The sequence below is a fragment of the Nicotiana tabacum genome, chromosome 8 (assembly GCF_000715075.1).
Source record: "Nicotiana tabacum cultivar K326 chromosome 8, ASM71507v2, whole genome shotgun sequence".
In the NCBI taxonomy this organism is placed as follows: Eukaryota; Viridiplantae; Streptophyta; class Magnoliopsida; order Solanales; family Solanaceae; genus Nicotiana; species Nicotiana tabacum.
Genome location: NC_134087.1, coordinates 76,551,354 through 76,839,711, shown reverse-complemented (window position 1 = coordinate 76,839,711; position 288,358 = coordinate 76,551,354). Strand labels below are relative to the sequence as shown.

Here is a 288,358-nt window from a genome sequence, read left to right as displayed (position 1 = left end):
TATATATATATATATATATATATATATATATATACATATATACATATATACATACACACACACATAAAAAAAAGTTTTAACTTTATATATACAATATAATTTTTCGATAGCCACGTCATACCCATATATATATATATACATACAAACATATCATACCAAAATCAAAAGCAGCTCCGGATCAAGTGGAGCACGCCAACTCTCGCTAATCAAGGATCCTAAGGAGGGGGACCATCAGCTTGCCTACCTGCACCTGCGAGCATAAAATGCAGGCCCCGTGAAATAGGGCGTCAGTACAAAAAGTGTACTGAGTATGTAAGGCATGAAAATTAGTACGTAAAAGACACAGATGAAACATGGAATAAAGAAACACATCTTTAAATCTGAATAACTTTGTAAATTCTGAAACATTTATAATGTCATGCACGTGTGTATAAATGTCATGCCATGCATAGGTATGGGTGTACATAATATCATCAAGCCACTGAGGGCATCCCATCATATCGTCTCGGCCACTGTGGGCAACATCATCAACATTTACCAACTGATCAGGTGGTGGTGCATATATATCGCCGTAACCTTTTCCTATATCCCATATATATATATTTACATATATACGCGTATATATCACCATCTGGTCATGGGTCAATGCACATGTATAAATGAGTGAAATGCATGAAAAATACGTAAAAATCTTAATATTCCTTCCGGATAAACCTTTTCAATTGCTTATTATTTTGAGACCCATGAACAGAAGATAATAATAATTCACATGGGGAATCAAGAATATAGACACCCCTAGTATTTCTATGAATAGAGTAATTTATGGAAACTGTGTGTTTGCTCGTTTCTTTAGTATAATTTGGACCATGCCAAAAGAAAGAAGAGATGACCTTAACATACCTGGAGTAGGGAAAACTCCGTATAATAATCCATTGGAAACCTTCGTGGATTGAATTTCGAACCCTAAAAATCGGATTAAGCTTCTGCTTTTTTTTTTTTGAAATCCTTGAACAAAATTCGTTCCTGCTTCTTTGAACTTTATGAATTGAAATTCTGCTTTGGATTCTTGAAATTTTGGAACGAACATGCTTCTACTTTTAACATTTTTTGAAGAAACATGATATATCACAAAATAGGTTATGAGTGTTCTTTGAATAAATTGAATCCTTATACTTTGAAGACTTGGACTAAGAGAATGCAGTATCCTTCCCTTTGGATTTTTTGAAATTTTTGGTTTCCTTTTTGTCCAAATGAATGGATAATATCCTTTTAATTGCTAATTCCCATAGATTCCTAGGTAGTCACATAGGCATATGAATGCTTAGTCACTTCCCATATTTTGTGGCTTCTTGCCACATTTTGGGGAAATAATTTATAAATTTTTTATCCACTTATTAGTTTATTGGGTAGTGTCCTGTTATCCAGTAATTAACCAATTACTAGTATAATTAAGAATTATCTCAAATTACCTAAAAATACTACTCATTTTTAATATACTTTATATATATCATATTATCACGTCCATATGGTACCTTGTATGGTACTAGTTCATAATTATCGGGTAGTATCGCTCGACACGTACTTCATCCCAAATTGACCATTTTTAACGAAACTCGTTTTCTTTAATTCGTGTACCCTTTGATCCTTCATGACACTTATTTCTCGCTTGTTATAATTAGCGTAACTACACTAACCTCAAGATAATCTCATCCCCGAGACTACGTCGATTAACTGAAGACGAAACTTTAACGTACGAAAACGTGAGATGTAACATCCTTCCCCCCTTAGAAACATTCATCCTCGAATGTTCAACTCTCCATGATTTATATAACTTTGGCAGGGTCACCTTTGTAACAACACCACTACCAACTCTCCCCGTAGGAGCTTAATAACCCAACGCCACACAGGGCCACAATTATGAACAACGATAATGGCCTCACACGACCAATGACAATAACCAACACAAGAATTTATACACGTACCTTATGGTTATGACGGCTTAGTTGGACCCTTCTCTGGAGGAGGAAATAAGTAGGGATATCTAGACTTCATGTCTTCCTCGGCCTCCCAAGTCATTTCTTCCACATTGTTGTTCCTCCAAAGTACTTTCACGGAGGCTACCTCCTTATTCCGTAGCTTGTAGATTTGTCGGTCTAGGATGGTAACCGAAATTTCCTCGTATGACAAGTCCTCTGTAATCTATACATCATCCGTAGGCACCACTCGGGTAGGATCGCCAATATACTTCCGCAACATAGATATGTGAAACCGGATGGACAAACCCCAATTCCGAGGGCAATTCTAACTCATAAGCTACTTGGACCACTCTCCGAATGATCCTATAAGGCCCAATATACCGTGGGCTAAGTTTGCCTTTCTTGCCAAATCTCAGCACACCCTTCATAGGTGACATCTTTAAGAATACCCAATCATCAACCCCGAACTCTAAATCTTGTCACCATACGTCAGAATATGACTTTTGACGACTCTGAGCTATCAACAATCGATCCCAGATCAATTTTACTTTTTCTATAGCTTGCTGACCCAGGTCTGGCCCATGTAATTCAAATTCTCCAACATCGAACCACCCTATAGGCGACCTACACTTTCGTCCGTAAAGAGCTTCATATGAAGCCATTTGAATACTGGAATGGTAATTATTATAAGCGGCAGATGATCATCCCAGCTACCTTTGAAGTCCATTACACAAGCTCGTAACATATCCTCTAGTGTCAGAATAGTACGCTCAGCCTGTCCGTCTGTCTGGGGATGAAATGTTGTACTAAGACTTACTGAGTCCCCAATCCTTTTTGGAAGGACCTCCAGAAGTTAGCTGTAAATTGAGCTCCTCTATCCGAGATAATATATATAGGGACACCATGCAATCGTACTATCTCTTTAATATAAAGCCTTGCATAATCCTCTGAGGAATATGTATTTCTAACGAGTAGAAAATGGGATGAATTTGTAAGCCTATCAATAATCACCCATATTGAATCGAACTTATGCTGGGTACGAGGTAAGCCTACGATGAAATCCATAATGATTATTTCCCATTTCCAAGTCGGAATCTCCATAGCCTACAATAATCTACCGGGTTTTTGATGCTCAATCTTAACCTGCTGACAGTTAGGACACTAAGCAACAAATTCTACTATATCCTTTTTCATCCCGTCCCACCAATATACTTCCCTGATATCATGATACATCTTTGTTGCTCCTGGATGGATAGAATAACGAGAATAGTGAGTTTCTCCCATAACTTGCCGATGCAGCCCTGCAACATTAGGCACACATAATCGCCCTTGATATCTGAGGACTCCATCTTCTGTAATTTCAAACGATGTCTTCTCCTTCTGAAGAGTGGTATCCCTATAATGAACTAACACAGGATCCTCATACAGGTGTTCTTTTACTTCAGTTACTAAAGAGGATGTTGTCGTATCTTGAATAGTAATTCCAATATCACCTGAATCCAGTAACCAAACTCCAAGACTAGCTAGTTGATGAACCTCGTGGGCTATTGCTCTCTTTTTTGGCTGTAAATACGACAGGCTACCCATAGATCTACGGCTAAGGGCGTCGGCTACTACGTTCGCCTTCCCCGAATGGTATAAAATATCAACGTCATAGTCTTTAAGTAGCTCCAACCATCTCCTTTGACGTAGATTCAATTCCTTTTGCTTGAAGATGTACCGGAGGCTCTTATGATCCATATAGATATCAACATGAATGCCATACAAGTAGTGCCTCCTCATTTTTAGTGCATGAATCACCGCGGCTAACTCTAAATCGTGGGTCGGGTAGTTCTTCTCGTGATTTCTTAGTTGTCTAGAAAAGTAAGCCACAACCTTAACATGTTGCATCAATACATAACCCAACCCAACTCCTGAAGCGTCACAATAGATAACGTAACCATCGGTCCCTTCTGGAAGCATTAGAACCGGTGCTGACGTTAATCTGTCCTTTAATGCCTGGAAACTCCATTCGCAAGCATCAGTCCATTGAAACTTTTCTCCCTTCTAAGTCAACTTTGTCAAAGGTGCTGAAAGGGAAGAAAATCCCTCTACAAATCTCCTGTAATAACCTGCCAAACCGAGGAAGCTACGAACCTCTATCGGTGTTGTGAGTCTAGGCCAAGTCTTCACTGCCTCAATCTTTTGTGTATCCACCTGAATGCCTTCACCCAAAATGATATGCCCAAGGAAAGCTATAGAGTTTAACCAGAATTCACATTTGGAGAATTTTGCATACAACTTTCCTTTTTGTAGAGCTCTGAGCACAATACGCAAATGATCTGCATGTTCAGCCTCCGAATGAGAATACACCAATATATTGTTGATAAATACAATTACGAACAGATCTAAAAAGGTCCTGGACACACGGTTCATCGAATCCATGAATACTGCTGGGGCATTGGTCAAACCGAAGGACATAACACGAAACTCAAAATGCCCATATCTGGTCCTGAATGATGTCTTCGGAATGTCTTCATCTTTAACCCTTACCTGATGGTACCCGGACCTCAAGTCTATTTTTAAAAAATACTTGGCACCTTGCAACTGATCAAATAAACCATCAATTCTTGGGAGTGAGTACTTATTCTTGATCATTACCTTATTCAGCTGTCTATAATCAATACACATCCATAAGGAACCATCTTTCTTCCTCACAAATAACATAGGTTCCCCCCATGGTGATGTGCTAGGTCTGATAAACCCTTTTTCAAGCAAGTCCTTTAGTTGTTCTTTCAACTCTTTTAGCTCTGTGGGGGCCATTCTATAGGGAGGAATAGATATTGGATGAGTATCTGGTAGTAGGTCAATGGCAAACTCAATTTCTCGTTCTGGCAGAAGACCCAGAAGTTCATCGGGAAACTCATTAACCACTAGGATAGAATGAATGGTTGGTGACTCCACTTCCACATCTTGAACCTGAACTAAGTGATAAATACAGCCCTTTCTGATCATCTTCCTTGCCTTGAGATAGGAAATGAATCTTTCTCTCGGCAATGCCATATTACATTTCCACTCCGAAAAAGGTTCCCATAGAAATTGAAATCGAACTATGTTTGATCTACAATCAACGTTGTCATGACAGGAAGCCAACCAATCCATACCCATTATAACATCAAATTCTACCATATCTAACTCGATTAAGTCTGCTACGGTAGGTCGACCATGAACTACTATTATACAACCCCTATATACCTGTTTAGCTATCACTGAGTCCCCAACAGGTGTAGACATCTCAAAAGGTTTAACCAATTCAGATTTTATTTCAAATTTACTAGAAACTGATGGAGTAACGTATGATAAGGTGGAACCTAGGTCAATCATTGCATATACATCATATGAGGAGATTGATAATATACTTGTAACAACATCAGGCGATGACTCCTGGTCCTGTCGTCCTGCCAACGCATAAATGCAGTTCTGAGGACTGCTCGAGATAGATGCTCCACCTCTGCCTCTACCACGACTCATTGGTGCTTGTGGACCTTGCCTAGGGGGGCACACTGATGATGACGAACCAGCTACAGATCCCACTATCTGAGCTATGCTTGCATTACCTCTCATCGGGCAATCCCTCATAACGTGGCCCAGATAACAACAAGTATAACAAACACCTAATCCCATATGGCACTGCCCGGTATGTTGCTTACCACATTGAACACATCGTGGCAAGGGCGGCCTCACCTGATTTGACTCACCCCTATACTGAGAACCTGAGGCCCTGAAATTCTGACTAGGCCCTGAATATAAGGAACAATCAAATCTCTTACCGCCAAACTGAGGGGGCGCACTAGCCGATGGCTAGGCGGGATACCTCCGGTACTGCTGCCTCTAACTACCTCGAATTTCACCAGAAGGACCGGAAGACCTTGCTCTCTTATTCTGGGCCCTATCATACTCATGATCGGCCCTTTGTTTCTGTTTACACTCCTCTACACCCTGAGCGTATGCCTGAATACAAGAAATATCCATGTCTGGCTGAAGTGAGACCGACATATAATCCTTAAGCAAGTGAGGCTCTAGTCCCATCACGAATCGGTGAACCTGATCCTTCATCTTAGATACAATAGTGGGAGCATACCTAGCCAATGAATCAAACTGAAGACTAAACTCCCGAACACTCATGTTACCCTGTCGAAGGGTCAAGAACCTATCAATTCTGGCCCACCTAAGCTCTAGTGGCAGATAATGACGAAGAAAAGCTTCTATGAACTCCTGCCATACTGCTAGAGGGGCATCCTCACCTCTGGACAATTCCCAAGACTTGTACCAATTAGCTGAAACATCTCGGAGTCTATAGGATGCTAGCTCAACTGACTCAGTTGTAGTGGCCTTCATTACCCTTAACGGCCTTTGCATTCAATCAATAAATACCTGAGGGTCCTCATTCGGATCTGTCCTAGTGAATATCGGAGGGTCTAAATTAATGAAGTCACAAACCCTCGCACTGACGGACCTATCTGCATGACCAATACCTATTTCCTGACACCGAGCTTGCGTGACTACTAATCGAGTTAATAGCTAAATAGCATCTCTCATCTCTTGACCCAGTGCAGCCGGCTGAGGTGCTGAATGTACAAGGGCGGGCGCTGGAGTTGGTGCCCCTCAGAGCTCTTCTGGAAAGGACGGGGTATGTGAAGTCTGAGATGGAACCTCACCATGAGACTCTCCCCGAGCCCTGGTAACTCGTGGCGCTCGACTAGTAGTCTCACCATCCACGGACTTTCCCTTTTGAGCACATGCACTCTTTGGAGACATCGCTGAAAATATAACATATCATTAGGAACATGAATTCTTATATCACACGATCTGAGATAAAAAGAGATGATAACATTCTATATGTCTTGTAGCCTCCTGTCTATAAGTATGGTGCACAACACACCCATAAACAAGACTCTACTAGACACGGTCAATAGACAACCCTAGGACAGAACTGCTCTAATACCACTTTTGTCACGACCCAAACCGATGGGCCGCGACAGGTGCCCAAGTCCTACCTATCAAACACCCTTAAGCATGCGTCTAAGATATGAATCTGAATAACATTTGCTGATTTATAAAAATAACATACATGAAGGAGACCTGCCAACAAGGCATATGTACATATACATGCAAAATACAGTGGGAGAGCCGGCAAGGCTGCTATAGACAACTATATATCCAAAACTGAAAGCCGACAAGGCCACATACAATCCAACTAGACATACTGTCTACAAACCTTTAATAGAAATATAATTGTACAAAGACGGGACTGAGCCACATCATACCCGTAAACATATCGTACCAAAATCAAAAGCAGCTCCGGATCAAGTGGAGCACGTCAACTCTCACTGATCAAGGATCCTAAGGAGGGGGCCGTCAACTTGCCAACCTGCACCTGCGGGCATGAAACGCAGGACCCGTAAAATAAGGCGTTAGTACGAAAAATGTACTGAGTATGTAAGGCATGAAAATTCGTACGTAAAAGATTGCGTATAAATTTGAATAACTTTGTAAATTCTAAAATATTTATAATATCATGCACGTGCGTATAAATGTCATGCCATGCATAGGTATGGGTGTACATATCCCATCATATCGTTTCGGCCACTATGGGCAACATCATCAACATTTACCAACTGGTCAAAGTGGTGGTGCGTATATAACGTCGTAACTTTTTTCCATATCCCATATACATATATTTACATATATATGCGTATATAATACCATCTGGTCATGGGTCAATGCACATGTATAAATGAGTGAAATGCATGAAAAATACATAAAAATCTTAATATTCCTTCCGAATAAACTTTTTCAATTGTTTATTATTCTAAGACCCATGAACAGAAGATAATAATAATCCATATGGGGAATAGACACCCATAGTATTTCTATGAATAGAGTAATTTATGAAAACTGTGCGTTTGCTCGTTTCTATAATTTGGACTATTCCAAAAGAAAAAAGAGATGGCCTTAACATACCTGGAGTAGGGAAAACTCCGTATAATATTCCATTGGAAACCTTCGTGGATTGAACTTAGAACCCTAAAAATCGGATTAAACTTCTGCTTTTTTTTAAATCCTTGAACAAAATTCGTTCCTGCTTCTTTGAACTTTATGAATCGAAATTCTGCTTTGGATTCTTGAAATTTTGGAACGAACATGCTTTTGCTTCTAACGTTTTTTGAAGAAACATGATATATCACAAAATGGATTATGAGTGTTCTTTGAATAAATTGAATCCTTATACTTTGAAGACTTGGACTAAGAGAATGCAATATCCTTCCCTTTGGATTTTTTGACGTTTTTGGTTTCCTTTTTGTCCAAATGAATGGATAATAACCTTTTGATTGCTAGTTCCCATAGATTCCTAAGTAGCCACATAAGTTAATATGAATGCTTAGTCACTTTCCATATTTTGTGGCTTCTTGCCACATTTTGGGTAAATAATTTATAATTTTTTTATCCACTTATTAGTTAATTGGGTAATATTTCGTTATTTGGTAATTAACTAATTACACGTATAATTAAGAATTATCTCAAATAACCTAAAAATACTACTCATTTTTAATATACTTTATATACATTATATATATCATATTATCACGACCATTTGGTACCTTGTATGGTACTAGTCCATAATTATCGGGTAGTATCGCTCGACCCGTACTTTATCCTAAATTGGCCATTTTCAACGAAACTCATTTTTTTAATTCGTGTACCATTTTATCATTCATGACATTTATTTCTCGCTTGTTATAATTAGCGTAACTACACTAACCTTAAAATAATCTCATCCCCGAGACTACGTCGATTAACTGAAGACGAAACTTTTAACGTACGAAAATGCGAGATGTAACAAAAACATAGTGAAATATTAAGTAATTTTAGATGAACTAATGACTGTAACATATTTCAGAGACATTGCAGCTTTCTTGTATTAGAATTTTGAGGGTCCTCCTCAAAATTCTGCCCCAATTTGGTAAATGATCCTCCGGTCGTTTTGCGTACGATGAGACTTACTGAACCTTCTCCGGGATTTTGAGAATCCCTTTCCGGAATTTTTAGAATCCTTCTCAAAATTCTGCCCAAGTTTCTTAACCAATTTCTGACTATCTGGCATATGATGGCGTCGGCTGGACTTGCTCCAGAATTTTGAGGGTCGTCCTCAAAATTCTGCCCCAGTTTCCGGTGCTGGGGGAAAATAAAAAATTTATTATGATATGACCGAACCCACAAGGCTTCCTACATATCCCCTCTTAAATGGAAATCAGTTCAAGCGTAGTTCAGTTACATCATATGAAGGAATGTAAACAATCTAAACATAGTATCTCTTGATTGCATCTGAATTAATTGGTTTCGGCCAAACTTCTCCATCCATTTATGCAAGTATGAGTGCTCTTGCTGTTAGCATCCGGTGAACCATATAAGGACCTTTCCAGTTAGGAGAGAATTTCCCTTTGGCTTCGTCTTGATGTGGGAAGATCTTCTTCAGCACCAACTGTCTTGGTGCGAATTGTCTTGGTTTGACCCTTTTGTTTCAGGCTCTAGACATTCTGTTCTGATTAAGCTGATCGTGACATACTGCGTTCATTCTCTTTCCGTCTATAAGGGCCAATTTCTCATAGCGGCTCCTTATCCATTCTACATCACTGATTTCGACTTCCAGTATAATTCTTAAAGAAGGAATCTCTACCTCGGCTGGAATGACAGCTTCGGTACCATAAACAAGTAAATAGGGAGTTGCCCCAGTTGATGTGCGGACCATAGTGTTGTACCCCAATAGGGCAAAGGGTAACTTCTCGTGCCATTATTTGTGATTTTCTACCATCTTCCTTAGTATCTTTTTGATGTTTTTGTTGGCAGCTTCCACAGTTCCATTCATTTGAGGCATGTATGCTGTAGAGTTTTTGTGCTTGATTTTGAAGGTTTCACACATGGCTTTCATCAGGTCACTTTTGAGATTGGTGGCATTATCAGTTATAATGGACTCGGTAATTCCGGATCGGCAAACAATACGATCCTTGACAAAGTCCGCGACAACTTTCTTGGTCACAGCTTTGTTAGATGCGACCTCTACCCATTTTGTGAAATAGTCGATGGCCACTAAAATGAACCTGTGCCCATTTGAAGCAGTGGGCTCGATCAGACCGATGACATTTATTCCCCAGGCAACAAAAGGCCAAGGTCCACTTGTTGCATTGAGCTCGCTTGGTAGTACCTTTATCACATATCTGCATGTACCTGGCATTGGTGGCATTTCTGTACATACCGGATGCAATCCATTTCCATGGTCATCCAAAAATATCCATCTCTGAGTATCTTCTTGGCTAGAACAAAACCATTCATATGCGGTCCACAAGTTCCGGCATGTATCTCCTCGAGCAATCTGGAAGTTTCCTTTGTGTCAACACACCTTAACAATTCCAGATAAGGAGTTCTTCTATACAGGGTCCCTCCGCTTTAGAAGAAGTGATTGGATAGCCTCCCCAGCGTGCATTTCTGAGTATGGTTTTCCTGCTCTGGATATTCTCCCCTTGCCAAATATTCTTTGATGTCGCGAAACCAAGATTTTCCATCCGTTTCTTCTTCAGCATGAGCACAATAAGCCGGCTGGTTATGGATTTTCACCGTGATAGGATCGATAAAATTCTTGTCTGGATGTTGTATCATTGATGATAAGGTGGCCAGTGCGTCTGCGAACTCATTTTGAATTCTGGGCACATGTTTGAATTCTCTCTTTGTGAATCTCTTCATTAACTCCTGCACATGATACAAGTATGGCAATATCTTGGTGTTCTTCGTAGCCCATTCTCCTTGAACCTGGTGTACCAGAAGATCCGAATCACCAATTACCAGCAGCTCTTGTACATTCTTATCGATGGCCAGATTGAGCCCCATGATGCAAGCTTTATATTCTGCCATGTTGTTGGTGCATGAAAACCTAATCTTCGTGGATACAGGGTAATGTTGACCTGTTTCTGATACCAAAACTGCTCTGATGCCTACTTCTTTGAAGTTTGCAGCGCCATCGAAGAACATTCTTCAACTGCCGTAAGCTTCAGGAATGTCCTCTCCTACAAATGATACTTCTTCTTCATCAGGAAAATACGTTTTCAAGGGTTCGTATTCTCCTCCCACAGGATTTTCAGCAAGATGGTCTGCCAATGCTTGTTCTTTGACCGCCTTCTGAGTTACATAGACGATATTGAACTCACTTAACAGTATCTGCCACTTCGCTAACTTCCCGATTGGCATGGGCTTCTGAAAGATGCACTTCAGAGAATCCATCCTGGATATGAGGTATGTGGTATATGCACAGAAGTAATGCCTCAATTTCTGAGTTGTCCAGGTTAAAGCACAGCAAGTGCGTTCCAGCAGAGAGTATCGTGTTTCATGAGGTGTGAATTTCTTACTCAAGTAGTATATGGCTTGCTCCTTCCTTTCTGACTCGTCATGTAGTCCCAAAACACATTAGAAAGCTCCATCTAATACAGATAGATAGAGTAGCAAAGGTCTCCCAGGTTCTTGCGGGACTAGGACTGGTGGTGTGGACATTCCTTGATTTTGTCAAAAGCCTTCTGACAATCTTCGGTCCAACTCGTTTCAGCATCTTTCCTCAACATTTTGAAGATGGGTTCACATATAACTGTGGACTGTGCTATGAAGCGACTGATGTGGTTGAGACGTCCTAGGAAACTCATCACGTCCTTCTTCTTCTTTGGTGGCGGTAACTCTTGAATAGCCTTAACTTTGGACGGGTCCAACTCGATTCCTCGGCGGCTGACAATGAATCCCAATAACTTTCCTACGGGAACCCCGAGGTTCAATTTTAGTTGTACCTCCTTAACCTGTCAAAGAACTTTCTCAAGTCTGCTATGTAGTCTGCGGCTCTCTTGGATTTGATGATGATGTCATCAACATACACCTCTATTTCCTTGTGTATCATGTCATGGAAGATGGTTGTCATGGCTCTCATGTAAGTAGCCCCAGCATTCTTTAGACCAAATGGCGGCAATTTTTTTGTGGCAATAAGGCAATTGCCGCTAATAGATTATTTAAGCTGAAATATTAGCAGCACATGACCATTAGCCGGTAAAAATATCCTTTTACCGACAATAAAATAAAATTGCCACTAAAAATTACTAATTAAAATTAATTGTTATTATTTTAACTTTCTCTCCGCACCTGAAAAATATAATCTTTCCCTCCATTTTTTTGGACAACAATGAATTATTCACTCTAATTAGAAAAAAATGGGAAAACCTATTCCCTTCATGGAACGGATACAACATTGCGCCCCATCAATCAGGTCTCAGTCAGGTCTCGGTCATCTTTTTCCTCTGCAACTAACGACATCGAATGACAACTCCTCTATAAGCCTATATCGATCAGGTCTCGGTCATCTTTTTCCAGAGATAAATCCTCTTCTTCCCCAGGTATAACTTCTCTTCTTACCCAGCAAGTGCAATTTAATATTGATTTTGGATTGGTGCTGCTCGTTTATACTCAATTTCGTCGTCAGTATTCTCCCTTTTATTTGTATCCAACCTCTCTTTTCGTGTAGGTTCAAGATTATTGCAGAAATCATTTTTCTCCTTCACTTTCTTGTCTTTATCGGCAAAAAAATCTGCTTACAAGTACAAATTTATAATTTTTGATATCCAACTATTGCGTTTTAGAATTTGTGAAAGTATAGTTTTTTAGCATATGCTAAGTCGTTTGTGGTAATTGGATGCTATTAAATTGATGTGCGATTGGTTGAGTTTATTCCTTAATTCCTCTATTGTGTTATGAATTGGTTCCTCTGTATGTTTTCGAAGGCTACTGTTATTCTTGTGACTATTTAGATATTTTTCTAAGTATCGTCGATGCATATTGATGTTTTCATTGAATCTACTACTAGTCGAGATATGAATCCACTAGTCGACATATATACTGTTTTTTATTGTTGTTGATTGATACGAGCTTTTCTGATTTTCATAAATCTGATGCCTCTGTACGAAATAAGCATATGCTGAGTTTGACTGATTTGATCATTTTGCTCTAACTGTTTCTCCACGCTAGGTTGTTCGTTTTACTAATCAGAAAGTTTTTCAATTCATCTAACAATCTACACTGCTATTTTCGCAATGAAGGTGGCAAAATAGTGAAGTTAAGAAAAATTATCGAGGGGTGTAGGCGAGTTCTCCACAAGCTTTATGATGTGTTCTCCTGAGTAATGAACAAGTGAGAATCATTTCCAGCAGGCTTTAATGGTGAGTTAATATTGTTTAAAATTGTTATGATTTGTAAAATTGAAGTACATACTCTTGATTTGCAGCACTTGTGGGATTTTACTATTCAATTAGTGATTAGTACTTCGGTGCTGCAAATGTTCTAGTTTGGAGACTTTGCCTCTTAAACATAGGAGAATAATTAGTTTTCCCCTGGTTTCTTTAAATGGTCCTTAGTTTCTTATTTGATTTTGAGGTAATATGATTATTGCCATCACACAACAAATTGCTTGGTGGTGTTTAAATATTGAAGAAATTAAATTGATAGCAATAGCAAATCATGCCTTTTCAGCAACTTAATTTTCTTTGTTTTCTTGTGGGCAAACTAATACATTGCTACTTTTTTTGCTTTGAAAATCTTTCCAAAGAGTTTTTGCTGAAAGACACTTGAAAAAAATATTCCTGTAATTTTTACAAGTTTATTTCTTGTTTCTGATGTGTTACATGTATTATGGGGTAAGTGGATCAGTAAATCATTTCTTGCAAGTGAGGCATTTGCAGTGTACTTTATGAATATTACGAATGTTTTAATTTCAAAAATTACATCTTCAACAGTGTGTAACCTATTATAAAACCCTGAGATCAATAAAGGAACAAGGTGAATAGATATCCTTTGTTGTACACCTATTATTGTTGTTTTATAAAGGTCATGCATTGTAGGGATTTCCTCATCCTCTATAAAGGTCAATTGTTCTTGTAGTCAAGGTAATTGTAGTAGGCACCTTGCACCAGAAAAAGAAAATAAAAGGGCTTTGGTTCTAATCCCTTTTTGTGGTTTCTTAAGGTGAATTCATATATTTATCCCCTCTTTAAGCAATATTATGTGAGTAATAGACTATTATACTGTTATGTGGATTCTTAAGCATGAGCTATTCTTGGTGCAGGACCGTAGGTTGGTAATGAAGAGCAAATTCAATTGTCAGGATTCTTGAAAAATTTGTTCTTCCCAAGATAGTTTGACAAACTTAAGACTACATATTTGAAATAGCTAAGTGTGAGGAGTACTTGTATTACACACAATTATGGATCATTAATATCAGATGTGAAAACAATAATGAATAAACAAACAAATATTGTATCAGGTTGAGAGGATTTTCTCTTCTTCATGTTGGCTCACTCCTGCTATATACAAGGAATTGTTGTCCAGATTAGCTTTAAGCCCCGATACAATTAACAAGTGATTGAAAGCTTGGAATTTGAGAACTAATCCAAATTAGAGTGTCTTTGAAGGTCACATGTACATTCACTATTTAATTGAAGATAAACACTTACATGTTGGCATATAGTTAGTGTTGAAACATTTACGATTTCTGTTGTCCGTTGTTTTGTTATGATACTGTTATTTAACAGATTTAACCATATAAGTTTTTTCTATTTGATGACCTTTGAATCTTCCATTCTAGATAATTTGGAGCCAAGAAAGGTTCGTGGGCCTACTTTACTAAAAGATATTTGGAAACTTCCTCTGTAGAAGTTAGTTAATGTGTCGTCTGAATCTGGAAAGCTAGTTTCTTCAGTGAAAGCTTAAGGCAGTGTTTTGTAGTGAGTGTAGAAGAAAAGCTCAAATATTTTTCTGGTTATTGCTGGAAAAGTTGTTATCAACAATATCAAACCAACAGGTAAACTAATCTCTCCTATTACATTTGATATGTAATGTGGATCCAATTTTAGCATCTGCATTAAACCAAATATAGTAATTAAGAGATGATGAAAATGAATAATATATACTGACAGGAGGGACATAATATCTTTTTCAGCTATGAGAATTGGTCTGATATGCTATAAATCATCTTGAGGCACACTAGATCATAGCTAGTATTTGTCATATGACACAAGAGATTGTAATGTTAAAAGGAAGCTATAAGATTTATCTACTTCAACTTATAGTAAAAATCTTAAAGTCTTCCGAGGGATGTTGAAAGCTTAATGACACTACCTATCTTCACTTATCCTTAGTCCCGTTTGTTTACTACAATATAGCTTACCCTGTATTCTTTCCAATTTCTTTTCCAGATGCATCTTAGAAGTCACTAAGTAAAAGATTGTTTACCGTGAAAATGGTAACAACAATTAAATTTATAAACGGGACTCTAAAAATATGTGATCTAATTTTATGCTAGTTGTTAGAGCAGTAGATGCTAAGAGTATAAGGTTTAACGAAGAAATACAAGCTAAAACGGGGTAGTAATGAAACCGAGATGCTTGCATCCCGAGCCTCGGATTGGTTGATGAAGGACCTCGAGGTTGATATCTGGCTCGAGCTCGAGCTACCGGGGGTAGTCGGGAATGGGATAACAGTTAAGGTATGATCAAACAAGGCTCTGGATGGCCAATACCAAGAAATAAATGAAGAACAGTATGAAAACAGTAAACGCTAAGAGTAGCCTCGAGCTAGTATGGACGAGCAAGTTAGAAAGAAAAGAGAGAGAGAGATATTATTGATCTGGTGGAGAATAGTTGGAGCAATATCAGCCCTTTACAAAGTGGCATGGATTCCCTTTATATAGGAGAGAGAATACAATATAGTACAGAGTGCATTAAATATAAAGATATGGAGATGGGACGGCTAGGCACGATGCTAGACCCTGCTGATGCTGGCTGCTTGCCTCGGGAATTCCCTACCCTCGGAACCTTTGTTGGATCGTGGGCGAACCTCAGGGGAGGGAGCTCGATCGTAGTCCTGCAGCCTCGAGATACTGATATGACCCTCTGAATGCACCTTAGTGGCGAGAAATAGACGCCTCCGATTTCACCGTATACAGATAGTCTCCATGTTTCCTAGAATGAAGTAATAGGAAATGATTTTGAACCGTCGTCTCGAGGTCATCATTGTCGTGAAGTCAACCATTTAAGAGCATTAAATGGCATATTCCAGAGAACTGTGCAAGGTTGCCATCATATGCAGTAATCGAGAAACCCACGAACTGCCATTGGCTCGTCCCTTCCGCTTCCCCAGCGGTTCCTATAAATGCATCGCTTGCTTGACACTTTCCACTTTCACCCCACTTCCAAGCTCATGAGTAAGAATTTTTGTATTTGACAACCCTTCATCTTTTCATAGAAGGATTTTTACCATTGACATGGCTAGTACCTCTAGGACGGTTCCCCGACGGAATGACGCTGCATCATCATTCTGATCGCCTATGGAAGAAACCATAGCGATTCCCTCCTTGGAACAATGTACCCCACCTAATCTCGACGTGTCAGAGGATTTTAATGTCGATGCCACTTCATCTACACCGGGCCGATGCAAGCATGTGTCTCGATACGTTAGCGTTGTGACCAATATTAGAAAGGTGAGGAAGGACTATCGATGGAGCAGGGCAGTGGAGGTCCACTCCCGGTCCCGACGATAATATAACTGACTTTAAGGCTGGCTTCCTTCACGTGTACACCTACCCATTCACCCTGGGACCTGATAAATCTGTCGAGTCCTCTCCCCTAGAGATAGACCCGGTTATCCTTGATTTCTGCGACCGATATCAAGTGACGCTTGGTCAGATCTACCCTTTTTTTTGGAGGATAGTGTTGGTGCTTCGTTATTTCACCGAAGGGGTTGAGGGTGAGGTTTTTACCCTCAATCATCTGATCACGATGTACAGCTCTCAATTGTATTGAGGTTTAATCAGGCTCCGCCATCGGTCCAAAAAATCTTTTTTCACGAGCGTCGATGAGGGAAAGGATCTAGGATGGATGAGTAGGTTTATCCGAGTAATGACCTCAGATATCATCCTGACCCAGAGGATGCCCTTTTCTAGAGAGGTGGAATACCCGACGTAAGCAATTTTCCCCTTAGCTGCTTTTCAACTATTCTTCCTTTTGAAATAATAATCTCTTTGTGCTCCCTGCAGCCGCCGCTTGGCACCCGAAGGTGGTCATAGATTTGTCGGCATGGATCGGGTGGTTGAACGATAAGTTCCCATATCGCGTTCGGTCTTGGACCGGCCTGGCTAAGAAGCGTTGGGTGGCCAAGAATCATGGTGAGGTTCCTTTACCGCCTATGCTTTGTATTTTATGTTTCTTTCTGAGCCCTTAGAAAAAACGTATTGCGGTTACTGCGCTAGTGCAGGTCTTGGCGAGAATATGCAGATGAGGCCACCCCCTAATGGCGAATTAGGGGCCTTGGATCCCGACACGAGCAAGAAGAGGAAAAGCAGGGTAGATGTTGTCCGTCCTGCGATAAAGAAAACCAGGTCACTCGAGCATCGAGCCACTGTTGGGACTGTTGCTTCAACCTTAGAGTCGAATCCTGATACCGAAGGAGAGGATGATGATGGGAGCCTGCTAAGGAGGACAACGACGTCGAGTGTGAGAGACTTGCAAGTGCCTCAGTCGGAGGCTGCTGAGTCCGGAACGACTGGCTCCGATCGAGCTCGTGGGTCGGGGGTCCTTGAAGAGGACGTTGATGTAGCTTCAAATTGCGCAGCCGGATTTGATGCAGAAGCCAGGGGGACCGCTGGCATTGATCCTGAGGGGTTGGGGCTCGGAGCCTTCCAGGAATGTAGGTTGCCACTTCGAGAAATTAGCGACCTGAACGACTTTATTTCGAGCTTTTCGATCTCGTCAGGGGAACTGCGGGATGCCCACGGGATGATCGGCGCCACAGCGAGGACTCCTCTCAAAGGAGGAGACTTTATTGCCAACATCTTTGATGGTGTTATTGATAGAGCTGATCATGATATTCCTGGTGCTGTCAAAGCGGCGGAAAAGTTCATGCATCAGGTGATAGCCATTTCTCGTGCATTTCTTTCATCCTCAAGCATCATTCTTCGTCTTTCTAACTTTTTTGTTATGCCGTAGTGTAAGGAGATGTACGATCATGCCATCCTCCAGCTCTGTGGGGAGCTTTCTTATCATGAAAAGGAGCGTAAAAAAGTTACTTTGAAGCTGCAGGATTCAGAGGCTCGCTCTGCCCGGGGAGATAAAGAGCTAGGAGAACTTCGGGCCGCTTTGGAAACGACGCTCCGGGAGAAGGCCAATCTTGTTGTTCAGGTACTTTGCCTTGCTAGTTCCTAACTTTTATCCCGTGTTCACATATATTTATTGGCTTACTCCTCTCACATAGTCGAGAAGAGTGGTTCGCAGATTAATCAATTGAATGCGGAGATCTTCGGGCTGAGGGAGCAAAATGAAATAGTGGCCGGGGAGTTGGCGACATCCCGGATCTTCTCAAGGATGCTCGCAGGGAGATTGTTGCTTTGGCCGCGGTTAAGTCCGAGGTCGAACAAGATGCTATTACTTATCATGAGGATGCGGCCACAATGCATATAATAGCTCGTGACATATCCATAGCAGCTGAGCAGAAACTAATCCGAGCTATTGAGCATGCTAAGGCGGAGGCGAGGAGAGAGACCTTGGAGGAACTCGGGGCCAGAGGTATCGACCTGTCAGCTGATCTTAAGGAGACCCGTGCAATGGAGGAAAAACTGGCGCTTTTGATTGCCCCCGATAAGAGCGAATATAATAGTGACGAGGAGTAGTCTCCGAGTCATTTTTGTATACCTTCCCTTTTCCTATGTATGCGGCCCCCCGGGGAATGGACAGTGTAAAGATGTTTTTCTTTTTGACAATGTAGAAAAGGAGTTTTCATTCTGTCAGCCCTTCACCTTGCCCCTTTGCTTTTGCGTTCTAGCTTTTACCTCTCAGCATCGGCCCTTTGGGGCCTACTCTCGGATCAATCGGGGCCCTAAAACTGGCCATGTCCCGGGGTTAAATCGACAGCTCCTCTCGAACCGATGTTTGTGACATCGGGTGTCTCCCTGAGATCCCGTAGTTTTCTGAGTCACGTGGGAGCCAGAGTGATTCCGCCAGTACGCTCCCCTAGGAGAGGGTGACGTTAACGTGGCCAGAATTAATTGGCCCTCTTGGGTAAGCTGGCAGTTGTTGCTTTGCCCCTATATATTTTTTCAACTGTCTCTTAAGTGGCGAATTTGTTGTTCTTGATAAGGCTATCTCTTCTGCAAAGCCTGGCACTTTGTGTTAGTCCTTCCGCTTCCTTGTTTCAGAAAATTTTTGCTCGGATCCTCACTTTTCCCCCTAATCTACCGTAACCATGGTCGCTGCTTCAACGTCTGATCATCGGGTAGAGGGGAGTCTCTCCTGCATTCCACATTTGGTCGGTGCCAGCGGCTCGCCTCCGATGTCGGGAGAGCGAGGCTCGGGGTGCCCTGCATCGAAGAGGACTGTCACGCCGGGGAAACCTCCCAATGTTCCGGGCCATCGAGAGCATGTGTCGAGGATCATTTCATCGGTGAGGGAGGAAATCCTTGAGATGATCAGAAAATATTGAGGATGGGGGGAAGGCACAATTTTGCAAGTACCTTCCCCCGAGGAGAGTGTCATCACATATGTTGAGGGATTTTTGAGCGTATACACTCATGTTTTTGCACCAAGTTCCCCGGACTGGGTCGTTTTTTATTTCTGTCGAAGATATCAAGTAACGTTGGCGCAGGTTCATCCCTCTCTTTGGAGAAGAGTGTAGGCGATGACATATTTTGCCGACAAGGCCGGGATAGAATTTACCCTCAGCCACCTCGTGAGGTTGTATCAGCCATTGCGCTACTGGGGCCTGATTACTCTTCAGCGTCGATCCACCCGAGCTCCTATAATTGGAAGCAAGGAGGATAAGGATCGTGGATGGATGAATCGGTTCGTTCGAATCCGAACGACCGATGTTATCCCTCGAGAATTTTTGTCGTTTCTTGAGAAATGGAACTTCACACGTAAGTGCTTCATATGAATTGTCTTCGTTTCAACCTGAGGTTGGCTCCATAATGATCTTTCTGTTCTTTATTTGTAGCAACTCATTGGTTGCCCAGCGAGGTCCCTGATTTAGCCGAGTGGTCTCATAAGCTGACAGCTTGCTCGATTTATGATAGGCGCCGATGGAGAGGTTTGTCAAAAGGGAGATGGGAGGCGAAGCACCATGGTAGGTGCCAGGCACTCTGCCTCCTAAGAAATGGAGTCTTTCTTGCCGGCTTATTTGATCTATTTGTCGCAGGTGTCGAGAGTCCTTTCGAGGGAAGACAGTTTCCCCCGGGGGAGAAGGAGAGGTTGCTGGCCTCGAGATGACATCCTCCCTTTCATCACTACTTGACCTCGACCCTGGTCAAAGGGATGACGTCATCAAAGACCCCAAACAATAGAGGCCACAGGAGAAATCGTAGAAGACCTCGACCCCGTCCAACTTGATGATAACGACCACAGCAAGAGAGCCTATAGCAGCCACAAGCTTCAAGAACCAGGTAAATTCCGTCATTTCTTAACTAATAACGTAGACTTGTTTGCCTTTTCCCATGCATACATGCCCGGTATCTCGAAGGAGATAGCGACACACAAGTTGAATGGCGATCCATTTTACCCTACCCCCCACCCCCGGTTAGGCAAGTTAGGCGAAAATTCAATTCCACAATAAACGATGCAGTCCGCGATGAGGTTGAAAAATTCCTGGAAAATGGCTCCATCAGGGAATCAAAATACCCCCCCCCCTAATGTGGTCATGGTGAAAAAGAAGAACGAAAAATGGCGGATATGCATAGACTTCACATATTTGAACAAAGCATGCCCAGAAGACTCATTCCCGCTACCCTATATTGACCAGCTCATTGACGCAACAGCCGGGCACGAACTGCTCAGCTTCTTAGACGCTTTCTCGGGTTATAACCAGATCCTCATGAAAGAGGAGGACCAAGAGAAGACCACCTTCATCACCCACCAAGGAATGTATTGCTACAAGGTGATGCTTTACAGACTGAAAACACGGGGGTGACATATCAAAGGTTGGTGACAAGAATGTTCAAAGACCAACTCGGCAAAACCATGGAGGTCTACATAGATGATATGTTGGTAAAATCCAAATGGAAAGAAGATCACATCGACTACCTGAAAGAGGCCTTCGACATACTCAGGTGATATGGGATGAAACTGAACCTCGAGAAGTGTGTGCTTGGTGTAAGCTCAGGAAAATTCTTGGGTTTCCTAGTGTCACAAAGAGGCATTGAGGTCAATCCCAACCAAATCAAGGCCATAGAGGGAATACTAGACCACTTAACCAGCAAAACACAGGTTCAGAAGCTGACTGGCCGCATCGCCGCCTTGTTGAGATTCATCTCACGATCGTCCGACATGTGTCAAAAAAATTTCGGCGTACTTAAGAAGTACACGGTCTCCTATGGAATTCCGAGTACGTTCAAGGAGTTAAAGGCTTATCTATCATCATCGCCATTGCTTGCCAAAGCATAACCTAGGCAACATCTCCTCGTCTACCTCGCCGTATCCGAAGGAGCGGTGAGTGCAGTCCCGGTTCGAGAAGACAAAGGTACGCAATCTCCTATCTATTATATCAGCAAAAACTTAATCGACACTGAGACGCGGTACCCTCACCTCAAAAAACTGGCATTGGCCTTGGTCGTAGCTTCACGAAAGCTTAGACCCTACTTCCAGTGCCACCCCATCTCGGTAGTCACAACTTTACCCTTGAGAAGTATTTTACATAAACCCGAACTATCGGAAAGTTTAGCCAAGTGGGCTATAGAATTGAGCGATCATGATATCACGTATCAACCACGGACGGCAATAAAATCACAGGTCTTCGCCGACTTCGTTACCAACTTTAGTGCAAAAATAATGCCCGAAGTCGAAAAAGAAGCCGCCCACGCTTCTCCGCAAATATAAGATCAATGGATTTTGTACTTCGATGGTACTTCCAATGCATCAAGATCCATACTGGGACTCGTGCTCGAGGTCTCGATAGGCAAAGTAATTTGCCAGTCCATAAGGTGCCCAGACATGACTAACAATGAGGCAGAGTATGAGGTCGTGCTTGCAGGACCAAGGCTAGCACTCAAGTACGGAGCAAGGCGGGTCATCCTACGCTGCAACTTGCAGCTCGTCATCAACCAAGTCACAGGGACTTTCCAGATCAAAGAGCAAAGGCTGCAAAAATACCAAGTCTAAATCTGCAAATTACTGCCCGAGTTTAATGAATGCCAGCTTGACCAAATCTTTCGGCACAAAATACCGAAGTCGACGGCCTCGCCATATTAGCGGCAGCCACCAAAAGTATAACCGGCGAAGGAAACGTGGTCACCCTCCTCCACTCGTCGATATATCAAATTGAGGTAAGGACCATAAATCTAACTTGGGCCTGGCGCAACCGTATCGTTACATACTTGCAGGATGGCGTACTCCCAGATGATAAAAAGGAAGCCAAAAAACTTCGAATGCAAGCGGCCAGGTACAGCATCATTCACAATGATTTATACAAGAGGACGTACGGCGGCCCCCTAGAAAAATGCTTGGGCCCGAATCAAACGCGTCGCGTCCTAGAAGAAGTCCACGAAGGCCACTGCGAGACTCATTCCGGCAACCGAGCTCTAGTTAGAGGCCTCATACGGGCAGGTTACTACTGGTCTACTATGAAAAACGAGGTTGCGGACTTCGTGAAAAGATACGAGCACTGCCAAAAGTATGCCCCAATGATCCACCAAGCAAGCGAGCACCTCCACTTGGTTAGTTCCCCGTGGCCTTTCATCAAGTGAGGGATGGACATCGTCGATCTCCTTCCCACAGGACAGGGTAACGTACATTTTCTTCTGGTTTTAACTGACTATTTTTCTAAATGGGTAGAAGAAACAGCATTCGCTCAGATATGCGAGAAGGAAGTGATCGCCTTCATATGGAAAAACATTGTGTGCCACTTCGGCCTCCCCAAAGAGATCAACGGACCCCAATTTACTGGAAAAAAGGTCGCCAAATTTTTTGAGAAGTGGCATATCCAAAGAATACTCTCCACCCCATACCACCCGCGGGTAATAGGCAAGCGGAGTCCTCCAACAAATCAATATTTAACATCATGAAGAAAAAGCTCGAGGACGCCAAGGGACTGTGGCCAGAACTACTGCCAGAAGTGCTATGGGCATATCGCACAATGACAAAGACGAGCAGAGGAGAGATGCCTTACTCATTAGTCTATCGGACTAATATAGTAATACTAGTCAAAGTCGGAGAGCCCAGTTTGAGATACTCCCATGAGAGCGAGTCGAGGAATGATGAAAACAGAAGGCAGGACCTCGACAAAGCCGAAGAACAGAGAGATATGGCCTACATAAGGATGATCACCCAAAAACAACAGGCAGAACGCTACTATAACAAGAAGACCAAAGTCAGACCACTCAAAGTCGAGGACTACATACTTAAAGCCAAAACACAAGCAAGCAAAGACCTGCGGGAGGGTAAACTAGGAACAAATTGGGACGGCCCATACAAAATCATAGCAGCAGCAAACAAAGGGTCATTTCAACTAGAAACAATGGAAGGAAAACCGCTACCGAACAACTGGAACATCGGCCACTTCAAGTACTTCAACTTTTAAGAACAAGCGTCCTCCAAGTCATACTCCTTTTCCCTCGCCTGAGTTTTTTTCCCAATTGGGTTTTCTCAAGGAGGTTTTTAACGAGACGACAAGGGGGACACTCCAAGTCGAAGTACAGACGAAAAAGGCACGGGACGGTCAGTTCATCGCCCAACCTCTCAACATATCTCCAGGTCGCCCGATGAAGGGACTAGATAGACCGAGACTGGAATGCTAGCCCGAAAAATATGTAAATTTCTACAAGTATGAGCAAAGCACAAATGTATGTTCGCCCATGTTTCCAGAACATTGCCTCAGTATATACTCGGCCCACGGCCAAAATTGAATAAAAAACATTCAACCTCGCTCGAATTAAAAAATGTTCGACCTCGTTCGAATTAAAAAACATACGACCTCTTTCGAATTAAATAACATACGACGTCGTTCGAATTAAATAACATTCGACCTCGTTCGAATTAAATAACATTCGACCTTATTCGAATTAAATAACATTCTCATTCGAAATAAATAATATTCGACCTCGTTCGAATTAACTGCGGGTTATATTCGACTTCATTCGAAGTAACACCCATACAGCCTCCGTCCATTGTTAAGTTTAACATACATTCGACTTTGCATATATTAACTAAGTTACAATTCAAACTAAGCTCCGATTATGTTTGATCTTGGTTGAGTTTTAACACTTAATTAGCCCCAGGACATGACTACCTAAGTTCGGTATTTGACCTCGTTCAACACAAAAAACCAAGTTGTTACGACTAAAAAGAAGCCAAAAGGCAGAACCAGAGAAAGAAGCATACAAGCCCGAATAGAAGAAAATAACATTTCATACTTCAATATTCATTACAATGGCTAATAAAGACGCCCGCAAAAATATGCACAACTTACAAACAAAAGGAAGAACGATTACTCGCCACCTGACCCTACGGCATCATCTCCACCATCGCCCTCGGCGTACTCGTCCTCGTACCAAGCATCCTGCTCAATCCTGTCCACATCTTCCTTGCCATCACCGGCCTCTAGGGTAGCAAGATCATAGCCAGTGATCCGAGCTGCACGAGCCTTAGTATGAACATCCTCAAATTTGGCTTCAAGAACTTTCCCTGCCATCATCAAACTTTTAAATATGTCCAGCTGGGCCTCAGCATGGATCCACTTCTCATATAAATCCCGCGGGACATCAGGAAAGGCAGAAGCATGAGAGGAGGATGATTGAGCCAATAGCTGAGACTTTTAAGCCTTGAGAGTGGCGACTTGGTCTTCAAGACTAGAAACCTCTTTTTCAAGCTCCCATATCTGCTCATCAAGCTGAGCTTCCCTGAGCTTAGTCATCTCAAAATCTTTTGCCCGCTCAATCGAAGAACGTGGATCGCATCCTCCAAAGCCTCAACTTTTGTTAAAGTCGCCCGCGTAGCCAACTCGGCCTTCTCTTAGTCAGCTGCCCTCTCAGCAACCTCCATTGCTTTCTGGGCAACTTCGCCACCCAAAGCATCAGCCCTGACCAAACTTTGTTTGAGCTCGGCCCGCAGAGAGAGCACTTGATCGTGGAGGTCTGTGCACTAGGCCTCCACCCCCTGCTCACCTCGAGCTCCTCTTCTTTGTCCCTATGCGCCCCCTCGAGGATGCTGCATTTACTGATAACTCTCATTAGCTCATCATCTTTCTGCTTCAGCTCGTCCCTGATAGCTTAGAAATTGCAACTCTCGCCAAGCCGCCCACAGATCACGCGATGTTTGATGTGGTATTGACGGTACTTCCTCTCCATCTTCTTAAAAATGGTTTTGCGCTTCTCCTCTCGGCGAACACTCTCAATCCCAAGATAATGGTCTAAAAATAGATGAAGAAAGTCAGTCTAAAAAAAGAGAAGGGTGCAAGGCACAAAAACTAGAAGGATCGGAAAACTTACCTTAAGGGCGAGGCTGGCTATGCCCAACGACAGGGCAGCATCGTTCAACGTCTCTAGGGTCCTGCCCTCCACATCGGAACAAAGGGGAACCAAGGAAGGGACCATATCCTCCGTGTTCACCAACAGGTCACGATCCATAGGGACCACGATAGTACGAGTAGACCCTTCTAACCTTACTTCCACCCGAGTAAATCCCTCACTCAGCATCCACACCTCCTGGGGATCAATGTTAGAGCCAGTTTCATAATCGTCCTCGGCAATGACTTTTCCTCTCCCCTCAACCGATGAGGTAACATTGATCGGTCCCGAGGATGATGGCTCATTACTTAGTACGGTGTCCGCAGCCTCAGACGACCCTCCAACTTCAACCTCAACCTCAGGTAAAGGAGCACCTTCTACGACCCCCGTAGATAGCGGGGCTTCGGATGATGGATTTGCGTCACTCTAAGGCGTAGCAATGGCCGGCTCACAGTCGCCCCTTGTAGAGTCCACTACTCTAACTATTCCATTGCCGACATCCACAGACCTCTTCTTACGTGGAACCAAGTCCTCCTCACTCTGGGATGACTCGTTTACTAAATGGAGCACAAGAAGAGCCGAAGTCTTAGATGTTGAGGCTGCCGCTGGTCGAGTTGGTCTAGCTAAAGCCAAAGGCCAAACGGAGGTAGATGACCGGGTAGACCCAGTCGCGATCGCAGCCAAGGCAGATCCCGCTGTAGCGGTCGCTTGCCAGAATGCAGGAGTAGAAGCTCTCGAAATTCTCCGTGCTAACAACAAAATAAAGGAAGAAGGTCGAGATCAATCCCCACAAAGGTAAAAAGCGGCCAATTAGAAAGACACAACAACGAAGACCTAAAATAAGAAAAATTACGGGGGGCTTGGGTCCGAACTTCTCGCGGAAGGCCGACCATTCGCGAATCCCCACCGTATGAGGAAGGACCCGACTAACGCAGTCGTGAATATCCTCGACCAAAGGAGGGGGTTCGACCTCAGCTGCATAAAGAAAAGGCAGTCAATACAATCAGAGTCGACCAACAAGAAGTACAATGAAGAAAAAAGAAGAAAGATACTTACGGGCGTAGTTCCAAAGCTCAGGGAACCCAAGGAGGTGTGATATAGGCAGTCTACCCTAATGCAAGCATCAGTGGCTAATTCCACGGTTCGAATCCATGACCTATAAGTCACATGGAGACAAGTTGACCATTTCTCCAAGGCTCTCTTTGACTGGAGACCCTTTATTTTGCTGATTAATTGGTTCTTTTCAGGATGTTTTGAGAGGATTCGATCAGGCCACAAACTTGATTCTTGATGAATCTCATGAAAGAGTATATTCAACAAAGGTACGCTTAATCCCATCTAAGAATGTATCAATCATGTCTAAGCATTTGCTAATAGTGATGTTCAGTTGCTAATAAAAATTACCTTAGAACAATGTTCTGGATATACTATGTGGAATATTCTATTTATTACTTGCTATTCCCTTGGATATGAAGTCTCTTTCCAGCTCATTCATATTTACGAGAATTTTTTCAGTCATTACATAGCAGTCTAGTTTGTTGCTAGGAGTAGTACCTTCGCTCTAGTTTTGTTGCTAGGAGTACCTTAATATTTGAATGCTTGAAAAATATCTTCAGGTTCTACTTTCTATCTAAGTAGGTAGTTGTATCATCAAAAAATCCCAAAAAAGTACAAAGCGATATGCACCTGCACCGTGCTTGTGTCAAACAGGACTGCCGGTTGTGGGGCGCAACTATTATCTACTAGGACAACAAGTTTTTGGTGTTACAGGGAACAATTCATTTAGTTGTTCACTGCAATTTAAGAAATTCCTTCATTGTTGCATAATCTAAGGATTGAAGAGTGAGATAACATCTTGTTTTTAGCTTCATCTGATAATTGGGTATCATAATATCCTCGTGTGGTTTTCCTGAATGTCACGTTGTAACAAGATGCATTTGTACGATTGAAATTGTGTTTGCTAATAGGAGATTCATACTACACTAGCTGCTTTCGCACTAAGATTCTTTTTTCTCCATGCTTATAAGCAAGAATAGATTCCTTTTTCCTTCCTTCCCAATTATGTTGTGCTTTATTTGCCATCCTTGGTGTGTTGACTACTGCTAATCCTTAGCTTTAATGTGCAGAAAGGTGTGCAGCAAATTGTGTTGGGTCTTGTATGGGTCGAAATCTGACTAAACAAGAATCTGCGTGAAGAGGAACGGTAAAGTCATTTGGAACGAAGTCGTATTCGTACAACGCTATAGCGATGAGCACCTCGGCTAAGGCCGAGGTCATGTACTCAGAATACTTGTATGGAGAATTGGATGTTACGGTATTTCAGAGGGTCAATCGGTAAAACAGCTAAATAACTTAGGTACTCTAGCTAATGACCATTGTGTAAATGAGAATATCTAGTATATATACTAGGTGAGAGAATGAAGAAGGGGGGCTGGAACAAACTCACATACACAGACATATTTTCAGGGAGGAAGAGGGGTCTTCATCTATGTCTCCTCGCTGAGGAGAAAGAAGCAAGGAAGCTCAGATCCTCAGTATATATCGTTAATCTCATCATATCAAATGTATTGGTGCCAACCTTGTTAAAGATCGGTGACCCCTTTTTGTCTAAGTATTCTTCATTATTATTCAATGTTATGAAAATCATCATCCTCTTCTTATATTACGGGATTCAATTATTGCTATGGTTAAATTTTATGTTCAGCTATGTTTGCTTGTTCTTATCCTATGTCTCAGATCTAGAATGAATTATCTTTGGCTAGGATTTATCTCAAATCTTCCTATTTAATTACTTTATATAAAGAGTTAACTCTTTTTAGTCAAACAATTTGGTGCCGTCTGTGGGGATTTTCTAGCCAAAATTTTAGTTTTTTCTAGATCTAAAGTCAGCCAGAGTTTCACTTCCCAGTTGTCGTAGCCTCGCCCTCTCATTACAAACACCAACTTGAGAAATTTGTAGGCAAGCTTTTGAAATAACCGAACCAACCAGGGTCAGATCTTCGCATGAAATCAAAATTATGTCTGATATCTATACAAAATCCACGCCTTGCTGTAACGACGGGGTTGGTACGTCGTGAGTGTGAGTTGTCAAAGTGGGATCATGGCCACTACGCACTAAGCACGTCCCCAGTCCTATTTGCTATATTAACGTTAGATACTGATCTATACTTCATGCACATTGACCTCTCTTAGGAAGGGACGATAGCCTATTGTGTGATTCTTTGAAATAACAAGCTTGTCATGCCCGTATGTACGGAGTATAACTTATGTCTCCCTTATTTTTGTACCCGTATGTACGAAATATAACTTATGTTCCCCTTATTTTTGTGCACCTGGGACGGGATCGGACCGGGACTCGAGCTCGAGATCCCAACGGAAAAAGTAAATTGTCAGCCCTTAAGAAGCCCAGACTCGACTAACGGCGAAGCTAAGCACGAGGCTATCAAATCTAAAGCCGTAATTCATGTACGGGGCAAAACGAGTCGTTCTACAGTGCCCCTCTCCCCTCGCCAATCAATCAGGTCAAGGTAACAGATGATTTCAAACGAGTTTGACTTGTTATTTTTCTTTTTTGAATTAGGATAGGAACATGAGCATTCTCCCAGGTGCACGAACAAGGAACAAACGCCTCCAAAATAACACACCAGGAAAACGTTCCACGCCATATCATCCTGCAGGCAACAGTCAAGTAAAACCCCCCACACCGTACCATATTACGAATAACAGACAAATGGCTCAGAACAAGTCAGCATTATTAAGAAACAATCTCCATAACCTAGGACTGGGCGATGAGCCCATGGAACAAACAGTCTCTCCAACACAAGCAGAATATGAACACGAAAAGCTTGCACGTATGCTCGCCATGGCAATCCTACGTCAATCCAGACTAAATATTATGAATCACGTTCGAACTTTGTTCGAATTAATCAAGTCACAGGGTGCCCAGAAGCCCAAGCAATAAGTTAATTGCTCGTCCCGTCTACGGTCTCTCCAGACTGAGCAATGAAGGGACTAGATAGACTGGGACTCACCCCGACGCATACACAAACGATGCATCAACGAGTAATATTCTCCAATAAAAGCAAGGCAGCATGCAACATTCTTACCACTCCACCGAGCCTGCACATCGGCAAGTGAAAGTAATGTTCGACCTCGCTCAAACTCCTAACTGGTTACAACTTGACCTTGTTCGAATTTATACCCTTACGTCCCCCGGCCATCACCAGGCAAAAGTTAAAATTGACTCTGCCCAAGCTGGCCAGTTAAAATTCGACCTTGCTCGAATTTACAAGTCAAAATTAACTTTGCCCAAGCTGGCAAGTCAAAATTCGACCTTGCTCGAATTTACAAATTAAAATTGACTACTCTCAAGCTGGCAAGTCAAAATTGACTACTCTCAAGCTTGCAAGTCAAAATTGACTCCGCCCAAGCTGGCAAGTCAAAAATCGACCTTGCTCGAATTTACAAGTCAAAATTGACTCCGCCCAAGCTGGCAAGTCAAAAATTGACCTTGCTCGAATCTACAAGTCAAAACTGACTCTGCCCAAGTTGGCAAGTCAAAATTCGACCTTGCTCGAATCTACAAGTCAAAAGTAACTCCGCCCAAACACGCAGACGCTCGAATTTATACCCTTACAGCCCCCGGCCACTGCCAAGAGAAAGTAAAATTCTACCTCGTTCGAATCAACAAGTCAACGTTCGACCTCGCTCGAATTCATAACGAGTAACAATTTGACATTGCCCGAATTTACACCCATACGGCCCCCGTCCATCGACAAAGAGTAAAACTCGGCTTTTATTCAAGTTATTAAAGTTTGACCTCGTTCGAACTAACAAAGTAAGGTTCGACCCCATTTGAACTAACGAGATGAAGATCCCTCAAACAAAATTTGACCTCATTCGAATTTCCAACTAAAAATTAGGGACTCGTCACGGGTAAATCTGAAGATCTTTTTCAAAAAGGGAAGAAGAGGAAGAAAATCAAAAGATATGCAACCAAAGGCGAACCAACTATATTATTCAGAAGATGTACATACGCAACAGCGTCTTACAAAAGGCCAAAAGCGGGCCCCCGTAAAAAGAAAAACAAGCAACAACAAAAGAACAAAAAAAAGCCAAGTACAAAAAGCTACAAAAACTTCACTCGGCCTCATCTCCACCGTCGTCCTCTCTAGCATTGTCATCATCAGAAGGAATCCCATCTTCAATCTCAGCACCCTCACCAGCCTCCGGTATCGTAGGATCATAACTGCAGGCAAGACGAGCCTCGCGTGCTTTAACCCGAGCATCTTCAAAAGCGGCCTCAGGAATGCTCCCCGCCGCCCACAAATTTTTGTATATATCTCGTTGGGCCTCAACATGGACCCATATCTTGTACAAATGGTGGGGGATAGCAACAGAAGTAGCTTCTTAAGGAGGGTCCTGAGCCAACAGTTGTGCCTTCTCGGCCTCAAGAGCCACAACTTGGTCTCCCAGGCTCGAGGCATCTCGCTCGAGCTCACCGATCCGCTCCTCGAGCCTTCTCCCTCAATGCGGTTGTCGCCCTATCAGTCTCCCACTTAGACCTGAGAACGTGGATAGTGTCTTCCAGCACCGCCGCTCTCGCCAAGGCCGCCACTCGGGCTCCCTCGGCCCTCTCCAACTTCGCCACCTTCCTTTCTAGCTCAACCACCTTCTCTGTCCGCTCTGCACTTAGATTGGCAACTCTAGCGGCATTCTGCTCAAGCTTGGCTCGCAAATACAACACCTTCGCTTGAAGATCCTCGCATTCCGCCGCAACCCCTTTGCCCACCTCTAGCTCCTCGTCCTTGGCCCTAAGCATCCCCTCGAGCTCGCTACATCTGCGGATAGACTGCATCAGATCCTCGTCCCTTTTATCCAACTCCTCCCTGAGGGATTGAGCATGCATCTCACGGCACCTATTGCGATACCGGCGATACTTCGTGGCCATTTTTAGAAAGATTTCAGCCCGCGTCTCAACCATACGAGCACTCTCGATCTCCAGCATGTAAGTCTAAAAAGGGGGAAGAATCAGCGAAAGCAAATGGCACAAAACGAAGAAAATAGCAAAAGGAAACTCACCCTCAAGGCCATCCCAGCCACACCGTGTGACAGACCAGAATCACTGATCTCCCGAAGAGACCCGCTTTCGGCGGCGGAGCATAGAAGGTCAAATTGGGGCACCAAGTCCACCGTGTCCTCCAATAGGTTAAAGTCCGACGGAATTGCGAGCACACGGGAAGGGCCTTCCGCCCTTACGTCGACCTTGGTAAAACCTTCCTCGAACATCCTCATGTCCTCAAGATCGATATCAGAATCGAATTCATAATCATCTACCACTATGCGATTCAACCTTTCATTAGCCGAAGATGGGGTGCGGACCTGCCGAGATGTCGATGGACCACTCGGAACAATCGTGGCAGCCTCCGAACTCTGCCCCCTGCCATGGCAGCCTTTTTTATGACCGTAACAGGCATCGCCTCCACACCCAGGCTGGCATCACCGCCGGCTTCAGACACCACTGAAACAGGGTCTCCCCTCGAGGACGTTTCAATCAAAGACACCCCCTCTGACATAATCCTCCGCCTCTTTGGCGGAGCCTCTTCGCCACCATCATGAGAAGGTTCGTTCGCCGAATGAACTGTGGGGACCAGAGTGTCCGACCGAAGAGCAGCCTCCGAACGAACTAGTTCAGACGCGGACGTAGTCCGCAGAATGGCCAGACTTTGGATGCCCTTATCCACGGCTACTATTGGTAAGGGCCTGGCCGAGGAAGCCGGCTGACAGAAAGCAAACATAGGAGGCCTCACCCTTCTCGCTCTCCTCCGACTTACCAATGAGAGAAATTCGACCAAACGAAGATATAAGGTAAAGGAAAATACAGAGCAAAGAACAAAGCAACTAAGACCGAAATGAGCCGACTCACCAGCGGAAGGTTTACGCCCAAACCTCTCGTGGAAATGTGCCCATTCGCGAATCCCCATCGTGTGGGGCAGAATCGAGCTCACCCATTTGCGAATATTAGTAACTTGCGGAGGAGGTACTGTCTCGGCTGCAAAAATAAAAAACACTCGATACCACGTGCTCTGTTCAGACATAGAAGAAGTTCTCCCAGAAGCGGCGATTGGCCTTGTCATCCATCTTCACCAACAAACCCTTGGTTCCTCGGTGACAAAGGTAAATCATCGTGCCCCTATAAAAATGGGGGGCGAAGAGGTGAAGCATGTGTTGTAGAGAAATTCTTCGATCGGCCAGCTCCGCGTACTTGATGAGCATAAGAAAGAGTTTGTATACGTACGGAGAGAGTTAAGCCGGACATACCTCGTAGAAGTGGCAGAAGTCCACCACCAAGGAAGGAAGGGGAAGCATATATCCGATGACAAATGGATATGCATAAAACACACAGTAGCCCGGACGGTGTATATGCACTATGTCACGACCCGCCGGAACCAGTTCAATGTGATCAGGGATTCTCCATTTAGTTTTAAACATTGTGAGCGTCGCGGCATCCATCGTAGAAATAACAGGTTCAAACTCATCCTCGGCAGGGCTCTTCAAGTCAGTCCTTGCTTTCCCTGGGCGGGGGACCACTTCATCCACCGTCGGAAAACCTTCATCCTCCATCATAGCCACTCTCTCTTCAAGTGAGGGAATGTCGTTTTTCGGTACCGGGGCACCAACGGCTCTATCAGGGTTGGAGGATGCACTAGCGTTCTTTTCTTTGGTTGCAAAAATCGGGAATAATAAGGGAAAAGGTAGCGGTCACAAGAATTTTTAACAGGAAGGGAAATGCGAGAAACGGAAGGAAAAGAAGAAAAGCTGCGAGTTTTTCTTGAGCGATTGGGAAGCACAGCGTTCAAATGTAAGATTTTTCCCTATTTATAGGGATATAAATACCCTGAGCGGGAAAACCAAATGCCGCCATTTTAAAAACGGAAAGGGCACTGGAAACGACGTGATACATAGAAAACGTGCGCCATAATGACACATGATGAGTTTTAATGACATTCTGAACTGACATGACGGTCTGATGCATCTTCCCTAAACGTCACGTCGCTACCTCGCCATGAGGTATTTGCCCATCGCCCAAAGTGCTCAGATTTCTCACAACTTTCGAATTGACAGAGTCCGCCCATCGAGCTTGCCAAAAGACGACCCCAATAGGCGGAGGGACTAATTGTATGGGTCGAAAACTAACCAAACAAGAATCTGCGTGAAGAGGAACGATAAAGTCATTTGGGACGAAGTCGTATTCGTACAACGCTATAGCGACGAGCACCTCGGCTAAGGCCGTAGTCGTGTGCTCAGAATACTTGTATGGAGAATTGGATGTTACGGTATTTCAGAGGGTCAATCGGTAAAACAGCTAAATGACTTAGGTACTCTGGCTAATGACCGTTGTGTAAATGAGAATATCTAGTATATATACTAGGTGAGAGAATGAAGAAGGGGGGCTGGAACAAACTCACATACACAGACATATTTTCAGGGAGGAAGAGGGGTCTTCATCTATGTCTCCTTGCTGAGGAGAAAGAAGCAAGGAAGCTCAGTCCTCAGTATACATCGTTAATCTCATCATATCAAATGTATTGGGGGCAACCTTGTTACTGATCGGTGACCCCTTTTTGTCTAAGTATTCTTCATTATTATTCAATGTTATGAAAATCATCATCCTCTTCTTATATTACGGCATTCAATTATTGCTATGGTTAAATTTTATGTTCAGCTATGCTTGCTTGTTCTTATCCTCTGTCTCACATCTAGAATGAATTATCTTTAGCTAGGATTTATCTCAAATCTTCCTATTTAATTAGTTTATAAAAATACTTAACTCTTTTTAGTCAAACAGGTCTTTATATCATAAGGGGGGACAATATGTATGTGTAATGTTTGCTGCCACTTCTTAGTTAAGGATGCATATGGTTCGCCAAAAACAAGGATTCCTTTATGCTCTAACAGGTTCTGTTTTATTTTTGCAGAAGCGTCGTTGGGGAATTAGATGAAGAGCAGGATGCTAATTTGGATATGTCAAAACTGAGAGCACATCCTCTAAAGCCAGTCGTTCACTGACGTGCATGTAATCCTAAGAATGGGGTGGATCAAATGTCAGTTTAGTTGAGGAACTTTAGTGCAACTGTCATTTCAGGCGTGCTCTGTGGCTAAGAACACAAACTGTTATAGTTCATTAGACGCCATTCATATTAGTTTGCGAAAGAATTTGAACCAGAAACGCTAGAGTTAGCTGCTCCATTGGTCACGTTTGACACATTTAATTGTATTGAACTGTCTTACACTGCTTATCATGCGTAGTTCAAAGGGGGTGAAAAGAAAGGTGAATATGACAAAGTTGATGTATTATTTTGACAATCGGGATTATGGCGTGAATTTTTTCTTTTCTTTTTTGGGTTTAACCACCCGTTAACTGAAGCCCCCTGCCCCGGCTAATTTTGATTTGAGTTTGATAAGCCACTAAGGGGTTAAGCGTTTCTATCAAAAAGTTCTCAATTTCCATGTACAAGTTGAGACCTCTGGTTAAGAATGAACAACAACAAGAAGAAGAAGAAGAACAACAACAACAACAACAAACTCAGCGTAATCCCACATATTGCAGTCTAGGGAGGGTAGTGTGTACGCAAACTTTACCCCTATCTCGTGGAGATCAAGAAGTGGTTTGCAATAGACATTCGGCTCAGTGAAGTATAAGCACAGTAATGAAAAGAAGAACTCGATCAAAAAAATTGCAAACTCATTTTTTGAGAAGTATCAACCAAAAGCCACCTTAGTCCCTTATAAGAGGTTAAAGATGGACGAAATCCTTCCTCCTAAAGTACTGCAAGCAAATTATGCATGATTCTGTACTCTCCTCCATTTCTCTTTAAACTACTCACAACAAAAGCACCAATGACTGAAGGCTATTCTTAAACAAGATTGATCTTTGTGAAATATGTAAAGGGGAAAAAATTCGGACATAATTCTCTCTAAACGATACTCCTGATAGAATTGGAGATAAACAAGTCATTGGAAACTCAAGAGGAAACACTAGCGCAGTCCACAGTAAAAAATATTATGCTAGACAATATTACCCTCATTTTAGTCTAATGGAATAAGTCTTCGAAATACCAAGCAGCGCCAAACTGCAGAATAATGCGTCCACAATATAAAATATTTTGCTAGACAACATTACCCTCATTTTAGTCTAAAGGAATAAACCTTCAAAAAACCAATTATAGTATCAACATTAACAGCCTCTTTCCCACTAAACCAACTCAGATATCTGGGAACAGGTCACCCAGATAAAAGATGCCTTCATCACGAACGCAGGTGTTTGAATTGGGGCATACTCCAACACCAAAGTTAGATGAGGGCGCAATGGAAGGTAATTGCTGAGAGTCAATGGTTAAACCTCCCCCTGGAGCAGCCACCCTGTTCTCAGGTGCATTGTTAAAACCGAAGCTACCAACTGTATAACTGGATATTCCACTGTGAGCAGCAACTGTATAACTGGACATTCCACTATGAGCAGCAACTGCATAACTGGACATTCCACTATGAGCAGCACTGGACAGCATTGCATGAGATGATGGTGTTTTTCCAACGTCAAAAATAGAACTGATTTCGTTGTCTTCGACCATATGCTCAGTGATTAACGCTTCTAGTTCACTCCCAATTCTAGTGACAGGGTGACCGTAGTTTTCATTGCCAGCAGCAGTAGATGATTGTAGGCTGGGTAATAGGGATCTTTCAGTGTCACCATGAATCCCAGCTTCATAAGTGCCCTCCTGCTCCATGATTAGGTCATCTATACCTAATATGAAGTCATCATTCACATCATGGTACAGACGATTCACTTCATTGACAGATGCAGCACCAGGGCCTGAGGACTCTCCTCCAGAAACTGCTATCACCGGCTCAGCAACTGTGATTTCTTGGGGCAACATGCTCTTCATTTCTATGGCAGCAATTGGGGAGGTAAACGTGCCAACACCAGTAGATACCACCCCGCTGTCAACAGCTCCAGTCGTATCGTTAGTGCTTGCCGTCACTTGTGATCCTCCTCCAGCAGGTCCAATCATGTTCTCGGGGTTTGGTACTTGGGAAGTTCCAGCAGTTTCAATATCCACACTAGTTATGTCGTGAATGCTTGCTCTTCTCCTCTCTTTGTTGACGCCTTCGCGGCGATTGAAAAACTTTTGGGCATGGCTAGCCACCTGTTGTGGTGTTCTAGATAGCACACAGTGCCTGGATATACTTTTCCAATCGCCCTTTCCATATTTATCTAACCCCTTAAGAAACAACCTATAGCAGGAAAGAGAGAGAAGTTATCAGCTTTGCATTAATCCAGGAAACAAAATCGCAAGACAGTCTTAAAAGTTTAACACTCTTTCAATCAGCAAAAAGCGCAATACATCTTATAAATTCCAGTGAAGAATAGGTATGATTCCATAGGCATACTTATTGCCGTCTGCATGCACTGTATAACATCATAGATAACAATAATCAAAACTAACAACATCTCTCCCTACTGCCCACCCCTAAATAAAATCACAATTCGTTTTTTTTTTCTTTTTTCTTTTTCTTTTTTTTTTTTACCGAGAAAGAGCAAGGAACCTAGAATCAGGGGATAACAAATGTCAACCGTAGGATATATGATTTCAACATTTGCTTAATTTTCTCTGCCCACTTGCTTTCGCCTCATTTCTATATGCACTCACTTCAACTACATCTGTCATCTGGCTTCACAAATTGAAATAGGCTATTCTTAGGAGTGATGTCTTAAATGTGATTTCTTACTCAAAAGGCAAAAAGATAAAGATAAGAAAACAAGAAGAATAACAAACAAGACATGTTCATAAAAATACTTTATACCAATAATCAAATAGACCAATATTTTTCGACATATTCTTAGTAATGGTGCTTTTAGCTATGGGAAGAAGCCCTTGCGGGGGGGCAGCTTAGTTACCGTGTCGAGGAAACTAGGGTCCAGTAAATTCTCTGATTAAAGCCCCAAGCACCCTAAGAATTTTTTTTTTTTTTAAAAGAAAAAAGAGAAGAGAAGAAAAGAAAACACAAACTAGAACATTATTCCAAAACTTGTTTTTGCCCTACTCTATTTCTGGATCATGAAATGTGTTATGCTAATCTTACGAGATATTCAAAATTCAAGAGGTGCTAAGAAAGTATTAGCACATTGAATAGACTACCAATAAAAGATTTTTACTAATTAAAAGATTTAGTCTAATTGGGTTAAATACATGTATTTTTCACATCACTGTTTGTCAAGCAACAAATTCCTCAAGTATTTCCAGCATAAGCCAGAGCCAGACTGAAACCTTTATGATGTGTTCATTAGCTTGTCCATCTGCAGTAAGGCATTCATCTGGTTATAAGCACCAAATACATATACAACGCTGCAACTTATGTTGCAAGATCTATATGGAGTAGTACTCCACTCGTCGAAGAAAAGGATAAATTTTTTACTTATTTTAAAAAAGGGATAAACACCCAAAATGAAAAATAAGTACTTTATAAAGAAATCTCTTAGGGGAAAACCTTAAAAACAAGAAAATGAATGAATTCCAAAAAAAAAAAAAAAAAAAAACTAAATAAAGACAAAGCATTTATTTTTGATGAAAATTTATGTTTATTTCATTTTCCCCCACAATATCACACATAAAAAATATTTTACCATTTTCTTCTTTCACTAAAGTTACAGATAGCTCATGGTTCTTTTGTTAATTATCGATGCAAAAAGTTAAGCTCAACAAACACAAACAAGAAACAAGCATTTTGTAGCAGACATATGTCCTGGAGGCAATTTTAAAATTCTTTTCAGGGAAAATAAGAAATTCAATAAGCTATCAGGCAGGACATAACTATAGAAATGCAATAATCACACATTTGGATGATTAGAAGCACACCGACATGGTCCTTGAGAAATGTAAGGAAATTTTGAAAATCCTTTTCTAGTAAAAAGTGAAAATCATGCAATCAATTAGCAAGACATGATTATAGCATCCAGTAAACATCAATTCAGATGATTAATATTGTCCTTAAAGAAATGTACAGGAAACGCACTTGTGTTCCTCTTCTGTCCAAGCAACCCCTTTTCGCCGTTCTACATCTGCTTTTGGTAATCTACTTTTATTGCGGGAATGGCTTTGCATATTCCGATATCGAGGTAAAGGAACAAGTCCAGACTCAATCGCATTCACATCCTCAACTAATACCTCATAGTGATTTTTTATATCTTCAAGTGATTTCCCAGGAAGTGCTGCTGCCATCATCATCAATAGATCATCATCACTAGAGTAGACCGCCAGGGTATTCTCAAAGATTTTATCCTCCTCCTTAGTCCAGAAGGAGCCATTGCATGTCCGATCGGTGCTCATTTTCTTTTAGATCTACACGGAAAGGGTCAAGTATGAAAAGGAAAGTTTTTCAAAAGCATTCTGAAAACGGATGAATTCAATATATGACAAAAACCACCATAAATATCTGGCATCTAAAATAAGATTTTATGTAACTCCTGACACTTGGTAAACAGAAAGAACGGCAGCAAGACATGTATTCTTTAAATCAGTTATAGATTCTAAGAGTAGTAATGAGCGACTGGTAAAAGGAACGGATAGGTGGCATGCCAAAACAGAACGACCACTCGAACCACATAATTTTCGAGATGTTAATGTGCATATGAACATGGAGGAAAAACAACCAAAGTTATCTGAAATACAAAATATAAATTGATGAGGCCTGTGGCACAATAAGCAATAATGATGTTTCTAATAAAATTTATATGGTGAAAAGCATCTGATAATAGTCATAATGTAATCTACTATATAGGTACTACATATTTATTAGAATGTCTTCAACCAGGTACAGCCAAAGAGGAAGTAAATGGTAGATCTAATTAAGGAAATAGCATAGTGACAGTTAAGATTTGTATAGAGAGCTATTTCTGACAGCTAAATAATAAGGAGCAAGTTGACAAGATAACTTCACCAGTAGTATATATGGTACCAACAACAAGATACTTGTGGTATATCACCCATAAAAGTCCCTAGAGACACGAAGCACTAAGAAATCATCTTATATTTTTTTACCTTTTCTATCAGCTGATAGGTTTTATAATAAGAAGGAAGAGTGCAAAGAAGAAAACTAATTGTCTCAAACTAAGCAAAAATTATATCACCAAGGTATATATTTGTTCTTGTTAGTGACGTAAAAGAAGATCTAAGGCCTTCTACCACATAAAAGGAAAAGAAACCTGCCAATCCAACACGCTATCAAAAGAAATCGATCCTCAAAATGTTCTAGGAGAACAGTCACACTGAACACAGCATAACAAAACCTAAAATTTCAATCAAAGCCGGCCTTTTAACAACTAACAACTCATTGCGTGATGATGAAGGGTCAAAAAGATTCTTCAAGTGATTCAAACAATTTTGACAAAAATCCCATACAGAAGAACATAGGTACAAACAGTGGCGGAGCCAGAAATTTTAGTAAGGGGTATCAAAATATAAAACAATAAAATACACTAAGAAAATAAGGGGAGCAACATGTAGTATAAATGCATAAAAACAAATAAAAAATCCTAGCTAACCAGTGTAATTTTCTGGAGAAGGGGTGCCAATTGACACCCCTTAACATAAGGTGGCTCCGCCACTAGGTACAAACATGACGGGTCCATCACTATTTCTATACATGATGCACCAACTATTTCTATACATGATGCACCAAATAGGAATCAGGAAATCATTGAGCAACTTCAACCACAAAATGCAATAATGACAGGCATATTATGATAAATGCTAATTATATTGCTTAACTTCCAGTAGATCCTTGACCTAACAATTGAAAGATGGTAAAAGGATAAATTCAGAAACCCAAACTAGTGAGTTATCCAAGCTCTTAAGTTTCAATGACATACTCGTGTCAAATGGTTATGTCAAAGATATGGGTATTTTGTAAGGAACTTCCAAAGTACTCTAAAACTTACTAGAGTTGAGCATCTCTGTGTAAGATTCACACGTGAGTTTTAACATTTCTATGCTCGAGTTAACGAGTTAATCTAGGACTGAAATATGAGTGTCTGGGTAGTTGGATCAGTTCAAGTTGTCAAGAGAAACCAAAAGGGTTATTAGGTAATCCACTAGTCTTTTACTCAAGTTCTGAAAGAAGTAAAAGTTCCAAGAGAAAAAAATGAAGTGTAAGATGGCACCATTGTGAAGTTTAGAAAATTGATTATCTTGGGGGAAAGTATCAAAGAGGGGCTGATGTTTCAACTTCAGTCCTAACCCCGCTTCAACTTGCAGAAGGTGGTATTAAGACAAAGCTCATAAATTCTCTCACGGTTAGAACTAAATTAACCTTTAAGACAATCTCATGATAAGCATAAGCTGGTTTCTTTATAGTAACAAAGTCGAAAGAAATGAACACTTTTCCCATCTTGGAAGGGGTTGATATGTTGGAAAGCGAGTATCGCTGTCAACGCTATCAATAAAGGCAAAGCACTTATTCGATATTTTAATGAATGATCCTGGAAATTGTCGATATTATAGCACTATAGGTCTATGCATTTCAACGGTTGTTAAGATTTTTTATAGCAAAATTTTTTTTTTGTAGAGAAGTGCTTTCTATTGTATACTTTCAGTAAACAATTTAAATACCCTTCGATTATGCGGAACAGTGGAAGTTTCAATAAGATTGTCTTGTATAATATAAAGACAATACACTAAATTCCCAATCTCTTGATAACCATATGTTGCTAATATATATTGTTTGATAATCTTGTTATCTTTGAGTCTTTATAGCAACTCCGTCACAATAATAAAAGATATTCTCCTCTTCTCATAGCCTTGAAAGGGGCTCGACGTATAAGTGAGTTCTAGTAGTGCTAGTGTCAATTAAGGCAAAGAACTCAACTGTTATTTATTTAATGATCTCACCCAATTCAGAATATTTTGGTATTACATGCCTACGCATTTCAAAATCTGTTGAGAATTCTTTGTAGTCAATCAACTATGCCTCAATCCCAAAGAAGTTTGGGTCTATATGATTCCTCCTTATCAATTCTGCTCTATTTAAGTCCACTTCCATCGAATACTAAATCATTCCACTATTGAAGCACAATAAGAGTTTCTCTAGATGTCAAACTATCCTTGTAAGAACATACAAGTCTCTAAGCATTAAAAAAAACTCCCGATGGCTGCTGAATCTAATGCAAGTATAACTATAACTAAACTTTTACCCTAACTAGTTGATAGCATCTATACGGATCATTTGCTTCTATTATGTTCTGTTATTACCTAAATCTGAAATGGTAGGTCTTTTGAGACAACTTCCATCCATATGATTTTAGGTTTTAGTAGTCTCATTTGTCTTCCTCTCATTATTGCATTGTTGCAACAAGAATATAGCCAAACCCATCTCAAATGATATTTTCGCATTTTATCCTCTACTTGCATTTACACCTTCTGTACTTACCCTCTATATCAGATATGATCATTTCTAAATTTGTCCATTCAGAATTCTTCCATAAAAATGCTTAGATAAATGAGAAAAGTAAGTTTTATTCTCTATTTATAAGTAGTAGTCATAAATGAAACTATCTAGAACAATGGTCACATTATGCCACCTACAACTATCCAAAGCCTCATTACCAGATGCGAATGTTAAAAGTCTATTGCATGGATAGATCACGCATACGAGTTAAGATTCCTTCACTACAGCTGTAACCTTATAATTTGAATTTGAAGCTAGATAAATATGAATTTGGATTTTCAAAAGGTACAATTTGTACCAAGCGCTCTTGTTCATGGAACATGAATGGCAATGTAATTCACCACTTAAACAAAAATAAAACTCACTAGGAGTGGGCTTCTTTTGCATGATATTGGTACAGATTTAATTATAATATATAAATGAGTTTTACATAAATTATAGTACTCTCTCCAAAATTATGTGTTTCCTACTTAACAAGGCACCAATTTAGAGTAAGAGCTTAAATTATCACTATATATTAATAGAAGTTAGTGAAAAAAGCAAAGAACAAGTAAGTTTTTAAAGATTGTGAACTTGTTAAATACAAAACCGGGTTAACAATTAACAGTGCCTTGTTAACAATCAAATATTAAAGAAGCATTAAAAAGCTTATGGAGAAAACTTTTCTTTTAAAGAATAGAAATTCGAGAGGACACAATTCCAAAATTTGATGCTATGAAAATAGTAATTAAGAAGTAAAACTTACAATCTCACTTGGGGGAAATAGTTGCTAAAATTTGGTATTACAAGCTGCTAGACCAATGTGAAAGGCCCAAAATAATCCGTATTTAACTAGGGTTAGCATGCCATGGCAACAGGAAAGACGAACGCAATATATTTACAGATGTAGGAGCATAATTCTATGTAATACCTGAAAAGCTTTTACTCTCCTGAAAAAGTAGAAATTTAACAAGACAAAAGTAAAAAATATCAAATAGGAGAGTATACAGTCTCCTGTATCTTTTATTATAATACATCTTGAATAGAAAATGATTGTGTCATTTTAAACAGAACATTTTACATAAATGGAAAAGGAAAAAATCCGGGTTCCCTTACAACACAATCTAACCGCTTAAAACTAATGAACATAACGACAAATTATATCCATGACAAGAATTCAATAGGAAAGCTTTACAAGATCCTATATTTCCCTTCTGAGAACCGTTCATATCTCTTTCCTCTCTAAATAAAGTGTAGAAAACTCAACAAGATGAATTTCATGATATTCAAACAGGTGAGTACCACTTCGTCTCTTAAGAATCTACCCCTAAAACCACTAGATAAATCAATCATTCTGAAATTGATCATACATTCTCTTGTATCTACTGGAGTATTACTTTTACACATAGCGAAATAGTACAATGTTGTTCATTTGTATGGATTATGTTTACATAGATCAAAATGGAAATATCCTACTTCCTTGACAACACAATCCTAACCATTTAAAATTAAGGAACATGGAAGGGATAGATTATATTTTTATACATGCCAAGATTTCTTTTTTCTTTTCGTAACGGTGGTATGGGCCAGCTTGCGCACACCTCGACTATTCCACCGGGTAAGGCTTGGACAGATGGGAAGAAATCTATCCATGCCAAGAAATCAAAAGAAAAAATCCTTACTTTGCCCTTCAAAGAACCAATCATATCTCTACTCTACCTATCAACTTTCATAAACACAAACGCATGTTAAGCACATTTTGCATTAAAAAAAAATTCACAAAGCATAATTCAGCATACTTCTGAGTGTATCAACTGGAGTGATAAGCTGTGTCACTTATTTATACAATATTTATACAACCAAAAGGGAGACACACACACACACATATAATCAAAAAAAAAAATTGAGAAGAAATCTTATAAATGCTGGGCAAAGAGATGATTTTGCACACCTGGGATTTGAAACTTACAATGAATCTAAAAATTACTTGATAATGGTTAGAAATTTTTCTAAGGAGGCATTTCATCAGTATTTAAGAAAATTAAAAAATGGTCAAGATTACCGTAATCTGAAATTTTAAACATTTATTGTAATACCACAAAAATCTAAAATATGCCGAGCTGTAATTACCTGAATTGCCAAAACTCAAAAACCGACATATTTTGAAATAATCAGCAGATTCATCTCCCATTTTTGGATTCTCCATTGAGGAGCAATCGAAGATCATATTCTGCGTTTGGGAAGGGTTTTGAGTTATTGCCATTGGTTTTAAGCTTCAAGCGAAGTGACGGACATACATATATACAGTCGTAAGAGAGAGCTGAAAAAGGAAGAGATGGATTTGAAGCTTCGTCTTTAAATCGCTAATACTTTATTGTTTTCTCATATTCTATTTTGGATAAAATAATTCATAGTTTCACATATAATTTAATATAGTATTTTTTAACTTTATTATTTTTTTCTTATACATCCAACCAAAAAAATTTACAAAATTTATGTTGGCCATGGTAGGCCTGAGGAGTGAGGAGAGCTAAAAGTAAGCTATAATTGGGGAGAGGTGATAAACAAGACGCTGTACCTATACACTTTAGTGAGAACATAACACTTGATAGTAGAATATGAATTTAATAATTAGGGTAAAAGGTTTCTAGATAGTCGGGATTTTCCTTTTCATACTTGTAGTACCATTATTATTCATGAATTTTCTTACATTTACTGTATGTTGTCCTTTTGCTTCGGTTTTTTTATTATCATGATGTTGTTATTGCTTCTTTTTCTTTTTCCATGGGTTCTACGTTACTGTATTTCTGTTCAACTATATTGTGATTATGCTTTTGTTGAGCCGGAAATCTATAAAAAATAATATATTACCTCCACGTAAGAATAAAATTTGTATACACACTTTGTTGTTGTTGTTATTATGTTGCATTAATTGCTACAATATTACAACCAACTAACCCTTAATCAAATATTTGGAGTTGTAAGTCCCTACAATAGAAACCTTCTACACCCCAAACAGAAATTAGTAGCAATAGTGAGCTCTCTTAGTAAAAGCTTATTAATCGAAATTAGTTGTGTTAATAGACTTCAAATATTGAAATTAGTTGAAAACTCACATGGAATGGTTAAACGAAAAAACTCACATAAAAGAAAACATTAAAAAGAGATGTTAATAGTTACCAACATTTAGTATAAAATAAAACATGATGCAAAATAACCTTGACTAAATCACAAGAGAAGGAATGTTTAACCACCTTTTTGGTTACGGAATATAGTGATTAAACAATTTTACAAAAGCTTATAACGTAAGTCAATATGAAATCCTTTTTTAAGTTCAAGCTCACAGGCCGTCTATCAATAACAATAAATATATAAAGAAAAAATTTAAAACAAACGTATATCAAGTCGTCAAAATCATTGACATCAAATAGAAAACAAAAGAGAGAATCAAAATTTAATGGAGACTGGAGAGTGCATTTTTAGTTTAAATTGGCATTCAGCGCATGCATTTTTAATTCAGCTAACCAAATCAATGCTATCAGCAGTCTCCTAAAACAACTTTTCTTTAAAGCAAAAGTCCATCTCTGGTGGGTCTTAAGGGTCACATGACGACCTCAATTCATATATTATCAAACAGAATTAATACACGAAAGGGGATATGTTGGAAATTGGTGAATTTTGATTTTGATGATTAATACACGAAAGAGACACTTAAAGTTGGCATCATTTTTTATTTAGACACCTAAAATGAAGGTTGTTCCTATTGAGCATTTATGCTACACTAAACTTGTTCCAATTAGGCACTTTTTTGACAATTAGCCAAACTTACAAAGTGTGTGCAATACACTTGCGGCTTACGTGACGAATGACAAATAAAAAAAAGGATATATATCATTTTGAGTTAAAATAAATAAAAAAAAAGAAAAAACCATTTTAAAATCTATTTAGTAAACAAAATAAAATAACATTCTTAAAAAGAAAAAAAACTTAATTTATACCCAATCAGAAAATGACACATCATTAACAAAAGAAAAGACAAAAAAAAGGACATTCTTAAAATCATTGTTCTTGGTGTTCTTCACTATCTTCATGTCTATTCTTGTTCCAACCACGATTTTAATCCAAAATTTCAAGAGAAACTCCTCCAAATTTGTTATAACTTCAACTAAAGATTCCCTACCAAGACTCGAAGACAACCCCAATATTAATTTCTCAATTTTTCATCAAATCAAGTCACCCATTTTAAACCATCAAGCTTTATAAAGATCCCATTAATGGTGTTTCGATTTTTTTTTTAAACCATTCGATTTCTTTGATGGGTGAAAACCATTTAGTACTGCAAAAATCTGAGCAATAATTCTTACTAAGACAAAGCCCTTGGATATTCAAAAACTTGATGAAAAACCAACAAAACAAGAACTGTTAACTACTTAGCAACCATTTATCGGCGCAGTTCACCATCGCCGCCACCGGCAGACCCAGTGACATTCTGAACTTGTTCCCAACGGAACCTCATCGTCCTCGCTTCGACATTGCGGACGGTGTCGATCTTCACGGCCGTCTCTCTATCCACCGAAAACTGAATGGTGTTTCGATTTGAAATGAAGAAGAAGGGTTGGTTCAAACTTTCTAGCTAAATCAATGGTGGAGGCACAACAATGGTGAAAGTGGAGGAGGCAATGGTGGAAATGGTAGTGGACATAAAGAAGAAGAAGAAGAAGAAGAAGAAGAAGGAAATAAAAAAGATAAAAAAAAAAATCTGTTTTATGGGCTCTTCACGCGCCTATATTGGGTGAAACTCACTCTATGTGCCAACTCAGCAAGAAGTGCTTAATTGGAACGAAGTTTATGTAATGTACGTGCTCATTAGGAACACCCCTAAGTTCAGGTGTCTAAATGAAAAATCGTGCCAACTTTAAGTGTCTCTGTATGTATTCAGCCATTAATAAATATTGCAGATATATTAGATTGGTCGAAGCTTGTGAAGGAGAAGGAGCTCATCCTGTTGGCACTTAATCTTAATGGGAATAGAATTAACTTTTGCGTGAGATATTGTTTTTGTTGGGCTAAACTAGCCCAAATACACTCTTAACATGGTGTGATATTCTCTGTTTTGGACCAAGCCCGCACGATTTTTTCCAAAAGGCCTTACGCCATTAAGAGATCCCTACACCTTATATGTAGACTCCCAATCTTTTCAGCTACCAATGTGGGACTTTGTTCGCATACCCAACAATTTTCCCCTCGAACTAAGTTCCACGTGGCCCAGTACCACGATTCACAGGTCAATTTTCGAGATTCACTGAGTGCCACCCATATTGTTAGAGTATTATGGCAACCGAAGCCCGCAACTAGCTTCTTCTTGTGTGTGCATTGCCCTGCACCATCACTTCGCCATCTTTATACTCTTTCCGCTGAACTTGGGCTCTGATACCAGTTGTTGGGCTAAACTAGCCCAAATACACTCTTAACATGGTGTAATATTGTCCGCTTTGGGCCAAGCCCGTACGGTTTTTCCCAAAAGGCCTCACACCATTAAGAGATCCATACACCTTATATGTAGACCCTCAATCTTTTCAGCTACCAATGTGGGACTTTGTTCGCACACTTAACAGTTTTATTTCGTGATAAATGATCTAGCAGCCGCCCAAATAACAGAGAATCTTCAAAATCCTTATTGTTGACTTAGAAACCAAGTTTGTGAGGAAATAGAATCATAATTAGAGTCTTTTTAAGGAAAGAAATATATTTTCCTTACACTTCCTTTATTCGCTAAGGTTAGGAGACATTTAAGGGACATATCCTGGTCGAAATTGATGGAAATTAAATATGTTTCTTGCTGAAAAAAGAATTATAATTAGAGTAGGAAACAAATAAGAAGTGTGGTCATATATGGTAAGTTCTTTATGAAGTACGCTTCTTACTGTATTCGTTTTCTTTTATAATTTGGACTCTTTATGCTACTAACATGTTACCTAAATACAGTTCAAGTTTACTTTATTACAGATATGCACATCTATTATTTCTTCAGAGTAATTTGAGAAGAAAAATAAGAAAAAACAAGTTTAAGTATTTTGAAGTGTATATTGAAGGTTGAAATATGCAGAAAAACCAGACTAGAGAACCCATTCCTTGATATAGTGTCAAATTCATTGTGTCTAGTCTAGTTCATTGTATTATGCTTATTGAGTTGTAATCTTATTTGCTTATACAAGAAGTATTCCGAGAGGTTTATTCTGTGTGTGAGAATTCAAGTCTTAGGCTAGAGTTAGCTCGAGTGTTTTGCTACAATTAGAGTGGTTGTAGGCGTTAAGTGGCTAGGATTTAGTCTCTTAGGTTATAATAGTTTTGTAACCTGAAACAACGTTGTTTCAGTGAAATTTTGTGAGAAATTCCAGAGGTGGGTCGTAATTTTTACTTTCTTGAACAAGAGGGGTTTTCACATAAAAATCTCTTGTGTATTTAGTTCCGCACTTTATTATTTCAGTTGTTTATCGAAGGAGCAGATATAAGAACCAACTTTTTATACATCTGTCTGAGTGGTGCACCGAACTAACAGAAAATAGACCATAGTGCCACATCTTTAGTCTTTAACTAAGTACACATGTGGCACTTGACAATCTGCTCACGATCTTGCACAACTTGCTCACGTTCTCGCTATGCCAAGTCAACCTTACTACACTAAAGATCGCTAGAGGAATGTTAGAACACAAGAGAATTGCCAAAGAAGTTTTTGTATTAGAGAGAAATTGATTGTTTTGCTTAGTGAATTTACAAATGAATGCCCCCCTTATATACTAGTCTCTTAGGGTCTAGTGTGTAAATATTAATTGTTACACAAGTCCTTAATATTTACAAGTAAGTCTGTTCTCTAGAATTCTCTACATAACTAGAATCTTTCAGGGACTTTCCTAGCAAATCCATAGGTTTCTAGAGTCTTCTTAGGAAAACCTCTATATTTCTCTAGAACCTTCTTACAAGTGTTACTTTATTTCATATGTAAGCTTCCACATGGCATTAATATATGCCAAATGGCACCTACGTGGTATAATGATATAGCGGGCCATGACACTCTCCCCAGCATTGACACGTACGCGCGCACCTCGCCTTGGCATCGCCGGAGATCTTTGTCCATTAGCCATGATGCTCTATGGAGCGGTTCGTCTTCCCATTTCACAAGGTACTGGTCACATTTCTTCTTACGCCGTTTGTACTTTGGATGGCTAGCAATGATTGCCTCGATCCTCCACCCATCAGGTGCCTCTCCTTGCTCTTGGCCTGAATCTCCCCATAACTCAACCAAGTCTAGAAGCTTCTCAAGCATCGGGTTTATGCTTTCACTTCCTATTTGGCTGCCCTCCGTGATTCCCTCCTTGCGAGCAAACTTGACCCATCTGCTTGGTGCATCGTCTAAGTCCGATAGCGTGCCATCACTTTGTAACTTATCATTCCCTTCAACTATGTCCGCCCAACCTTTCTTGCTACCACTATGCTCCATTTGCATGGTGCCAAGATAGGCTTTGGAATCCCCTACTTTCGGCTTAGATTCCAAGCGCATCCCTCCAATACAGGCGGTCCCTCCCGTGTCACCCTTGTGTGGCAAAGTTCCCGATCATTGTTGCAAGTTTCCCCAACTTTGGGCATTCACTTGCCCGATGTGATCATTTACAGAAGTAGCACCCTCCCTTAGGCACGTACGCTCTATTGTTTTCCGGTCCCTTGCCGTTTCTGTTGGACCCTTGTTCATCATATGATGGCCCCTTGCCATTACCCTTGTATACCTCTGTTATGCCTTTCCCATTGTCACGTCCTTAGTTTTTAACTAGGCACACGTGTGGCACTTGACAACCCGCTCACGATCTTGCACAACTTGCTCACGTTCTCGCTATGCCAAGTCAACCTTACTACACTAAAGATCGCTAAGGATTGTTAGAACACAGGAGAATTGCCAAAGAAGCTTTTGTATTAGAGAGAACTTGATTATTTTGCTTGGTGAATTTACAAATGAATGCCCTCCCCTCTCCCCCCCCCCCCCTCCTTTATATACTAGTCTCCTAAGGTCTAGTGTGTAAATATTAATTGTTACACAAGTCCTTAATATTTTCAAGTAAGTCCCTTCTCTAGAATTCTCTACATAACTAGAATCTTCCAGGGATTTTCCTAGCAAATTCATAGGTTTCTAGAGTCTTCTTAGGAAAACCTCTATATTTCTCTAGAACCTTTTCACAAGTGCTACTCTATTTCATATGTAAGCTTCCACATGGCATTAAAAATCCCTTGTGTATTTAGTTCCGCACTTTATAATTTTAGTTGTTTATCGAATGAGCAGATATAAGAACCACCTTCTTATACATTTGTCTGAGTGGTGCACCGAACTAACAGAAAATAGACCATATCCTTCAAAACCTTATAAAGAATGCTAGTAATCATCCTTATGTACATTTGATATCTATATTGTGATGCCATACAAAAAGTTAGCCACACTTTATAGTGTGCATACCCATATATTGTATTCATCATTAATAATATAATGGTTTTTCCTTAATTTGAATCTGAATTTTGGGATGTTATCTCAATCCATTTTCAATGTGATTTCATCAAATTCAGTAGAGAACTAGGATCATCTTGTGCTCCTTACTTCGAATTCTACCGATAGATCAGCAACTATATTATATTTTATATAAGTGTGAACAAAAATAAAATTATCTTTGATAGAGTAATATGATCCACAATACATCTAATTTGCCAAGGTGCCTTTATTCTGTTGTTAATCATGTTCATAATCAACATGGAATCAGCTTCCACAATAACAGACAAAAAACCTCTATCGATGCATATTTTCAACCCTTATAGCTATGCTCTAGTCTCAATCATATTGTTGCTACATTGGCATAGAACTCCACATTAGCCAAGATGAAACAACCCATGTAATCTCTAACGACACCTACACCTCCTATACTTCTGAGATTTCCTTTATAACAACCATCAATGTTTAGTTTTCGCCTTCAATTTTTTGATTTCCTCCATATTATCCTTTGACCGGTAATTACTGGTTGTGCCGAATCAATTATATAACATAAGAGCCTTTCCATGCCAAAGGCAATTTGATAGTAGAAAATCGAGTATTTAATAGCATAGTTATGATCCTGCAAGCCTGCATAATGATAGCCATCACATACATACATATAAATTCTCAAACCTAGTTGCATACCTACTTTTTCAGATTTTCCAACAAATAATTGAAGGAATGCATCTCAAGAGAGCAATATGAACATTATTTTTGCTTTAAGTAACCACCATGACATTGTTAAGATTTTGCCCTGATTTTCTTTCCATATTTGATATCTTTTCTTGAAGTTTACCATAATTGATTTTATTTTTCTTAAACGAAAAATACATGTCTATTCTATATTTGACATGTCCCATTTTTGGAGAAAAGATTGTGGCATCTATAAATTAAGGATCTCTCCTTTATACACAACAACACAATATCAGTGAAAATAATGGGCTAGCTAGTTTTCAGATTGGTAATTGAGAAATAGCTAGTGTTTGCAAAGTCATTAAAAAATAGCCACTATTTTGCTGCAAAACAGAAAGTTCCAGCATAACATTGGTGTACCTGTGTATGAACTTCCAGCATATTATGCTGGAACTCCAGTATATTATGCTGGAATATTTTCTGGATTTTGAACAGTGTTTTCATTCAGATTTATCTTTACATAAAAAATGGCTAAATTTTGATTACTTTTGAAATTGTGATTATTTTTCAATTACCGCTTGTAAATCTGGCTATTTTTGAATTCACCCAATATTATCCATAATGTAGTCATTAAAACAAGGCGAAATATATAAATGGCCCCTTTATGTTGTCATCAACGATGAGACAAACACCTCAATTGACCAAATTATCAATTACACACTTTATTTTAGACTGAAGTACGACCTCGTGAACCCCTCGTGCTTGCATGGTAAAGTGTGTGCTTTATAATCACATATGAGCGCGTGAAACCCTTAAAATCTAAGTTTTTATTTAAAAAAAATTAATTTTACTTTATGTGGTCCCCACTTACTTTCATTTCACCGTTCTCCTCCTCCAAAATTTTCACCTTCAAACAATTACCATGGCAGCCCATATAGCAAGCCAATACAGGAAAAATTGGTACTTCAAATTTTGTGTTTATGTCTCCTTTCAACCTCAAACACCCGCTACCATCTCCATCACTGTTACTGCCACCACCATAAGAACTCCGTCCACCTCCTCATGTCCTTCACCACTACTTTAGCCGCCTCCACCACATACAAAAAAGCATACCAAAGACAAATCTTCAATCTATCTCCACTAGCTCCACCAACTATCAATACTCTGGTATCATCTCTTTCTTTCGGTGCTTCCCCTCCATTCATCGCCACCGCTCCTGGCTGTTCTCCTACCAAGTCTCCTAATTCTGCTTTCTTGAATAGAGTCGTTGTCGCCGGATCTGCTATTGTAGTTGTATGTGCTACTGCTTTAATGCTTTAAATCTCTGATATTCATGGAGTCTAATGTATATGTAGTTGCTCTGATAATGAGCATCCATATATCCACCAAACAAATTTGGTAATCATCTTTGGGCATTGATGAGATTAGAAAGCTTTCGCTCGTGTAGTACTTGGATTATAGGAGTTGTCTGTCAATTCAATTTTTTGGTCAGTCCGGTGAGACTCCATTATTGCTATACTAGAACTCGCCGAGTGTGGGGAAGGGGGTAAGATGATTGTTTTTGTTTTAATTATGATAAATTACACTTGTTGTCCTTTAATTGGTTCATTTTAATACATCATTGGTAAGTGTAATTCACGCATGTGGTCTACTGCACTTGAGTGTTTATTTGATACACTTAACAGTTACTTGGAGTGTTTAATTGGTAATGGGGTCAATTGAGATGTTTGTATGTTCGTTGAGGACAACATAAAGGGGTCGTTTTTGTATTTCACCTTAAAACAATTTTTTTATGGGAAAATCATTCTCTCAATAGTTTATATTTTCTCTTATATTTGTTTTCTCATATGTAAGTCAATTGACCAAACCTCATTATAATATTTTCTTATAGTATATTTTTTGTTTTATCATTAATTTATTATTTTTAAGGTTTGTTTTGTTAGCTTCCGCACGACGCCTTATTATTTTTGATCTCAAGACATGACTACTTGTCAAATATCCCCTTTGCATAATCTCAATGCCACAACTCTGACCAAAGAAAGACCAGACATGATTTGCTATATAACTCTTGCAAAATAAATGTATGATAGTCTATTCCTTGTATATATTATCAAAAAATTGCACGGGGCGCCTATTTGGTCGCTCCCATTTAACCTATACCCATTTTCTAAAAAACTTTTAATTTGTACCCACTTTTTAAATAACTTCAACTCTCTTTCTCCTCCTCCTTCTCCTCCTTCATTTTCTTTTTCTTCTTCTTCTTCTTCTTTCTTCTGCTGCTATTTTCTATCTTGCAACCCCAGTAACACAGAGTTCTTCTTTAGACTATCAAGTGTGATCACTCCTTTGTCACCATCCATTAAACTTCGGTACCCTTCAAAAGCCAGATGTTGTGCTTATTGTAGATCGAGTTAATGAGTGGATATTTATAGCATGGATGCAATATATTCTTAAGGAAGTTTTCTGGTGAATATTGGAAAGCCATATTCCAATTAAAGACTAAGTCAGATGAGGAATTTCTCTACTATTTCTTAGAACTTGCGTTCAAAGGATGTTTGCTTGTTTGAAAATTCTATTTCAGACTTAGTCAGTCTTTTCATTCGTCAAAATGAGCTATTAAAGCACTGCCCATATTGCTCAGAAATGCTTAACAGAAATGGACAAAATGCTATGCATGTTGCTATATTGAACACTCTATAGCTGAAGTTTCCCTGTTACAAAGACAAAAACTTTAGCTCTAGAGCTGAAGTTTTTGTGTTGTAACTGGAAACTTCAGCTCTAGTATGTAATATTAATAGGTGGTAAAAAAACTTCAGCTCTAGTATGTAATATTAATAGATGGTAAAAAAAACTTCAGCTCTAGTATGTAATATTAATAGGTGGTAAAAAAACTTCAGCTCTAGAGCTGAAGTTTTTGTGTTGTAATTGGAAACTTCAGCTCTAGTATGTAATATTAACAGGTGGTAAAAAAACTTCAGCTCTAGTATGTAATATTAATAGGTGGTAAAAAAACTTGAGCTGAAGTTTCTCAGTTACAACACAAAAACTTCAGCTCTAGAGCTGAACTTCAGGTCCCGCTACTAGAATGCTGAAGTTTTGCGTGATTGCATTTGCTACTTCAGCCCTGTATGCTGAAGTTATGCGAAAAAGCGGGTACGCTTGCAATTTGTTTTGCAAAGCGAGCACAAGTTAAAATGTGACACAAAAAGCGTGTATAGATGCAAATGCCCAAGAGCATTTAGAAGGTAAGATTATTCTTAATTTTTGGACCACTTCGTCATTTGTCTCCTAAAATTACAAGTTGTCTCCTAAAATAACTTGTTATGACAATTCATGCAAAAGCAGAATTGTTATAATATGGAAATACAAATGGTGTAACATTCTTACCATAAATAAAGAACATAATAACTTGGAAATCAAATATTAAGTTCTACACATACCATATGCTAATTAATTTCGAAAATTTTCCTAATATGCTATTTTTGGAAGTGTCTATCCAGATAATTAATTAATCTACTCATATTTTCATAAATGTCTAGTTCTTTTAATTTTGGGAGTTATCAACCACGCAGACTTTGTGTCACAGGGAGGCTCTTTTCCTGATATGGTACTCCCTCCGTTTTAATTAGACAAGAAGTCTAAAAATAATAGAAAGACTTTTAAAGCTTATAGTCTAAAATAAATTTTAAGATATTTGTGTGGCTATAAATCATTTCATTAGGGATAAAAGAGAAATTTTAAAGTTAACTTGTTTCTAAATATAGAATAGTGACATTCATTTTGGGACAGATAAAAAGGAAAGTGTGCTACACAAATTAGGATGAACGGAGTAATATAGGTAATGCTAAATTTGGAATTGACAATTATTCCAAATATTTTAACTTAATTCATTTTTGCTAATATGTAGCTATATTAATTGTGTGAATTCTACCACTTTGCAACTCCCATATTAAGTAGGAAAAATGCCACACTGTATAACTGCTCTCAAAATAATAGCAGAAAAATATATATTTTTTAAATATATATATACATTATGTATGTGATATACAAAAATTATACAATTTTTATATATTTTTTCAACTTTCGAATGTAAATAGTTGTGAAAAAAAAACTCTTTTAAGTCCAGTTACAGTGAAATTTTTAGGACTTTTTGTCAAAATAGAATATGCTTTAGCGCAATACTTCATTTTGCAGCCCGAAATTACATATTTTTAGGGTCTTTTAAGCAAAACAGGACCAAGGTTGTGCGTGAAACTCCATTTTCCCATCAAAATTCGTAGATTTTTGTGATTTTAAAGCAAAAACAGCAAAAACTAACACGTTAAATTTCGTTGAATTTTAACGTAAAAATAGCACGGGCTAGCCAGTTTTCAGACTGGTCATTCAAAAATAGCCAGCGTTTGTAAAGTCATTGAAAAATAGTCACTATTTTGTTGCAACACGGAAAGTTCCAGCATAATATACTGGAGATCGGTGCACTTGTGTATGAAGTATACTTATGCTGGAACTTCAGTATAATATACTGGAGTATTTTTCCGAATTTTGAACAGTGGTTTCGTTCAGGTTTATCTTTGCATCAAAAGTGGCTAAATTTCGATTACTTTTGAATTGTGGCTATTTTTGAATGACCACTTGTAAATCTGGCTATTTTTTAACTTCTCCGAATTTTAACTCGTCAGATTACACTAATTTGACCCATCGGGTAATAGCCAACGCGTTGGTTAAATCTTGGACTGAGTTAAAGGGATTATCAAATAATGGACTGACTACTTTTCCACAGATAAAACACAACACGTTTAACTTCTTTCTGTAGTAATAGAAAGGTCCAGCTCTAAAAGAAATGGAAAGTTCCACTTCATCGAGTGAATCAAATGGCTTTAGTGCCATGGTGGTAAATAATGGCGCACTCGAGATATTTCATAAGTGGTGTCAAGGAGTAGATAAATAAATAAATTACTATAATGATAAGTAGTATCATTTTTATATTTATCCTTAATATTTTCATTTTTCTTACTACATATCTAGCATAAAATTTCGACAAAACAAGTGTTTGCTAAATGAAGCTTTTGCAAAGTGGTGGGTCAAAACTATCAATATATAGTTATGGTGAGATGGCTCATCCAATCAAGTCGAGACCCCAGGTAACATATGCCACATCATATGATATTATGGCGTAGCTGTTCTCCCGAGCCGATCCACAAAACTGGATAGTTTAGGTCAAATGAGCTTATGTACTCCCCACTTATTGAGATACTTTAAGATTTGAGATGAAAATGTTTAAGGTTAAAGTTTTCTTAAATATTTTCACACTTCGGAATATTTTACATCGTTAACACCCGATGTTTACCTCAGACCAATAAAAAGATCCAATGTTTACACCAACCCAATAGAAGCACAAAGTGGTGCCTTTCCATTTAAACAGCATTTCAACATCTAAACTTCCATATTGACGGGAAGAAAACTAAACATCCACTACAATGTAAAGATCAGTATCAATTAACGATGAGATATTCCTTTTACTACCACCAAAAAATCCCTGGATTGGCCATATTGGTTCTGTGCGACAACCAAGATATAACATCCTCAAATACAATATAGGCAGTATTGTAATGGCTCAGAAGAGTTTGTTCTTTCTTTAGGTCCTAGCAGGGGAACCAACCAGGTTAGAATTGTTACTGAAGGTATGTGTTTGTAGCTCAAAGAAATAGCTCAGAAATTTGATAGTGCAGCATGCAGAACTTAAGCAACAAATGATAGTCAATTAGAAGATTCAAAACTCCAGGAAAAAAAATTGATGTCGTTAAGATTCCAAATACCATCAAAACTTCCTTTAACATCACCACAGTAGCAAAACTCATCTACACCAGATATTTTTCTCAATAAGGAAAAACGGCAAAGTTCCACTAAGATTGAGCAGTGTCCAATGGAGCGATCTAACATCAGCTGCTATCTCACTGGTCACCAGGCATGCTCTTAATGATATCAGAATCGCCTGAGTGGGAGAAACAGAAAGTACTTTAAACGTCAAAACAAAAATCCATGTTTAACCAACACTAATTGAACAATCAAGAGGGTAAGAATACCTGGATCAATGATGCTGAGGCAACAGACTCTGAAATACTTACCACATGCAGTCCCCAAATCTACGTTGTCTGAAACAAGAAGAGATATTTAGGGGAAGAACCATAAATCTACAAGAAATGACCGTAGCAACAATACCAATCTAAAGAACTTGAAGCAAATATAGTGACCACAATCAAGAGCTAGGGTAACTAAAGTTATTCAAGGAACAATATGCTAAGAATGCTCCACAAACAATTGCAGTTTTCTATTGAGAGAGGTGTTAGCCCTATATGAAACCTGGAAAGAAACTCAGTTTCTATTATTATTCTTCTTTAATCGATTTGAATTTCATGCTATAAGAATAAAACAACACATGTAAGACGAGAAGTCACCAAAGAAAACACAGATACTCATATGCATGACACTAAGCTTAAAGAAGAGCAATATTCCAGACACTATTTTGATTTATAGATTGGTTAGTTAATCTTATACCCAACAAACTCACATTTACCCATAACCCATCTCATCTAGCAAGGTTTTTTTTCTTTTTGTTGCATTCCATCTCCTGATTTTTCAATCTTAGACATAATACCATTCAATCAATCCAACAACAAAACTAAAGACGTATCACGTATGCATTCCAAATATGATAACATTATAAAGGCCTTTGATAAGCTGACCACTGTTAAAAAGAAAATATGAACATTTTCCATGACTTGAACAAACATAAGAGACATTCAACCAAAACTCTAAATAAAATGACACTTCTAATTAACATGGAAACATACAAACAGAAGCAAATTACTTCATAACACCCATACAGAGGAGGACCGAAGGAGGCATTAAAGGCAGCATTTAGACATCTAAGAGCACATAGACAAGAAAACTCACTTCCATTGTAGTGGTGGACTCCAATCTTCGCCAACATAGCATAGTACTCTATCTCAGACTTCCTGAGAGGAGGGCAGTTGTTGGCAATGATGACGAGTTTGCCTGCAATATGAAAACCAGAATGTACAACCCAGTTACATCACAGGCAAATTAACTCCCTCTCTTAACAGTCAAAATCCATATCCAGTAACTTAAGATCCTTTCCCTATAAAACTCATAGCAACCCTTCTCCAAAACAAATGCCTCTCACGAATAAAAGCAAATGACTAAAAAGTAAATGCAGTGGCCTTCCTCTGAATCTTTCTTCATCTTTTAAGTTCCCTAATTTCAAACACACACACACTAAGTATGCCGGGGACAGAATCAGCCAAGCCTACTATGAATCCAGTACCGACAATACCAAAACAGTGACTTTTCCTTAAATGTTTTAGCTAGTATTATCTTAATTGAAGCTAGTTCAACACTACCACCAACACAAAAGCGACCAATCTGGACCTCAATCGAGGATAATATGATACTAAAATTAGATGTATTCTCGTATTTCTAACGTGTCATTCTCTTTTGGACAGAGGTAATATTTCAACAATGCAATTTACTAATCTACAGTACAGAATAAGTAATCTACTTGTACTCAACTAGTTCCAAAATGCACAATATTCAGCTGCCGATCATGCTTTTAACCACCTTAACAAAAACAAAACACATTTTTGCCTAAAATAAGAGCATAGAGAGTTGACTAAGTGTACCTTTGGAGTTTCTAAGAGTTTTGAGAACAGTCTTGTATCCCAATGTGTATTTGCCGCTCTTCATTACCAGAGCCAGCCTGTTGTTAATACTCTCATGAGTCTTCTTCTGCAATTAACAATACATGAAAAAAAAATGCTTCTCAGATCAACCAAATCACACACACATACAAAAAAAATATAGATATATCAAGAGATTCTTACGGTTTTCTTTGCAGCAACCATGGTTGGCTCTGGCCTGGAGAAATGTAGTCGGAAATTATAGGAAGAGGCAAATGCGTCGACGGCGGTAATGAAGGGAGTTTTCTCCTATATAACCATACAACAATAACTGGTGAAATCGCTAGGGTTTTAGAAGAACGACGTCTTGGTGGGCCTGTAGTTTTAAGGCTTGTGAATATAGGGCCCAAGTTTGAGATTTTCCTGTTCTGAGCCCAATAGATTATTCTCATGATAAAGGTAATTGTGTATTTGTGTCCCTTTATTCTATTGGGACAAATAGCAGACCAGTTTCATTGTTTGCAATACATAGATTATACATTAATTACATATAATCTATCTATATCTATAATTTATGCTAAATATTGAACGACTAAAATATCTTTCAAATATTGATTGACTTTTATACCCTTAAATATCCGTATTATTTAAGAATATAATTATAAATCACCTAAGGCTAGAACACTATTTTGATTTAAACTACAATATACAAAGTTGATTTTGAGTCAAATTCTTTTGGGATATGTTCAACGTAGCCTAACAAGTCTACAAAGTTGATTTTCTAATACTGAAGTAAATCTATGCTGAATGACACTGTAATATTCAATACCTTTGCCTAATATTTGAGTCCAAATTCAACTAAATCTTGCATATATTTTCCCTATTATTATTATTGCTACTACTATTATTCTCATCTGTCTAACCTACTACTATTACTATTATTTAAGAATTGCTTTTTGTACTTTGTATGTATTCCTAAAAAATAATCACTTTATGAAACTGGATGTTACGTATTTTATAATTTATAACGCAAGATATATTCGTGCAAAGCATGAACATAAAGACCAGTATATTATATTAAAAGCACGAAAGCCCTTAACGAAATGTCGCTCGCATTTTTTTACCCTTTAAAACACGGTTTTACATCGGATAATCTTGTCATTTAGCGCTTCTCCAAATATTTAGGACATTAAAGTCAAATAAAATTTAGTTTATTAAATTTTTCCTTATTTACATTAGGTTAAGGCCTTTAAAATTAATTAAAAGATTTTCTTATTCTAACAAAAAGAGAAATAGAAAACTTAAAAAACTTGCCTAACGTTAGTTAGGTAAACATGGAAACTTGAACGATTCTAATTAACTGCTACATAAAGAACGAAAAAGTGAATAGAGTTTCTATAATTAACTATAAAATTCTAACAATTTATGAAGATTAAAGTGGCCGATCTCTTATTTAGTCCTAAACTTGTACATGTTTTACTATTGTTAGAATTAAATACCACTCACTTTAAATATGATTTTGAGCATCCATTGTTTTGATTAAATTACTGTTGTTCTTCTCTAATTTTATCATATTTCTTAATTTATGGAAATTAAAAATTATATATTATTCTATAGATTACTGTTAGTGTTTGTCTGTTATTTTGTACATATTTCTAAAAGGTCACAAAAGGATAGTTCTTGCTATGAAAGAATGTCCCAATCAAGTGCCATAAAAATTTGATTTTGGTAGCAAAAGATATGTCACGACCCCAAATTCCCCGGTCGTGATGGCACCTATCACAGTATTAGGCAAGCCAACCCAACAAGTAACCACAGTAAATTCTTTTCATAAAACTATTTTCTAGAACTGATTAAGTCTCAAATTCTCATAAAAAATATATAAATCAACTGAAATGTGCGGAAGACAATACGAAGTATACCAACACAGCCCAACAATCCAGTGTCACAAGTCAAGAGCCTCTAAATACATCCCAAACTGACTGAATAATACATCATAAGTCTATAAATAGCATAAAACTAAGATAGGAAGGAGGAAAGCAGGGTTGCGAACGTCGTGCAACTACCTTGCAGCCTACGGTAAGCTCTGAGAGTGCTGATAATCCTCACTCTGCTGCTCGGGCACATGGATCTACACACAAGGTGCAGGGAGTAACGTGAGTACGCCAACTCGGTAAGTAACTAAAGTAAATAAGGTCTGAGTGCAGTGATGAGCAGTTTAAAATCATATAAAAGTGTTCAACAGATTATCAAGTCAAATTCAACAGTTTAATAGCCAGTTACTTCGTAAAAACTTCAGTTTCAATTGATATACCTGAAATCATTTATTCAATAGCTTTCAATAGAGGCTCAGTATAAAAGAAGAGTGAAAACAGCAAAAATGTTATAAACGGGCCCCTCGGGCAAGGTATCACTCACAGTATAGCCTCTCGGGCAAGCCTCTCAGTCACTCGTGACTCAGCTCTAGTCACATCTTACTCACACTCAGCACTCCGGCTCAATAATATCTCATAAAAATAGTAATCATAATAACCGTTATGGCATGCACCCCGATCCATAGTTTATAGTCAACTACGCTCACTAGGGGTATACAGACTCCGGAGGGGCTCCTACAGCCCAAGCATCATATCGTTGTTGGGCACAACCCGATCCAATATATATCGTTGCGGCGTGCAGCCCGATCCATATGTATATATAATTTCACTGCGGCGTGCAGCCCGATCCATAATAGATATATAATCCTCACCAATCGGTCCTAAACCTCTCTCAGTCATTAACCTCACGGCCACTCGAGCATATCAGTAAAATCAAGGAACTCAGCCCAAACAGTTTCATATATAGAAATGGAGTGTAAAATCGGTTTTAAACACAATAAACAGGTAAAACATGACTGAGGATATGCTTTCAAAACAAATAGAGTGAGGAAAATAGTAAAAATACCCCTAAAGATCTCAACAGGTCGGCACAAGGCCCCAAACATGGCATACAACCCAAAATATAGTATCAATCTCTAAAATACGGAATATCATAAGATTTCAAATCAAATACGCGGCTTAATAGTCGCTACGGGACGGACCAAGTCACAATCCCTACCGGTGCACGCCCACACTCTCGTCACCTAGCATGTGCGTCACCTCATTTATCAAAACAATATGAAAAATCGGGGTTTCATACCCTCAGGTCCAGATATACAATGGTTACTTACCTTAAATCGGATGAATTACTATTCCACAATGCCCTTGCCTCTCGATTCGGCCTCAACTCGCATCGAATCTAACAAAATTAGAATCATAATATTAGAATATGCTAAGGGAACGAAGCTCATGCGAAAATAATCAAATTACAACACAAATCCCAAAATTGACCAAACCCGACCCCCGGGCCCGCGTCTTAGAATCCGACAAAATTTACATCAATGGAATCCTTATCCCTCCCACGAGTTCATTCATATCAAAGGTACCAAAATCCGACCATAAATGACCCCTCAAATCCGTAATTTTAAGTCTCCATTTTTTCAAGCCGTGACCCCCAATTAGCTACTGATTTTCCCATAGATTTCAAGCATACAACCTTAAAAATCATCATAGAAACAAGTCTAGGGTCCAAAAACCTTACCTTCACGAAATTTCCTTGAAATCCCTCTTCAATTTGCTCCCTCAAGCTCAAACCCGTATGAGAAAAATGATAAAATAACCAAAAGTTCGCGAAGGAAACCTTATATACTTTCTGACCCAGGCTTTTTGCAACTATGGTCCCTACAACGCACTTGCGGTACCGTATCTGCGGCCAAAGCACCGCACCTGCGGTTTTCACTTAAAACCAAAACTCCGCACATGCGTCTCACCATCCGCACATGCGGTCTCGCAGGTGCGACCAATCATCCGCACCTACGCTTCAGCCCTTCACGCCAACTTCCGCATCTGCAGCTAGCCTTCCGCTTCTGCGGTCCCGCACCTGCGGTCCCCAACTGCAGGTGCAATTATGATAGTGGTTCAGCAGCTTCAGCTACAAATCTCAACTCCAAATCTCCCGTCAACCATCCGAAATCACCCCGAGGCCCCCGGGACCTCAACCAAAAGTACGAACAAGCCATATACTACTATCCAATCTTATACCCAACTTTGAATCACCTAAAACAACATCAAATCAACAAAATACATCGAATTCAGGCCTAAAGTTCCAAAAAACTTTTGAATTCCGCTTTTGATCAAAAAGTCTATCAAACCTCGTCCGAATGACCTGAAATTTTGCGCACACGTCACAAATGACACAACAGACCTACTCCAACTTTCGGAATTCCATTCCGACCCCAATATCAAAATCTCACCTATCAACCGGAAAGCGCCAAAATTCCATTTTCGCCAATTTAAGCCTAAATCTACTGCGGACCTCCAAAACACATTTCGATCACGCTCCTAAGTCCCAAATCACCTCTTGAAGCTATCCGAATCATAAAAACCAAATTTCGAGGTCGAATGCTCACAAGTCAACTTCCAGTTGATTTTCCAACTCAAAGGCTAACTTTAGAGACTAATTGTCTCAAACCTTACCAAAACCATTCTGGATTCGAACCGACTAACCCGATCCATATAACACAGATAAACAGAGCAATAAGAAGCAGAAATGGGGAAAACGGAGCGGTAACTCATGAAACGACCGGCTGGGTCGTTACATCCTACCCCTCTTAAACAAACATTCGTCCTCGAACGAGTCAAGAAATATACCTGAAGCCTCAAATAGGTGAAGATATTTGCTCTGTATCTCCTGCTTGATCTCCCAGGTAGCCTTCTCCACGGGCCGACCTCTCCACCGCATTTTCACTGAAGCTATATACTTTGATCTCAACTTTCGAACCTAACACTCTAAAATAGCCACCGGCTCCACATCATAAGTCAAATCATTATCTAACTGAATCGTGCTGAAATCCAAAACATGAGACGGATCGTCAATGTACTTTCGGAGCATAGAAACATGAAATACCGGGTGCACACTTGATAAGTTGGGTGGCAAAGCAAGCTCATAAGCCACCTCCCCAATCCTCCGAAGCACCTCAAAAGGCTCAATGAACCGAGGACTTAATTTACCCTTCTTCCCAAATCTCATAACACCCTTTATGGGTGAAACCTTCAATAGAACCTTCTCACCAACCATGTAGGACACATCCCGAACCTTCCTGTCAGCATAACTCATTTGCCTCAACTGCGCTGTACGAAGCCTCTCCTAAATCACCTTCACCTTGTCTAAAGCATCCTGCACCAAGTCTGTACCCAATAGCCTAGCCTCACCCAGCTCAAACCAACCAATTGGAAATCTACACCGCCTCCCGTACAAAGCCTCATATGGAGCCATCTGAATACTCGACTAATAACTGTTGTTATAAGCAAACTCTGCGAGTGATAGAAACTGATCCCATGACCCTCCAAAATCAATGACACAAGCACGCAACATGTCCTCCAATATCTGAATAGTGCGCTCGGACTGCCCGTCCGTCTGAGGGTGAAAAGTTGTGCTCAATTAAACCTGAGTACCCAACTCTCTCTGCACGGCTCTCCAAAATTGTGATGTAAACTGAGTACCCCTATCTAAAATGATGGAAACTGGGATACCATGCGAACGAACAATCTCCCAGATATAGATCCTTGCTAACCGCTCTGAAGAATAGGTAGTACAAATAGGAATGAAGTGCGCGGACTTGGTCAGCCGATCCACAATCACCCAAATAGCATCGAACTTCTTCAAAGTCCGTGGGAGCCCAACTACAAAGTCCATGGTGATTCGCTCCCACTTCCACTCTGGAATATCCATCTACTGAAGCAAGCCACCTGGTCTCTGATGCTCATATTTCACCTGCTGACAATTGAGACACCGAGCTACAAATCCCACAATATCCTTCTTCATCCTTCTCCACCAATAATGTTGTCTCAAATCCTGATAGATCTTCGTGGCACCCGGATGGATGGAATACCGCGAGCTGTGGGCCTCCTCCAAGATCAACTCCCGAAGCCCATCCACACTGGGCACACATATCCGGCCCTACATCCTGAATACCCCATCATCATCAATAGTCACATCTCTAGCATCATCATGCTGAACTCTATCCTTCAGGACAAGAAAATGAGGATCATCATACTGGCGCTCTCTGATGCGATCAAATAAGGAAGACCGAGAAATCACATAAGCCAATACCCAACTGGCTACGAAATATCCATCCTCATGAACCGATTGGCCAAGGCCTGAACATCAACTAGAAGAGGTCTCTCCTCAACAAGAATATACGCCAAACTTCTCATACTCACCGCCTTCCTACTCAAGGCATCGGCCACCACATTAGCCTTTCCTGGATGGTACAAGATAGTAATATCATAATCCTTTAGCAGCTCCAACCATCTCCACTGCCTCAAATTGAGATCCTTCTGTTTGAACAAGTGCTGGAGGCTACGATGATCAGTAAACACCTCACAAGACACATCATACAAATAATGCCTCTAGATCTTCAATGCGTGAACAATGGCAGCCAACTCTAGATCATGAATGGGGTAGTTCTTCTCATGGGGCTTCAACTGACGAGAAGCATAAGCAATAACTCTACCATCATGCATCAACACACACCCAATACCAACTCTCGAAGCATCATAATACACTGTATATGAACCTGAAGCTGATGGCAAAACCAATACTGGAGTTGTGGTCAAGGCAGTCTTGAGCTTCTGAAAGCTCGCCTCACACTCATCCGACCACCTGAATAAAGCACCCTTCTGAGTCAACTTGGTCAAGGGTGATGCTATAGAGGAAAATCCCTGAACAAAACGGTGGTAATAACCCGCCAAACCAAGAAAGTTGCGAATCTCTGTGGCTGAGGACGGTCTAGGCCAACTCTGAACCACCTCTATCTTCTTCGGATCAACCTGAATACCCTCGCTGGACACCACGTGCCCTAAGAAAGCCACTGAACTGAGCCAAAACTCACATTTGGAGAACTTTACATAAAGTTTCTCCTCCCTCAACCTCTGCAATACAACTCTCAAATGCTCCACATGCTCCTCCTAACTACGCGAGTATACCAGAATATCATCGATGAAAACAATCACGAATGAGTCAAGATAAGGCCGAAACACGATGTTCATCAAATGCATGAACGTTTTTGGGGTATTGGTGAGCACAAAAGACATAACAAGGAACTCATAATGACCATATCTAGTCCTGAAGGTTGTCTTAAGAATATCCGAGTCCCTGGTCTTTAATTGGTGATAACTTGAACGGAGATCAATCTTAGAGAACACTCTCGCTCCCTGAAGCTGGTCAAATAAATCATCGATACAAGGCAAAAGATACTTGTTCTTGATTGTTACTTTGTTCAACTGCCTGTATTCAATTCACATCCTCATCGTGCCATCCTTCTTCTCCACAAATAGAACAGGCGCACCCTAAGGTGACACACTAGGCTGAATGAACCCCTTATCAAGGAGTTCCTAAAGCTACTCCTTCAACTCCTTTAGCTCCGCTGGTGCCAAACGATACGATGGAATAGAAATGGGTTGAGTGTCCGGCACCACAAATCAATATCCCTGTCTAGTGGCATACTCAGCAGGTCTGTAGGAAAAACATTGTCGCGCCCCATTTTTCCCTCCTCGTGGAGAGAGGTCTGTGTTTCAACATTCCATGAGGTGCAATGACTCATTTCCCTTTTGGGAGTTGGGTATTTGAAGAGTCGCCACATAACGGATTATGGTGTGTTAGCGCACCTACAGTGATTAACTCTTGGGTTGGTTTGCATTACCAGTGATTAGGGTAAGGGCTCGAGATAACTTAAAGGGGAAGATGTTAGGCACCCCTCTTGGTCCACAACTGTGGGTCCCGACCAAACTTATATTTTATAAATTAGTCCATACAAATAATTGAATCAAATAGGTGTAGCACGTTTGAACAAGTCAAGTAGTGAAATAAAGGTTGAACAAATTATGAAGAAAAGTTTTAAACAAGGAAAAGGTTAGGGGCTAAAGAGGGGTCCTAGGTTGTTTATCCTACGGGATCACCCCACGCAATGTCTGGTAAACACTCCTCAATGAGGGGCTACATGTGACATTAGCGTGTAGTCATCATATCCCATGTCTACCCTTCCCATCCCCTTATCGGTCATGCAAAGCGAGTGTTGATCATCGATTCCTATTGTGTGCTGCTACCCGTCCCTTCTTAATAGTCCCGAAGGGAGTTAGGACCTCTTCCTATAGGCAGTTCTAGACATACCCCTAAAGCTTAAAGGCAAAATTCTAAGGCGCATCAAAGAAAAACAATTTAGGACTTTCAAATAAATGGAGCAACTAAAGGCTCATAGTTTCCTCCGCAAACGAGCATACATGCATCACGACTCAACCACAAATAAGGTCTTTAGCAATCAAAGTTCTAAAGCAGGATTTCTAAATGATTATGCAGGAATAAACCACTTTCAGATGCAGAAGTCACAACCTATTAATTGCCTAAGATCTCTTTTAAAAGCTCATTAGGATTCAGAAATGTTGAGTGACAGAAACAGCTTCAAACCAGTGTCAGTTTTGAAAATGCCCTAAGGCTTGCCTATATGCAGGACTGATACTTATGTTAATGTAGAAACAAGCAAGTTCGCGAATATCTAATGAGATTACAACAAATTTAAAAGGACTAATTTTAGAAAAAAGAGTTATTGCCCGATTTTGAGAAGTAAACTAGGCGAGGTACACTTGATCTATTAGGCTAATTCGAATTACTAGACAGAATTGCGAATTAGATCATGGCATCTAGGCGTATTACTGTTTTTAGTCAACTTGTAGTAATATATGAAAGGCATGTTGAATCAGAATTACACCATATAGGCATAGTATCTACACTTGAGTTGATATAAAACATGATGACTTGGAACCTAGAAACATAGTTTCTACATGACAAATGCAGGATTTAAGAACATAATTTGTATATGATGCAAGTGACATTAAAAGTGAAGTCCTTATAGGCATGGTTTCTATTATGATGCAAATGAGATTAAAAGTGAAACCCTACAGGCATGCTTCTACTATGCAAATGCAATCATATTCAACAGGAACAAAAACCCTATAGGCATGTTCTCTAGTGAGTGAGGCAAGCAGATTCGAAATTAAATCCTAAAAGCAGGATTTCTACCCAAGTTACCCCATAAGGTATACATCTACCCACCCTTTCACTAAATGCCCCAAATATCTGTTTACAAATTATTACAGGCCAATAAATGAATTACATAAGTGAAATAAAATTAAGAAGCTATTCCATAGAGAGCTTGCAATTCAAGCCATAGTTACCCAAAGCCTCCAATGGTCTTTCAATCCTTGTTTCCATAGACAAATCAGAGTCTAGGTGCTTCAAAGTTGACCCCGGGCAATGCTTACACCCAAACTTAATATCCAAGCATTTAACCAGTGCATTGTGGAAATCCAACCTCAGTATGTCAGAGTTCCAAGGGTTCTCAAGGGATCCTAAGGCAGTACACATACTAGAGGGGGCAAAACTTATTAATAAAACTGGTCTGAAAGGTCCATTTTGAAAGCAATTAGTAACAGAGATGGTTGAAAGAAGTTGGATTAGTAAAACAGAGTTCAAACACTTCAGGGTAAGACCACACACAGCAAGTGAATGAATTCAGTAATCACACATGGGGTTAAGGGGGTTTGGGGATACATATACATTAACTGCAGACACCTGACCCCAGCAGGAGTATTAGGACTGGTATGGACATGCTCAGAGATAGTTGGACACTGGCATAATCACAAACCAGTCATGAACACATAGAGGAGGGATATGGGATTTGGGATTCACAAAGTGGTAAGTGCACAGTAGGTAAAAGAATACAATTGTCCAAGCATGCTTGAATCACACAAAGGGAATACATGAATTTAAAGGGAGGGGAATCATATCAACATGCTTAGATACAGACTTCACAACAAAACCACAAGTAAAAGCAGGCCAGAAATAAAAGAAACTAAAATAGGAATAGAAACATGTTGTTGTTGAGACTTTAAATTACACTAGGACATACCAGTGAAGATAGAGGTAAGCAAAATGAAAGAACCAAGGTTTATAGATGATAGCCTGGGCTTGCAGTTGGCTAATAATAGTAGAATAACACCGAGTTTTTTTTAAGTAAGAGAGGGTTTTTTGAAAGCCAAGTATCGTGTCTTCTTAATGAAAGACTTAGGGTATTTATAGCTTTGAAAATAGGTAGAAAATAGGTAACAAGTAAAGATTCAGCACAATTATGGAAGTAATCACAATTAGAATCCAATTAATACAAGTACTCCCCTTTAATCAAGAAATTACAGCTTGAACGGATACCAACAGGGATAACCAAGGGAAGAAAATCAGTCGAGAAAGATTGGTTTTTACCATATAAGGGGTAGTAAAAGTATAGAGCATATGATTGAGTCTAAGTACAGAATACACTAATTAAGGAAAGGATTCAGCAAGAATGAAGCACCACAGCAAATAAGGAAATGGAATCAATCAACTTAAACAGCCGAGTAAAATTTAGGTATTTATAAGAAAATCTTGCAATCAAACCATAAATTAAGGAAATCAGGATCAATCAAGAGGAGTCATGACTCTGTACTTCAACATATAAATAGAGAAGAATGAACATGCTCAGCAGACATGCAAGGTTAGCCATATCGATAGAAAGAAGCAAGAGATGAGCAAACCAGATGGACACAATCATATAGAAGTGACACGAGTAGGCTAAGGACTTCGTAGAAAAACCCATTCGAAGCATGGTAACCAACAGAAACTTAACAAAGTCAAGTAATCATGGCTAACACACAGAACCAAGAGTGAAGAAAACCAATCTAACACATAGAAACAGGTAAAGAAGATCAAGCCAACACAGAAACAAGTAAAGAAAATCTTTAAGACTCACAGTAACAAGTGAAGAAAATCTTTAAGAAATCAGGGCTTTTTAACAGAGTTGAGTTAAAAAGTAGTAAGAACTTAGAATCGGTCAAGATAGACAAAGAAAAAGGTTTAATCATAAAGAAATCAGTCGAAACAGGTATAGAAAGAACTCTGAAAACCCTGGTTTCTCAAAGGGAGTAAAAATGGTTTAAAGTAGAATATCTTTTAGAAGAAAGCTCGAGAATAAGCAAGTCACAGAAGGAGATAGGCTTAAAGCATAAAAAATAACATAGATCTGAGATATTCAGAAGAGAGTTAGGGTTTCAAATAAGAAAACCAAGTAAAAAAATTAAAGGAACCTGTTGAAACTTCACCGATCGTGACATATAAGGTGTGATTTTGCCCAAAATCACATCGGACACCCATAAGTAAAAGGAACAGAAACCCTAGGTCCAAATCGACATGGCCTGAGACCCTTGAGGGCCTTAGAGATATGAGCAGGGTGATGAGAGACCCATTGGAGGCTTGGGTTTGAAAGGGTGGTCGCCGGAGATGAACGCAGAAGGAGGCAGTGAAAAGTGATTAGAGTTAGGCCGAGAGTGAAGAGAGACGAGAGCATCTGAGGGCGGCACCCTTAGAAAAGTGATTAGGGTTAGGGGGTTTCTCAAAATTAAAAAGGAAAGGTTGAACGAGGGCCGTTGATCTAAGAGATCAACGGTCAGGATTTAGGATGGCTTGGGTCGGGTAAACGTGTATAAGATCTGGGTCGGGTGGTTTGGGTATGAAATTGGGCTGGGAAAGGGGTCCAATTTTGGCTATAATTGAAAGCCAAATTTGGCTATTATTTAAATAGCCAATTTCACCTATTTAATTTATAAAAAATAACATGCAATTTCTGGAATATAAATTTATAAAAAATAACATGCAATTTCTTAAAATGGCTAATATTGCAATTATGTGCAATTTAGCTTTAAAAATACTAAATGTATTTGTAAAAATATATAAAAATTACTTTAGCCATATTTTGGCATAAATATAGAAATTAAATAGATGAATTATCAAAATAATAATTTTGAAAATAATTATTGGGGATTTTATGGATAAAAAGGGAGACAATAAATCAATTTAATCCCTTAAAATTATGGGGAAAATAATAAAAACCTACCTGGACATGCTTATATATGCATATATATGCTATTTTGAAGGTAGTTATGCATATGTAAAATATATAGGGAAAAATTAAGTATCAATAGCTGCCCATCTTTACTTGGAAAGGATGAAAGAGTTTACGGGTAAAGACATGATGACCAATTTTGACCGGACGGGATATTTTGAAAAACAGAGGTCGAGCTCCAGTTTCCGAGTTGCCTACATATCCCTGGTTTTATAAGAATCAGGCCATGTGTAGTTCTGGATTCACCTGCGGAGTATGTCGATGAAATTTTGTAAGAACGGACACGAGGTGTGAAAACGGTTACGGTGAGCATTTAAGGCTCGGAACGGTTGGAAGGAACTGGAGCGGGATTTCTCCTGCTAGGATAGCGGTTGCCTACCGATTACCTGCAGATAAAAGATGCTACAAACGTATTTGCAAAAATTTAAACATGATGCAAATTCCCTTTAGACAATGAAGGTTGTCTTCGGATGATTAAAGATGATGTCCTTAGACCATGACGTCCTGGGCCATGAATTATTTAATGAGGAATTCGCATGCCATGAAATGATGTTCTCGGGCCATGAAAATGGTGCCTCCGAACTATGACGCCTTTGAATAATGAGATGCAAATTTGGGAGAACCTTAGGCCATGGCATGGTGTCTTCAGGCTATGAGGATGGTGACTTTAGACTACGACGCCCTTGGATAGATTGGCGATATTTCAACCCATGATATACAATAGTATGATGTAACAAGAAAAGGCTTAGTCTTGTAAGGTTGAAGGCAAAGCTTAGCCCGAAAGAGGAGCAAATAGGTAGTGCCGGAGAGACAACGCTTAGTCTTGGTGAAAGAATGTAAATAAGAGGCAGAGGTTAGCCTTATGCAAATATGGAGCCTGGGATTAGACTCATGCAAGATTCGGGACAGGGCTTAGTCCCATGCAAATGGAAGGCAATGCTTAGCCTTATGTAAAAATGGAGGCAGGGCTTAGCCTCATGCAAAAAATGGAGTTAGGGCTTAGACTCATGCAGATGTAGAGTCAGGGAATAGACTCATGCAAATATGGAGACAGAGCTTAGTCTCATGTAGGGAGAAGGCAATGCTTAGCCTTATGCAAGTATGAAGGTAGAGCTTAACCTCATGCAAGATGCGGGACAGGGCTTGGTCCCATGCAAATGGAAGGCAATGCTTAGCCTTATGCAAATATAGAGGCAAGGCTTAGCCTCATGCAAAAATGAAGTCAAGGCTTAGACTCGTGTAGATGTGGAGTCAAGGGTTAGACTCATGCAAATATGAAGGTAGAACTTAACCTCATGCAAGGTGCGGGACAAGGCTTAGTCCCATGCAAATGGGAGGTAGAGTTTAGCCTTATGCAAATATGGAGTCCGGGATTAGACTCATGCAAATATGGAGTCAAGGATTAGACTCATCCAAATTTGGAGCCAAGGATTAGACTCATGCAAATATGGAGTCGGAGATTAGACTCATGCAAAGAGAAGATAACAGATAAGGGTATAGTATATCTTAGCTAGGATATGTCCAACGTCTAACGGCCGGATGGATGGTGAATTTGCTTTGTGTATCGAATGCTATCGTCAAATGTGCCTGCATTCAAAGAAAAATCGTAAGTTTCATGAGGGGAGGTTGGTTCTTGCTTCATCTACCGGCCTTGCTTTGCTCCGCTCTGAAAGCCCCTTTCGAGTTCCCTTGGGTAGCACCTAACGATTATAAAATATTCGAAAAATATACATTTGTTGGTAAAAAGAAAATAGAATTGTTTTGGAAGCGTATTGATATATTAAATAATTTTGATGAACTGGCGAATGTGACACATTTCAAAGGCATTGCAACTCTTTTATGTTGGAATTTTGAGGGTCCTCCTCAAAATTCTGCCCCAATTTGATAGATGTTTTGTAACCGTTTACGAATGGCGGACCTCGTTGAATCTTCTTCGGAATTTTGAGAATCCTTCTCAAAATTCTGCCTAGTTCTTGACTGATTACTGGCTTCCTGACATTTTGGTTGGACTTGCTCCAGAATTTTGAGGACCCTCCTCAAAATTCTGCCCCAGTTTCTGATTTTGGGAAAAATGAAAATTTTATTATGATATGACTGAACCCATAAGGCTGCCTATGTATCCCCTCTTAAACGGGAATCAGATCAAGCGTAGTTCAATTACATCAGAAAGGAAATTTTCTAAGTTTTTGCTTGACTGGCTGGCACATGGGATTGGCAGGCAACTTATGAGCTACTATAGATGTGCTCAACCCGGTCATATCGTCATACAACCATGCGAAGATATCCTCATATTCCTTTAGAAAATGGATGTACTCTTCCTTTTCTGTTGGTGACAAGTGAATGCTGATGCGGGTCTCTTTGACGGTCTCTGCATCTCCCAAATTTATTGCTTCTGTTTTGTCCAAGTTGGATTTAGGCTTGTTCTCAAAATTCTCAACTTCCCTGACAATTTCCTCGGGTATCTCATCTTCTTCCTCTGAGTCACTATTCTCATGTTGCGTTGCCTCATTACATGTCACAGTCACTAGTTCATCAGGAAAAGTAATAATAACACTGTAGAAAGGAAAAATATAAAAAATAGTAATGAATAATGATAAAAGGGTAAATGCATTTGATTAAAACTGAGAAAATTGTTCGAACAAAGCTTGGCTCGATAGAGAGCATTTATTTTGAAACAAAAAAATCTTAAAATAAAATTGCTGGAAATTTAAAAATGCCTAGAACGGCTATAAATTCTGCCAAGCTACCCAGGGACTCGCGGGCTCGGGATGATGTGGCGGTCCAGTTTCTGAGAACAACTCCCTTTGCCACAGTCTGAATGGAAAGGCCTTCTTCCTCCTCCTCCTCCTCAATTATGGCACTGCAGTCCATATCCTCATCTTCCAAGAACAGATCATTCAGCCCAGCTAGTGCTTCTTCTTCAGTAGTTCCTCATATTGTGTCTACCTGATGGAAAGTTTGTTCCAAATGGGGTATCAGTTGCTCAAAAAGGTAATTCGGTCCACGCCATGGAGGCGACCATTCCCTGTACTCCTGCCATGTATACTGGAATCCAAGCCCAAAAGTGGTACCATAATTTTTCAGCTGTATTGGTTTGGTGATGCCTTGGAGGTTCCTTTCCCAAACCTTTGTCGGATTCATATTCGGACCATGCTAGTATGCTTTCTATTTTGTTACTCCACCACTTATCCTTCTCGATGGCATTGACCCATTCGATGTGATGATAGGTTTCCCCTCCTAGTCTTCTTCTATGTCCAATGGCCGGGATGGTTTGACTAGTATAGATGGGGTTACTTCCATCTCCATGAATGATTACCTTCTGACGGTTCCATTCAAATTTTACAACTTGATGTAGTGTGGAGAGAATGGCTCCAGCAGCATGGATCCATGGGCGGCCCAACAAAAGATTATATGAGGATGTATGTCAAGCACTTGAAATTCAACGTCGAACCAAGTTGGCCCTAACTACAAGCAAAGGTTGATCTCCCCGATCGTGGCCCTCTGTGACCCATCGAAAGCTTTCATATTCATACTTCTGGTTCTATTTCATGGAAACTTTTGTCCAACCTTTTCAGGGTATCTAGTGGACAAATATTCAGACTAGAACCTCCATCAACCAGGACCCTGGCAATGAACTTGTCTTCAAATTGTACCGTAATGTGCAATGCTCGATTATGACTCAAACCCTCGGGAGGCAGCTCGTCTTCGTGGAAGATAATCTTATGGCTTTCCAGCACTTGTCCGACCATGTTGTCCATTTCTCCACCAGTGATATTATTGGGTACATAAGCCTCACTCAGTACTTTCATCAAGGCGTTCTTGTGTGCCTCTGAATTTTGTAGTAGTGATAGGATAGATATCTGAGCAGGGACTTTGTTCAGATGATCAATGACAAAATACTACTTCGCCTGTACTTTCCTCCACAAGTCATCTGGCCCGGTCTCAATGACAGGCTGTCTAGTAGTGGCATCCTTACTTGAACCTCCCAGGTGTTCAAGTGTGTAGACTCTTTCAGTTCTAGTCATCCTTTGTATGGTATCAGATTCCTCTATCTTAGTCTTCCCTTTTTCACCGAGCCTTGGCGACATAATCCCAGGGTATTACTTTTGAGTTGAATGGGGGTGTGGTTGATACCATCATAGTAAAAGGTGTGACCACTTCTACTTCAAATGGAGCGGAGGTGGTTGCGGGCGGAGCTACCTCCACCTCGAATGGCACTGATATAGTTACCTCAACGTCAATAGGTGCCTGAGTCTGAACCACAATAGAAGTAAGTGTAACTACAACCTTAAAGTCATCGCCTTCTCGGATAAGCCCGATCAACCCCTCGGGGTTCCATTCCTCATTCATTTTTATAACATGCACACCGTCGCATCTATGATCAGGGAGGGGATTGTTACGGACATTAGGTGCGGCTTCCTTTGCTTGTATGACCTTGTTGTCAATGAGTGTCTGAATCTTATCCTTCAATGTTCGGTACTCAGTAGTGGTGTGCCCTTTCATAGTAGAGTGGTATGCAAAGGTTTTGTTCGGATTGACCTATTGGGATGGATTTTCCAGTGCCATAGCGGGAATAAGAGTGATGTAATCTGTGGCCTTTAACCTTTCATAAAACTGGTCGATGGGCTCAATAATGGCGGTGTATTGTCTGGGTGGCTTGCGGTCGAAATTGGGTCTTGGTCTTGGATAATTTTGGCAATTTGGTGGTGATTGGAAGTGGGATAGTTGGGAATTGTAGGTATGATGGACAACGGCTGGTTGGGAATATCTGGGAAATGAGGGTTGATATGTAGGTGGTGATGCTTGGTATGTGGGTGGAGATGCTTGGTATGTGGGTGGAGATGCTTGGTATGTAAGTGGAGGTGCTTGGTATGTAGGTAGAGGTATCTGGTATGTAGGTAGAGGTGTTTGGTATATGAGTGGAGTTTTTGGGCCCTGGGCCACTATTACTGCCCTAACATCTCTTTTCTTCGATATGCCACCTGATTGAAGTGCTTTATTTGTGGCTTACAGTGCCTCGAAATTTGTTATCATCCCACTCTTAATTCCTTCCTCGATTTTTTCCTCGAGCTTGATGAAATAAGAGAATTTATGATTTTCGATGACCATCAGTCTCTCATAATATTGTGGATCTTGTGCTCTGACGAAGAATTTATTCATTTGTTCTTCGTCCAAAGCGGGCCTGACCTTGGTGGCTTCCGACCTCCAACGAGTAGCATATTCGCGAAAAGTCTCAGTGGGCTTCTTGTTGAGATTCTGGATGTAGAAGAAATCATGTGCATTTTCTGTATTGAACCTAAATCGGTCTATGAAATCTGACGCCATGCTCACCCAACTGGACCATTTCTTGGGATTCTGGCTGATATACCAAGATAATGCATCCCTAGTAAGACTCCTCATAAAGAGCTTCATTCGAATCTTTTCATCTTTTCCAACCCTTACAAGCTTGTCACAATAGGTCCTTAAGTGAACCCTGGGATCACCTGTACCATCGAACATTTCAAACTTGGGAGGTTTGTACCCCTCTGGGAATTCCATATCGGGTTGTATGCATAGATTTTCATAATTCAAACCTTCTATTCCCCTATCACCTTTAACACCTTGAACTCAGCTTGTTAACTTCTTGAGTTCTTCGGCCATGTTCTTAATGAGCAAGTCCTTTCAGAGGGTTCTGATGCACATGAGATTGGCTGGGTGGAATATGGTATATAGTTTCCAAGTATACGGGGTTGCTTTGATGGGTGCTAGGAACCTGGGTATAGTGATGGTCATTGGTGGAGTTTCGTGGATCTGGAATGAGTGATAATGTATTTTGGGGAGTGTGGTAAGTGGTAGTTGGTGTGTACGAGATCGGTTGATGCTATTGTAGTGGAGTTGGTATCGGCAATGGGTTGATATTTTGTGGTAGAGTTGCGTATTGATTTGGTATGGTAGGATTTTGCGGCTGTTGGTTTTGTGTGTTTTGAGGAGGTGTTGGGTTCTTTGCGTTTTGTTGGTGGATATCAGGGATATTGAGGGTGAGTGACAAGTTTGCCAAATTGCAGACCTGCTCAAGTTCTCCTTGCAGTTCTAGTATCTTTTGTTCAAGTCTCAAAACCAGGTCATTCAAGGCCGGAGTACTACGACCATCGGAGGTCTCTGCATTCTCAATGTTTTCCTTTCAGATTCCACTTAGGCCGTCCATCTTTGATTTCCCTCTGCTTTTTGTATTGCTTGGAGGAGGAGGAGGTGGATGGCCTCTGGATCTGGTATGATATGTTGATGAGGTCAGTATGGATGAACCAACCTATGGTGATGGGAATAACAATAATAAAAATAACAAACAAAGGGTAGCAAGTTAGTGGGGATCCTGACATGTTTGCAGTATTTAAACACATAGTGCGAGATATAAATTCATATCCCAATTTGGGAGCCTCGTTGTGCCCGAGGTAGGCTTAGCGACAAATAAACTTAGAGAACTTCAAATGCCAATAAATGCTTCATTTCATAATATAAAAGTAGACGAATCCAAAATGACGCTAACATAATGAAAGAAAAGACAAGTCACTACTGGCACCTGGCCTTATTACATTTAAGAAAAGCAAGTAAATCTAATCTATTTGGTCCCAGAAGGACCTTTCCCAGATTCGATCTTCCGGACTCCATCAAACAGATCTCCCAACTCGCGCAGTCCAAGCAGTAAGTAGGCTCGGGCCAGATGTCCTCCCTCGGTTCCTTCAGCATTCTGACAGTTTTGATCCTTTTTATGACTTTTCCCTCCAACTCCACTATTCCTCGCTCCAAGTATTCCAGCTTCCTGTTGGAAATGACTGCCATATCTTTCCATTCCTCGATCAACCTCACGTTCCTCTCGTGTATCTCCCGATGCTCATTCTCAGAGTCGTGGACCCTCTTGTGCAGCTTGTTGTATTTAACTTGGGCTTCAGCTTTCTCGTCTATGATTCTGTTCCCTCGACCAGCCCCCGGTGTCACCGCTCCTTTCAAATTGTCCTCCAACCATGCAGAGTAGATAGGCTCGCACCCTGCGTGATATCTGTCTGGCTCAACCATGATTTTCTCTACAACGATTTTGCAGTGCCACATGTGCTGAGCTTGGCACTTGTAAGGTATGTCATCGTCTTGAAAATCTGCCCTAAAATGACCCATCTTGAAGACCCTCAGTACAACCTGCTTTCTGCCTGCTTGCCTCATAACTCGTATAGGGACATATGGATATATCCCTCTTAATCCGATCAACACCAAATGTGGAGCATCCCTAGACCTGATAATGAACTCGTCCGTTGGAAACCATTCAGCCATCCACTGCACCTGTTCCTCGGTCAGATTGTCGAAGAACTCTGCCCATTCACTGGCACTTTCCGGTTGAGCAAATATGTCCGTAATATAGGTCATCTGCTTAAGGTGGTGGAAAGCAATGTGGTCGTTCCAAGCCCTTCGCGAAAATTCTTGGCGATAGTGACCCCTTTGGAGATGTTCCAATAACCATAATTGCAGCAATAAGTTGCAGCCCTCGAAATACTAGACTCCTCTTTGACAGCGTTCCAGGGCCCCATAGATATCAGCTATGATCATGGGGACTAACCTGGTGTGGATTCTTCCCTTTTTCATTGGGAACACTATCATCCCCAGAAAGCACACGATGAACACGAACACTCTTCGATGGATGTGACCGAGTGAAGCGAGGGCGATCTCATCATGATAAGTGTGGAAAAACTTGTTGTGGCCATACCTATCATAAAAATATTCGAAAGGTATGTAGAAGTCCTTCAGGCATACTAAGTTGACATTCTTTTTCAGCCCCATCATCTTCAAAAATCCCCTGTCTGTACGGTTTTTCGGCACCAAAAGCCCGGGACTGTCCCAAGTCAACCCTGCCAGTCCTCCTATTTCCTCTAGGAGCGGTGTCATTTCTACGTCGCCAAAACGGAACACGGCTCTGTCACTGTCCCAGAATAGGGTGGCAGCCTCGATTAGTTTCTTGTTTGGTTCAATATCTAGTAGTTAAGGCAAGTTACCCAGCTACTTCTTCACATGCTTCTTGTCACTTGAGGAAAGATCTTTCCACCAACTTAGCAACAATGGAGGAATATTGCTAACCATACCAAATCTGGGGACCTCGTGCCTCATTTTTTGCAAAACAAAAGGGTTAGGCCTTACCCCTACCGGACTCGACTATTTATACATTTATGATCAGCATATTGGCATTTAGTCCTCCAAATTAATACATAGAACGTGATTGCATCCGTTGGGACTATGGAAAACGCGGTGGACTTTGGATAAGGCTCATCTTAAAGGATCATTATGTGGACAACATAATTGATCCAACTAGGTTTGACCATGATGCATGCACAATTTAAACAGAATAAGGTTTCTATGGGGTTTTAGACTGGTACCCTCAAGCGGACAACTTGAGGGGGAAGGCACGGAACCGTCGACAGCATCGCTGATCGACTGGTTTTACCGCAAATAAGCCTTTCCGAATTTAAGGGTAGTAAATAGGAAGAGCGCAACCACTCATTAAAGCGTTGCTATGGGATTTGAGACACACGAGTGGAATATGATGTGGAGCATGATTTATGCAACAGTTAATAACATGTAGACAAGTATTTTTCACGTTGGAAAAATAAATACAACATTTAAATAATTGAAAAGACAGTTACAAGAAAAGGAAAACAAAGAGACAAGTCAGTTTTCAGGGTAAAGAATCATAAATGCTTAAAAAATAGACAGTTAAATTTAGACAAGGGAGCAGGGTACAAGATAAGCATGCTTGGACTAATTTGTAAAGACAAGTTTGTTGTGCAATAACTCATTTCCCTTTTAAGAATTGGGTATTTGAAGATTCGCCACCTAACGGATTATGGTGCGTTAGGGCACCTATAGTGATTAACTCTTGGATTGGTTTGCATTACCAAAGATTAGGGTAAGGGCTCGAGATAACCTTGAGGGGAAGGTTTTAGGCACCACTCTTGGTCCACAACTGTGGGTCCCGACCAAACTTATATTTTTACAAATTAGTCCATACAAATAATTGAATCAAATAGGTGCAGTACGTTTGAACAAGTCAAGTAGTGAAATAAAGGTTGAACAAATTATGAAGAAAAGTTTTAAACAAGGAGAAGGTTAGGGGGTAAAGAGGGGTCCTAGGTTGTTTATCTTATGGGATCACCCTAGGCAATGTCTGGTAAACACTCCTCAATGAGGGGCTACACGTGACATTAGCACGTAGTCATCATATCTCACGTCTACCCTTCTCATCCCATTATTGGTCATGCAAAGCGAGTGTTGATCATCGATTCCTATTGTGTGCTGCTACCCGTCCCTTCTTAATAGTCCCGGAGGGAGTTAGGACCTCTTCTTATAGGCAGTTCTAGACATACCCCTAAGGCTTAAAGGCAAAATTCTAAGGCGACAGTCAAAGAAAAGCAATTTAGGACTTTCACATAAATGGAGCAACTAAAGGTCATAGTTTCCTCCGCAAACGAGCATACATGCAGCACGACTCAACCACAAATAAGGTCTTTAGCAATCAAAGTCCTAAAGCAGGATTTCTAAATGATTACGTAGGAATAAACCACTTTCAGATGCAAAAGTCACAATATATAAGTTGCCTAGGATCTCTTTTAAAAGCTCATTAGGATTCAGAAATGTTGAGTGACAAAAATAGCTTCAGAGCAGTGCCAGTTTTGAAAATGCCCTAAGGTTTGCCTATATGTAGGACTGATACTTATGTTAATGCAGAAACAAGCAAGTTTGCGAATATCTAATGAGATTACAGTTGTTTTGAAAGGACTAATTTTAGAAAAAAGAGTTATTGCCCGATTTTGAGAAGTAAACTAGGCGAGGTACACTTGATCTATTAGGCTAATTCGAATTACCAGACAGAATTGCAAATAGATCATGGTATCTAGGCGTATTACTACTTTTAGTCAACTTGCATATAGGCATGGTATCTACACTTGAGTTGATTTAAAACATGATGACTTGGAACCTAGAAACACAGTTTCGACATGACAACTGCAGGATTTAAGAAACATGATTTGTATATGATGCAAGTGACATTAAAAGTGAAGTCCTTATAGGCATGGTTTCTATTATGATGCAAATGAGATTAAAAGTGAAACTCTACGGGCATGCTTCTACTATGCAAATGCAATGAAAAACCCTATAGGCATGTTCTCTAGTAAGTGAGGCAAGCAGATTCAAAATTAAATCCTAAAAGCAGGATTTCTACCCAAGTTACCCCATAAAGTATACATCTACCCACCCTTTCACTAAATGCCCCAAATATTTGTTTATAAATTATTATAAGCCAACAAATGAATTACATAAGTGAAATAAAATTAAGAAGCTATTCTATAGAGAGCTTGCAATCAAGCCATAGTTACCCAAAGCCTCCAATGGTCTTTCAATCCTTGTTTCCATAGACAAATCAGAGTCTAGGTGCTTCAAAGTTGACCCCGGGCAATGCTTACACCCAAACTTAATATCCAAGCATTTAACCAGTGTAGTGTGGAAATCCAACCTCAGTATGTCAGAGTTCCAAGGGTTCTCAAGGGATCCTAAGGCAGTACACATACTAGAGGGGGCAAAACTTATTAATAAAACTGGATTGAAAGGTCCATTTTGAAAGCAATTAGTAACAGAGATGGTTGAAAGAAGTTGGATTAGTAAAACAGAGTTCAAACACTTCAGGGTAAGACCACACACAGCAAGTGAATGAATTCAGTAATCACACATGGGGTTAAGGGGGTTTGGGGATACATATACATTGACTGCAGACACCTGACCCCAGCAGGAGTATTAGGACTGGTATGGACATGCTCAGAGATAGTTGGACACTGGCATAATCACAAACCAGTCATGAACACATAGATGAGGGATAGGGGATTTGGGATTCACAAAGTGGTAAGTGCACAGAAGGTAAAAGAATACAATTGTCCAGGCATGCTTGAATCACACAAAGGGAATACATGAATTTAAAGGGAGGGGAATCATATCAACATACTTAGATACATACTTCACAACAAAACCACAAGTAAAAGCAGGCCAGAAATAAAAGAAACTGAAACAGAAATAGAAACATGTTGTTGTTGAGACTTTAAATTAAACTAGGACATACCAGTGAAGATAGAGGCAAGCAAAATGATAGAACCAAGGTTTACAGATGATTAGCATGGGCTTGCAGCCGGCTGATAGTAGTAGAATAACATAGAGTTTTTTTAAGTAAGAGGGGTTTTTTTTAAAGCCAAGTCTCGTGTCTTGTTAATGAAAGACTTAGGGTATTAATAGCTTTAAAAATAGGTGGAAAATATGTAACAAGTAAAGGTTCATCGCAATTATGGAAGTAATCACAATTAGAATCCAATTAATACAAGTACTCCCCTTTAATAAAGGAATTACAGCTTGAACGGATACCAACAGGGATAACCAAGGAAAGAAAATCAGTCATGAAAAACTGGTTTTTACCATATAAAGGGTAGTAAAAGTATAGAGCATATGATTGAGTCTAAGTACAAAATACACTAATTAAGGAAAGGATTCAGCAAGAATGAAACACCGCAGCAAATAAGGAAATGGAATCAATCAACTTAAACAACCGAATAAAATTTTAGGGTTTTATAAGAAAATCTTGCAATCAAACCATAAATTAAGGAAATCAGGATCAATCAAGAGGGAGTCATGATTCTGTACTTCAACATATAAATAGAGAAGAATGAACAGGCGTAGTAGACAAGCAAGGTCAGGCATATCGATAGAAAGAAGCAAGAGATGAGCAAACTAGATGGACACAATCATACAGAAGTGACATGAGTAGGCTAAGGACTCAGTAGAAAAACCCATTCGAAACATGGTAACCAACAAAAACTTAACAAAGTCAAGTAGTCATGGCTAACACACAGAACCAGAGTGAAGAAAATCTTTAAGACTCACAGTAACAAGTAAAGAAAATCTTTAAGAAATCAGGGCTTTTTAACAGAGTTGAGTTAAAAAGCAGTAAGGACTTAGAATCGGTCAAGATAAACAAAGAAAAAGGTTTAATCATAAAGAAATAAGTCGAAACAGGTATAGAAAGAACTCTGAAAACCCTGGTTTCTCAAAAGGAGTAAAAATGGTTTAAAGTAGATGATCTTTCAGAAGAAAGCTCGAGAATAAGCAAGTCACAGGAGGAGATAGGCTTAAAGCATAAAAATAACATAGATCTGAGAGATTCAGAAGAGAGTTAGGGTTTCAAAGAAGAAACCAAGTAAAAAAATTAAAGGAACCTGTTGAAACTTCACCGATCGTGACATATAAGGTGTGATTCTGCCTAAAATCACACCGGAGACCCATAAGTAACAGGAACAGAAAACCTAGGTCCAAATCGACATGGCCTGGGACCCTTGAGGGCCTTAGAGATGATGAGCAGGGTGATGAGAGACCCATTGGAGGCTTGGGTTTGAAAGCGTGGTCGCCGGAGATGACCAGAGAAGGAGGAGGTGAAAAGTGATTAGGATTAGGTCGAGAGAGAAGAGAGACGAGAGCATCTGAGGGCGGCGCCCTTAAAAAAGTGATTAGGGTGAGGGGGTCTCTCAGAATTAAAAAGGAAAGGTTGAACGAGGGTCGTTGATCTAAGAAATCAACGGCCAGGATTTAGGATTGGTTGGGTTGGGTAGACGTGTATAAGATCTGGGTCGGGTGGTTTGGGTGTGAAATATGGCTGGAAAAGGGCCCAATTTTGGCTATAATTGAAAGCCTAATTTGGCTATTATTTAAATAGCCAATTTCACCAATTTAATTTATAAAAGATAACAGGTAATTTCTAGAAAATAAATTTAAGGTGCCAAAATGATTTGAAATACATAATTAACAATTTAAAAATACGAGATCCAATTTTATGCATATAAAACATAATTAAATCTTAAAATGGCTAATATTGCAATTATGTGCAATTTAGCTTTAAAAATACTAAATGTAATTGTAAAAATATATAAAAATTACCTTAGCCATAATTTGGCATAAATATAGAAATTAAATAGATGAATTATCAAAACAATATTTTTGGAAACAATTATTGGGGATTTTATAGATAAAAGGGAGACAATAAATCAATTTAATCCCTTAAAATTATGGGAAAAATAATAAAAACCTTGGACATGCTTATATATGCATATATATGCTATTTTGAAGGTAGTCATGTATATTTAAAATATATAGGGAAAAATTGGGTATCAACAAACAGCGGGAAAATCCCTCACAACAGGAACATAATCAATCTAGGAGTCTCAGCACTGACATCCCTCACAAAGGCTAAGTATGAAATACAACCCTTCCCAACCATTCGTTGGGCCTTCAAGAACGAAATCATCTTACTGGGAACAAAATCAGTAGAACCTCGCCACTCAATCCGTGGCAACCCTGGCATAGCCAATGTCACTTTCTTAGCATGATAGTCCAATATAGCACGACACAGAGATAAATAATCCATCCACCATACAAAGTAACAATAGATCCACTCGGGTCTCCAGACCCCCAATAGTCACCACACACGACCGGTACACATGGTCCACAACAATAGTATTGCCCATCGAAGTAGATACACGAACAGATGAAACAAGAGACTCATGAGGCATATCCAAATAACGAGCAAAGTATGATGACACATATAAAAAAAGTGGAACCAGGATCAAATAATATAGAGGCATCTTTGTGGCAGACTGAGACAATACCTGTAATCACAGCATCTGAAGCAATAACATCTAGTCTGGCTGGAAATGCATAGAAACAGGCCTGTCCACCACCTGATCGACCTCCCACTCTAGGACGACCCCTAGCTGCCTGAGCGGGTGGTGAAGTAACTGGAGCTGAAGTCGAGCTCTGACTCCTCTGCTGAGACGGACCCTCAAGAAGACGAGGACACTGCCTCCTCATATGCCCAACCTCTCTACACTCGTAACAACTCCCTGGTACTAGAGACGAGGACTGAAGGGAACCCCTGGAACCGGAATGACCAGTAGAAGGACCTGGCATGGAAGAACCTTGAACTGATGGAGCACCAGACGAACTCTGGGCTGGAAGGGCACTCAATGATGAATGGCCCTAATAAGAAATGTGATAACCATGACCCGATGATGCCCCACAATAAACTAGGCGAGCTGACTGAGCATGCTGAATGGACGACCTCTGCCATGCTGAAACTGACTCCTCGAAGGAGCACCACCAAAACTACCAGATCCCCTAGGCCTCTTGGCCTCCCTCTTATCTCGCTTCTAGCGATGAACTGACTCAATATCGCGAGCGATATCAACAACCTCCTCAAAAGTAGCACCTAACACTCTCTCCCTGGTCATGAGAAATCCGAAGCTGATATGTGAGGCCATCGACGAACCTCCTAATCCTCTCTCAATCTGTGGGAATCAACTAGATCGCATGACGAGCTAACTTAGAGAACCACATCTCATACTGTGTCACAGTCATATATCCTTGACGCAACTGCTCGAATTGCCTGCGCAGCTCCTCTCTGCGAGATTGTGGCACATACTTCTCCAAGAAGAGAACTGAGAACTGCTGCCAGGTAAGGGGCGCTGCATCAACAGGCCTACGCCTCTCATAAGCCTCCCACCAAGTAAAGTGTTACAACCCATATCCACATGTGTTAGTTCATGCCATATATTAGTTAACATAAATCCAAGAAGGAATTATCTTTGAGATGATAAGAAGTCAATCCTATTGGTCTTAAGTGATACAAGAGTGTATAAGGGTGATTAACCAGTATTAGAAGTTAAACGAATCAAGGATGTTGTAACTTGAATTTTCAGGTAATCTAGCGGTGCTTAATACACTCAAGAGGTCATTTATGAAGGTATTTTAATCATATAATATCTGTATCATAAGTCTTGAAGTCAAACGAGTTATGAAACAAAAGTCGACAAAAGTTGTCGCAACTTAGGTTCATAATTTTACTTAAACATTAGGTCAAATGTTTCTAATCTTTTATCATAATTTACAAGGAATTACAGGGTGATCTACCAACAAAATTAAGATCTATGAGTCTAGTTTCCAACGCATTAAACCGTTCATCGATACGATCTCGGAGTAGAGAGATATTCGCGTTTTCGCGAGACTCCGCCAAACACCTCTCTATGGGGCCCACTAAGTCGGTTTAAGATATTTGGACCTATATAGGATGCCTCCAACCCATTTTAAGTCATTTCTTTTCACTATTTTCAGACCTTAGAACCCTAGGAACATCCTCTCAAGGTTCTCTCAAGATTCAAGACCCCAAAAAAAGGGCAAACAACACAAATCAAGTGTCGGGAATTCCGTGGCGCTAGTAAGTCTCTTGTTCTTCTTGTTGTTGCTCATTTTTATGTCGTTTCAGCTCGTGTGGGAGGTTGTTTTAAAGGGTTTATGTTCTGTAAATACTCCCTCATGTTCTTAATATCAATCCTAGGTGATTTCAAGCCTTCTAAAGTGATTCTAGTGCCGAAAAACACTAATTGATCGCTAGTTTCGATTTTTTGTTGTTGTGGCAGCATTGGAGGGATATTTCATGGAAATTTAAGGTCAAATTGGAGTTGTTCTTTCTGTATAAAGGTAATGAACCTCTTACTCTATATGTATTTAAGATTATCCAAGTTGCGGCTAAGCCATTGAAGCTAGAACTTGTGAGATATATATCGAAAGGCTTGGTAGTAATGTTATTGTTTTGTGGACTGTTTTGCGTTGTTGTTGGGCTGCGTATTTTACTACTATCTTGTGGAGTTTTGGAGGAGGAAGGGTGTGGAGAAACACCATATATATGTAGGGTTATGGGCTGATAGTTATTCGTAACATTTCCAGGTTGTTTGACACGACTACGGTGGTCGTCGTATGTATGGAGTGATTAGGCTATGTGTGGACTATTTTGGGAGGCTCAATATGTTTATTATTGATGTTGTTTGGGCTGTTTGGTGACTGTTTTGAATGGTGTGAGGTCATATATATAGGGGAGGTGCTGTCCGTTTCATCGTAAAATAGGTTGTGGTCGATACATAATAGTTATGACGCTTAAATGATAACGATAGTATCGTTTCTCTTATTGTAGACTAAGGAGTTTTGACAATTGCATAGCTTGAGATTGGGGCAGTATATACAAGGTATGTGAGTCTATCCCTTTCCTTCTTTTGCACGACTCCGATTGTACATAATGTAATGAACGAGCTTCCAAAGATACTCGACTCTTAGAAGCTAGTAGTACTTACATTGTTTTCCCTCTTATGGAACGATTGATGTTAATGTTGCTTCTCTTATTCTTATGTTATCAATGTTATTGGTACTTCCTGATTCTTATAAGATTCATAGTGAAGAGTTAGTCCTAATAACGTATCCAGAGGATACCGACCTTACGTCACTCCGAAAGGTTTAGAATGTGATTCCATGAGTCGAGCATGCATTATATATATGTATCTATTTTACTCTACCGAGCCACGCTATAGTTGGCCGGGTACGACACCTATTGTGCAACCACTGATCAGTTGGGTTTTACCGAGCTCCACGTGGCCGGGTACGATTCTACCGAGCCTATTATGGCCGGGTACGATATGATGATAATGATGCCCACAGAGGCGAATGCTTTAAAGGTTTACGTATTTATACATATGTATCATGCATTTCATGTAAGTAGCCCTCAAAGGTACTAAGATGTTACAGGTTGTATATTCTTTATCCTTGCTTACATTACTGATCGTATTTATGGTTCCTTCCTTACATACTCAGTACTTTATTCGTACTGACGTCCTTTTATTTGTGGACGCTGCATGTCGTGCTGGAGGTCCTGATAGACAGGCAGGTGCAGCTCCCCCACCACAGTAGACTGTCCAGTTCAGCGGTGATTGGCGAGATCCCTTCTCCGGACTTGCCTTGGTCTTGGTATGCAATTTTTGTTATAGACATTATAAGTATGTCGGGGCCCTGTTCCGGCTATGTTGCAACACTTACGTTCTTTTAGAGGCTCATAGACAGGTGTCGGCTCATGTATAGTTTGGTATGCCTTGTCGGCTAGTTTTTGTTGTATAGTCTTTCATAGTAGCGTGGTAACTCATACCTTATATGTAGTTTCTTGATTGTCTGGTCATCCCCTGCTATGTATGTTCATGCCGTCATATTTTATTGCTTGTTGTACATGATCTAGGTCTACCATTTATATTGATCTCGTCAGCCTTAAAAGATAATAATGAAGGTTAGATGAAATGTACTTTGGTGCTCGGCAAGTGTGGTCGGGTGCTAGTCATGGCCCTTCAGTTTGGGTCGTGACAAACTTGGTATCAGAGCAAGTCTGTCCTAGGGGTTGTCTATGAGCCGTGTCTAGTAGAGTCTTGATTATGGATGTGTAGCGCGCCACATTTATAATCAGGAGGCTACATGACATCTAGGGTTGTTACCTTCTTCCTGAATCTAGATCGTGCGTAGAGTTGAGTCGTAAGTGTTCGTCTCTAATATTCACCTTGTTTTTTTCAGTGATGCCTTCGACTAGGAAGCAAACGATTAGTAGACGGCTTGATACAACAGCGGGAGAGGGTACCAGTCAGGTACCCCAAGTCAGAGCAGGACAAAGTGAGGCTCAAAGTGAGATGCCCTCTCATACCTTATCTACTCCATCTCCTCCAGAGGGTATTAGAAGGCACCCAGCGCCTCCAGTTCCTCCGTCTGGCACTCCAGACCAGGATATGCAGAGTGCTTTGCAGTTATTGACTAGCTTGGTAGCTGCTCAGGCTCAGAGGCAGAATACAGGTGCTGCTGAGAAACCAGTTAGTACAAGAGTTCGTGATTTTATTAATTTAGACCCTCCAGTGTTTACCGGATCAGACCCCAAGGAGGACCCACAAACTTTTATTGACCAGGTTCATCGTACACTTCGGGTTATGCATGTTAGTGATACAGAGGCAGTAGAGTTGGCTTCTTATCGGCTACGGGATTTAGCGGTTCTCTGGTATGATAGTTGGGAGAGATCCAGGGGTCCGAACCCTCCTCCAACTGTGTGGAAGGAATTTTCTGAGGCCTTTCTTCGTCAATACTTGCTAGTTGAGATACGACGAGCTAGAGCTGATAAGTTCTTGAACCTTAGACAAGGTAATATGAGTGTGCGAGAGTACAGTATGCAGTTTGATTCTTTGGCAAGGTATGCTCCCCATATGGTGGCCGAGATGAGTGATAGGGTGCATATGTTCGTGAATGGGTTGGGACCACATCTGATAAATGAGTGTACGACAGCCTCCTTGGTGGAGGGAATGGATATTTCCCGTATTCAAGCTTATGCCCAGACCCTAGAGGATCGTAAGCGCCAGCAAAGGGCAGTTAGGGAGCAGGATAGGGGCCAGCATTAAGAGGGCGAGATTTGCAGGGTATTCTGATGACTTCAGAGGCCGCATCAGGCCACAGTTTTCGAGGAGTTCGACGCCACCTGTAGCTAGTGCTCCTCCACAGTTTCAGAGGCCTCGATATGATCGATCCTATTCTGGTCCAGGTCAGAGTTCGTGGGTATCTGGCTCGCAACATCACAGGGATACTAGTCAGATGAGACTCCCAACACCACATTGTGATCAGTGCGGCAAGGCCCACTTTGGACTGTGTCGTCGAGGTTCTGATGCATGTTATTCGTGCGGGCAGCCTGGCCATATGATGCGGGATTGTCCTAATAGAGGAGGTGATGGTATGGCTCAGCCGACTGGATCTGTGTCTGGTTCTTCCTCATCAGTTCGACCTCCAGCACGAGGTTTTCAGCAGTCGACAGGTCGTGGGTAGAGGTGTAGTGCCGAGTTCGAGTGGTGCTCAAAATCGAACCTATGCTCTAGTAGGTCGACAGGATCTCGAGTCGTCTCCAGATGTTGTTACAAGTATTATATCCGTGTTTTCTTATGATGTATATGCGCTGATTGATCCGGGATCTACATTATCATATATTACACCCTTTGTGGCTAATAAGTTTGGCATTGAACCTGAATTGATAAGTAAACCCCTCGCGGTATCTACTCCGATAGGAGATTCTGTGATTGCTAGAAGGGTATATAGAGGTTGCACTGTGATGATTTGTAGTCGTCAAACCTCGACAAATTTATTTGAGTTAGAAATGGTTGATTTTGATGTGATAATGGGAATGGACTGGTTGGCCTCATGTTATGCAAATGTTGACTGTCGTACGAAGATGGTTAGGTTCCAATTTCCGGGTGAACCCATCATTGAATGGAAAGGGAACATTACTACACCGAAAGGTAGGTTTATTTCCTATCTTAAGGCAAGGAAAATGATCTCAAAAGGTTACATTTATCATCTCATTCGCGTTAGGGATGCGGAGGCGAAACCGCCTACTTTACAATCAATCCCTGTGGTTAACGAATTCCCAGATGTTTTCCCAGATGAACTCCCAGGCCTTCCTCCTAAAAGGGAGATTGAGTTTAGCATTGATGTGTTGCCTGACACTCAATCGATCTCTATTCCTCCATACAGAATGGCCCTGACAGAGTTGCAAGAGTTGAAGGTGCAGTTGAAGGACTTGCTAGATAAGGGCTTTATTAGGCCTAGCACTTCACCTTGGGGTGCACCAGTCCTATTCGTGCGGAAGAAAGACGGGTCGTTACGGATGTGTATCGACTATCGACAGTTGAATAAGTCTACTATAAAGAACAAGTATCCACTTCCAAGAATTGATGACCTGTTTGACCAACTCCAGGGTGCCAAGTATTTCTCCAAGATTGATTTACGTTCAGGGTATCATCAGGTAAGGGTTAGGGAGAAAGATATTCCAAAGACGGCCTTCCGGACAAGATATGGGCACTTTGAGTTCTTGGTGATGTCGTTCGGGCTAACAAATGCCCCAGCAGCTTTTATGGATCTCATGAATACTATATTCAGGCCCTATCTTGATGTGTTCGTGATTGTATTCATTGATGACATTCTAGTGTATTCTCGTTCGGAGGCGGAACACGCGGGCCACTTGCGGATAGTATTACAGATGCTTCAGGATCGTAAGTTATATGCTAAGCTCTCCAAATGTGAATTCTGGCTGAACTCAGTAGCATTCCTTGGCCATGTGATATCTGATGAGGGTATTAGTGTCGACACTCAGAAGATCGATGCAGTAAAGAATTGGCCGAGACCTACAACACCATCAGAAGTCCGCAACTTCCTAGGGCTAGCAGGATATTATAGGCAGTTTGTAGAAGGATTTTCCTCTATATCATCACCATTGACTAAGTTAACACAAAAAGCTACCAAATTCCAGTGGTCTGACACTTGTGAACATAGTTTTCAGGAGTTGAAGAATCGATTGACATCTGCACCAGTGCTCACTCTTCCTGAAGGAACAGAAGGTTATGTGGTATATTGTGATGCCTCAGGTATAGGTTTGGGGTGCGTATTGATGCAGCGTGGGAATGTGATTGCTTATGCATCAAGACAATTGAAGAAGCATGAAAAGAATTATCCAACCCATGATTTGGAATTGGCTGCAGTAATATATGCTTTGAAGATATGGCGGCACTACTTATACGACGTCCATGTTGACATCTACACAGATCACAAGAGTTTACAATACATCTTCAAGCAGAAAGAGTTGAATTTGAGGCAGCGTAGATGGCTTGAATTATTGAAAGACTACGACGTCGAGATATTGTATCATCCCGGTAAAGCCAATGTTGTGGCAGATGCTCTCAGCCGTAAATCAATGGGAAGCTTAGTACATATTGAGGCAGGTAGATGGGGGTTGATTAAAGAGCTTCATCAGCTAGCCAATATGAGAATCAGATTGTTAGACTCTGATGATGGAGGTGTTACTGTACAGAATACATCAGAATCATCTTTGGTAGCCGAGGTAAAAGCACGACAATATGAAGATCCTATCTTAGTACGATTAAGAGAAAGCATTCAACAGTGTAAAAGTATGGCTTTTGGGATCGGAAAAGATGGGGCACTGAGATACCAGAGCCGATTGTGTGTGCCTAATGTGGCAGGGTTGCGAGAGAAGATTATGAATGAGATTCATCAATCCCGATATTCCATCCATCCCGGCTCGACAAAGATGTATCATGATGTCAAGGAGAAGTATTGGTGGGATAATATGAAGAAGTCTATTGCAGAATTTGTAGCCCAGTGTCCCAATTGTCAACAAGTAAAGATAGAACATCAGAAACCCGGTGGATTGCTTCAAAATATAGAGATTCCGACCTGGAAGTGGGAGGTGATTAATATGGACTTCATTATTGGATTACCTCACTCTTATCATAAGTTTGACTCCATCTGGGTGATAATTGATCGACTTACAAAATGTGCCCATTTTCTGCCAGTGAAGACAACTTACACGGCTGAAGATTATGCGAAGTTGTATATCAAGGAGATTGTTAGGCTTCATGGTGTGCCCATATCTATTATATCAGACCGAGGAGCTCAATTTACGGCTAACTTTTGGAGGTCTTTCCAGAAGGGTTTAGGCACACAGGTAAATCTCAGCACTGCATTTCATCCGCAGACTGACGGACAGGCTGAACGTACCATTCAGACACTGGAAGATATGCTACGAGCATGTGTTCTAGATTTTAAGGGGAATTGGGATGATCATCTTCCACTCATAGAATTCGCCTATAACAATAGCTACCATTCCAGTATTAAAATGGCCCCATATGAGGCACTATACGGGAGGAGATGTAGATCACCAGTTGGATGGTTTGAAGTCGGTGAAACAGAATTATATGGGCCAGATTTGATTCACCAAGCTATTGAGAAGGTGAAAGTGATACATGAGCGATTGAGGACGGCACAAAGCAGGCAAAAATCTTATTCTGATGTCCGACGTCGTGATCTAGAGTTTGAGGTTGGTGATTGGGTTTTCCTGAGGATCTCACCAATGAAGGGTATTATGCATTTTGGGAAGAAAGGTAAGCTGAGTCCAAGGTATATCGGGCCGTATAAAATTCTTCGACGGATTGGACAGGTTGCTTATGAGTTAGAATTGCCATCCGAATTGGAATTTGTTCACCCGGTATTCCATGTATCTATGTTGAGAAAATGTATTGGAGACCCTTCTCGAGTCATCCCTATCAAAGATGTACAAGTTATAGAGGACCTATCATATGAACAAGTGCCAGTGGCGATATTAGATCGGCAAGTCCGCAAGCTGAGAACAAAAGATGTAGCTTCCGTCAAAGTATTGTGGAGGAACAAAAATATGGAAGAAATGACATGGGAAGCAGAAGAGGAGATGACGCCTAAATACCCTTACTTATTCCAGAATAAAGATAGCAAGGATGCTGGTGGAAGACAGAATACATTGGAAGGTGAAGCGGCTCTATGAGGTAAGCAATAATTTGAGAATACTCCTCCTTAATGCAAAATGGTGATATGTAGATAATGTAAATACGCATAATGCTTTGTGTAGCCTTGTGAAGCCATATGTTGGGATTAATTACTTGCAAGTTTTGCTAGTGACCATTTTATAGGGGAAAATTGATCGGAAATTTCCATTGGAATCCACGATGATTTAAACTCCCCATAAACCCTTACATTCGAGGACGAATGTTCCTAAGGGGGGGAGGGTGTTACAACCCATATCCACATGTGTTAGTTCATGCCATATATTAGTTAACATAAATCCAAGAAGGAATTATCTTTGAGATGATAAGAAGTCAATCCTATTGGTCTTAAGTGATACAAGAGTATATAAGGGTGATTAACCAGTATTAGAAGTTAAACGAATCAAGGATGTTGTAACTCGAATTTTCAGGTAATCTAGCGGTGCTTAATACACTCAAGAGGTCATTTATGAAGATATTTTAATCATATAATATCCGTATCATAAGTCTTGAAGTCAAACGAGTTATGAAACAAAAGTCGACAAAAGTTGTCGCAACTTAGGTTTATAATTTTACTTAAACATTAGGTCAAATGTTTCTAATCTTTTCTCATAATTTACAAGGAATTACGGGGTGATGTACCAACAAAATTAAATATCTAGGAGTCTAGTTTCCAACGCATTAAACCGTTCATCGATACGATCTCGGAGTAGAGAGATATTCGCGTTTTCGCGAGACTGCGCCAAGCACCTCTCTATGGGGCCCACTAAGTCGGTTTAAGATATTTGGACCTATATAGGATGCCTCCAACCCGTTTTAAGTCATTTCTTTTCACTATTTTCAGACCTTAGAACCCTAGGAACATCCTCTCAAGGTTCTCTCAAGATTCAAGACCCAAAAAAAAGGGCAAACAACACAAATCAAGTGTCGGGAATTCCGTGGCGCTAGTAAGTCTCTTGTTCTTCTTGTTGTTGCTCATTTTTGTGTCGTTTCAGCTCGTGTGGGAGGTTGTTTTAAAGGGTTTATGTTCTGTAAATACTCCCTCATGTTCTTAATATCAATCCTAGGTGATTTCAAGCCTTCTAAAGTGATTCTAGTGCCGAAAAACACTAATTGATCGCTAGTTTCGATTTTTTGTTGTTGTGGCAGCATTTGAGGGATATTTCATGGAAATTTAAGGTCAAATTGGAGTTGTTATTTCTGTATAAAGGTAAGGAACTTCTTACTCTATATGTATTTAAGATTATCCAAGTTGCGGCTAAGCCATTGAAGCTAGAACTTGTGAGATATATATCGAAAGGCTTGGTAGTAATGTTATTGTTTTGTGGACTGTTTTGCGTTGTTGTTGGGCTGCGTATTTTACTACTATATTGTGGAGTTTTGGAGAAGGAAGGGTGTGGAGAAACACCATATATATGTAGGGTTATGGGTTGATAGTTATTCGTAACATTTCCAGGTTGTTTGACACGACTACGGTGGTCGTCGTATGTATGGAGTGATTAGGCTATGTGTGGACTATTTTGGGAGGCTCAATATGTTTATTATTGATGTTGTTTGGGCTGTTTGGTGACTGTTTTGAATAGTGTGAGGTCATATATATAGGGGAGGTGCTGTCCGTTTCATCGTAAAATAGGTTGTGGTCGATACATAATAGTTATGACGCTTAAATGATAACGATAGTATCGTTTCTCTTATTGTAGACTAAGGAGTTTTGACAATTGCATAGCTTGAGATTGGGGCAGTATATACAAGGTATGTGAGGCTATCCCTTTCCTTCTTTTGCACGACTCCGATTGTACATAATGTAATGAACGAGCTTCCAAAGATACTCTACTCTTAGAAGCTAGCAGTACTTACATTGTTTTCCCTCTTATGGAACGATTGATGTTAATGTTGCTTCTCTTATTCTTATGTTATCAATGTTATTGGTACTTCCTGATTCTTATAAGGTTCATAGTGAAGAGTTAGTCCTAATAACGTGTACAGAGGATACCGACCTTACATCACTCCGAAAGGTTTAGAATGTGATTCCATGAGTCGAGCATGCATTATATATATGTATCTATTTTACTCTACCGAGCCACGCTATAGTTGGCCGGGTACGACACCTATTGTGCAACCACTGATCAGTTGGGTTTTACCGAGCTCCACGTGGCCGGGTACGATTCTACCGAGCCTATTATGGCCGGGTACGATATGATGATAATGATGCCCACAGAGGCGAATGCTTTAAAGGTTTATGTATTTATACATATGTATCATGCATTTCATGTAAGTAGCCCTCAGAGGTACTAAGATGTTACAGGTTGTATATTCTCTATCCTTGCTTACATTACTGATCGTATTTATGGTTCCTTGCCTTACATACTCAGTACTTTATTCGTACTGACGTCCTTTTATTTGTGGACGCTGCATGTCGTGCTGCAGGTCCTGATAGACAGGCAGGTGCAGCTCCCCCACCACAGTAGACTGTCCAGTTCAGCGGTGATTGGTGAGATCCCTTCTCCAGACTTGCCTTGGTCTTGGTATGCAATTTTTGTTATAGACATTATGGGTATGTCGGGGCCCTGTTCCGGCTATGTTGCAACACTTATGTTCTTTTAGAGGCTCATAGACAAGTGTCGGCTCATGTATAGTTTGGTATGCCTTGTCGGCTAGTTTTTGTTGTATAGTCTTTCATAGTAGCGTGGTAGCTCATACCTTATACGTAGTTTCTTGATTGTCTGGTCATCCCCTGCTATGTATGTTCATGCCGTCATATTTTATTGCTGGTTGTCCGTGATCTAGGTCTACCATTTATATTGATCTCGTCAGCCTTAAAAGATAATAATGAAGGTTAGATGAAATGTACGTTGGTGCTCGGCAAGTGTGGTCGGGTGCTAGTCATGGCCCTTCAGTTTGGGTCGTGACATAAAGGCAGCTCCAAAAAATTGAAAAGTAGTAAATGCTACCCCACTGGTCTCCAGAATACCCGTTGTACGAAGAATCCTCTGACACTTGTCCAAGAAACCCTGGGCATCTTCGCCCTTTGTACCACTGAAAGTCGGAGGCTGAAGTCTACCAAACCTCTCCAATCGACGTTGCTCGTCGTCAGGCATAACTGGTACCACATACTCCTGAGCTGGTGCAACCGACTGGGTTGGAGGTGCCCCCGGTGTCTGAAGTCCCTGCACAACCTGCTTAGGTGTGCGAGCAACGGGAGTCTGGGTGCCTCCCCCGGCCTGAGAAGTAGCTGCGGCCATAGTAACTGAGACTGCCGGAGCCAAACCAGTGCACACTGATAGAATCTGAGCTAGAGCCTCCTGAAGGCCTGGAATCACAATAGGCACAGTCGGTGCCTAAGCTGGTGCTGCTGCAGCGTCCACAACCGGGACCTGATCCTGAATTGGGGCGATTGGTGGATCTGCAGATGTTGCCCTGGCTGCTGTGCGGGCTACACTCCTACCCCTACCACGACCACGACCACGTCCTCGGCCTCTGGTGGCCACAGCTGGTGGTACTGGTGGTCGTCCATCCTAACCGGTAGCACGTGTCCTCACCATCTGTGAGAGAATAGAATAACATAAGTTTAGTACTAGAATCAACAGGTTCGCACGACAGGAATTCAAGAATGTAAAGTTTTTCCTAAAGGTTTTGCAACCTCCCGAGGATAAATACAGACGTCTCCGTACCGATCCGCGAGACTCTACTAAATTGGCTCTCACGACTCCAAATCCCCCGGTCGTGATGGCGCCTACCACAGTACTAGGCAAGCCAACCCAACAAGTAACCACAATAAATTCTTTTTATAAAATCATTTTCTAGAACTGATTAAGTCTCAAATTCTCATAAGAAATATATAATTCAACTGAAATGTAACAATACGAAATATACCAACACAGCCCAACAATCCGGTGTCACAAGTCAAGGGCCTTTAAATACATCCCAAACTGACTGAATAATACATCATAAGTCTAAAATAGCAGAAAAATAAGATAGGAAGGAGGAAAGCAGGGTTGCGAACGCCGTGCAGCTACCTTGCAGTCTCCGGTAAGCTCTGAGAGTACTGGGAACCCTCACTCTGCTGCTCGGGCACCTGGATTTGCACACAAGGTGCAGGGAGTAACTTGAGTACGGCAACTCAGTAAGTAACTAAAATAAATAAGGTCTGAGTGCAGTGACGAGCAGTTTAAAATCATATAAGAGTGTTCAACAGAATATCAAGTCAAATTCAACAGTTTAATAGCCAGTTACTTCGTAAAAACTTCAGTTTCAATTGATATACCTGAAATCATTTATTCAATATCTTTCAATAGAGGCTCAGTATAAAAGAAGAGTGAAAACAGCAAAAATGTTATAAACGGGCCCCTTGGGCAAGGTATCACTCACAGTATAGCCTCTCGGGCAAGCTTCTCAGTCACTCGTGACTCAGCTCTCGTCACATCTTACTCACACTCAGCACTCCGGGTCAATAATATCTCATAATAACCGCTGTGGCGTGCACCCCGATCTATAGTTTATAGTTGACTACACTCACTGGGGGTGTACAGACTCCGGAGGGGCTCATACAACCCAAACGTCATATCGTTGCGGCGCGCAACCCGATCAAATATATATCGCTGCGGCGTGCAGCCCGATCCATATGTATATCGCTGCGGCGTGCAGCCATATATATATATATAATTTCGCTGCGGCGTGCAGCCCGATCCATAATAGATATATAATCCTCACCACTAGGTCCTAAACCTCTCTTAGTCATTAACCTCACGGCTACTCGGGCGTACCAATAAAATCAGGGAACTCAGAGCAAACAGTTTCATATATAGAAATGGAGTGATAAAACCAGTTTTAAACAAATAACAGGTAAAACATGACTGAGGATATGCTTTCAAATCAAACAGGGTGAGGAAAATAGTAAAATCACCCCTAAGGGTCTAAACAGGTCACAAGGCCCCAAACATGCCATACAACCCAAAATATAGTATCAATCTCTAAAATACGGAGTATCATAAGATTTCAAATCAAATACGCGGCTTAATAGTCGCTACGGGATGGACCAAGTCACAATCCCTACCGATGCACGCCCACACGCTCGTCACCTAGCATGTGCGTCACCTCATTTATCAAAACAATATGAAATACCGGGGTTTCATACCCTCAGGTCCAGATTTACAATGGTTACTTACCTCAAATCGGATGAATTACTACTCCACAATGCCCTTACCTCTCGATTTGGTCTCAACTTATTTGAATATTCAGTGTCAATGTCTCACATTACAAAATTGGCACACTTATTTCCTTATTGATAATAATTATTAATTAGATTTAAATAGCATTTTACACTTTGATTAGCAAATCGTGCTACCACTTATACCTGGTCTGCCTGCCTGCCTGCGTTTATGTTTAGCATAGCTTTAATTGAAATTTTATATTTGTATAAAAAATTATTTATTTCACATAAATAATTTATTTAGAATCGAGTAAGTTTCTTTTTAAATATTTAAAACTTGTACACTCAAATCTAGCTCGACTCTGCTCATGTGACTAACTATATCTAAACCATTTGGCAAAATTTTATGGGCAAAATCTGATAATTTTTTTCTATTTTTCCTTTTCGGTCTCTGCCTTGCAATCATCTAAAAAAAACATATTCATATTCACCTTTATATAATAATTAAAAAAAACTCTCCACCACAAAATCAAACTCCCTCGAAACACCCATTTTGATATAAATCACCTGCTAGATAATTTCGCATAGTTCAAAAAAAAATTGACGTATCTTCTTGTTATAAAGCAACTAATTAGTTTCGTTAATAAAAAAGTTAAATATAGCTAATTTTTTTAACGGCTAAGGACGTGCTTAAATTAAAACTATTAACTAGTGACATATTAGAGCTTTCGGTATAGTTTAAGAATATATTTGGCTATTTTTTTCACTATAATTCCAAGTTATTGCTACAAATTGGAAAGAAACCCATAAACCCCTAAAACCCCCAGTTTGCACACAAAAAAGGAGAAAGAAGCTCTCTAAATTATCAAAGAAGAAGCCATTGGAGCATGTACTTTTATTATCAAAATTCAAGGTCGTTAATTTCAGCCCCTTTTCATATGCTTGCAGCATTTATGAATTATCATATCTTTGTTGTGATTATATTTTTTCCAATTTTACCGGTTTTTTCTATTGTTTTTTTTTAGTACAAAATTTGACTCTTGTTATGCTGTAGAGGGAGTTTATCAGGATTCACAGTTTTGGTCCGGTAAATACAACGATGTCTTCGAGTTTTCAAGCTTCTATACTGGTGGCTGCCCCATCTTACCCCAATTCTGTCGCTTGGTCAGAGGAGAATTTGGTGGCAGTGGCTTCCGGTCATATCGTTGCCATATTGGTAAAATTTTCATATTGACAATTGATCCACTTGTATCTTTCTTGTAATAATATTGTAAAAGCTTTTATCTTTAAAATGCACAAGGGTGTGGCCTAATGAAGTGGGAGGAGAACCATGAGGTCTTAGGTTCAAATTTCAGCGGAGGCAACACTAGGTGATTTCTTCCCATCGGCCTAAGCGTTGGTGGTTGGTGGGCAGAGTTACCCGGTACCTGTGCTTGTGGGAGGTGGTAGGTATCGGGTGGAATAGTCGAGGTGCATGCAAGCTGGATTGGACACCACTGTGAAAATTGTTCTGACTGCCTTATTAATAAGCTTTCAATTTAGTTATAATTGATTAGATATTAAATCAGCATGTGTGCTAGTTAAATAAATATTCTCTTTCTTTCAGAATCCAGCTAAACCATTTGGATCACGAGGTCTTATTACGATCCCTCATAGCAAACCTTTTCCTATTGGGTTGATTGATAGAAAAGGTAATGTGATGTGTCTTTTACAGTTAATTTCTGGTTCACCAATGAGATTCTTGTTAGTACCTATGTTGAGCGGACTTTCCAAAATGCTGCTACCCCCGTGTCGGATCCTCCAAAAATATACTACTTTTGGAGGATCCGATATGCACCCGAAGACATTTTCCAAGAGTCCGGGCAACATAGGTTAGTACAAGCTGATGTTATTTGTAGAGAACCATATTTTTGTATAGGTTCTTTGCTGTACTATCACTTGGGTATCCGGAATTTTCCTGCATCAATAAGATTATTGCCTTATTAAAAAAAAATGCCGTGAATTATTTGGACAACTTATTAATGGTTTGTATATATGGTCCAAATAATTTCTACTTGGAATTTTCACAGATTTACTCTCGGGTTGTATGTTACATATTGCATTATCTCGGGACTCCTCTCCTCAAGAAAAACAATATCGAGAAAATCGGCCATGTGTCCGATCAATATCCTGGTCACCTATTGGATTTGCTCCAAATTCTGGGTATGATCAATGAAGCATATCACTTTAATGACCTTTGGCCTTTCTCAACAGTATATGATATGAAATAACAATGTTTCTGCTTGATGTAGTTGTTTGCTTGCAGTCTGCACTACTGAAGGACATGTAAGGCTTTACCGGATGCCATTTCGTGAGTTTTCAGCAGAATGGGTAGAGGTATGAATCAAACATGGATACGGAATAGTATATTCATAGCTTCTTGGTTCTCTACTTGTTTTTGTTTGTTGGAGTGCCTCAAATCTGTAGATAAGAAAGCTGTTTCTGTCTAAGATTGCAATGTACGATGAATCAACTCCGTTGACCTAAAAGGAAAGAACCACAGTTGACGATTTGGAAGAGAAAATAATTCGAGTTCAGGTGCAGAAAGGCTTCGCTGGATCATGAGTGAATAGAAAATGTTCAATAGGGGACTACTAGATTGATGCCAGAAAGAACTATAAAGATCTTTGTTTCTCTGTGATCTAATTTTTGCTGTTTGTGCACCATTTTATGGCTTTTCAAACTTAAAGCACCAAACCCGATTGAAGATGCAAGAGAGACGAATCTAACATACGGAATGGGAGTCTCTTTTTAAGTATTGGTGCAAAGCTTTAATCTGCCTTCCATCGAATGTAAAAAACCTTAGAGTTGCCTAACCTGTAATTCATCTTTGCATGAATGAAGAATGTGCTACGTCCTTACGGATCAAAGACTTTAATATCAAGAAAATACTTCTGAAACATAATATTTTACTACCTCTATAAATGCCCAACAGCTTTCAATACATCTTCTGCTGTAGTTCATGGCTTTGGTTTTAGATCCTGTATTCCTGGTCGATTCTCATTCCAAATATTTTTTCACTTTGTTGTGAATATCACTCTCCAAATCACATTTAACATTTTTCAGTAGAATCCTTAGTGACCAAGTAACAATTTCCTGGGGCTTTCTCATGTTTCTTCATAATGATCTTCTGTCTTTTATCCTTCTAGTTGTTGCCCATTGATCTGGTTATCAAACTTCAACAGGTCATGGATATATCAAAGGAGCTGTATAGTTATCTCACAACTACCAATTTCCAAGCAGCAAGCTTTAGAGCATCAGAAGCTTCTGATGTAAGTTAAATTCATTGCTTACTCCGTTATGTGAATTTTATGCTTTTTACATGATACATTGCTTCTTCTCTGGATATTAAGTTGTATTTGATTTTACTCGATTTCTATTCTGATAGCCTAGTCAAGCTTGCTTTGATGAGGGATATGCTGATGATCTGCCAATCTCTGTCATGAGAAAGGAACTTAAGCGTCGGAGACTGAATGCATTAACTGTACTTGCTGATCTCTTTGGTTCCTCTAATTACTTTCATTATGCATGAATATCGTACTGTCATATACTGTAAACTTAGACTGCAAGGAATGTAAACAGAGATAGAAGGGAAAAGAAGTCAACAAATAAGAACTATGTTTGCCAAATAATTATTTAGTTACTTAGATGACGAAATGTGCAAACTCTTTTTGTGATGCTATTACTTTTTTGTTAGGTGATGGAGGTCAAAGCTTGCAGTCAGAAAGGGAAAAATACTTTTAATGCTCCTCGCTCAAAAGCAAAGTCTTCTAAGATAGTAGTTGAAGATGGCAGTCAATCGCTAATAACTGCAGAGGAATATGCCTCTCGCAGTGCAATGATGTCTTCACTTATTGTTGCATGGTCGCCCTGTCTACCACAGACATTTGGGTGTGGTATATCTACTACTACTGGCTTGACCAGTGACTGTTCTGTACTTGCGGTTGGAGGGAAGTCCGGCATACTATCATTGTGGAGAATTCATAAACCAGATGAGTACTCTATCATGAACAGCCCCGACTCGAATGAACCATTGCTTGTTGGACTTCTCAATGCACATGATACTTGGATCACAACAATCAGTTGGGGATTGTTCATTTCTGATGCTTCAGATCCTCTGCTTTTATTGGCTACTGGATGTTCCGATGGGAGGTGCGTAGCTATGTTGATATTATTCAATTTTTACCTTGTAACTGCTTTCGGTTTTAGATCTCATTGGGTGTATGGGTAAGCAAAGAATGGCATGAAAGTACCAAGATATAAGCAAATATTGGCATGAAATGACAGAGATGATTGTCAGATATTGAGCAAGTTTTGTAGAATTTTATACACGGGAATAGTGATATGAGAGTTAATATCTAGCTCTGAAGCTCTGGACAAATCAAGTACATGGGAGCAGATATGTGCACTCCCTGATGACTTTACTGTAAGAAGTAAAATGATTTAGTTACTGGTTCATATTAGTCCAGTGGTCAAAGGTCAAGCTATAGATTTCCAGGTCCTTATACTGCTAACCAATTACTGAACTAAAGTCAAAAATCAACTATGACTCAACTCCAAAATAGGTGGGGTCGATAAGAGATGCAAGACAAGGACTTGCTCAGGGGTAACCCATCTAGTACTACTCATGCACAAACATGTTTAGCTATGGGATCCGGTACATAGCTGATATGGTTGCTTCTCACGTCTTTTATCAAGGAAAAATGGTCGCATACTCACAATAATTAGATTACTTTTACGTTGGTTGTCAATCTTATGCAACCCTCCTCTTTATCCTAACTTGTGATCGGCTATGCTTCCCATAGATTGAGTTAATAATTGACTTGAGTGAAAAATAAGTAAATTATCAACCGTAGATTCTTGAGGCTGGTTTCACATCTTTGAGTTTCTACCCAATGAAATTTAAGGTCATGATTAGACCTATCGTATTTTCACGTGGTGGAGTTAACACTAGGCTGGAGGTTTGGAGACAGACCCTAGAGTCTAAAGAATTCAAGTTGAGCAGGACTAAGATTGGAGTACTTGGAGTGCAAGTTCAGTGACGTAACTCATGAGGCAGATGTTGATGGGAGGATTGATACGTAAGTCATCCCTGAGAGAGATAGTTTTAAATATCTCGGGTCAATAATTTAAGGAGATTGGGAGATTGACGATGATGTCACACATCGTATTGGAGTAGGGTGGATGAAATAGAGGCTCGCATCCGGTGTTTCTGTGTGATAAGAAGACGCCACCACGACTTAAAGGTAAGTTTTATAGAGTAGTTGTTAAACCTGTTATGTTGTATTAGGCAGAGTGTTGGCCAATTAAGAACTCTCATGCTCAGAAGATGAAAGTAGCGAAAATAAGAATACTGAGATGGTTGTGTGGGCATACTAGGAAGGATAAAATTAGGAACGAAGATATTCAGGGTAAGGTAAAAGTGACCCTCGTGGTTGACAAGATAAGGGAAGCAATGCTAAGATGGTTCGGGCATGTGAAGAGGAGATGCGCAGATGCCGCAGTGAGCAAGTGCGGGAGGTTGGCAATTGTGGGACTAAGGAGAGGTAGGGGAAGGCCGAAGAAGTATTGGGGAGAAGTGATTAGTGGCACATTTTCAGCTTATCGAGGACATGACCCTAGATAGAAGAATTTGGAGGTCGAGGATTAGGATATAAAATTAATAGGTAGTCGAATTTAGGACACTGTACCTACTCAACCATGTCAGTATTATTATTTTCATTCTCGTATTATCTTATTCTTCGATTTTTATTACTACCTGTTGTTTCCCTTACTCCGGTTACTTTATTGCTTTGTTATTTTGCTTTTGTTACTGTTCTTGTTTTCATTAGTCTCAATATGGCCTCTTCACTATTGTTTATCTTTTTCAAAACTGCTGAGAATTGCTTTTCTTGAACCGATGGTCTATCGGAAACATCCTCTCTACCTCAACAAGATAGGGGTAAGGTCTGCGTATGCAGTACCCTCCTCCGACCCTACCCCGTGGGAATACACTGGGTATATTGTTGTTTTTGTATTTTCACTCCTAAGAACTGCTCAGTTTCCATGATAAAGTCTTGATGAATTGAACAGCGAAACTTCAGCCATTATTTGCCACAATTGCAAACAGTAAAAAGTCTAATTCTAGTTACAGCTGCATGCTTTATGCCACTGATTCAAGTGACTAATATCACAACCATATGTGATGATGTGAACAAGAAAACAATTGAGTGCTATACATTGACCAAAATGCATAACATGGTAAATGATGAATCACTTGAAATTAAAGAATGATTATACTGTCTGGGTTTGTGTTCACTTCATATTTGATATTAGACACTTTGCTATATTTCGAGCTATTCTTGAAGATTGATACCTGATGTCAGTATCCAGCGTGTTCTCACAAAAGTGTTAGAAAGTGTTGCGCTAATGTCTGGAAAGTAACAAGTTGGAAAGGACAATCATATTGACTTATCTTTAAAAAGAAGAGGAAGAAAGGCGCGTTGGTGCTTCCTTAGTAATTTTTTTGTAAGGTAATTAATTTAATCAATGATTGGAAAATCTCCCGTATATGGGCAGTATAGCAAAAGTAGACAATCTACGACATAGTGATTCTCTACAATGATACCAATCTTCTATACAAACTAGAACATCATGGGTACAGCAAGAAGAATTTAGGAATAAGAGGCTATTCCTCAAATATACAGTCATTCTCTATCCCTTGAAAAGCTCTTCTATTTATCTCCCCCTGCAGGACCCACATGAGTGCATACAGCATAACAGCATAACATCCACGCTCTTCGACTTATCTTCCTTCTTCTAAACTAAATGTCCAGCTAGAGAGTCTCCTTCAATGTGCCTAGCATCAACTATGGCAGCTCGAACATTTCAAAATCTCACACAAGTGAGCTGCCACTTGACAATGCAGGAGGTGGTCCACATCTTCCCTCGAACATTTCCACATATGCACCTGAAGCACCAGCTAACATATAATCATCCTTTTTCTCAAAAGGTGCTTCAGTAGTAATTGACTTATCGTAGGAAAGAAGAGGAAGAAGGTGCTTAATCATAAAGAATGTGTTATCATCATTGGGGGTGTACGCTAGAAGAACCCTCAGTGAAATGAACCAGAGTCTATTCTGGATTAACACAAGATGTTCTGAATATGAACTCCCATGAAAGAGGAATAGAATACTTCTGATATTTTTGAACTGGCAATCCTCAAATGTACTCTCCTTTGCCTTTAAATTACTACAATCCTGGCATATATTATTACCTCAAGATTATAACTTAATGATTAAGAGAAGGGATGTTCCTTTTTTGCTTTTTACTACAATTGGGACTCCTTTGCCTGGGAATTTAACGCAATATTCATAGCAAAAAAGCAGCAATGGGAACAGTATACTTCAACACGAACACCCCCCCCCCCAAAAAAAAGCACGACAGGAAAATCCAAAATAATTTAGAGCACTTAGCTTCTAGATGATGAAATGATTTTCTTTTATAATTGCCAATGACAATGAGGACAGAATAAAGTAATCAAATGGTAAAGTCAGAGGGGAAAACAGTTGAATGACAGCATTAAATAAGAAATATGTGCTAGTGACCATCCTCTTAGTAAAGCTAAAGAACGTTATTAGTTTTTAACGTTTAATTGCCAAGGAAGAAATGAAGTAATCAATTGTTTAAGCAAGAGGCCTAGAATGGTCATATCAAAGTTTTCAGGAAGAGATATGCGTTAGTGCCGTTCTATATTATAATGCTAAACAGCCGTGTTAATTGTGGGCCTTAAATTACAGGAAGAAATGTAGTTTTTTTTTGATAAGGTAAGATTTGTAGTAATTAAATGGTAACAGAACAGTAAAATGGAAGCTTTCAAGAATAGAAGTTTTGGATAACATCCTGAATCAAACTGATGCAAAACAACCTTACAGAAGATGCCTATACATGTTGATGTTGGCGTCAAATTAATGCAATGGCCTGCATTACATTGCACGAGTTAATAGCTTCAAAGATTTATTCTTCTTTATTTTACATTTTGTAGTGTGAAGATCTGGCAGGCGTGTTGCAGAAGACTAGTAGAATCATCAGAACTTAGTGATTCACCCTTTTCTCTATTGAAGGAGGTCTCCTTTTAACGTAGAGATCTTTCTTTTGTTATTCTTCTTTTACTTTTTTGTCTCATTATCTGTTTCTTGTTGTCTCTTAAACAGGTAAAAGCCGCCGACTTTGCAATGGCCTCTGTGGTTTCCTTCAATGTGTCTGCGCAATCACCTAATAAAATGCTCTTAGCCATTGGCAACGGATCTGGATCAATTGAAGTGTGGAGTTGTGACATTCTTGTTCATAGATTTGAGAAAGCTGGCTCCTGTGATGCTCATAATCATGTAGTAAGTTTTTGTTGATACTCAAATCTTTACCTCTTTATCATCTGGAGACATTTAACTTGTCTTAATGTGTTCTAGGTTACAGGTTTAGCTTGGGCTTTTGGTGGACGTTGCCTATACAGCTGCAGCCAGGTAAGCTACTTTGTTATTTGGTGTTTCGCTTCAGACTATTTTATGTCTGTTTTGTGATTCTTTTCAAAGACATTTAAACCGCAACGTTTCCGTTCTTTGAGTAGTGTTATCACTGAATGGAGAGCAGTCTTCGGATGTCTCTCTCACTATGATGGCTGTTCTTGCATTTCCCAAATTCCGTCCCCAAATCCCTAAGTGAGATTCTACATGGAAGTTCTTGCATTTTGAGCATATTTTAATGGTAGATAAACTTTCTTCCTGAATAATTGCAGGATAACTTAACCCGCTGTTGGATTTTACATGAAAATTCCCTGTATGAAGTACCTATCCCTTCCAATACTCCTGGTGTGAAAGGCTCTGGCGATGTACGCACATGTATCTTGGTTTCATGCATCTCTATCACATGCTGTTTCCTTTAAATTGAAAAATTCTTTTCAGGTGCCGGATGCATTTAGTTCTTGCTTTGGTCTAGCCGTATCTCCAGGAAATCTGGTGATGGCTGTGGTAATGGATCATCCCTTCAGTCTTTGATACAAGTGTGGTTTCTCTGCATATTAATTCACAATTTGCAATGTACATAGTAAACATCTCATCTCCTGGTTCTGCGAAAAACTTTGAAGTGCAAAGAAATGCACTAGTACTCTAATACCACCAACAAGACCAAGCATTATGCATTTCATGGTTTGGAAGTATTGAATCTCTAATTTAGCGTTCATTCGCAAATTACTCTCCTTTTTCTAGTTTTCTTCCTCTGTCATCCTAAGCCCTAAGATGTTTAACCTTTAATTTCCTTCCAAAAGTTAAGAGACGATCCTTCTTTAAATGATGCATTCTTCTTTCTCATATATGAAAGATATCAAAAGGTAGAGACGGATCCTCTGTATTTGAAATGATAGATTTTGAGCTTTCTCTCCTGCCTGCGCAGGATAACTTGACAGCTTTATCCCGCTAATATTTGCATTTCAGCTGTGTATTAGTCTAGTGAAATCACACTGAAATATTTTACAGGCAACTCCCCCATAAAAGCTTCAGATAGATAATTTTTGCCAGCACCTTAGGTGTTACCATCATGGACTTTGTTTTTAGAACAGAATGCAACTAAGTTTATTGCTAAGCCTTGATCTACGCAGTTTTTAGCAGTAAAGTCCAACTGGAAACTTCCTTCTGAAACTATCAAACGCCTTTTATGAAATCTACTTTAATGCACTGCTAGATTTTGCTCTTTCGTAAAAGCTCCTTGCATTAGAAACAGACCATCATGTAAAGATCTTTCCTTATTAAGTGGCAATTATTGAATTGAGATGTTCCTTCTTTTATGTTCTGTTTTAATACTACCAACAAAAATTACACACACTGTGCAGGTAAGAGCTTTTGCTACTGAGCAACTAAATCAAATGTATGAGGCAAGGTATTTAATTTCCCCTTTTAGGCTGTTTACTATTTGTAGATGCCAACTTTCACCAGGATCTAGGTATATATTTCACAGGCCACAGATTTATCATCGACTAATAAAAGCTTGTCCTTACTCTTGATAATACTTTTTACAAAAGAAGGTTTTGGCAGATTCTTTTTGCAACTCCTAGTATCTTTTTTTTTAGTTTTCTATTCATTTTCCTCGTTCATTTCCTCATCTTTTGTGAGGGAAAAATAGGTTTGAGTAAAAGCTATACCAATATATTTCTCAATGAGTTTTCCTACACAGGTTTTCTTCACCTGCTACACGAAACTACTGCTTTCCAGTACACATAGATCTATCTTGCAATTGAAAGTATACACAAATCTATCTACCTGAACAAAGGAAGGATGTCTATACTTGGTTGAATATTGATTTGTTGTCTTCTGTAAACATAGGACTTACATCCTTTATGGATTCGTAGGACCAGAAATAATCTGATAACTGCCCCATCTAATCTATTTTGGAAAAAGAGATGATAAACTAGCGGCAATGCTTTAGAAACTAACATCACTTTGCTCAAAACCTCCAGGGCCCTGAAAGCTGCAGTAGAATTTCTTTGGATTGGAGGACAGCAACTGGACATTTCCTCTACTGTTTATCCAGATTTTGATGTTAAAGTTTTCCCAGATTTTCCTGAGAAAGAGCTAATTAGCTGGGAGAATAATATACTATGGTCATTAAATCAGCATGAATCTTTGGATAAACCACTGGTTGTTTGGGATGTTGTAGCAGCACTCTTGGCCTTTAAGCAGTCTATTTCGATATTTGTGAAACATATCATAATTAAATGGTTAAAATCTTCTGTTGGATCTCAGTTTGGAGTTTCTGCAAACTTGTCTGATGCAATTAAATGTCTCTCGGAGTTCTCCTCACGAAAGTTGCAACTCCTCAACATCATCAGCAAGCTGGTAGTCTTGAAAAAGGTGGAGACAGATAAAGTTGAGGAGCAGTCACAGTTTTTAGAGGGCTTCAACGATGCTGAAGATGAAAGATTGGACTGGACACAGCTTCATTCGAATAGTGAGATGGAACTGAGAGATAGGCTGGTTGGCTATAGCTTTACTGTCTTTCTTGATGACGCCTCTGGTTCTGATGGAAAGGGTACTAAATCTAGTTACTGGGTCCCTGTTGGAACAGCACAGATGGAGCAGTGGGTTGCAATTCGCGGTGAAGATGTAAAGGATCAACTGAAACTTCTGGGAGAAGAAGTACGAACCGTTGATAAGAGGTAGTCCTCGCACATGCCTGCCTGACTTCTCTTACACATGATCTACGCCATTTGCATTGTCTTCATATTTTCACGTTCTGATGTTAACATTTTTTAACTATTAGCTACGTCTAATCTAATTATTTTTTAGTGTGGAATAGAATAACATTTTGTATTCTAAAATTGGTGCTCATTTTCTCTAGTTCTTAACCAGATACAAGCATTGATTGGTTTGAAGGAATGGATAAGAAATATGCATTTTTATCTTACTCATTGTTTGCATTCCATCTTAACCAGTTGATCAAGGGTTTGACATCACATTGCCAGCATAAAAAAAACACATTGATGCAACCAAATCCTCTTTGTTGTTAATGATGAAACTTTGAATTTCATGTTTGTGTTAGTAATTGTTTCTTTAGACTGATTGTTTATTCTGTAGCTATTGTCGATTAGCATTCAAGTTGGTTGTGACAAATGTGTAATATGTTGATGTGGATATTGCTGATTCTGACTCACTATGTCTCTTATTTTTGCAGTCAAATTCCCTCCATATATGAATATGTAGAGGAGGAGGAATGTAGTTTCTGCTCAGCATCAGTTCCATTTGACTCTCCAGATTTCGCCGTCTGCAAGGGGGTGAAGTGCGATACCGGAAATGGTCCGAGCCATAACTTATTCCGATGTTCTGTTTCTATGCATATCTGCCCAATTGTTCCTGTATGGCATTGCATGTGCTGTCAGAGATGGGCTTCAACATTAGCCCCTGCATCCTTTTTCAAAATGCCGGGATATCCTTCAGATTTCAAGTCTTTCAGTAAGTCTACCACTGATGATGAACATCCAAAACCTTGGTGTCCCTTTTGTGGGATTCCTTTAAAGAGATTACTGCCGGACTTTCTACTCTCACCATCCTTTGTATAGGCTGACAATGAAATTTGAGTAAATAGGGAGACAAAGTACTACCATGTTGTAGTGTTAGTCGAGTTCATCAAAAACAGTTATTATCTTGGTCGAAAGTAAGTGATGTAGAGTGAACCACTACTTTGAAATAAATGCTTAAAGTATGGTTTGGTCTTCAGTAGTCTAAGCATCATGTTGTGTCCCAATCTAAATGTTGTGAAATTGCATGCAATTCTGTTGGATAATGTTATGAGATCATGAATAGCTTTTCCTAGAAATGCAATTTAGTTCAAATTTTAACAAGTTAAATAAAATATTGTAATGTCCTCAAGTATATTATTTAACCATCTAAGTTACTTGGTTATACTGTTGGGGCTGAAAATTATTGATTAAATTCTGGTTTTGAAGCTCTTTTTTGTGGTGAAAATTTGAGGCTTTTGGGTGGTGGAGCTGCTGGTGGAAGAAGAACGAAGGGGAAGACAGGTTATGTGGCATTTTTAACTGAGGGGTCCCAATGCTCTGATGGGCATACGTTAGGACGGGGGCCAAATTTGTTTACTATCTTAATGGTGGGGTTAAATTTGGATGGAAAGTATAACGGATGATAGATGTGAACTATTCATCATAGTATAGGGATAATTTTGGCCCTTTTCCCCAAACAAAATTTGAAGATTTGCAAACTACATGATCGTATTTATAAGTCCTATTTGTCTTGCTTTAAATAGCTACTTGGCCAATGCAACATATGTAAACTGCATATATTCTCATCCTCCCAAAATGCATATACCCCACAAATTCCACTCTTCACTTTCTTGCAGAATATGAAGTATGTCAACAACACAACCTTAGAGAAATTGCAATGGTATGAAATTGGAACGGGGGACTTAAACCGACTGTTACACAAGACTGCATCAGCGTAAGAAGCACTAAGAAAAACAACCATGGCCTTATTACCATCTGGCTAACCCTTCGGGGCCAGAGTCATCTGGGACATGTACTAGTGGGAGGTAACATGCTATAAATAGTAACAGAACGTAACATCTATTCCTCTGCTTTTTTGCTGGATTCTCCAGTTGGGACTCAACCTGCCATCATCAAAATCCAAGTTGAGGTGAACCATCAACGTCTAACAAACAAGACGGAATGCATCGGTCAAATTGATCAGACACAACTATCGATATTGTCGGACATAAGAACTGAACTCTTACACACAACAAAAGACCTTAGTTAAGTACTGAAAAATTAGCAACGGAGAGAACAGACCAAATCTCATCCAGATGCTGTAGAATAGACGCCTCTGGTTTGAAGGCTCCAGGATTATTATCTTTATACAGGCTACCAAACGACCCCTAGATGTATTAGCTTTGAAACATGAATTACCCACCAACAATGTAACAGTAGTTTACACAAGCTTGACAACAACCAAAAAAAAAAAAAACAGCTCCATAGGGAATCTTTGCTTCCTGCTTTCCCTCCGACTTCCATATAACTGGTACTTCAAAATTTATTCCATGGTATCAAACAGCAAACTGAAAAAAGGAGAAACGAAACCATTATTAAATAGTAGCTATGACAAGTACATGTAACATACCCAAGCTGGTGCATAGAAATCATTATTTGACAGAGACAAGAAGCAAGGGGGGAACAGTAGGGGTGTGGTAGGGTAAAGCGTGTATGCTTCCAAAATTAGATGTCACTGCTTAATATTGCCAAAAGGCTAAGAGCTGGTTACAGTGACTCTGTAGCAATACAATAAAATGACTATTGACATTTGACAAGAGATATCCCTAACTTCATACATGAAGATGGAACTTGTAAAAGATTAAGATTTCTGTTCTGCTTCAATCATTTTGCTACATTCAATCAGCTCTATATTACAGTCACATCCTTCTGGCTTTATCTTTGTTCCTATATTTCAAGACTCAAAGAACACCACATTCCCATGCACAGGGTCATGTAAAATCCACTGAAGTACCAGTGATACGACTGGGCAGCATTTGAAATGTGCTGCTTCTTTTTTCTTTCTTTCTCTTATATTAATCAAAAAGAAGAGTTGCTTTTTATCGGTTGGGTAAAGGAAAAGTTGGCACAAATATACTGCTTTTTCATTACTATATAATTGAAGATTTGCATTGGTAAAGGAGAGGTCAGTAATACTACAAAAGGACAAATGAGAGAACTTCCTGAGAGGTGTACCTTGGAGTACTTTGTATTTTTTTTTTTGGTAAAGTAATAAATTTCATTAAAAGGAAGGGCAAAACATGCCCGCATATAAGAAGTACACCAAATAACTTGGAGTACTTTATAGTTTAATATGTTTTTTTAATAACCCAAAACAAAAGAGCATCAAAAAGACCCATTTGTTCCCAAAAAAGGACCGAGATATAAAGAAAAAGTACTTTACCTTTTTAGAAGGATGTTTTATCACATGGAGGATTCGTGGTTAATACCAATATTATAGAATAAACGTAACAGAAAGGTTCAAAAACCAACTTTTAACTTATTAATAAAAAAAAAACCTTTAACTGAAATCAAGCAGCAGCAGCCTGTTGTAGCTCCCTCTCTGCATGCTCCCTGATCCTCCTTTCTAGCTCTGGTCTAAAGTGCCTAATGAGACCCTGCACTGGCCAAGCAGCAGCATCTCCCAACGCACAAATGGTATGCCCTTCAATCTGTTTAGTCACCTCTTGGAGCATGTCAATCTCTTCCAACTTTGCATTACCTACCTTCATCCTTTCCATGATCATCCAAAGCCACCCTGTGCCTTCCCTACATGGTGTACATTGACCACAGCTCTCGTGCTTATAGAAGTACGAGAGCCTTGCAATTGCATCAACAATATCAGTTGATTTGTCCATGACAATTACAGCAGCAGTCCCCAACCCTGACTGCACAGCTTTGAGTGCATCAAAATCCATTAGTACATCCTCACATACGTTCTTAGGAATCAGCGGAACAGATGAACCTCCTGGTATAACAGCAAGTAAATTGTTCCAACCTCCACGAACACCGCCACAGTGCTTCTCTATCAGCTCCTTCAAGGGAATACTCATTTCCTCTTCCACCGTGCAGGGCTTGTTTACATGGCCTGAGATGCAAAACAGCTTTGTCCCAGCATTATTCTTCCGGCCAAAACTAGCAAACCACTCTGGCCCACGCCTTAAGATGGTTGGTGAAACAGCAACTGTTTCAACATTTGTGACAGTAGTTGGACAACCATAAAGTCCTGCATTAGCTGGAAATGGAGGCTTCAGCCTTGGTTTGCCTTGTTTCCCCTCAAGGCTCTCCAGAAGAGCTGTCTCTTCACCACAAATATAGGCACCAGCACCAAAATGAATATATACGTCAAAATCATATCCAGTTCCACAAGCATTTTTCCCCAACAATCCAGCTTCATAGGCTTCTTTCCTAGCCTTCTCAAGGCTCTTCCTTTCATTCACATACTCTCCCCTGATATAAATATAAGCAGCTCTAGCCCTCATCCCCACTCCAGCAATCAGACAGCCTTCCAACAACTTGTGTGGGTCGTGCCGCATGATTTCCCTGTCTTTACAGGTTCCGGGTTCACTTTCATCAGCATTGACAACAAGGTATGAAGGACGGCCATCCGTTGTCTTTGGCATGAAGGACCATTTGAGACCAGATGGAAAACCAGCACCACCACGTCCTCGAAGACCAGATTTCTTCATTTCATTCACGATCCAGTCAGAACCCTTGAGGACAAGGTCTTTTGTTCTGTACCAATCACCTCGCTTCATGGCACCTTTAAGGTAAGGATCATGCAATCCATAGAGATTTGTGAAAATACGATCCTCATCTTTAAGGTCACCAAAGTGAGTCTTCTCGGGAGGTGCAGGTGGAGTAGGTTGGGGGTTGCTAGCAGTTGATGCAGCCTGAGTGCTAAATAACCTACCATATAGGCCCCATCTTTCACTAGAACGCAGTACTAATGCAGTCCTTTGCAAAGAAAGAATGCCCTTTATAGGTGCCTGTGAGAAGAACATGACACAAATCAGTAATTTTACCCTCATAACAGACAAGAGATTGAGCAAGCATAAAAAGCAATATCGACGATAAAAAACAGAAGCAACAGTTCATCATTCTCTTACTGCTACTACCAAATTGTTCAACAATTTGATAATTTAATTTATATTATTTTTGGGTCAATTCCTTCACAAGCTTTTTTTGTTCAGTCATCCATATGTAAGGACTGAAACCGATAGTCGAAATCCTTTCAAGTGTTGCCTTCAGCCCTTGCCCATGCACTTCTTCTATAGTGAAAGATGGAGGAAGCTGCTATCCTTAACAAACTCATAATTTCCGTCAAGCTCTAAAAAATACAGATGCAACGAATATATTCTTATTGTTTTAGTTAGTTAGCTAGTGCATACCACCAAGAAGAAGAACAAGGGACAAGAAGTCTATCTGTACCACTTTCTTACTAATGTCATCACTCTCTTAGCTACCAAATCGGCGGGCAAAGAAACTATAGAAAATCAAAAGGCTTTCTTCAGCAAAGCACTAGTAGAGGAAACGAAAGCAATTGATTACCCATATCACGGCTTTATGGCTTGGTAGCCATGGTTTGGAAACAGTCTATAAGATGGTTTTGGAATGTGCACATGAAGAAAAGATACTTCATAAAATGCTGACTTCAATTTATGGGTTGTGAAAGTGTAGACCTGACCTCTCAAAACTATACAGATCATACTGATAAAGTTGCGAAGAGACAGAACTATTAGCATTCAGATAAACGTCCAAATCTAGAACATACGAACTTGTAAATCTAGGTCCACATATTGTCACAAAAGTGGTTACATTTAACTACTTAAGATGAAGATGACAGGTGCAACAAGTTATAGGGGGAATCTTTTTAAATTGGATGCATCGAATTATTGCCCAATCAATATGTCCATCAGCACTGTAGGGCTATAATTGATCAGGCAACATAGAACAAGAGGTGTAGATATTGGCAAGCTCAAGCGAAACTGTGCCCGCCCCCTCCAGTGGCAGCAGATATTTCTGCTTCAAGCATCAAATATCTGCAGACACTGATCACAATCCAAGTAGGGATTCGTACAAAGCGAGACAAATTGCACAGGAACCGGTGAGCTGTTGAGCAACATTAATCCATACTGTTTCACCTTCCTTTTGACCAAATCTAAGTAGTAAGAGAAAGAGGATTACAAAACCAAATACAGGGATTAATAGGCAGCCTTCAAAACTAAGAGAGAGGATTCAACCAATTAATCAACTATACCCACTCTAAAACTACATTAGGTCTGCAATCTGAATACTATGTATCTGTCCCATTCTATTCTTCAGTTTCAGATGATTCATCTTAGTTAGGTCCCTCCCTCCCTCCCTCCCTTCCTCTGACAAGGTAAAAGATTTTATTGTACTGCAATAAGTGCATGCATGGGTCTATGCATCATGATCGCAAAATACTCAGTCTCAACTGCTCTAGCAGATCTTCCACAACCCTCCTCTTTTCCTGGGCTTCGGATGGGGTATACTTTTCTAAACTCACGAAAAGCAGGTTCATAGATTGCAAACATAAGATCAAGAGAGCACAAAACTATTCACAAATTAACCGCTACAACCTGACACTAAAGGGAATTGGGTAAGGAAGAAACAAAAGTAATTTTTCCCTTTTTGGTGTGTATGTGTTTGTCCGTGTCCCGGGGAGGGAAGGGGAGGACATTCAGGAGGAAGACATCTCCAACTACACTGTTTTCAAAGTTTAGGTACTAATTTAATTTACATAAAAATACATGAGCCTTCCAAAGTGATAAAGTAAAAATCTTTTCTTTTCCCTGAAAAGAGAATTGCTTTCCTTGAAAAGGCTTCATTTCAAGTACAGGTGCAGACTACATAAATTCCTTGTAAAACACACACACACACAGAGAAAAGAAGCTACTGGGAATATGAATTTAGGAGTTCCGGTTAGGAATTTAGGTTCAAAATACCAACTTGCATAAGCTATAAAATACTCAAATGTAATTTAGGGTTTCTTCTCATACTTCTGTATAGGATACAATGGCCATTACCAATCAGTTAAACATTAACCTTAAACCCCATCTTTGAAGTTATCAATTCAATCAAAACCCTTCAAAAAAAAAAAAAAAACGAACAAACCAAGGAGGCATCAAAATGCATCTAAGGCATTTTTTCACAAAAAAAAAATAATTTCATTTCGATTTGGGTAGCCAAAAAAAAAAAAAAAAGTAAAAAAAAAATAGATATCGAAGAGAGGGACGTACCATGAATGTTGAAGCAGAAACGTGATGGAATCGGTGAAGTTCAGCTGCTTCTCCAGCAGATTACGGTGAGAACGAAGCTATTGTGAATCGTGGGCCTTGATTTCCAAATCTATTACTCCCATTTTAATTTAGATGACAGATAAAAGTCAATTTAACTAAAATTTAATGCTAAATTGAATTAGTTCAACTCAATATTTTAAAATTAAAATTTTAATATTCTATAATTATATAAAAAGTACAATAAATTATAATTTTTCTCATTTTAATATAATAAAAAAAGTATTTTAAAAAGTTAGTCAAACGAAATGTTACAATATTTTTTTAAAATATTATAAAAATAATTTAAAGCAAAATGTGTCATCTAAGAAGTGTCACAGTAAAATATTAACATGCCTCAAATTTTAGGACAAACCTCCAATAAATTTAAAAATTCAAAAAATATTTAAAATAAAAACAACTTACAAAATTTCACTGAATTACTGATTCAGTTATTTAAGGGATGGAGTGCTACATTTTTGGGCGGTTTAAAAAAAATATTTATCCTAAAAATTCAAAAAATATAATTACTCCAATTCAGTTAACATGGAGATGGACTTCCAAATATGGGTATCAAAACATAACTCTTATAACATAAAAACGTGGGCTCCTCCTTTTATTTTCTTTTCATTCCCTTTTTTCTCTGCTCAAAATACAAAATTTTATAAATATGACTACAACACTTCATGAAATCAGTCAAATTTCAAGTAACTCGATGCAATGGAATCTCAAAGTTAGAATCGTTCGAATGTGAAAAATCCCGAATTGTTTCAAGCCTGAAATACCATACTCCATAGATTTGATTTTACAAGATGCAAATATAACATATTCAACTTTACATAGTTCTAAAATTTCTCTTTTTTGCTGGTTTAATAATAAAATTTTCATAATAAACTATACTTGTCACACCTCCTTTTTCCCGATGGGGTAGGGGATAGGGAGTTTTTTCAATTTAAGTGACATTATTCGAAATAAAATTATTTATTTATTCAATTTATCACCAATATGATATATCGTAATAATGAATATGCTTTAATGCATACATTCTGTATAAAATACATGAAAATCAACAAGTTTCCTATTCTCTCCTGGTTTAATGGATACATTTTGTATAAAATACATGAAAATCAACATTTTTCCCGTATTCTTATACTACTTACTAAGACTAATATGAAATTTTTGTGTTGCCCACAGCCTAAATTGTGTAAGAAGTTGCTCCAATAATTCAATTCGTTTATATGGAACGAATTGTACCAATGTGATGACTCAAAGGGTCATCTTATGTTTTAGAACACGATTCCGTATTTTGAGGCCTTAAAAACCTTATTTATTTCTAATTCGATTTGCATGCGTAGTCCGGGCGAGATTCCGGAAAGCCTATATGGAAAATTTATGAAAATAATAATTTTTGGCCTATTTTAGTTGACTTCGGTCAACGTTTTGGACAAACGGACCCGGACCTATATTCTGACGGTTCTGGTGGTCCATAGTAAAATATGGGACCTGGGCATATGCCCGAAATCGAATTCCGAGGTCCATAGCCTGAGAAATGATTTTTTGATAAAAATTGTAAGACTGAAATTATAATGATTTTAAGAAATTGGTTAATATTTGATCTCGTTGGTATCGGGCCCGTATTTTGGTTTCGGAGTCCGGTACAAGCCCGTTATGATATTTATACCTTATCTGTAAAATTTGGTGAGAAACGAAACTGATTTGACGTAATTCGGACCTTTGGTTGAGAAAATAGAAGTTTTGAAACTTTCTTAAAAATTTCATGCAATTTGGTGCTAAATTCGTAGTTCTAGGTATTATTTTGGCGATTTGATCGCACGAACAAGTTCGTATGATGTTTTAAGACTTGTGTGTATGTTTGGTTTGGAGCCCCAAGGACTCGGGTGAGTTTCGGATAGACTATAGAGTGATTTGGACTTAAGAAAATTTGCTGGTATGCTTCAGGTCTGCAGACTTCGCAATTGCGAGGTCTGGCTCGCAAATGTGAGCCTCGCATTTGCGAAGAATTTCGTATTTGCGAAGAATTTCGTATTTGCGAAGCAGGGAAGGGGACTGGGTAGTTCGTATTTGCGAAGAATAGGCCCCATTTGCGGAAGTCCAGGTTCGCATTTGTGACTGGGACTTCGCATTTGTGATGGCTGCAGAAATACGAGGAGTTCGCATTTGCGATACTTTTCTCGCATTTGCGAGCTTCGCAAATGCGAAGCTCAGGTCGCAAATGCGAAGCTCAGGTCGCAAATGCAATATCTGCAGCTGATAAGTCTAGACTTAGACGGGATTTTTCATTCATTCTCCCATTTTTCAAAACCTAAACCTCAAGAGGCGATTTTCCAAAGACCATTTCTTCCCCAAACCATAGGTAAATGAATCTTAACTCGTTTCTTTCAATATTTTACTTCTTTTAACAAGATTTCATCCTAGAATCTAGAGTTTTTCATGGTGGACTTGGGGATTTTTAGGTAGAACTTAGAAATTTCGAAATTTGGGGATTTAGACCTCAAATTGAGGTCGGATTCCAAAACCAATTATAGATCCGGGCTCGGGGGTGAATGAGTAATCGGGTTTTGGTATGAATTTCGGGTTTTGACCAAGCGGGCCCGAGGTCGGCTTTTGACTTTTTGGGAAAATATTGGGAAACCTATAATTATGCATTGGAATTGATTTCTTTAGCGATAATTGATGTTATTAAATTAATTATGACTAGATACGAGTGGATTGGAGGTAAAATCTAAAGGAAAAACGGTAATTGAACTTTGAGTTGGCCGTTGGATTGAGGTAAATGGTTGGCCTAACTTTGACTCGAGGGATTATGGATCCCCGACTTAATTGCTATGTGAAATTCCATGTGCGTGGCGTATAGGTGAGGTGATGAGTATCTATCCGCCGCCAAATTATTTGTTTAGCCTGTTTCCTTCCCTGTTCTTAATATATTGTCTTCTTGCCTTAACTGCTACATGCTTATTGGTGTTTCCATGTTTAATTGCTTCTTGTTAAATGTTGTTTTCTTTATTGAAGATATTAATTATTCTGTAGTTTCATTGTACTTCATTATTAGTTTAAGTTGGCTTATTGGTGTTTCATGGAATATTATGGTTGGTCTCGCTGTGTAGTATTAATTGAGTAAGGTTTCATAATTTGTGTAGTCTTCTGTTTGCTTTGGTTTGAGGCTTAAATATTGTGGAGGGTTTTGAGCCATATTGTGAAATTCTGTTCTATTTGTGTGATTGGTACTTATATGGTGGGATCGTGTTGCACGCCGTAACAGGAGGAATAAGGGTGATATATATTGAGGAGGAATAAGGGTGAAATGTGATTGTCTGGTGGGATCAGATTGCACGCCGCAATATGATGAATAAGGGTGATATATTAAGGAGGAATAAGGGTGAAATGTGATTGTCTGGTGGGATCGGGTTGCACGCCGCAACATGAGAAATAAGGGTGGATTGATAATGAGTAATAAGGGTGAATATTAATACTGTTATTGTTTATATGGTGGGATCGAGATGCACGCCGCATCAGTTATTTGTTTATGTATCTTTCCCTGTTGTGAAGTTATTTTGTAGTGTTGTATCTCACTTAAGGATTGGTTATAGCTGGTACTGATAAGATATTTGAAGTTCTGTATTTATTTTTGTTGCAAGTTAGTGTTTCATTTCGTACCATACTTCATTTTCGTGTTATTATATATTGTATGCAGGTTATATTGTAATTGCCCCGCCGTAGCCTCGTCACTACCCTGTCAAGGTTAGGCTCGACACTTACCAGTACATGTGGTCAGTTGTACTGATACTACACTCTGTACTTTTTGTGTAGATTTTGGAGCTGGTAGTGGTTGATCATGAGGCCGGTCGCATACATTTCATCTAGGAGACCCAAGGTAGTCTTGAGGGCGTCCCCTCCTATGTTTCTACATTCCCATTTTCTTTTCTTTCGAAACAGATGTAATTTCTTTCAGACCAATGTTTGTAGATATTAATAGTAGGTTCGTGGATTGTGACACCAGTTTCTGGGTGGTAACAGTTTCGGTATTATTGACAGTATATAGATAATAGATTAATTATGTACTTCTGCATCTATTTTAGTTAAATTTATCTTTGTTAGTATTATACTATGAGATGTAAAGGAAAAAGGTGAATAAAACTCTAATGTTGGCTTGCCTAGCGAGTGCGATATTAGGCGCCATCACGGTCCCGATAGTGGGAATTTCGGGTTGTGACAAGTTGGTATCGGAGCACTAGGTTGCCTAGGTCTCACAATTCACGGACAAGCTTAGTAGAGTTTGATGGATCGGTGCTGAGACATTTGTGCTTATCCCCTAGAGGCTACAGAGTTTAGGAACAATTTCACTTCTATTCTTCTCTATCGTGCGATTTGATCTCTCACTGCTAATTGAACTCTCTACTTTTGTTCCTTCGCAGATGGCGAGAACACGTACCGCTTCTTCAGCTGAGCAGCAGCTAGAGCCCCAGTGGCATCTCCTACGAGGGGCAGAGGACGAGGACGAGGCCGAGGCCGAGGCCGAGGCCGTGCTAGAGGCCGAGGCAGGGGCAGGGCTCAGCCTAGAGCTCGAGTAGCAGCACCAGCGGCAGAGCCTTAGGTAGAGTTTGATGAGGAGGCTCCAGCCCAGACCATTCTAGCAGGGCCAACTCAGGTTCTAGAGGGGTTAATCGCTACCCCGGTACTTCAGGACGCTTTGGTCTGTGTAGTGGGCCTTATGGAGAGCGTTGCTCAGGCCGACACATTTCCTGTAGCACCAACCGTCTCTCAGGCTAGGGGAGGAGCCCAGACTTGCTACCCATACTCCATACCAGCTAGGTCGCCACCTCTTAATTGGGACCAGTTCTCTCAGCTATTTCTGGAGAAATATCTCCCTATCACTCAGAGAGAGGACTATCGGAGGCAGTTCGAGTGCCTTCAACGGGGTTCTATGACTGTCACTCAGTACGAGACTAGATTTGTTGATTTGGCCCGTCATGCTCCTCTTATACTTCCTACCAAGAGAGAGAGGGTGAGGAGGTTTATTGAGGGACTTGCTCAGCCTATCATATTGCAGATGGCTAAGGAGACATGGAGTGAGATTTCTTTCCAGGATGTAGCCAATGTGGCCAGACGGGTTGAGATGGTTTTAGCTCAAGGGAGTGGTCAAGGGTCTGACAAGAGGCTGCGTCACTCCGGTGGAGGTCGAGATATTTTTGGTAGGGGCCATCCTCCCAAGCCGTTTGATTCAGCACTTCAGACATCCCATGGAACTTCAGGGAGTCTTGGTCCTTATGTACCTTCTTCAGGGTAGCCAACTTATAGTGCACCACCAGATCCTATCAGAGCACCTCCTCTTTAGAGTTATTATCGCGGTCAGTCGGCCCGTCAAGGTCAGTCTCAGTTTCCACAGCCACAATATCAGGATGGATGCTTCGAGTGTGGTGAGTATGGGCATATCTGGAGGACCTGTCTGAGATTAGTGGGTGTTCAGTCACAGCATTAGGGTTCTCGTGCCATAATTCCGGCACCGCCTGCTCAGCCAGCTAGAGGTAGGGGTTAGGGATCCAGAGGTAGAGGTCATGCCATTAGAGGTGGAGGTCAGGCCGTTAGAGGTGGAGGCCAGGCCGCTAGAGGTGGAGGCTAGCCAGCAGGAGGCCGTCCCAGGGATATGGTTCAGAGTCGTGGGCCCCAACCCCGATGTTATGCTTTCCCAGCCAGGCCAGAGGCTGAGTCATCCTATGCTATTATCACAGGTACTGTTTCAGTTTGCAGTAGAGATGCTTCGGTTCTATTTGATCCAAGGTCTACATACTCCTATGTATCATCTTATTTTGCTTCATATTTGGTTGTGCCTCGTGATTCTCTGAGTGCTCCCGTGTATGTGTCCACACCAGTGGGGATTCTATTGTTGTAGATCGTGTATATCGTTTGTGTGCGGTTATTAATGGGGGTCTTGAGACTAGCGTAGATATCCGACTTCTCGATATGATTGATTTCGATGCTATTTTGGGGATGGATGGGCTGTCATCCTATCATGCTATATTGGACTATCACACCAAGACTGTGACCTTAACGTTGCTGGGGTTTCCTCTATTAGAGTGGAGAAGGACTCCTGGTCATTCTACCAGTAGGGTTATCTCTTATATGAAGGCTCGACATATGGTCGAGAAGGGGTGTTTGGCTTATTTGGCTTATGTTCGTGATTCTAGTGCGGAAGTTCCTTCCATGGATTCTGTACCAGTCGTTCGGAAGTTTCCTGAGGTATTTCCTATAGACCTGCCGGGGATGCCACCCGACAAGGATATTAACTTCTGTATTGATTTGGTTCCGGTTACTTAGCCCATTTCTATTCCGATGTACCATATGGCCCTGCTAGAGTTGAAAGAATTGAAGGAGCAGCTGCAAGATTTGCTTGATAAGGGATTTATTAGACCTAGTGTCTCACCTTGGGGTGCGGTGGTGTTGTTTGTAAAGAAGAAGGACGGGTCAATGAGGATGTGCATAGACTATCAGCAGTTGAATAAAGTCACCATCCAGAACAAGTATCCATTGCCGATGATTGATGACTTATTTGATCAGCTTCAGGGTGCCAAGGTGTTTTCAAAGATCGATTTGAGGTCTGGTTACCATCAATTGAGGATTAGGGCATCCGATGTCCCTAATATAGCTTTTCGGACTCGATATGGGCATTATAAATTTCTAGTGATGTCATTTGGCTTGACAAATGCCCCACCAGCATTTATGGATTTAATTGGATTCCTTTGTGATTGTGTTCATAAATGATATCTTGATCTACTCCCGCAGTCAAGAGGAGCATGAGCAGCATATTCGGATCGTTCTTCAAACTCTGAGAGACAGCTAGTTATATGCTAAGTTTTCGAAATATAAGTTTTGGTTGAGTTCAGTTGCTTTCTCGGGTCATGTTGTATCGGCAGATGGTATTCAGGTGGATCCTAAGAAGATTGAGGTCATTCAGAATTGGCCTAGACCTACTTCAGCCACAAAGATCCGTAGTTTCTTGGGTTTGGCGGGTTATCACCGTCGGTTTGTGGAGGGGTTTTCATCTATAGCAGCCCCGTTGACTCAAAAGGGTGCCCCATTCAGATGGTCAGACAAATGTGGGGCGAGCTTTCAGAAGCTCAAGACAGCTTTGACTACGGTGCCAGTGTTGGTGTTGCCCATGGGTTCAAGGCCTTATACAGTATATTGTGATGCATCTCGTATTGATCTTGGTGCAGTATTGATGCAGGATGACAAGGTTATTGCATATGCTTCGTGGTAGCTGAAGATTCACGAGAAGAATTATCCAGTTCATGACTTGGAGCTAGCAGCCATTGTTCACATGCTGAAGATCTGGAGGCACTATCTATATGGTGTATCGTGTGAGGTGTTCACGGATCATAAGAGTTTACATTATTTTTTCAAACAGAAGGAGCTCAATTTGAGGCAGAGAAAGTGGTCGGAGCTATTGAAAGACTATGACATCACCATCTTGTATCACCCCGGGAAGGCCAATGTGGTGGCCAATGCTTTGAGTAGGAAGCTAGCCAGTATGGGCAGCCTTGCGTACATTCCAGTCGGTGAGAGACCGTTTGCATTAGATGTCCAAGCCTTGGCCAATCAGTTTGTGAGGTTGGATATTTCTAAGCCTAGCTGTGTTCTAGCTTGCACAGTCGCCCGGTCTTCCTTGTTTGAGCGCATCAGGGAGCGGCAGTATGATGACCCTCATTTGCTTGTCCTTAGGGATACAGTGCGGCACGATGATGCTAAGTAGGTTACGGTTGGAGATGATGGAGTTTTGAGGATGCAAGGTCGTGTTTGAGTGCCGAATGTGGATGGACTTTGTGAGTTGATTCTAGAGGAGGCTCACAGTTTTCGGTATTCTATTCATCCGGGTGCCGCTAAGATGTATCAGGACTTTCGGCAGCATTATTGGTGGTGGAGGATGAAGAAGGATATAGTTGCACATGTAGCTCGATGTTTAAATTGTCAGCAAATAACGTACGAGCATCAGAGACCTGGTTGTTTGCTTCAGAAGATAGAGATTCCTGAGTGGAAGTGGGAGCGTATCACTATAGATTTCGTTGTTGGACTCCCACGAACTTGGAGGAAGTTCGACGTAGTTGGGTTATTTGTGATAGATTGACCAAGTCAGTGCATTTCATCCCTGTGGCAGTTTCCTATACTTCGGAGCGGTTGGCAGAGATTTATATCCGTGAGATCGTTCGTCTTCATGGTGTGCCCGTGCCTATCATTTCTGATTGAGGTACACAGTTTACCTCGCACTTCTGGAGGGCAGTACAATGTGAGTTACGTACATGGGTCGAGTTGAGCACAACATTTCATCCCCAGACGGACGGATAGTCCGAGTGTACCATTCAGATCTTGGAGGATATGCTCCTCCGCGCCTGTGTCATTGACTTTGGAGGTTCTTGGAATTAGTTCTTGCTGTTAGCGGAGTTTGCATACAACAACAGCTATCAGTCAAACATCCAGATGTCTCCCTATGAGGCATTGTATGGTAGACGGTGTCGATCGCCGGTTGGATGGTTTGAGCCGGAGGAGGCTCGGTTATTGGATACATATTTAGTGCAGGATGCCTTGGATAAGGTTAATATCATTCAGGATAGACTTCGTACAGCTCAATCTAGGCAAAAGAGTTATGCCGACCGTAAGGTTCGTGACGTGGCCTTTATGGTCGGAGATAGAGTGTTGCTTCGGGTGTCACCCATGAAGGGTGTGATGCGGTTTGGGAAGAAGGGCAAGTTAAGCCCTAGGTTCATCGAGCTTTTTGAGATTCTTGATCGAGTGGGAGAGGTGGCCTACAAACTCGTGTTGCTACCATGTTTATCAGCGGTACATCCTGTATTTCATGTGTCCATGCTTCGGAAGTATCACGACGATCCATCCCACGTGTTAGATTTCCACACTATCTAGTTGGACCAGGATTTAACCTACGAGGAGGAGACGATAGCCATTTTAGACCGGCAGGTTCGTCAGTTGAGATCGAAGAATTATTCTTTGATTCACGTGCAGTAGAGAGGTCAGCCTGTTAAGGCAGCTACCTAGGAGTCTGAGTCCGATATGCGGAGCAGATATCACCACCTATTCACCGGCTCAGGTACTTTTTTATCTCCGTTCGAGGACGAACTATTGTTTTAGAGGTGGAGAATGTGATGAGCCAATGGGTCATCTTATGTTTTAGAACTCGATTCTGTGTTTCGAGACCTTAAAAACCTCATTTTATTTCTTCTCGATTTGTGTGCGCAGTCCGGGCGAGATTCCGAAAATCCTTTATGTGGAAAATTTATCAAAATAATAATTTTTGGCCTAAAAAGTTGATTTTAGTTGACTTCGGTCAATGTTTTAGGCAAACGAACCCGGACCCATGTTTTGACGGTCCCGATGGGTCCGTAGTAAAATATGAGACCTGGGCGAATGTCCGGAATCAAATTCTGAGGTCCCTAGCCCGAGAAATAAATTTTGATGAAAATTGTAAGACTGAAATTGTATTGGTTTTAAGAAATTGGTTAATATTTGATTTCATTGGTATCGGGTTTTTATTTTTATTCCGGAGCCCGGTACAAGTCAGTTATGATATTTATACCTTATTTGTGAAATTTGGTGAGAAACAGAACTGAGTTGACGTAATTCGGACCTTTGGTTGAGAAAATAGAAGTTTTGAAACTTTTTTGAAAATTTCATGCAATTTGGTGCTAAATTCGTAGTTCTAAGTATTATTTTGGCGATTTGATCGCGCGAGCAAGTTCGTATGATATTTTAAAACTTGTGTGCATGTTTGGTTTGGAGCCCCAAGGGCTCGGGTGAGTTTCGGATAGGTTACAGAGTGATTTGGACTAAAGAAAATTTGCTGGTATGCTTCAGGTCTGCAAACTTTGCAATTGTGATGCGAGCCTCGCATTTGTGAAGAATGTTCGCATTAGCGAAGTAGGGGAGGGAAGTGGGTAGTTCGCATTTGAGAATAATAGGCCGTATTTGCGAAAGTCCAGGTTCGCATTTGCGACTGGGACTTCGCATTTGCGATGGCTACCGAAATGCGAGGAGTTCGCATTTGTGATACTTTTCTACCATTTGCAAGCTTCGCAAATGCGACATCTGCAGCTGATAAGTCTAGACTTTGACTAGATTTTTCATTCATTCTCCCATTTTTCAAAACCTAAACCTCAAGAGGCGATTTTCCAAAGACAATTTCTTCCCCAAATAATAGGTAAATGAATCTTAACTTATTTCTTTCAATCTTTTACTTATTTTTACAAGATTTCATCCTAGAATCTAGGGTTTTCATGATGGAATTAGGGATTTTTGGTAGAACTTAGGAATTTCGAAATTTGGAGATTTACACCTCAAATTGAGGTCAGATTCCAAAACCAATTGTATATCTAAGTTCGGGGGTGAATGGGTAATCGGGTTTTGATTTGAATTTCGGGTTTTGACCAAGCGGGCTGGGGCTGGTTTTTGACTTTTTGGGGAAAAGGTTGGGAAACCTATAATTATGCATTGGAATTGATTTCTTTAGCGATAATTGATGTTATTAAGTTACTTATGACTAGATACGAGTGGATTGGAGGTGGAATCTAAAGGAAAAGCGATAATTGAACTTTGAGTTGGCCGTTAGATTGAGGTAAGTGTTTGGCCTAACTTTGACACGAGGGATTATGGATACCCTAACTTAATTGCTATGTGAAATTCCATGTGCGTGGTGTATAGGTGAGGTGACGAGTACCTATGCGCCGCCAAATTATCTGTTTAGCCTGTTTCCTTCCCCGTTCTTAATATATTGTCTTCCTGCCTTAACTGCTATATGCTTATTGGTGTTTCCATGTTCAATTGCTTCTTGTCAAATGTTGTTTTCTTTATTGAAGATATTAATTATTCCGTAGTTTTATTGTACTTCATTATTGGTTTAAGTTGGCTTATTCGTGTTTCATGGAATATTATGGTTGGTCTCGCTGTGTAGTATTAATTGAGTGAGGTTTCATAATTTATGTAGTCTTCTGTTTGCTTTGGTTTGAGGCTTAAATATTGTGGAGGGTTTTGAGCCATATTATGAAATTCTGTTCTGTTTGTGTGATTGGTACTGATATGGTGGGATCGGGTTGCACGCTGTAACATGAGGAATAAGGGTGATATATATTGAAGAGGAATAAGGGTGAAATGTGATTGTCTGGTGGGATCGGATTGCACGCCACAATAGGATGAATAAGGGTGATATATTGAGGAGGAATAAGGGTGAAATGTGATTGTTTGATGGGATCGGGTTGCACGCCGCAACAAGAAGAAAAGGGTGATTGATAAGGAGTAATAAAGGTGACTGTTCATATTGTTACTAATTATATGGTGGGTGTTGATACCCAATTTTTCTCTATATATTTTTAATATGCATAAATACTTTCAAAATAGCATATATATGCATATATAAGAATGCACAAGGTTTTTATAATTTTTCTATAATTTTAAAGATTTTAAATTAATTTATTTCCTCCCCTTTTTACTCATAAAATTCCCCAATAATTATCCCTCAAATTATTATTGTGGTAATTTAGTCATCTAAATTCTATATTTATGCCAAAATATTGTTAAAATATTCTTTGTGCATTTTTATAGTTGCATTTTGCATTTTTAAAGCTAATTTGCATATAATTGCAATATTAGCCTTATTAATGTACAATTACGTTTTATATGCATAAAATGATCTTCTATATTTTTAAAATATTAAAAATTTATTTTAAAACATTTTAGTACACAAAATTATTTTTAGAAATCATTTATTATTTATTATAAATTATATAGGTTTAAATTGGCTATTTAAAACTTAGCCAGATTGGATTTCAATTATAGCCTCAATTAAACCCAATATGCAGCCCAATTTTAGGCCAAATTACCCGACCCAAACCCTAAACACACATACCCGACCCAGAACCCATTAAATCATGACAGTTGATCTGAAAGATCAACGGCCCGTATTGATTCTTGCCTTTTTTAATTCTAAACCACCCAACCCTAATCATTTTCCATATACCGCCGCCCTAAAATCCTCCATACTCTCAGTACACTCTCAATCGCCGACCTCTCTTCTCCGATCATCTCCGGTGACCTCTCATCGTCTTCTATGCCTCCAATGGCTTCTCTCATGCCATACTTGCCTTCTCTAAGGTCTTCAAGGGCCCAGAGCCATGCCAACTTGCATCTAAGGTTCGTCACCTGCTTGTTCTTGGCTACTCCAGTGTGATTTTAAGCAAAATCGCGCTGTATTTGCAACGATCCTTGGGATTCTAGACAGGTTCCTTCATCTCTTATGGGTTTCTTTTGAAACCTTAATTTCTTTCTATATCTCCTAGATCTGTACAGATCTAAGACGATTTGAGTTTGTTCCTTTAATGTTTCACTTTGTCTCTGAGATTCTTTACAAGAATTGTTGATTTTAAGTGTTTTTCATCTGCTTCTAAAAACTAGGGTTTTCGGAACTTCCTTTTAAAACCTTGTTTAACTGATTCTTTATGTTTAAACTTCTATTTCTTGCATTTATTTTAACTGATTCTATGACTTTACTACATCTTCCACTCATCTATGTTGAAAGCCCTAATTTTCTAGCTTTCTTCGTTTGGTTTTGTGTATCAGCATGACTGACCGGTTCTTGTTTGAGTTTCTGTGACTATCTTGCCTCGAATATGTTTCTATTGATTTTCTTAGCCTAACTTACATCAACTCTATGTGCTTGTATTCATCTTGACTGTTCAAGACTTGCCTCTTTCTATCAGTGTTGTTTAACCTCCATGTTTGCTATGTCTGGTTATTCTTATCTTACTTTATTTATATGCTAAAACATTTATTAGACTCTCTCTTTGATTGATTCTGAGTTCCCTGTTTCTTGGTTTGATTTGAAAACTTTACTTTAGACCTTCGATTCTTCTTGTTTAAACTTGGTTTATTTGCTTATTCATGGGAACCTATGTTATTCTCCTTAAATCAGTAATTTTGAGTCCTTGATTCACTGATTTGCTATATACTGATTCTCGATTATTTTCATATTCTGCAACCTTATTTAGTTTTCTTACCTTATTTGGGTTAACCGTGTTATTTGCTGATTCTTCACTAACTGCTTCCTTAATGGAACCCTCATGTATTTACCCCTAATTGTCTATTTTGTACCTAATACTTACTTTATTTCTTTCCTTAAACATTTTCTGCCCATTACCGTTGGTTAATTACCCCTTAAGTAAAGGATTACTTGCATTGATTTGATTTTGATTAGTACTTGGTTCCATAATTATTGCTGAACTTGGATTCTTGCCTTATTTTCTGCCTATTTTCAAACTATAAGTACCCTGCTTTTTATTAACACAACACACGAACACATTGGTTCAAAACTCTCTCACACTCAAACACTTTTCTGCTCTCTCTCTTTGGTTACTTGCTGTTATTCTGAGTTAGCCAGCTGCAAGCCAAGGCTAACTATTGTGCTTTCCTATTCCTCACTTTGTGTTTACTATCTCTCTACTGGTATGTTCTGATTTCAATTCAAGTCTCAAAACCAATATGTTTTTTTTACTACTTCAGTTTATCATGTTTCTAATTTGTTTCTATCTATGATTCTGTTGTTCAACATGCAATTGACATGTTTACATTATTGCTTCATCTAGCATGCTAGTCTAACCTTCTTAGGGCTTTTCAGAATATGTTCTACCCCCTCCCCTAGTAGTCTGTCTCAATATGACTCTACCCTGCTTTGAATGTTTGTCTACTTGTTATCCAGTTTTGATATGCAAGCTGATCTGTCACTTTAAATGGCCGATTCTATGATTGTTTCTGAAACTCCTGCTGTATTGGTACCAATAGCTATCCCCTAATCCCTTAAACCCCACAAGAACTGCTATGCTCCTGATACTATGTGCTCTATGTGTCCCCAATTCCCATTCCCCTGTATGAAGGACTGTTATTTGAGTATTGCTGAACTTGTTTGACTGACCTGCTGTTTGTTTAATTACACCACTGTTTTCAAAAGCTGTTTACCTAATAACTCTCTTGCTTACAAAGTTATTTCAACTAAGTCTCTTTTTTACACTGTTTTCCTACTGAAACCCTTTCAAACTATGTCAAGCACTCTCACTCTACTCCTAAGTCCCTAGGTCCTGCCCTCTCCAGTGTGTGTACTGCCTTGGGATCCTTTTGAGATTTCTCTGAACTCTGGCACACTGAGGCTGGCCCTTCCACACCGCACTTACTCAATTTGGTTACAAAGTCTAGGTGTGAGCACTGCTCGGGATCCTTGAGATCCTTAGGGAACTCTGGCGCACCTAGACAATGCTATTGTCTATGAAATTGGTATTTGAGGCTATTGGAGGTTTGGAAAATCACTTGGGCCGGCTTCAGGCTCCATATAGTGTAACTTCTTCTTTTTCTTATCTATGTAATTCATTCATCTGGTTTGTAATAATTTGTAAATGAATATTGGGGTGATTATTAAAAAAAGGGTGGGTAGTTACATATTTATGGGGTAATATGGGTAGAAACCATGCCTATAGGATCTCATATTTGCTATGTCTGTCCTACCATGTTAGAAACCATGTCTATAAGATTTCATATATTTGCTATGTTGCCTCACCATGCTAGAAATCATACCTATAGTTTTACAATCGACTTCACAAATAGATATCATGCTTAAGCATGTGATCAAGTTCAAGTTTCTGTTCCAATAGTTGTTTACATTTATTTTCATTAGAAATTATGCCTATAAGTTTATAAATAACTAGATATCATGCTCATAGGGAACAACATCAAAAATTCTGCATATAGATCTAAAAATTAGTTTAGTTTAAATAAGTCAATCCTAGTTTACTTCGAAGTTGGTCTAATCAATGTTTTGTTTTTCCTGAAATAAATTCTTTCAAATACTGCTCTAATTTACTATTTGAAAGCATGCCTATAGGAATTCAAGAGTCTAGTTTTTTTAAAATCTGCCCACTATTTTACTATATCAAACGTAGTTACCATGCTCTTAGGACATCACTATTCAGCGTGTAGGCAAGCCTATAAGGCGTTTTCAAATCCTGTAACTCTGAAATTGCATTTCTGCTACTTGAAGTTGTTCAGATTTAACAGGTTAAAAGCAGTAGGCAAAACTGATTAGGGCCTTACTGTCAAGTTTATAAAAACAAGGTTGCATGTTTCTGTGCATTGACATCCACTTAGACATCTAGTTTAGGCATTTATCTAAACAAAAAACTGATCTTGTTTATGTTTGAGACGTGCTGTCTGTGTGTATTACTTGTGGAGGTAAACATGGGCCTTTTATCTGTCTTTTTTTGTGTTTAGCTATTAAGTCCTATGTGTTCTTGCCTGTCGCCTAGAATTTTCTCCCTTTTAAGCACCTTAGGGGTCATCTAGAACTGCCCAGATTTAGAGGTCCCAAAATACCTCCAGGGCCACAAGGAAGGGACGAGTAGTGCACGCTGTAACTCTCCGTAAATTTGAATTAGTTGTGGATGCATTAAATGAGTATTAATGTGATGGTTATCAATTGGTTATGATAATAAGTGTATGAGGCATATTATAAGTGATTTGGGGGTCCAAGGAAAGACCTAAGTCTAAGCCAAGTTGGAAAATTACATGATAAACTAAAATTCTAAATGAGCACGCACAAGACTATACTTTGGACGAGCATATCTACATTTATATAAGGTGTTATATGATGCACAACCTATCAAATGAAAGATCTTAGAGTGTAGTTTCTAATGTTTCAAATTCATTTGGACACTCCTACCAGAAGTTATGACCAAATTACCAAAAGTTGGCAGAATTTTACACTACCGCGCCGCCCCATGCGTCGCGCCATGTAGCGCGACTGTGTAGATTAGCACCTCCAAATTTCGTTCCTAGACACATATTTCATTACCACATCGCCCCACGCGACGCCCCATGCGACGCCCCATGCACGACTATGTAAATCTTCATTTTTTTCAACCCGACCCTATTTTGATATAAAACCTTCAGGGGTTATTTTTCCCACTTCATTTGGACGAATTTTAGGGTTTTCCTCCACCCTCTCAAGACCTCCAACCCCTCCCATCTTCAAGGTAAGTAATCCCCATTATCTTGGTGTGAATTCCATCATTTATACACTAGTATTGATGAAATCTACACATAAAATACTTAGATCTTCAAGGGATTTCTTCAAGAACTCAAAGGAGGGTTTTGCAAGATTTTATCCAAAAAGATAATCCTACACTCTTAGACTTACATGTATGGATTTATTAAGGGAATATGAGTATGAATAAGTATTTGAACTCTTGGAATGGTGATTGGAAACCATAAGTTCCCAATTTAATTACACAACTATTATAGAGATTGAAAGATGTTTATTTAATGGAACTTTGTTGGTAGGGTGTGGATGGATGGTTATATATGTGATGTGAAAGTTATAAATTAGTTAATCATGATGGTGGGATAAATTGTTGATGAATGGTGGTAATTAGATGAACTAACTATCTGGCGATGAGATGTAGAGATTTATGCCTACAAGGTGTTTGATAATATGCCTAAATGGCTTAAGTTATGGAATTTGTTACTAATATTTGTTCCATTGGATGTTCTATTGTAGATTAAAGGTTCTTAGTGTTATGGATCATTGTAGTATCACTAAGGGGTGAAATTGAGGTATGTGAAGCTAACTCTTTATGTTTGAAAATGTTAATGATTCTCCCTACACTTCGTTTCTTTTACGACGTATCAATTGCCTCAGAAATATAGTTAAGCCTAGTTCCTTGAATAGTTGTAGAACTTCTATTCTCTAGCTTTATAACTCGTTCATGACTTTTATTCTGAACGTTGTGAGCTTAGTTCGTATTCAATATAGACTTGGGTTTGATGTACCTAAGTCTCAATATAGTTTACTCAGCATGTCATAAACAGTTGAAGTTTCAGTGTTCATAATCAGTTCAAGAATACATGTCTCATTCTAGTTCTATTCAGTATTCCAGTATTATGTAACTCAGTATGATTCAGTATTCTAGTATTATGTAACTCGGTATGATTGAGTTATGTAACTCAGTGTGATCTAGTATTCCAGTATCATGTAACTCAGCATGATTCAATATTTCACTATTATGTATTGCAGTATGATTCTCAATTCCTAATTTTAAATCCCTGAATGTCGAACACCTGTATTTGGGCCTGAGGCCGCAGTTAATGCTTTGTTCATCTTTGGGCCTGAGGCCGCAGTTTATGCTTTATGCATCTTTGGGCCTGAGGCCACAATTATGTATACGTATACTTGGGCCCGAGGCCGCAGTTGTGCACATATATATATATATATTGGGCTTGGGGCCGCATTTTAATATTCAGATAAACAGGTTGTTCATTATTAAGAAGAGGGAGTATTCATATCTTTACTTCCTTTGTTCAGTTCAATTATTAGTTATCAGTTTAGTTATCTATCAGTTATCATTTCAGTTTCAGTTTCAATAGTTATCATTTCAGTTATCAATTATCAATTCTCAGTTATCAACTTAGTTTCAGTTTCAGCATTTATAATTCTTTATTTCAGTTGCTTTACATACCAGTGCAATTCAAATGTACTGGCGTCCCTTTTTCTCGGGGCCTGCATCTCACAATGCAGGCAATGATTTACATGTTGATGATTTAAAGCGCTAGGATTCTCGTACCAACTATTTGGTGATCCCCAATTCTTTCGGAGCATTATAGTCTTTCAGCATTTACAAATAGTCAGTGTTTTCAGTACTTCATTAGAGGCTTCATAGACTAGAGTAACAACTAGACAGAGTCGCAGGCTTTTCATATTAAGCTATTTTGGCAACAAATATGTTTTGGAATTGTATTAGTATTTCCGCACTTTGATTTATATCATTCAGACTTTCAGTATATCAGCATGTGTTAGTTTATCTTCCGCATTCAGTATGTTATGATATCACATGTCGATTCAGCCAGCCAGTTGGTTGGCTCGGTCACATGTAGTCAGGCACCGAGTACCGTGTTACGTCCAGGCCCAGGTTTGGGGCGTGACACACACATAGGCATCATCAAGATTACTAGAACGCTTTAGGCTATGACCACTGGGTGGGAAGGATAGATATGGGATATGATGACTACGTGCTAATGTCACGTATAGCCCCTTATTGAGGAGTGTTTACCGGACATTGTGTGGGGGTGATCCTGTAGGCTAACCAACCTAGGACCCCTCATTTCCCAAATTCCTTCTGTTTAAAAACTTTGTTTTATATGTATACAACTTGTTCAAATCTTTTATCTATTATCTGAGTCATACAATATCCAACCTGGCCTTATTTGTGTCACGACCCCAACCCCGGTCGTGATGGCGCCCAACACACTGCTAGGCAAGCCTGACCAACTAACAACCTCAATCCGTTTTCTTATAAAAATCATTATCAGCTAACACAGTTAAATTGCTAGTTTACCCTAATAAGAGTTTAAGACAACGAGTTAAATATGCGGAAATTCAGATGATAATACCACTACATAGCCCATACAGATCTGGTGTCACAAGTCTCGAGCCTCTAGTACAGGTTTAACAGCCTAATACATAATCAGTCTAGGAAATATGGAATAAACGAAAGGATAGAAAGGAGAGATCCGGGCTGCGGACGCCGTGCAGCTACCTCGACGCTCCCGGATATGAGCTGATCAACTGAAAATCCTCACTCAACCACTGGAACACCTGGATTTGCACGCAAGGTGCAAGGAGTAATATGAGTACTCCGACCCAGTGAATAATAAGCATAAATAATGACTGAGAATAAGAAGTCATGGAAAAACACAGAGTAATCTATAATGCGACAGTTTAAACAAGTAATATGAAAGAAATAAACCAATGGAAACGAAATACGGTAATGCTACAACAAATAGGCAGATAAGTGACAGCCATATAAAGAAAATCAACATATAGAACAGTACCCGCTGCGGTGTGCATCCCGATCCATATATTTCGCCAACGGTGCTCACTGGGGGTGTGCAGACTCCGGAAGGGGACCCTTACGACCCAAGCGCAATATCAAGCCATCTCGTGGCATCAAATCTAGGCCCCCGGCCTCATATCAATATCAGTATAACACTGCTGCGACGCGCAACCCGATCCCATAGTATTCTCACATCTGGGCCTTGGCCGTACTCAGTTCGTAAATAATATAAGCCCCTCGGGCATTAGTAAAACAGTAGTTCCCAGCCCAAACATCATTTAATATATCATTTTAGTTTCAAAATCGGGTAAAAGTGGTTGAGTTGTAAAACAGTAGAAAAAAGTACGACTGAGTTCAAGTAGTAAGTCAAAAATAGTGAGGAAACTTCCCGGAGGATCCAAATAGTTGGCACGAAGCCCAAATATGGCAATCAGTCCAAATGATGATGATAACAATTAAGCTTCAATCAAATACACGGTAAAAGCATCACTCGGGACGGACCAAGTCACAATCCCCCATAGTAAACGACCCCACGCTCATCATCAAACGCCTGTCTCACCTCAATATAGCACTACGATGTGCAAATTCAGGGTTTCAAACCCTCAGGACATCATTTACATTCATTACTCACCTCAAACCGGCTAAATCTCTAGCTCGCGACACTTTCGCCTCTCAAATCGGCCTCCTCACGCGTCGAATCTGACCCAAACCAGAACGAATACGTCACAATATGCTAAGGGAACAAAGCCCAAGCGAAAACAATCGAAAAATATCAAAAATCCAAAAGTTAGCAAAACCCGAGCCCCGGGCCCACTTCTCGAAACTTAGAAATTTTCACATCCACAGGTTCCTTATCCTTCCACGAGTCCATACATATCAAGAGTTCTCAAATCCGGCCTCAAATGGCCCTTCAAATCCCAATTTAAAATCTCAAAATCCCAAGTCCTAGTTCTTCCATTTTTAGCTAAATTTCCATGAATTTCTAGGTTAATTTCACAATAGAATCACGTTTTATGCTCATAAATCTTACCTCCAATCACTTCTCCTCGAATCCCTCTTCAATTTCACTCAGAGAGCTCAAAATACTCAGCTATGATGGAAAAATGGCTCAAAATCACGAATGAAATGTTTAATAACTCACTGCCCAGACATAACCGCATCTGCAGTCCAATAGCCGCTTCTGCGGTCATTTCTCCGCATCTGCGAAATTTCACTTACTGGACCAACACCGCATCTGCGGTCCTCTTGCCGCTTCTTCGGTTTCGCAGGCGCAGTCCCCCTTCCGCATCTGCGGTTCCAGGCCTTCCTCAGCCTTTTCACTTATGCAACCCAAACCACGCATCTGCGATACCGCACCTGCGGTCCCCAAACCGCAGGTGTGAAAACACCAGAAGCAGCAGAAAATCTGCCATTACTCAAGTTCCAAAACTTCCTGTTAGCCATCCGAAATCACCCCGAGGCCCCCGGGACCTTAACCAAAAGCACCAACGCAACCCAATACCTCATTCAAATTTGTTCCAATCATCAAAACACCTCAAACAACGCCAAATCCATCAATTCACATCAAATTCAAGCCTAAGTTTTCTAAAAACTTTCGAAATACACTTTCGATCAAAAACCCAACCAAAACACGTCTAAATGACCTGAAATTTTGCACACACATCCCAAATGACATAACGAAGCTACAACAACTCTTGAAATTCCATTCCGACCCTCGGATCAAAATCTCACCTACCAACCGGAATCGCCAAAATACTAACTTCGCCAATTCAAGCCTAATTCTACACCGGACCTCAAAAACCACTTCCAATCACACTCCTAAGTCAAAAATAACCTCCCGAAGCTAACCGAACCATCGGAACTTACATACGAGCCCTATAACTCATAAGTCAACATCCAATTAACTTTTCCAACTTAAGCCTTCTTAAAAGAGACTAAGTGTCTCATTTCTTACCAAAACCACACCAAACACAAACCAATCAACTCGACCACATAAAACACAGATAACGAAGCATAAAGAAGCAGAAATGGGGAAAACGAAGCGGTAATTCATGAGACGACTGGCCGAGTCGTTATATCCTCCCCAACTTAAACAAACGTTCGTCCTCGAACGGGTCAAGAAACGTACCTGAAGCCTCAAACAGGTGAGGATATTTGCTCCGCATCTCCTGCTCAATCTCCCAGGTGGCCTCCTCCACGGGCCGACCTCTCCACTGCACTTTCACTGAAGCTGTATCTTTTGACCTCAACTTCGAACCTGGCAACCCAAAATAGCTACTGGCTCCATTTCAAAGGTAAATCATCATCCAACTGAACCATGCTGAAGTCCAAAACATGAGACGAATCTCCAACATACTTCCAGAGTATAGAAACATGAAATACCGGATGTACGCTAGACAAGCTGGGTGGCAGAGCAAGCATATAAGCCACCTCCCCAATCCTCCGAAGTACCTCAAAAGGCCCAATGAACCGCGGACTCAACTTCCCTTTCTTTCCAAATCTCATAACACCCTTCATGGGCGAAACCTTCAGCAAGACCTTCTCACCAACCATATAGGATACATCTCAAACCTTCCGGTCCGCATAACTCTTCTAATGCGACTGCGCTATACGAAGTCTCTCCTGAATCACCTTCACCTTCTCTAAGGCATCCTGAACCAAATCTGTCCCCAATAGCCTAGCCTCGCCGGGCTCGAACCAACCAACTAGAGATCTACACCGCCTCCCACACAAAGCCTCATACAGAGCCATCTGAATACTTGAATGGTAGCTGTTGTTGTAGGCAAACTCTACAAGCGGCAAAAACTCATCCCATGAACCTCCAAAATCAATAACACAAGCACGCAACATGTCCTCCAATATTTGAATAGTATGCTCGGACTGTCCGTCCGTCTGAGGATGAAATGTTGTGCTCAACTCCACCTGGGTACCCAACTCTCTCTGCACGGCTCTCCAAAACTGCGAAGTAAACTGAGTACCTCTATCTGAGATGAAGGAAACCGGAGCACCATGCAACCGAACAATCTCTCAGATATAAATCCCTGCCAACCGCTCTGAAGAATAGGTAGTACACACAGGAATGAAGTGCGCAGACTTGGTCAGCCGATCCACAATCACCCAAATAGCATCAAACTTCTTCAAAGTCCGAGGAAGTCCAACCACAAAGTCCATAGTAATCCTCTCCCACTTCCACTCGAGAATAACCATCCGCTGAAGCAAGCCACCCGGTCTCTGATGCTCATATTTTACCTGCTGACAATTGAGATACCAAGCTACAAATCCCACAATATCTTTCTTCATTCTTTTCCACCAATAGTGCTGCCTCAAATCCTGATACATCTTCGTGGCATCCGGATGAATGGAATACCGCGAGCTATGAGCCTCCTCTAGAATCTAAGCCCATCCACATTGGGCATACAGATCCGACCCTGTATCCTCAACACACCATCATCACCGATGGTCACATCTCTGGCATCATCATACTGAACCTTGTCCTTAAGGACAAGCAAATGCGGATCATCAGACTGGCGCTCTCTGATGCGATCATATAAGGAAGACCAAAAAACCATACAAGCCAACACCCGACTGGGCTCCGAAATATTTAGTCTAAACTGATTGGCCAAGGCCTGAACATCAACTGCAAGGGGTCTCTCCCCAACTGGAATGTACACCAAACTCCCCATACTCACTGCCTTTCGGCTCAAAGCATCGGCCACTACATTGGCCTTTCCCGGATGATACAGAATAGTAATATCATAATCCTTAAGCAACTCTAGCCAGCTCTGATGCCTCAAATTAAGATCCTTTTGCTTGAATAAATGCTGAAGACTGCGATGATCGGTGAATACCTCACAAGATACGCCATACAAGTAATGCCTCCAAATCTTCAATGCATGAACTATGACAGCCAACTCCAAATCATGAACATGGTAGTTCTTCTCATGGGGCTTCAACTGACAAGAAGAATAAGCAATAACTCTACCCTCCTGCATCAATACACAACTAATCCCAACTCTCGAAGCATTACAATATACGGTATATGAACCTGAAGCTGATGGCAAAACCAATACTGGAGCTGTGGTCAAAGCTGTCTTGAGCATCCGAAAGCTCTCCTTACACTCATCCGACCATACTAATGGAGCACCCTTCTGAGTCAACTTGGTCAAGGGCGATGCAATGGATCAGAATCCCTGAACAAACCGGCGATAATAGCCTGCCAACCCAAGAAAGCTACGAATCTCTATGGCTGAGGACGGTCTAGGCCAACTCTGAACCGCCTCTATCTTCTTCGGATTAACCTGAATACCCTTACTGGACACCACGTGTCCCAAGAAAGCCACTGAACCGAGCCAAAACTCACACTTGGCGAACTTTGCATAAAGCTTCTCCTCCCATAATCTCTGCAATTCAACTCGCAAATGCTCCGCGTGCTCCTCCTGACTACGTGAGTACACCAGAATATCATCAATGAGTACAATAACGAACGAATCCAAATAAGGTCGAAATACACTGTTCATCAAATGCATGAACGCTGCTGGAGTATTGGTCAGCCCGAAAGACATGACAGGAAACTCATAGTGACCATATCTAGTCCTGAAAGCAGTCTCAAGAATATCTGAATCCGTGATCTTCAACTGGTGATAGCCCGAATGGTGATCAATCTTAGAGAACACCCTCGCTCCCTGGAGCTGGTCAAATAAATCATCAATGAGAGGCAAAGGATACTTGTTCTTAATTGTTACCTTATTCAATTGCTCGTAATCAATGCACATTCCCATTGTGCCATCCTTCTTCTTCACAAACAGAACCGACGCACCCCACGGTGACACACTAGGCCGAATGAACCCCTTATCTAGGAGTTCCTGAAGCTGTTCTTTCAATTCCTTCAACTTCGCTGGTGCCATACGATACGGCTGAATAGAAATGGGCTGAGTGTCCGGCACCAGGTCAATACCAAAATCAATATCCGTGTCCGGTGGCATGCCCGACAAGTCTGCAGGAAAAATATCGGGAAAATCCCTCACAATTGAACAGAATCAATGCTAGGAGTCTCAGCTCCAACATCCCTCACAAATGCTAGATATGACAGACAACCCTTCCCAACCATATGCTGGGCCTTTAAGAAAGAGTTCACTCTACTAGGAACATAATCAGTCACGACACGCCACTCGATCTGCGGTACACCCGGCATAGCCAAAGTGAATGTCTTAGCATGATAGTATAGAATAACATGACACAGAGATAACCAATCTATGCCCAAAATAACATCAAAGTCCACCATGCTCAATAGCAATAGATCAACTCGGGTCTCCAGACCCCTAATAGTCACAACACATGACCGGTACACACGGTCCACAACAACAGTATTGCCCACCGGGGTAGACACATGAACAGGTAAAGCAAGAAACTCCCGAGGCGTACCCAAATAATGAGTAAAATATGAGGACACATAAAAATAGGTGGAACCAGGATCAAATAATACAGAGGCATCTCTGTGGCATACTGAAACAATACCTGTAATGACAGCCTCTAAAGCAATAGCATCTGTCCTACCTGGAATAGCATAGAAACGAGCCTGGCCACCGCCTGATTGACCTCCCCCTCTAGGGCGATCCCTGGCTGCCTGACCTCCATCTTTAGCTGGCTGGGCGGGTGGTGAAGTAACTAGAGCAGAAGTCGAGGGCTGACTCCTCTGCTGAATCTGACCATCACGAAGTCGAGGGCACTGCCTCCTCATATGTCCAAACTCCCCGCACTCATAACAACTACCCAGTGCTGGAGATGGGGACTGAAGGGAACCCCTTGCATCAGAGTGATTAGCAGATGCACTCGGCATAGAAGAACCCTGAGCTGATGGGGCACGCGATAAACTCTAAGCTGGGAGGGCGCTGAATGAATGCTGGCCCTGCTGAGACCCATGATGACCACGACTTGAAGATGCCCCACGATACTCTAGACGGGCCGATGAGCAGGCCTGAAAGAATGACCTCTACCATGTTGGAACTGTCCCCTCAAGGAGCACCACTGTAACTGCCCGATCCTCGAGGCCTCTTGGCCTCCCTCTCCTCTTGCTCCCGATGGCGAACCGTCTCAATCTCATGAGTGATATCAACCACTTCCTCGAACGGAGCACCCAATACTCTCTCTCTAGTCATCAGAATACGGAGATGGTAGTTAAGGCCATCCATAAATCTCCTGATCCTCTCACGATCTGACGGAATCATCCAAATGGCATGACGAGCCAACTCAGAAAACCTCATCTCATACTGGGTCATGGTCATATCCCCCTGCGTCAACCACTCAAACTCCCTATGTAGCTCCTCTCTACGGAACTGCGGTACATACTTCTCCAAGAAGAGAGCGGGGAACTGCTGCCAGGAAAGGGGTACTGCACCGATAAGCCTACACCTCTCAAAATCCTCCCACCAAGTAAAGGCAGACCCCGAGAACTGAAAGGTGGTAAATGCCACACCACTAAACTCAAGAAAACCTCTCAAGACGACGAGAAAACCCTGGGCATCCTCGCCCTCAGCACCACTGAACGATGGAGGCTGGAGCCTACCAAACCTCTCAAGACGACGCTGCTCATCATCCGGCATGGCTGGTACTATGAACTCCTAAACTAGTGCAACCGGCTGAGTTGGAGGTGCCCCCGACATCTCTGAGTCCCTGCATTACCTGCTCAGGTGTGCGAGTAGCGGGGGTTTGATTGCCTCCTCCGGCCTGTGAAGTAACTGCTGCGGTAGTGGCTGAAACTGCCTGAGCCAGGCTAGTGCAAACTGATAAGATCTGTGCCAAGGCCTTCTGAAGACCTAGAATCACGATGGGTACAACTGGCGTCTGAACTAGTGTTGTTGGAGCCTGATCCGGAGCTGGGGCAGCTAGTGGATCAACAAGTGCTACCCTTGCTGCTCTGCTGCTGCCACGACTACGACCACATCTACGGCCTCTGGTGGTCTCAGCTGGTGGCACTGGTGGTCGTCCACCTCGTCCGGTAGCTCGCGTCCTTACCATTTAGTACCCGGACCAACAAGTTCGCACGACAAGAATTTCAAGAATATGAAGTTTTTCCTAAAGGTTCTGTAGACTCTCAACGATAAATACGGACATCTCCGTACAGATCTGCGAGACTCTACTAAACCGGCTCTTGACTTGCGAGACCTATGTAACCTAGGCTCTGATACCAACTTGTCACGACCCCAACCCCGGTCGTGATGGCGCCCAACACACTGCTAGGCAAGACTGACCAACTAACAACCTCAATCCATTTTCTTATAAAAATCATTATTAGCTAACACAGTTAAATTGCTAGTTTACCCTAATAAGAGTTTAAGACAACGAGTTAAATATGCAGAAATTCAGATGATAATACCACTACATAGCCCATACAGATCTAGTGTCACAAGTCTCAAGCTTTCTAGTACAAGTTTAATAGCCTAATACATAATCAGCCTAGGAAATACGGAATAAACGAAAGGATAGAAGGGAGAGATCCGGGCTGCGGACGCCGTGTAGCTACCTCGATGCTCCCGGATATGAACTAATCGACTGAACATCCTCTCTCAGCCTCTGGAACACCTAGATCTGCACGCAAGGTGCAGAGAGTAATGTGAGTACTCCGACCCAGTGAGTAATAAGCATAAATAATGACTGAGAATAAGAAGTCACGGAAAAACACAGAGTAATCTATAATGCGGCAGTTTAAACAAGTAGTATGAAAGCAATAAACCAATGGAAACGAAATATGGTAATGCTACAACAAATAAGCAGATAAGTGATAGACATATAAAGAAAATCAACACATAGAACAGTACCCTATAGTACCCGCTGCAGCGTGCAGCCCGATCCATATATTTCGTCGACGGCGCTCACTAGGGGTGTGCAGACTCCAGGAGGAGCCCCTTACGGCCCAAGCGCAATATCAAGCAATCTCGTGGCATCAAATCTTGGCCCTCGGGCTCATATCAATATCAGTATAACACTGCTGCGGCGCGCAGCCCGATCTCATAGTATCCTCACATCTGGCCCTTGGCCGTACTCAGTCCAGAAATCATATAAGCCCCTCGGGCATTAGTAAAATAGTAGTTCCCAGCCCAAACATCATTTAATATATCATTTTAGTTTCAAAACTGGGTAAAAGTGGTTGAGTTGTAAAACAGTGGAAAACGGTACGACTGAGTTCAAGTAGTAAGTCAAAATAGTGAGGAAATAGTGATAAAACTCCCCGGAGGGTCCAAATAGTTGGCACGAAGCCCAAATATGGCAATCAGCCCAAATAATGATGATAACAATTAAGCTTCAATCAAATACGCGGTAAAAACATCACTCGGGATGAACCAAGTCACAATCCCCCATAGTAAACAACCCCACGGTCATCATCAAGTGTGTGTCTCACCTTAATATAGCACTACGATGTGCAAATCCGAGGTTTCAAACCCTCAGGACATCATTTACATTCATTACTCACCTCAGACTGGCTAAATATCTAGCTCGCGACGTTTTTGCCTCTCAAATCGGCCTCCTCGCGCGTCGAATATGACCAAAACCAGAACGAATACGTCACAATATGCTAAGGGAACAAAGCACAAGCGAAAACAATCGAAAATATCAAAAATCCTGAAGTTAGCAAAACCCGAGCCCCGAGCCCACTTCTTGAAACTCAGAAATTTTCACATCCACGGGTTCCTTATCGTTCCACGAGTCCATACATATCAAGAGTTCTCAAATCTGACCTCAAATGGCCGTTCAAATCCCAATTTAAAATCTCAAAATTCCAAGCCCTAGTTCTTCCATTTTTAGCTAAATTTCCATGAATTTCTAGGTTAACTTCACAATAGAATCACGTTTTATGCTCATAAATCTTACCTCCAGTCACTTCTCCTCGAATCCCTCTTCAATTTCCCTTAGAGAGATCTCAAAATACTCAGCTATGGTGGAAAAATGGCTTAAAATTGCGGATGAAATGTTTAATAACTCACTGCCCAGACATAACCGCATCTACGGTCCAATAGCTTCTTCTGCGGTACCGCTTCTGCGGTCATTTCTCCGCATCTGCAGAATTTCACTTACTGGACCAACACCGCATCTGCAGTACTCTCGCCGTTTCTGCGGCTCCGCAGGTGCGGTCCCCCTTCCGCATCTGCGGTTCCAGGCCTTCCTCAGCCTTTCCACTTCTGAGACCCAAACTACGCATCTGCGATACCGCACCTGCGGTCCCCAAACTGCAGGTGCAAAAACACCAGAAGCAGCAGAAAATCAGCCATTACTCAAGTTCCAAAACTTCCTGTTAGCCATTCGAAATCACCCCAAGGCCCCCGGGACCTCAATTAAAATCACCAACGCAACCCAATACCTCATTCAAACTTGTTCCAATCATCAAAACACCTCAAACAACACCAAATCCATCAATTCACATCGACTTCAAGCCTTAGTTTTCTAAAAACTTCCGAAATATGCTTTCGAAAAAAAACTCAACCAAAACACGTCCGAATGTCCTGAAATTTTGCACACACATCCCAAATGACATAACGAAGCTACAACAACTCTCAAAATTCCATTCTGACCCTCGGATCAAAATCTCACCTACCAACCGGAATCGCCAAAATACTAACTTCGCCAATTCAAGTCTAATTCTACACCGGACCTCCAAAACCACTTTCGATCACACTCCTAAGTCACAAATCACCTCTCGAAGCTAACCGAACCATCTGAACTCACATCCGATCCCTCTAACTCATAAGTCAATATCCAGTTGACTTTTCCAACTTAAGCCTTCTTAAAAGAGGCTAAGTGTCTCATTTCTTACCAAAACCACACCAAACGCAAACCAATCAACTCGACCTCATAAAACACAGATAACGAAGAATAAAGAAGCAGAAATGGGGGAAAACAGAGTGGTAATTCATGAGAGGATTGGCCGGGTCATCACAATTTGCAATTATGTGTTTAAACTATTTATTTGTTAATGGAGTAATTCACATAAATTAAGTTCGGCCAGGACCCACCGTTGTGGACCACGAGGGGTGCTTAACACCTTCCCCTCAAGGTTATTTCGATCCCTTACCCTAAATCTCTGGTAATGCAAACCAATCCAAGAGTTAATCGATCTAGGTGCCCTAACACACCTTAATTCGTTAGGTGGCGACTCTTTAAATATCCAAATCCCAAAAGGAAATGAGTTATCACCCCCATAAATGTCGGAACCCAGACTTTATCTGGGGATGAAAAAAGGGGCGCGATAGTGGGATCGGGATATGCGTCGTATTAGTTATTTGTTTATATATCTTTCTCCGTTGTGAAGTTATTTTGTAGTGTTGTATCTCACTTAAGGACTAGTTATAACTGGTATTGATAAGATATTTGAAGTTCTGTATTCATTTTTGTTGCAAGTTACTGTTTTATTTCATACCGTAATTCCTTTTCATTTTATTATATATTGTATGCAGGTTATATTGTAATTGCCCCGCCATAGCGTCGTCACTACCCCGGCGAGGTTAGGCTCGGCACTTACCAGTACATGGGGTTGGTTGTACTGATACTATAATCTACACTTTCTATGCAGATTTTGGAGCTGGTAGTGGCTGGTCGTGAGGTCGGTTGCATACATTTTATCTAGGATACCCAAGGTAGTCCTGCTGGCATCCGCAGGCCCTGACGTCCCCTCCTATGTTTCTACATTCCTATTTTCTTTTCTTTCGAAGTAGATGTAATTTCTTTCAGAGATATTAATAGTAGGTTCATGGATTGTGACACCAGTTTCTGGTTGGTAACAGTTTCGGTATTGTTGATAGTATATAGATAACCGATTAATTATGTACTTCCGCATCTATTTCAGTTAAATTTATCTTTGTTAGTATTACACTATGAAATGTAAAGGAAAAAGGTGAATAAAATTTTAACGCTGGCTTGCCTAGCGAGTGCGATGTTAGGCAACATCACGGTCCCTATGGTGAGAATTCCGGGTCATGACAAGTTGGTATTAGAGCACTAGGTTGCCTAGGTCTCACAATTCACGAACAAGCTTAGTAGAGTCTGAGGGATCATTGCAGAGACGTCTGTGCTTATCCCCAGAGGCTATAGAGTTTAGGAACAATTTCACTTCTATTCTTCTCTGTCGTGCGATTTGATCTCTCAATGCTAATTGAAATCTCTACTCTTGTTCCTTCGCAGATGGCGAGAACACATACCATTTCTTCAGCTAAGCAGCAGTCAGCGCTCCTAGTGGCAGCTCCTACGAGGGACAGAGGATGGGGCCGAGGCCGTGCTAGAGGCCAAGGCGGGGGCAGGGCTCAGCCCAGTGCTAGAGTAGCAGCACCAGTGGCGAAACCTCAGGTAGAGTTTGATGAAGAGGCTCCAGCCCAGACCGTTCCAACAGGGCCAACACAGGTTCTAGAGGGGTTCATCGCTACCCTGGTACTTCAAGATGCTTTGGTCCGTCTAGTGGGCCTTATTGAGAACGTTGCTCAGGCCGGTACATTTCCTGTAGTACCAGTCATCTCTCAGGCTGGGGGAGGAGCCTAGACTCCTGCTACCTACACTCCGGAGCAGATGGCTCCTCAGTTTCAGACTCTAGCAACTCAGCCAGTTGGGGTAGTCCCGTCGGGTGTTGCAGCACAGACCGACGATGGATCAGCTATGTCTTCTGAGGCTTTGTGGAGATTGGATAAGTTCAACAAGCTTTTCACCACTACCTATAGTGGTACATCTTCAGAGGATCCCCAATACTATCTGGACAGTTGTCATTAGGTGTTACGAAACATGGGGATAGTGGAGACCAATGGGGTCGACTTTGCTGCCTTTCGTCTGTCAGATTCTGCCAAGAAATGGTGGAAGGATTTTCGTTTGGCCAGACCAACTGGGTAGCTAGCTCTTATCTGGGACTAGTTCTCTCAGCTATTTCTGGAGAAGTATCTCAGGCAGTTCGAGCACTTTCAACAGGGTTCTATGACTGTCACTCAGTACGAGACTAGATTTGTTGATTTGTCACTCAGTACGAGACTAGATTTGTTGATTTGGCCCGTCATGGTCTTCTTATACTTCCTACAGAGAGACAGAGGGTGAGGAGGTTTATTGAGGGACTTGCTCAGCCTATCATATTGCAGATGGCTAAGGAGGTAGGGAGTGAGATTTCTTTCCAGGATGCAGCCAATGTAGCAAGATGAGTTGAGATGGTTTTAGCTCAGGGGAGTGGTCAGGGGTCTGACAAGGGGCTGCGTCACTCTGGTGGATTTAGTGGGACCTCATCTGGAGGTTGAGGTATTTTTGGTAGGGGCCATCTTCCCAGGCTGTTTCATTCAGCACTTCAGACATCCCATGGAGCTTCAGGGAGTCGTGGTCCCTATGTACCTCCTTCAGGGCAGCCAACTTATAGTGCACCGCCAGCTCTTATCAAAGCACCTCCTCTTTAGAGTTATTTTCACGGTCAATCGGCCCGTCAGGATCGGTCTCAGTTTCTACAGCCATAGTATCAGGATGGATGCTTTGAGTGTGGTAAGTATGGGCATATCTGGAGGACCTGTTTGAGATTAGTGGGTGTTCAGTCACAGTATCAGGGTTCTCGTGCCATGATTCTGGCACCGCCCGCTCAGCCAGCTAGAGGTAGGGGTTAGGGAGACAGAGGTAGAGGTCAGGCCGTTAGAGGTGGAGGCCAGCCAACAGGAGGCCGTCCCAAGGATATGGTTCAGAGTGGTGGGGCCTAGCCTCGATGTTATGCTTTCCCAGCTAGGCCGGAGGCTGAGTCATTTAATGCTGTTATCACAAATACTGTTTCAGTTTGCAGTAGAGATGCTTCAGTTCTATTTGATCCAAGGTCTACATACTCCTATGTGTCATCTTATTTTGCTTCATATTTGGTTGTGCCTCGTGATTCTCTGAGTGCTCCTGTGTATGTGTCTACACTGGTGAGGGATTCTATTATTGTAGATCGTGTATATCGTTCGTGTGCGGTTATTATTGGGGGTCTTGAGGCTAGTATAAATCTCCTACTTCTCAATATGGTTGATTTCGATGTTATTTTGGGGATGTATTGGCTGTCACCTTATCATGATATATTGGACTATCATGCCAAGAATGTGACCTTAGCGTTGTCGGGGTTGCCTCGATTAGAGTAGAGAAGGACTCCTGGTCATTCTACAAGCAGGGTTATCTCTTATATGAAGGCTCGGCGTATGGTCGAGAAGGGGTGTTTGTCTTATTTGGATTATGTTGGTGATTTTAGTACAGAGGTTCCTTCCATGGATTCTGTACCAGTCACTCGAGGGTTTCCTGAGGTATTTCCTGCAGACCTGCAAGGGATGCCACCCGACAGGGATATTGACTTCTGTATTGATTTGGTTCCAGGCACTCAGCCCATTTCTATTCCACCGTACTGTATGGCCCTGCCAGAGTTGAAAGAATTGAAGGAGCAGCTGCAAGATTTGCTTGACAAGGGCTTTATTAGACCTGTCTCGCCTTGGGGTGCGCCAGTGTTGTTTGTAAAGAAGAAGGATGGGTCGATGAGGATGTGCATAGACTATCGGTAGTTGAACAAAGTCACCATCAAGAATAAGTATCTATTGCCGAGGATTGATGACTTATTTGATCAGCTTCAGGGTGCCAAGATGTTTTCAAAGATCGATTTGAGGTCTGGTTACTATCAGTTGAGGATTAAGGCATATGATGTCCCTAAGATAGCTTTTCGAACTCGATATGGGCATTATGAATTTCTAGTTATGTCATTTGGCTTGACAAATGCCCCAACAACATTTATGGATTTGATGAACCTGGTGTTCAAGCCCTACCTGGATTCCTTTGTGATTGTGTTCTTTGATGATATCTTGATCTACTCCCATAGTCGAGGGGAGCATGAGTAGCATCTTTGTATCGTTCTTTAGACTTTGAGAGACAGCTAGTTTTATGCTAAGTTTTCAAAATGTGAGTTTTGGTTGAGTTCACTTGCTTTCTCGGGTCACGTTGTATTAGCAGAGGGTATTCAGGTGGATCCTAAGAAAATTGAGGCTGTTCAGAATTGGCCTAGACCTACTTCAACCACAGAGATCCGTAGTTTCTTAGGTTTGGCGGGTTATTACCGTCAGTTTGTGGAGGGGTTTTCATCTATAGCAGCCCTGTTGACCAGGTTGACTCAGAAGGGTGCACCGTTCAGATGGTCACACGAGTGTGAGGCGAGCTTTAAGAAGCTCAAGAAAGCTTTGACTACGGCGCCACTGTTGGTGTTGCCCACGGTTTCAGGGCCCTAAACAGTATATTGTGACGCATCTCGTATTGGTCTTGGTGCAGTATTGATGCAGGGTGGCAAGGTTATTGCATATGCTTCGCAGTCGCTGAAGATTCACGAGAAGAATTATCCAGTTCATGACTTGGAGCTAGCAGCCATTGTTCACGCGGTGAAAATCTAGGGGCACTATCTATATGTCTTGTCGTGTGAGGTGTTCACGGATCATAAGAGTTTGCAGTATTTGTTCAAATAGAAGGAGCTCAATTTGAGGCAGAGAAGGTGGTTGGAGGATTTGAAAGACTATGATATCACCATCTTGTACACCCAAGGAAGGCCAATGTGGTGGTTGATGCTTTGAGTAGGAAGTTAGCTAGTATGGGTAGCCTTGCATATATTCTGGTCGGTGAGAGACCGTTTGCATTAGATGTCCAGGCCTTGGCCAATCAGTTTGTGAGGTTGGATGTTTCTGAGCCCAGCTATGTTCTAGCTTGCACAGTAGCTCAGTCTTCCTTGTTTGAGCGCATCAGGGAGCGTCAGTATGGTGACCCTCATTTGCTTGTCCTTAGGGACATAGTGTGGCACGGTGATGCCAAACAGGTTACGGTTGGAGATGATGGAGTTTTAAGGATGCAGGGTCGTGTTTGTGTGCCGAATGTGGATGGACTTTAGAGTTGATTCTAGAGGAGGCTCACAGTTTTCGGTATTCTATTCATCCGGGCGCCGCTAAGATGTATAAGGACTTGCGGCAGCATTATAGGTGGAGGAGGATGAATAAGGATATAGTTGCACATGTACCTCGATGTTTAAATTGTCAGCAAGTAAAGTACGAGCATTAGAAACCTGGTAGTTTACTTCAGAAGATAGAGATTCCTGAGTGAAAGTGGGAGCGTATCACTATAGATTTTGTTGTGTCCCACAAACTTGGAGGAAGTTCGACGTAGTATGGGTTATTGTGGATAGACTGACCAAGTCAACGCATTTCATCCCTATGGCAGTTTTCTATTCTTCAGAGCGGTTGACAGAGATTTATATTCGTGAGATCGTTCGTCTTCATGATCTTATTTCTCATCGAGGTACGCTATTTACCTCGCACTTCTGGAGGGAAGTACATCGTGAGTTGTGTACACGGGTCGATTTGAGCACAACATTTCATCCTTAGACGGACGGTTAGTCCGAGTGTACCATTCAGATCTTGGAGGATATGCACCACGCCTGTGTCATTGATTTTGGAGATTCTTAGGATCAGTTCTCGCCGTTAGCAGAGTTTGCCTACAACAACAGCATCAGTCGAGCATCCAGATGGCTACCTATGAGGCATTGTATAGTAGATAGTGTCGATCGTTGGTTGGATGGTTTGAGCGGGGGGAGGCTCGGTTATTGGATAAGGTTAAGATCATTCAGGATAGACTTCGTACAGCTCAGTCCAAACAAAAGAGTTATGCCGACCGTAAGGTTCATGACATGGCCTTCATGGCCGGAGAGAGAGTATTGCATCATGTGTCACCCATGAAGGGTGTGATGCGGTTTGGGAAGAAGGGCAAGTTAAGCCCTAGGTTCATAGGGCCTTTTGAGATTCTTGATCGAGTGGGAGAGGTGGCCTACAGACTCACGTTGCCACTAGGTTTATCAGTAGTACATCCAGTATTTCATGTGTCCATGCTTCAGAAGTATCACGACGATCCATCCCACATGTTAGACTTCAGCATTGTCCAGTTGGACCAAGATTTGACCTACGAGGAAGAGCCGGTAGCCATTTTACACCGGCAGGTTCATCAGTTGAGATCGAAGAGTTATCCTTCGGTTCGCGTGCAGTAGAGAGGTCAGCCTGTTGAGGCAGCTACTTGGGAGTCTAATATACGGAGCATATATCCCTACTTATTCACCAGTTCAGGTACTTTTCTATGTCCGTTCGAGGATGAACGATTGTTTTAGAGGTGGAGAATGTGGGTCATCTTATGTTTTAGAACTCGATTCCGTGTTCTGATGCCTTAAAAGCCTTATTTTATTCTTCCTTGATTTACGTGCATAGTCCGAGCGAGATTCCGGAAAGCCTTTATGTGGAAAATTTATGAAAATAACAATTTTTGACCTAAAAAGTTTATTTTAGTTGACTTCGGTCAACGTTTTAGGTAAACGAATTCGGACCCCTGTTCTGACGGTCCCAGTGGGTCGGTCCGCAGTAAAATATGAGACTTGGACGTATGCCTGGAATCGAATTCTGAGGTCCCTAGCCCGAGAAATAAATTTTTGATGAAAATTGTATGACTAAAATTATATTGGTTTTAAGAAATTGGTTAATATTTTATCTCGTTGGTATTTGGTCCGTATTTTGGTTCTGGAACCCGGTACAGGTCCGTATGATATTTATACCTTCTCTGTGAAATTTGGTGAGAAACGGAACTGATTTGACGTAATTCGGACCTTTGGTTGAGAAAATAGAAGTTTTGAAACTTTCTTGAAAATTCCATGCGATTTGGTGCTAAATTCGTAGTTCTAGGTGTTATTTTGGCGATTTGATCGCGCGAGCAAGTTCGTATGATATTTTAAGACTTGTGTGCATGTTTGCTTTGGAGCCCCGCCGTAGCCTCGTCACTACTCCGTCGAGGTTAGGCTCGGCACTTACCAGTACATGGGGTCGGTTGTACTGATACTACACTCTGTATTTTCTGTGCAGATTTTGGAGCTGGTAGTGGCTGGTCGTGAGGTCGGCTGCATACATTTCATCTAGGAGACCCAAGGTAGTCCTACTGGTGTCCGCAGGCCCTGGCGTCCCCTCCTATATTTCTACATTCCTATTTTCTTTTCTTTCGAAACAGATGTAATTTCTTTCAGAACAATGTTTGTAGATATTCATAGTAGGTTCGTGGATTGTGACACCAGTCGGTGGTAATAGTTTCGGTATTATTGATAGTATATAGATAACCGATTAATTATGTACTTCCGCATCTATTTCAGTTAAATTTATCTTTGTTTGTATTATACTATGAAATGTAAAGGAAAAAGGTGAATAAAAACTCTAATGTTAGCTTGCCTAGCGAGTGCGATGTTAGGCGCCATCACGGTCCCGAAGGTGAGAATTCCGGGTTGTGACAACCAATTATTACCGTTCACCTGTACTTAATTATTTCTATTGTGTTTAAAATAAATCATTGGCAAATATCAAATATGGTCGCCTCGCTTACACTATCATCGGAAAGCAAAAGTTTGTTGTTAATTTCTTTAGGACGAATATACAGAAACTTTGCTTATATATGAAACGATTATGTGTAGTACAAGTACTTCTCTTTCTGTTTCTTAAAGTTGGATTCACAAGGTGTTTCTCAAGTGTCTAAGAAATTGCTTCAATTCAAATTCTAATATTAAATGTTCTTTAATTGATATGGAACTCACTATAGAAATTATTATAATTCATCTGTACTGAATTTTTTTCGTAATAGCATCTACTGTGTTAAAAATAAATCTCTACAAATATCAGATATGGTCGCCTCGCTTAAACTATCATCCACAAGTTTGTTAGGACGAACATAATGAAACTTGGCTTATATATAAAACGATTATGTATAATATAAGTATTTATCTTTCTGTTTCTTAAAGTTGGCTTCAAATTGTGCACTAATTCTTACATATATGCAATTTATTAGCAATAAGATACATCCTGATAATGAATCTATTTTTTCAGGGTGACCGTATACATGCCTCTATGGGGAAGTATGTAATTAAGTTTTTTAGGACCAAGATACAGGAACTCGGCTTATATCGCATGAACTACTTTGTTGTCGAACCAAACAACTTGAAATTAAAGGCTACGATAGACAATCTGAAGCTGACATTTACACAGAGGACAATTGTTGAGAAAATAGTCGATTCTTCATTTCATATGAAAATATTTAACTTGCATCCTTTTGATCAGCTAACAAATCAAAATGATGCCGATGAGGCAAAATTATTCGGCAATTCTTCTCTTTCATTATTATCATGTTATATAAAGTTGTGTAGCTAACTTTTATATTTGTAGATGTCATTGTTCAGATTCTGATGTATGAAGTTGTTCAGACCTACAGATAAGGAGATAACAAAAATATCTTTATCAATGTTGAACTAGAAGATGATCAGTAAGTCATTCATTGATACAAACTATACTTTTACAATTTAACTATTTATATTTTTTGTTGATGAACAATTATCTTGAAACATATATGAGGAATAAAATTTCGGCAACCTTATGGGATGAACTTGTAGATCAAATTCAGCCTCAGTTGAATGGAGCTATAGATGAACCATTGGTTGTTGTTTTGCAACTTATGAAAGCTCAAAATTTCTGAGATTTACCAATTTTACATCTATATTTGAAATTTAATTTTTAAAAAATTGTAATCTATTTTATCCATAGGTAACTACTCAATACGTAGTGGTTGGTACGCTACAAAACTATGGATAAATCTACTCTGTCGTAGTTTATTAAGTTTAAATCTAGGTTTGTAAAGGGTATACTTTTTTTCGTGTACTTAATTAATGTTAATATGATTTATCACTTACATCTTTCGACTTATGCAGATTAGTTGCAACATGTCAATCTAACTATGAGCAGATTACTCAAACAAGCTCTCAACAAAATTATTCCATTAGAAGTAAGTTAGGCAAAAGAATTGTATCATTTAAAGCTATGAGGGATTTAGTTCAGTGCATAGATATGGGTTAAATTTAGTATTCAAGTTATATTTACTTTATGTTTATTGTATTGAACTGAGAATAATTTTATTTGTTTTAAATAGGAATATACCTATTTGATTGCTGTAAAATTGGTGAATTTGGAACTTGAACGAGGATGGTCATACTTGGCATGCAACAAGTGTACAAAAATGGCTGAAAAAATTGGGAACAAATTTTTTTGTAAATAATGCAATAAAGAGCAATTTTTCGTTGGTCACGGGTAATTATTATATTATATGAATTTAAAACATATAAAAAGCAAATGCACAAGATAAAAAAGAATGAGATCGGCTTCAAATTCTTGTTATGGATGGACCGCTTTTATCTCATTATTGCTTTGAAATCACGATGCTATGCAGCTTATAGGGAAGTGCACAAAAGAATTGAAGGAAGGATTAGTTGAGGTATACTAATCAATTAAATTTATTTGTTAATTATAACTATTCTAACCTATGAAATTTAGTGTAGGCTTCGGTTGTGGATGCCGACTGTTCTTACCCAAGTGAGATGGACGATATTCTTGATAAGACATTCGTGTTTAAGGTTATTGTCAAGCAATCCAATATTGAATCACAGGACGAAGTCTACATTGTTGTGAAGATAAATGATGATGACGATCTCCTAAAAGAATACAACATCTATTTATTCCAAGACATATTTATTGTAAAAGATCTTCACTCACAAACTCCAAATACATTAACGACAAAATTTAAATTTCTATCACTATGTTACCTTCAAAAATGAATGTTTATTTTATGATATTTTTCTTTGTAACATGATTAAGAGATTCTCGATGGACAAAGTTTGGGTGGAAAGCAGGTATTTGGGGTAATCATCCTAAAATTAATAGCGTTATGACATTATGAATTATTTAGTTTTTAAAGCAATAGTAAAAATTATGCAATCAAGGGTAGCATCAGTCTTCAACTACTTCTACACTTTCTTATTTTTGTAGGATTTTAAGGCCGAAAGCTAAATGACGTCTGCTTCACAAACTCCCATCAAGAAAAGCATATCAGAAAGTGAATCGCCCGTGCTAGAAGAAGGTGATGATTGAAAAGCAAAACTATCTCATTTGAAGACAAATGACAAGAGAACTAGATCCTCTAATAGGTCATCGGGGGTAGTAGCAGATGGTGACATGAATTGTCTAACTTTCTAACAACAAGGTTCGAAAAGTGGTTAAAAAAAGAATTCATAATTGACTGTACTAAAATGACTTTAGCTATACAATTTTATTTTTCCTTCTGTAGAGTTTAATCATTACTTTGATTACTTGTTTAGTTACTTTTTTCCGAACATGTTAGTTATTTGAACTAATCGAACGTTGAATATATTTGTTGGTGAAGTTAAGATTTCTATTCATCCATTCAGTATTTGTACAATATACATTCGACTTGGGAGATGCTTTTCAGGTAGTTGTGTGTCACTAATAAGGTTTTGTCAACTACATCTGCACTGTAGCTTGACTGACATTCTCTAGTCCTAGAATGCAAAATAAATTTTTCCTTCCCTTTTTTGCTCTGCTAGATGTTTTCTAACAATAATCATAAGAGGATCTGATAGGTTTCCTAACTTTGTTCAATTTTAATGGTTAGCTAATTTTTCATTTTTATGGTTTATATATTTTTGTTGATCCTATTACTATCACATAGAATGCTTTTGAGAAAGGAAAAACGAAACAACTATTAACGGACATAATAAAACTTCAAAATTTCACTCGATTATGCATTACATGCATAAAGAATTATGGACATATTTCATTGTCTCAGCCTCAAGCACAATATCCTAATTCAACGGCAGAGCAAAATTTGAGATATGGCTTGTCAACTTCAAATGTGCAAACAAATCAATTTCTACATGATTTAAATGAGCTACCATTAATTCAAGGTAAATATTTAAGTTAACTTTATCTAAAAACATGAGTCATTCATAAATTCTAACTACATATTTATTATTACTTATTATTAATTTGAGGATGTAAAACTGTTACAATGTACCGGCTCTCCATATAAAGTATGAGATTGTAAGTTTATATACTTATATATCCTAAGCTTACTGACTAGCATCCTTTTAAGTTTATTAAAGTTAAGCTTTTAGTTGCTGACTTTATTTTTAGTAGGATTATCAAAATTTACGTGGGATTCAAGCCAAATATGGAATAAAAAAACCTATGCCGCAAATAATGGTCCCTTTTGTGCTTTTCTTGTGATTATGTTATGCTAATGCATTACTACCTCTGTAATGACTGTTTTCTGGAGTACTACTGCATAAATGGTAAGTATTACTGTCATTCTTCTTTTGTGATACAAGTGCCTGATGAAAATTTTCTTTAAGAATTGCTATAAACTATAATAAAGGTGAAAAAATACATTAACTTTTACTTTAGCTGTAACGATCCGACCGGTCGTTTTGAGCTCTAGCGCGCCGTTCAGCAGTTTGAGGCCATGAACTGCTTCACTTCAGGTATTATGACTTGTGTGCACGGTCGGAATTAAATTCCGGGAAGTTCGGAGTTGATTTGGAAAGAGAATTCTCATTTCGGAAGCTTTATGTTGAAAGAATTGACTAAGGTTGGAGTTTTGAGTAAACGACCTCGGAATCGGGATTTGAAGGTTCCAACAGATTCGTATGATGATTTCGGACTTGGGCGTATGCCCGTACTGGGTTTTGGAAGACCCGGGAATATTTCGGCGCTTATTGTGGAAGTTAGCATTTTGGAAGAATCTCATAAGTTTGGGTTGAAGTGCATTTCAGTGTTATCAATGTCCGTTTGGGATTTTCGAGTCTAGGAATAGCTCCGTATGGTGATTCTGGTATTGAGAGTGCGATCGGAAGTGAATTTAGAGGTCCGTAGACGGTAGGTCCTTTTGGAGTCACTTGGCTAAAGATAGAAATTTGAAGGTTTTTGGGAAGTTTGACCGAGAGTTGACTTTTTGATATCGGGATCGGATTCCGATTCCGGAAGTTGTGGTAGGTCCGTAATGTTGAATGTGACTTGTGTGCAAAATTTGAGGTCAATCGGACGTGATTGGATAGGTTCTGGCATCGAGTATAGAAGTTTGAAGTTCTAAGTTTATTAAGCTTGAATCGGGTTGTGATTCATGATTTTGATGTTGTTTGAGGTGATTTCAAGGCTCGACTAAGTTCAAATGAGGTATTAGGACTGGTTGGTAGGTTTGGTTGAGGTCCCGAGGGTCTCGAGCGTCTTTTAGATGCTCAACTGGTCGATTCTTGCCTTGTGAGGATTGCTGGTTTTCTGGTGTGAGTGCAACAGGTTTTTACTCTATGCGATCGCGTGAGTGGGTCTGCGATCGCATAGTGCAAGATTTGGAGGTAGCTGGTATTGGCTTATGCGATTGCAGGAGTGTATGTGCGATCGCGTAGAGGAAGAAATTGGGGCTGCTGGTTTTGGCTTATGCGATTGCAGGGGTGTGTTTGCGATCGCATTGTGCAAGAATTTGGAGGCCCTAGGATTGGCTTATGCGATCACGGAGCATTGTTTGCGATCACATAGAAAGGTTGCCTGGGCAGTGAAGTGTTTTAAAACGGGTTTTGGCTCATTTTTTATCTCAAATCTTTTATGGGAGCCGATTTTGGAGCAACTTTGGAGTGCCATTTTCATCACCAAGCACGAGGCAAGTGATTTCTACTAGTTTTAAGTAAATACAAGGTTTAAATATGGATTTAGACAAGAAAATTTGTAGAAATTTGGGGATTTTGAGGAAGACCTAGAAATTTGATATTCTTGAATTTTGACCACGATTTTGGGCATGAAATTGAGAGCAAATTATATTATTTGTGTTCGTGAGATTATGGGTAAACTTTATCTTCTAAAATTTTTGGAATCCGGGCACGTGGGCTTAAGGGCAATTTTATCAACTTTTTGATCTGGGTTAGGAATAGTTTTAAATTGGATTGTAATGAGTAGTTGAACATATATTAATGGATTTGCATAATTATTGGTTAGTTATGGAGCATTTAGCATCGATTCGAGTCTTCGGAAGGGCGTGGAATGCCGGTTATGTATCTTCGAAGCGAGGTGAGTCTCCTTTCTAACCTTGTAAGAGAGAATTGTCCCCATATGTAAAATAATTGGTTATTTGCTTCTATATGTGGTGGCTACGTATGCACGAGGTGACGAGAGTCCGTGCGTAGCTTTTATATGTAAGTCCGGGTAGTCTAGGACCCAAAAGCATGCCATACTTGGAATATTTGTAATCTTGTTGGTAGTTGAATTGCTTAAATCCTATCGTATCAGTAAATGAATTTCTAAAAGGATTAAACTTCAATTTCTTAAATCACTAAAAGAGAATTGGCTTTTATTTGGATAAAAGTTCCCCGGTAAATTCTTAATTGGCTGTTTGAGCATGTATTTCTATGTGTACCTGCATCGCATGTATGATTCGCGAGCGGGATAATAAATGCATCTATGGTTCGCGCCTTTCGACCCTCGGCAGTGCACATTTTACATTTATGTTGGATCGGGCCATACGACCTCGGCATGATATGTGCATGCTTATATTGCTTGCCTGAGAATTTTAAAATGTTGATAATTGCCCTTCCTGGCCAAAGATAATGAAAAGTAAATCTTTGGAAATCCTTTATTATTTGAGAAGTTGTTTACCTGCTTTCCGGTTTTATGAGTTAAATTTTGCTTTATGAAATCCATGAATTCCTAACACTTTTACTATATTATCATTGGACCATTAGTAAGTGTCGAAGTCGACCTCTCGTCTCTACTTCTTCGAGATTAGATGGGATACTCATTGGGTACACGTTATTTTCGTACTCATACTACACTTGTTGTGCCTTTTTGTTGCACAGGTTCATATGTGGCTAGTGGCTTAGTGGCATGGTTGGTATGAAGACTTAGGTGAGCTACATTTATCGAGACGACCCGCAGCCAGCAGAGTCCCCTTCAGAGTATTTTACTGTATTTTTTATTTCTGTCCGCTTTGTATTCCAGACAATTACTGTATTTTATTTCATTCCTTAGTAAATGCTCATGCACTTGTGACACCGGGTTCTGGGATGATTATGGGGTATCTTGTATTAACTTCTTAACATTCATATTTGATTTGAAATGATTATCTTTTACTGGTAAAATTGAAGGAAAATCATAGTTTTCAAAATCATTAAAATGAGAATTTAATTAAGTATTTTGGTTGGCTTGCCTGCCAGCGGTGTCCGGCGCCATCACGACCCTTAGTGGAATTTGGGTCGTGACAACATGGTATCCTTAGGTTCCCTTAGGTCTCATGAGTCATGAGCGAGTCTAGTAGAGTCTTGCGGATCGATACGGAGACGTTTGATCTTTTCTTTGAGAGGCTACCGGGCTGTTAGGAGCACTTCCCTTCTTGATTCCTCATCGTGCAGTTTAATTCCTTGAGACTTATGCCTTTATTTCCTTCCTATTCAATCTTACGTGACACGAACCACTTGTTATAAATTGAGAATTGAAGAATTGTAATGGTACTACAGATGTGGTGCGGGATGTTTGTCCCGGTATAGTTGGTTGGGCTATTGTCGTCGCCTTACGGAAGGATTGTTCTATCGTTTCGGCTCGGTAGTGTTCTAAGAGCTTGGAGGCTATGCACATGTTGCTATGATGCTCATGATTGGTTATCGCACAGTATTGACTTGATGATAGGATACTTGCCTATGTGTTGGGGCGGTGAATGATTTGAAAGAAAGTCCACTCAGTGCACGATTCAAAGATTTGATATTTCATTTCCGGCGGAGGAAAAGCAATTGGCCTATGAATGTCCGTATTTGGGGTGACAGAGTAATGAGACTTGATATTTTCGAGCATGGTGGAATTTTCATTTGCGATGTAGTGTCGTCGTCCTCGATTGTATGTCTTAAGTTCGCCGGTGTTATGGTCTTCTGCAATTCGCCTTTGGGGTAAGATATTGTGAAATAATATTGGAGAAACGACTGTTAGATATCGCGGGGTGCGGTGGTTCAGGATTGAATCGGCGTTTCTAATGTTGACGGCTAGAGAAAGATGATCTTCGGAAAGGTTTAAAGTTAGTAGCGATTTGTGGGTTCAAGTGCTACGAAGATAGATTCTATTTAAGGCAACGACTGAGCAGCAAAGAATGAGAAAGGACATGTAGGGAGTGTCAGGCGGTGGATAAAATTTCTAGAAGGCCAGGTATAAAAAGCAAAGGTCAAGTAGTCAATTAAAAGGGTGAGTTCAGCTAAAGTGGAAGAGTGGCGGAGTTGCATATAGGCTTTGTGGTAGGATGACTACGCACCTTAAGGAGAGTTTGGAATGATTTGGGAATTTTAGTGATTGGTGATTGAGGTCTATGGATTTAGTTTGAAGTACGGACTATTATGCGGTAGGAGATTTGATATAACGGAAAGGAGCTACTTGAAATGAAGAAGGATACACCATAACTTTGAATTGGACGGATGTTGCCGCACATTTAATTGATGCCCACGCGGGGTGAATGAACTTGTGTAGCTAGAGAGTGAGCTCGTACTCAAGATGGGTTAGTGATGTTGTAGTGATTGTACCCCGTGCAGCAGCGTTGGAAGATGTCAGCATGTAAATTCCATAGGTGGGTTATCTCCAGTGAGCAGATTGGCGGTCGCATGGTTGGCGAAGCTTCTGCAAAGAATTCTATTGGTTATACAGCAAAGAGATCGGTCGTGCGAATGTGGTTAATGATTCAGAGTATAAAAAAGGGTTTTATATAAAGATTCCAAGAATTTTGGGGGTTGATTGCGCAAGGTTATGTCAATGAGAGATAAGGAATCCTGGTGAATTCTAGAGTTGTGTAATAGTGGCTTCAAGCTAAGTGGGAGAGTCTCACCGCCTATGATTGGGTTACATGGTTAACTACTTGCGAGGTTTCTGGTTATTAGCATATTGATGGGTTATTTCAGCTACGGAAAAAGAACATAAGTGGTAATTTGAGCAAAGGAATTATTAAAGGTGTGTTATGGTTGGCCTTATTGGCTCATGTCCAGACTTGGGGAAGGATTCAGGAATTATGCCTTTTATAGATGCGGGTTTCAAGGGAAGTGATTCTGTCGGGCGCTTCGTCGAGAGGGTATTCATGTGCTAGAAGATTCATGGAGTTAATTATATTCAGGGCCAAGTCAGAATGGGTGGCTCTCAGCAACGGTCCTAGTGGATTCAAAGGGTAAAGTGTGGTGCCTAATGATTTCGAGCCTACGGGTACGGTTAAGAATCAAGCTTTTGTAGCAGCTTATGAGAAGGGGCCCAGAATGTTCTATGATGATTTTACTTGCAGTGTAGCATTTGGGAGGAAAATGAGAATAGACTTCGAGTTCTTAGAGGGATTATCAGAATGGGCATACCAGTTGAGGATTCGAATGTGCGCACAAGGGAGGTATGAAACGGTTCATGGGATTTGAGACATCATGGTCTCGTGATTCTCGGGATGAGTGCAGATGGAGTGTGCTATGTGTTGAATGGTGTTATTATTATTTCAAAGGCAATCAAGGGTAAATTGGACGAAGATAAATTGGTTAGCCATAGTTGAATTGGCATATTGGTGGTAGAGATCAGTTCCTTCAGCGTGATCAAGTTATGCATGTGATTTGTGACGGCACCTGGGAGGCTTGTCGGCCGCCGTAATTGATTTTATTCGGAAGTATTCTAGTGTTATGGCATGTTATGTGTAGGTAGATCCCTGAAGGGCTATGGTGGCTTAGACCATAACTTAAATATTGCATATTCTACGGTTATGAGAATTCACCTGCGTGTTGCGATGGTTCTCCTGAAATGAGTTAAGTGAAAAGTTTTTATCTGATGTAGTGTTAATCTATTAGTGGTTCCGGAGTTATGATGAAAATCGTGTTCTATCGTATATTGGCATGTTGGGTGCAGTGAGTGGTATGAAATTTAAAGTGAGGGTCAAGGTTGCAGTTCGGTGTTGACAAGGATGTCATGAGCTCGGATGAGCAGGAAAGGAGTTTTGATATTTAAAGTAAGTTGGTATTATCTTCAGCGTCACCTGAGATCGGTGTTGTGTGAAAAAGGCTTTGCACCCTAGTTAAGGATTCTTGATCGCTTTTCAGCGTTAGTGCGGCCGATGGTTTGGATGCACAGACCTGTTATCTGTTACGGAAGGTTGTGGGAGCGTGCCCCATGGGAATGTTGTATAAGTGAGGCATGTAGTCACTTGATTGATTGAAGAGTTAAACCAAGTATGAAGATTGTAGTGATGTCGTTAAATTGAGAATTGATGCCTGGAGGGCATTCGGTTTATTGGGTTGTGGACTGTGGAGGATTACTCTGGTTATGATGGTTGTTCTTGTGTATTATGAGAAAAGAGGAGTTATTATGGACCTTTGAAAGGTTATTAGCTTAGTTCAGTGCGATCAGAATCAACTTGAGGTTTGTGGATGGATTTAAATGTGAATATAGGCTCTATATCAGGCCTGATGTGTTCATTTCAGCAATGCGCTCCTTATGGAAGAGTAGTCAGGGTATTATTTCGTCGTCAGCTATTTCATGTAATGATATATTGCGGCGTGTGAGTTGTGAGACAGTTTGGTGAATTTCTTATGTGTTGAGGTTCCGCGTAGAGATAATGTTATATGAGTAGAATGGCTCTTGAGATTCGGATCGTATATCGCACCTCAGTTGTGCTTGAGTTTGTAGCTTATAGCGCTATATGTCTCCCCAGGGATGGTATTATGCACTTAGCGTGCTTGTGACCGACATTCGGTATTTTGTTGTAATGAACAATCTGGCTCGGTGTGTATCTCCTTATGTGAATTTTATGGGTGGATCGGGTGGCACACCGCCATGGGTATGTTGTTTGGATTGGGTTGCGCGCCGCAATAATGTGATGTTGAGTACAGATTCCTATATCTATTTTTATGTGTTTTGTTTCCTATCTTTCTGAGGAAAACTCATATTAGCTATGTGCCCGCGTCGCATATATGATTTGCGAGCAGGGTAATTGGATTTCCTTTTCAGAGTTCGTTTTCCTTTTGTATCGCGTTCGAGTTGGTAGCCCATTGGCACATTGTGGCATCATATGACACTTTTGGTCACGTCTAGGTGGCTTATTGCCTGAGCAGTTCATACTGGATGAGACGAGATCATTGGGTTTAGGATTAGTGTAATCTGATTATATGAAGTATATTAAGAAGCCAAGACCATTACTTGGTTTAGAATGAGGTGATGGTTCTTGTCAGGAGTATAGACCCAATGATTTATTGATTTAGCAGTTGGTTATGAATTTCTACACATCTCTTCCGTCGCGGCGGTATTGTAAGAGTTAGAGCAAGACCTATGTATGCCATGAGGTGCAATGGGAGCATCAGATTCGTGGAATTTCGAATAAGTTAATCAGAGAATGTTATTGTGGTCCTATGAGTAAAGTGGCGCAAGGTGTCAATTCAGTTAAGGTATGCAGTCATGTTTTGGTGCTGCGTGTGGTTATTGATACGGTGAGAGTATGCTGGAACATGCCTGGCAGAGAATTCCGGATGTTAGAATTGGGCTCTAAGGCTTATTTGCTTAGGTGAAAAAGGATATCTTCAGATTGATCGAGCTAGGGTGCCCAGCTGAGTTGTGGTAGCATGGGTAGGTGCTCGAAGTGTTAAACAATGATTTCGGGCAACTCCAGCACAGTTCTTAGCACGTTCGAGGACGAACATATTTTTAAGTGGGAGAGAATGTAACGACCCGACCGGTCGTTTTGAGCTCTAGCACGTCATTCAGTAGTTTGAGGCCATGAGCAGCTTCACTTCAGGTATTATGACTTGTGCACACGGTCGGAATTGAATTCCAGAAAGTTCGGAGTTGATTTGGAAAGAGAATTCTCATTTTGGAAGCTTTAAGTTGAAAGAATTGACTAAGGTTGGATTTTTGAGTAAACGACCTCGGAATTGGGATTCAAAAGTTCCAACAGGTTCGTATGATGATTTCGGACTTGGGCATATGTCCGGACTGGGTTTTGGAAGACCTGGGAATGTTTCGGCGCCTATTGTGGAAATTAGCATTTTGGAAGAATCTCATAAGTTTGGGTTGAAGTGCATTTCAGTGTTATCAATGTTCGTTTGGGATTTTTGAGTCTGGGAATAGCTCCGTATGGTGATTCTGGTGTTGGGAGCGCAATCGGAAGTGAATTCGAAGGTCCATAGGTGGTAGGTCCTTTTGGAGTCATTTGGCTAAAGATAGAAATTTGAAGGTTTTTGGGAAGTTTGACTGAGAGTTGACTTTTTGATATCGGGATCTGATTTCGATTTCAGAAGTTGTGGTAAGTTCGTAATGTTGAAGGTTACTTGTGTGCAAAATTTGAGGTCAATCGGACGTGATTGGATAGGTTTCGACATCGAGTATAGAAGTTTGAAGTTCTAAGTTCATTAAGCTTGAATCGGGTTGCGATTTGTGATTTTGATGTTGTTTGAGGTGATTTCAAGGCTCGACTAAGTTCGAATGAGGTATTAGGATTGGTTGGTAGGTTTGGTTGAGGTCCCAGGGTCCTCGAGCGTGTTTCGGATACTCAACGGGTCGATTCTTGCCTTGTGAGGATTGCTGGTTTTCTGGTGTGAGTGCAGCAGGTTTTTACTCTATGCGATCGCGTGAGTGGGCACGATCGCATAGCGCAAGATTTGGAGGCAGCTGGTATTGGCTTATGCGATTGCATGGGTGTATGTATGATCGCGTAGAGGAAGAAATTGGAGGCTGCTGGTTTTGGCTTATGCGAACGCAGGGGTGTGTTTGCGATCGCATTGTGCAAGAATTTGGAAGCCCTGGGATTGGCTTTTGCGATCGCATAGAAGGGTCGCCTGGGCAGTGAAGTGTTTTAAAATGGGTTTTGGCTCATTTTTATCTCAAATCTTTCATGGGAGCCGATTTTGGAGCAATTTTGGAGTGCCATTTTCATCACCAAGCATGAGGTAAGTGATTTCTACTAGTTTTAAGGAAATACAAGGTTTATATATGGATTTAGACCAGGAAATTTGTAGAAATTTGGGGATTTTGAGGAAGACCTAGAAATTTGATATTCTAGAATTTTGACCACGATTTTGGGCATGAAATTGAGAGAAAATTATATATTTGGGTTCGTGAGATTATGGGTAAACTTTATCTTCGAAAATTTTTGGAATCCGGGCACGTGGGCCCGAGGGAAATTTTATCAACTTTTCGCTCGGGGTTAGGAATTATTTTAAATTGGATTGTAATGAGTAATTGAACATATATTAATGGATTTGCATAATTATTGGCTAGTTTTGGAGCATTTAGCATTGATTCGAGTCTTCGGAAGGGCCTGAAATGCCGCTTATGGATCTTCGGAGCGAGGTGAGTCTCCTTTCTAACCTTGTAAGAGGGAATTGTCCCCATAGGTGAAATAATTGGTTATGTGCTTTTATTTGTGGGGGCTACGTACGCACGAGGTAACGAGAGTCCGTGCGTAGCTACTATTATATTTAAGTCCGGGCAGTCTAGTACCCAAAAGCATGCCATACTTGGAATATTTGTAATCTTGTTGGCAGTTGAATTGCTTAAATCCTATTGAATTGAGAAATGAATTTCTAAAAGGATTAAACTTCATTTTCTTAAATCGCTAAAAGAGAATTGACTTTTATTTGGATAAACGTTCCCCGTAAATTCTTAATTGGCTGTTTGAGTACACATAGAATTGACTTTTATGTGTACATGCATCGCATCTATGATTCGCGAGCAGGGTGATTATTTATTTAAATTTGACTGCGTCGCATGTATGATTCGCGAGCGGGGTAATAGATGCATCTATGGTTCACGTCGTTCGACCCTCGACAGTGCACATTTTACATTTATATTGGATCGGGCCGTACGACCTCGGCATGATATGTGCATGCTTATATTGCTTGCCTGAGAATTTTAAATGTTGATAATTGCCCTTCCTGTCCAGAGATAAATTGATAAAGATAATGAAAAGTAAATCTTTGGAAATCCTTTATTATTTGAGAAGTTGTTTACCTGCTTTCCGGCTTTATGAGTTAAATTTTGCTTTATGAAATCCATGAATTCCTCACACTTTTACTATATTATCATTGGACCATAGTAAGTGTCGAAGTCGACCTCTCGTCTCTACTTCTTCGAGATTAGACGAGATACTCATTGGGTATACGTTGTTTTCCTACTCATACTATACTTGCTGTGCATTTTTGTTGCACATGTTCATATGTGGCTAGTGGCTTAGTGGCATGGTTGGTACGGAGACTTAGGTGAGCTGCATTTATCGAGACGACCCGCAGCCAGCAGAGTCCCCTTCAGAGTATTTTACTGTGTTTTTCATTTCTGTCCGCTTTGTATTCCGGACAGCTACTGTATTTTACTTCATTCTCTAGTAAATGCTCATGCACTTGTGATATCGGGTTCTGGGATGATTATGGGGTATCTTGTATTAACTTTTTAACATTCATATTTGATTTGAAACGATTATCTTTTACTGGTAAATTTCAAGGAAAATCATAGTTTTCAAAATCATTAAAATGAGAATTTAATTAAGTATTTTCGTTGGCTTGCCTGACAGCGGTGTCCGACGCCATCACGACCCTTAGTGGAATTTGGGTCGTGACATTAGCCATACTTCATCCTTAACAATTTGAAGTAATTGTATAGTCATGTGAAATGGCTAGGTGTTGATATTCAACATATGAATTTATTGTTGTATACTTTTTTAGTGTTTAGTTGAAAATCCAGTATATGCTATAAAATGATAAAGGAGTTGTTTATTTGGTTCATGAGTTTGATAAATATTTTGGATTATTCGTAATTTAATTATTGTACTATTTTTCACTGAGTTAGATGAGTTGACGCAAGCTCATTTTTTAAAAATAATTTATTGTAATAGAGCTAGGTTCCGGGTATTCCTACCATTTTTTCTTATAGGTTACTCTTTGAACTCAACATTAAAGCACTGGAAGAGAATCACTATCCTCTTTCTAAAAGGACGAGGATTTAGGTCTATTACTTATGTCCAATTTGCTGAGGCTAGCTTGACTTCACTCACTTCAGAGAGAGAAAAAAGAATAAGAAAGGAGTGTAGCAGCCAGAAAGAGAAAGAAATCCCCTCTTCCACTTAAGGCACCGAAGTCCCTGAGCTAATATCAATAGCAGTAGATTCAAGAGAAGTTCTTTCTAGAGCAGTAAGAGCTTATTCTATTTTGCTTTCTGATTCAATTCCATTGCTAGGGTGAGTTAACTCCAAAAAACTCGTCCACAGTTCGGATTTCAAGCTGCAACTTGCCTGCATAAAGCCTGGAATCGCTAGTAATCGCCGATCATCCATAGGGCTCTATATATATATATATATATATATATATATATATATATATATATATACTCTTACATCAATATGATTTTGGTAATGTTTTTCTGATTACTATTCCTTTTGTGATTCTTCACATTTGATCCCCATTAAACTCCGTCTAACCACCACTAAAACAACTCCAAAATAGCCATGTAAATAACCACCTGAAAACTCCATAAAATCAGTTCACAAGGCACCAAAAACTCATCAATCAAAAGGCAGGTTCTACGATTTTTCATTAGGTGAAAAGATAAAATATGCCCTGTTATATTTCGAAGTTATGAAGATAAACTACATTTCATTTGGACCATTTTAACTTGAATTGTGTTGGAGCTCTTTAGAAGGACTATCATTGACTTGACAAAAAATTATTTATCTAAATGGTATTCACGTTCGAGCTCTTCAAAAAAACCAAACATTAAGAAATTTAAATATTTATAAATTCATATAATTATCGTCTGTAGGTTCCTATAGAATAAACAAGACGAACATTTAGAGGCTAATCCTGCCATGCACGAAACTGATTTTAATATATAATTTGTTTATGCTTGCACATATATTAATAGTAGAGTTTGATTATTCTAATAAGTGTCAAGTAAATGCCAACAACCATAAATTGTAACAAAGACTATTTTTCACTGAGTTTGACGCGTTGATGCAAGCTCATTTTTAAAAATAATTTATTATCAAACGTGGTTTCTCTTAGATTAATCATGTTTTTGGTAATGCTCTCCTGATTAGTGTTCCTTTAGTGATCTTTCATAATAGATTTGTAACTATGTTTCAGATAGATAGTATCTCTAACATCAATCATGTTTTTGTTAATGATGTCGTCATTAATGTTCCTTCAGAAGGATAATCCAATTTTTGTTTCTTTTCGATTAGTTTTAAGTTTTAATAGCTTATATATGTGTGCCTTATAAATTCATTTTATACCTCTGAGCTGTATTTCAGATGTGATTTGGATGCCACTACTTATGTGTATATTCAACACAGGAGATAAAATGCTAGGGTAGTCAATTTCCCGCATTCAACCGGATTCTATCACACTTATGATTTCTTTCCAAATAGAGAAAGTGCTCCTATCCAAGACCACAAAACCAAAAATAGTGTATTGCATATCTCATTTAGGCACACAAGTATCCGCCCAAAATTTCAGCGTGAGTAAACATTGAGTCAACGCTCGAATTGTCATTCCATACAATTCAACAATGTACAAACGGACCACTAAAGTATCAAGGTACCTAAATTGGGTTCATGATATAAGTGCCTTGGTTTTGCTGCATCATATGAATATTATACACATCGTGTCATTGAGTCTTTTGAAAAAGTTTTCTGCCAGCACTTCCACAACTCGTGTTGATGGAGATAAACATGATTTTGTGAAAATTATTGTTGTGTCTCCCTGAGTAGTGAAAATTATTGACAACCATCCATACCAAATTGGAAGAATGTGTCACTAATTTTGTTAGCAAGCCAACTACTATTATTATAGGCATAGGTTATGTAACAAATTCAACCATACTTCCTGTTTTGATTGGAAAGGTACAAACAGTTTCTAAAAGTTATTCTTATATTTTATTTGTGATTATATTTTTCTTTTAGTTTATCATATACAGGGAGGTATGATTATCAGTGATTTCTTCCGTAATTTGTGTCGCTAGAAAGAGGACTTCTGCAACTACAATATATGCAAAAATCATGTGTAGATTCTTTGTACATTTATACCGATATTCTTTTTAACTTAGTTTCGAATTTATGTCATTTTGCTTTTTACAGCTTTGCACACTATGACTAATAAAGTTTTATCTCTCTCCAAGCAATGTTAGAACAGTGTGGCATGATGATCTTATTTGTAGAGTATTGTTGATGATCATATATCTATCTGCCTTTAGCACTGCAATTTTATTACGAGTTTCTACCTATAATAACCAATTGGGGTGGGATGCCCCGTTATTTTTATTTTGCATACCAATTGGTCTTTTATGTAAGGTCCTTTGATATGAAATCATAATACTTCGATTAATAATAGTTGTTATTGCTCGAATTACCCACCATTTTCAATCTGAATAAATATTCACAAGTGATACAAGAATAAGATTGCATTTTCTTAACCATGTGTTGTTGGAAAAATGTACTAACTGTAGGGATAACTACATGTACGGATAATAACTTATATTTTTGTAATCTTCTGTTGCAATTCAGCTAGGGGTGGGCATCGGTCGGTTCGGTTGTAATATTATCGGTTATCGGTTTATAAATATGCTAAACCGATAATAGAACCGATAAGATATCGATTATCGGTTATCGATCGTTATCGGTTCGGTTATTGTTGCGACCAAAAACACTCACGCAAGTGCACGTGATCGTCAAGTAATAGAGTAGTGAGTAGAGTATCGTTCCCACGAAGACTTATGATTAATTGTTGACTAATTCAAACTCAATTTCTGTATCTACCCAAGAGATTGTTCACAAAAGAGAGATGTAATTGTTTTACTACTTAAACTATAAAGAATTAATCTAACTAAAGCAAGTAACCAAACGAATAGCAATTTCGAGTAACAACCAATAGGAGAGGATATTCCAGGGTTACGGGCATAGTTAACAATCGTGTTGTGTTCTTGGCTTAGAATGACTAATTAATTTATCTGGATTATTGATTGACAGGGTTGATATTACTCATAAGAATCTGTCGAGTTCTTACTCGCCTATTCAAGTCAACTCAATGCCTATATGTCTATGGAATTAAGATTAACAAGAACGCATTTACAATTCCTGTATTTCAACCAAGCAAGGCAATTGGGTATATGTCTATCCCAATTACGAATCCGTTCCCCGAGACCCGGGTTCAAGAACTTGCTCTATTTAATTCTATATGCAATCTAAAGTTCCCACTTTCGAGTTCAACTAAAGATTCGTAGATAGTATTTCACTGTTAGCTACTCAGCAAAATAATTGAACGCAGAATTAAATAAACAACCCAATATGATAAACCCACTTTGTCAAATTAAACTCCAAACAACAACATTCATGTTTTACCCATGACCCCAGAACAATGGGTCTTAGCCACTCATACTAGTGTTCATCCCAAATAAGTTCAATTTCATCACAAAATAGCAAAAACAAGAGAAGAAAAGAAGAACTTGATGGTCAAAACTCCTCCTTGCCTCTTGCCTCTCTATTTCTTGCACTAAACTATGAAAACCCTTGATGATTTAACCTTGGGCGAGCTTGACTTTATATAGGTTAAGTGGGTTTCTCTCCAGATTTCCAATTTTAAACCTAAATAATGTTTTTCTGGACCGGACACGCGCGAGCAAACGCATAACTTTGCGCATGATTCTGCCTCGGCCTTTCTTACGCGCGAACTCCTGCGCGCCTTCGCGCGTTTCTTCGCACACCTGGAGCTTGATTTCGTCCATTTTTTCATCTCGTCCTTGTGCGTACTCACCCGAGCCCTCGGGGTTGTTCTTGCTCATAAATCATTCCAATATCCTCTTGAAAGCATCATACAGGCCCCGTCCTGCAATGTATACATATCACAATTAAAGTCTATTTTTCATCAATTAACCATAAGATGTCATTGGAATATAATCAAGCGGAAGCATAAACAATAGCTAAATCACCTAGATTTCGCCTATTATCAATTATCGGTTTACCCAATAAGATAACTCAATCTAGATTCTAGAGGGAAGACGTTATGAAGGATAATGTGTACCGTATAAAGAATATTATGGACTTTCTCTACTGTTGTAAACCCTCTCAAGGAATATGATAAACCTTACAATATTGTTTCTATATGTATTGAATGGCAAATTTGGGAGGGTTACAACAGTAGATAGAGAATTGGGAGAACTATAAAATTTATATACCTAAGGGTAAAATCATATCTTTTAAAATTTATTGGGTTGTCGGTTAAAGTGTTAATAAAATTGGGCAAACCGAGATCCGAACCGCTAATCCAATATAAAATAACACTAAATCGTTACCGAACCGTTAACCCAATAATCTGATATCAATAATCCAATAAGCTTTTTCAGTTCGTACTATTGGTTTTATCCGATATATGCCCAGCCCTAACTTCAACATGCTTCTGCCATTTATCTTTCCAAATGGAGGCTAGGAACCAAAGGGTGAAGAAGAGGCATGATACAGAGTGATATTCCTCTTTGCAAGTTTCATAACTCTATAGTACTCATACAGAACGGTCTGTTTAGCCCATTTTTTTACCGAGAAAGAATTAAAGGCAAAGCAATTTCTTGAACAAATATTTATTTGATTTAAATTATGGTGTCACAGGAAGTCATCTCCTATTATTAGTAAATTTCCTTTTGCAGTTTCTGAAGTTCAGTATGGCTTCAATTTAAGCCTTATAAGATTAGTGCAAATCTTATAATTTTGATAAGAACCAAAGTTCCTTCCAATTTCTTTTGGCTCACAGTACTGGAGAATTACATGTTAATTTTAATATCAAGCTACCATACTACCATACCTTGTGATTACGGGTGATAGAAAGGATTTAAATGCCAAATTTCTTCAAATGAAAGTCAATTTTCTAGTGATTGCTGCTTTCCTGCCAATGAGGAATCCATTGACCCTTCGCTTCACCTTTCAGAATCGCCAATGAAGGAGGCATTTGCAGTATCGAAAGTTTCTCATGCAAGGCTACCAACATGATGGTTCTTCTATTGGAATCATCGACTCATTATAAGATATTTGCTTCTGCTAGCCCCAAAGTGAAATCAACCCCATGAAATAAGTAATTTGTGAATACCAACATTTTCTGATTGTTGTGGTATGAAAGAAATCATCGATAACAATCGCGATGAGGTTCATATCTATCGAATAATTTTGATTCACTTCAATTAAACTATTTTGCTTTTGTTAGTTTTACTTAATTTCTAAAGCATACTCCTTATGAAGTAATATTTTGATTTTTGCAAGATTGTGGTTAATATAAGAAAAGTTGTGCTGATCTTGACATAAAATTTTCTAAGAAACAACGTGGGAATTAATTAAATCCTTTTCTCAGCGGTTGTATACGGATGTTTGTTTTTGATTTGTGATGTCAAAGTTTATGGTCCGTAATCCTTTCGTTTCTTTAGTTGCTTAGAGTAATCTAAGTCAAGGGAATTTTGGACCTTATTTTATCTTCTAGGATATCATATCTTAATGCATTCTTTATCCATTGCCAGAGAGTAGTCTGATTTTTTTAATCAAACACGTTGTAGGAACAAGTTATATGAGTTTCAGGTCATACGCTTCATTTTGCTCATATTTAAATGACATATATCCTACTAATTGAGTTGTCCATATTTTTTTTACGGAACTTGTGTGCTTTCCATGCAATTTGCTATTTCATAGGTTGTGTTGTAATTCCGTGCAGTATTTATATGGTTTCAGTTCTGTCATTCGGTTCTTATTTTGATTTACATTAGCAAATGCAAAGCGGCTTATTAGGAGGTTTACTGATGCATTTGTATAGGTAAAAATTGTACGGGACGCCCAAATACCTGTAGCTGTTTTGTCTTTCTGTTTGCACCCATACCCCTTTTTTTGTTAAAAGCCTTTTAAAGAGAATATTTTGCCCTTCTTCATTAAAAGATTACTTTCTCTCCAAGTATACGCTAGTCCTTTACTGTCTCTGTCTCTCTCTCGTTATTCGCGTTTTTTGATTTGTTCTTTTCTGAAATTAAAGGGTTTTCGTCGTTGTTTTGATTTTTCAACTGCTATTCGTCGCTGTTCCCACATTACGATTTAATCACAGGTACATTGCATTAACTTTCTGGGTTTTATTTTACGATTTTCTGAGTTTTTTTTCTGGTTTTGGTTTTGATAGTCATGTATTTATGATTAAATAGTTTCTTAGTGTTTACTTTGATAAGTGCATTAGTTTTACTTTTACGATTGTTTTTTTATGTTGTTGATGAAAATTCTATAAATTCTTCAGTGATTAGACGTCCAAATTTTTAAAAATTTTGAGAGTTAAATAGATGATACTATTAAAGTGATGATACCTTAGATAGGAGTTGAAGTTTTTTTTTCATGTTTTGGCATTATTTTTGGATTTGAATTTGTGTTTTGTTTTTTGTAAAAACTACAAAATTTGTATTTTGTTTTTTGTAAAAACTACAACATGAGGCTGAATGTTTTGTGTTTTGTAACTGGTGAGCTGAAGATTTTGTTTTTTGTTACTGGTGAACTTCAGCACTAGAGCTGAAGGTTTTGTTTTTGTAACTGGCGAACTTCAGCTTTAGAGCTGAAGTTTTGTTTTGTAACTGTCGAACTTCAGCCTTCTTAGAGATTGAAGTTTTAACTGATCTTTTTGATAATGTCCTGATGTTATTTTTTGTATGTTTTACTTTTTTGAACAGATGGCACCTAAAGCACCTAAAGATCCTAATGCAGTTAAAGTACGCAAAGCAGCTAATGCACCTAAAACACCTAGACTACCTGTAATACCCCCAAGTGATGTCCCTGCTCCTCCACCTACAAGACCAGGTCAAAGATATTTTGAGTTTCGAGATTGGTTTAACTCTAAGGGTTACTGGCACGGGAACCACGATTTGAAAAAATTAATTGCAACTTTCTTGACTCCTACACAACGGGATAAGCTTCATAATGGTACATTTCGATACATTATGGCTATGGAGAATTTCAAATGCAGCATGAAGTTGGTTCATAGAATGTGTCTTTCTCGAATATTCACGAATGATCGAGACTCGATTAGTTTCAAAATTTTTGGCCATGATATTTCCTTCACTCTTGAAGACTTTCACATTATGTGTAGTTTGCGGATCACAGCACATAATATTGAAAAACCAATTAATCGAGAGAGCAATATTCTGAAGCACTATTTTGGTAAGTCCAAGGGTGTGACTTTGAAGGATATTCGAGATTTTATGACTCGGAATGAAATTCCAAAGAATGTTGTGAATCACATACACGTATGCGAGAGTGATGATGATGTTGTGAAGCTTATGGAAATTCTTGTTGTAGAGTCTATTTTGTTTGAGAAAAAGACCGAGTCATCTGTGATGGAGGAGTATACATGTATTGTTGAAGATGATAAGGTTTGTGCTGAATATCCTTGGGGTAATGTGGCTTATGAGAAGCTCATTTACTCACTGAAACATGCATTGGATAAGCAAAACAAATTCCATGCAACTGAGTATAAACTTGGTAGATTTTCATATCCGTTATGTGCTTGGTTCTATGAGCGCTTCCCAGATATTCGGGAGAAGTATATAAGAGAGGATGAGTACCTTGATACCCCTCATGTTTCCAGGATGTTACGTTATGTATGTATGGGAGAGCCTAAATTTCCCGAACTTTTTGAGATGTTCAGTAGTCATGAAGTAAGTTACTTTTTTTGTCTTTGTGTTAATATGTGGTATTAGTTTTCTTCTTCTCATAATATACTTTTTTGTATTAAACATAAATATCGCAGCTTTAGGGTATTGGATATAATTCCTACAGAAGAGGAATTGAACTCAATGACTTTAATTACTCAATTACCATGCAGCCGGATTCGTTCAAAGGTACTTAATGCGGGTCCTTCAACTGGTGAATCACCACGTACTCTGAGTCGATCAAAAGAATCGAATCAAACTCCTGTTATTGGTGAATCACCACGTAGTCGGAGTCGATCAAAAGAAGTGAATCGAACTCCTTTTATTGGCGAATCATCTCGTACCCAAAGTCGTTCTAACCGTTCTACAAGTGACTTTGATGACAATGAATTACTCGACACAATATGTTCTGTAAGTTTTGATCTGAAGTTTTTTGGTTTTGTGTTTTGTAAAAGTACAACATGTTTTTGAGCTGAAGTTTTCTTCTATATCTGAATTTTTGTTGTGTGTCTATTCTAGAGATTAACGATGGAGGTTCAAAGGCATGCAGAAAAAGAAAGAAGCACAATCGTGAAAGAAGTTTTCGATAAGTTTAAAAAGGAGGAGCGACCTGCTTTTGTGGATGCGGTTTTTGTAAAAGTGAAGGTAAGCTAATTATAGAGAAGTCTTTTTATTTCTATTGATGTTAGTCAGATTAATCATTGTTAGTAATTTTTTTTCTAGGAATATTTCGATGAGAAGTTTGAACAGTTGTTTAAGATTGTCAACAAATCAAATGGAATGGACGATGACAATTTTGATTTGAGTAACCATCGAGAATATGATAGGGGGAACGACTGTTACGAACATCTATCGGATATTAATGTTGTTGATGATGCATCAGATAAAGTCGCAGATGTAAATGCTACACGTGAGGAAATGGCTTTTGTAGGCGATTAACATGTTCAAGAACAATTTAAAGAGGAACGTCCCAGTGCTGATAGATTGAGCAGAGATGGAAATGATGAAGCATAGTTATCAACTGAGAATATTGGAAGCAAGCAAGGTGCAGATAATCAAGTTGTTGAGACTGAAGAACATAATACTCATGATGCATTGCGTAAAGTCGCAGATGATAATGCTACACATAAGGAAGCGGCTGTTGAAGGCGATGAACATGTTCAACAACAAGGTGGAGAGGAACAATCCAGTGTTTGTAGGCAGAGTAAAGATGGAAATGATGAAGAGTTAACAATTGAGAAAGGTTCAGATGATCAAGTTGTTGGCACTGAAAAACATGCACCGAGTTGAGCTTTGGAAAGTGATATTGGAAAAGACAATTTATTTGGCGATGGAGATCAAGCACATGTTTGTACTTTAGAACTGAAAGCGAGTGATGTGTCTAGCACTATTGGGAAAGACGATCGGTATGCAGGATTACTAGCTATTTGCAAAGAACTTCTAGGTGGTGATACACAGGAAATTGTTACTACAGGTACAAAGTGTGAAGTTTATAATATTTCAATGATACCTTAGATTGAAGCTGAAGTTTTGCTTCATGTGTTTGTGTTTTTTGTAAAAACTACAGCATGTTTTTTTGCTGAATGTTTTGTTTTGTAACTGGTGAACTTCAGCTCTAGAGCTGAAATTTTTGTTTTTGTAACTGTCGAACTTCAGCTCTAGAGCTGAAGTTTTTTTTTTGTAACTGTCAAAGTTTTTGTTTGTGACTGTCTAACTTCAACCTTCTTAGAGTTGAAGTTTTAACTGTTTTTTTATAATATCCTGTAGTGAAATTTTCACTACAGATATAAATTTTTTCTATGTTATATATATAGAAAAACTAGTTGATCTATTCACCCTCTTTATGAATATGCAGTGGAAGTTGAAACTAGTTGTGCTTCAATTGACACAACTCAAAAACTCTTTAATGATGCTGAATGAAGGTAGAGTTGAGAAAAACCTTCCAGAGAATACTCCAATGCTCCTCGACGTTGGTGCACAATTGAATGAAGTTGTAAATGCTGATATTGACAAAGGCATGCAGCCTGGAGAAACCACAGCGAAAGACAAACGTCAAGGTATTCTATAGATCATGAATTTATTATATTTGATTGAAGTATATTTTTTACAGTTTGAAATTTTACATACTTTATTTTTTTTTTTATGTTTTTGATTGATTTTTCAGAAAGACTCGAGGCAGCTCAAAAAGAATTTGGTGAGCTTATGCAGCTATATGAAAAAGGAGAAATACATATATTCACACCTGTTGCCTCACAGACAGGTGTGAAGTGTGTTGGTATTATTTTATAAAATTTAGTCAGTATTATTTATTTATTTATTTATTTTTGCATGAAGATACAGGATTTGTTGGAATGCAAATATCATTTGTGTCGCAATACTTAGACCAGGTAGTTATTTTCTGCAATTCGATTACAAGCTGTTTTTTTTTGCCTAATGTGTGTTTTCTATCAGTTTTATTTATGTTTATATTTTCCTTGCTTTTGCAGATCTCATCTGATACATCGGAACTTCTTCCAAAACCTAAGAGAAGAAAGATTTCCAGTTCTCCTATGTGTGACACCAGTGATATCCCCAACTTCAATTTATGTTCATTTTCACTTGGTAGTACATAAGGGGTTGATTCAGAAGGTAATTCTGTTGTTGTTGTTGTTCGTGAAGAGACACAAGAACGTCGTGAACAGTAGGGAGTTGGTCAAGCATCTGCCACGATGGCTATAGTTTTTCCCCCTGCTGCTGAACAGCAGCAGTTAGTTGTGACGGAACAGCAGGAAGAGCAAGCAAAAGGAAAACCAGATAAAAAAAGGGAAAAGAATTCGTATGGAGAGTATTTGGTTGAGATTTCCTTATGTAGTTTAATATAAAAAAAAAAAAAGCAAAGGGGGCAAGATTGGAAAGTAGAAAAGAATACAAGAAGGTGTCCCTTCCATTATGTTAATCAAGACAGTGGATTGATGCAAAGATTTACAGAGTGGTTGGAGATGGATGCCAGTGAATATGATTCCAATCGATTCAGATTAGCTGGATTTGATATTGCAAAATCATGATTTACCGAGCTTATGGATCCTGACTCTGATCTTGCGGATGAGTAAGTTATTAAGTTTGTTTTTTGAATTGGTTTTCAACTGTATTTCCCAAAACTTCAGCTTATTTTTTATAGTAAAGTTTTTGCACTGTAATTTGGAAAACTTCAGCTTTATTCATAGTAAACTGCTGAAGTTTTTTAGCTTATTTGCTAAAACTTCAGCCTAACACTTCAAACTGAATATGCTTAAGTTTTTGTCATGCTATTTGTAGTTCTGTAATGCTTTTTTTTCTAAACTTCATAGTGGTAATTTCACATGTTATCATTTGTTGTTGTTTATTTGCAGCATATTGATGTGGGCATATATTACTTGCGCAAACAATATTGCTATCACCTTCCACGTTATCCAAAATCAAGATGTGTAGTAACAGATTTACTTTTCGATCAGTATATGACTAAGCTGGATGGTATTCATCCTTCAGAAGAAAAGATGAAGATAATTAACAAAAGGAAGCAAAAGAGAATGGAGGATCAAAAAAAGAGCAAATCAAAGAGAAAGAGGATATCAAAACAACAGGCTGAAGAAGAAGAAGAAGAAGAAGAAGAAGAAGAAGAAGCGGTTATTTAGCCACTTACGGACTTTAGTTGGTTTGAGGAAGAATCAACAAATGAAAAGGTGGCCAACTACGTAAAAGGCCTCAACCTTTCTTGTGGTATCTCATGGGCATCTGCCAGAAAAATATTCTTTCCATTTCGACTTAAGCCAAGGACGGGCCAGACATCTACGCACTACTTTTTTGGAAATTTGGACTTTAAAGATAAAATTATATATGTGTATGATTCCATGGGCAGTGTAACATACGATCGTGCGCTTGAACATGTCAGAATTTATGCCCGGTTGATCCCACACTGTCTCAAATGCTTGGATTTTGGGGCACACAATAAATTTTATGGGGAAAGTCCTGTGGAAAAATTTCAAATTATGTGGATGAAGACACCGCAACAGACTAACAAGTACGTGTTTCGCATATGTTTTACCATGCATCTTATGTTTATTATTTTTTGCCCTTGTGTTACCTATTCTTCAATTTCTTTTTCATGTGTTTTTGTAGTGTTGATTGTAGTATATTTGCTCTTAAGTTTATTGATATGCGGTTGAAAAAAGAAGATGTCTTCAATTTCAATCAAAGTAGTCATTGACATTCAGGAGAGAATTGGCTGCCAATCTTTGGGCTCATGGAAAGTGAAAAAAAGATAGCGGCTATGAAACTCCAGAAGAACAAGAAGGACATGATTATGGAGATTTTGAAGAGACTCTGTGTGAATTTTTTGATTAGAGGATTGGTTGAACATAATTTGGATTTTGTGAATATACATTAATTATTTTTTTAGTTCACTTTTGTGTCATACAAATATGTTTGTGTCTTTTATCATGAATTTTAAGTACATTTTTGTTTGAAAAAACTTAAGCATAAAGTAAATGACTTTTGCTTTTTAAGCTGAAGTTTTGGTTAAAAGTCTTAACAAAACTATTGAATCCAACACAATAACTTTATCTTATCAGGTGTTGAAGTTTTTAGAAATATACTAAAAAACTTCAGCACATTGGGTCGAAGTTTTTTGAAAAAGCTTTACGACAAAAACTATTGAATCCAACACAAAAACTTCAGCTTATCAGGTGCTAAAGTTTTTAGAAATATACTAAAAAACTTCAGCACATTGGGCCGAAGTTTTTTGAAAAAGCTTTACGACAAAAACTTTAGCATGTTTTGGTATTTTTTTAACTTGATACTTATCTTTTTTGCATTTTCTAGCTACTTTTTGTCATTTATCACCTATATCACCTACTTTTTGTGACCTTATTTTTTACTATTTTTTTATTGCATTTACCAACTACTAGCATTTACCACTTACTTGTTTTGTCAACTACTTATCTTATTACATTCAATTTCTGTGAACAAAAAACAGTTAACAATCTCTTCAACATTTATAGATATTAAATTGATTAGGTGCACTCTTTGGCTATATTAACAATCTCTTCACTTGAAAATTTCATAATCATCCATAGACTTATATCATATTTCTTTAAATTTGTATTCAAAGAAAAACAAGAAAATGTTGGCTAACACATGCTTATTGGGTGTAGCAGGGAGTTCGTGGGAAGCAAAGATAGTGAAGGGGAAGTCGAAATACTTCATATGTGAAGGAGAGTGGCCAGATCAAAAACTCGAGCTCTAGGACAATTTGCTCTTTTTACTAGTTGATAAATTTAACTTTTAGGAAAAAGAGCAAATTTTCCGGGGCTTGAGTTTTTGATGTGGCCACTCTCCGTCACATATGAAGTATTTTGGACTTCTCTTCACTATCTTTGCTTCCCACGAATTCTCAGATGGATAAATGTAATTCAGAGGTCCGTACAAGGTGGTAAAGTAAGGTGCTCATATTGCCGCTTCTGTGAATCAGTTGAAGACATAGTGAAGGTTCATGGAATGTGGTTAAGAAAACCAAGAAGAGCAACTAGGACATGACTATGGAGAATATGAAGACACTCTGTGAATTTTTTGAATAGAGAATAACTTGTAAACAAAAAACTAATTTTTTCGTTTTTTCCAAGGATGTAAGTGAAAACAAAATTGAATTTTGTGAATATACATTATTTTGTGTGAATTATGTGACTTGGATTGATTCAAATATGTTTGTGTCTTTTATCATGAATTTCAAGTATATTTTTGTTGAAATTCAGCATGCTAAACTTGAGCATGAAGTAAATAACTTTTGCTTTTAAGCTGAAGTTTTGGTTAAAAGTCATAACAAAAGTGTCAAATGTACGACAAAAACTTTAGCTCGTCACTAAATACACTAAATAACTTCAGCAGTTTCTGCGTAAGTTATTTGAAAAAGTTTTACGACAAAAATTATCGAGTCCAGGACAAAAACTTCAGCTTATCAAGTGCTGAAGTTTTTAGAAATGCACTAAATAACTTCAGCACAATAGGCTGAAGTTTTTGAAAAAGCTTTACGACAAAACTATTGAATCCATGATGAAAAACTTCATCTTATGATATGCTGAAGTTTTTAGAAATGAACTAAATAACTTCAGCACGTTGGGCTGAAGATTTTGAAAAAGTTATGACAAAAACTTCAGCATATTTTGGTATCTTTTTAAGTTGATACTTATCTTTTTTGCATTTACTATCTACTTTTTGTCTTTTGTCACCTACTTCGTCTTTCATTTAAATTTGTTTGACTATATAGTAAATGATCCGAAAAGATATTTTTCAGGCTGAAGTTATTTTTTTACTATAGAAAAAATGTGGGCTTTATTAGGGCTGAAGTTACATTTCTTTTTGCATTTACCACATACTTATTTTTACCACCTACTTATCTTGTTTCATTCAATTTCTCTGAACGTAAAACAGTAAAAATAGCTGAAAAGTTACTTTTACATTTATAGATATTAAATTTATTAGGTGAACTCTTTGTCTATATTAACAATCTCTTCACTTGAAAATTTCATAGTCATTCATAGACTTCCATCATATTTCATTAAATTTATATTCATCCTTTGTCTTTCAGCTTTTGTTAAAGAAAAAATGTCTGGTGCAAGTAGAAATAGGAAGTCTAATATGGATGAAATTATGCAGAAGTGGGAGAGTTTGAAGTGTGAGTGGTACAATAACAAACCGATGGTTAATCTTATGCTTTTGTGGGATCAAATAAAGGCTGATTGGGAGAGAATCAGACCAAAGCTCTTTGCCAATGAATATTCCAGAACAGGCTTAACCTGGAACGTAGTTGTGGAGGTTATTCAACCTCGTTCGACAAGGTTGTGCAGCAGTTTGATAGTTTTCAGTTTCCCAGCTGGAACGACTATTCCAAGCTGCAAAACAACCTGAAGACTCTTCTTTCTCTTATGGACAAAGTAATCGTCGAACTAAGTCAGCTGCGTGATGAATTCAACAAGTTGAAGATTGATCTTCTTGGATTCAGTGGTCTTTTGCCCGACTATCCTATAGTTATCTCCGATATTGATGATGATGAGATATTTAGAGAAATTGAGGAGTACTGTGATGATAATAATGATGATGATGATGATGATGGTGATGATTGTTAGTGTTTGTAATCCTTTTTTATATTTTAATGCTATGTTTTTTTGTTTACTTCAGCCCATAGAGCTGAAGTTTTTAGGTTCATTTTGTATATTTGTACTTTGTTTGTTGTTTTCATCTCTTTTTATATCAATGTAATTGTCATCCTCTTTATTCTTAGCTTTCTATTGCATTATCCTTGTTATTTGTTGGTATTTGCTTTATATTTCTTAGTTGCAGTATGGTTCTTAGTTTTTATTAAGTTCTTTTTCTATAACTTTAGCTTAGAGATGTTGTAGCTTTTGTTTGTACATGCATTACTTTTTGTGTGATGTACGCGTATGTATGTGTGTGTGTGTGTGTGTGTGTGTGTGTTTGTTTGTTTAAGGATATGTATTTCACATACTGTAAGCTGAAGTTTTTTGTCGCAGAAGTCATTGCGTACTTTTTTAAAATGCAACCAAACTTGTAAGCCTGCGCAACCAAAATGAGTGATTTGTACTTTAGCAGTATATAAAATAGTCCAAGAGCTTTTTTTTATTCCTATGAAAAAAATCACATTTCAATTATGTCATACAATAAAGAAAGTCTAAATTCAGACCAAGGATTATTGAAGGTTGGAGTATTTTTCAATGTGTTTCTTGGAATATGGATGAGGTGCTGGAGAAGACAAGCAAGTTGTTCTGTTATGCCCAACTTGTTTACATCGACTGCATTTGGTAGACTTGAATGGTACTAATTCAGTCGCAGGTATGCCTCTTCTTTTGTCTTCTTCCTTGTAAAATCTCTACATTAGGAGGTTTTGTGATCTCAGATTGCACATTTTGTGGTATATCCCATGATTTTTGATCTCCCACGGTATTCACATATCCTTCATATGTTTTCAACCATTTTTCTCTTGAATACCAATTTGAGCAGTAATCAGATTTTTGCAAATATCTCTTATTAATAGCATCAATTGCATGTGGACAGGGCAATTCATCAAGTTGGAATTCCAGACAGTCACAAGTTCTCTTCTTTAAGTCCACAATGAATTCAATTCCTTCACTATTTATTCGAAACAACATTGAGTCAAGGTTGAACACCTAACAAGGAATAAAAAATTAAGACAAACTATATTAGTGTATTTTTGCTTCAAAAAGAAAAAGTATGAAATTTTTTAAATGTAAGCAGTAAATCACTGCAACAGATAAAAAAAAGCTGAAGTTAATAAATATACTCACAAACATTTTGCAAGCCAGGTCCATCTTCTTAGTCATCTCTTCTTCGGCCCATATTAATACTCTGTAAAAAGTTTCATTTGCATTTTTTCTCCGTTGTAAAACCACTCTCCCAACTTTTCTTGGATGAAATCTAACATTCTTAAAATAGGCATTTCTCTCCCTTTTAGTAAAACGAAATTCATTGATTCTACCATATTTGTTGTTAGCATATCATAACGTTGCCGTGAGAACCATGATCGAGCCCATCTCTCGGAAGGCTCTTCCATTATGTAATTGTATGTTTTCTTGTCAATACTTTTGAGTTGGGACATTAACTGATTAAAATCTTCACGTTTGTATGACCTTGCAGCACTTTGAAATTTTTTTATTACCGTGGCTTTTGCATGTCTTTGCTTTAAATTTTTCTCAAAGTGATAGAGGCAGATACCATGGTGAGCTTCAGGAAAAACTTTTCTAATCCCATTTGCGATCGATTGGTTTCTATCTGACAAGAAAACCAGTTCACGAACGGACTTGAATTGCTTTTCTCATTTCCCCGAAGAACCAAATGTATGCCTCATTGTTTTCTGAATCTGCTACACCAAAACATAGAGGAAAGATTTGATTGTTTGCATCCTTTGATACAGCAACAAATAGAGCACCACAATATTTTGACTTTAAAACGTTACATCTACTGCAATAACGGGTCTACAGTAGGATCAACCAGCTACTGATGCCGCAGGAGCAAAGAACATGTAAGCAAATTTGTACAGTGAAACACAAAAAAACAAATCATAAGGTGTGAAGTTTTTCAAATAGGAACATTTGAAACTTCAGGCTGATGGTTAGTATTGTTTTGCTTACCTAATTTGCGCATATCTTTTTATGATTGTGTACGTTCCTAGGTTTTTACCCACCATCATGTGTAGGTATGAAGGAAGAATCTGGTAGTTCTCTTCAGGTGTTTCCCTTATGCAAGCAACAGCTTTTTGAATAGCACGACATGCCTTGTGATAACCAATGTCAATTCCAAATTTCTTTTTCAATTCATTTTCTACAAAGGCTGGTGTAACCTCTATCTTTTTGTCTCGAACATGTTCTATAATTTGTTCACTTATAAAATTTGATGTAGCATGCTTCTGATTTGATTTTCTTGTATCAACCGAGTATTCATGGATGTTATGATATTTTATCACCCTGAATAGTGTGGAATTTTTTATTCTGGTAGCACGTACATTCCAACTACATTGTCCACGATGCATTTTAGCTCGTATCTCTTTGAACATGATCTAACAACAATGAATTCAACTTTTTGGTTTATCTCCAAGCTGAAGAAAAATTTAGTCATGTTTTGTTTGTTCTCAAAAATTGATTCAACTCTTACTTCCTCAGGCAACGCATCGTGCCTAAGTATTTTACATGGTGGAGATTCTTTCAGCTTTCTCCTCACTCTTTTTCTTGATTTCTGAGAAGCACAAGAACTTTCAGCAATTTCTTCAATTCTATCTGATGTTATCGGTATAAGCTCCATGTTTACTTCATCTTCGTTATTACTTATCATTGCAGAAGGTAACAAAAAGCTTTGTCGGATTGTGTGTTGGTTGTCAATTTGCATTATTAGCTGTCCTTCTTCTTCTTGGTCATCGACAAACTGGTATGAATTTATTGGAGGAGGGGGTATATTGCAGCATTATATATTCTGAAACAGCTATAATGTTAGAAGGTTGTTGCTCGTTGTCTACTTCCATTATTGGTTGTCCTACTTCATGTTGATAATCAGCAAAAGGTTCTGAATCTATCGCATATGCAAGCGATTGTTTGAATGCTGCAGATTCTGAAGATTGTATTTTTTCGATGATGAAATGGCAATTTTTGTAGGGTGAATTAGTTGTAAGCAAATGTATACAGGTACTGAGTTCTTCATCTGAAGTTACAAGCATTCCTTTGCAACTTCACTAATACTTTTAGTGCATATCAAACCATGCTTTTAGTGCATATATGGTTGAATCAATATTAACAACTTCACTAATTTTCTTCAGGAAAGTATTGAATGATGTGTGCTTATTAAGTAGAACACGTTTTGTATCATGATCCAAGTATTTGAAATCAGGAGTCCAACTCCCATTGAAAGTTATAACAACGCAAATCGAACTCATCTTGCATATTCATGTTTAGTGGAAAGTATTAGGAAAGTGAACAGAAGAATTTTTAGGTTGTTTGTGCTGAAGTTTTTCCAAATGAACTAAATCACATTGGCATCTTCTGCTGAAATTTTTTGGAAAAAGATGTATGACATAATTAATGAATGCTGCACAGAAAACTTCAGCTTATTAAGTGCAGAAGTTTTTAGAAATAAGCTTAATAACTTCAACATATCAGCTAAAGTTTTTTTGATAAAGTTGTATGACAGGGATTCATGAATGCAGGGAAAAAACTTCAGCTCATTAGGTGCTGAAGATTTTAGAAATGAACTAAATAACTTCAGCACATTGGGCTGAAGTTTTAGCAAATGAATTCAACAAACTTGATCATGTTTCAGTATTAATTGCATAGTATACAGTAACCTACACAATTAAAGTAGTAATTATATTGCGTTGGGGGTATGCGTTAGTGTAATAATTACATTCCTATCACATTCATGCACGTTTTTCATTAGACAACGTTTAAAATTCCTCTTTGCCTTTTCATATACCATGCAGAAGTTTCTTTCCCCTATATAAGCACGTTATTCCTTGTGAGTTTATTCACTCAAACACATATATTTTAGCAGACATAAAATACAAAAAGGAGAAAAATGGATGTTGTCATCAGGCAAATAGTGGAAGAAATCAAGCAAGACATTATAGAGGTTTTTGAGCTGAAACTGGATGAGCTCATAGACAAGTACGACAGGGAGCTGGAAGAAATTAACAACAAGCTTGATACGCTTGTGATGTATGCAAGATTTGATAATCTTGCTGATGAAGATGCTCGTCCATCTGGTGGTGACGACGACGATGATGATGATATGGACGATTAGTTTTTCTTTTTGTTATTTATGTTTTTTTTTGTTATTTATATAATTTAATTTATCTTTTTGATGTTTAATGAAATATTCAGTTTTTGTTTTAAGTGTTTTCTGCATTTTTTTTAATATTAATTCTATTCAAAGTCGAAAAATAGCAGAGGAAATGAACTATATAACTTCAGCAGGAATCAACAAAAACTAATCCGAATATTAAGCATTTTTTGGTATGAAGTTTTTTCAAAAAATCATAATAAAATACACAGTGCTTGATGAAAACTTCAAGCATGAACTAAAAATTCTTTTTAAACTTAGAAAATAACAGAACAATTAACAAAAACTTATCCGAAAATTACATATTGCACGACAAAATATTAAGCATTTTTAGCAGATGAACTAAAAAAACTTCAGCATACAAAAAATTATATGAAAAATATTTTACATATTCCTGAAAACATAAGCATTTTTTGGTATGAAATTTTTCCAAAAAATAATAATAAAATACATAGTGCGGACGAAAATTTCAGCTCCATTAGCCGAAGTTTTTACAGATTAACTAAAGAACTTCAGCACCTGTGCTGAAGTTTTTTGTGCAGTATGAAATTTTAATTTATGTTTTATTTTTTACCCAGTGTAGGAGGAAACTTCAGCTCCTCCTGCTGAAGTTTTTAAATATTAACTAAAAAACTTCAGCACTTATGCCGAAGTTTTTTGTGCAATATGAAATTTTAATTTATGTTTTATTTTTTTACCCAGTGTAATTGGAATATTAACAAAAAAACTTTGGCACCTATGCCGAAGTTTTTTGCGCATAGGTGTTTTAAATATTAAAACACTCATATAATGTTTTAATATATTTTTTTCTTCGTTGTGTTATTTGCCAGCTCGTTTTGCTGAATTTTTTAGATATGAACTAAATAACTTCAGCTTGTTTCAACATATTTGTCGGATTAGAATGTTAGAATTCATCGTCAAACAGATTCAGAATGCAAATTCAGCATATAAATGAAGTTCGTCAAACAACTTCAATTAATCAATCAGAAAACATGTAATTCAAAAACTATTTTGAATTCTGAAGATGAAGTTGAATACTTACAATGTATTTTGTAATTTTGAATTTGGAATTTAAATCTGGTTCAAGTCTGGTTTGCGAGAGGCGATCTCAGGAGAGACAGACTGATGGAGGAGATACGGAGAAGACCTGGAATTTGAATCTGGGTATGCTTGATACATCTTTTATATGTTTTGGAAGAGGTATAATGGTCATATTATTACGAATTTTTTATTAGTTGGTTACAAAATCAATAGTTTTTAAAAACAGGGTATAAGTTAAAAGGTGGCATAAAAATAGGGTACGGCTGCAAATCCCCCTTTGTATAGGGTGACATGAAATTGTGGCCTATTAAGGTTATTCCTGGACCTGGTGATAAGCTAATGATTGTTGTAAACTACAAGCGTGAAGAGAAGCAGTTTGCTGCTGAAGAAATCCCTTCTATGGTGCTGACAAAGATGAAGGAAATTGCCGAAACCTACCTTGGCTCAACTGTCAAGAATCCCATGGTGAATGTGACTGCATAAGGAAATTGTCCATACATTATGACATGGAGATTATTTACGTCTAATTATTGAGTAGCAGTTTAAGTATTTGCCCAGGTAGGAGTTAGCCTTTGGAGCTGTTGATGACTCTATACTACTATTTATAATTACAGCATCTGCTACTAATGTTGATGCCGAGAATAGAAATTATAAATCGAAAGTTCTACCTTTGTTCTTGCTGATCTCATAGTTCCTTCCAATTGTCAATGTATAGGCTCAATATTTAAAAAAATCAGAATATTTTCTTTTCAAATGTTATATTTTACATTTTCCCCGCAAGGCGCGGGTACGGATACTAGTAATGCAGAAAAGGAAAAGCATGTAACACACTATCCTACCTAAATCTACACAATGACACCTTGGATCATTCCCGATTCAACCATACTAATTACATGTTTAAAGAAGAATATCAGCAGCACTCCAATCCACAAGGTGATCTATTCACACAACAGGCAATAAATAGTAACAGAACATAATATCTATTTCCTCTGCTTTTTTGCCGGATTCTCCAGTTGGGACTCAACCTGCCATCATCAAAATCCAATTTGAGGTGAACCGTCAAGGTCTAACAAACAAGGGGGATCTGACCAATGCATCGGTCAAATTGATCAGACACAATTATCGATATTGTCGGATATCAGAACTGAACTCCTATGTGGAAGCTACAAAAATATTTCACGCTATTTGGAATTTGGATACATCCTGGGAATGGCCTTAAAATAAGCGCCACTGCATAAGCTTATTTCTCCTTCTAAGGTCCGTGGCTAAAGTACATACTTGAACATGTATATACGCATGCATGTTACTCCATACTACTGTTACAAGTCAGGTAAAGATAGGCATCTATCAAATACTAAAATGGCCTAAAGGTGTCAGAGTGAGTTCTATATGTCAGTGAAACAAGATTTTATTCGTTTTGATTTGTCTCCTTTTGGTGGGCTGGAACATGTATTATTTTAGAATGTTTGATAAGAAATCTACATGCCTATTATTATTAACTCACTATAGATCAGCCATCTAGGTGACCACTACCCTTTTTGCTTTTTTCTTATACTGTTCTATTCTCGTACACAAGGCCAAAACTGTCCACAAGCATATGATCAAGCAATAAAATAATTACACGAGTTCACTTAAACTATGGGAATCTAAAGGAAAATAAACAGAAAAAAAATATCCCTGCATAATAATATAAACTTGAAAAGTGAACTTTTAATTTTCATTAAATCAAATTTTTAATTCTCATGTCATAAGAACTCCTCTGAGTATTGTTCAAGTAGTTAACAGCCAAGAGCAGAAGCATCAGTAGAGAGACAGATCAGACTCACCATTGTTTGATAAAAGAAGTCTTCTTGCCTATTGTTAACTCATTATTATAGATCAGCCATCTAAATAGCCACTTGCCGTTTCCCTTCTTCTTTTTTTTTAATAGAATTTTGTTTTCTTATTAAGGCTGATGGCAGATCTCTAAAAACTGTAGGATCTACAGAAAGCCAAAAAATGGCCACAAAAAGATTAAGATTTTTTTTGAAAAAAGGTATAAAATTCGATTAAATATGTGATTCAAAAGGAAAATACGCAGACAAAACTATTTCCCTGCAAAATGATATAAACCTGAAAAGTGAACTTTCAATTTCCATTGGATCAGAGATCCAATTCTCGTGTCATAAGAACTCCTCTGAGTATTGTTCAAGTAGTTAACAGCGAAGAGCTACTGCGTCGCACGTGGTCTGGACAGAGATAAATTGATAGGATCACACCGAAGACGCACTTCAGCATGAAAACCATTTCAATCTTCAGCTTTAACACTAGTCTATTCTGGTGGAACAGGGGAAAACTCCATCGATGACAAAGCAGTGAAGTTAATTTTATCTTAAAAGTTTTTCAAGAAGTTGGATGGATAAAACAGATGATATTTACTGAAATGGCCGAGGGAACTTACTGTATTTGATAGCTGCTCACGGATATACGCCATTGACCTCAGCATGGCGGCTAAAGTATCTCTTGAAACCTGAAATTTCACCTCTGATTCTCCTGAAGTTGTTTCTGTATCTTGAAGCTGAAAAGAAATGGATTCTGTATCAGTAAGACAATTCATTGCAGAAGCTGATGTCTCTTTACAAGATAACAGCTGAACACTGCATTTAAGCAGAGTGGTCATATCCGTAAATTGATATCTTGAGTTATTAGCACTATCTACATGAAAGAAGTTTCAATTCATTCACGGGCAGACAGCAAGTTTCCACGAAATTCACAACCTTAGGAAGAAACATACAGCAAGTAGGCAAAAACAAGTTAAGACATAGCAATGAAAGGATATTGACAATACTAAAAGCAAATTGACCACACCCCAAAGCGCTAGTAGCCAACCACATGCTCTTTGACTTGTGAGTAAGGACAATGCATTTGCCAACGAGAAGTGCTGGCATTGTATTTCACGGTACATCAGGTTCTTCTTGGGATCCAGACAGATTTGCTATGTCCTCATACCAAATTAGGTGACTACACTGAAAACAACTGCCTTCCCTTTCCCAAAAAACAACAACAACAATAACAACCACGCCCAGTAAAATTCCACAAGTGGGGTCGGGGGAGGGTAGTGTGTACCCAGACCTTACCCCTACCCCTACCTGGGGTAGAGAGGTTGTTTCCGATAGACCCATGGCTCAAGAAGACGAAAAGAGACAATAGATCAGTAACAGCAACAGAGGCCAGAAAGATAATACCAGCATCGCAAGAACCAGAAAATAGAGGGGAAAAGCAATAACAATAACCAGTAACTATGGCAAGTTACTATGAAAATGGAAAGAACACCCCTTTCCCAAAAAGGAGGGAAAAAATAACAAAGGATAACAGGAGGAAAATAACATATCGATGCTTAAAATAGGAATACGGTATACTGGAGGAGATGACACAAAGGCGGGAATACAGAGGAACAATAAAAGAAATGTGGAAAGGGGATTGATTGAAGTGAAGAGGAATAGAACGTAGCACCTTCTCATCAGAAAATAAATAAGTATGGCATGTGTACACACCTAATAGTTAGTTCATTAACAGAAATGATATGTACTAATTTTCCCCACATACCTTCAGATTGATGACAGCAACTCTATTAGCCGGGGTGGAAAGCTGCTCGCTTATATAAGCCATAGACTTCAACATGGGCTCTAGTGTGACCCGTGATAGCTGAAACTTAACCTCTGATTCTCGTGAAGGAGTCCTATTGTAATCTTGCAGCTACAACCAACGAAAGTTAGTAAACAATAATAAAATTATCAAACCCATGACATATCAGCATATAACTGAAATTAAATAACAGCACGCGAGGTCACAAAGTTGCCGAAGGAAGAACACTCTTCCATCGCTATCCAAAAAGCATTTCAGTTACATTATATAAACAAAAAGTAATCAATTCACCAACATGATAATCTTTCTTAAGGAAAAACTTTAAAAGTTGAACTAAAATCAAATTATACACAAAGCACTGAAACACACCTTCAGGTTGATGACAGCAACTCTATTCGCAGGTGTAGAAGTTTTATTCTCCATCACCCAAGTCATTGACTTGAGGCAAGGAAGAATCACCTATGAACCCCCAAAAAAAAATAGCACACAGCTTGACTTAAGAAATCTGCTAGTCAAATTAAATAAGATAAAAATGAATCTCAGTACCGTGTTATCTGCATGACCATCACCACGGTGAAGAGACACAGGGGCCATGCGCTGGGCATTTAAATCAGCAATAGTCCTAGCAGGAATACCAGTGTCATTAAGATTAAAGCGCTTTGTCATTTCATCTTGCCGTGGCCACAATAATGGCGTCATTTCCGGAGCAGAGGCAGACATCCTCCGATCATCGTAGCCAACACCGCTAACCTGTGAGCTAGGAGGTGAAACTTTAGCAACATTTCTTTTTGCAAGAGCCACCTTCTTTCCTCCTTCTTTAAGAGCAGCTAATGCAGCCTTATATGTTTCTTGAGCTACAGCCCCTTCTTCAGCGTATCTTATGGCTTCCCTGCAGAGACTGTTGTATTTCTGTGCCATCGATTCGGTACCATGTAGTTGTACATGATCATCTGATTCAGCACGGCATTTTGCATTTATTGTCCACCGCTTCAAGATGTAATGAGATGGCAATGTAAGAACATTAGTTACTGTAAAAACTGTAAGAATATGTCTACAGAGGATACCACTACATTCAAACATCTGGCAACTACAATTTGCTTTCAGTTCAGATATATTCAGCGAGACAACGTATGCTTTCTGGTCATCCTCAAATTTTGCAACCCTGAATGTGCTGAGAGCCCCATCTCCATCAATTCTGTTTGCAGTGTAGACAAATGTCTCCACTAACTCTTCTTGAAATTTTAAGAATATTTTCTTCGTGTATAAAGTTGCTGCCTGTTTCTCCATAGGAGATGGTGTCCTTAGTGGTGGAGTAGTGCATATTGTATCAAAATCGGCTTCTATTTCCTTCTCAAATGAATTCTCCAAAGCTCTTTCATACTGCCTGAAGAACAATGGCAGTGTAATTTGTTGATTCACATAGCCATCGAAAAATGAGCATTCATATTCCTGGTTAGGAGAGAGGGCTGCAAAGAAAGTATCACGAAAATAAGCCGGTACCCACTGCCGACGTGTATTATATATGGATTGAAGCCAATCATTCTTCTTTAGATCATACTTTTCAAGGATTGTCTCCCAATATGATTCAAATTCTTCAACTGTCTCCGTCAAATTGATACAATTATAGAGTTCAACTTGAAAATTTGGGTACATGTGACATACATGAGCCATTCTGTCCTGGCCACCCCTTAATACATGCCACTTGTTGATACAATGCCGTGTTCCAGGAAAAACTTGAGCAACTGCAGATTGTATAACAGTGTCCTGATCAGTAATTATGGAGACAGGGGCACGGTCATTCATGGCAGCAAGGAAGGTCTTGAATAGCCAGACAAATGTAGCCTCAGACTCATCTAGAAGAAGTGCACAACCAAACAAAATTGTCTGACCATGATGATTTACTCCTGTGAATGGAGCAAATGGGACTCTGCACTGATTAACTCTGTACATTGTGTCCAGTATAACGGCATCACCAAAATGACTATATGCATTTCTTGACCTTGCATCAGCCCAAAATACATTAGCCATGCGATTATCTTTGTCCAATTGTATGGCATAGTAAAATCCAGGATTCTCAGCCTGCATTTTCTTGAAGTAATTAAGAAGATTCTGAGCAACTCTTCCTAATGTTCTTCGTTGATTGCATTGTCTAGGAGAAAAACTCTGAGGTACATTATCCTTAACTGTTTGATCTGACTCTGCAGAACGAGTACTCTTAGCTCCGCGGTTAATCTCTAAAGGGATGCGGTTACCATCTACAGAGACATACATTACACCACTAGGAACAATTCCTACACCCTGATTATTCTCAGGTCCATTCTTTTTTGCCACCGCAAAATGCCTGTGTGATGTGTGGTAATGCACCTTATTAGGATGCACAAGGGAGTGACTATGCTCCTTCATATATTTGGTCACAACCCACTTGTTTTGACCTTTTAACTCCACTCTAAGCATTGCATCACAGGATTCACCGTACACTGTTCTCAAACCATTACATAAGAAATCAGTCTTCAGTCGATTAAACTGATAGACATGGGTGGTAAAACCCAAACGCCTAGCATATTCATCATAGAAATTCTTAGCCTGATCTTCAGAATGAAATACCATACCCGTTTGTGGCTCAACAACCTCATCCCGTTCAGGTGCATTTGATCTTCCATTAACATTTGCTTCTCCACTCTCGCTGGGTTCATCATCACCGTCATCAGTTATGCCACCTTGGTGTTGCATACTCCCCTGTTCGACATCAATCACTTCAACATCCATCCCAGAACATGTAAACCACTTTAGAAAAACGCATCACATCTCTAGAGGTGCTCCAGCACATATCCCTGAAGATGCCATACATAACCATGTCACGACCTATTTAGCTGCTATTCTTTTCAGCCTACATTTCATTTATTTACCATGTATCTTCATGTTACAAATTCAGTTAACGAAGTTGAGAAAAGTAAAGCAAGCATGAGTACTGTAATTCAACAACACAACTGTAATAACATAAAACATGCAAAGATAATTTCAGCTCAATAATGGATTTAGAAGCTCTACTTTGTCATAAATTTTGTACAAACAGTTGGCCAAAACCAAATGAGATATTAGCATAATGTTCCTTAATTGACTTCAATCACCAACTATTCATCTAAAATCACCCATTATATCCCTTAAGAGCTCATACAAAGTACTTCCTCTGTCCTTTTTTATATGACACTTTTACTACGGTCAAAAGCATTTTATTCTGTGACTACAAGTTTTCAAACATCAAATTACATTTTAAATCATAAAAAAGTCGTATTAGCACTTTCATGTGGCTTCTAAATATGTATTTAAGAAAACGAAGTTGGAGCTAACGCCATAATTTTACTCTGCGCATAATTAAACTTAATTTGCTGTTTGATACTTTATAGACTTCACTTAATCAACTTAAAATCATACTCAGTTATAAAATCTCGAAAAAAAAAATATTCACTGAATACACCTTAAACCTCCCGCAGAACAAATCATGCAGTTAAAGGTCCATATGTATAGTCCCGGACACGCACACATACACATACATAAGTACATATATACATATACAAGTATATATGTGTATGTATCTATGTTTGAGAGAGAGAGAGAGACCTCTGATCGGAGGAGAGAGAATTAAGGCCAAACGGATCTCAAACAATTTTGCGGTATGAAAACGGAAGTCCAAAGTCGTGTGAATTCTTTAGAACAATTAAAACGACGGCTTTTGGAAGGAATTTACAGAGTTCAATTGGGGCACCGGCGGGCAAAGTTGCAGAGGGCGGACGAGGAAGAAGAAAACGGGGAGAGTTAGTGGGTGTCGTGTGGATTACCAATGAACCTAAGCGCACGCGAACTTTCAGCCGTTTGATTAATATTAACGGTGAGATATTAATCTAGAAAATACCTACTTGTACTTTACGTCAAACTTATGCTGAGATTAAACGTAGGACCCCGAGGTTGCAGGTTTGGCAGAATTACTTACTATTCACTACTACCAATTTACCTTTTTAACATTAAATCATATATCTTATTTGTTAATTCGACATACCTAATAATAAAATTTCTATTAAAGTAAAAAGACTTATATAGTCGTTGAATAATTTTTTTGTTCTGTATTTTTCTTTATTATATTATCCAATATTTATTATTCTTAAATTTTTAATTAAAATTTTTATTAGCATATTACTTTGTTTAATATTTTGTTGTATATTTTATTACTCTTTTAATATGTTTTTTTAAGTTTATTCTATAGTTCTCAATAATATTGTCTGAATTTTAAAAAAAATCTCTGTTAAATTGAAGTGATTATATAGTCCTCAAATAAATTTTTTATTTTGTATATTTCTTTATTATACTATGCAATTTTTAGTGTGATTACAGTGTTAATAGTAATTTTTATTAGCATATTACTTTGTTTAATATTTTTGTGTGTCACTTTCTTTTTGTAATGTAATAGAAGATATATATTTTATTACTCTTGAAATATTTTATTTATTTTAAATTTTATTCACTTTTGTTCTCAATAATATTGTTTGAATTTTAATGAATAAATGCACTTTTTATTTATAAAAAATAATTTAAACAAAAGAAACAAAGAAATCAACTAACCTAAACTAATACTCACCCATGTTTAAGTAGTTAATTTTAGGTAGTTAATTTTTTATGTCTCCTTTTTCATTTTCTTTTTTTAAATTTTTAATTAATTATTGAATCTCCAAATTTGTAAGAGTTTTGTCTTAAAATTCAATACTTGTTAAATGTTTATTATTACAATTGACATCATCACATTGATTTGCTTCTCCTATTCTATATAGATAGATAGATAGATAGATAGATAGATAGATAGATAGATAGATAGATAGGTAGGTAAATATTGATATGGATATAGACTATCATATTAGGAAGAAACTACTCCCAAATTTGAATTGAAAGTATTTAAATTTTTTAATTTTAAAATAATTTTAAACTCCAACTTGAAACTACTCCCCAATTTAAATTGGCAATTTTTTATTTTTTATAATTTTTTTTATTGTAAAATAATTTTAAAACTCAAACTTTATTGGAGTTTTGTCCTAAAAATCTACACTTGTCATCGTATGGTTATGCCACTTGGCATCATATAATTATTTTACTTCTCTTTGTGTGTGTGTGTATATATATATATATATATATATATATATATATATATATATATATATATATATATATATATATATATATATATATATATATATACATATATATATATATACACATATACTACTACAACTACTATATTAGAAAGAAACGACTCCCCATTTATAGCCATAGAATAACTTTTTTGTTCTGTATATTTTTTTATTATACTATCCAATTTTATTATTACATTGTTAATAAAAAATTTATTAGCATATTACTTTATTTAATATTTTGTTTGCTAATTTCTTTTTGTAATATAATAGAAGATATATATTTTATTACTTTAAAATATTTTTTTATTTTAAATTTTATTCTATTATTCTCAATAATATTATTTGAATTTTAATGAATAAATACACTTTTTATTTATAAAAAAACAAAAATATTTTAAACAAAAGAAACAAAGAAATTAACTAACCCAAATCAACACTCACCCATGTTTGAGTAGTTAATTTTATGTAGTTAATTTCTAAATGTCTTTTATGTCATATGCCACTTGGCATCATATAATTATTTTACTTCTCTTTGTGTGTGTGTGTATATATATATATATACACATATACTACTACAACTACTATATTAGAAAGAAACGACTCCCCATTTATAGCCATAGAATAACTTTTTTGTTCTGTATATTTTTTTATTATACTATCCAATTTTATTATTACATTGTTAATAAAAAATTTATTAGCATATTACTTTATTTAATATTTTGTTTGCTAATTTCTTTTTGTAATATAATAGAAGATATATATTTTATTACTTTAAAATATTTTTATATTTTAAATTTTATTCTATTGTTCTCAATAATATTATTTGAATTTTAATGAATAAATACACTTTTTATTTATAAAAAAACAAAAATATTTTAAACAAAAGAAACAAAGAAATTAACTAACCCAAATCAACACTCACCCATGTTTGAGTAGTTAATTTTATGTAGTTAATTTCTAAATGTCTTTTATGTCATATGCCACTTGGCATCATATAATTATTTTACTTCTCTTTGTGTGTGTGTATATATATATATACACATATACTACTACAACTACTATATTAGAAAGAAACGACTCCCCATTTATAGCCATAGAATAACTTTTTTGTTCTGTATATTTTTTTATTATACTATCCAATTTTATTATTACATTGTTAATAAAAAATTTATTAGCATATTACTTTATTTAATATTTTGTTTGCTAATTTCTTTTTGTAATATAATAGAAGATATATATTTTATTACTTTAAAATATTTTTATATTTTAAATTTTATTCTATTGTTCTCAATAATATTATTTGAATTTTAATGAATAAATACACTTTTTATTTATAAAAAAACAAAAATATTTTAAACAAAAGAAACAAAGAAATTAACTAACCCAAATCAACACTCACCCATGTTTGAGTAGTTAATTTTATGTAGTTAATTTCTAAATGTCTTTTATGTCATATTTTTTTCTTTTTTAAATAATTATCCAAACTTGTATAAGGTTTGTCCTAAAATATGACACTTTGTTTATAAAGATGACAATTACTTAATAATTGATCTAAAATATGACACTTTGTTTATAAAGATGACAGTTATTCCCCATGAGTATGCACGTATGCGGATGGTTGTGTGTAAGTGGATGTGCAAGCGAAATGGTGGATGGGAAGTCGGTACGTGATTTAGAGGATTAAATAAGTTTTCCTCTATTTTGTTATTATTTGTTTCATACCTTTTTTTTTATACATAATATAATATTTTAAAATTTCAATATTTTTGGAGCTTTGTCCTAAAGGAGTGCCACTTGGCTAATTGTTGCTATGCCACTTGGCTTAATATGATGCATTTTCCTTCTCCTTTTAATAGTATATAGATATAGATATAGATATAGATTGTTCTCAATAATATTATTTGAATTTTAATGAATAAATACACTTTTTATTTATAAAAGAAAAACAAAAATATTTTAAACAAAAGAAACAAAGAAATTAACTAACCCAAATCAACATTCACTCATGTTTGAGTAGTTAATTTTATGTAGTTAATTTCTAAATGTCTTTTATGTCATATATTTTTTCTTTTTTAAATAATTATCCAAACTTGTGTAAGGTTTGTCCTAAAATGTGACACTTTGTTTATAAAGATGACAATTACTTAATAATTGATCTAAAATGTGACACTTTGTTTATAAAGATGACAATTACTCCCCATGAGTATGCACGTATGCGGATGGTTGTGTGCAAGTGGATGTGCAAGCGAAATGGTGGATGGGAAGTGGGTACGTGATTTAGAGGATTAAATTAGGTTTTCCTCTATTTTGTTATTATTTGTTTCATACCTTTTTTTTTATACATAATATAATATTTTAAAATTTCAATATTTTTGGAGCTTTGTCCTAAAGGAGTGCCACTTGGCTAATTGTTGTTATGCCACTTGGCTTAATATGATGCATTTTTCTTCTCCTTTTAATAGTATATAGATATAGATTTTTCTTTCTTTTTTAAATAATTATCCAAACTTGTGTAAGGTTTGTCCTAAAATGTGACACTTTGTTTATAAAGATGACAATTACTTAATAATTGATCTAAAATGTGACACTTTGTTTATAAAGATGACAGTTACTCCCCATGAGTATGCGCGTATGCGGATGGTTGTGTGCAAGTGGATGTGCAAGCGAAATGGTGGATGGGAAGTGGGTACGTGATTTAGAGGATTAAATTAGGTTTTCCTCTATTTTGTTATTATTTGTTTCATACCTTTTTTTTATACATAATATAATATTTTAAAATTTCAATATTTTTGGAGCTTTGTCCTAAAGGAGTGCCACTTGGCTAATTGTTGTTATGCCACTTGGCTTAATATGATGCATTTTTCTTCTCCTTTTAATAGTATATAGATATAGATATAGATTTTGGTCCAGAATAAGTGTTCATTCACATAATCAAGGAATTAATTTTATTTTTTTAAAATTTATCCTTATTTACATATTCCAATATGTCAAGGTAACAATTAATTAAGATTAATTTAATGAATATATTTTTTTCTCTAGAAATTCGTATTTCCTTGATGGGTGTGTCAAAAGTAAAATGCATTATGAACCGGAGAGAATATTTATATTTTGGGTCGACCAAGCTATTTAATGAGGAAATAATACAAAATAATTATTAAGAATTTAAATATAAAAATAATTATACAAAGACGTTCGTATTTATATAACAGATTACTTAAAGAGTAAAAACTATGGGGGTAGCCACTTTTTAAAGTGGTATTTACTTTTTATTCAGCATTTCTAATGCTTAGCAATAGTAGTCACTAGTCTATTAAAATTAATATGAAAAGACTGTGTTACCATTTCTTCTATTTCTTTCATGTTAGGAAGAAGAACCGTGCCGAAAGGAAAACCAGTAACTAATAATACAAACTCACATCTTGTCACACACTCTGCAGTCAGAACAAGATGAATCGGATCATAGTGATCACTATCTTAGTCCCTTTTTTTCAATAATACTTCTAAAACTAGTGACCAATAATACTTCTAAGATCACATTCTAAGCTGTGATATCCATTTTATTTTTGAAAAGGGGACTACGAATGTGATCTTAGAAGCCGTTATTTTTCTTTTTCTTTTGGTTGGTTAGGTTCTGTAGTCTTTTTTTTTTTAGTTGTTTCTTTTTGTTATTAGCTTTCTGTTGTGTAATTTGACATCAATCTCATATGAAAATTGCAATTATTATTATTTTTATTTTTTTGTGAAAAGATACAAATAACGTTTGGTTTTCTGCTACGTTATGGATCCTGAACTTACAGTTACAAGTTCAAAAGTTAAGGACACCTGGTCCTGAACTTCGAGTTCCAAGTTCAAAAGTTAAGGACACTTGGTCCTGAACTTAGCATTACAAGTTCAAAAGTTAAGGACACTTGGTCCTAAACTTAGACTAACACGCTCAAAAGTTAAGGACAATAGGTCCTGAACTTACCGTTACAAGTTCAAAAGTTAAGGACAATAGATCCTGAAGTCCTGAACTTAGACTAACAAGCTCAAAAGTTAAGGACAATAGGTCCCGAACTTAGGCTAAGAAGCCCAAAAGTTAAGGGCAATAGGTCCTGAACTTAAAGTTACAAGTTCAAAAGTTAAGGATAATAGGTCCTGAAGTCCTGAACTTAGACTAACAAGCTCAAAAGTTAAGGACAATAGGTCCTGAACTTAGGCTAAGAAACCCAAAAGTTAAGGACAATAGGTCCTAAACTTAGACTAACAAGCTCAAAAGTTAAGAGCACTTGGTCCTGAACTTACAGTTACAAGTTCAAAAGCTAAGGACATGTAGTCTTGAAGTCCTGAAGTTAAGTTCAAAAGTTAAAGACATGTAGTCCTGAACTTAGAGTTACAAGTTCAAAAGTTAAGGACATGTAGTCCTGAAGTCTTGAAGTTAAGTTCAAAAGTTAAGGACATAAGCAGAAGGGTATTTCGTCTGAGCAGTTAAAGTTTATTAAAGTAGTGGCTAAAGACTAAAGACATTGTAAACAGAGGCTTAAAAGTAAATACATATGTTAATAGTGGCTAACCGTGCACTTCCCCCACTTAAAGATCTCATGTTATATGGACCAAAAAACTAAAAAATATTTGTAACGTATTATATTACCATCGAAAATATTAAAGTGAAAGTGTATATTACGTAATTATGATTAAGTGATAAAAATTTATGAACAAAAAATACAATGTGCATTATGTATGGGTCAAAATCTGTCCATTAGGACCGACGCTAAAAAGAATAGAAAGGGGTCGACTAAGTTGTGGTTGTGCTCACAAGGTATGACCACGATAAGCATCTCGGTCATGGCCGAGATCGAGCCATCACTAAGTTTGTACGGCGAAGTACTCGTCATAAAGCTTGAGGGGAACAATGAAAAATATAATCAAGAGGGAACATCCTGGTTAAAGACCGTTGGACAAATGGGAATATGGGTAATATAAATAGAAGGTAAGAAGGCAAGAAAAAGAACTGACTCCAAGGGATGACTTGTGAATCCAACCTCACCTCCCCTTCCACTTCCTAAGTCACCCCACTAAAGTTACACTCCAAGTATTCTGTCTTAGTCTTACTCAACTTGAAACCTTTAAACTCTAGGAATAGGAGAAGACCTTCAACAAGGTAAAAGCCTAGATATTAGTCACAAATCTCTGTAATCTCCATGGCTGATTCAACAAAGATAGATCTCATAATTATCAATAGCATTCTTTTCCTCTTTGCTCTTACAAGTATGGAACAATGTATCAAAAATATAAGCTCATTATTTATGTTTGATGCCTCTTTATAAACTTAAGAGGAGCTATATAAACTTGGCCTCGTTCGATTTTTATGTCCACTATGCTTAGATCTAGAGTTAATTATGTTTGACTATGATTTATCCTTCATTTTCTTCATTAATTGGTTTAACAAAAAGCTTAATACTTTTTGGTCAAACAATTTGGCGTCGTCTATGGGGATTTCCTAGTCAAAATTTTAGTTTCCTTTAGATATAAAACTAGCAAAAATACCACTTTTCGGCAGTCAATGCCTCACCATCTCGGTGCGAGCACCAACTCGAAAAAGTAGAAGATAAGTGGTTGAGATAACCAACCCAATCTGGATCAGACTTTCACATAAAATCAAGACCATGTCCAACGTCTATGCAAAACCCACACCTCACCTGTAGCAATGAGTTTAGCACGACACATGCATGTTTAAAGTAGAATCGCGATCACTATGCACTTGGCATGACCGCAATCTCATTCGACGTATTCACCTTACATACCGGCATGTACTTCCACCTCTTAAGAAGAGACGACAGCCTACTGTGTGATCCTTCGAAATAGCGGACCTACCATGCCTTACCTTCGCAGCCACACACACAGAATGATTTATGAACAAAGTATGACATGTTCCCCTTGTTGTTTGCGCATATCGGACGGATCCGGACTGGGACACGGTCTCAATATCCCAACGGGTGAGGCAAGTCCGACCCACGAGAAGTCTAGGCACAATTAACGACGAGGCCGAACACGATTTTCAAATTTGAAACCATCATTCGAGTACGAGATGAAGCGAGCAACCCTACAGTGCCACTCCTCATTTCACCAACTTGCCAGGCCAAGGTAACAATTTTGTTTGGGTTTAACTTAATACCCTATTTTGTTGGTTCAGAACAGGAACACGAGCACTCACCCAGGTATGCGAACAAGGAACGAACGCCATTAAAACACCCGGGGAAAAGGTTTCATATCATGCCATCTCGCAAGTAATGACCCAGCAAAGCCCTCTTAAGTCGTACCATATCACAAATAACAGAAACGGTTCGGTACGGGTCAACTGTTGAGAAACGATCTCCAGAACAAGGGACTCTCCCATGAAACACATGGTATTATCCAATGAAAGCAAAGTTAGGCAAACCAGGACTCACTCATGAAATGCACTATATTCTCCAATGAAAGCAAAATTAAGCGAACTGGGAATTGCCTCGACGCACGCGTAAATAATACGGCGATAAATGATGTTCTACAGTAAAAATAATACAATGGGTTACAATTCCGACCTCGCTCGAATTAACACCCTTACGGCCATTGGCCATCGCCAAACGAAAGGAAAGTTCGACCTCGCTCGACTTTACAATGGGTTACAATTCCGACCTCGCTCGAATTAACACCCTTAACGGCTATTGGCCATCGCCAAACGAAAGGAAAGTTTGACCTCGCTCGACTTTACAATGGGTTACAATTCCAACCTTGCTCAAATTAACACCCTTACGGCCATTGGCCATCGCCAAACGAAAGGAAAGTTCGACCTCGCTCGACTTTACAATGGGTTACAATTCCGACCTCGCTCGAATTAACACCCTTACGGCCATTGGCCATTGCCAAACGAAAGGTAAGTTCAACCACGCTCGACTTTACAATGGGTTACGATTCCGACCTCGCTCGAATTAACACCCTTGCGGCCATTGGCCATCGCCAAACGAAAGGAAATTTCGACCTCGCTCGACTTTACAATGGGTTACAATTCCGACCTCGCTCGAATTAACACCGTTACGGCCATTGGCCATCGCCAAACGAAAGGAAAATTCAACCTCGTTCGAATACATAAGTCAGAAACTGACTTCGCCCAAGATGGAAACTCCAAATTCGACCTTGTTCGAATACATAAGTTAGAAACTAACTTATCCCAAGATGGCAACTCCAAATTCGACCTCATTCGGATATATAAGTCAGAAACTGACTTAGCCCAAGATGGCAATTCCAAATTCGACCTCGCGTGAATACGTATGGAAAAATTGACTTCGCCTAAATTGGTAAATCTGAATTCAATTCCACTCAAATATACAAGTCGAAACTGACTTCGTCCAAGATGGCGAGTTTGAATTCGACCTCGTTTGAATTAAGTTTGATTCTGCCTAAGTCGGTGAATCAGAAGTTGACCTCGCCCGGATTTGCAGATCCAAAGCAACTTTATTCAGACTCACACGACGAGTTCCCATTTGATCCGGGCAAGGTCGGATTCCCAATTAAAAGGATCAGGGACTCGTCACAAAGAAATTCAAAGGTCTATGTCAAAAATATATATATGCGAAGAATAGGAGGAAACGAAAAAGAAAATCAAAAGATACATAAACGAAGGCGAAGCAACTGTTTTATTCAAATATACGTGCATAACAGCCGCACCTTACAAAAGGACGAAACGGGCACACAAAAAAAGAAATGAAAACAAACAAGAAGGACAAAAAAAAGCTAAGTATGAAAGCTGCAGCAACGTTTCACTCGGCATCATCTCCACCGCCGTTCTCCCCATCATTATCATCCCTAAACCCATCCCCAACATCAGCGTCCTCACCAACCTCCGTTGTCGTAGTGTCGTAGCCGCAATTGACACGAGCCTCACGTGCCTTCGCCTGAGCGTCTTCAAAGGCAGCCTCAGAAACACTTTTCGCCTCCCACAAACCCTTGTATATCGTTGGCCTCGGCATGGACCTACAGCTCATACAAGTGGCGAGGATTAGTGGTAGAGGCAGATTCAACCTGAGCCAACAATTGCGCCTTCTCAACCTCGAAGGTCGCGACCCGATCTCCCAAGTTTGAAGCTTCTCAGTCAATTTCACCGATGCGCTCCTCGAGCCTCGCCTCCCTCAACGTGGTCGTCGCCCTCTTAGATTCCTGCTCGGATCCAAGGATGTGGATAGTGTCTTCTAGCACCTCAACCCTCGCTAAAGCTAACACTCGATCATCCTCAACTCACTCCAACTCGGCCACTTTCTTTTCCAACTCAGCCACCTTCTCCGCCCATTACCACACTGAGAGCATCAACCATAGCAGCATTTTGTTCGAGCTTAGCTCATAATGATAGCACCTTGGCCTGAAGATCCTTGCACTCTACGACGACCCCTTTACCCACCTCAAGCTCCTCATTCTTGGCATGAAGTAGCTCCTCGAGCTCGTTGCACCTGCGAATAGACCACATTAGGTCTTCATTTCTTTTCTCCAGTTCCTCCCTGGTGGACCGGGCATCGACGCCCACTCTAAGCCGATCACGCATCTCACGACATCTGTTACGATACCGCTAATACTTCTCGGCCATTTTCAAAAAGATCTCAGCCCGCGTCTCAGCCCTACGAGCACTTTCGACCTCTAGCAAGTAAGTCTACAAAAAGAAAGGGGAAGAGTCAGTAAAGGTAAGGGGTCACAAAACAAAGAAAACAAAAAAGGAACTCACCCTTAAGCCCATCGCGACCACACCCTGTGACAACTAAGAATTACTAATCTTTTGGAGGGATCCGCATTCAGCGGCGGAGCAGAGAAGATCAAATTGCGGCACTAAATCCACCGTATCCTGCAGCAGGTTGAGATCCGATAGAATTTCGAGTATGCGAGAGGGGCCTTCCGCCATTACCACAGTCCTGGTAAATCCCTACTCGAACATCCTCATGTCATTAGGGTCGATGTCGGATTTGGTCTCATAATCCTCAACCATGATGCCTTTCCCTTTCTCTTCTGTCGAAGAAGGGGCGTTGTTCTGCAGGGATGATGATGGTCTACTCGGAACAACTACGGCGGCCTCGGGACTCCGCACCTCCGCAACATTAGCCTCTTGAGCGCTGGCAACAAGCGTCGCCTCCACCTCCTGGTTATCCCCACCGCCGGTTTCACGAACCATCGAAATAGGGTCGCCATTCGAGGATATTTTAGCCGTATAGGCCTCTTCCAGCACTACCCTCCACCTATTCGACGGGGCCTCTCCACTACCAACGAGAGAAGATTCGCCTGTTGCACGAACTGCAGGGACCGGAGTCTCCGGTTGGGAAGCAACCTCCAAACGTACAGCTTCGGCCACAAGCGTGATTTGACTAGCAGCTAGGCTTCCTGTACCCTCGCCCGCAACAACTCTTGGTGCGGGTCGGGTAGAAGACACCGGTTGACGGAATGAGAGCGAAGGAGCCCTCTTCCTTCTCACTCCTCTCCGGCCTGCCAACAAGGAAGGATTAAATCATGTAATGACAAAGTTAAAGAAACTATGTAAGGAGCAAAAGCAAGACTACATGCCAACTCACTAGTAAGAGGCTTGCGCCCAAACTTCTTATGGAAAGACGTCCATTCACAAATTTCAACCGTGTGGGGGAGAATTGCGCCCACCCACTCACGATATCGACAACTAGCGGGGAAGGTAACTTCTCAACTGCAAAAACAACAACAAAAAAAACCTCAGCAAAGTCGCCGAAAGGAAGACGGTTGACGACCATCTTGAGAGAAATCACAAAGTAAGCAGAGGGAAACTTACGAGCAAAGTTCCACGTCTCTGGAAACCCTACCGAGTTCGCCACAAGGTGCTCTGTCCGCACGTAGAAGTAGTTTTCCCAAAAACAGCGATTAGCCTTATCGTCCATCTTCACCACCAAACTCTTGGTTCCTCGATAGAGCAGATGAATCATCGTGCCCCGAAGAAAACGAGGGGCGAAGATGTGGAGCATGTGCCCTAGAGAAATTCCTCGGCCGGCCAGCTCCGCGTACTTGATGAGCATAAGAAATAGCTTATACTCATATAGAGAGAGTTGGGCCGGGCACACTTCATAGAATCGGCAGAAATCGACTACCAGAGAAGGAAAGGGAAGCGTGTACCCAACAACAAAGGGATACGTGTAAAACGTGCAGTATCTCGGGAAGTGCAAATGCACTATATCACTCCTTGCCGGCACCATTTCGATATGGGCGGGAAGTCCCACTTGGCTTTGAGTGTCGTGATCACTGCCTCATCCATGATGGAAGGAACGGGCGTCGGTTCATCTCCGGCAGTGCTGTTAAAATCAGTCCTAGCTTTTCCCGGATGAGGGACCACCTCATCCACCGTCGAGAACCCCTCTCTTCCCCACCTCCATTCCCTCCTCAAGTAGGGATAGGTCACCCTCTGGCACTGGAGCGCCAACAACCTTGTCAGAATGGGAAGAAGTACCAGCCATTTGTTGTTTTTGATTGAAAGAAATGAAAACGGTGAAGGGAAAAAGACAATGGTCACCACGAATTCTAGTAGAAGCAGAAGTATGAGGAACTAGAGGAGGAAAAAATTCACAGAACTCTTTTCTCAAATGAGGGGCTCCCCCTCTATTTATAAGGGTATAAATGCCCTGAGCGGGAAAAACAAGAGCCGCCAATTAAGAAAGAGAAATAGAAAAGGCACGGGAAATGACACGATGCCTGGGGAACGTGCGTCATAATGACACTTAAGTATTTATGACCTCTTGAATTGATGTGATGGTTCAATTCCGAACTGATGTAACGGTCCGATGTGGTTCTTGAATCATCACATCACTATCTCGCCATGAGGATCTCGTCCCTTGTATGAGGCGGATAGTGATCACGCCCAACTATGCCTTATAAAAAGGACAATGCGGACGTTGCAAATATAACCTGAGTATTCCGTCCAGGGTCGAATCCACAGAGAATTAACATATCAATCACAATCTTTAGAACTACTAAACTCTTGAGAACCAACTTCCACAGACGTTTGAATCACCGTTGATGGTTTCTTTACTAACTAAGATTGCAAGTAAATAATAAGCTGTAAATTAAAATGCTAAGGTTGTAAACAATAATGAGAAAATGCTAAGGTAATGACTTCCCCTATTGATGGAATCCCTTTTATTTATGCTTGATACAAATTGACCAACACACCTCTATCAATCATGAACACTTTTCTTACCGTAAATCTCTCCCGAGTAATCACAATAATATACTATTGCACTCTCTCGAGATACACTAGCTAGCTTTAATTAACACAGTTCACTTAAGATTGCACTCAAGGCTTCGTTATCCCTAATCCCGCCTTTAAACCCGCAGTTATAGATCCCTCTTATACTTTGGGAGTAGTGTTGTTTAACAATAACCTAAATATGCACTCTCTCCCGAGTTATGCACACTAAATAGGCACAGCTAATTGAGGATCCTGTCAATTAACTACAACAAGAACATAGTTGAACAAATAAAGATTGAAACTAGCAATTTGTATTCACATAAACAAGAAGTTCATCCCCCAATAGGTTCCATCAAAACCTTAGACAAAGGATTTAGCTACTCATAACTATGGGTAAACAAACTAAGATAATAAGATAAGATTCATCATAAACTAACAATAAAAATCAAAGAAAAGAAGAAAGATGTTTTGGGTGATCTCTCACAATTGTTTTTCTTGCCAAGATACTCTAAAATTCAATACATGTCTCTCTTGGGCGGAGTCTAGTGTTTAAAATAGGGTTTTGGGCTAAAAATCCCGTGTTTTGCACTTTAGTCCCTGAACTTTCTCGCGTCTGCCGCGCTCGCGGTGGAACCGTGGCCAAACAGCTCCTTTGAATCTCCTTCTGTCCGCGAGCAGTCTTCACCGCGGTTTTGCCGCGGTCGCGGTGGAACCGCGGCAGAATCATTTCTCTGATTCTTCAGCCTGTTTTTGCGTGGTTCACTTGGGATATTTCACGGATGGCCTCTCTTTCTTCAATTTTTGACTCCAAAAGTACTCCCTCGACTTCCCTAGTCATATATAACCTGCAAGTCATGAAAAGCACTAATAAGAGCATTTTGTTATCACTTTTATTATCAAAACTATGCAAGAAGGCGGTTATTTAGGGCCTAAATATAGTTAAATTCACCTATTATCAACACCCCACACTTAAACCTTTGCTCGTCCTCGAGCAAGCTAAACCACACTTCTAAGCTTAACCATTTCATGCATTACCCCAAGTATGTCACACCCGCCATTTTGACAGAACCACCTAAGCAATGTGCCAGTCATACCCCATATGCAGACTCTACTGCCATGACACACTTGCGCTCACTCTAGTTACTCTAACAGAGGTGAAGACTTACTTTTCCTTCCCGAGTCACATTCCCTCACATCAAAAATCTGAGAGAAGTTCCACACGCATAAAATTCAAACACAAGGAACCGAAGATAGAAAGAATTCACTCACTCTCAGCAAAGAACATTCACATGCCACACAGACACACCATAAGCTTGCCCATAGTGTAGTACTCTACTAATCGAGCTGTTTTAGTCAAAGATCAAGAGGTCTTTATTTGGTTGTAATGTAGGCTAAGGGCCGGGTAGGATACATTTGGATGTAGTGACTAACCTCCTTAAGCACTTTTAATACACACTTCCTTTTATCTCAATTTCCCTGCTCAGCCTAATCATTCCTCCACATTTTTGTTTCACAGGTGACCCCTACTATTCTTTAGGTGCATCTAGCTTTTTTTTTTGAATGCCAGTGCACTATTCAAATGCTTCATTCCTGATTCCCCCCTTTTTTTTTCGCTAACTCCCTACCACCCCACACTTTGACTTTTGTATGTTCCTTAGTGATTCAAGTGCTTCTCGGAGGTATAGGTTCAAACAATCAGCTATTCAAACAATCAGCTATTCAAACAATCAGCTATTCAAACACAGGGATATAGGTCATTATAGGGTTATCAAAGAACAGGCTTCAAGCTCAAAAGGTTAACTATGGCAATATAGACAGGTGGATTCACCATTATATATAGGCTTACACAAAGAAATGCCTCAATCATCTCTAAAACCAAACAGCTTCTATTTCGCTTTGCAAACACACAGGGCAAGTTCTAGGTATCGCATGCAAGCACAGAATGCAAGTAAAATCTCACACACTTAGCATGTAACTCGTTCTGAATCAGTTTATCAACACACTCATACGAGCGTTCAAGCAAAGCAAGATGTGCAAAATTAAGGCATAGATTTACAAGTCCACAACTGAGCCTAGACGTCACACTCTCAAGTTCATTTTAGTTGTTTGCAGGTGTGTACATCCAGGGTAGCATTCTAGCCTTTACCCATCTTAGTCCTAACTACAAAAGGAAAATCTACCTAATCCCGATTCAAGAAAAACCCTTGAAAAAGAACCGTGGCCAAAAGAAGAACCAAGGGGGACTTACTACACTGCCTAAAAAGGAAAAAATAAATAAATAAATAAATAAATAAAGAAAAAAAAACTTCATGGACTACTTCCCTCAAGAGTACTTGTCCAAGTGGTCCGTCCTCAGGAAGAGTCTTCTACCTTCTTTTTTTTATCCAATTTGGACCCTCAAGAGACTCGTCGACAAGTGTCCGTCGTTGGGCCAAGTCAGACTCCTCATATAAGTACAGTTAATTGTATACAGCAACATCAATTTCATGCTTCAACACACACAATGTCTATGTACAGTACACATATCACTAAAGCCAGTCTCCCACCCCACACTTAAAGTCATGGCATGTCCCCATGTCATATCAAGAAGGTAAAGAGCAGAAGGGTAAGAAGACTTCCTTGAGACTCAATCAGAGTCGGAGACTGTGCTAGGGTCCACATGGCAAGCTCTCCCCAAAGCACGGAACCAGGACATGAACCGGCTCTCAGACCTGGCCTGCCTCTGAGACATGGCATCCATACGCGTGTGTAGGCCCTCCACCAAGGTGCGAAGATCGGCGACCTCTTCCTCCATAGAATGCAACATAGGATGGGTGGACTGTGATCTGGATAAGCCAGCCCCAGCATGGGGGCGCCGAGAGGGTCCGACACTGTTATAAGATCTCCTGGATGGTGCCATAAGAACCGGGTCATCATCCTCATCATCGATCTCAATAGTGGTGCGTGCACCCCTGCCCACTCTGATGCTCGAAGCTTTGAAGGCTGCTTTAGGGGGCAACTCTCCATCAGCAGGATTTGTGGGGACATTCTTCCGCAGGCACAATGTAGTCACCAGGGAGGGAAAATAGAATCCTTTTGACCTCAGCGGGGACCGTATGATCATTTCGTCAACAATAAGCCTTGCAGCATCAAAATCCTTCTTTGTGACGAAGCACCACATCAAAAGGGCTCTTTGGAAGTTCACATCAGTCGTATTGCTTGAGGGCAAGAACCGACTGCAAATGACAGTGAGCCAACACTTAGCCAAATGGGTGAACGAATTGGAGTTCAGGGTGATGTAGTCACGTATCCAGATTGGTTGCCCCCCTGCGCAGAGTACATCAGTCATAGTATCCCAAGTGACACCTGGGGCGTCCTAGTAATAGTCGACGTCACCAGTAAACCGGGGCAGCCGCAATACCTGTCGAATAGTTTCCACTGAGGCATCTACCCATGTGCCTCACACAGTCACCTCCCGCAGCATATAATCTGGGTAGTTCGCGTAGAACTCCCGTACAAGCATCCTGTTCACCGTTTCAGGTTCATCAAATAAGAACTCCATTTCCCTCCGACGGATTTCCTCATACATCTCCTCTTTTTCTGCACGGAGGGCTGCCCTATCAATCGGTATTTCAGGGATGAAGCTCTTTGAGGCCTTGGCATGAAAGTCGTCCTCTGCCACTTCGGATTCGAACCTAGAAGCGTCATAAGTAGGCTGTTGGGACGTGCCTGCCGATCTCTTCTGCTTCTTACGAGCCATATGACCTGCAAAGAATACAGAAGAACCATCAAATATATCCTACATATGTCATCCGGATGGTTACTCAGACTTCACCACCCGATGGCACCAAATAATATCTCCCATTTATTCAATTTAGACATTATGCCAAACTCTCAACTCGTGATGTGTTCAAAGTTACAATCTCCACAATGGCCCCACAAACATACAACACCCCACACTTACTCCTTCAAGTGAGTCACATTAAAAATAACACCACCATTTACCAAATACAATACTACCACAACCTAGGGTAGGCCTAAACTGCCTCAAAATAGCACCACAAGCCCCAAATTCCCGGCCAAAAATGTCCCACCACCAAGCTACACCGCAGAAATTACTTCTAGGCCTCCAAAATAGCTAAACAACCTCCACAATCGAAGTAGAAGAAAGACCCAACCATTTTAGCACCAAATAAATCCACAAGAAGCAAATACAACAATAAAACAAAGAGAAAAAGCAAAAATTGAAAGGAAATCTACACTATTCCTACCTAGGGTTTAACTAAATAAGTTTAGATCAAATTTACACTAAGTTAGAAGATGAAATAGAGAGAGAGAGAGAAACTTACTTGTTTTGTTGAGGGAAAGTGGGTGGTGAAGGTGGAAAGTAGGGGAGGATGATAATGAAGTTTTGTGAAGATGAGAGGAGAAGAGAGAAGATAGAGAGAGGTTAGAGAGAAATTAGAGAGAAAGGAGGGGGGGGTTATTTTTTGTTTGTGGTTCTGGGCTGGTGGGAGAGGGTTTAGTGCTAGGTGGGAGGGTATTTTGTTTAAAGGGGAAAAGAAAAAAAAATTAAAACAAAACAGAAAAAAAAAACTTACCTGGACCCCGTCTGCGTCTGTCGTGGTCGCGGTAGGACCGCGGTAGGCCAAGTTCAGATGGCCCTCTTGACCATGGTTTGACCGTGGTCGCGGTAGAACCGCGGCCTGAGCCCATCTCTGATTCTGATGCCCTTTTTTTATTTTTTTTATTTTAAGAAGAGTTACACTTACAACAATTTCATGGGTTGCCTCCCATGCAGCGCCTGATTTAACGTCGCGGCACGACCCAGATGAGTGCAGTTAAAGCTCGCTCGACCTCCGTGGTTCAGTCAACTGCAGTTGAGACCCTTCATTGGGCTCGCTCATACCCACATACAACTTCAATCTCTGACCATTGACTCTAAATGTACGAGAGTCATTCTCAGTGGCAACGTCAACCGCTCCTGACTGGAAAACTTCAACTACTCGAAATGGTCCAGACCATCGTGACTTCAGCTTACCCGGGAACAACCTCAGTCTTGAGTTGTATAGCAATACCATGTCCCCAGGTTTGAAATTTCGCTCAACAATGTTCTGATCGTGTAGCCTCTTCATTCTCTCTTTGTACAGCCTTGTGCTCTCAAAAGAAAGATACCTGAACTCCTCGAGCTCATGCAATTCTGTGACTCTTGACGTGCCCGCAGCTTCCATGTCTAAGTTTAGTTGTTTCAGTGCCCACCACGCTTTATGCTCGAGTTCTATAGGTAGGTGACAGGCCTTCCCAAACACTAACTTGTATGGTGACATACCAATTGGTGTCTTGAAAGCTGTTCTGTAGGCCCAGAGTGCATCATCTAGCTTCCTTGCCCAATCAGTTCTTGTGGCGTTCACAGTTTTCGTTAACACACTCTTGATTTCCCTATTGGATACCTCAACCTGTCCACTAGTTTGCGGGTGGTATGGAGTAGCCACCTTGTGGCGCACATCGTATTTTATAAGCAACTTCTCGAAGGCTCTATTGCAGAAGTGAGTGCCTCCGTCGCTGATAATCGCACGTGGTGTCCCAAAGCGGGTGAATATGTTCTTCTTTAGAAACCCCACCACCACTTTTGCATCATTGGTGGGCAGCGCTACAGCTTCCACCCACTTGGACACATAGTCTACCGTAACAAGGATGTACTTATTGCCATAGGAGCTGACGAAGGGACCCATGAAATCAATCCCCCAGACGTCGAACACTTCTATCTCCTGAATTGGGTTCATGGGCATCTCGTGGCGCCGGGAAATGTTCCCGGTGTGTTGATATTCATTACAAGCCTTCACCCATGAGTGAGCATCTTTAAACACAGTCGGCCAGAAAAATCCGGCTTCTAGTACCTTTGCTGCTGTCTTGATCCCTCCAAAGTGACCACCATAAGTCAATGCATGACAAGCCTGCAAAATAGAAGATTGTTCTATCTCGGAGACGCATCTCCGGATCATGTTATCCAGGCATATTCGAAAGAGATAGGGCTCATCCCAATAGTACAAGCGGCTTTCACGAAAAAATTGTTTCCTCTGGACCGATGAAAGGTCGTGAGGAACTATACCACTGGCCAGGTAATTGGCCAAGTCTGCATACCATGGCGCTTCCTGATGAGTGGTGGCGAGCAGTTGCTCGTCCGGAAAAGTTTCCAGAATTTCCTCAACTTCAATTGCATTTTCAGCTCCCTCAAGTCGTGATAGGTGATCAGCGACTTGATTCTCAGTGCCCTTGCGGTCACGTATTTCAAGATCGAATTCTTGCAGCAGCAACACCCAACGAATCAGGCGTGGCTTAGAGTCTTTCTTTTCTATTAAGTACCTGAGAGCGGCATGGTCAGTGTAGACGATTACCTTTGATCCTATCAGGTAGGATCGGAACTTGTCGATGCGAACACCACAACTAGCATCTCCTTTTAAGTCACCGTATAGTTCAACTAGGCTCCACTCAGCGTTCTGCTGGCATAGTAGATTGGGTGCATCAATTTGTTCTTCCGCTGGCCCCACACTGCCCCCACTACGTAGTCACTAGTGTCACACATTAGTTCGAATGGTTGCTCCCAGTTGGGGGCAACAATGATGGGTGTTGTGACCAACCTCTACTTCAACTCCTCAAACGCTACCCTGCAATTATCAGAAAATACAAACGGGTGATCTTTCTCTAATAACTTACAGAGAGGTTTGGTGATTTTGGAGGTCTTTTATGAACCGCCGGTAGAAACCGGCATGTCCAAGAAAACTTCTGATTGCTTTGACCGAAGTTGGTGGAGGCAGCTTTGCTATTACATCAACCTTTGCTCGATCTACTTCTATTCCCTTGCTTGACAACTGGTGCCCCAAGACTATGCCTTCTTGTACCATGAAATAGCACTTCTCCCAGTTCAGCACCAGATTAGTCTCGATGCACCGTTTCAGCACACGCGTCAGATTCACCAGGCACTCATCAAATGAACTTCCCACCACTGAGAAGTCATCCATGAACACCTCCATTATATCCTCAACCATGTCAGTGAATATGGCCATCATGCACCGTTGGAATGTGGCGGGTGCATTGCATAGGCCAAAGGGCATCCTCCTAAAGGCATAAATGCCATAAGGGCATGTGAAGGAGGTTCTTCTCTCGGTCCTCAGGTGCAATGGAAATCTGATTGTACCCTGAGTACCCATCCAGAAAAGAAAAGTGTGACCTCCCTGCCAATCTATCTAGCATCTGATCGATGAAGGGAAGTGGGAAGTGGTCTTTCCGGGTGGCTAGATTCAACTTTCGATAATCAATGCAAATTTTCCAGCCTGTGACGGTTCTCGTTGAGATTAGTTCATTGTTGTCATTCTTCACAACCATCATGCCACCCTTCTTAGGCACACATTGAACTGGGCTAACCCAGCTGCTGTCATAGATTGGGAAAATAATTCCCGCATCTAACCACTTTATCACCTCCTTCTTCACCACTTCCTTCATATTTGGGTTCAGCCTCCTCTGATGTTCCTTGGAAGGTTTGTGCCCCTCTTCCAGCAGAATCTTATGCATGCAGTAAGCGGGGCTGATCCCCTTGATGTCTGCCATGGTCCACCCAATGGCAGTTTTGCACTCCTTCAATACCTGTAGAAGTTGTTGGACCTGCACATCTAACAAACCAGATGAGATAATAATAGGTAGAGTCGAGTCAGGTCCCAGAAATTCATACCTGAGGTGGCCTGGCAATAGCTTTAGTTCCAGCTTCGGTGGTTCTTCAATGGATGGCTTAGCTGGAGGAGTCTCCCTCTTTTCTAAGTGTAGGGGCTCAAACTCTAGATTTCTTTCCCAAGACCCTCTACCTTCCAGTGCCAACACCCATTCCGCCAAGTTCTCACTATTCACTTCCTCCAAATTCGTCAAACATGCAGCTAGGGGATCCTCAACCGTCAACACTTCATCATCAGACTGTACGATTACATCCACAACATCAATAAGAGAGCAATTGGCGAACTCACTTGGTCGCCTCATAGATTTCTGCACATTGAATACAATCTCTTCGTCATTGAGCCTCATCTTAAGTTCCCCGGTCTCACAATCAATAAGAGCTCTCCCTGTGGCCAAGAATGGTCTTCCTAAGATGATAGGAATTTCTTCATCCACTTTGCAATCCAATATCACAAAATCTGCAGGGAACACGAATTTCCCCACCTGAATAAGTACATCATCAAGGATCCCAAATGGACGCTTCACAGTCCTGTCAGCCAGCTGCAACAACATAGAGGTGGGTTTAGCTCTCCCAATGCCCAACCTTTTGTAAATGACCAGGGGCATAAGATTAATGCTGGCCCCTAAATCACAAAGTGCTTTCGCAAAAGCAAAGTTTCCAATAGTGCATGGAATAGTAAAACTCCCTAGATCAGAGAGCTTTTCAGCAACAGGTCTAGTTACCACTGCACTGCACGTCTGAGTAAGTGTCACTGTGGCCAAGTCTTGGAAGTCAAATTTCCGGAACATTAAATCTTTCATTATTTTTGCGTATCCAGGCATCTCCTTTAAAGCTTCAATCAATGGAATATTAACCTGAATTTGCTTGAGCATCTCAAAGAACTTTTTGTACTGCTCCTCCTTTTGATGCTTGGCCAACCTCTGTGGAAATGGAGCAGGAGGTCTTTTCTTCCCAATCTCTTGGGACTTTTCTTTCTCAGCTACTATCTCTACTACCGGCTCTTCAACTGCTTCAGCAACTTTCTCGGTCTCCTGCTGAGTATTCTTTTCTTCCTGAGCAGGCTAGATTGTCACATCTATCAGCCTTATGGAATCATCTAGCTCAATGGGTACCTGAATAAGTATCTCAGCCTGTATATTGTCACGAGCTCTCTCCTGCTCTACATCAAGATCTCTGCCATTACGGAGACTCACCGCCATCAGCTGCTTCGGGCCCTGATCTTTAGGATTGATTTGGGTATCTGTAGGTAATGTCCCCTGAGGACGATTGTTCAGAGACATTGAAATTTGGCCCAATTGCACTTCAATATTTTTGATTGCTGCGTCATGTGCATCTACTCTTTCATTTATTTTTGCATTGGACCCAATCACTTGCTGCATCATTGCTTCAAGTCTTGTGAACCCATCTTCTTGCCTTCCACCATGCTGTTGCTGAGGTGGGAGATACCCTTGCTGTTGACTGTTGTACCCCTGTAATCTTGGATAAGGTGCCATATTGTTGGGGGGTCTCATACCTCCCATGTTTCCAGCGTTGTACTGTGGCTGAGGTGGTCTGTATGGCTGCTGAGTTTGCTGACCCCAGTTCTGATTGCCCTGTCTCTGGCCTCCATAGTTTGACATATAGTTCATGTCCTCAGGGTGATGATGATGATGATCATGTTCAGCATTCCACGGATTACCAATTGGCTGACTAATGCAAGATGTGCACAAGCCCCCATTGGTGGTATCTACAATGTGCACTTGCTATTTCTGCCCCGATTCCTCCACCTTTTTGGTGAGTATGCTCATCTGTGTCAAAAGGGTCGCCACATTTTCAGCCATGGAATTTGATGGGTCAAAAGGCACTGAGTGTACCACTGGAGTGATAGGTGCATTCCTCGTCGTCCACCCCGAATTTTGATCCATTTTGTCAAGCAGACTCTGACCTTCTCTCCAAGTTTTGCTCAAAAATGCCCCACCAGTTGAGGCATCTACAATGTTCTTCATGCTATCTGACAGTCCCATGTAAAACCGTTGTCCCAACATTTGATCTGGAATACCATGGTGTGGACATATAACCAACATTCCTTTAAACCGGCTCCATGTCTCATGCAGTGTCTCCATTGGTTTCTGTTTAAAGCTCACGATCTCATCAATTTGTTGAGCTGTCTTGTTGGGCGGGTGGAACTTGATGTGAAATTGCTTGACTAGCTCATCCCAAGTTTCTATAGAGTTTATGGGGAGTGAGTTTAGCCAGACCTGAGCAGCTCCTGTCACCGAGAATGGAAATAATAACAGTCTGATTGCTTCCGGAGTTACGTTGGGTTGCCTTTGAGTTTTGCAAATCGATAGGAAGTTCTTCAAGTGCTGCTGAGGATCTTCGGCTAGTGTCCCAGAAAATAATCCCTTGTTTTGCAGCAAGTGCAGCATGTTGTTCGTGATCTGGAACGATTCAGCTTGTATCACGGGCACAACAATGGCAGTGGCCAGATTGTCAGCTGTGGGTTGTGCCCAGTCATATAGTGCTGCCTCAGGCACAGGAAGTGCCCTATCTCTGACGTTTCCGTTGACGTTGTCTACGTCACCCATGTCAATTTTGAGGTTGTGTGTTTGATGAGGTTGTTGAAGTCTTTTGTTGGCACGATTCAATATCCAGAATGTTTTCTCTGGGTCTGAGAGTCCTTCAAGTACTTCTCCAGTCCTCGTAGAGTTTCTAGGCATACACCTGAGCAACCACGTCAACAACCGTAAAAAATTTTCAATCAAATCTTGGTGTAGAGAAGAGTGACTATACTAAGAATTTGTTGTATTTCTATCAATGGTAATTGATAATTCCTTTAATTCCCTGGCAACGGCGCCAAAATTTGATCACGCCCAACTATGCCTTATAAAAAGGACAATGCAGACGTTGCAAATATAACCTGAGTATTCCGCCCAGGGTCGAATCCACAGAGAATTAACCTATCAATCACAATCTTTAGAACTACTAAACTTTTGAGAACCAACTTCCCCAGACGTTTGAATCACCGTTGATGGTTTCTTTACTAACTAAGATTGCAAGTAAATAACAAGTTGTAAACTAAAATGCTAAGGTTGTAAACAATAATGAGAAAATGCTAAGGTAATGACTTCCCCTATTGATGGAATCTCTTCTGTTTATGCTTGATACAAATTGACCAACACACCTCTATCAATCATGAACACTTTTCTTACTGTAAATCTCTCCCGAGTAATCACAGTAATATACTATTGCACTTTCCCGAGATACACTAGCTAGCTTTAATTAACACAGTTCACTTAAGATTGCACTCAAGGCTTCGTTATCCCTGAACTTTCTCGCGGCTGCCGCGGTCGCGGTGGAACCGCGGCCAAACAGCTCCTCTGAACCGCGAGCAGTCTTAACCGCGGTTCTGCCGCGGTCGCGGTGGAATCGCGGCAGAATCATTTCTCTGATTCTTCAGCCTGTATTTGCGTGGTTCACTTGGGATATTTCACGGATGGCCTCTCTTTATTCAATTTTTGACTCCAAAAGTACTCCCTAGCCTTCCCTAGTCATATATAACCTGCAAGTCATGAAAAGCACTAATAAGAGCATTTTGTTATCACTTTTATTATCAAAACTATGCAAGAAGGCGGTTATTTAGGGCCTGAATATAGTTAAATTCACCTATTATCAGATAGATTTCTCACTTTTCGAATTAGCAAAGTCCACCCATCGAGCTCGCCAAGAAGCGACCCCAACAGGCGGAGGGACTAATTGTATGGGTCAAAATCTGTCCATGAGGACCGAAGCTAAAAGGAATAGAAGGGGGTCGACTAAAAATTGTGGTCGTGCTCACAAGGTATGACCACGATAAGCATCTCGGCCATGGCCGAGATCGAGCCATCACTAAGTTTGTACGGTGAAGTACTCGTCGTAACGCTTGAGGGGAACAATGAAAATTATAATCAAGAGGGAACATCCTGGTTAAAGACCGTTGGACAAATGGGAATATGAGTAGTATAAATAGAAGGTAAGAAGGAAAAAAAAGAGCTGACTCCGAAAAAAGAGTAAAGAATACAGAGGAATAGGAGAAGACCTTAAACAAGGTAAAAGCCTAAATATTAGTCACAAATCTCTGTAATCTCTATGGCTGATTCAACAAAGATAGATCGCATAATTATCAATAGCATTCCTTTCCTCTTTGCTCTGACAAGTATGGAACGATGTGTCACACCTTCTTTTTCCCGAGGGGATAGGGAATTTTTCCAATTTAAGTGACATTAATCGAAATGAGATTATTTAATTAATCAGAGTCGCCACTTGGAATTATTGTTATGGTGTCCCAAGTCACCAGTTTATTTTAAATCCCAAATCGAGGAAAATTAACTCTTATTATTGGTCCGCGAACACAAAAGAGTGGGTAAGGAATTCTATTAACCTGGGAGAAGGTATTAGGCACTCCCGGGTTCCGTGATTTTAGCACGGTCGCTCAACTATTAATAATTGGCCTAATTATCTGATTAATTACATGTTTTAAACCAATTGTATATTTTTACTTTATAAATGCTTTTAACTTTTTATGGAGTTATTTCTGAAACAAGTTATGATTGTCGTACACGTATTTATTTTTTGTACATGTTGCAAATCGTATCACGGGAACCGTACCCACAATCTACATGTGTATTTTATTATTGTTCGAAGTTGTGGTAGGGTCACATGAAATGTACCCCCAAATTTGGATTAGATATCACGACCATGCCACGAGAACCGTACCCATAGCCGTGATGATTTATTAATCGCGCCTCAAGCAAAGCTACGAATGTTCATGGTTTGATTGACTTTTCTAACATTAGATATTGCCTGTGATGTTCAAAGTTATGGAGGTACACTGTCTAATTCTTTTACGGAGGATCCATGTGTTCTTTAGTATTCTAAATTACCCCAAGAAAGTATTCTTGCTGCCAAAATATTTTTTAGAATAAAAATCATAAAACATATGCTATCAACCCCAATTCAGTTCACACGATAATGTAAAGTTAAATAAGAAGATTATTGCACTCAACTTAAATTAACAATACCAGTACAATTTTTTAACCCTCTAATTAAAATCATAACTACACTAGCTTTAAAACAGGTATATGATCGGGGCCAAATCATTGGGTTAACACCCAGGCCCAACAGCTTAGGGTCCATACTTGCTCAAACAATTCTCAACTAGGCCAATTTACAAGTCTGACCCATCTTATGTAATCCCTGTTAGATAATCTGGAAAAGAACATCATCCCTCCAACTCGTAAATCATGTATAACAGCTAAATTAGAGATAAGAATTACAAAGATAGCCTACTCCATAGCTATTAATTACAGTAATTGAATTCAAGCATTATTACAAAAAAAAATGTTTCACACTAAAATTTATACGAATCATTCATTAGTAAGTAAGCCCCAAATCTAAGTTACAGAAAGGACCTAGATATGGCACTATGCTTATAAGTAAAAACAAACCTTTGTTATACCAAAATAGTTCCTAATATGATTCTGGACTCCTTCAAACGTACAACCTTTCAAGTAGGTCTTGAGTTACAAAGGCAGCTACAGAGCTGTTTGCAAATCAGCACTTTGTTCCTCACACAGATGAGACATCCAATGAGGATCCAAATAATTTCAGAGCTTTCCTTCTCTTGTTAAGACTTCATATGCAATCAGGGAATAATAAAAACAAAGAGATTCATTGTGAAGAACATTTATTAGCACAATACTTCAAAAAGTAAGAAAACAGTAGATAGTACCAATGAGATTATTGAATCATCACAACTCATGAAGCAAAAACTAAGTGCAAACATGACACAAAAGTAGTAGATGTTGTCGCGCCCCCTTTTTCCCTTTGGGGGGAGGAGTCCGGGTTTCGACATTCATGGGGTGTAATGATTCATTTCCTTTTTGGGAATTGGATATTTGAAGATTCGCCACCTAACGGATTATGGTGCTTTAGGGCACCTAGAGTGATTACCTCTTGGGGTGGTTGCATTACCAAAGATTAGGGTAGGGGCTCGAAGTAACCTCGAGGGGAAGGTGTTAGGCACCCCTCTTGGTCCACAAATGTGGGTCCCGGCCGAACTTATATTCACAAATTAGTCCATACAAATAATTGAATCAAATAAGTTATTTGTAAAGCACATTGAACAATTCAAGTAGTGAAATAAAGGTTGGAACAAATTATAAAAACAAAGCTTTAAATAAGAAGAGGATTTGGGGTAAGGAGGGGTCCTAGGTTGTTTATCCTATAGGATCACCCCATGCAATGTCCGGTAAACACTCCTCAATGAGGGGCTACACGTGAAATTAACGCGTAGTCATCATATCCCATGTCTACCCTTCCCATCCCCTTATTGGTCATGCAAAGCGAGCGTTTGGTCACTGATACCTATTACGTGCTGCTACCCGTCCCTTCTTAATGGTCCCAGAGGGAGTTAGGACCTCTACCTATAGGTAGTTCTAGACACACCCCTAAGGTTTAGAAAAGGTGAAAACTCTAAGGCGACAGTCAAAACATTTAGGACTTTCACATAATGGGGAGCAAGTAAGAGGCTCATAATTTCCTCCTCAAAAAATAGACAAACAACACGTCTGAAGCACAGTTAAGGTCTTTATTGATCAAATTCCTAACGCAGGATCTCTAAGTGATTATGCAGAAATAGACCACTTTTTAGACCCAGAAGTTATAACCTAGCAGTTGCCTGGGAATTCTTTTTAAAGTTATTAGAGTCAGAAACGTTAAACGACATGAACAACTTCAGGGAAATGTAGGTTTTGAAAATGCTCTAAGGCTTGCCTATATGCAGTATACTGTGTCTATATTAATGCAAAAATAAGCAGGTTTTCGAAATAGACCCTTTAGTAGGTATAAACATGGTATCTAATGAGATTACTGCAATTTTGAAAGAACTTGTTTCAGGAGAAGTCATTACTTAATAAGACCAGTTTTAAAAGATGAACTTGGCGTAATGACATTGATTTATTAGGCTAATTAGATTATCAGACATAATTACAAATAGAAATCCCTATAGGCATGGTATCTAGGCGTATTACTGATTTTAGTCAATTTATAGTGATATAAGGAAAGACTTATTAGAACTGAATCGGAATTAAGTCATATAGGCATGGTATCTATACTTGAATTGGTGTAAGACATGACGGTTTGGAACCTAGAAACATGGTCTCTAACATGACAAATGCAGAATCTTATGAACATGGTTTCTATCTGATGCAAACAACATTGAAAGTGAAACCCTATAGGCATGATTTCTATTATACATACAAAATTAGAAGTGAAATCCTATAGGCATGATTTCTATTATGCAAAAAGCAATCGGATTCAACAAGAGTAAAACCCTATGAACATGTTTTCTATTGAGTAAAGCAGACAGATTTGAAAGTAAAATCTTAAGAGCAGGATTTCTACCCATATTACCCCACAAAGTATACATCTACCCACCCTTTTTACTAAATACCCCAAATATTTGTTTACAAGTTATTACAGGCCAATAAATGAATTATATAAATGGAATAGAAAATCAAGAAGCTATTCTATAGGGAGCCTGCATCTAGGCCCAAGTTTCCCAAAGCCTCCAATGGTCTTACAAGCCTCATTTTCATAGACAAATCAGAGTCTAGGTGCATCAAAGTTCCCTAAGGGTCTCAAGGATCCCGGGCAATGCTTACACCTAGACTTAGTAACCAAGCATTGAACCAGTGCAGTGTGGAAAGGCCAGCCTCAGTATGCCAGAGTTCAGAGGGCTCTCAAGAGGATCCTAAGGCAGTACACATACTAGAGGGGGCAGAACTTATCAACTAAGAGTAAAGTGGAAGTGCAAAACACAAGTTGAAAGGGTTATTGAAGACTGTATTGAAAGCAACTAGTAAAGCAACAGAAGTTGTTTGAAAAGAGGTGGGAGTGGTAAACAAAGTCAATCACTTCAGGATAGAATCACACAGAATCTAAATGAATTCAGTAGTCACCCAGGGGTTAAAGGGTTTGAGGATACACAGACATTTGACTGCAAATACATTACCCCAGCAAGGGATCTTAGGACTGGTTTGGACATGCTCAGAGATAGTTGACACTGGCATAATCACAAACCAATCATGAAGAACATAAACACATAGAAGGGGATAGGGATTTGGGATTCACAAAAATGGTAAGTACACAGTAGGTAAAAACAATTGTCCAGGCATGCTTTGAATCACATAAGGGAATACATTGATTGAAAGGGAGGGGAGTCATAGTAGCATGTTGATAATATAACCTAACTACAAACTTCACAACAGAACCACAAGTAAAAGCAAGCTAGAAATAAAAGAAACTGAAACAAGAAGAGAAACATATTGTTGTTGAGGCTTTAAATTAAACTAGGACATACCGGTGAAGATAGAAGTAAGCAGAATGAAAGAACCAAAGAGCACAGATGATTAGCCTTGGCTTACAGCCGGCTAATAACAACAAATAACACAAGAAAAAGGGGAGAACAGAGATTTTAATAAGAGAGGAGTTTTTGAAAACGCAGTGTTTGTCTTGTTTGTGAAAGACTTAGAGTATTTATAGTTGAAAGTAGGTAGTGAAATAAGGTAAAAATCATAGTAGTACACTAATTTAAGAACTCAGAATCAATCAATTAGAGAATTAAGGAAGTACTCCCTTAAGTTAAGGGAATCAAAATCAAACGGAAAGATTCAGTACCATATAAGGCAAGAAGAAAAATTAGTGCATGATTAAATAAGGAAGGAGTCAAGGTTCAGTAGGCATAAAGTAGTCAATTAAGACCAAATTCATAAAACCTTAATTAAGGACACAGCTCAGTAGAAATAAGGTATCATAGCAAACATAGTAATGAAATCATTCAGCTTAAACAGACGAGGTAAAGCTTTTAGGGCTTTAAAAGAAAATCTTTCAATCACCATCAATTAAGGAAAATCATAATCAATCATGGGGGAGTCATGATTCTATATTTTCATCATATAAATAGAGACGAATGAACAAGAGTAGCAAACAAACAAGGTCAGCCATATAGACAGAAAGATACAAGAGATGAGCAAACACAATCATACAAAGGTGATATAAGTAGGCTAAAGATTCAGCATAACACATTCTCATCATGGTGACCATGAGAGATTAACAAGAATCAAGTAAACAAGCTAACACACAGAACCAAAGCAAAGAAAATCATGCTAACATACAGAACCAAGGCAAAGAAAATCATACTAACACACGGAACCAAAGCAAAGAAAATCATGCTAACACACATAACCAAAGCAAAAAATATCTTAAAAATTAGGGCTTTTAACAGAGTCGAGTTAAAAAGTAGTAGGAACATAAAATCGGTCAAAATAAGCAAGGAAAAAGGTTTAATCATAAAGAAATCGGTTAAACATGTGTAGAAAGAACTCCGAGAAAACCCTAATTTTTTAAAGGAAGTAAAACTGTTTAAAAATGAGGATCTTTCAGAAGAAATTCGAGAATAAGCAAATCATAGAAGGAACAGGCTTAAAGTGTTAAAAAATAACACAAATCTTAAGAGATTCAAACGAAACCTAGGTTTTCAAAGGAAACCCAAATAGAACTCAAAAGAACTTGTTGTAAACTTCACCGATCGTGACATATAAGGTGTGATTTTGCCCAAAATCACACCGGAGAAGCCATAAGTAACAGAAACAGAAACCCTAGGTCTAGATCGACATGGCCCAGGATCCTTGAAGGCCTTAGAGATGATGATCAAGGCGATGAGAGACCCATTGGAGGCTTGGGGTTTGAGAGATAGTCACTGGAGATGACCGGAGAAGGAGGCAACGTTTGAAAAGTGATTAGGGCTAGGTTGAGAGAGGAGATGAGAGAGTTTGAGGGTGGCGGAATTAGAAAAATGATTAGGGTTAGGGTCTCTGTTAGAATTAAAAAAATAAAGGAAGAACGAGGACCATTGATCTAAAAGATCAACGGCCAGGATTTAAGATGGCTTGGGTCGGGTAGTGGGTAATTGGGACTGGGTCGGGGTTTATTGGGTTATTAAATAAAAATTGGGCTGGGATTGGGGTTCGATTTGGCAGTCAAGTGATGCTTCTCTTTTATTGTAATCTTTTAGCAGGGAGCTTGGGATGGGGCCCAAGTAAAGGCCAGCTAGTGTCCTATAGCGCGCTCCCTTTCTTTTGGTATCTTCGCTTGGAACCTAATCCGCGAAATGGATACAAAAAAGGTGGCAAGTTTTTTCTCAATCGAGAGTCGTATATTTTCCACGTTCATAGGAGTGCGTTTATGTTTAATATCTATCCTTGTTCCTATTTTGGCATTTTTAATTTCCGGAGTGTTAGCCCCGATTAGCAAAGGGCCGGAGAAACTTTCTACTTATGAGTCGGGTATAGAACCAATGGGCGATGCTTGGTTACAATTTCGAATCCATTATTATATGTTTGCTCTAGTTTTTGTTGTTTTTGATGTTGAAATGGTTTTTCTTTATCCATGGGCAATGAGTTTCGACGTATTGGGTGTGAATTCCTACGAATCCTCTCACTCTCAGGGACGGATTGAACAACAGTTATTAGGGAAGGATCTCTATCATTGGTTCATCAGAAGCCATCAAGCACGAAAGCAGCAAGGAGTGTGCTAGTGAGTCCCAAGCGAAGGAAAGAAGGACATGAGAGGCATAGAGAGGACTCAAGGACAAGGCACGACTCAGACCCCGGTAAATTTGATCTTCATTGGCCTAGGATTGAAAGTCAAATTTGGCTATTATTTAAATAGATAGTTTTTCCTATTTTAATTTATAATAAATAATAGGTAGTTTCTTTAAAATAATTTAAGGTGCCAAAATGATTAAAACTACATAATTATCATTTTAAAAATACAGGGGACAATTTTATGCATATAAAATATAATTATATCTTAAAATGGGCTAACATTGCAATTATATGCAATTTAGCTTAAAAAATACTGATTGTAATTGTAAAAATACATAAAAATTACATTAGCCACATTTTGGCATAAGTATAGAAATCAAATAAGTGAATTATCAAAAAATTAATATTGAAAATAATTATTGGGGATTTTATGGATAAAAAGGGAGAAAATAAATTAATTTAAACCTTTAAAATTATGGAAAAAATAATAAAAGCCTTGTGCATATATATGTTGTTTTGAAGGTATTTATGCATATTTAAAATATATAGTGAAAAATTGGGTATCAACAGATGTTACTTTTAACAGAGATGAACAATCTGAAATTCAAAGAAGCGATTTCATAGCACCATTGATTGAACAAAAAATGAAAGCTTTCAAGCAGGTTCAAAGGCTAACAGACTGGATTCATTAAAACACAAAACTAACAGGGACAAAAAATTATATCTCATTTATGAACATCAAGATAAAGGATCCTAGATAAAGATCTACATACCTATAGCAGCAAAATCAAAGTGAAACAGAAAATGAGCCTCAGACAGAAGCTAAAAAAGAACAGCAACAAGAGCAAACAACACAACTGGAAATCAGCAAGACCCAAAGAACAACAGCTGATTTGAATTCCTCCCAGAATCAGAATGAACCAATATAGAGTAAACCAGTATAGAAACTAGAACAAAAGCTGATTTTTGAGAGCAAGAAAAGTGCAGAGAGCCTTTTTCTTTCTATTGTGTGTATGAACATCAGTTTTTTAGAGAGAATGCTGAGTGATAGTCTGTGTGAGTGAGTGACGGTCAGCCTCTTTATATAGAATGCATAAGGATAAGAATAATAGGAAATATTCTATCCTAAAAAATCAGAAATGTCAGCTGTAAAAGAGGATAGTACAACATCTTTTTAACAGGCCTGGTACGGCTGTCCTTTTTACCAATTTTCAACATCTTTCCACAACAAAAAAGGGACAGTTGTCCAATACTAGAACCTTTTGATATTTTTATCTAAAGTTTATCCATTCTTACTTCCAAATTAACCCCTTTAAGTTCTATTTATTGCAAGTTCAAACCCCTAATTTCTATTTGCTATTAACTGAGGCTTTCATTATGACCTACTAAATTTGGATAGAACCGAAAACAAATATCAAACCAGACCTCAAACTTAGACCAATCAATCAACACTACATAACACTTGATTAAAACTTTAGAACTGATTTAAACAACCATTTGTGGTTAAACTAATTAACATGCATTTAAGTAATCTAATTACTGAAACTAATCTAATTAGGTTGATTCAACTAGACTAAACAAAGTGAGATTAACTAACTAATAATACTGTTAACTAAAGAATTATGCAACTAATTTAAGCTAAACCTTATTTTAATTTCACATACAGTGTAAAGGACAAAGCAAACAAAATAAAGATAAAATTGAAACCTAAATGGTAACGCAGAAATAAAAATAAATGAGAAAAATAGAAAAGAAAAGGGAAAAGGAACAAACAACTGATTTTGCTGGAAACTGAATAGGCAACTGAGGCGAATCGATGAGCTATGAAAGCATCGGAGCCCTGTTGGCCAGTGTTGACTTGGTCGGAATCCAGCAAGCTTGAAATGAACAAAAAATGACGTTAATCAATTGTTCTTACTGAGAACAATCGCTTGGCATAAACTTTGGCTCAAATCGAGCCTTAAACCGTTAAAAATCAGAAAGAGGGACAGTCTAGGGTTTTTGTTTCTTTTGAAATTTCAGATCTGAAATTGAAGAAAATGGGTAAGGATTTTGGAGAAATTGTTGGTAGATATGAGATGAGGAGAGTATGATGGTTGTCTGGTGTGAATTTGTGTGGAATTGGAGGTGATCCGTCGCCGTGAGGCAATTTTTGGGCAGCAGAGAAATTCTAGGCGGCTAGGGTTCTAAGGGAATTCGAGGGCGGCTAGGTTTAGTCTTTGAGAGAGAAGAGAGAATGAGGGGGAGGGGGGTTTGGGGTTTTGGGGGTCCGTTCGGACATATTTAAGGGGTTGGGTAGGTTAGTTCTCATCCATTAGATCATAATTGATCAATGGCTCAGATTGATTAGGGGGTGAAACAGTGTCGTTTGGGTGATGGGGATTGGGACCGAATCGGTTGGGTTTTAGTTAAGCTGGGGCGGAATTAAATTAAAAAGAATGGGAATTGAGCCACTGAATTTGTTTTGGGTGGCCCAGAATAGAAACCTAAACAATGTTCTTCCTTTTTCTTTTTCCTTTTCTTCTTTCGCTTCTTTTTTTAATTTTTAATAAAATCCTAGTTAAACTAAATGAAATCCTAATTTAGATTCTAAATTAATCTATTTTATAAAATTATCAATACTTATTTTCACTAATTTTAACACTAATTAATTAAAACTAAAAATGTAGACATGACTATGACAATTCTATGATTTTGTTTAATAAATACAATTAACTTATGGAATTAAATTCTAAATGCAATTAAAGCCCAAAAATGCTATGTAATGATGATTGGGATATTTTTGATATTTTTTTATGATTTTAAAATACTAAATGTGCACAAAAATGCAAACAATTAATTAAGAAAACCCTACAAAATTCTATAAAACTGAAAATAATTTAGAAAAAAAATCTAGTTTTTTATTTTTTTAGGAGCATTTCTAGTCGGGCAAAAATTACATGCTCACAACTGCCCCTCTTTGCTCGGAAATATGAAGAGTTTTCGAGCAAGAATAAAATGAGTAATTACAAGCAATTTTTGCCCGTTTGGATACTCCCTGGGAAGCATTTGAAAAGGTTTGACCGAACCTTGCTTCAGAGGTTGCCTACATATCCTTGGCTATTAAGGAATCAGGTCAGTGTAGTTCTGGAAGTTTTGGTAGCTGGGACTACCGAAAGGCTGTGATTTCATTGTTGTTGCTGCTGTTTCTGCTTGCTGAGCTCCTTTTTATACCAAAATCAGAATGAAAAGACTAACTAAACCTATTAGCTACGAGTTACAAGCTTCCTATCTACAAATCTTCTGAAGCTTAATCTTGAGCCTTGGCTGGTTCTTCAAACAGACTCTGATCTGAATCTTGATGCTTGCTAGCTACATATGCTAGTTCATTCCTTTTTCAACTTCTTGGATCAAGGCAGGTCATGCAAAGCTTGTGACTTCAATCATGTCTTGAGCAATTCACATCTTTTCTCCGCTTCTGCACTTTGAGTTCACTTTTTTTTCTTTTCTTTCGGATTGAGACTTCTTCTTTTGGTCGTCTTGAACCCTGTGTCTCGAGGTATGACCTGCTCTTACACCAAAAGAAACAAACGAACAGAATTTTTCTGCCCCAGTTTTCATTAGGAAAATTTCGTGAGTTATTTGTAACCAAAACTCTATACTACTTCATTATTGGAAGCAATAAAATCAGGATTGTGTATCCTTGTGAAAAAGAGATTAGGGAAGGAGACCCTATATCTAACAAAAAAAGAAATCCATTAGGGAATTGGAGACCCTATGATGGAAAAATCAACTAGGGAACGGTGACCCTAAGTTGGCATCAGGTTATGTTGGCATCAACTAGGGAGTGGACACCCTATGTTGGCATCAACTAGGGAGTGTTGACCCTATGTTGGGATCGGGTTATGTTGGCATCAACTAGGGAGTGGAGACTCTATGTTGGCATCAACTAGGGAGTGGTGACCCTATGTTAGCATCAGGTTATGCTGACATCAACTAGGGAATGAAGACCCTTATGTTGGAAAAGTCATCAGGTTATGCTGGCATCAACTAGAGAGTGAGACCCTATGTTGGAAAAGTCATCAGTTTATGCTGGTATCAACTAGGGAGTGAGACCCTATGTTGGAAAAGTCATCAGTTTATGCTGGCATCAACTAGGGAGTGAGACCCTATGTTGGAAAAGTCATCAGGTTATGTTGGCTTCAACTAGGGAGTGAGACCCTATGTTGGAAAAGTATCAGGTTATGCTGGAATCAACTAGGGAATGTGACACTATGTTGGAAAAGTCATCAGGTTATGCTGGCATCAATTAGGGAGTTGGACCCTATGTTGGAAAAGTCATCAGGTTATGCTGGCATCAACTAGGGAGTGGGACCCTATGTTGGAAAAAATGTAGCTAGGGATTGGAGATCTTATACTACAATGATTTGAACTTTTCTTCTTTTCTTTATTTTCATTTCACTTTTTATTTTTTACTTAAGAGAATGAGTAAAGAATTTGGAGGGAACTTCCCTTTTGGGTTGACTACTGCTGCTGCAGACCCATTTTAGTCTTTGCGTAATTTGCTTTTTTGCACCTGCTTCTTGCAAAGTTGCTTTGAATTACACCTGTTTTTCCTGTTTTTCAAATAAAGAACAATTTGTCAGTTTGAAACAGTGGTTGGTTTTGTGGCCTTGAGCATTTCAATCACTTGATCTTGGCCTGACTTCTTCAATAAAGATCTCCATTGCTTGCTTGCTTTCTGGGGATTGGTTTCATTCCTAAACCCGGGGATCTTGGCTTTTCCTAAACTTTAACGTGATGGTTAACTCGTGTGGGACTTGGCCTTATTCCACCTTATTTTGCCTTTACGGGAATTTGACTTTGATTTCCTTTCTTTTTAGGAGTTTCTGACTCCGAAGCATCGGCCATCATGGCCAGTCGACTCGATGCACCTGTCGAGGCTGGGAGCCTTCTTGAATATTGGCTCGTATCAGACAAAACCCTATAAATAAATCTTGCCATCCTTTCTTTGTCTTAATTTCAGAACAGAATTTGAACGAAAGGGATTCAAAGAAAAACAAACAAATGAAAGGACAATGAATTTAAACAAAAAGTATCCCTTTCGGGGAAAAGACAGAAGGACTTATCTAGAGTACATGTGAACTTCAATGAACATGACATGCCTTTTGGACTGCATGCCCGATCTGTGCAAACCGTCCAACTCTTATAAACTCATCATAACCCGTACCTTAAAACCAAGACCTTGCCAGTAATCTATCGGTACCGATGACTTTGAGGATCCCCTTTTCGTTCAATGGTTCCCTTTACGGGTCTTCACCAGCTGACCTCTCTCTTTTCTCTTACTCACCATCGCTTTATAGTGCTCTTTGCAAGTTTTCACTAACAAGACTCTCATTTTCAATTTCTCTGCTTACTATCACCATATGGTGCCCGTGTGGGTTTTCACCAATAAGACTCTCTCATTTTATTTCTCTTATTTGATTGCATCAGATTCGAGAAAACACATCCTCCAATTTTGAACATCTTTACCGATTGATCGGAAGGACTTGAACAAGATTTGGGGTAACAAGAATTTGGATTGAACTACAACTTTGGAATCATTCAGGCGAACTATCGCCAAACTATTATAATATCTGCCCCAATTTCATTTTTTGGGGAATTTGGATTTTTGTTTTGGTGTGATTGAACCCCAGAGAGAGGCTGCCTACGTATCCTTTCGAAATCAAGTCGAACATAGTTCAAGAAACTTTTATTTTTGGTTTCTTTTGTTGTTGGTTTTTTTCTTTCTGTTTTGTTTTTTTTTCTTTTTTTTTTCAATAGCACTTTCAAGTTCCAAAGAGGGTAAACAAAGAAAAGTAACTGGCTCAAAGGGTTTGCAAATGATTGATAGTGTTTGGGTAGCAAGAATGAAAGCCTTCGTCATCCCAATCGGAGAATATTAATACCGCAAAAGGGGTTAAACATAATACCTTTTGACCGCATCCGCATTGACAACTGTTTCGGGGTCATTTCCTTCAATGTCTCCTAAGTACAATGCCCCTTTTGGCAATAGTTTTTTTTTATAATGTACGGACCTTTCCAATTTGGAGCAAACTTTCCTTTTGCCTCCTCATGATGCGGAAGAATACGCCTAGAACAAGTTTCCCCACTTCAAAGTTTCTAGGCCACACTTTCTTATTGTAGACACGAGCCATTCTTTGTTGATACAACTGCCCGTGGGAGACTACGGTCATCCACTTTTCATCAATCATGGTTAACTGTTCTAAACGGGTCTTGACCCATTAATTGTCCTCAAACTCAGCTTCAACAATGATTCGAAGAGAGAGAATCTCAAATTCTGCATGTATTACGGCTTCAATGCCCTAAACCAATAAATAGGGTATTGCCCCAACTGATGTGCACACGGTTGTGCGGTATCCTAATAATGCAAAAGGCAGCTTTTCATGCCATTGTATAGAACTTTGAATCATTTTCCTAAGGATCTTCTTGATATTCTTGTTTACGGCTTCAACAGCACCATTAGCTTTGGGCCGATAAGGGGTAGAATTCCGATGCGTGATCTTAAATTGTTCGCATACCTCCGTCGTCAAATGACTGTTCAGGTTTGTAGCATTGTCTGTAATGATAGTCTTAGGAATACCAAAATGATAAATAATGTTGGAATGCATGAAGTCCACCACCGCTTTCTTGGTGACGGCTTTGAAAGTGACTGCTTCAACCCACTTTGTGAAATAGTCAATGGCAACTAAAATGAATCTGTGTCCATTTGAAGCTTTCGGCTCGATTGGCCCAATGACATCCATACCCCAAGCAACGAATGACCAAGGTGATGACATAGGATGCAATTCTGAAGGCGGTGCATGAATCAGGTCACCATGTATCTGACACTGATGGCACTTGCGGACAAAACTGAAGCGGTCATTTTCCATGGTCATCCAATAATAACCTGCCCGAAGGATTTTCTTTGCAAGGACATATCCATTCATGTGGGGTCCACATACTCCCTAATGCACTTCGTTCATGATTTTTCCAGCCTCTTGGGCATCTACACACCTTAAAAGATTCAAATCTGGAGTTCTTTTGTACAAGACCTCTCCGCTCAAGAAGAAACTGCTGGCGAGCCTTCTAATGGTTCTCTTTTGGTCTCCATTGGCTTGCTCGGGATATTCCTTTATTTTCAAGAATCTTTTGATATCATGATACCATGGCTGAATATCTGATTCTATTTCAACTACATTACAATAAACATGTCTTTCTCGAATTTGGATTTCCAGTGGGTCAATGCGGACATTGCCCGGATACGACAGCATTGAGGCCAAAGTAGCTAGTACATCAGCTAACTCATTGTGAAACAGAGGAACATACCTGAACTCGACGGACTTGAACCATTTGCTAAGATCTTCTACATGTTGCCTGTATGGGATAAGATTAATATCTCGGGTTTCCCATTCACCTTGAGCTTGTCGAATAATCAAGTCAGAATCTACTATGATTAACAATTCTTCTGCATCCAGATCAACTGCCATGTTCATGCCCATAATAAAAGCTTCATACTCGGCAGTGTTGTTCGTACAAAAGAATCGAAGTCAGGTTGTGGTCGGATAGTGCTAGCCAGTGGGCGAAATCAAAATTGCCCCAATCCCAACACCTTTTGCATTTACAGCCTCGTCAAAGAACATTTTCCAAGCATTGGTGTCTTCTGGAATTACCTCGACTGAATTTACTTCCTCGTCCGGAAAGTAAGTACTCAAGGACTGATATTCATCATCAACAGGATTCTCAGCTAGGTGATATGCCAAGGTTTGAGCTTTCATCTCCGTGCGGGTGACATATACAATGTCAAACTCAGTGAGCAGGATTTGCCATTTCGCTAGCCTTCCTGTGGGCATCGATTTTTGGAATATGTACTTCAGGGGGTCCAATCTGGTTATGAGATATATGGTGTAGGCCAACAAGTAATGCCTAAGCTTCTGAGCGACCCAAGTTATGGCGCAACAAGTTCTTTCTAACAGAGTGTACTTGGCTTCATAACTAGTGAACTTCTTGCTCAAATAGTATATGGTTTGCTCTCTCTTCCCGGTCATACCATGTTGCCCCAGGACACAACCGAAAGAATTTTCTAAGACTGTAAGGTAGAAGAACAAAGGTCTCCCAGGCTCGAGTGGGACCAATACTAGCGGATTTAACAGATATTCTTTGATTTTGTCGAAAGCTTCTTGACACTTATCCATCCATCTGATTGCCGCATGTTTCTTCAATAGCTTAAATATGGGCTCGCACGTGGTAGTCAGCTGAGAAATGAACCTGCTGATGTAATTCAATCTTCCCAGCAGACTCATGACCTCTTACTTGGTTCTCGGAGGTGGCAAATCCCGAATAGACTTTATCTTTGTTGGATCTAGCTGGATACCCCTGCGACTGACTATAAACCCCAAAAGTTTCTCAGATGGAACTCCGAATGCACATTTAGCTGGATTCAACTTCAAATCATACTTGCGCACACGCTCAAAGAACTTACTCAAATCTCTCACATGGTCGTCCTGTGTTATGGATTTAATGATCATATTATCCACATATACCTCAATTTCCTGGTGCATCATGTCATGAAAGATGGTAGTCATAGCCATCTTTTTTGCGTCTTCTTCATCCATCAGAACCTGGTGATACCCAGCATAGTAATCCACGAAAGACTATATCTCATGTTTGGCACAGTTGTCATAAAAAATGTGGATGTTTGGTAATGGAAATTTGTCCTTGGGGCTTGCTTTGTTCAAATCTCGATAATCAACACACGCTCGAATTTTTGTTACATCTCGCATTTTCGTACATTAAAATTTCGTTTTCCGTTAACCGACGTAGACTTGGGGATGAGATCATCTTGACGTTAACGTACTTACGCTATTTATAACAAGCGATAAATAAGTGTATGAAGGATAAAGAGGTACACAGATTAAAGAAAATGAGTTTCGTTGAAAATGGCCAATTTGGAATAAAATACGGGTCGAGCGATAATACCCGATAATTATGAACTAGTACCATGAAAGGTACCATATGACCATGGTAGTATAATATATAAAGTATATATAAAGTATTTTATAAATAAATAGAATTTTAAGTAATTTGTGGTAATTTTTAAATTAAGCGAGTAACTAATCAATTATCGGGTAATAGAACATTACCCAGTTAACTAATAATTAGATAAATAATTAATAAATCAACCCCCTACACGTGGCAAGGAGCCACAAACTTAGAAAAATGAATAAGAAGTTATAGTGCTAGGTGGCTACATAGCAATAACTTAAGACAAGACTTAAAGTCAAGTCTTAGAAAGACTTAGTAAAAATCTTATCCCAATCTGCCATTAGCTTCAGTTAATGCCTTAAGTCTCAATTCATTTCTTTGGTTTGAAATCAATCACTTGGAAACAAATCCAACAAAAATGTTGGAACAAGTCAAAATTCAGATTCCATCTATTTTGTCTTTGGTTTTAAAACCAACAACGCTAGAACAGAAAATCAATTTATCCAAATCTTTAGCCAACATTTCAATTGGAATTTCAAGAGATTCAAGCAGAAATCTCTTTCAGCATATGTCACTAGAGCAGAAGCTTCATCTCATTCTAATAATTCAGGGAACAGGTATGTTAAGGCCCTCCCTTCTTTCTTTTGGCATGGTCCAAATTATACTGAAGAAACGAGCAAATACACAGTTTCTATAAATTACTCTATTCATAGATAGTAGGGGTGTCTATATTTTTGATTCCCCATGAGAATTATTATTATCTTCTATTCATGAGTCTCAGAATAATACACAGTTGAAAAGTTTATCCGGAAGGAATATTGAGATTATTACGTATTTTTCATGCATTTCACTCATTTATACATGTGCATTGACCCATGACCAGATGGCATTGATAACTGTGATTTCTACATGTTTTATTCCCATTCTTAGTCCTAGTTAAGCTTTGTGCATTAACTACCATAAATTAGTCCAAAAATGCTTACAAGTTGCGCTTGATTGCAGGTTTGAGCGACAAGATGACAAATACTAATGATCGGCTTAAAAAGGAGTAAAATCTGCCAAGTGTCAAAAGACAACAAAAGGGGGGAACAAAATAACCTGTGAGGTCCGCACTATTTTGTCACGCGGCCGCACAGGAGAGTTCAGAGGCTGGGCATTTTCAAGGTCAACCTGCGCGGTCCGCACTGTTTTACCACGCGGCTGCACAGGAAAGTTCAGAGGCCATGCCATTTTTAAGTCAAGCTGCGCGGTCCGCACTCCTTTTCATGCGGTCCGCGCCCCTTTTCATGCGGTACGCGCCTAAGAGTGTCAGAGACTCAATCATTCAAGGCAAAAGCCCACGCGGCTGCACACCTAATCAGTGCGGTCCGCGTGGATGAAGTTCACGCGGCCGCGCGTCACTTTTGTACGGTCCGCGTCCCCAGTGCCAGAAGCAAGATATGAAGACCCAAAACCCTCCGCGGCCAAGCGTCATTTGTGCGCGGTCCGCGCCAGACCCTCATGGGTATTTTTGTCTGGTTTTTCCTGTGTAGTATAAATAGAACATTTTCTTTTTAGGAGCAGCTTTTTTAGTTCTGTTTTTGGGCGGATAGCAGCTAAGCTCGTGAGACTCATGTTTTGGCCTATCTTGGGCATTTTTAGCTTAGTTTTCATCATAGATTATTGTAGTTTAACATTAGCAATTAATAAATATGGTTGTTTCATCTTCTATTTCTTCAATTTCTGTTTCTATTATGGCTAGATAAACCCATTAGCTAGGGTTGTGGCTCAACCCTAGTGTGGGTAATTAATGGGTGTGATTATTTAGTGCATGAATGATGTTGAGTATTTGTTATTTGGATTAATCTTATGTTTTCATTAATATTTGGTGGTTGCAAATACTAAGTCTAGCTTAGTGAGTCTTGACTCCTCTTGAGAAAGAGAGTCTATGACCCCAAGATTAATTCCAACAAGGAATTGGGATGGACCCATGAGAATGATAGTCCCAATTAACGGGTTAAACCTCGAGAGAGTAATTACCCAATTTGAACCATAAGTTGCTTGGGCAAAATGGCCTACCCAATTGGTCTCGAGAGAGTCAATTGGGCAAAATCACTCTCTCTACCGAGAGGTGTGAGAGTGGGTGCAAAAGTGCAACGGTTATAGCATAAGTCTCATATTCATCATTCTTGCATTAGGAATCTCTACCTGTTAGTTGACCACCTAGGTACATGCCACGACCCTAGTGTCTTTCTCTATATTGCATATAACTTAGAATTAATATCTTAGCATAACTTAGCTTTAAATTTGTAGTTGATATATTGAGTTGATAATCAACAGAAAACCAAAAATGTTAGAAGATCAATTAGGAGCTACAACATAGTCCTAGACCATACAAACACTCAACTCCAAATTGAAGCTCCCTGAAAAATTGACCCCGATACCGCTATTGGATAAAAGTATTAGCGCCCACTTTTCCTTAGGTTGAGTACGTTGCGATCAGGCATCATATACACGTATATATGTAAATATATGTATATGGGATATGGGAAAAGGTTACGTCGTTATATCGCACCACCACCTGATCAGCTGGTATATGTTGATGATATCGCCTACAGTGGCCGAGATGATATGATGGGATGCCCTCAGTGGCTTGATGATATTATGTACACCCGTACCTGTGCATGTCACGATATTAGTACACACGTGCATGACATTATAAACGTTTCAGAATTTATAAAGTTATTCAGATTTAAAGATATGTTTCCTTATTCCATGTTTCATCTGTGTCTCTTACGTACTAATTTTCATGCCTTACATACTCAGTACATTTTTTCGTACTGACGCCCTATTTCACGGGGCCTGCGTCTCATGCTTGCAGGTGCAGGTAGGCAAGCTAACGGTACCTCTTCTTAGGATCCCTAATCAGCGAGAGTTGGGGTGGTGAAAATAGTGTAATACTGTATATATATATATATATATATATATATATATATATATATATATATATATATATATATATATATATAATCAGCGAGAGTTGGCGTGGTGAAAATAGTGTAATACTGTATATATATATATATATATATATATATATATATATATATATATATATATATATATATATATATATATATATATATCAGTCCCGTCTTTGTATAGTTATGTTTCTGTTAGAGGTCTGTAGATAGTATGTCTAGTTGGGTTGTATGTGGCCTTGTCGGCTTTCAGTTTTGGATGTATAGTTATCTATAGCAGCCTTGCCGGCTCGCCCACTGCATTCTGCATGTATATGTAATTCCTTGATGGCATGTTTCCTTCATGTAAGTTATTTCGTAATACAACAGATGTTATTCAGATTCATATCTTAGACGCATGCTTAGGGGTGTTTGACAGGTAGGACTCAGGCACTCGTCGCGGCCCATCGGTTTGGGCCGTGACAAAAGTGGTATCAGAGTAGTTCTATCCTAGGGTTGTCTATAGACCATGTCTAGTAGAGTCTTGTTTATGGGTGTGTCGTGCACCACACTTATAGACAGGAGGCTACATGACATATAGGATGTTATCCTCTCTTTTTATCTCAGATCGTGCGATACAAGAATTCATGTTCCTAACAATATGCAATATTTTCAGTGATGCCTCCAAAGAGTACATCCGCCCAGAAGGGAAAGTCTGTGGCTAGTGAGAGTACTAGTCGAGCGCCACGAGTTACCAGGGCTCGAGGAGAGCCTCATGATGAGGTTCCATCTCAGACTTCATATACCCCCGCCCTTTCCAGAAGAGCTCTTTTATGCCAACGTTGATTGTAGATCAAAGATAGTCCGATTTCAATTTCCAGGGGAGCCTGTTTTGGAGTGGAGAGGAAACACGGCATCACCGAGAGGTAGATTTATTTCCTATCTCAAGGCAAGGAAGATGATCAGAAAGGGTTGTATTTATCACTTAGTTCGGGTTCAGGATGTAGAAGTAGAGTCACCAACCATTAAGTCCATCCCTGTGGTGTATGAGTTTCCCGATGTTTTCCCCGATGAGCTTCCGGGTCTCCCGCCAGAGCGAGGAATTGAGTTTTCTATTGACCTCCTACCATATGTTCACCCAATATCTATTCCTCCCTATAGAATGGCCCCAGAAGAGTTGAAAGAACAACTAAAGGACTTGCTTGGAAAAGGCTTTATCAGACCTAGTACGTCACCGTGGGGAGCACATGTTTTGTTTGTGAGAAAGAAAGATGGTTCCTTACGAATGTGTATTGATTATAGGCAGCTGAATAAGGTGACGATCAAGAATAAGTACCCGCTTCCGAGAATTGATGATTTATTTCATCAGTTGCAAGGTGCCAAGTGTTTTTCAAAGATAGACTTGAGGTTCGGGTACCATCAAGTTAGTGTTAAGGATGAAGATATTCCGAAGACAACATTCAGGACTAGATATTGGCACTTTGAGTTTCGGGTTATATAGTTCGGTCTGACCCCCAGCAGTATTCATGGATTTAATGAATCGTATGTTCAGGCCTTTTTTAGATCTATTTGTTATTGTATTTATTGACGATATATTGGTGTATTCTCTCTTAGAGGATGAGTATGGTGAGCATCTGCGTACTGTGCTCAGAGTTCTACAAGAAGGGAAGTTGTATGCAAAATTTTCTAAGTTTGAATTCTGGTTGAACTCTGTAGCTTTTCTTGGGCATGTCATTTCGGGTGAAGGCATCCGGGTGGATACACAAAAGATTGAAGCAGTAAAGACTTGGCCTAAACCCATAACATCGATGGAGGTTCGTAGCTTTCTCGGTTTGGCATGTTATTACAGAAGATTCGTGGAAGGATTTTCTTCCCTTTCAGCACCTTTGACAAAGTTGACTTAGAAGGGAGCAAAGTTTCAATGGACTGATGCTTGCGGATGGAGTTTCCAGGTATTAAAGGACAGATTAACATCAGCACCGTGTTCTAATGCTTCTAGAAGGGCCCGATGGTTATGTGATCTATTGTGATGCTTCAGGCATGGGGTTGGGTTGTATGCTGATGCAGCATGGTAAGGTTGTGACTTATGCTTCTTGACAACTAAGAAAGCACGAGAAGAACTACCTGACCCACGATTTAGAGTTAGCTGCGGTGATTCATGCACTAAAGATATGGAGGCACTACTTGTATGGATTCATGTTGATATTTATATGGATCATAAGAGCCTCCAGTATATCTTCAAGCAAAAGGAATTGAATCTACGTCAAAGGAGATGGTTGGAGCTACTTAAAGACTATGACGTTGATATTTTATACCACCCAGGGAAGGCGAACATAGTAGCCGACATCCTCAGCCATAGATCTATGGGTAGCCTGTCATATTTGTAGCCAGAAAAGAGGGGAATAGCTCATGAGGTTCATCATCTAGCTAGTCTTGGAGTTCGGTTACTGGACTCAAGTGACATTGGAATTACTCTTCAGGATACGACAACATCCTCTTTAGTAACTGAAAGGAACGCCAATCTGAGGATCTTGTGTTAGTTCATTATAGGGATACCACCCTTCAGAATGAGAAGACACCGTTTGAAATTACAAAAGATGGGGTCCTCAGAAATCGAGGATGATTATGTGTACCTAATGTTGTAGGGCTGCATCGGCAGGTTATGGGAGAAACTCATTATTCTCGTTATTCTATCCATCTAGGAGCGACAAAGATGTATCATGACATCAGGGAAATGTATTGGTGGGACAGAATGAAAAAGGATATAGCAGAATTTGTTGCTCAGTGTCCTAACTGTCAGCAGGTTAAGATTGAGCATCAAAAACCCGGTGTATTATTGCAAGCTATGGAGATTCCGACTTGGAAATGGGAAATAATCAATATGGACTTTATCGTTGGCTTACCTCGTAGCCAGCATAAGTTCGATTCGATATGGGTGATTATTGATAGGCTCACAAAGTCAGCCCATTTTCTACCTGTTAGAACTACATATTCCTCAGAAGATTATGCGAGGCTTTATATCAAGGAGATAATACGACTGCATGGTGTCCCTGTATCTATTATCTCGGATAGAGGAGCTCAATTTACAGCTAACTTTTGTAGGTCCTTCCAAAAGGGATTGGGGACTCAAGTAAGTCTTAGTACAACATTTCATCCCCAGACAGACGGACAGGCTGAGCGTACTATTCAAACATTGGAGGATATGTTACGAGATTGTGTAATAGAGTTCAAAGGTAGCTGGGATGATCATCTACTGCTTATTGAGTTCGCGTATAATAATAGCTACCATTCCAGTATTCAAATGGCTCCATACGAAGCTCTTTACGGATGGAAGTGCAGGTCGCCTATATGGGTGGTTTGATGTTGGAGAATCTGGATTATATGGGCCAAACCTGGTTCAGCAAGCCTTAGAAAAAGTAAAGCTTATCTGGGATCGACTATTGACAGCTCAGAGTCGTTAGAAGTCATATTCTGACATGCGGCGATGAGAATTAGAGTTTGGGGTTGATGACTGGGTATTCTTAAAAGTGCCGCCTATGAAGGGTGTGATGAGGTTTGGCAAGAAAGGCAAACTTAGCCCACGGTATATTGGGCCTTATAGGATCATTCAGAGAGTGGATCAAGTAGCTTATGAGTTAGAATTACCCTCGGAATTGGAGTCTGTTCATCCCGTTTTTCACGTATCTATGTTACGAAAGTGCATTAGCAATCTTACCTAAGTGGTGCCCATGAACGATGTACAGATTACAGAAGACTTATCATACGAGGAAGTTCCAATTGCCATCCTAGACCGACAAATTCGCAAGCTACGGAATAAGGAGGTAGCCTCCGTGAAAGTACTTTGGAGGAACAACAATGTAGAAGAAATGACTTGGGAGGCCGAGGAAAACATGAAGTCTAGATATCCCTACTTATTTCCTCCTCCGGAGAAGGGTCCGACTGAGACGTCATAATCATAAGGTACGTGTATAAATTCTTGCGTTGGTTATTGTCGTTGGTCATGTGAGGCCATTGTCGTTATTGAAAATTGTGGTCCGGTGTGGCGTTGGATTATTAAGCTTCTACAAGAAAAGTTGGTAGTAGTGTTATTACAAAGGTGACCCTGCCAAAGTTATATGGATCATGGGGAGTTGAACATTCGAGGACGAATGTTTCTAAGGGAGGAAGGATGTTACATCTCGCATTTTCGTACGTTAAAATTTCGTTTTCGGTTAACCGACGTAGACTTGGGGATGAGATCATCTTGACGTTAACGTACTTATGCTATTTATAACAAGCGATAAATAAGTGTTATGAAGGATAAATGGGTACACGGATTAAAGAAAACGAGTTTCGTTGAAAATGGCCAATTTGAAATAAAATACGGATCGAGCGATAATACCCAATAATTATGAACTAGTACCATGCAAGGTACCATATGACTACGGTAGTATAATATATAAAGTATATATGAAGTATTTTAAAAATAAATAGAATTTTAAATAATTTATGGTAATTTTTAAATTATGCGGGTAATTGATTAATTACATGTAACAGAACATTACTTAGTTAACTAATAAGTGGATAAATAATTAATAAATCAACCCCTCCACACGTGTCAAGGAGCCACAAACTTAGAAAAATGACTAATTAGTCATAATGCTAGGTGGCTACATAGCAATAACTTAAGACAAGACTTAAAGTCAAGTCTTAGAAAGACATAGTAAAAATCTTATCCCAATCTGCCATTAGCTTCAGTTACTGCTTTAAGTTTCAATTCATTTCTTTGGTTTGAAATCAATCACTTGGAAAGAAATCCAACAAAAATGTTAGAACAAGTCAAAATTTAGATTCCATCTATTTTGTCTTTGGTTTTAAAACCAACAACGTTAGAACAGAAAATCAATTCATCCAAATCTTTAGCCAATTCAATTGGAATTTCAAGAGATTCAAGCAGAAATCTCGTTCAACATATGTCACTGGAGCAGAAGCTTCATCTCATTCGAATAATTCAGGGAACAGGTATGTTAAGGCCCTCCCTTCTTTCTTTTGGCATGGTCCAAATTATAGTGAAGAAACGAGCAAATACACAGTTCTATACATTACTCTATTCATAGAAATAGTAGGGGTATCTATATTCTTGATTCCCCATGAGAATTATTATTATCTTCTGTTCATGGGTCTCAAAATAATACACAGTTGAAAAAGTTTATCCGGAAGGAATATTGAGATTATTATGTATTTTCGTGCATTTCACTCATTTATACATGTGCATTGACCCATGACCAGATGACGTTATATACGCGTATATATGTAAATACATGTATATGGGATATAGGAAAAGGTTACGACGTTATATACGCACCACCACCTGATCAGCCGGTATATGTTGATGATATTGCCCACAGTGGCCGAGATGATATGATGAGATGCCCTCAGTGGCATGATGATATTATGTACACCCATACCTGTGCACCCTCAGATGCATTATCCCGAACAGCTAGCCTACAGTACACCACCAGCTCCTATTAGTGCACCTCCACTCCAGAGTTATCAGGGTGGTTACTCAGGTCGACAGGGTCAGTTTCAGGGTCAGCAGTCACAAGACAGTACAGTTTTCGTACTGACGCCCTATTTCACGAGGCCTGCGTTTCATGCCCGCGGGTGCAGGTAGGCAAGTTGACGATCCCTCTTTTTAGGATCCCTGATCAGCGAGAGTTGGCGTGCTCCATTTGATCCGAAGCTGTTTTTGATTTTGGTACTATATGTTTGTGTGTGTATATATATATGGGTATGACATGGCTCAGTCCCGTCTTTGTACAATTATGTTTCTGTTAGAGGCCTGTAGACAGTATGTCTAGTTGGGTTGTATGTGGCCTTGTCGGCTTTCAGTTTTGGATGTATAGTTGTCTATAGTAGCCTTGCCGGCTCGCCCGCTATATTCTGCATGTATACATTCATATGCCCTGATGGCATGTTTCCTTCATGTAAGTTATTTTCGTAATGCAGCAGATGTTATTCAGATTCATATCTTAGAAGCATGCTTAGGGGTGTTTGACAGGTAGGACTTAGGCACTCATCGCGGCCCATCGGTTTGGGTCGTGACAGTTTTCCCATCTTTCTTCGGCACTGGGACCACATTAGCCAACTATGTGGTGTATCGGTCCACTCGGATCACACCAGCTTTCAACTGTTTGGTGACTTCTTCTTTGATCTTGTCACTAATGTCTGTTTTAAACTTTCTCTACTTTTGCTGGGCAGGTGGATAATTGGGATAAGTCGGCAATTTGTGCACTACCAAATCAACACTCAGTCCTGGCATATCATCATAGGACCAGTCAAACACGTCTTTGAATACAAACAAAAGTTGGATCAATGCCTCTCTAGTTCTTTCATCAGTGTGAATGCTTATCATGGTTTTCTGGACCTCTTCTGGACTACCTAAATTAACTGGCTCGGTTTCATTTAAATTTGGCTTAGGCTTATTCTCAAATTGTTCCAGTTCTCGATTTATTTCCCTAAAAGCCTCATCTTCATAATATTCTGGTTCTTAATTCATTATTTCACAGTTAGACAACGTGTTAGGATCTGGGCATGAAGTCCACAAGCATGTCATGTTATTTAAGTCCGCATTATTAGAACTGAAAAGAGAGAGATAAGAAAAGTAACAAAGATCAGTAAGAATAACGTAAAGAGATTCATAGACGATGAAATATTGATTTCATTTCATTGAATTTGAAGATAGGAGGGTTTACATCGGAATTTAAAAGACAATAAACTAAAAACATTCGAGTTACACCTTGAAATAACTCGGAATGCAGAAAAGATGGCAAGACTGAACTACCGGGATTCCTTCCTGACTGGGAATGGAGTAGCCTCCCAATTTTGAAGTTTAGCATTTGGCCCCATGTATTGCACCTCACCAGTGCTTGAGCCTTCGCCTAGTTGGACCATGTGAACCTCGTACAACATTTGCCTCATTGCTTCACAGATGTCCTCAATTTCATTGGCCGTAAAGGCCTCTTCTTCTTCTTCTTCTATAAACCTTGGCTTAGCAAACGTCCTGAGGTGCAGGACTAGCTGAGGCAGGGCCCACCTATTGTTCTTACGTTCATTGTCCTATTTTACATAGGCCTCTGTAGCTTGAAAGCCTATGCCAAAGAACTTCTCGCTGGTAGTCAAAGTGACAGGCTCTGTAATTCCTTGTAAGGATACCCCGAGCCCTTTCCCGGGCTTGTACCCATGTTTGATCATTTCACTGGCAACCATGATTGATACATTTGATAAGCAGGGTTGAGGACATGGGGTTCCTTCCTCGCACTGGTCTGCGACCACGATCTCAAAAGCTTGGTAGACGATGTGTTCACTATTCTCTCTAGCCTCCAAGCATGGGACTGACGGGTCCCTATAGTTTGATTGTTCATCTTCTCTGTGGACCACTATTTCTTGGTTTTCATTTTCAAACTTGACCATTTGGTGGAGAGTAGAGGGAACGGATCCCACGGCATGGATCTAAGGTCTTCCTAAGAGAAAGTTATAGGAAGTGTCCATGTCCAGAACTTGAAATGTTACTTCAAAATCTACGGGGCCAATAGTTAGGACCAAGTCAATCTCCCCTATCGTATCCCGCTTGACACCGTCAAAAGCACGTACTGGCAAACATTATTAGGTCTAATCCTTTCAATCCCAATTTCCATCCTTTGTAATGTTGATAGAGGGAAAATGTCAACTCCCGACCCACCGTCCAACATAATCCTTTTCACATAATATCCTTCGCACTTAACAGTCAAGTGAAGGGCTTTGTTGTGTGCAGCTCTTTCTGGAGGCAAGTCATTTCGGCTGAAAGAGATTCGGTTAACCTCGAAAAATCGCTCTGTCATTCATTTCAACTGTTCGACCGTGGTCTCAATCAGAACATACGCCTCATTCAATGTCTTTAGAAGCACTTTTTGATGTTCATTTGAGCTTATCAGCAAGGACAAAATTGAAACCTGGGAGGGAGTCTTTCTAAGTTGATCAATTACAGCATATTTCGAGGTTTTCATCTTTCGGAAAGATTCCTCCGCTTCTTCGGCGCTAACTGGCTTCTTGAGCGGAAACCGCTTTTGCTTTGTTTTGTTCAATTCTTCTGGGTTATAATACTTCCCGGATTTGTTCGTTTCATTTACTTCTCCCATGACTTCCTTTCCCTTGTATGTGACCACTGTCTTATTGTAGTTCCAAGGGACGACAGTGGGGTCTTTCATAGGACTCATGGTACGCGGCTGATAACCATGGGCTCAGTCAGCCTTGGTGAAATTATCGGCCCCTGTGCCACATAAGTCCCCTTTGGCACGTATATCTTTGGCACATTCAGTGTGACTCTATTTTGCTCGAATCTTTTGGGAGGGCTCAACATGAATTGTTCCTTTCTGGGGCCCTAGGAACGTAGAGAATGACATCATTAATAGGTGATGCCCCTGTCTTTTTCTCCATAGCCTTTTCTGCATTTTGGAGAGTGGAATTGATCTTCTTCTCATTTCTAGCTTGTTTTGCCACTATTTTAGGTTTCTTTTCTATATCAGTGATAGCAATAATAGCTTTTAATGCAGGGTTGAATTCTTTATCTTCACAAATCATCCTGATGACCGGCCCGTTGTTGTGAGCCAGTAATGGGTTGTTGCTTACATTAGGGACTTCCTTGTCCCTTAGCACTACCCGCTTTTGTCCGATCAGGTTCTCGACTGCTCTCTTAAGGGTCCAACAATCTTAAGTGTCATGCCTTTCCGCCCCTAAGTGATAAGAGCACCTGGTACCTGGCCTGTAGGATGGAGATTTAGGGTTTTGTCTGTTTAGAGGTACAGGCTGTAACATGCCCTTTTGGACCAATTTTGGAAAAAAGACTGGAATATGACTCGCCAATGGGTGTGAAGTCAATTTTTCTGGGTGGTTCACGGGGATGGGTATTATATTGGTAATTATTCTATGATGGACGTAGATTATACGGGGCTTGGTGAGGAGGGTTGTTTCTTGGAGATGGAGATCGGTTCTGATTATAATGTTGTTGTGGCCGAGTGTATGGCTGGGCGTTCATTACTGCATAAGGATGAGAGTCCATAGCATAGGCTGCATCCTGGTGAGGGTAATAATGCTGCGGGGCCCTGGAAGATGGACCAAAATAATCCCAGGGTTGACGAGAGTTTCTCACGCTTGAAGCCATCGTGGCTCATTCTTCGTTTTTCTTCCTATTGCTAAACCTCCCTAGCCGCTCTGGATGGCTTGGGAAGTGGCTCTTATAGCTGATTGACTCATGATGCGACCTATTTTCAGGCCATTTTCTACCATTTCTCCAATCTTTATGGCCTCTACGAACAGTTTGCTCATGGAAGACATCATGTTTTGGAAATAATCGGCCTCTTGGGATTGTAAGAAGACACTGACCATCTCGGCCTCATCCATTGGGGGTTTTACCCTGGCCGCTTGTTCACGCCATTTGATAGCGTATTCATGGAAGCTTTCCGAAGCTTTCTTTTTGAGGTTGGACAAAGAATTTCTGTCCGAAGCTATGTCCACATTGTATTGGAACTGCCTTACAAAATCCCGGGCCAGGTCATCCCATATGTGCTATTGGGAGATGTCTTGGTCCATATACCACTCTGACGTAATTCCTGTTAAACTCTCTCCGAAGTAGGCCATAAGAAGTTATTCCTTTCCACCTACCCCCCTCAATTGATTGTAATATCTTTTCAAATGGGCGATCAAGTCTCCATGCCCGTCGTATTTCTCGAATTTTGGCATTTTAAAGGAAATGGGCAAATGCACGTGAGGGAAAATGCACATATCAGCATATGATACGCTCTTCTGACCACTCAGGCCCTGCATATTCTTGAGGTTTTGTTCAATGCTTTTCATTTTTCATGCCATCTCCTCTTGTTTCAGATTCTTCACGGCCCTCTCATGCTCTATGGGAGACTCATATTGTGGGTGGGGAAGATATGAATTTGGAGGAACACGAGCGGTGTCCAATTGGAATTGGGGTGCTTGGAAAGTGAAAGTTGATGGTTCGAAGCTTCGTCGAGGCAGTGTTTGTGCCGCAGTCGAGACTGTTGGTGCAGTGAATACTGTAGAAGATACTCCCAAAAATGGTGCCTGGGGGCGAACCTCAGAAGGCATACCAGTGAAATTAGCCGACATGGTGGGGGTACCCAAATGGAATGAATGGGTTGGTCACAGGAATAGGGACGTTTGTAGTTCCGCTTGACCTTGGAAGCAACTCAGGGAACCCGGGGATTGCACTAGGCGGTACTTTTCCATTAGACCAAGCGTCCTACATCTCCATCATACGACAATGCAATATTCTGTTTTCTTCAGTAGTTACTGATTCTGACACTGGGATAACCGATATTAGGCTATCTTCGGAGGGATTAATGATTGGTAAGTGACTATCCGATGTCATGGCGATACTTCTTTTAGAACTCATGAAATAAGGGTGTGAATCCAGGTTACCACAAAACCAACCACCTTAAAAATAGAACCTGTCTGTATAGCATACACAACAAACCGGTTAGTTTGAGACATTTAACATATAGGGAGTCGCACATTGGGGAAAGCAATGCACCTAAACAGTTAAACGTTTTTCTAAATGCTTTTGCAACGGCTGTGTGTTTCATCTCGGCTTTTCTATCAACTTTCAAATCCTGAATTTTTTCTTTGTTTGCGCTTTTTTGTTTTCTTCACTCTTTCTTTCTTTTTATTCGATTTTTTTCTTTCTATCTCTGTTTTTAGTTTATTACTCAAGTTGTCTATAGATATGATCAGATCCGATGGGGATTGCTTATGTATCACGACGCCACATGAATTAGATCATTACGTAGTTCAGGGGATAAATGCGAAATAAAAGAAAGAAATTTTTTGGGTTTTCAATATTTCATTATATAAAAAATTTTGGTTTTTTCTATTACAAAGACTCCAACATACAGACTTAAGAACTGAAAAACAAAAACAGACTTGGAGAAGACTAACATACTAGAAAACGTGAAATACAGACTCAAAAAGAAAATCAAAAAGAAAATCAGGAATACATAAGATCCTCCAATACTACTCCAGGGGCCCGCAGGACATCAGTCGGTCTTGACGCGGGCATGTGTGCAATATCTTCTTGGAGACGGTCTAGGTCGTCCATCACCTGACGGCAAAAATCATCACAGCAGTGAATAGCATGGACCTGGTCATATCCTCGCATACATGGCACTTCATTATGATATAATCAACAATTTCTTTGATCCTTGCTCTAATGACACCCTTCTCTTAGAGTAGGCATCCAATTTGTTGAGACCTAGCCTCCAAAACCTGTGTGGCCGTATGGTTTTGCTCTTGCAACTGCTGTATGTCTTCTTCCAATTGAGACATCAACACATAGCAATGCTCTCTTTCCGCTTTGAAGTTCTTTGTTTACTGAGCCATTTCATTTTCAAGAGTAGTCAACTTCTTCTTTAAAAACGTGATTCCTCTACCATACTTTTCCTTTAGCTGCTGAGCAAATCCCGTTCATTCTTCTGCATTCTTTGCCAACTTTTCCCGGGCTTTTGCCAATTCGTCCTCAGCCTTTTCCAAGTCAGCCCCATAATCACACACTTTTCTTCTAAGACCGTATGAGTTTTTCATTTGTTTTGCTTCTTCCCGGGTTTTCAGCAACTATTTTCATCCTCTGAATCTGAGCTCGGAGGGCTTCATTTTCTCGGGCCAACCTTTTCTTTTCTCCTTCATCCACAGCAGCTTGCAAACCACTATCAAATTTAATGTCTCTGATTTGCCCTTCTAGTTTGCTTATGGTAGCTCTATAGTCATTCTCTTTGGTTAACCAAGCCCATTGTTCTTGCGATGCGTCAACAAATTCTTAGATGTGGGGCCTTTTGGTTGGCCTTTCAGATTCATCATTTGTCGCGACTCTCTTCCCATACCAAGCAAGATAACCAGGCAAAACCTCGCCCCTGGATAAATCGCGTACTCGGGTGTTTGCCCCCAAATACTGGCATGCGCTCCAAATTCGGCGAACCACTTCTTCAGGAAATTGAGCCTCGCTACATGAATACTAAGATCTTCGTCTTTGGCAACTATCTGGCATTTTCCAAGTTGTCTCAAAACCCGGTATGGGGCATAGGGTTGGATGCTTTGGAGACCCATTAGTAGGAAGTAGGGAACGGTGGTGGGCATGTACACAATCTCATCAACGGGAAGCCAACCCAGTGTCCACTCTATCTGATCTGCAGTTATAGAATGAAGGTGGGATATCCAATCTTTTACCTCTTCTAGTATTTCGAATCCAGTCACCCGTGTACCAAACTCCTCGATGCAGCTTTTTCCCGTAGACCTGTAGTTCATGTATTGGGGACGGTGACAAAGGTGTTCAATCATCCACATTTGCAATAACAGATTGCACCCCTCAAAAAACTCTACTCGGCCTTACAGGCTGTGACAACTCAGAATATATCTGATACGATCATGGGTGCGAGGGTACTCTTGGCATTGGTAGTCAAAACCTGGACGACACCAGGTACACACAAATCAATGTTCCGTCCTTCCTTGGAAACACTAAGAGGCCTAAGAATGCCACCATGAAAGCAAAACATCTATGTATTTCCCATTTTGATCAGTTTTCGTTACTGTAGAGTCCGCCTTCTAGGTCCTCCAATCCTCATAAATGCCCATGCCGCTGGTATAGAAAGTGTAAAGTGGAAAATCCACCTACCAAATCTTCATTTTGGATCTGCCTGGTTATTTTCAATAAGTCTAGAAACTTGTAGAGAGTAACGGCCCTTGGAGCTATCAAGTATTTGTGTCTTAAACCCTCTGTACTCCCAGCATAACCCGCCATTTCCTCCAAGGTAGGTATAAGCTCAAAATCTGAAAAATGCAGAACATTGTGAGCAGGGTCCCAGAATGTTACTAATGCCTCTATTACATCACTTCTAGGTTTAATCTTCAACAATCCAGTGAGTGCCCCCAGGTATTGGTTAACCTTGTCTCGTCCCTATTTTCTCAAATCCTCCTACCACATGTGGAGTGCCAATGGAATCTAAGTCATCACCTTTACCAGTAAATTCTAAATTGTGCTCATTCTGCACATTTAGATTAGGGTGACTGGGTTAAAACATGTGAGTTTTTGTTTAAAAACTGATCAAAAGGTTATTTTTGCAAAAATTCAAATTAAAACAAATCATGGCTACTCTTGTAAATACGCCCCTTCAGTACTTCAAAAGGGAAGATTTTAGGGCCGTGTTTGCTAGATGGCCAAAAATTGACAAAGGGACCGTTGGTGGCTATTCTTGCAAAAATGGCCTTCCGACGTCCCATCGGGATATTTCTGGCTATTTAGGCAAAAACAATATCACCTAACTTCATTTATGACAAAAAATGATGACATTTCATATTTTGGTTATTTGCAAAAAGGAGCGGGGCTGGACCCGATAAGGGTTGCCTACGTATCCCACATCCAGTGAGAATCAAACCCGCGTAGTTCGGTCAGTTTGTCATAACAGGAAAACATGACTCATTTTGGAAAGACCTTTTCGTTTTTTTCTTCTTTTTTTTCAAAATTTTGGCAGAGTTTCGGGGTAATTTGGATACCAGGTTTTTCAAAAACGGGTAATTTTCTCTCTCTTACTTCAAATTGGTTTTTCTTGACTTTTCTTCCCTATTCTAGAAACTGGTCAACATACAAACCGAAGCAAATAAATGTACGAGTAGCACGTAAAATGCATCAGGATGGTCTTTTGGTTTTTGGGTACACCTGTTCTAGACGGACCTAACCCTTGTGTTGAGTCCCCAAAGTCAAATGCACGTGATGCAAACAAGCGTTCCTACTAGGGATTCGACATGAGGCTGTGTTATTCTAGGTATAAAACCTTGGTGTATTGTTATAGACCTGGCTTACCCGAGCGGACAATTCGAGCCGGGGGGAGGGGGCATCTTACTAGTAACCAAAAGGCATTCCTACTTTATAACTAATCCAAACTTCGTTCTAAATTAGGGTATGACTCTAACAGAAAAAGAAGTCACGCCATCGTGCACTTCCGAGAAGATTTAGAAGAATCAGAGAGAAGAAGGGTTTTGCAACAGTTTATATACAGTTCAAACAATATCAAAGCAGTAAAAGTGGCATTTAGAACATTAGGCTCAAACATGTAAAAATCAGATAATAAATGAAAGCCAAGTATAACAGTTATTCTAGGCTCGAATTCTTGAAAGCCAAGTATAACAGCTGAGTCGTTAGAGCTGTCACACCTCCCTTTTTTCGAGGGGATAGGGAATTTTTCTAATTTAAGTGACATTAATCGAAATGAAATTATTTAATTAATCAGAGTCGCCACTTGGAATTATTGTTATGGTGTCCCAAGTCACCAACTTATTTTAAATCCCAAATCGCGGAAAATTGACTCTTATTATTGGTCCGCGAACACAGAAGACCGGGTAAGGAATTCTGTTAACCCGAGAGAAGGTGCTAGGCACTCCCGGGTTTCGTGGTTTTAGCACGTTCGCTCAACTATTAATAATTGGCCCGATTATCTAATTAATTACATGTGTTTAAACCTATTATGTATTTTGACTTTATAACCGTTTTTATTTTTTTATGGAGTTATTTCTGGAAGAAGTTACGATTGTCGTGCACTTGTTTGTTTTTTGTACATGTTGCAAATCGTGTCACGGAAATCGTACCCACAATCTACAATATGTGTATTTTATTATTGTTCGAAGTTGTGGTTGGATCACATGAAATGTACCCCCGAATTTGGATTAAGTATCACGACCATGCCACGGGAACCGTACCCATAGTCATGATGATTTATTAATCGCGCCTAAAGCAAAGCTACGAATGTTCATGGTTTGATTGACTTTTCTAAGGTTCGATATTGCCTGTGATGTTCAAAGTTATGGAGGTACACTGTCTAATTCTTTTACGGAGGATCCAAGTGTTCTTTAGTATTCTGAATTACCCCAAGAAAGTATTTTTGCTGCCAAAATATTTTTTAGAATAAAAATCATAAAACATATGCTATCAACCCCAATTCAGTTCACACGATAATGTAAAGTTAAATAGGAAGATTATTGTACTCAACTTAAATTAACAATACCAGTATAAATTTTTAACCCTCTAATTAAAATCATAACTACACTAGCTTTAAAACAGGTATATGATCGGGGCCAAATTATTGGGTTAACACCTAGGCCCAATAGCTTGGGGTCCAGACTTTCTCAACAATTCTCAACTGGGCCAATTTACAAGTCTGGCCCATCTTATGTAATCCATGTTAGATAATCTGGAAAATAACATCATCCCTCCAACTCGCAAATCATGTATCACAGCTAAATTGGAGATAAGAATTACAAAGATAGCCTACTCCATAGTTATTAATTACAGTAATTGAATTCAAGCATTATTACAAAAAAAATGTTTCAAACTAAAATTTATACGAATCATTCATTAGTAAGTAAGCCCCAAATCTAAGTTACAGAAAGGACCTAGATATGCCACTATGCTTATAAGTAAAAAAAACTTTTATTATACCAAAATAGTGCCTAATAAGATTCTGGACTCCCTCAAATGTATAACCTTTCAAGTAGGTCTTGAGTTACAAAGGCAGCTACAGAGTTGTTTACAAATCAGCACTTTGTTCCTCACACAGATGAGACATCCAATGAGGATCCAAATAATTTCAAAGCTTTCCTCCCCTTGTTAAAACTTCATATGCAATCAGGGAATAACAAAAACAAAAAGATTCATTGTGAAGAATATTTATTAGCACAATACTTCAAAAAGTAAGAAAACGGTAGATAATACCAATGAGATTATTGAATCATCACAACTCATGAGGCAAAAACTAAGTGCAAACATGACACAAAAGTAGAATATGTTACTTTTAACAGAGATGAACAATCTGAAAATTCAAAGAAGCGATTTCATGGCACCATACATTGAACAAAAAATGAAAGCTTTAAGCAGGTTCAAAGGCTAACAGGCTGGATTCATTAAAATACAAAACTAACAGGGACAAAAAATCATATCTAATTTATGAACATTAAGATAAAGGATCCTAGATGAAGATCTACATACCTATAGCAGCAAAATCAAAGTGAAACGAAAAATAAGCCTCGGACAGAAGCTAGAAAAGAACAGCAACAAGAGCAAACAACACAACAGGAAATCAACAAGACCCAAAGAACAACAGCTGATTTGAGTTCCTCCCAGAATCAGAATGAACCAGCATAGAGTAAACCAGTATAGAAACTAGAACAAAAGCTGATTTTTTGAGAGCAAGAAAAGTGCAGAGAGCCTTTTTCTTTCTCTTGTCTGTATGGAAATCAATTTTTTAGAGAGAATGCTAAGTGATAGTCTGTGTGAGTGAGTGAGGGTCAGCCTCTTTATATAGAAAACATAAGGATAAGAATAATAGAGAATATTCTATCCTAAAAAATTAGAAATGTCAGCTGTAAAAGAGGATAGTACATCATCTTTTTAACAGACCTGGCACAACTGTCCTTTTTACCAATTTTCAGCATCTTTCCACACCAAAAAAGGGACAGTTGTCCAATACTAGAACCTTCTAATATTTTTACCTAAAGTTTATCCATTCTTACTTCCAAATTAACCTCTTTAAGTTCTATTTATTGCAAGTTCAAACCCCTAATTTCTATTTGCTATCAACTGAGGCTTTCATTATGACCCACTGAATTCGGATAGAACCCAAAACAAATATCAAACCAGACCTCAAACGTAGATCAATCAATCAACAGTGCATAACACTTGGTTAAAACTGTAGAACTAATTTAAATAGCTATTTGTGGTTAAACTAATTAACATGCATTTAAGTAATCTAATCACAGAAACTAATCTAATTAGGTTGATTCAACTAGACGAAACAAAGTAAGGTTAACTAACTAACAATGCTGTTAACTAAAGAATTATGCAACTAATTTAAGCTAAACCTTATTTTAATTTAACATACAGTAGTAAAGGACAAAGCAAACAAAATAAAGATAAAATTGAAACCTAAATAGTAACGTAAAAATAAAAATAAATGAGAAAAACAAAAAAGAAAAGGAAAAAGGAACAAACAACTGATTTTGCTGGAAACTGAATAGGCAACTGAGGCGAATCGATGAGCTATGAAAGCATCGGAGCCCTGCTGGCCAGTGTTGACTTGGTCGGAATCCGGCAAGCTTTGAAATGAACCAAAAATGACGCTAATCGATTGTTCTTACTGAGAACAATCGATTGGCATAAACTTTGGCTCAAATCGAGCCTTGAAACAGATAAAAATCAGAAAGAGAGACAGTTTAGGATTTTTGTTTCTTTTGAAATTTCAAATCTGAAATTGAAGCAAATGGATAAGGATTTTGGAGAAATTGTTGGAAGATATGAGATGAGGAGAGTATGGTGGTTGTCTGGTGTAAAATTGGGTGGAATTGGAGGTGGTCCACCGCCGTGAGGCGATTTCCGAGCGGAGGACGACGGAGGAATTCTAGGCGGCTAGGGTTCTGAGGGAATTGGACGGCGGCTAGGTTTAGTCTTTGAGAGAGAAGAGAGAATGAGGGGGGGTTTTGGGGTTTGAGAGGTCCGTTCGGACATATTTACGGGGTTGGGTAGGTTAGTTCTCAGCCATTAGATCATAATTGATCAATGGCTGAGATTGATTAGGGGGTGGAACAGTGTCGTTTGGGTGATGGGGATTGGGACCGGATCAGTTGGGTTTTAGTTGGGCTGGGGCAGAATTAAATTAAAAAGAATGGGAATTGGGCCACTGAATTTGTTTTGGTTAGCCCAGAATAGGAACCGAAACAATGTTCTTCCTTTTTCTTTTTCCTTTTCTTCTTTCTCTTTTTATTTTTTTATTTTTAATAAAATCCTAGATAAACTAAATGAAATCCTAATTTAGATTCTAAATTAATCTATTTTATAAAATTATCAATACTTATTTTCACTAAATTTAATACTAATTAATTAAAACTAAAATGTAGACATGACTATAGCAATTCTATGATTTTGGTTTAATAAATGCAATTAACTTATGCAATTAAATTCTAAATACAATTAAAATACAAAAATGCTATGTAATGATGATTGAGATATTTTTGATATTTTTCTATGATTTTAAAATACTAAATGTGCACAAAAATGAAAACAATTAATTAAGAAAATCCTACAAAATTCTATAAAACATAAAATAATTTAGAAAAAAATCTATTTTTAAATTTTTGTAGGAGCATTTCTAGAAGGGCAAAAATCAAGTGCTCACACGATGTATCAAAAATGTAAGCTCATTATTTATGTTTGATGCCTCTTTATAAACTTAAAGGAGCTATATAAACTTGGTCTCGTTCGATTTTCATGTCCACCATGCTCAGATCTAGAGTTAATTATGTTTGACTAAGATTTATCCTTCATTTTCTTCATTAATTGATTTAACAAAAAGCTTAGCACTTTTTGGTCAAACACATTAGTTCATTTGTATAGTTTTGAGTATTAGATAAAGGTAAAATGTTTCATTAATTTGGGTTCTGTATGTCAAGCGAAAAATGGAAGTTAACAAAAACGTCTGGATCACCGTTGACTATGATATTTTGGGCCGATCAAGCAATTTAATGAGGAAATAATACAAAATAGTTAGTTACAGTTTTAAAATAATTTTACAAAAACATTTGTATTTTGTATTACAGATAACTCAAAATATCTCATGTTACATGGACCGTATAACTAAATAATATTTGTAATGAATTATATAACCATAAAAATATTAAAGTAAAAATATATATTACTTAATTATGATTAAGTGATAGAAAGTTATAAACAAAAAATGGGCAAAATACATAGTTTACTCATCAACCTTGCAGCGAAATCCTTGTTACGCATCTCTCTTTCACGGGAAAGCTTTTACATATTCAACCTTTCAAAAGTATGTCTAAGACACATCATTTTTGTGCTTGACCAATATTTCAGATAACGTGACAATCACACTCTAATAGCGTCGTGACACATGTCATTGACTTTAAAAAGGAAAAAAATATTAGAAATTAAAATTAAAACCCATCTTCTTCATCTTTCCATTTTCTATCTTAAGCAGCTACCACCATGGTTGTTTGTGAGAAAGTTTCCAACAATACCAAAATTCAACCACACTATCTAAACAAGTAGCCGAAAACAATCGAGCAACAAATTAAGTTCAATAACCCAATAATTAACAAGATCCAATTGAATTTTCAAGCTTTTATGGATACCCCAACAATGATGGATTCTAGATTTTTCACCAAACCTTCAATACTACTATTAAAGCTTTTAAATCTATCACAAATAAATAGTTTTCACAATACTTGGACAATAAACCAACAAAATCCGCTCAATTTTAGATCTAAAATTGATATGTTCTTTCAAAAATTCTATTTGGGGAAGAAAATGAGGGGGAGGGTGGTGAGGAAGAAGACCAGAGGGAGGGGGAGGGGTTCTTGTGGGGAGGGTAGACAAAAAAATGGGATTTTTACGAGCTTCACGTACTTTTTTTGTGCGTAAACACGCAAGTGTTATTTGGTCAAAAGTAATGTGTCTTAGACACACTTTTAAAAGGTTAAGTGTGTAAAAAAAAATTCATGAAAGAGGTGTGTAATAGAGATTTTAAGGCAAGGTTAATGAGTAAACTATGTATTTGTATTCATTCATTTGTATAGTGTTGAGTATTAGATGCACGTAAAATGTTTCGTTAATTTGGGTTCCGTGTGAGAAAGTTACCACTATACTAGCTACAACGACTTTTAGTTGCTGACAAAGCCAATCAAAATATTTATTATCAAGTGAAATTGGTTCGTACTTTAAGAACCATATATCTTTGTCTTTCTCTTTCAATTTTCTGATAAATTAATCGTACATGTTGATTTGAACTCTTAGAGCAACCTAATCTGATTCAATAAATTTTAAATGTACATTTATTTACCCCTAAACAAAACTCATTTGGGGTTCACACTTCATGAATCAAATACGGCATCAAGAATATCTTTATTGAGACCGCTAATAAAACTGGAACGATACAGAAAATAAAAAATGCGCCACTAGAATGCGGACGGTCTTCTCCTGGATGGCTTGGTCAAGTGAGTTAATTACCGTTTTAAGACCTAACATTAAGCTAGCGTTTGGACATAAATTTGATTGAAATTTGAAAAAAAAGTTTGTTGGAAATTAATTTTTGGAAGTTGAAGTTGTGTTTGGACATGCATTTTATTTGAAGAAAAGTTGAGATTTATGAGTGTAAGAAAAAATTTCACCCAAACACTACCCTAAACCAGTTTTTGGGAACTTAAAAAAAAATTCAGAAAACTTTCAAAAACTGATCATCTTTTAAGAACAAACTATATTTTCAATTTTTTTTTAAAAAACAATTAACCAAAATTTATGGTCATACGGGAGCAAAATCGTCGAATGGAAAGCTTTCCTTAATGCAATTTTAGAGAACCAAAATAAGATGGACATGTCAAGTTTCTCAAGCCATAAAAATTTTACTTGCAGAAACCCTCAATAATACTTGATAAAACTAACCAAAATTATCTTCATTAGAGATTCAGGATGAGTAAAACTCCACTATCAATAATGATTTCAATGTGGAAAAGATTTAACAATAACAACATATCTAGGATAATCCTACAAGTGAGTGTGGGATGGATAGTCTACCTTATGAAAGTAGAGAAATTGTTTACAATATACCCTCGGCTCAAGGAAAACATGATCATAATAGTTATGAAAAGAAATACGGCAGTGGAGAAGTCATGGGAAAAAAGAACAGTAACAACAACAAAAAATTTATACTGAAATATTACAGAATAAATACTGAAGTTTATGGATGTCTATGAGAATTCTAGTTGCATTTTAATATCTACCAAGAATTGTTGTAGAATCAGAAAAGGGTTGTGAAAAACACAATGGTCATGCCAACAAGGAAGTGAATCTTGGAAAATACTATGGTTGAAGCTGCATTATCTTTGTTGTCAGATGCAGGACTAGTTGCAAACACTCCTGAGGAAAAAACAATAAGATGGTCATGGTATTGTCTTCATAAAAAATTGCAAATTAAAGATAATATTCAGGCCCAAAACTATAGAAAAGAAAACTAATATGAAACTCTGTTCTTTCTTGACTAGCATGATTATTTGTAGTTCCTAGTTATGCTCACTAAGTTACAAAACCTAAAACATGTTTTGTAATTCATAAATAATACGTAGTTATTCTTTTCTTTTTTGTTTTTTAAAAATGTTTTTTATGGACCAAATCTATGGTTCTTCTATTTTTCTCCCAAGTACCTTTCCCTATAACCTCCAAAATTGCTATTGCATGACCGTGGCCGGTTCCAGAATTGAAATGAGGTGAGCTCTGAGTTGAGAGAGTGAACTTTAAAAATGCCTATAACAACTATGTTTCAACTATTTTTATTATATATCTATAATTCGAATATGAAATAGTTGTATTTTGTTGAACTCACAAACTCATTGTTGGATCTGCCACTAATGGCTAAGAAACTAAGGGAAAGTAGAAATTTAGGTATTACTACAGCAAACACTATACCGTTAATCCCACTTGTATTGTTAGGTTGAGTAAATTGAAAGACTAAATACAATTGAACCCCAGATTAACGAAGGAATGTAAGAGGTTACCAGGTGATGGAGCAAGTCCGTCGTCACTTGCAATTGGAGCTCCGATTGGGACGCCAAGATCTAAAAAGGAAAAAGAAAAAAATACAATTAATTATTTCCAAATTGGATATGATATGTAAATTTTGCATGGTTCTTGATAAATGGACCCTGGGCTTAACTTAAATCGATTCCAAAAGCTGGCTTATGAGGTGAGGATTGCCCAAGACCATATAAAAATACCAAGGATCTCAAATCCCAACGATGTGAGATACTCAATAGTTCTCAACATATTAACCCAATAGGTGCATGATTTATTGCACTAAGAGGTTGTTTGGTAGAGTGTATAAGAATAATACCGAATAAGGTATATTAGTAATGCTGATATTAGTTATGCCGACATATGTTTTATTCATTGTTTTGTTTGATTTATTAAAGCATTGCACTATTTCTAAAAGAATTATTTGTTTATAAAAATACCCTCATAACCGGCCCATCACTTTATCTTTTTAAAAGAAACATATGTTGAGGAATATTTTTATATGAAAAAAGTTTTAAAAAAAATTGTTTAATTTGTCTACCTATATTGTAGTATAAAACTAAATATTTATTTTTAAAAAAGGAAGAAGAAAATATGCTAAGTATTTATTTATTGAATTATTTCAAAATTGCATTAATATAATAGCATTTTTAATCAAGCATAAATTTTGAAGGACGATTTTATCTTTAATTAAGCTAATGCATGCATTAAAACTCATTGCATTGTTAATACCATAGTTTCGTATATATTAGTTATCATAGGATAATATCAAATAGGGTGTATAACTAATACTTGTATAACTAATGCATAGGTTCAAAAAGTATACCAAACAAGGTATTATTAATACACAAAGCTAATGCATACATTAGTTTATCTAATTAGAGAAAATAATGCATGCATTAGCTTTTAGTATTACTAATCCCTCGTTTGGTACACTTTTTCAACATACGCATTACTAATGCAAGTATTAGTTATACATCGTATTATCCTATGTATAACTAATACATAGCAAACCATGTATCAACAATACCGAGCTATTATGCATGCATTAACATAGTTAAAGATAAAATTATCCTTAAAGTCCCTTAAAGCTAAAGAACATCCAGGGCATTTTTGTAAACAATTAATTTTCTTAAAAATTATGCACTGCATTTTAATTTTTAATACACTATACCAAACAGTGGATGAGAAATAATTTTTGCATAACTAATGCTTGCATTACTAACCTATACATTACTAATACACCTTATTTAGCAATATTCTTATACACCCGACCAAATGGCCCCTAATAACAATTGTACAATTTCAAGAATTTAAATTTCATTTAACTATTTAAGTTGTAAACCCGATGTGATGTTTTCAATTTTAAAGTAACAATACTTTCATCAAATAGGAGTATTAAATTTATACAATAAAACAGTGCTCTCTAATTCTCCTTGCTCCATTTTTTTTTTTTGGTTTTATTTTAGTATATACATAAGTAGAAGAGTTACATTTATCCTGAAATACACAATACCATAACTTTGAAAAAGAATACTCTGTCCGTCCCCAAAAAGTTGGGTGAAGTTGGGCGTACAAGTGCTAACTCGAACATATATCAATCTCTTAAACATTTCAATTAAATATATATTTCCAAAACTAGATAAAAATATTGTAAATCACAATCTTTATTAGAAAAAAAAAAACTATTTGATTCTCGAGCATTAATAATGTCAAAAAATAGGCAAAAGAAGTACTACTAGCTAATATAGAACAATTATAGATTATTATGTTATTTAAATCTTATAACGTCTATTTTCACAAATTTGAACTGCTGTTTTTTTGGTGAAATCTGAATTTAGTAATTTACTCAAATTTACCTAGATTATTTCAGCACATAAGCCACTAGCGTATGGAGTGAAGGAGAAGTATACTTTTAACCGTTCTAAAAGAATATTAACCCATGAAATGTATATTTTTATATATATGTGAATTATATAGATATACTATAAGTATTTTATATATTTTTTAATTAGCGAATGTAATTCATTTCTGCGAATCGGTTAAAACCGATCAATTTTGTATTTTGCCCGATTATTAACTGAGGCACATGCATGATGGGTTGTAGGTCCAAACTCCAAAGTGGACTGTGATTTAACATTCAACGGCTATTTCTAAGGAAACTTTAATTTTTTAATTTTTATCTTCTTACTCTTTTTTACTAGTACCATAAATTTAGTTGGGTTTGTTAAAGTTTTGGAATTTGCAAATTCAATTATAAAAAGTGTTTGTTTGAACTAATCTTGAAAAAAGTTATTCCTTTGTCCAATTTATGTGACGCTTTTGTTCGAAATTCAAACTTCTTAATTTTGATGTATTTGAATATGGAATCTTTAATATTTTTCGAAATAAAATTTATATATTTGAAAACTACGCATAAAAGGCATATGAAAGACTTACGGTTAAAAAATAATTCTTTTGACTCTCGAAATCCAAATACCTTCACATAAATTGGGACGGAGGAAGTATGTAAGTCTACTTCTAGTATGTTCGGTTAAGCTTCTAAAATTAGTTTACTTTGAAAAGTATTTTTCCCGAAAATGCTTTTTAAAAAAGTATTTTTTGGGAGAACCAATTTGTGTTAGGCTAATTAACTGAAAACACTTTTGGACTGTAACCAGTGTTTGACCAAGTTTTTAAAATATAGTACTTTTAAGTATATTTTAAAAAATGTACTTTCAGCGAGAACCTGTTTTTTTCCACTTCTGCTTCTATGCAAAATGCACTTTTTTTTACTTCTTAAAATTTGGCCAAACAAATTAACTTTAGAAAAAAAATATTTTTGGCAAAAAAAAAAAGAAAAAAAAAAGAGCTTGGCCAAACCAGCTCTTGGTAAAGGAAACTACAAGCTAAAAGTAGATCCCAAATTTTTCTAACCCAAATTGGAAGTGAGAAACCGACAGTGGCACAAAGGGAGAGAGAGGGAGTAAAAAATGGGTACCTGAGCAAGTGGTAGCAGGTGGAATCTCCAAACCACAAACAGAAGGTAGTTTAAGTGCCTTATCGATATCAATATTGAACCCAATTTTAGCACCAGAGTGAGCTCGCCCAAGCATTTGACACAAGCAAATTGGGTTACTATCTAACAACCCAGCAATTTCTGGGCAACATCCTTTATCCGGTTTAGTCAAATTGCTATCTTTTTCTACAAATGTTAAGCAATCAGACATGTTTATCAACACGCTGAAGCAATTAACTCCGGGACTTGGTGCAGGAGCTGCTGGTGCCGGTGGCGATTTTTGTGCATCAATCAGAGTGGGGAATAGTGAGATGATGAGAAATGTTGTGGCAATAGTGGTGATTATTTTGGTGGTTTTGGCCATTGTTGTGGATTTGAAATGAATGTGTTTAGTAGTGGGAACTGAGGAGTGAGTGAGCAAAGTTGTAAAAATAGAGTTATAAGTAATACTCTCTACTGTAGAGTGGTAAAGTTGATGGCTTGCTTTTGATAGCCCGAAAAGTTTATTTGCCAAAACAGCCAGTAGTAAGTAGTAACTACTTCTTCCTCCTTTTATATTAATTTTTATAAAGATTTGACACCTTCATCAGTACTTCCTCCGTTTCATATTAGATGGGGTAGTTTGACTCGATACGGAGTTTAAGAAAAAAGAAGAAAATTTTAGGAACTTGTGGTCTTAAAAGCTTAAGGGGTAAAAAGTTTGTGAGGCCATGACACTTGTGTGGCTATAAAAGCTTCTCATTAAGGGTAAATAGGTAAAATACAAGAGTTTAAAGTTAAATTATTTCCAAATTTAGAAATGTGTCATTTATTTTGGAACAGACTAAAAAGGAAAGTACCTCATTTAATATGAAACGGAGGGAGTAGTATAAATCATAACCAGAGGCGGGTCCGGAATTTCAAGAGGATAAGTGCACTAGTGTGAAGAGGTGAATATGGAATTTACACTTGACGGATTTAACTTTAGTCTCTTAGCATGAACTCACTATACTTTTGAAACTATAGGTTCAAAATTATATTCTTTTTAAATTTTAGTAATTTTCATATATATATCTATACTCCATGCCGAAAAAGACCATTCGGAGTGAGGTTTGAACTGCCAATTTCACTTATAGAGGTACACCCAATAATAGTTGCATAATATTGTTATACATAGTTTAGGAAGAAGAGTATGAGTTCACGTGAACCCATAACCAGATACACCTTCATAACGAATGTTCAATAAAATTACTCTCATCTCTCCCTCAAAAGAATAATGACTATATACCTTCTTGTAAATTATGGGTGAAATTATAAAAGGTGGCAAATATTTTGAGCTAAAGTACAGATAAAAAGAATCAGAAGAAGTATTGTGTTTAAGTCTAGTGTAAATTTTTTCCGATTTCAATATCTACGAGAGAAAGAGGGTGGGGGGTGGATGCACTTGTTCTCTTTCACATATTTGCTAATTCGGAGTGTTGATTTCTTTCCAAGGAAGCAATTTTTTTTTAAGAAACAATACTTTAATTGAGAGTTTATGCGGCATTCCGATTATATTTTGGAGAAATTTAATATTTTTGAAGTCATACATATGTTTCATATATTGTTTTTTTGAAATCATCTATAGTTATGATTCTTTCTAATAATATGTAGTTTGTACTCTAAGTTACTTTTAAAAATTGCACAACTCCGGCCTGTATTGGAAAAAAACTGAGTTTATATTAAAAGATAATGTGGCATGACACGTGGATTAGTTAAATGGTCAAAACACAGCAATTTACTAAGAGGCACGGATGGAAACAGCCACGGGAAGAAGAATTTAAATTATCTACAGCCAACGGATAGAAGGCATTGAAAACAAAGATCTGGTGACAGAAAGGAGTCCAAATTCATTATTAAATACTTGATACGTTATGAAGTCGGTATTTAATAGGAATGATTGTATAACGACTTATTTAATATCATTTATTACTCATGATTATATCATTAAAGCTGAGGCTTCATTCCTTTACCTAGAATTATCTATAAAAGGAAGAAGTATCATCATTTGTAAGGACACAGAATACTATTGAGAATTTATTGAAATATACATCTATTTGCTTCTTTACCATCGTTCTCAAAAGTATTTTATTTTTGTCTCCTGATTATCAGTAACCCGAATTTCTTTTTAGCTTTGACCAAAGACTCAGATTTTTGGTTAAACAAATTGGTTCCGTTACCGGGAATCTGATAATCTTTCCTTTTAAACTACATCTTATCTATTAGGCGTCACCATGTCAAACAACAACGCCGACAACAATAGTAACAACACATTGGGAAACCATGAGAATCAAATACATCAAAATCAAGATAATGTGGTTCCCTCTCCTCTAAATTCACCACGTCAATCTCGTGAAGGCACTCCTGTTACCGAATCACGTGTTGATCAACAAGAGTAATCTGAACATTTTGAAGGAGTTACAACTGAAGCTTTGCAAAAGCTAATTGATGCACAGGTCGGCAAAGCTCTTCAGGCACTTGTTAATCGATTGCCTGCTGCGCCACCTACACCAACTCTTAATAATAATACATTGGAGAACCCCCGTTCTGGTCTTGATAATTCTGGAAACGGAGCAACCCCCAGTGAACCACAAGAAGGGGGACCAGGTAATTTAAATAATTCGTATTTGTAAAATTTAGTACTAACCTTGCAGAAACAGCTTAAGGAACAAAATGAGCGTATTGAACAAATCCCTGGAGTTCCACCTGTAATAAAAGGAGTAGACATGGACAAATACTCACAACAACCATGGAAGCCTAGTGCTGCTCCCCTTCCAATTCCGAAAAAGTTCAAAATGCCTGACATCCCGAAATATGATGGTACTACAGACCCACGTGACCATGTAACTGCATTTACAACCGACGTAAAAGGCAACGACTTGACCAAACAAGAAATTGAATCAGTATTGGTCAAGAAATTTGGAAAAACACTCACCAAGGGTGCATTAACCTGGTATTCTCTTTTATCTGAAAATTCTATTAATTCTTTTGCTGAGCTTGCAGATTCTTTTATTAAAGCACATTCGGGAGCACAAAAGGTTGAGAAAAGGATGGAAGATATTTTCAAAATCAAACAAGGGGATTCGGAGTTGCTTAGAAACTTCGTTGATAGATTCCAGCGTGAAAGAATGACTCTACCTCGTGTGCCTGACAATTGGGCTGCTATAGCTTTTGTAAGTAATTTAAATGACAAAAGTTCTGAAGCCACGAGATGACTCAAAGAAAGTCTTAGAGAATTTCCTGCAACCACATGGAATGATGTTTACAACAGGTATAGCACGAAGCTGCGGATCGAAGAAGATACCGTACCTAAGCTCCATCATGAAGAAAGGGGCGGTACTCGAAGGTCAGAAACCGAAAAAAGATCAGGTAAAAACAGGTACGATCCATATATGGGACCCGCAGTAAAGGACCCACGGTCGAAACAAGATAGCCAGCAATATGATCAAAAATCAAGGAATCAGGATTCTGGTTCTTCTTCAAAGTTCAGGAATGATCGGAACAGACAAGAATCACGAGATGATGACAGGAGTTTAAAGGCACGATTCGGTGGATATAATTTTAATGTCTCTACCTCCGAGCTCGTAGCTGTTTTAAGAAGCATGGGAGATAAGGTACGGTGGCCAAAAGAGATGCGGTCAAATCCAAGTAGACGCAATCCGGATCATTGGTGCGAATTTCACAACGATCACGAGCACAAAACTTCAGAATGCAGATTCCTGCAGAGTGAAGTGGATCATTTATTAAAGCAAGGTACCTTACTGAGTTATTTAGTGAGAAAGGAAAACAAGCTTATATGAAAAACAGACAAGAGCCACCACAACCTCCTTCACCCAAAAGGACAGTGAATGTCATAAGCGGGGGAGAGGACATTCACGGCGTAACCTATACAGCCTCCAACAAGGTTTCTAAGGTAACCATTACACACGGGAAACGAGGGCGGCAGGTCCTTGAAAATGAAAGTATTTCATTTGATGACGCAGATACCGAAGGAGTAACAACTCCACATAATGACGCACTGGTAATATCTTTACTTGTACATGATACTAATGTAAAACGAGTTTTGATTGATCCAGGGAGTTCTGTAAACATTATATTATTAAGGGTACTATGAGAGATGCAAGCTAAAGACAAAATGATACCCAAGGCGCACACCTTGTCAGGCTTTGACAATTCAAGTGTAGTAATAAAAGGTGAGGTATTTCTAACAACTTTTGCTATGGGTGTTGTGAAGGAAACTAAATTTCAGGTAGTTGATATGGAAATGGCCTACAATATGATCATGGGGAGACCATGGATACACGATATGGACGTTGTCCCATCAACTCTACATCAGGTTATTAAATTCCCATCACCATGGGGAATTTGCCAAATTCGTGGGGATCAGCAGATGGCTAAAAGTGTCAACGCTGTAACAAGTACGAGCACCGAGAATAAAGAAAAGTAGCAATTACAGGAAACAGTTGAAGGTAAAAAAGATCAAACTTCAACTGAACAGGAAAAGACGGATTTGGACTCAAGACCTGACACAATTCAAGAACCTGAAGAAAATGAAAGCATCAAAACGACAATTGAAGATCTTGAGGCAGTGATGTTATTTGATCAATGGCCTGAACGGAAGGTTTATGTCGGGGCCAATTTAAGCACGAACATGTGAGGTATGATAATCGAATTTTTAAAAGCTAACTTAGACTGCTTTGCTTGGTCCCACGCTGGCATGACAGGTATTCCACCAAGTGTGGTCACTCACAAACTCAATGAGGACCCCTCTTTCACACCAATAAAGCAAAAGAAACGGAAACAAGGTGCTTTCAAGAACCAGGTGATTCAGGAGGAAGTCCAAAAGTTATTAAAAATCGGATCAATCCGTGAGGTAAAATATCCTACTTGGTTAGCTAATACGGTGGTCGTACCCAAGAAAAATGGTAAGTGGCGTGTTTGTGTAGATTATACCGATTTAAATAAAGTCTGTCCAAAAGATTCCTTTCCCTTACCGCATATAGATCAACTAATTGATGCAACCGCAAGTCATGAACTTTTAAGTTTTTTAGATGCATACTCAGGATATGATCAGATTAAAATGGATCCTAGTGATGAAGAAAAAACTTCTTTCATCACAGACATGGGGACTTACTGTTATAAGGTAATGCCCTTTGGCCTCAAAAATGCTGGGGCAACCTATCAAAGGTTGGTCACCAAAATGTTTCAAGAACATTTAGGGAAAACGATGGAGGTATATATAGACGATATGCTCGTCAAAACCCAGCAATCTCACGACCATGTTTCTCATCTATCTGTTACTTTTGAAATTTTGCGAAAATTTAATATGAAACTCAACCCAGAAAAATGTGCATTTGGGGTGGCATCAGGTAAGTTTTTGGGTTTTCTTGTTTCTAATTGTGGTATTGAAGTGAATCCTTCTCAGATCAAAGCAATAGAAGAAATCCCGGATATACTTACTAATAAAAAGGAAGTACAAAGATTAACGGGAAGAATTGCAGCTTTGGGGAGATTTATTTCCAAATCCTCGGAAAGGTGTTTTAAGTTTTTCTCTGCACTTAAAAAGCAAGATCATTTTGAATGGAATGAAGATTGTCAACAAGCTCTTAGAAATTTGAAAGCTTATTTGTCAAAACCACCGTTGTTGGCAAAACCGAAGGTGGGGGAAAAACTTCTCATTTATTTGGCCGTGTCTGAAGTCGCTGTAAGTGCTGTTTTAGTCCGCGAGGACCAAGGTAAACAATCTCCTATTTATTATGTAAGTAAGTCCTTATTGGAAGCTGAGACACGATACCCACAGCTAGAAAAATTAGCATTAGCTTTGATCATGGCATCTAGAAAGTTAAGACCTTATTTTCAATGTCATCCCATTGTAGTTGTTACTGCTTTTCCACTTCGAAATATATTGCATAAACACGAACTTTCAGGAAGATTAGCAATATGGGCTATAGAACTAAGTGAGTATAAAGTTATTTATCAACCCAGGACCGCTATAAAGTCTCAGGTACTAGCTGATTTCGTGGCTGATTTTAGCCAGGGGATGCATTTAGAAGCAGAAAAAGAATTATTAGTTTTTAATGGTGCGAACCCGGGGACTTGGGTTTTATACACTGACGGTTCATCTAATGTAAAAGGGGCAGGCTTAGGAATAGTCCTCGTACCACCTGCGGGTGAGACCATTAGACAGGCTATAAAATGTCATTCTATAACTAACAATGAAGCAGAGTATGAGGCTGTAATTGCAGGTTTAGAATTGGCACGAGAACTCGGCATAACACAGATTATAATCAAGAGTGATTCTCAACTCGTGGTTAATCAGATGCTGGGGACTTATACAGCCAGAGAGTCACGAATGCAAGAATACCTCGCAAAGGTACGGAAGTTAATAAAGCAATTCCAAACTTGGAAAGTAGTGCAGATCCCAAGGGATGAGAATGTAGAGGCAGATGTTTTAGCTAACCTTGCGTCCGCAGCAGACGTGGCAAACAATACAGATGCTTCAGTCATACATCTATTTCATTCCGTTCTTGAACCTGATAAAAATGAGGTAAATTTTAATCATCTAACATGGGATTGGAGAAATGAAATTGTTGCCTTCTTACAGCACGGAACCGTGCCTAATGACAAAGGAAAGGCTTACGCGCTTCGCAAAAAAGCTGCAAGATATTGTTTATATCAAGGTAATCTTTATCGAAAGATGTTCGGCGGACCACTAGCAAGGTTTCTTGGTCCCTCTCAAACCGAATATGTCATGAGAGAAGTACATGAAGGACATTGTGGGAATCACGCAGGAGGACGGTCACTGGTAAGAACGTTAATTCGCACAGGATATTATTGGCCTAAGATGGAAGAAGAGGCAACCAGTTTCGTGTCCAAGTGTGATAAATGCCAAAGGTACGACAATAATATGCACAGACCAGCTGAGTTACTACATCCTGTTTTAGCCCCTTGGCCCTTTATGAAATGGGGAATGGATATCGTAGGTCCACTTCCACAAGCAAAAGGTCAGGTAAAATTTCTACTTGTACTTACAGATTATTTCACTAAATGGGTAGAAGCAGGGGCATTTAAACAGGTACGAGAAAAAGAAGTTAAAGACTTCATATGGCGAAATATAATATGCCGCTTTGGAGTACCAAAGGAGATCGTGTGTGACAATGGACCACAATTTATTGGAGCACAAGTTACAGAATTTCTTCGAAGTTGGCAGATCAAAAGAATAACGTCTACGCCATATCATCCAGTGGGGAATGGACAAGCAGAATCAACTAACAAAGTTATTATCAATAACTTGAAAAAGAGGTTACAAGATTCAAAAGGTAATTGGCCTGAGGTGTTACCTGGAGTACTATGGGCTTATCGTACAACGACCAAAACAGGCACTGGAGAAATACCATTTTCGATGGTTTATGGTACGAAAGCCTTAATTCCAGTAGAAATAGGTGAGCCAAGCACACGATACGATCAGGCAACGGAGGAATCTAATAATGAAGAGATGCGGGTTAGCCTAGATTTACTTGAAGGAAGAAGAGAAGCTGCTTTGATAAGAATGGCAGCACAAAAGCAAGTAATAGAACGATATTACAATAGGAAAGCACGCCTCAGATTTTTCAAAATTGGGGACTTCGTGCTTAAAAAGGTGTTCCAATCTGCAAAAGCTGCTAACTCAGGAAAGCTAAGTCCAACATGGGATGGACCATACAAAGTCCGTGGCATTGCGGGAAAAGGAGCATACCAGTTGGAAACAATGGATGGTAAAATTTTACCCTCACATTGGAATGCTGTCCACTTAAAAAGATATTACTTTTAAGAAAGTACATACGGTCAGGTATCATCATGTTAAAATTTCTCTATTGGTTTATTAATATTTTACTAACGATTTTAGATGCTAGGCAAAATATCCTAACTCGTGCCAAATGATGAGTCACAACCTGCAAGGAAAAATGGAGTATTCTTAAATTCCTAGCCCAGGGTTACAATTAATCTGATGGAAATACACACGAGTTAGGCGATCTTCATCTATAATCACACCTTCGGGTCCCGTATATCTTCTGTTTTAGGAAAAGGGCCAAAGTAAAAGAAATAAACAAATGCTCGAGGCTTCATACTTCACCGCTCAAACACTTGGGGGACTACATATTATACACAGATATGTGTAGAAAGAGACAGATACGAGTATCGAATCAAAATCAGCTACAAAGAAGCAAGTGTTGAGAAAAAGTTACGAAGTCTTCAGCATTCATGAGAACAACAGAGTCATCTCTCAAACTCATAAATAAAGTCACCTCTCAAACCCTTCTTAACATGTAAAGATAGGGTCATGACTATGTATTTAAACAGGTTATGAAGAAAAACCTTGTTTATTTTATGTTATTTACAAATCTGTTACAAGAAAAACAGTTACGAGAAAGTTGTAGATGTATTGTAATACATGTAACAGTCAAACACTTGTTAAAAGTTTATGAATAAAAACTTGCCAAAGTTGTTTCATATAAAACGTGTGTTTTCCTATTACTTTCATCGTATTATAACACCATTATGAAGTTGAGACGTCTTCTTTATTAAGTGTCGATAAAATAAAAGGGCCTTCTTTTATAAGCCTCATGTTAATAAGTCATGAGAAGTATCATAAAGCATTTTCAAAGGATAAAAATGCTAAACTATTCTATAAGTCCTAAATAAGTAAGCTAAAGGCAAGAATAGAACACATTGCAGTACTAACAAAACTTCTTAATATAATTAAAAAGACTAAGTAGAAACTTAGTCAATTAAAGTTTATACAAGTGCCCCATTATGATAACTGGGGACTTTCACCAAAAATCCCTTAAAAAACTAAGGGATAAAACCATCATTCAATTGAAGGGGTCAGCGCATCAGAAGTTGCAATATTTATTTCACTTTCAGCCACAGACACGGTGGCAACTTCTGAAGAAGCAGCAACAGGAACGATTTCAGCAGAGCTTGAGATGTTAGGATCAATGAGGGAAACAAGAGTCACGGAAGCTTCAACTTCCACAGACTGGGTCATAGAAGTTTCACCTTCTGAAGCTGGAATTGCAACGTTTTTAGCTGAAGCAGGAATTGTAATCCCAATTGCTGCAGTATGCACTTCTTCATTTAAAAGTTCTTCTGTTCCAGGAACTTCAAGTGCAGGAGAAGGAGTATCAGCAGACTGTTGGCTTTTCTCGATGGTATCTATGACTTTGGCCAGTTCAGACTGCAAGTCAAAACCTTCTTGAGCAGCTTCCGTCAAAGCATCACGACGAGATTTCAAGAAAGCCCAACTTACTTCTATGTTAAAATTTTCCTCTAGAAGTCCATATTCCTTTTCCCACATAGCAAGATCGTTTTTTAAGATTTGATATTCAGCTAAATGGGAATCAAGGGAAGCTTTAAGAGAAGCATGAGAACTCTTCAAGGCATGAATCTCGTCAGAGGAAGTCTGTAAGTCAGCCTGAGCTTGAGTTAAGCTTTGCACTAACTCTCCTGCATATTCTTCCTTCCTAGCCAAAAGTGCCTTCAGCTCTCTAACTTCTTCACTAGCCCTGGATAATTGTTCTGACAAAGAGCATTCCAAAAGCTCTTTGTCTCTTTTCAATTGGCTTGAAGAGGCTTTGACAGTTGCCAGTTCAGAAGTTAAACCACGGTTTTGCTGCTCCAGGAGATTTTTATCTTCTTGCAACTCCTCTATGGTCCCTTGAGCATTCTCGAACTGCTCCTTCCAATTGGTTGCTTCAAGCTGGGCTCCCCTAGCTATTTCCTCGGCCTCGTGCATAGTCTTTTCAGACTCACGAGCTCTTCTTTCCAGTAGGGAAATTCTTCCCATTAATTCCGTGCCAATAAGATTAGCCTACATAGGTAAGTCATGGAAATGAGAGATTGAAGATAATTTAAAAAAAAACTTGTTGGTAAAAATACCTTCAAAGTAGAATGAACTACGTCATTCATCAGAGTTAAGCAGCTATGGCTCTCCATCTTCTTCTTCTTCTCGATATCTCCAATTAGAGGTTCGAGCCAAACATCGGCTCTGCCGGTCTTCCTCAAGAGGCTATGATTGGCAGGAACCTCCAAAGTAACACTTCTCATAGTCATACCTCCACTGCTAGAACTTGTCTCTGTATGATGAACAGAGGAAAGAGGAGCAGTGGAAGGAATGGAAGGAAAAGATGTAGAAACCACAGGAGCAGAAGAAGGTGCGGTAGAAACAGCCAAGGGAACGGATATAGGAGCAGTAGAGACAGGCAAAAGAACGGAAGTCGTCAAAACTGGTAACGAAATACTTACGGCTGGAAGAGGAATGGAGGAAATAGGAACAAATGAGGAAAGAGGAGCTTCATCAAAAACAGGGCCGAGCTCGCCACTCCCGAAACCACTGTCAAAAATATGCTGAATTGATTCATCATTATCTCTAGGTTCGGTGTCCTCATCAGATTGAATCAAAACAGGCTCGGTGGCGGAGGTACGAGCAGGAGCGTTTTCAATTTCATCATCAATGATTATTCGTCTCCTGACCCTCGGCCTGGTAATTAGGGAGGTATTCGCTTCTTCTTCTTCAGAACTTTCCTTTGCAGCTTTCCTTTTAGGCAGCAAGGCTCGAGCCTTATCCAAATCAAGAGCAGCATTCGCAGACATGCGAATGACCATAGCTACTTCAGCCGTCATTCCTCTAATGCCAAATCCTGATTAAAGGATGGATATACATGATTAAAGTTGAGGAAAAAGTGCATAACATGTAAAAAAAAATTTCATAAAAGAGGGGATACCGTGTGTTTTGACTTTCCAGCCATGTAAGGAAGAAATTGATTTCCAAGTTCTCTGCTCCCTAGAAGCAATCTTCAAAAGTGAGTCTACCCAACCACGAAAGTTGGGAATAGGTTTCACATCTCCCATGGTTGCTACAAAAAACCAAGAAGGGACGAGATTAAAAAACAACTTTCTTTTGAAATTCTCAAAAGTAAGTACGGTAAATAAAAGGAAACCTACGTTCAAAATTCCACTTCTCAGGGAAGGGAATATTTGTTTCACCAATCAAGTCCATTGTACGGACAACAACGTAACGAATATACCATCCACGATCTTTATCATCCTCAGGATTTACCAAAACCTTTTTGCTCCTTGCAGTTAAGGTAAAAACCCCATGGCGTATTAAGTTAGGATGATATAGATGAATGAGGTGAGAAAAGGTGAAATTGACATTGGCATTAGAAGATAAATATCTCAAACAAGCCACTGTTCTCCACACCAATGGACCGATTTGGGCCAAACAAATTGTAAAGAAACGACAAAAATCGAGAATAACTGGGTCAATCGGAGGATTGAAACCTAAAGTGAAGGGGTAAGTGTAAACAGAAGAATACCCACTTCTAAAAGAGGAAATTCTTTGATTTGGGGAAGGAATTGACATTCGGAGACTATCCTTCCAGTTACAATCTCTTCTTATGGTGGGGATTGTAAGCTCGGTTACTATTGTTGGGTAAGTATCGGCTCTTTCTAAATTTTTAATTTATTTTTGAAGAGACGTTTTGTCACTTTCAAAAGACAAATCGTCGGGAACTATATCATCAACTGAGGGTTCTTGAGAAGGATCAAGAATTTCCCTACTCTTAGAAGAAGGGGCTTTTGGGATAGAACTCCTTGAAGAAGAACCAGAGGAGCCGCCTCACGTAGATTCTAACCCTGTTCGAAGCCTACCTCCTCCGCCTTTTCTATGTCTAACAGGGGCGTTGGGGAATTGATCTAGAATTGGAACTTTTTTACGGTTAGGGTTTGAAGAAGACATTGTTAAGAAGGAAGTATGTGCTGAAGATTTGTGAAGAAGACAAAGGAGGACAAAGTTATGTGTAAAATGGGAACCGTCAACTTTTTAAGTGTAATGATGAAAAGCCTACAATAAAGGCAGCTATCACTTCGTAAATAGTGAGAGTGAAGAAGTCTCGAAAAAGAGTATGAATAGTGGAATCAATTAGAAAATGACACATGGGCAGAACATTAAATGGAAAAGACTGATGAGACGTTAGTACTGTCATGAGCATTAATTGTGGTAAAAATTCCTTTTACATGAAGATCCACTTCCCAATTATTTAATTGATAAAAAAAATGGAAAGTGGGGGGACTATCTGTATTGGGAAAAAACTGAGTTTATATTAAAAGATGATGTGGCATGACACGTGGATTATTTAAATAGGCACGAGACAACGTATAGATACGAGTCTCGTACCAATTTAAATTATCTACAGCCAACGGATAGAAGGCATTGAAAGCAAAGATCTGGTGACAGAAAGGAGTCCAAATTCATTATTAAATACTTGATACGTTATGAAGTCGGTATTTAATAGGAATGATTGTATAACGGCTTATTTAATATCATTTATTACTCATGATTATATCATTAAAGCTGAGGCTTCATTCCTTTACCTAGAATTATCTATAAAAGGAAGAAGTATCATCATTTGTAAGGACACGGAATACTATTGAGAATTTATTGAAATATACATCTATTTGCTTCTTTACCATCGTTCTCAAAAGTATTTTATTTTTTCTCCTGATTATCAGTAACCCAAATTTCTTTTTAGCTTTGACCAAAGACTCAGATTTTTGGTTAAACACGGCCTCGTTAGGGCATCATAAATTAGTGTTACGACGCCCTAGGATTTCTATAAAGAAAAACTAAGGTTGGATCTGATCTCGAAGCTTGTACGAAAACCATCTTGAATTTAGAACTTCATTGATGTAAAAGTTTTAGTTAGCAAAGCAAACATCAGATTCACTCAATTCACTTAGAAAATATTTAGGTTGATTTTATAAATGTGTTCGTCAATTATATGTTATTTGCTAATAGAAGAAATATTTCACTCAGTTTACTTGGGAAACACTGTGGTGACTATAGATTTGTTCATCAGTTTTACCGTTCTCTGCTTTGGGACATGAGATGTGTATGGCCCAATATGTCAATCACAGTTTTGAACAAAACCGTTTGCTGTTTTTCTGCTAGCTCTAAATCATGCAAAATTTTAGGAACTTAAAAGCACATGCTTACGAAAAAAAAAACAAGGGACCGGCTGTGGGGTATGATTTATTTCTAAAAATTCAGCAACAACAAATCCAGTAAAATCCCACTAGTGGGATTTGGGGAAGGTAGTGTGTAATTGTGTATACAGACCTTACCGCTAATTTGAGAAGGTAAAGAGACTACTTCTTATAGACTCTCGGCTCAAGAAAAAATGCAAAAAGAACCAATAGCAACGGACAACAAGATAACCAAAAAACCAACGCAAAAGAAACATTTAGGAAGAATTTATTACTATTGTATACGGTGGAAATCGACGACTCGATTTCACAGGCATCTCGAGGGTTTCCAGTGATCGACTCCGAGAATTCTCCATGGTCGACTTCAAGACAGTTCGACTTCGAGACAGTATAATTAATGACCGGTCCCGAGACATTGTGAATTACTGGTCTCGGCGAATCAGGGTGGAGTTCCCAAGGCACGTGCATATGACAGGTTAAGTCTAGTGGACTAGCCCAAAAGGCGAATCAAGGCATTTAATGGTTGTACCGGCCCCATATCTCTGTAATTAATGCATTTGTACTATGTTGGGATTCCCCCTCTTGTATAAAGGGGATCCTTGTCATTTTGTAAACATCTGTTGCTCCATACTAAAAAAAAAAAAGACTCAAGAACATCCTCTCTGCTCTCTAACATATTCTCTTGGTTTTATTACTTCATTCATTGCTCATATTTATTGTGTTCTACTAAAAGTTTATAATTTATTGCTTATTATTGGCCATAAAGAGTCGTCATTGATTTATTTGTAACTGTTAGCCTCCTTCGACCACCCTCGGTAGCTCACAGTCGAGCATCATATTTGACTCTAAGGCCCTCGAATAGGCGAACTCGAGGCCCCGATCGACAACGCTTCGGTTTGATTAATATCTCGATTTTAAGCTTTCATTTCGTTTCTAAGTCTTTCACGTAGCATCAACTGCCTAACAACTAGCATAAAAATAGATCACGTATTTTTAGAACCACTAAATCAAATTTAATTGTTATTACCATTTTCACGGTAAACAGTTTGGCGTCCACCGTAGGGCTAAAAATAATAGTGATTATTTTCTTGCTGGTTTAATTACATAACGCAAGTTATCTTTCACACTTTTTCTTGCCCAAGATCTTTGATTTCAGGTCAAAATGTCAGCTCAGTGAACAACAACCTTGAGAAGCACGGAGAAAATGGTGTAAATGTTCCAGGCGTTGGTGTACCACCACGAAACCCTGAGAACGCACCAGAATCGATTCCCATGGACGCGGTCTCACGCGATGCTCAACACGTCGATGTAAGCTCCCATACTAACAGGAGCGTGCACCAAGGAGACCAACAAGAAGCTCAGGAAACCCCGGCTAGGGAAGAACGGGAGGTTAGCCTTCACGTTATTTTTGAAATGTTGCAGGCACAACAGCTAGCGATTGCTCAGCTGTAAAGTCACCAGAAAATACCCAGCAGGATAGCGCCGGGGACGGCTCCCCCAACCGAGCAGGTACCGGAGAGATCAAGAAACAACGGGTCGGTAGCCGACCCCGCCATCGTAAAGATGCTCGAGGACCTCACAAAGAGGATCGAATCGGGCGAGAAGTCAACGACAAAAAGGTTGAGACCTACAACTCCAGGGTCAACCAAATTCCGGGCGCACCCCCGATCCTAAAAGGTGTGGATTCGAAGAAGTTCATACAAAGGCCGTTCCCAGAGGAAGCGGCTCCAAAACCAATTCCAAAGAAGTTCAGGATGTCAGACCTTCCGAAATACAATGGATCCTCAGACCCCAATGAGCACATTACTGCTTACACTTGTGCAGTGAAGGGCAACGACCTAAAGGACGACGAGATCAAGTCCGTCTTGCTAAAGAAGTTCGGGGAAACACTCTCTAAAGGGGCCATGATGTGGTATCACAATCTAGATTCTAATTATATAGACTCATTTGCCATGCTAGAAGATTCTTTCATAAAGGCACATGCCGGTGCCATCAAAGTGGCAATAAGGAAATCCGACGTCTTCAAGATCAAACAGAGGGAGAATGAGATGCTGCGAGAATTCGTATCTCGTTTTCAAATGGAACGAATAGAATTACCACCAGTCTCCGATGACTGGGCAGTGCAGGCCTTTACTCAAGGTCTGAATGAACGAAGCTCAGTGGCTTCGAAGTAGCTAAAACAGAATCTGATTAAATATCCCGCCGTGACCTGGTCGGACATTCACAATCGATATCAATCAAAAATCAGGGTTGAGGACGACCAACTAGGAGCCCCCTCGGGCTCGGTATACCCAAGTAGGCTTCTAGCGAAGGAGCCAAAGCCAAACAAAAAAAGGTACCAACCATACACCGAAGACAGGAGAAATGCCCCGAGGCGTAACATACCCCGCAATGATCGAAGAATGGATCAAGGCCAGAATCCTCGGGGACTTGTCAACAGAGCTGGGTTCGATAGGCACATAGGACCGATGGAGGTGCCTCGCTTGTCGGAATACAACTTCAACGTCGATGTATCAGACATCATGTTTGCTATCAGTAAAATCAGAGACACCAGGTGGCCAAGGCCTGTACAATCAGATCCTTCACAAAGGAACCACAACTTAGTGTGTGAATTTCACAACACACAGGGTCATAGGACCGATGATTGCCGACAACTCCAGGAAGAGGTAGCCGACTACTCAGCAAAGGTCACCACCAAGAATTCCTCAACGATCGAGCCAAATATCAGTTTCGGGAAAGAGAGGCGACCAAAAAGAATGAAGCAAATGGGCCGCAACATGTCACCCATATGATCTTTTAAGGTGTCGGTGCCCTGCAGGAACCCACGGTCAGGAGAACGAAAAATCCCTCACCAAGAAGAGGCAAACTCGAGGCTCTATCTCGGCCCCATAACGACGCACTGGTAACTTCTTCTCTTGTGGATACATTTCAAATTAAACCTGTGCTTGTGGTTCCAGGTAGCTCGGCCAATATTATCAGGCCAAAGGCAACAAAGCAGCTTGGACTGCTCAACCAAACTATGCTCCCCCCTCGAACACTCAATGAATTTAACACGACATCCACAAGGCATATTCTCAGCTGTTTCCGAATGAACAAATAAAGGGTCGTACTGCGCCCTTCGAGCAGATAGCTGAAGGCCTACCGAGGTTCAAAGCGTCATCACCACTAAAGTACAACCATCTCCCTTTTTAAGTTACATCTCGTGCCCACCTTTATGTAGGTGCCCGATTGAGACAATAGAAGCGCTAACCCGGCTCGAAAACCTTAAGGTTTTAAAACATCTGTTGCACTCTTTTCCTTAGGCCGAGTTTTTATCCCGAAAAGGGTTTTACCGGCAAGGTTTTTAACGAGGAAACATCCATATGCTACCTAAGGAAGACTCAACAAGTATTCAAGGCTTCCTTTGCAATCAACCTCGAATACTAGGGGGCATCCCCCCGGGAGGTCACCTACTCGGAGAAAGCAAGACGCATCAAGTGGAGTCTCGATAGGAAAATAATGTACCGGGCCAAACGGTCGAACGAACCGTGTCCATATAGAACAACTAAGCCCTTAAACAGCAAAGATATGTATACCTACACCAAGTAATCAAAGAATACTTCACAAAAGCACTTTGCATGTCAAGAAAGCTCGACATTTTTTGAAAAAATGGCTCCAAAGCCAAAAGACGACCCGAACACTCGGGGACTGGCATCAACAACTCACAACAACGCGACCCCCAGGTCGAAACCTCAAGCTCATAAGCCCTCAATGAGGCAACAACAAGATCACAAAACGGCTCCAAAGCTAAAAGACAACCCGAACACTCGGGGGGCTGGCATCAAAAACTCAAATGACCTCTGGGTCAGAAATTTCTATATTGTAAGCTAATAAGTTAGGATTTTAAAGTGTTTATGTCCCTACTTTCCTATGCTTTGAGTATAAATTGATACAAAAACAGTCCCAAAATGCTCACAAGTTGTGCTTGATTGCAGGGTTGATTGACAAAGTGACGAGATGTCAAAAATCGACTCAAAAAGGAGTGAAACCTGCTCAAGTATCAAAGACCAAGAGAAGTGAAGAAAAAGGGGGCCTAGTACGGACCGCGTAACAATGACCGCGGCCGCACTAGGAGGTTCAGAGACTGGACATTTTTCGAGCCTAAGGTCACGCGGCCGCGGTAGGATTCACGCAGCCCGCGGAGAAGCTTCGCAGCCGTACTCCTTCTCTGTGCGGTCCGCGTTCATAGGGTTCAGCAAAGGGGCATTTGTCCTCATGCGGTCCGCGGTCACGTCTGCGCGGACCGCGCTAGTTGCCTTCACGGCCGCGGTACACTCCCACGTGGTCCGCATCCCCCAGTTCAAGTCATCAAACAACTGAAACCCAAGAGACAGTGCGGCTGCGGTCCGTTTTATGCGGCCCGCACTGACCCCATAGGGGTATTTTTGTCCAGTTTTTCCAGCCTAGTATAAATAGAACATTTACTATTTTTTTAAAAAGGGAGGTCAGATCTGAGAACAGGAGAATAGCTACGCTTGGTGTTGTAGCCATTTTTGGCATATTTGCTCCCCATTAACAATAGATTATTGTAGTTTCTTCTTAGTAATTAATTAATATGTGTAGTTCTTCATCTATTTCTTCAGTTTCTTCTTTAATTATGTGTAGCTAAACCCATTAGCTAGGGTTGTGGCTCAACCCTAGTGTGGTTAATTGATGGGTGTTGCCATCTAGGGTTAGATTGACTATGGGTGTTTGTTATTTGGATTGATTTTATGATTTAATTTAGAATTGGTAGTTGCAAACACTGATTCAAGCTTTGTGGGTTTATCTCTTCTTAAGAAAGAGAGTTTATGACCTCAAAATTGACCCAACAAGGAATTGGGATGGACTCATGAGAAATGATAGTCCCAATTAACGGGTTAAATTTCGAGATAGTAATCACCCTACTTGAACCCTAGTTGCTTGGTCTAATTTGCCAACCCAATTGGTCTCGAGAGAGTCAATTGGGTAAAATCATTCTCTCTACCGAGAGGTGTGAGAGTGGGTAAAATTTGTGCAACGGTTATAACATAACCCCCAAACAAGTCAATCGAACCTAAGTAACATCTACCTGTCAATTAGCCACCAAGGTAATGCCACAACCCTAGTGCTCTTCCTTCCCATTAATTACAACTTCGCAATATTCTCCTAGCATAATCTAGCTTTAATCCGTAGTTTTATAATATTAGTTATAAACACAAAAACTCAAAAGATGATTGAAGTGACATTAGAAGCACAACCACAACTCTAGGCTAGACAGAAAATACAACTCCACTACTAGCTCCTTGTGGAAATTCGATCTCGGACCTCTATTCGGGTAAAAGCTATTGCGATCTGCTTTTCCTACCATAGTGTAGTGTCGAGTTGGCAGCGATCAACTTTTTGGCGCCGTTGCCGGGGAGCTTACGGTGTTGACTATTTGTTTAGTTAGTTTTGTGTTGTACTTCTCTTTCCTTCTTGTTTACTAATTTCGTTTGTGTCGATCAATCAGGTATAATGGCTCTTAATGCAAATGAGAACAACAATATTCCAGACCCTCATCCGCCACCACCGAGAGTGGCTCCCAGAGTTTTACCAAATCAAGTATACGCCAGTGCTATTGTTCCTCCCCGAATCCGGGCGGGGAACTTCCAAATCACAAATGTTATGTTGACCTTGCTCGAGCAAAGAGGGTATTTCACAGGTGCCTCCGATCAAAATGCCTACAAGCACTTGAAGGCGTTCGTGGATACATTCTGGGGTTGCAAGCAGACCAACGTGTCTGAGGATGCATTGAGGTTGAGGCTTTTCCCGTTCTCTCTTTGAGGTAAAGCATTGGATTGGTTAGAAAGGCTCCCCAATCATTCTATTACAACATGGGATGAATTGGCGGACAAATTCATTTCCAAGTTCTTTTCTCCAAGTCATATGACAGCTCTTCAGGATGAAATTCTAGCTTTCAAGCAAGAGCCAACGGAACCTTTGCACGAGATATGGGAAAGATATAGAACAATGGTGAAAGAGTTCCCTAATAACGACATGACCGAGGCTATGATTCAACAAACCTTTTATCGGGGCATCAACAACACGAATCAATGCATTGTGAACCAATTGGCTGGAGGGAACTTTATGAAACTTTCTTACCAAGAGGCATGTGATGTACTTGATGAAATGGCCGACACCTCTTCGGCATGGCAAAGCCGAGAAAATGTTCCCCAAGTGATCCCACGGTCATCCATTTGCACAAGGAATTGCACGATCATGGCCAAGCTATCACCGAGCTTACAACAACTATGAATCAATTAGCAAAGGCGCAATTGCAACAAGTCCAAAACCCGCGCCAAGTCAATGCAATGAAAGGTTGAAAAGGAGACAAAGAGGACAACAACCTCAAGGTAATTGTGAACAATATGAAAACAACAATGATGGTGGTGGTTATTCAAATGAGTGCTATGATGATAAAAGCGAAGAGGTCCAATATGTCAACAACTACCAAGGGAATAGAGGTAACTCGTCCAACCAACAATGGCATCCTCAAGAAAATTGGGGCAATCAACAACAAGGCGGAGGTAATTGGAATAACAACAACCAAAACAACAATTGGGGTAATCAAAGTAACCAAGGAAATTGGAATGGGAGTAACAATAATTGGGGCAATAACAACAATCAAGGAGGGTGGAACAATAGCGGGAACCAAGGCAACCGGGGGCAAGGCTTTCAAAGGCCCCCCATGTACCAACAACCGAACAATCCACCTCCCTTTCCTTCTCAAGGTCTGAGTTCATCCGGAAGTGATATGGGGAGAATTGAAAGCATGTTCGAGCAAATGATGAAAAATAACCAAGATTTCGAGGCCCAATTAGCTTCGCATAACACATCTATCCGGAACTTGGAGGTGCAATTAGGCCAAATCTCTCAAGCATTGAATACTCGTCCCAAGGGTGCGCTACCAAGTGACATGGTGGTGAATCCGAAGGGTGGGAATAATAATCATGTGATGGTGGTTACAACAAGAAGTGAGAGAGGCGGTGATGTGAATGCCTCAATGCAAAAGCAAGTTATGGATGAAGATGTTGAGTTGCGGGATGATGATGTACCTTTGATTGTTGATGATGTGGTTAATCAAAATGCAAACAATGATGTGCGGATTGATATTAATGATGAGGCCGAGGTAGAGACTCAAGATGCCGTGAACCCGTCTAGGGAACACTGATTGACATGCCCGAGCTGGTTGTACAAAAAGCCAAGGCACCTTTGCCTAGGCCACCTCCACATTATCCTCAACGGTTAGCAAAGCAAAAGAGTGACAATCAATTCAAAAAATTCATTGACATGATGAAGAGCCTCACAATCAATGTCCCTTTGGTTGAGGCACTTGAGCAAATGCCGGGGTATGCGAAGTTCATGAAAGATTTGGTTACAAAGAAGAGGTCGATGGAGTGTGAAACAATTAAGATGACTCATCAAGTGAGTGCCATAGTGCATTCAATGGCACCCAAGCTTGAGGATCCCGGAGCTTTTACTATCCCTTGTACCATCGGAAGTGCGGATTTTGCAAAGGCCCTTTGTGACTTGGGGGCTAGTATAATATTTGATGTCGTACTCGGTCTTCAAGACTTTGGGAATTAGGCAACCTCAACCTACCTCAATGATACTTCAAATGGCGGATCGATCGATGAAGCGACCTTTGGGCATAATCGATGATGTTCTTGTCCGTGTTGATAAATTCATATTGCCGGCCGACTTTGTCATATTAGATTGTGAGGTGGATTTTGAAGTGCCGATTATTCTTGGAAGACCTTTTCTAGCTACGGGGAAGGCATTAGTTGATGTTGAAGCGGGTGAGTTGACATTCCGAGTGGGAGATGAGAAGGTGGTATTCCATGTTTGCAAATCAATGAGACAACCAAATAGCACGGAGGTGTGTTCTTTTGTGGACATTGTCACAGCCGTGATAGTGGATGACACAAGTTCCATGATCAATGTTGAAGAGCCTCTTGAGGCCGTGGTTCTTAACATGGATATCAATGATGATGCTAGTAGAGTGGAGTGCGTGAATGCATTGCATGGTATGGGTTCATATTCTTATGAGCCTAGAAGGCTATCTTTGGATCTTGAAAATCGCAAAACTCCACCAACGAAGCCATCGATTGAGGAGCCACCGGTGTTGGAGTTGAAACTACTTCCTCCACACCTCAGGTATGAATTCTTGGGTTCAAATTCTACTTTACATGTCATTCTTTCTTCTTGCCTTACTAACATGCAGGTTAAGGCCACCTTGGCAGTTCTTCAAAGGCGAAAGAGGGCAATCGGATGGACTCTAGCTGATATTCGGGGTATAAGCTCTGCCTTTTGCATGCATAAAATCATATTGGAGGAGGATGCGAGGCCTTCACTTGAGCATCAAATAAGACTAAATGAGGCTATGCAAGAAGAAGTAAAGAAAGAGGTTATCAAGTGGCTTGACGCAGGTGTGGTTTATCCCATTTCTGACAGTTCATGGACTTCTCCGGTGCAATGTGTACCGAAAAAAGGTGGAATGACTGTGGTGACCAACGACAACAATGAGCTTATTCCGACTCGAACAGTGACAGGTTGGAGAGTTTGCATGGATTATCGGAAGCTGAACAAGGTGACTAGAAAAGATCATTTCCTATTGCCTTTCCTTGACCAAATGCTTGATCGTCTTGCGGGCCGGGCTTTCTATTGTTTTTTGGATGGTTACTCGGGGTACAATCAAATTCTCATTGCCCCGGAGGACCAAGAGAAGACGACTTTCACATGTCCTTATGGCACATTCGCTTTCTCCAGAATGCCATTTGGATTATGTAATGCTCCGGCGACCTTCCAACATTGCATGATGGCTATTTTCACCGACATGGTGGAGGATATCTTGGAGATCTTCATGGATGATTTTAGCGTGGTTGGGGATTCTTTTGAGGAGTGCTTGGTAAACTTGGATAGAGTGTTGGCCCGATGTGAAGATACCAACCTTGTTCTAAACTGGGAAAAGTGCCATTTTATGGTAACAGAGGGTATAGTGTTGGGTCACAAGATCTCGAAGCGAGGAATTGAAGTTGATAAGGCCAAGATCGAGGTTATTTCAAGGCTTCCTCCCCTACTTCTGTCAAAGGAGTGAGGAGTTTTCTTGGGCACGCGGGTTTCTGCCGGAGGTTCATCAAAGATTTTTCTAAGGTAGTTAACCCGTTGTGTAAGTTGCTAGAGAAAGATGCCAAGTTTGTTTTTGATGAGAAATGCATGGAGGCTTTTGAGCTCCTTAAACAAAAGTTGACCACTACCCCCATCATCACCGCACCAAATTGGAGCTTACCATTCGAGCTCATGTGCGACGTGAGTGACGTTGCGGTGGGGGCGGTTTTTGGCCAAAGGATCAACAAGATGTTCCACCCGGTGTACTACTCAAGCAAGTTGATGAATGAGGCTCAAAGGAACTACACAGTCACCGAAAAGGAGTTGTTGGCTATTGTTTTTGCTATGGAAAAGTTTCGTCCTTACCTTATGGGGGCTAAAGTTATTGTGCACACCGACCATGCCGCCCTTAGGTTTTAATGACCAATAAAGATTCAAAGGTACGATTGATGAGATGGGTTCTTCTCCTTCAAGAGTTTGATTTAGAAATTGTTGACCGGAAGGGTAGCGAGAATCAAGTGGTGGACCACTTGTCCCGTTTGGAGGAGGAGGGGAGGCCTTGTGACGGCCTTGAGATCAATGATACATTTCCTGACGAGCAACTCCTTGCGGTGTCAATGAGTGGAATACCGTGGTTTGCCGATATTGCAAACTATCTTGTTACCGAAATCACCCCGTGTGAGCTCTCTTCTAACCAAAGGAAGAAGCTCAAACGGGATAGCTTGGATTATTATTGGGACGAGCCCTATTTGTTTAAGATTTGCATCGATGGTGTGATTCGACGATGTGTCCTGGAAGAGGAGCAATTGGGTATTTTGGAAGCTTTCCATGGTGGCCATCATGGCGGGGCGAGAACGACTTCTAAAGTGCTTAGTTGCAGATTTTATTGGCCTACTTTGTATAAAGATGCCGGTGATGTGGTCAAAAGATGTGATGAATGCCAACGAGCCGGTGGAATTTCAAAAAGGGATGAAATGCCCCTCAATACAATTCTCGAGGTAGACATTTTTTATGTTTGGGGCATCGACTTCATGGGTCCTTTCATGAGCTCTTGTGGAAACACTTACATTCTGATGGCGGTAGATTATGTCTCCAAGTGGGTTGAAGCCGTGGCTTTGCCCAACAATGAAGCCCAGAGTGTTGTGGCATTTCTTAAAAAGAGTATCTTCACGAGGTTTGGCACTCCCCATGCTATCATTAGTGACGGGGAATCTCACTTTTGCAACAAAGCTTTTGATTCATTGCTAGCCAAGTATGGAGTTAATCACAAAGTAACCACCCCCTATCATCCTCAAGCTAGCTGTCAAGTGGAAGTCTCCAACCGAGAAATTAAGAGTATCTTGTCTAAAACTATAAATGCAAATAGGACCGATTGGTCGAAAAAATTGGATGATGCTCTTTGGGCCTATCGGACAGCTTACAAGACTCCGATTGGTATGTCCCCATACCGGTTGGTGTTTGGGAAAGCTTGCCATCTTCCGGTGGAATTGGAGCACAAGGCTATGTGGGCCTTGAGGAAGTTGAACTTAGAATGGGATGTTGCTGCAAATCTGAGGGTTGAACAACTTAATGAGCTCGATAAGTTTAGATTCCATGCATACTCCAGCTCGTCCTTGTATAAGGACAAAATGAAGTACCTTCACGACAAATATGCTCGGGGCAAGGAGTTCAAAGTTGGGGATATGGTTCTCTTGTTTAATTCCCGGTTACGTCTGTTTCTGGGTAAGCTCAAGTCAAAGTGGAGTGGGCCATTTGAAGTTGTGTTCGTGACCCCGTTTGGTGCTCTTGATCTTAAAAACAAAAATGGTGAAGTCTTCAGAGTCAATGGTCACCGGGTCAAGCATTATCTCGGAAAGTTCGATGGCAGCTACGTAGTGGCGCTTCTTCATCTAAAGTGATATGGTGGTAACATGCGTCGTGCCGCGACGTTAAATCAGGCACTTCTTAGGAGGCAACCCATGTGTAGCTTAGGATTTTTGAGCTAACTATTTATGAGATGTTGTAGGGATTGTGTTGAAATAGTGCAAAAAAAAGTTGGAAAATGGCATAGTCTCTGAAGATTGCCAGCGCGGCCGCGGTGCATTTTGTGCGGTCCGCGCTGGCATGAGTCAAAAGGGGACTCTCTGAAGTTCTTCACCGCGACCGCGGTCAAGTTAGTGCGGTTCGCGGTGGACTAACACGGCCGCAGTACATGTCTGTGCGGTCCGCGTAGGCTTTATCACGAGGGGTCATACAAATAAACCCAGCGAGGTCCGCGGTCACTTTTGTGCGGCTGCACTGGTAGGTGAGTACGAGTCCTACTAGGTCTCTATAAATAGATACCAAGGGTCTCATTTTACCCTTTTTGCAAATTGGAAACCCAGAACCCTAATTCTACTGTTCATCCCTGTCCAAAACTAAGATTCTTGCTTGTGTGGATATATTGCATTCATTCTTCATAATCTTAGTAACATTTCATGCATTTTTGATTATTACTCTTATATTTTTATTAGTAGTCTGTAACTTCCATAAAGGCCTTTACAGTTGTCTTCGAATTGTTAGTCTAGGGTAGCTTCCATGTTAGTTTGAAATAACTAAGGATTGGGTACATGAGTAGGGACAAGTAGGGGTAAAAAGTTGAACAAAAATAGAACAAAAGCATGCAATCCCTAGTTTACTCACTGAACCTAACCCAGTGCGGCCCGCGGTCGCCTTAGCGCGGTCCGCGATGCCATAACGCGGTCTGCGCTACGCTTCCACGCGGTCTGCGATGCTTGAATGACTGAGGAACAACTTGTGTCCAGCGCGGTAACGTTTGTGCGGTCCGCGCTGGCCCACCGCGGCCGCGACCTCATTTTGTGCGGACCGCGGTGTGAGATTCAGAGAAGACCCTTCCTGGGGTTTTGTTCAGTGCGGCCCGCAGTCGCCTTAGCGCGGTCCGCAGTGCCTCCAACGCGGCCGCATTCCTAATGGCGTGGTCCGCGGTGCCTGGTTTTGCAGCAGTGTCTGTAACTTTCATTTTGCTTCTGCAATTTTAATTCAGTCACATGTTTCACTGCCTGTGCTTCAACTAACAATGTTAGATGTGTTTGTTTGCATATAATGGTAAAACAACGAGGAAGAGGTGTTAAATAACCCGGCCGAGGTGACTCCTCCCGGGGAGGAAAAGGGAAACAAGTTAAACTCACTTCCCGACCTAAACTGAAAACAAGGAAACGAATTGCTATAGACGACCAATCGGGGAGTGAGGTCTTACCATCCCAGGACCTCTCTTCTGATTCAGGGCTAGCTACTGCAGTCCCGGCTTCACATACTGCCCAAGCCCCACAACGTATACATTCTGAGTCGTCTGATGGCTCAACAGTAGGTAGTGGTGAATACTCCACCTCCCCCACAGCTTCAGTATCTGGGGAGAGTGCAGAAGGCGGGACTAATATTGATAATGAGGTACCGAGCAGTGGGGTGCCCCAGGTTGGGGGTG

The 288,358-nt window shown here is 39.3% G+C and overlaps 7 protein-coding genes and 1 long non-coding RNA gene across 37 annotated transcripts; 2 read left to right on the top strand and 6 right to left on the bottom strand.

Annotated features, from left to right (window-relative positions):
* Positions 1–12,235: 12,235 nt before the first annotated feature.
* On the top strand, positions 12,236–34,964 carry LOC107770027 (uncharacterized). Of its 21 annotated transcripts, none has more exons than XM_075219401.1 (7): positions 14,900–17,995; positions 18,074–18,265; positions 18,359–19,995; positions 20,073–20,517; positions 26,817–26,891; positions 27,696–28,180; positions 34,548–34,964. In XM_075219401.1, exons 1-3 carry the CDS (start codon positions 17,288–17,290, stop codon positions 18,542–18,544), a joined length of 1,086 nt encoding a protein of 361 aa, XP_075075502.1. In that variant the 5' UTR covers positions 14,900–17,287; the 3' UTR covers positions 18,545–19,995; positions 20,073–20,517; positions 26,817–26,891; positions 27,696–28,180; positions 34,548–34,964. The 21 variants fall into 21 exon arrangements, 10 of the variants coding, with proteins under 10 accessions (XP_075075502.1, XP_075075503.1, XP_075075506.1 ...); XM_075219402.1 differs by having other exon boundaries at positions 18,359–20,201; positions 20,274–20,517; XM_075219405.1 differs by having other exon boundaries at positions 18,359–20,517; positions 27,696–27,925; positions 28,036–28,133.
* Positions 34,965–35,635: 671 nt separating this feature from the next.
* On the bottom strand, positions 35,636–44,631 carry LOC107770029 (uncharacterized). Its single transcript, XM_016589285.2, has 3 exons — positions 44,182–44,631; positions 38,644–38,969; positions 35,636–36,864 (listed from the first exon to the last, which is right to left on the bottom strand). The coding sequence occupies exons 2-3, from the start codon at positions 38,955–38,957 to the stop codon at positions 35,835–35,837; spliced, it is 1,344 nt and encodes a 447-aa protein (XP_016444771.2). The 5' UTR covers positions 38,958–38,969; positions 44,182–44,631; the 3' UTR covers positions 35,636–35,834.
* Positions 44,632–56,989: 12,358 nt separating this feature from the next.
* Positions 56,990–59,310, bottom strand: LOC107770030 (large ribosomal subunit protein eL30). Its single transcript, XM_016589286.2, has 5 exons — positions 59,152–59,310; positions 58,951–59,056; positions 58,205–58,306; positions 57,334–57,402; positions 56,990–57,242 (listed from the first exon to the last, which is right to left on the bottom strand). Exons 1-5 carry the CDS (start codon positions 59,170–59,172, stop codon positions 57,202–57,204), a joined length of 339 nt encoding a protein of 112 aa, XP_016444772.1. The 5' UTR covers positions 59,173–59,310; the 3' UTR covers positions 56,990–57,201.
* Positions 59,311–99,196: 39,886 nt separating this feature from the next.
* On the top strand, positions 99,197–110,765 carry LOC107813969 (uncharacterized). 4 transcript variants are annotated; one of them, XM_016639291.2, is made up of 16 exons: positions 99,197–99,371; positions 99,513–99,674; positions 100,065–100,149; positions 100,528–100,660; positions 100,750–100,834; positions 101,683–101,769; positions 101,886–101,981; positions 102,195–102,649; positions 106,521–106,602; positions 106,690–106,866; positions 106,942–106,995; positions 107,268–107,360; positions 107,434–107,499; positions 108,357–108,403; positions 108,981–109,679; positions 110,195–110,765. In XM_016639291.2, the coding sequence occupies exons 2-16, from the start codon at positions 99,558–99,560 to the stop codon at positions 110,577–110,579; spliced, it is 2,661 nt and encodes an 886-aa protein (XP_016494777.2). In that variant the 5' UTR covers positions 99,197–99,371; positions 99,513–99,557; the 3' UTR covers positions 110,580–110,765. The 4 variants fall into 4 exon arrangements, with proteins under 4 accessions (XP_016494777.2, XP_016494778.2, XP_016494779.2 ...); XM_016639290.2 differs by having other exon boundaries at positions 99,208–99,371; positions 99,527–99,674; XM_016639292.2 differs by lacking the exon at positions 107,434–107,499 and having other exon boundaries at positions 99,205–99,371; positions 99,527–99,674.
* Positions 110,766–111,403: 638 nt separating this feature from the next.
* Positions 111,404–195,283, bottom strand: LOC107805239 (protein FAR1-RELATED SEQUENCE 3). 6 transcript variants are annotated; one of them, XM_075219397.1, is made up of 7 exons: positions 195,027–195,259; positions 194,018–194,239; positions 191,955–193,885; positions 191,778–191,867; positions 191,370–191,519; positions 190,225–190,341; positions 111,404–111,643 (listed from the first exon to the last, which is right to left on the bottom strand). In XM_075219397.1, the coding sequence occupies exons 2-7, from the start codon at positions 194,172–194,174 to the stop codon at positions 111,509–111,511; spliced, it is 2,580 nt and encodes an 859-aa protein (XP_075075498.1). In that variant the 5' UTR covers positions 194,175–194,239; positions 195,027–195,259; the 3' UTR covers positions 111,404–111,508. The 6 variants fall into 6 exon arrangements, with proteins under 6 accessions (XP_075075498.1, XP_075075494.1, XP_075075495.1 ...); XM_075219398.1 differs by lacking the exon at positions 111,404–111,643 and adding an exon at positions 188,656–188,809; XM_075219393.1 differs by having other exon boundaries at positions 191,955–194,239; positions 195,027–195,260.
* On the bottom strand, positions 111,739–116,969 carry LOC107814498 (NADH dehydrogenase [ubiquinone] flavoprotein 1, mitochondrial). Of its 2 annotated transcripts, none has more exons than XM_016639931.2 (3): positions 116,822–116,969; positions 113,078–114,547; positions 111,739–112,087 (listed from the first exon to the last, which is right to left on the bottom strand). In XM_016639931.2, exons 1-2 carry the CDS (start codon positions 116,822–116,824, stop codon positions 113,090–113,092), a joined length of 1,461 nt encoding a protein of 486 aa, XP_016495417.1. In that variant the 5' UTR covers positions 116,825–116,969; the 3' UTR covers positions 111,739–112,087; positions 113,078–113,089. The 2 variants fall into 2 exon arrangements, with proteins under 2 accessions (XP_016495417.1, XP_016495418.1); XM_016639932.2 differs by having other exon boundaries at positions 113,085–114,547; positions 116,822–116,960.
* Positions 195,284–253,414: 58,131 nt separating the features above from the next.
* On the bottom strand, positions 253,415–255,597 carry LOC107766260 (uncharacterized). The gene is made up of 2 exons (XR_001643641.2): positions 255,120–255,597; positions 253,415–253,745 (listed from the first exon to the last, which is right to left on the bottom strand). It is a non-coding gene; the product is annotated as an uncharacterized LOC107766260 (long non-coding RNA).
* Positions 255,598–258,756: 3,159 nt separating this feature from the next.
* LOC107766251 (non-specific lipid transfer protein GPI-anchored 12-like) lies at positions 258,757–263,214 on the bottom strand. Its single transcript, XM_016585008.2, has 3 exons — positions 262,690–263,214; positions 259,694–259,753; positions 258,757–259,058 (listed from the first exon to the last, which is right to left on the bottom strand). Exons 1-3 carry the CDS (start codon positions 263,069–263,071, stop codon positions 258,940–258,942), a joined length of 561 nt encoding a protein of 186 aa, XP_016440494.1. The 5' UTR covers positions 263,072–263,214; the 3' UTR covers positions 258,757–258,939.
* Between the last annotated feature and the right edge of the window lie 25,144 nt (positions 263,215–288,358).

Coding starts and splice junctions, on each gene's coding strand:
- LOC107770027 (XM_075219401.1), top strand. CDS start 17,288: ATGTTTCTTTCTGAGCCCTTAGAAAAAACGTATTGCGGTTACTGCGCT. Junction 17,996..18,073: donor CGGAAAAGTTCATGCATCAG/GTGATAGCCATT, acceptor GTTATGCCGTAG/TGTAAGGAGATGTACGATCA. Junction 18,266..18,358: donor AGGCCAATCTTGTTGTTCAG/GTACTTTGCCTT, acceptor AGTGGTTCGCAG/ATTAATCAATTGAATGCGGA.
- LOC107770029 (XM_016589285.2), bottom strand. CDS start 38,957: ATGAGCACCGATCGGACATGCAATGGCTCCTTCTGGACTAAGGAGGAG. Junction 36,865..38,643: donor TGGACAGAAGAGGAACACAA/GTGCGTTTCCTG, acceptor TTCCTGCTATAG/GTTGTTTCTTAAGGGGTTAG.
- LOC107770030 (XM_016589286.2), bottom strand. CDS start 59,172: ATGGTTGCTGCAAAGAAAACC. Junction 58,307..58,950: donor AACTCTTAGAAACTCCAAAG/GTACACTTAGTC, acceptor TTCATATTGCAG/GCAAACTCGTCATCATTGCC. Junction 57,403..58,204: donor AGTCCACCACTACAATGGAA/GTGAGTTTTCTT, acceptor TTCTTGTTTCAG/ACAACGTAGATTTGGGGACT.
- LOC107766251 (XM_016585008.2), bottom strand. CDS start 263,071: ATGGCCAAAACCACCAAAATAATCACCACTATTGCCACAACATTTCTC. Junction 259,754..262,689: donor ACCTGCTACCACTTGCTCAG/GTACCCATTTTT, acceptor TTTCCTTTTTAG/ATCTTGGCGTCCCAATCGGA. Junction 259,059..259,693: donor CGGACTTGCTCCATCACCTG/GTAACCTCTTAC, acceptor TTTTTTCCTCAG/GAGTGTTTGCAACTAGTCCT.
- LOC107813969 (XM_016639290.2), top strand. CDS start 99,346: ATGTACTTTTATTATCAAAATTCAAG. Junction 99,372..99,526: donor TTTTATTATCAAAATTCAAG/GTCGTTAATTTC, acceptor GGAGTTTATCAG/GATTCACAGTTTTGGTCCGG. Junction 100,150..100,527: donor TGGGTTGATTGATAGAAAAG/GTAATGTGATGT, acceptor GAATTTTCACAG/ATTTACTCTCGGGTTGTATG.
- LOC107805239 (XM_075219393.1), bottom strand. CDS start 194,174: ATGGATGTTGAAGTGATTGATGTCGAACAGGGGAGTATGCAACACCAA. Junction 191,868..191,954: donor ATGGTCATGCAGATAACACG/GTACTGAGATTC, acceptor GGGGGTTCATAG/GTGATTCTTCCTTGCCTCAA. Junction 190,342..191,369: donor TTGCTGTCATCAATCTGAAG/GTATGTGGGGAA, acceptor ATTTCTTTTCAG/CTTCAAGATACAGAAACAAC.